Raw genomic sequence first — 288,358 nt, 5'->3', positions numbered from 1 at the left:
TCGGATATCTCGATATTCCCGGTTATATCGATATTTTTTCGGACACCCTTGAATATCGATATAACGAGACTTTACTGTACTTTCAATGAATAACATTATTATTTTTTCTATATATAAAGTGCACCGTATTTTAAGGCTGCCTTCAATGAATTACATTTAAAAAAAATCTATATGAGATCCAGAGCATTATAGGACGCACCTTCAACAAATGAAATTTTCAAACTTTTTCCATATATAAGCACACCGGATTATAAGGAGCATGGCCATTTTTAGAAAAAAAAATTGAAGGCTTTTAGGTGCACCTTAAAGTGCGGAAAATACAGTACAGTACTTAATTTATCTGCACGAGGGGGAAGGGCAGACATTTTTATCCAACTCGATTGTCATTAGCGTGCAGAATGGAGTCACTCCTCCTCAGCGCGCAATATTTATGCAGATGTCTCGCATCAAACTCCATTTCAACCAAGCGGAAGAAACGATGAATGACGCATTGGGCCGACACTTTTCTCTTTTCCCAGTGGCTCAGTCCCTCATCCAGCATGGTTGTCTTGTGGCTGTCGCCGCGCATCCTCCTCATCGTCCTGACGGCGGTCTCCCAACCTGCGGCGGGATGTCCCTCCGGTTGCCGCTGCTACAGTCTCACGGTGGAGTGCGGCTCTTTAGGAATCAAAGAAATCCCGCCAGGTGTCCCCTCCTTCACCGAGGTTGGTCTGCAGCCAACGTTCGGCTGGCATTGCTGCGATTTGACGTTTCCGCGAACCATTCGAATCCATTTGAGTGACATGAATCGAGCGCAGCAAATGACCAAAATCGTGTCAGATGTGGAGTCAAGAACGTAAAACTCCCATCCATTGATTGAATTTCTCCCTCTATGCCCCGCAGACTTTGTTCCTCCAGGACAACGCCGTCATGCATATTCGTCTCCCGGATCTGAGCCGACTGAGCAGCCTCCGTCTCCTGTACCTCCAAAATAACAGCATTTCAGCTCTGGAACCCGGAGCGTTTCTCAGTCAGGGGCGGCTGCTGGAACTCGCCCTCAACGCAAACCTCATCCATCTGGTGACACCGGCGACGTTCCAGGGTCTGGAGCATCTTCGGATCCTATACCTCGCGGGCAACCAAATCACTCGAATCCAGGATGACACCTTCAGGGGTTTGCAGGTGGCTTTGCGAGACCGCCGAGTGGTTTTTCCGTCACCTGTCGAGAGTTGCTGATTGTTGTTTGTTTTGTGCGCCGTCCTTGCAGCGCCTCCAGGAACTCCACTTGCAGCGAAACAGCATCGAACTACTGGCAGACAAAGCTCTGCGGGGATTGTCGTCTTTGGCTCTACTGGATCTTAGCCAAAACCACCTCCACACCTTGGGAGCCTCGTCACTTGGACCGCTGGTTAGCCTGCAGGTGCTCCGAGTCACAGGTTTGGAGAAATGTCACAATCCAAAGAGCGCGCCTTGTTCGTCATGAAAGTAACATGAACTGGTGTATAGTTTTTTTTTTTTTTTTGCTGAGCTTCACACTTGGTGAGATTACGTTTAGTCAAAAGCTGACAAACACAATCAGTGAAAGGAGGACTATTTGGAGTTTACCGGGATGGTTTTGAAATGTCTGCCAGCTGGGAAACAATGGTAGCTCCCGCAATGAGTTTATGGCGGGTGCTACCATAATCCAAATCACAAAGCGTGTCTTCCTAATAACATCAAGTCATACGAAGGATAAAATAACGTTCTTCTTGACAATCTGAAGGTGCCCTTCGCAAACAAGCCTCCCTGATATCATTTGATCTTGTGATGACGTATTTCCCTGTTACACGGTCAAGGTATCGCCATTGTTAAAAAGTCTAGCCCACCATTTTCAAAATGTTGCTCAAACGTCAGCCATTTTTTCCAGTCAAATGGAGTTAGTGCCTCTTTGTACGTCCCACATGACTTTGTAAAACGGACGATGAAAAGTATCAGGATTCATAAAAGCAATCGTGTGCGATCGCTGAAGAAGTTGGTCAGGTTAACTCATTCACTGCCATTCCCGAATGTATTCAGGAATTGACGTGGAGCACAATTGCCAAATTTGTTCGGGTTTTAGTTTTCCTTGCGCTGGTTAGACCTCTGGCAATGTTTTTTCCTTCCACAAGGGAGGAGCATTAGCCTTTTGTCCATGTTGGCGCTTTGCGACAGCTTCTTGTTTAAATGCTATATAAATCAACATGTATGTATTGCATTGTATTTTGTACACCCACCCCCATTTCAAGCTCAGATAACTCCAGACCCATATAATTTAGGAATTAACTCTTTTTTTTCTGTGAAAGAAGAGAGTCCAAGGGTTCTTAGCTGACTTGAATGTTTATGTAGTCATAAAACTCAATATTCTGTGGGTCCTGGACTCTGAGTGAAAATGACAAACACATTTTTGCACATCGTCTGGCAGTGAATGAGTTAATTTGGATCGCACTTGACATGTAAATAGCAATTCAAAATTTAAGGACATGCCACCGTTTGCTCTCATGACCACAATTTGAGACAATTTGGTTGAATTGAGCCACCATGAGGTCTTTTGGAATATGGACCGGAGTACCTGAAGAAAATAGCATGCAGGGGCAATTTGCAAACTCCCCACAGGAACAACTTCCCCACCGCGTTTCAACTGCGGTAAACAAAATCAGTTTAATGGACCTCAGGCGTTTGGTGGGGGCTGTGGAGGGTGGTTCCACAGGCAAGGAAAGAACTGCTGGCAAGGAAGGCATTTCATTCAATCCAAAACTAATGTGGATTCTCATCTTGCAGAGAACCCGTGGCGCTGCGACTGCGCTCTCGGCTGGCTAAGGACATGGATCGGCGAGGACGGACAGCGGCTGTTGAGCACGGCTGAGCAGCGTCGATTGATGTGCTCAGAGCCGCCTCGCCTTTCCCACCTCAGCCTGGGCGAGGTGGCTCCAAAAAGCCTGGTCTGCATCCCCCCAGTGGTACAACTTGAGACCAGTCATCTCACTGTAAGACTCGGGGAGAGTCTCAGAGTCTCGTGTCAGGCTTCGGGGTATCCGCAGCCTCAGGTGACTTGGAAAAAATCTTCCAACGGCAAAGCCCAGTTGTCTCCGCGAGGCTTGGTTCAAGAACTGGGGCCCAATGGGGAACTCTTCCGACCCGGCGCCGGAGGAGTCGTGACGGCACTGCCTAGTGGCGCGGGAACAAAGGCGGAAGGACTCAACGGGCTTGTACGCGGGACCGAGGAGGGAGGCGAGAGGGACAGTTTTGACCCAGACATGGGTAGCGGAATGCTATTCCTCAGCAACGTGACGGTAGCGCATGCCGGTCGCTACGAGTGCGAGGCGTGGAACCCCGGCGGCGTGGCTAGGGTTACCTTTCACTTAGCGGTCAACATGTCTTCATATTCGTCCCAATTTTGGCCTCAATTAAACACCCACGGATCAGTGTCGTCTTCCTCCAATTCCTTCTATCCAGTGAAGGCTGCGGACGTTAGCCGAGAGCCACTTTACGAGCAAGACAGCATGGACTTTTGGTCGCTGGGCCCGGCCACGCAGACGGCCATTGCCGTTGGCATCTCTTTGCTCGCACTTACCGCGATCCTTCTCTTGATTCTGATCTACACTCGTCACCAGCAATACCGGAAAGAGGACGCGGGATCGTACTGCGGCAGCAAAGAAGAGAGCATCATCTACGTCAACGACTACTCTGACGGACCCACCACTTTTGCGCAGCTGGAGGAGTACAGCGATGATCGTGGCCACGAGATGTACGTGCTGAATCGTGCAAAGCCGGTGGGCTCCGCTTCGGTGAGGCGTCCCGCGATGGGAGGGTACGACCAACAAAAGACGGTGAAAGAAGCTCTCCTGGATCAACAAGTGATTCGGACCTTGTCCGGATCAGGAGGGATGGAGATTCGGAGGAATCCGGGCGATGGCGGCGAGGGGCCTTTGAGCACGGACCCGGAGGAGGTCTTCCTCGGTCAGAGTCTTCTGTTTGGATCCCAGCTGGCTTATGAAATCCACTGTTAAGGGCTTTCACTCGAGTTCCTGGAACCGGAACCGCTTTATCAAAACAACTTCAATGACGTGGTGTGGATTTTGGGATTGAAAAGAAACAAAGAGAGGACTTTTTTTTTGGTCATTTTATTTGTGTGACAACAGATGGGTCATGTCATTAGCACCCCCGCCATTCGATTTTTGAATCAACCCTTTAAAAATATCAACAAGGAGGCATGACGAGGACAGTTGTAGGATCATCTCAGAGTGGAAGGATAAACTATGAAGAAAAAAAACTACATTGCTTGGACATTGAGTACATTTTCTTGTAAATGGCTATAATTAAAACTGTTCTTTTTTTGTAGTCCTTGTCGTAACCATCATTTAACGTGTCCTTTTTAATTCAAGTGGTAACATTCCCGTTGTGAATTAACTCCTTTGACATTCGTCTGTAGTGACCGTTTTTAAATATTAAAATACTGTGATACAGCATACCGTGAGTTGCCTTTTTTAATACAATCACCACCTCATCTCCTGACTGACAGTAATTATGCTTTTTAAAAGTGACTTACAAATAAGGATGCGTGTTGCCTGCAGAAAATATATATATTTTTAATGCTTACAATGGTTGTCATGGATTTAATTTGTTTTTGTCTTTTTCCTGTGATTTTCTGAGGATGAAAATCTCAATAATCCCGCCGTCATCTAAATAAACAAACTTTGTTTTTCCACAAACCACTGCAATCTGGCCATACTGACGCTTTTATTTTCAGCCTCACCCTGGCGGTGAGGTGCAATATTTCAGTAGTTTTAGTTTGCACACCAAATTAACATTTTGCAGACCGGAGGTTGTGATTATAATATCTAATGGTTGATTCTTTTTTTGGGGGGGCATTTTTTATTTTTTTTTGCGGCACCCACTGGGAGATATAGCTGATGGCGTGGGTCCCGGTTGCTAAGCGACTAAACAAGACATAGCCTTGTGCTTTCTCCTGCTGAATTGGATGTTAAGCAAGTCGCATTTTGTGAAAATGGATGTGCTTTGCTAAAAGCCTGTGAGGCACTGCGCGGCAAAGTTTCACAAAAGGTTTTTGCAGAGGTGGAAAAAAACTTTTGCTGCCTTGGTGAAGCTGACGGTCTAATGTAGCGGGGGGTGGGGATGTGATATAAGTGAAGCATATGCGACCATACCTTATTTTAGTTGACATTTTTAGGGCTGGGGGTGCTGGGGGAAAAAAGTCACCTGTTTCTACCACTTTCTGGTGACTTCGTAGGTCGAGAGTCGCTGAAATCTCACTTTATTACTGTGCCATTTTTGCCTTGTCAAGGCACATCTGTCTTGTGTCCCGGGACACTGGGACATAGCATGAATTATTGATTTTTCCATTTACTCTTTTCTTTCTTTTCTCTTCTATTTGCACCCTGCAACCAAAATCTCTGCCAGCATATCCAAAATGCATCTCGTCTTCACACTCATTCTTATTCTTTGGCTTTTGATTTAGCATGAGTCTTTTGTCAGATTAGATTAGATGAGCCTTTATTCGCCTCACAGTGGAGAAATTTACACTTCACATCAGCGAAAACAAAATACAGGAGCTGCTGTAAAGGCAGTTACATTTACAGCACCATCTTGAAGTCAAAACAACAAAAAAACTAAATAAATGATACGACACAGCGCAAAAGACAGTCTTCAATCTGAAGCGCTTTCTGCACCCTCTTTGTTGCATGAAACAGTTCCGGATTGGATTGGATTGCATTTGCCTTTATTAGTCTCACAGTGGAGAAATTTACATTTCACAGCAGCAAAGTGATGAAAGGAATGAAAGTAGAAAAACAAAATACATGAGCTGCTGGAAAGGCAGCCACTCTCGGGGCGCCGTCTTGAAGTCAAAAGAACAAAAAAAACTAAATAACAAATAATATGACAGCATAGAGACAATATGACAAAACAAAGACACAGAGAGACATTCATTCTTCAGGACTTGCTGTACCCTCTTTGTGATGACATGAAGCAGTTCTAGATGAAAGAGGAGAGGATCAACCCTTTTCACCAGTGGATCATGGACGCCATGGTGGAATGTTCACATCTGCTACAAGATAAATGTAACGCAAACATGAAGCTGTAGCATCCGTTGATGAAGAGAGACTGTCTCACATCTCCTGTCACATGTAAATCCACTTCAATTCTAAGTTGCGGCAGTTCCACATACACACCGACCTTTCCGCTGAACAAAACGGTGCTCTGAAAATGCTGCCCATTACAGCCGCAAAAAGCACAATCACCCCAGCGCTGTCCAGTGATCACACTCAAATGGCAATGTGTCTTTGTGTTCTCGTATTATTTGTTATTTTTTTTTTTTTTTTGTTCTTTTGACTTCAAGACGGCGCCGCGAGAGTGTCTGCCTTTCCAGAAGCTCATGTATTTTGTTTTTCTACTTTCATTCCTTTCATTACTCCTCTGCTGTGAAATGTAAATTTCTCCACTGCGAGACTAATAAAGGCAAATCTAATCTTATCTCTAAATCAAAATTGACTGTTTTTGGCTGTTTTTGCTCTTCCCCTCCATCTTCATTTTTCATTCCTGCACTATTTTTGCTTCATGTCCGACACCCTGTTTGCAACAGGGGTTGTTTTCAAGAGCTCTCGAAATGCCCATGAGTTGGGTTGGTTTGAAGTGCGACAGAAATAATGCAATGACTCAATGCTCCAGGATCCCTTGGTGGATGGCACCTCTTAAAATGGCTTTTCAAGTTCTGTTGATGTCCTGCCAAAAAAAAACAACACACAATTTCAACAATACCTACCTAACTTTGTGACAGGCAACAATATTATCTTGCCACCTGCCATATTTTGTCAGTAAATGCTCCTGAATTATATAAATGGAAAAAAATGCTCATGAAAAGAGTGTCTGTTTATTTTATTTTTGGAGCTTTTTTCAGCGAGGAGTGGGAGGTGTTCATCTAGCAGTAATCTTTTGCTCGGGGCAATGGAGGGGAAAGAACGACCAGTTCTCTGCAGGTATTCTGTGAAAAGAAAGTCTGCATCTTTAACCCTTTGGCCGCTGAATTCCAAACACCACAGCAAACAATATTGTGAATGCTACACATATTAATATGAGGCTAGAGAACTGCGATGGTGATAGAAAATGCCATCAAGTGTCGATGTTGTACCAAAACCATTTTTAAATTTTGAACGGATGATTGGCTGCTGTTTGATTCAATTTCACACTTCACGTGCACATGTGTTTCTGACTTCATCAGCTCCACTCTTCACTGACTTGTAAGTCTATTAGTTCCTAATATAATTTATAGGAACGACCCAAAATGTGTCTTGTTTTATTCAGATGAGACACCCCCAAATCCCCCCCCCCCCCACACACACACATATTCCCTATACGCAGGGACGTATGACCACAAGCTGCCAAACACAAAATCAAATGAATGAATGAATCAATGAACAATTTACTTATCCCAAAATGGAGAAATTTCTGTTTCACAATAGCAAAGTACAGAATGTTTCCAAAAATGTATAAATAAATCAAATAAAAGGTAAATACACATCTATCTGGCTGAGAATAAATTGGATCCAGATGTTGCACATATTAACCTCATGGACCTCGCTAGTTTGCCATCTAGCTGGATAGCTAGCTGGCAAACTATGTATAAATATTTAAATAAATCAAATAAAAGGTAAATACGCTTCTAGCTAGCGAGCCAGCTAGTTGTGTATATACCTTTTATGTGATTTATTTATATATTTTTGGATACATAATCTGTACTTTGCCGTTAGATGGCAAAGTAGCAAGCTAGCAGTCTAGCTAAATAGATAGGTAGAGTCTTATTTATTTATTTATTTATTTAATCCAATTTATTGGATTGTGCCTCAACTATGTTTGTTTGAAGACACATAAAACAGGCTTAAATCAAGTTACCTGGGATCCATGGCAACAGGCTGAGCCGGAGACCGACTGCTTCATGTTTTCACTGGTGATGCGTTTCATTCCGGGGTCTGTTGTTTTCAGATTGCAGGTTCTGCTACTTCAACCTCGCAGTGGTCATGTGACCATAAATTGGATCCAGATGTTGTGTGTATTGACCTCATAGATGCCAAATTTTCTTAGGCAGCATTGTCGTTGTTTTAACTTGCATAAAACATTAAATATGCCAGGCTGCGCAACGCTTTGTAACATGGAAATTCTAAAGCCATGCTCATGCAATTAGTTTAACACAGCCATAATATTGCACTGGAATCAATCAACAAAGTCTCCGTGAATAGGGGAGTTGATCAGTTTCACGCTGAAACTGCTACACTCATTTTGGTTGATATTTTGCTGAGAAATTGTTTTTGCTGCGTTTTTTTTTCAATTTTCATGTTCTGAAAAACTATACTCCAGTACATTGTGATGAAACACCAGAGGTGGATGACACTGAAATGCACCGTTTAACATCCTTTTCTTTCCTTATCACCTTAAATTGCTCAATGTGTCGTTCATCCAAGAGGAGGCGAGTCACACAATTGAGGCAAAGAGCAGACTGGATGACAAAACCCAACGCTCACACACTGACCTCTTGTTTGTTTTCATCTCCACAGTAACCATGCAGCATGAATCAAGATGACTGAAAAGTGAATGAACAGCTCAAACAGTCACGTTTGGCACAGGTTCCACGAAAGCAAGCAGACGCGTTTCGTCGCCACACTGAAAATTACACCGCATTCTAAATGCCACTCAGTTCTGAATCAAATGACTCATGACCCACAGTGGGTCGTCATCATCTGTTCCCGCCAGTAATGGGAGTGGCGACAAACATCAGTTTGTGACGACTCATGCGAAACCCACCACAATGTCATAGTAAATCATGCCAAATATCCCCAGATGACAACACTATCTGGTTGATGAAACCGTGATTTCAATGATTTTTTTTTTATCTGATTTCCACCCACCAAAATTGCCAGCCGGAACCTATACCCCTCAAATGCCGAGGGAACCCAATTCACCACCCACCTTATGTTTCCATCCACGTACTCTACTCGCCAGAAGATGGAAATGTTTTGTAATAAGTCTCAGGAAAAAAAAACTTCCAAAAATAATTCAATGAATGAAAGCTTTGACTTATATACATGTATATAATAATAATAATACATTTATAATAATGGATATGCCAGTACTGTTATTGAATGGGAGGAATGTCGGAGCCATTCGACTGCCATCGCTGGACACCAAAGGGGCCATTGTGCTTTTTCGCGCCTGTAATGGGCAGCATCTTCACAGCCCCGCTTTGTTCAGTGGAAGGTCAGTGCTGTTGGACAGTCTGCGGCTGGATGGATGCATGGCTTGAGGAACCCGCGATAAGAAGAAAGGAGCGTCAGCGCAGAGCGCCGATGCGTATGTGGAACTGTTGCGGCTTGGAATTGAAGCAGATTTATGTGGGACAGGAGATGTGAGACAATCTCTTTTCGTCAATGGATGCTACAGCTGCGTGTTTGCTTTCAACATTTAGCTTGTAGTCGACGTGCACGTTCCACCATGATGTCCCTGATCCACTAGTGGAAAGACGCTTTGATCCTCTCCTCTTTCATCTAGAACTGCTTCATGTCATCACAAAGAGGGTACAGCAAGTCCTGAAGAATGAATGTCTCTCTGTGTCTTTGTTTTGTCATATTGCCTCTATGCTGTCATATTATTTGTTATTTAGTTTTTTTTTGTTCTTTTGACTTCAAGACGGCGCCCCGAGAGTGGCTGCCTTTCCAGCAGCTCATGTATTTTGTTTTTCTACTTTCATTCCTTTCATCACTTTGCTGCTGTGAAATGTGAATTTCTCCACTGTGAGACTAATAAAAGCAAATCCAATCCAATCCAATCCAATCCAAAAAGCGCCTTTCAACACTCTCGAGGACACTTTACAGTCAGAAGATATTTTTTCTGCGGGTGAGCAGTGGCACGCGATAGTGTGTGTGTGTGTGTGTGTGTGTGTGTGTGTGTGTGTGTGTGTGTGTGTGTGTATATATATATATATATATATATATATATATATATATATATATATATATATATATATATATATATATATATATATATACAGTAAAGTCTCGTTATATCGATATTCAAGGGAGTCCGAAAAAATATCGATATAACCGGGACTATCGATATATCCGACCCTGTTTGCATGTAATTTTCTCAGTGCGTGCATAGAAATAGTATCGATATAACCGGGACTATCGATATATCCGATATCGATATAACGAGACTTTACTGTATATATATATATATATATATATATATATATATATATATATATATATATATATATATATATATATATATATGTCTGTGTAAGCTCTCAGTCGTACAGGAGTGGTCCATCGATGAGAAGGTTTCTTCAGCCGTCATCTGTACAAAAGTGAAGGTTTCGGACGTTTCGCCTCCTATCCAAGTGGCTTCGTCAGCGAACTAAAGTCTGACTGGTCGTATCGGCCCCATTTATATATCCCTAATGTCCAGACCTGGTGGCGCCGGACACAGCTATGATAGGTCCCTACTCTCAGGTTGGGGGGGGGGGGGGGGGGGGGCGCGGGACCCCCCCCCTGTGGCCCCACTGATTGTTCCTACATTCCTGACTAACGATTGGCCTATTACACCCACTCCCCCCGGTATCACCTCATCAGCATAACGACCCTCATCAGCATTGCGAAAGTTGCCTAACCTGTTTTGCCTGAGCAGGCTATTGTATGAACGATCCAAATTGAACCTCACACCACCAGACCGGTTTAATGAAGGATTTTGTTGTTTTATAAGAATCGCCTCTTTCACCCCCCTTTCAAACCATCTATGTTCTTTCGCTAAGATTTTAACCTCATTGTCGTCAAATGAGTGGTTGCTAGCTTTTAGGTGCAAATGTACTGCCGACTGTGTGTGTGTATATATATATATATATACACACACACAGTGTCTGAAACTCATGACAAAAAGTTAGCGGACACCAGGGTAAACAACTCTGAAAAGTTGCCTACCCGGCCATTAAGTTGCCTGCCCAATTTTTCACAACTTTAAACACAATCAGACGACTAATCGCAAAAAAAACAATTGTTGCAAAGTGTTAAGGATTGATAATCAGAATATATAACAGAACAACACTTTTAAATTAAGTAATTGATTTAGCTACCACAAATGCTCCCTTGGTTAATTTGTCTTAAATATCATTTGCTGATGATTTTGCTCCAGTTGTCGTTTGTCCATACACTTCCCGGCAGGTTGCACAGTGCGTCATCTGCTGCAAGCCACGTAAACTCCTTTCCACGATGCTCTCAATGTACGTTTACGTTTCGGAGCGTCATAAATTTTGTTAACTTCTTTTGAGTCTCTCCTCTGGGGCTGAGGTTTTGGCTTGATTCCTAACCACTTATACATTTTTCTTGTGTTCTCTGTGCGTCGTCTTTTGAAAATGTTATGCAAAGGCACAACCTGATAACGCTCGGGAAAGTCCGGGCGCGAAGTTATTCAATGCAGGCTTCTGATTGGCTGCCGAGTATGTCAATTACCAAACGAACCGAACTTAAAAATTGCCAAGTGAACCGAAATTCCGATATTGCAAACCGAACGAATATTGTGAAATCGCACAACGCAAACGTTTATTTGAAAAAAAATCTTTCGTTTTTTTTTTTTTCCTGGAAAAAGTTGTCAGCCTCCCGGGCAGAGAGGTTCTGAAAGGTACACGCCTCGGGCATCCGGGCAGTCGTTATTTCAAACACTGATTAATACATTTTGTTTTTATTAGCAGCGGCAAAGGTCCTTTAGACAATTTGTGAAACAACCACTTTTTTGTGTGTGTTTCGGTGATTGCATCTTCACTCTGTTGCGGGGTTATAATTTGTGACCATATTGTACATGGTGGGGTTTACCTCAGTGTTTTTAAAGATGAATCAATATAGACAGACCGTAAAAACATCCGTACTTGGCTACCAAATTGCATGGAAGCAACCATGTACACTGCATATACAGTATAATGTTCAATGTTCCATTATTGTAGTTGTTACATCACCTGAATTGTCTCTCCCCCCAACTTTGTGCTCTTGTTTTACGCAATCTCCAACCAGTGCTGAGTGCTGGAAAGCAACAGCTTGCTGAGATTGGGAGAAACGTCAGCCCTTTGCAGTGGGGCGGAGTGTGTTGGAGTGGGTGTGTGACAGTTTAAAATCCCGTGCGATGCATTCTTGGACTGTCATGTTTTGTAGTCTCAGCAAGTAGTAGGAGAGAGAACAGTTCCTCAAAGTTTGAAGGGGATAAGAAGCAGACTCTTCAACCCTTAAGAGAGAAAGTAAGATTTTTATTTTCTTTTTTCTTCACTGATATTGTTCACGGCTAGATGAAAACCATAAATAACGGCTTCCTTTCCCACAAAAGAGGGGGAGGCCTTATAACCTTTGGTAGTTTACAGCGGGGTTCCCTGGAGAAAAGCTACAGAGATGAACGGAGAGCTTGAGCGCTACTGCAAAAGCTTACAGGCAGGCAAAATAAGGAAACAGTTATCCTGTTGTAGATTTCAAAGAGATTCAAACGTGAAGCTGAAGATCACAAGTGAGATGAATAATATTTGCTCTCCTCAGTTAGTAGTTGACAAACAAGAAGCCTCCACATGTTGAAAAAAATTCTGAAAATGGTGGTTACTGTTTTTTTTCTTTGTCAGATGATTAAGACTCGTCTTTGGTACCAGCTGACCCATTGTGCGGTGTCTAATAGGTTACACATGACACTCATCTTGCCCGATTGAGCGGAACGCATAACCTCACCGTTTTATCTTTTTGGGCTGGGAGGGGTCATTGGGGTGTTCTGTTAGTTAGATGAACAAAGAACAAGACGTGATCATACATAGAAAGACAGAAGCAGAGTTTTCGCCGCTTATCTCAGGGGGGCAGCCGGCATTCCAGTTGTGGTGCCTTGCCAACATAAACTCGCTGAGGAGAGAGGGAGTGGGCCCGCAGAGGCATCTGAAAGGAACAAGTGACTTGCATTCTAGTGATGGGCAGTGAAAAGGGCTACAATCTAATTTCAAGCTAGTTAAACACATTTAATGCCTCGCGGGTTCGGGAAGATGCTTTAAAACACATCATTTAGCGGGGCTCACGAGGTTTATGACATTATCTGATTAATGTAGCGGCGATCACATACATTTAAAGGACAACCGACACCAATTTTTGTTTCCTAACTGACATCAGAAAAACGTTTTCTAGCATCTAAAATACCCAAAACATGCAGGCTGATATTTTTAGTCAAATGCAAAACACCAATAAAAATGAGTTAGTGTCCCAAAACTACTTCAAAATGACGCCGGAAATGGCGAGTTTCAGAAGCTCTCGCCCCCTTGTTCGTGACATCACACGAGGACGTCATCGCCTTGCTGGAGAATCAAAACAATGGCTTCAGTTTCGGAGAAGATGCTTTCTTGTTACTCATCCAGTTATGAATATGATTCAAATAATTCTGAAGAGGAACGCATAAATGTTTGCAATCGATTAAAGAAGTCCTCCCGTATCAATGCGAGCCGTCAGGACTCCAATTTAGCGTCCCAGAAAATGCACAAGATGGCGCCCAAGCTCTGTTGGAAACGGGCTGATTTGTCTGCTGGGAATTTGTGTCAACTCGTATCAAATAGTAGTCTTGGTGTAACACACAACGATTCACCATCGTGTTATTTATGTGTTTTCCTTCTAATTTCACCATCACCACAGATCAACACGAAGTTTTCAGACCAAACAAAGTACCCAAAATGCATTGTGTGTCGCTTTCTCGGTCAGGGGCGTTCCAGACGTGACGTCATGTCAGGCATCGTCATCAACTCGAAAACAAGACTTCCTGAATATTCAGCGCAAGTCTTAAAAAGTAAAATATAGCTATACGCGGTGGAATCTTTGTAAAATACGCTCAGTAGAAGTCATTTGAAGTGATTTTACAAATTATGGACACAACTTGTCCGGATACGTCGGTTGTCCTTTAAGCGAGGCATGCGACCCGAAATGACTCTCATGCCAATGGAAAGCTGATGACTCATCGAAGATGCAATTGTTGATGTGCTTCCGACAGTAAAATACAGTAAAGTCTCGTTATATCGATATTCAAGAAATGTATTTACATTAATTGCTGTTATATGTAAAGAATGTCCGCTAAGGTTAAAATGACGAATTCTGACCCCATTTGCAAAAGGTTTGCTCACCCCTGTGCTTAACTCATTCACTGCCATTCACAAAGTTATCCGGAATTGAAAATAAGATGTTGAGCGCCATTCCTGAATTTGTTTGGTTTTTGTTTTTTCTTGTTTGGGTGCTGATAAAGCACTGGCCATCGCCCCTGGCAATGTTTTTTTTCTTTTCCACGAATGGCAGCATTTCCCTTTTTCCATGTTAGCGCTTTGTTCCAGCTCCAGTTGTTGCTAAAGCGCGATATAAACCAATATGTATGTATTGCATTGTATTTCGGACAGATGCCCTCATTTCAAATTCTTATAACTCCAGAAGGATATAGCTTAGGAATTCTTTTTTTCTGATGAAAGAAGAGTGACTAAGGTCTCTTCCGCTGCATTAAATGTTTATGTCGACCTAAAACTCAATATTCTGTTGCGCTTGGAATTCGAGTGACAATGACAAAAACCCTGGCACTGGAGTGGACACATTTTCGCACGTGTGGCAGTGAATGAGTTAATGAAATTCAAAAATGATTATTGGAGGCAAAAATCACAATATACGTATTTGTGATTTCTCTCCTCTTTCATCGAGAACTGCTTCATGTAACAAAGAGGGTACAGAAAGTGCTTAAGAATGAATGACTGTGTCTTTGTGTTGTCATATTATTTGTTATTTAGTTTTTTTTTTGTTCTTTTGACTTCAAGACGGCGCCGCGAGAGTGGCTGCCTTTCCAGCAGCTCATGTATTTTGTTTTTCTACTTTCATTCCTTTCATCACTTTGCTGCTGTGAAATGTAAATTTCTCCACTGCTAGACTAATAAAGGCAAGTCCAATCCAATCCAATTTAAAATTTTTAAAAAATCTCCAATGTCTTGCGGGAAAAAAACAAAACAAGGCCCTATTTGGTTCCTTGAACTACTGAAGTCAGCTGTGCCCACTCTCACAGTGATGCAGCCTTTCCTTTCACTTTTCTACTTATCGCCCGCCTCCGTCTAAAAGATACATAATTCAGAGCACAATAATGATGGCAGTTATGAAAAAAACAACTCATGAAAAGTGAAGTTGTCCAAAAGTTGTTTTAATCCATGTATTTTTAGTTTTAGCAGAAAAAATAACTGGCAGCAAAGTTTTCAAAGATGGCTGCATTTATGGATGGTTGTCTCAAGACAATGTTGTCCATACAGTTGACACCCGCCATTGTCTTCATAACAATGACTGTAAATGGTGATGATAAATATTTACAAAAGACGTATTTAATTTGGAAACAAGCAATTGTGCAAATTGTTATCTGACTAAGACATGAACTCAGGAAGTTAAATGTCACCCCCTCCCCCACCCCACATAGACAGAAACACACGTGAGCACACACCAAAGCAAAAACACACTTTGGAAACTTGAACAGATGTTCAACGGTAGCGGTGCGTGTAGAAACCACACCCAGGCATTTTCTGACCTCTGAACTATTCTGCATAACTTCACCATCGCTGACTTTCCTCCCAAATCGCAGTCTTGAGCCTGTTTGCAAATATTGAACAAGTAATAGTACATTAACTAGTGTTCATCAATCATTGTGAACATTCTGTCAGTTCATCTAAGGAGGAATGACAAAAATGTGTGTTTTTTTTTTTCCTTTGCCCTTTCTTACAAAATAATGTTTGCGCAATTAATGATCCAGCACTCTTGCACTTGCTCAATATTTTTGGGAAATATTACAAATAAATAAATAAAGCTTCAAGGCCGGGGTGTCAAATTCCTTTTTTACAGTAGGCCACATTATATTTGGATTTGGAGAACCCATTAAAATCTTTAATCCCCTCCACGTTACATATAGAGCACACAATAAATTAATGATTTTTTTTTGTGGTGTACTGTATAAGGCCCACCCAATAGCCTTGATTTTCTTCCAATGATCACCCTGCGCCTTATATCCAGGTGCACCTTATATGTGATGTAATGTTGAGCCACAACAGGTCTCGTAACTACTGGCAGAAGCCACTAACTCAATTTCCCCCTGTAGAAGAAGTAGTGCGTTACCCCAGCCTCTACTGTAGCGCCTTAATATGTGGTGTGCCTTATATTTGGGAAATCTTTCTACATTTTCATTCGTTGAAGGTGTGCTTTATAGTCCAGTGCGCCTTATATATGGAAAAGGTTTGACAATACACCATTCATTGGGGATGCGCCTTATACTCTGGTGCGCCTTATACATCAGAAAATACGGTAACAACTTTTCAAATCTGAAGTCAGGAATAATGACTGTTATTGTCGTTTACATTGGACAATTTGAAATGTTGGTTCGGACTTTAGCAAGCAACATGTCACTTGACATGCTTGATTTGCTTTCGCGGGCTGAATAAAAATGTTATGGGCCAGATTTGGCCCCCGGGCCTGGACTTTGGCACCTCTGCTTTAAGGCCTGTTCTGTCTGTATCTCCTATCCCAAAACAAAAAGAATTTCAGCAATGGCTACATAAAATGTAGGCCAACATGATTTGAGGGGATTTTAATCTGCAAATGTTTGCGGTTCATGATATTATGAAAATTGAGAGTTTATGCGTTTCGGATGATATTTACTAGTTATAAGTCATATACAGCTTGACATCCCACTTGGAGGGTAGCACACAACACCCGCATTGCGCACCGACAATATTTCTTTTTATAGAGCATTGCTTTTTCCTCCTGATTGTTTGCTTGAAATCCGATACTTCCACCACACGTGGAAAGTGTGGTGGAAGTATCGCTCTGCCTTTGCCTCCATCAAATGCACCACGTTTTGCATTCCACTACCTGTACCACACATCAGACCTAAAATCTAGTCTACGTTTTGGAACCAAATTTGCAGATGCGCTGTGAATATGGGGGAATGCCCAGTGAGGCAAATCAGGTTCACAAAATTCATAAACATAGTAAACTCTACTTTCTGTTCCCAAAACTTGGATGCCCAGAGAGGCATGGCAGGGCTCCAAAAACAACAATCTTAACAATCTCCTCACATTTGACTTTCTATTCTGATTCTTAACTGTCTTGACGGAATTATTATGGTGTTGTTGAAAGGATGCCAGGTGAGAGGCTGACCGTCAGACGCACATCTGATGTGGGGCGCTTTCCTGGTGCAGCCCCGCCCACCCGGGTGGAGTTGTCCATTCACAAGCCAGGGGAAAAAACGACAGAGGACACGGCTTGCCGCCGCTGGTTGAAGAAAATATGTCCATGCTGCTGTAAATGCCAGAATAGCAATACTTATGATGTCACTGATAAAGTGGAACTGGTAAAGCCGCCCGCCCCTTTTCCACAATTTGATGGGACAAAGCCAGAAAATGGAGAGTCAAAGGAAATGGAAGGTAATGCCCTTGAATGTTTAAAGTCAGGGATATGAACACACTGTTATCAAATATTTCAATTGTTTTCCATCTATCTTCCTCAGTCATGAAGTTGTCAGTGCGCTCTGTGGATCTGCTGAGCTCCAAGATGGGAACCAACAGACAGGAGCACCACACTGACCTGTACCACACAGAAGAGCTGATCATCCGCAGAGGACAGACGTTCCAAATCGAGCTGGAGCTCAACAGGCCCTTCAGTGCTGAAACCGACAAGCTGCATCTCGATCTCCGAACAGGTATGACCTACCTCACGGTAACAATGGACAGACGGGCAATATAAGATCTGGGGCATTCATCTTCTTGGAAACAGATCGGTATATGTATATCGTGAAGGTTTGCGTCATTTACGTTTCATTATGTTAAAGTATCACGGATACTGAGTGATGAAACGCATTTCGGTCCTCTGAAAGTAAAAGACCGAATTATGGCTCAGTGGTCATTTGGTGGCCAGCTTTTATATACGTAATAATAATAATACATTTAATTTCTAAGCGCCTTCCAAAACTCTAAAGGACACTTTACAGTCACTGATTGTTTTGTGCGGGTGAGCAGCGGCAGCCTTCACTCTACTTGGACTTTGGTCATTTCTATTATTTATTTTTTGCATTTTGTCTCAGCAGTTTTAATTTTGGAATAATTGGGTTCAGTTGGCTGGACATCTAACATTTATTTATTTATTTTTCATTTTATTTGTGTGTCTGTTTATTTATTTATACATCTGTGTATTTATTTGTTTGTTTTGGTTTTTTATTTTATTTATTATTTTATCTATTCATTCATTTATGTATGTATTTATTTACTTGTTTGTGTTTGTTTGCTCATTTGTGTTTATTTATTTACAGTATTTACTTGTTTATTTATTTATTTGTTTATTTCTGTGTTTATTTATTCATTTGTGTCTATTTATTTATTCATTTGTATTTAATTGTTTAATTATTTAGTTGTTTATGCATTTATGTATTATTGTATTTATTTATTCATTTACATATTTATTATTCATTTCTTCACTTGTTTGTGTATTTGTTTGTTTACTTATTTATTTGTGTGTTTATTTATTTCTTTACTAGTTATTTTTGTTTGTTTGTGTATTTATTTGCGTGTTTATTTCTTTACGAGTTATTTTCTTTGTTTGCTTATTTATTTGTTTGTTCATTTATTTATGTACTTTTTATTTAATTATTTGTTTATGTATTTATTTGTGCATGCATTATTTTTATTTATTCATATAATTACTTATTTACTTGTATACATGTATTCATTTTTTATGTATTAGTTTTATTTATTTATTTAGACATGTATTCATGTATTCATTTATTCCTTTTTTCATTTATTCATTCATTATATTTATTCATTCATTCATTTTGTAGGTCCGCTACCGCTGGTGTCCAAAGGGACTCATGTCATCATCCAACTGGTTGATACCTTGGACAACAAACGGTGGGGGGCTAAGATTGACGAGCAGAAAAACAACAACATTACGTTGTCTGTCAAGTCGACAGCCAATGCTGCAATTGGTCTTTATGGCCTGACGGTCACGACGAGCCCCTTGAAAAATGAAACTCCAAATACTTACACCTCTGACAAGAACATCATTATGCTCTTCAACCCTTGGTGTGCAGGTGAGATGGTGTCGGATTCAAAGTTGTGTCGTCTTTGCGTTTCATGCTCATATCCCACCAGAAGAATTTGCAAAACGATGTCTATCCTACTGAACACCATTTCCTCTTTCTTAAATAAGAGTCCCCCACCCAGTTTTGCCTCACCGGCCACAATGACCTCTCCATAAACTTTCACCGCAGAATCCTCCCCTCCGCCCAAACCTACTGCGAGTTTCTGTTCCAACATACTTTTCAGAAATATTCAATGAGGAGTGAACGGCGAGAATCTCAGCTGCCAAACACCTCCTGAAAGATGTCTCGCTTTACTCCACCCCTCACCACCCTTGCCCCACCCCACCCCACAATCACACTTCCCCTCTTTCTCTTAACTGTCCCACACGACTGGAAGTTCTTCCTTCCACTCCCCCCCCCCCCCACCATAAACATCATATTTTTACCACATATGTTTGTCTATCTTTGCCATGTTATGTTTTCCGTCCATTGTGGCAACAATACGAGAGAAGAGATGGGATAAAAATGCCACCCGTGCAGGATCAACATCCAACTCTGCCCCCGAGAAAACTGGGGCCCATGTTTGTGAACCATTTCCTGCCCTGATTGAAATTCTGCCGTTTTTAGTGAACAGGAATCACATTCTTGGGCGATTTAGTCACAGAAGAGGTGAATAGGGCAGGCTTTCTGGGTTTCTTTCACAGAAAGGGAGGAAGCCAAAATTGCGACTTCAAGGACAAACTCATGTGGATGACAAACCACTACTAGAACTACTACTACTACTACTACTACTACTACTAATAACTAATAATAATAATAACCCACATCAAAACTCACTTGTACTCTTTGGCATTTGAATCAGCATGATTCAGACTTGATCCAACAATGAAGTTGAATCATACGTCTCACTTGACAAATGTGAGTTTCAAAAGTAAATATATGTTGTTTTTTTTCCCCTTTGATGTACGTACGCCTTTGATTTTTTTAAATCTCTGATTATACAGTCCAATCTCATTATAACTTACCCCGAGGGACATAATGTATCTGTACATTTTAATGGTATAGTTGTTTGTTTCAATAAAATGGCCGCCAACGACAATGTATAAAACAATATGAACGTTCATTGATGTAAAAACATGAAAATATACAGGTGTATAAACAAGAGAATTACGAATGCATCGATATGAAGTTCCATTTATTTGACAAGATATAACACTTGTACCCTTTGGCGTGTGACTCAGCATGATTCAGACTTGATCTTAATTTTACCCACTGGTGCTTCCTACTATCTTTGTGACTGCTTGATTTCCTCTATACCAGGGGTCGGGAACCTTTTTGACTAAGAGAGCCATAAAAGTAAAATATTTAGAAATGTTTTTCAGCGAGAGCCACACGCACGCACGCGCGCACATACACACGCGCATGCGCGGCCACTTTTCAACAAAATATCAGAATGCATTATTTAAAATAACTTTGTGATAGTACTCACTATTAACATGAATGGTTTTCCGTTCCTCGTGTTTGGTAAAATTCCAGGAAAACGATCGAAATGAAATTCAATTTGCCGGTCCAGAGGCGAAGTTACTGCTAGCTGGCCTGCACACGGCTCATAAGCTTCCACATTTGCTATCTGCAATCTACTTCTCGCAGAAGTATGTCGATGCTAACGTTAACATCGGGGCTTGTTAAAATGTCACTGACATTCGACTGTTTCCTCCATCGATGGTATTGTTTCATTGCAAATTAGAATCAGAACATTTTCTCTCCTCTAATGCTCCGGTGCATTCACGCTGAAGTGCACAAGTTGGGCTCATTTAAAGGGGCGTTTACCTATTTCAACATGACGGCCACTATCATCCAATCAACATGGCGCTTTCGGCCATTCTGGGTCAGTGTCATCCAATCAAAATTGCGCTTTCCGCCAACTGCAGCCCCAACGGGAAATGAACGATGAAAAAAACGACAATGTGTATTATAATATGTAATATTTATCGGCGAGCCATATGCAATCATCAAAAGAGCCATATATGGCTCGCGAGCCATAGGTTCCCGACCCCTGCTCTATACGATAGCTGTCCATGTTAAGCGCTTTGTTATACCTTCACCTGTCGTTAAAGCGCTATAAATCAACATGTATTGTATTGTAATAATAATAACAACAATAATACCAAGAATCAGTATAATAATCTCAATAATCATCATACTAAGAAGAATCATTATACTAATCATCATCATAAGAATATTACCATAACAATCATAGTAAGCATAATAATATGCGTTTATACTGTATTTTGACACTTTGCACTATGTATTTTTTAATGAAACTGTTTTTGTGCAGTTGGACATTCCAGTCTTTTGACATTTTTTTTTGTGCATAGAATACATTGTTTTATCTTTTGACGCCCGCCCCCTTTCATTTTTCAGAATCAGAAACAGAAAACCTTTATTCGTTCCACAATGCTGCTGTAGATTGCACATTTCGCCATTGTGGGACTATTAAAGGCTTTCTGATTCTGATGAATAATGATAACCATAGTAATCATAATAATCACAATAATTATCATAATTGTAATAAGCAGAATCATCATCATCATGGTCATCACCATCACCACCAAAGGGAACGTAATAAATGTTCAAATGGCGGTCTCTTTCAGAGGACACAGTGTTCCTGGATGATGAAGAGGAGAGGAAGGAGTATGTGTTGAATGACACTGGAAGAATTTATTATGGAACCGAGAAGCAAATCGGAGCTCGCACGTGGAATTTTGGTCAAGTAAGGACTCTTTGAATAGTCCAACATTGTGGTCACGTTTGTCAAAATGGCTGAAAAGTGTGAAAATAGAAATGACAGTGATCCTGTTTTGTGGGTGACATCCTTTTGTGCCCACCATTTTTTTAACACGAGACAAATAAATGTTGGTCTTATGAAGGTGCATTTATAAAACGACTCATCTGCAACATGCTTTGGCGAAACAAAAAATGGTTTATGTCTCTTCGCTGTAGTTTCAAGAGGGAATCTTAGAAGCCTGTCTTTTCGTTTTGGAGAAGAGTGACATGCCCCCATCTGGCCGAGGGGATCCTGTAAATGTTGTCAGGGTCCTATCAGCCATGGTAAGGGCTCATAATCATTGACACCGACTTGAAGATCATGTGCGTATTTGGGATACATGAGTAACCTATAATTTCTCCAGATAAATGCTCAAGATGATTATGGAGTTTTAATCGGAAAATGGTCTGGGAATTACTCTGATGGAGTGTCTCCGGCTGCATGGAGCAGCAGTGTGGAGATTCTGAGAAAATACCACTCCTCCAATGGAATGCCCGTGCCGTATGGTCAATGTTGGGTCTTCTCAGGAGTCACAACATCAGGTGAGCGTGGGAGCAAATAGAAAGGATGTGTGAAACCATTTTTCTTGTGCGCTGACAGGGCTGACCGCAGAGGTGGCAGATTTGCCGTCCTCCGACTAAGCTTTTTTTTGTTCCTGCTGAGACTGGGAAATTTCGAAGACTCCCACACCTCCTCTCACATGCATTCAGTGGGCCCCAATTACCTCCCCCACCTTCATGTCCAGATTGCTTAGTGAATCGGCGAAATCTGATTTGACCATGACTTCATCCAAAGCGTACCGTAGCTTCCTACTGCAGTGGTTCTTGGCCGTTTTCCTTTGCACCCCATTCAATTCACCAATCAGTTCTCGCACCCACTTCCAGAATTGATGAGAAGCAATATTGATATCATAATACCCAAGTAACAAAACCATCATATATTTAATTATTTATTTACATAACTGAGCATTGAAAGCTACAGAAAATACAAATAATAAATACCGTACTTCCCGGTGTATAAGGTGCACCGGAGTATAAGGTCCATCCCGAAGGAATGGTGTATTTTCTAACTTTTTCCATCTATATGGCGCACCGGACTATAAGACATACCTTCAATGATTGAAAAAAGTTTGCCAAATATAATACAGAAGTACAGTGAGACCTCAACTTACGAACTTAATTGGTTCCCAGACAGAGTGTGTAAGGCGAAAAGTGTGTATCTCAAAAAAAAAATCCCATAGGAAACCATTAAAATGGGAATAATCCGTTCCCGGGTTTCCATAAAATATACTTTTCAAGTAAATAAGCCTTAAAACTACACACAACATACCTTATTCTATGTATAATAAATGTGCTATTGTATTGTAATGAAAGAAATACACTGCATTGTATCATAAAGTCACTTTATTTACATTTGTGATGGTCATTTATGGCTTGATGGAATGGCGTTGGAGGTTGAAGGTCAAAGGGAATTGCTGTTTGGAAAGAGAGGCGCATTACATGACGACTGTAATTAAATAAATTAACTGTGCTGTAAAATAAAGTTTTATTTACCTTTTTGATGGTCGTTGATGGCTTATTGAAGGAGAGTCACCTTCCATAAGGACTGTTGGTAACTTAACCTCTGGTGCTGTTCGGTCGTGTGCTTCCGCCGAAGATCACTCCGCCAGCCGTGGTGGGTGTGTATTACGAAAATAGTGCTTATTATAAGGTTTAATTTTCATAAATTTGACGTTTGTAAGACAAAAAGTTTGTAAGTTGAGGTGTTTGTAAGTTGAGGTCTCACTGTATATCAACGTTTTCCATATATAAGGCACACCACATCAATGAATGCGAAAAGTTTTCCAAATATCATAACAGTCATTATTCCTGACTTCAGATTGGAAAAGTAGTTACTATATTTTCTGATGTATAAGGTGCACCGGAGTATAAGGCGCACTCCCAATGAATGGTGTATTTTCACAAATGTTTTCATCTATAAGGCACACCAGACTACAAGGCGCACCTTCAATGAATGAAAAATGTTTTCCAAATATAATAGATACATATATAAAAGTTTCCCATATATAAGGCACATCACATTATAAGGCGCTACAATAAAAGTTGGGGTTACGCACAACTTCTACAGGGGGGGTGAAATGGAGTCGGTGGCTGTTGACAGTAGTTGCCAGATCTGTTGTGGCTCAATATTACTTCATACATAAGGTGGACCTGCCTATAAGGCGCCGGGTCATCTTTTGAAGAAAATCAAGGCTTTTGTGTACGCCTTGTACACTGGAAAATAGGGTAAATAAATAATATTATATACAGTATACTAAATAATTATTATAATAATAATTGGTTTAAGTTGACATCTATAAGGCTTAATTAGCATTATCCCTAATGGCAATGAACACAATGACTTCTTGATTTCCAGAATTTTTCACCTTTTTCGATTACCCGACCATTATCCCCCAAAAAAGTTTACATTTCCCCCCCAGGGTATCCTCGCACCCTATAGGAAGCATCCTCACACACCTGGTTAAGAACCACTGTCCTACAGTATCCGTGTGCATGTACCACAAAACTAATTAACACAAAGTGCTGAAGAATGAATGACTCTGTGTCTTTGTGTTGTCATATTACAGTAAAGTCTCGTTATATCGATATTCAAGGGAGTCCAAAAAAATATCGATATAACCGGGACTATCGATATATCCGACCCTGTTTGCATGTAATTTTCTCCGTGCGTGCATAGAAATAGTATCGATATAACCGGGACTATCGATATATCCGATATCGATATAACGAGACTTTACTGTATTTGTTATTTAGTTTTTTTGTTTGTTTTTTACTTTATGTTACTTCTGGGTTGAGTGAACGCTGACGCGTGTGGCTGCCACTGCTCATCCGCAGAAAATATATCCTGTGACTGTAAAGTGTCCTTGAGAGTTTTGAAAGGCTCTTATAAATGCAGTGTATTATTATTATTATTATTATTATTATTATTATTATTATTATTATTATAACCAGCTAACTAACCAACTAAATAGATGAATGAATGAATGAATGAATGAATGAATGAATGAATGAATGAATGAATGAATGAATTTAGATTTGCAAAGAAGACCACACTTGGATTCTCTCGTTACTCATTCCTGCAGCAATATTGCCAATCAAGTGATGTTTTTCAGGGTCTTTGACATTCTAGAATTTTGTAACATCACTTACAAGTTAACTTCAGGAATATCCACCATGGCGCTGTACACTGTTTTGTTCACTCGGGCTGCAAACTTCACTGTGTGTGTGGGCGCATCCAAATAATAGCCATGCACGCAGCTGACCTAAGCACTGATAGCCATAATTCATTTCCATCCAAAATACTTGACACTGACATTCCTGTCATAGCTTCTACTTTGAGTGCTCATACAGCAACACGTGTCACTTTCACTCAAGCACCAGAGTCAAGTGCAGTACAATTATGCAAATGTCACCCTCGTAGAAATATGCAAATTGTGCTAAAAAACTGGACTCAAATTTGAAGATTCAAACCAACCCTCAAATTCTTTTTTAGTCATTCACTGCGAGACATGTGCAAAAATGTATCCACTCCAGTGTCAGGGTTTTTGTCATTGTCACTTGAATTCCAGAACCCACAGAATATTGAGTTTTAGGACTACAGAAACATTCAATGCAGCATAAGAAACTCTTCTTTCATCAGAAAAAAAGAGCTAAATCCTAAAGTTGGGTCTGGAGTTATATGAGCTTGAAAATGGGGGCAGCTGTCCAAAATACAATACAATGTAGCTGAAGCTGGAACAAAGTGCTAACATGAAAAAAAAGGAAATGCTTCCCCTTTGTGGAAGGGTAAAAACATTGCCAAAGTCAATGGCCAGCGCCTTATTGGCACCCAAACAAGAAAAAACTAAACCCGAACAAATTCGGGAATGGAGCTCTACGTCATATTTTCAATTCCAGAATAAATTCGTGAATGGCAGTGAATGAGTTAACAACTAAATCCCTGTCTTTTTTATCTTCACAGTTCTCCGTTGTCTGGGTATACCTGCTCGCAGCGTGACCAACTTCGAGTCCGCTCATGACACTGACGTATCCCTCACGACGGATGTTTATTTTGATGAGCATATGGAGCCAATCGACTACCTCAATAGCGATTCTATCTGGCAAGTATTGGCCAACAAAAATTATGCAGTTATATTCAAACATATATAACACATATTTAAAAACTATTTTCGGACAGGTAATCAATCTCAAACGGGAAAGAACACAATTTTCCTCAGAAAAAAAAATAACAACCAAGGTAGTGCATGTACAGCAGGGGTGTCAAACTCATTTTTTGCCGCAGGCCACATTATCGTTACGGTTTCCTCTCAAGGGCCGTTATGAATTTGGGAAGCCATTAGAATGTTTCATCCCTTCCACATACAGTATTACATATACAGCGCACAACAAATTAACTCATTCACTGCCATTCCCAAATTTATTTGGGAATTGAAAAGCATGACATAGAGCGCCATTCCCGAATTTGTTTTTTTCTTGCAGGGGGGCGACGATAAAGCGCTGGTCAGACCTCTGGCAATGTTTTTCCCTCTCACGAGGGGGCAGAATTTGGCTTATGTACAGCCGCCACCATTTCATTGCAGATAACTCCAGACCCATATCACTCCAGCTCTGGAGTGGACACATTTTTGCACATCGTCTGGCAGTGAATGAGTTAATGAATAACTCAGTTTTAAATTTGAAGTAAAGGATAATGGCTGTTTTTGTGACATACATTTGACAATTTAAAATTTTGGTTCGGACTTTAGCAAGCATCATGGCACTTTACATGCTTGATTTGCTTTCGCGGGCCGAATAAAATGATGTGGCAGCCAATTTTCAGAATCAGAATCAGAATACCCGTCCCGCAATGGGGAAATTTGGTCCACAGCCTTAGAAAACAAGATATTCTGACATGTCAACTGTATACTGTGCAAATGTAGATGTAGATGTAGAAAACCGTTCTATAAACAAGACTGTACATAGTGCAGAATCAAGAGATTTTGGCCCCGGCCGGGCCTTGACTTTGACACCTGTGATGTATAGAATGATTATTTACATGAAAGCTGTTGCTATTTAGGAATTTCCATGTATGGAATGATTGCTGGATGGCCAGGCCAGACTTGCCCCACGGTCACGGGGGTTGGCAAGCTGTTGACTCCACCCCCCAGGAGACAAGCCAAGGGACCTTCCGCTGCGGCCCCGCCTCTGTCACCGCCATCCGCTCTGGCCAAGTCTACCTCAAACACGACACGCCGTTTGTTTTTGCAGAGGTGGGCCTTAGTTTTCCGTAGAGTCCATCAGCTCTATAAAAGGCGAGTCCAACCGCCTTCCCTGACGATTGGACTGTTCCTGCTTTATTAGGTCAACAGTGACAAGATCTACTGGCAAAGGAATCTCGATGGAACATTCAGCCAGATACGTAGTCAGAAGAAGGCCGTTGGCCACTCCATTAGCACAAAAGCAGTGGGCTCCGATGAGCGTGCTGACATCACACATTTATATAAACATCAAGAAGGTACCAGTGCCTGTATTGTTTTGCTCATGGTGCTATGCTCATCATGCATCATTATCACATCATTATCACTTCACAACAGTGGTGGACCGTCAGGGCCTGCAAGGCCTTCTCTACTGGACTAAAAATATCTGAATCACAGACTGATGTGAATTATATTTTGGCCATGAATTCTTATTAACTCATTCACTAGATACGTAATGTATCCACTCCAGTACCAGGGGTTTTGTCATGGTCACTCGAATTCCAGGACACACAGAATATTGAGTTTTAGGACGACATAAACATTCAATGCAGCGTATGAAACTTTATACTCTATTCTTTCATCAGAAAAAAAAACCAGTTAATTCCTAAATTATATGGATCTGGAGTTATATGAGCTTGAAATGAGGCTGGGTGTCCAAAATACAACGCAATACATACATATTGGTTTATATAGTGCTTTAACAACAGCTGAAGCTGTAAAAAAGCACTAACATGAGCAAAATGCAAATGGTGCTCCCTCGTGGGAGGAAAACATTGCCAGAGGTCTGACCAGCGCTTTATCGGCAATCTAGAAAAACCAAGACCCAAACAAATTTGGGAATGGCGCTTCATGTCATATTTTCAATTCACGAATAAATTCAGAGAATGGCAGTAAATGAGTAAAATAATTCCAACTTGTCTTTCAGTTTCCTTTCATTGCTTTTTCCTTGTTGTGCCGTTCCCAGATCTGTGTTTTCGTATTTACGCATATAACCTATCGCATTTGAGCCATTATTTGTCACCAGGGTTAGAAATCTACCTGGACGCCTTCGCAAACAATTTTGTGGGCCCTGGAGCATGAGATGATTGTGGATAAAACTGTTGCTTTCACCCAGGGGTGTCCAAAGTCGGTCCTCGAGGGCCGCTGTCCTGCCTGTTTTCCAGCTCTCCCAGGAGCAACACACCTGATTCAAATGATCAGCTCATCAGCCACCTCTGAAGCAGCATCAAAATGGTCCTGATGATTTGAATCAGGTGCGTTGCTCCTGGGAGAGCTGGAAAACAGGCAGGACGGCGGCCCTCGAGGACCGACTTTGGACACCCCTGCTTTAACCAATCAGATGGTGACTCCAATGCCTTCTCACATGCCTTATTTCTTGGCTAACGGTGCCCTCTAGTGGACTTGTACTAAATCACACCACACTTTTTATATGAGTCCCAACTGTAGCTGCAGTAATGGTTTTCTAGTCATAAAATATTTCTTAAGGGTTGGATTGATTAAGATGTAGCACTGATGTACCGAAGGCCTAGGTGTGTAATGCACAGCTCGCCACGACTCCATAATCCGCTGACTCATTCCCATGTCTTCTTTGGGGGGGGTCCAGGTTCAGAGGAGGAACGTATCGCCGTAGAGACCGCCTGTCGTTTCGGCAGCAAGCCAGATATCTACTCCTCGCCCATAGCAGAGGACGTCCACGTTGAAGTGAGGATGGAGGGAGAGGGTCCCAGAATGGGGGCCGACGCCCGGTTGAGCATCGTGGTGAAGAACTTGAGTTCTCAGCCCCGGAAAACTACACTGCACAGTCAAGTGGCTGTCATGTACTACACTGGTGTCGTCAAGGGCACCATCAAGAAGGAGCAGTTGCCAGTGGAGCTTTTGCCGAATGAAGGTTGGTTTTCAGTAAAAAATGACTCACTCGCCAGGCTCATCGACGTACAAGACGCGATTGTTTTCCAACATCTTCACACAGAACGCACCATCGAGTGGGTTTTGCCATATCAGCAATACCAGAACCAGCTGGTGGATCAGGCAGCACTGATGCTGACAATATCCGGAAGAGTCAACGAGACCAAGCAGGTGTTAGCCAACCAGACGTGCTTCAGGCTCCTGACACCTGATCTCAACATCACGGTGGGCTTTTCACTCCGCTTTATGATGTGAATATTCGTTTATTTACATCCGTAAGAATTCGGAAAATGATGCTTGGCAGCCTTTAGGAAAAGCTGTGGTTGGTCACGAAATGGCAGCCAAGATCACGTTCACCAACCCACTGCCGAGGATGCTGAATGGCGTGGTCTTCAGAGTTGAAGGCCTGGGCCTGCAGAAAGGCCATGAAGTCTTTGTGGGGTAGGATCGCCGATATAATTCAAACACGTACTTCCTGCTCGCCATCCATTTCCTCGACGCTTGACTTGTCACTCATTTGCCTCAGTGACGTGAGCGGTCACTCCACCGTGACGCTGACGGAACATTTCGTCCCGAGTCAACCCGGACCCAGGAAACTGGTGGCGTCTCTCGACTGCAAACAGCTGACGCAAGTGCACGGGGTGGCCGACATTGTTGTTCTGGAACATTGAGAGGCAGCCCACCGCGTCGCTTCTCGTTATATTCTTCACCAACGCCTATGAAATAGGAAATCAATATGAAGTATTCTGTTCATTTGTGCAGCTGCAAAAAAGGCATAAATGATCATGATCAATGATATTTTTTTAGGATGGTCAAAAATATCTTTTCACTCTGACAAAAAGCTTACATTTTTAATTCGCTTTTCTACTGTATGTTTGTAACTTATATAAGCATGTGAAACGTGGTCTCACACAAAATGAACCTCACAGGGGGACGCTAAGAGAGCGAAGAAGGTTTGGATGCACTGTAATTTCCCATAGTTTACAGATATCGATACTTTTTTTTATCACATAAATCATAACTACTGTTGGGGTAATTCGCTATACGAACATCTTTAAACCCATTGACTACACGAAGGGCCCCACCACAATTCCCTCTTATGCTTTCATTCACAAAATAACGATTCTCCTGTTTGTTAAAGAATCTTGCTCCAAAGGGAATAATGCACAATAACTATTGTTTGCAAGCTATTTTATCCGGCGTTACCACGTGTTTTTGCTTTTTTCACGATTGTATTTATGTTCTCGTATACACTAACAATGAAGTAAGCGCAATACTGTATCATATTGATAAGTACCGTAATAAGAATGGAACACACTGACGCTTTTTGCACTTAACAGTCATTCAACCTCACCAAACATCATGATAAAATGTGAAGAAACTTGTTTCATGACCATTTTACTATTTATTATTATTATTATTATTATTATTATTATTATTATTATTATTATTATTATTATTATTATTATTGTATGATGATAAAACTACACCTGGACACTAAATGGTTGAGTGGCGTTCTTGTTTTCATTCACCATCGGGGTAAGCTCATAATTCCATAAATACATAAGTGACTTCAGGGAGAAACAAAATGATAACTTGCACTACTGCCATGTCCATCATGCAGCTGGAGTGAAGGGTGTTTCCCCCCCGGCAGGCACACCTGTGCTTCGTCATCACATGGAGCTCGTTGGTTATTGACTGACTCCTCTGGATTGTTGATTTTGCTCGCTGGTGAGTTTCAAGTGTTATTTTATTGATCTCACAAAGTCATTGTCGCTCTCGTTTCACCGTTTGGAAATATTTTGTTATTTTACTGTTGCTCTTGATTGCTGTTGTGGTATTGACATTTCATTTTGCAATCTATGGTGAAGCGGATCTATGGTGCAATCTATGGTGAAGACAATCCACTGAGTTTAAACTGCTTCAATCCGCTGTACAGTGAGACCTCGGCTAACAAACGCTTTAGCTTACGAACTTTTCACCTTACGAACATTAAATTTGCAAGAATATAATCTTTGCATACAAACTAGTTTTCGGCAAACGAACCGAACCACACGGATCTCAGAAGTGTGTTTTAAGCACGAGCATAATTAAAGGTCAACCGACATCTCTGGACAAGTTGTGTCAATAATTTGTAAAATCACTTGAAATGACTTCTACTGAGCATATTTTACAAAGATTCCACCGCATATAATATGAATATTCAAGAAGTCTTGTTTTTGAGTTGGTGACGATACCTACCGTGACGTCACGATAGGTATCGTCACTGACCGAGAAAGCGACGCACAATGCATTTTGGGTACTTTGTTTGGTCTGAAAACTTCATGTTGATCTGTGTTTATGGCGAAATTAGAAGGAAAACACATAAATAATGCGATGGTGAATGGTTGTTTGTTGCACCAAGACTACTATTTGATACTAGTTGACACAAATTCCCAGCAGACAAATCAGCCCATTTCCAATGGAGCTTGGGCGCCATCTTGTGCATTTTATGGGACGCTACATTGCAGTCAAGACGCCTCAAAATGAAACGGAAGGACTTCTTTAATCGATTGCAAACATTAATGCTTTCCTCTTCAGAACTATTTGAATCATATTCATAACTGGATGAGTGACAAGAAAGCATCTTCTCCGAATCTGAAGCCTTTTTTTTATTCTAGAGTAAGGCAAGACGTCCTGGCGTGACGACACGAACAAGGGGGCAGGACCATCTGAAACTCGCCACTTCCGGGGTCATTTTGAAGTAGTTTTGGGACACTAAGTCATTTTTATTGGTGTTTTTCATTTAACTAAAATTATCAGCCTGTGTGTTTTGGGTATTTTAGATGCTATAAAACGATTTTCTAATGTCAGTTAGGAAACAAAAAAATGATGTTGGTTGTCCTTTAAACCTCACACTACCATGGCGATTTAGTGAAGATAAAACAGCAAAACCCTTCACTAAATCGCCATTGTGGTGTGAGGTTTAATTTGGACCGTGCTTACAACACACTTCTCAGATCGTTACCACATAGGCTTAGTTGTGTTGATGAGCTGATACCAGAGCAAATGGGGCAATCAGGCCAGTCGTACACCATAATCAGTCAGGACTGCAGAAGTAATCAGTGTAGCCTCAGGAAATAGTCCTCTGCTCCCCCCAACCTTAGAGCAGGGACCTATCATCGCAGGTCCCTGGTCCCTATCATCGCAGAGGTCTGGAACAATCACCTCTGGACAGTAGCGATACATATATATATATATATATATATATATATATATATATATATATATATATATATATATATATATATATAGTGTGTGTGTGTGTGTGTGTGTGTGTGTGTGTGTGTGTGTGTGTGTGTGTGTGTGTGTGTGTCCAGAGTTACCAGCAAAATTTTTGTGTGCTGGCGAAGCCTGTTGGATGAGAAGCGTCCAATTCCATTCAAAGAAGTACAGATGACGTCTAAAGAAACCTTTCCATCTGTCCCATTACCTTTACGCTAAGTCGACCATTGCTACCATCCATTGACAACTACCATCACAAAGGTAAATAAAACGACTTCATTATACAGTTTATTTCTTTAATTCCAATACATTAGCACATTTATTATACATGAAATAAGGTATATTTTGTGTAGTTTTAAAGGCTTATTTAGTATGAAATTGTGTTTTATGGGGACCTGGGAACGGATAATTCTTATTTTTAATGGTTTATGGGAAATAAATGTTTGGCAGACAAACTTCTCACCTTACACACTTTCTGGGAAACAATTAAGTTCGTAAACTGAGGTATCACTGTACTTTAAAATAAGGCAAACTCATATTTCCATCTGTAAAATATTTATTTTTAAAAAACGGCGATTGTTTCTGCGTATGGATCAAACGGCAATCGTTAAATGTTTTTTTCCAGCCCCTCCTTGAAACCGGTCGTTAAATTCAGAGAGGCTTGCTAACCAAGAAGCACCGCTCCCATCTAGTGGTGCAGTTGAAATCACACAACTTCAGGTGAGTCGCGTAAAAAAAAATAATAATAAATAAATACAAATAGTAATTAGAAATTACTGACTGCTCTGAGGACTAAATGATCTAAAGTTGCTACGACGTGACAAAAAAGACTTTTGTCACAATTGCTCTTTCTCCAAAATGAAGATTTACCAAAAAATTGCTCAATCCAAATTAGGATTTTCCATGAATTATGCACAATTATTTTTTTGTCATCGACAATCTTGGCATACAGCACAGAAGAAAAAAACATTTTATTTTCAAAATACAAAATTCAGACACAAGCGAAATCTGACTTTTACAGAAGCAAAAGTAAAGTAAAATATTAAATATATATGAAGGAATATTTGATCTGGACAAAATGCTAAATATTACAGTAATAATCAACACCCGCCCTCCCCAAGTCTTATATGCTTAAATCTAGTAAACGAAAAACAGCTTTTTCATTCACACTAATGCCTTTTATGGAATCAATGAAACTTCATTAGGACAAAACCGCAATCCGACTCATGGAAGAATATCCGAAGATGCATGACACTTTAAGAAACCTTCATGAATGTGGCGTAATGTGGACGGTACATGGGACACATGTACGTCACTCCACTAAACAAACTCGATTCAGTTCACTGAGTCGCATAGATTTCCGACTACTCTGTTGAACTTCTCCGGTTGGTCGGCGTACATGTGGTGAGAGGCATCGTTTATCAGCTGCAGAGGAAAACAGAGTTCAACATTACTGCTGTATAAAAGGAAATCAAGATGGCCACCGGGAAGCAATATGGGTGTCCCTAATCAATAGTTTTGAAAGAGTGAATGATATGAGAGTGGGCGTAATTTCACGAAGGGCGGCAAATTTGATAACTGCTTCGGAAATGAGACCGCGCCACTCACCAGCACTTTGGTGCAAGCGGAGCTCCGAACCTGAACCACTTTGTCCCCAGAAGAACTGTCGACCCACGACTGGGTTGCGTAAAGAATGGTGAGCGGCATGGAGCTGGGTAACAAATGGATGCGTTCCAGCATCGGTCTCTTTGGCCAACCCAAAGACTCACACATGGCCCGGAAACCTACCTCACCACTGGAAGCGGAGAAGGAAAACAAAATGGAATTCATTTGAAGGAAAAGTAAGGAGATTTGACATCGTGGTGCAGTATGACTTGTCTTGTTTGAATTTTGAAGTTGTCGGCGAATAGCTGGACTAAGCCACATATGCGGGAACACCGATGTAACACGGTTATCTCTGCTACGACGGTCCTTCAAAATACATCATGTCAAAACAGACCGTGGTGTGTGTGTGTGTGTGTGTGTGTGTGTGTGTGTGTGTGTGTGTGTGTGTGTGTGTGTGTGTGTGTGTATATGTATATATATATATATATATATATATATACAGTAAAGTCTCGTTATATCGATATCGGTTATATCGATAGTCCCGCTTATTACGATACTATTTCTATGCACGCACTGAGAAAATTACATGCGCGCAGGGTCGGATATATCGATAGTCCCGGTTATATCGATATTTTTCGGACTCCCTAGAATATCGATATAACGAGACTTTACTATATATATATATATATATATATATATATATATATATATATATATATATATATATATATATATATATATATATATATATACAGGTAGATAGGTATGTTGCCGGTTAGTTAGTTGTTTAGTTATGTTTGGTTAGTTGGTTGGTTAGGTAGTTTGTTGGGTGAGTTTGTTGGGTATGTGGTTAGTTGTGTGCTTAGTCAGTTGGTTAATTGGTTAGTAAGTAAGTTTATTTATATCGCACTTTTCACAGGTAAAGCCACAAAGTGCTTCACAAAATTCAAAGCAGTCATAATAAAATACACAAAAAAAGTGTGAGTGGAAATTGTGCGTTGACATACCTGGGGGGCTGCGCGTTGCAGTGGTAGATGTATTGCGTCATCGTGTCGTCATCAAACAGGTCTTCAAATTTTCTTTTGAAATCCGGACGGAATCGGTTGACCAATCCGGGACCTGAAGAAAGTTAGAGGATGAGTGACGTGCCGCAGAGGAGGCTGCCGCACAAACCGCAGATCTCACCCCAGGGGCCCGCGGCTCGGATGACAGCCAGAGGATTGAAGAGGGAGACGACGGAAACGATGGCTTTCACCCAGCGGGGCGGAGTTGGCATCCTGACCAATTCTGTGACCTGTCCTTTGTTCTCCTGACCTTGGTTGTGATAACCTTGGACCTCGGGTCTCTTGGGGAAGCCCCAGGGGTCAGCCAGGATGAGATGCGACACTCTGGAAGAGAGCATAAGAATGAAAACTATTGCATCATTTACTGCTAGGTCATTTTGAACATCTAAACCCCCTCCAAACTGAGCAACTTTGTGTCCCATGAATAATCTTCCCAGTGACCTTGAAGGGTATTGAATGGCATAGGACGTCGCCAGGTATCCGCCCAAGCTGTGCCCCAACAGAATCATCTTCTCCAAGCCCATGGCTTGTCTCCACTGCTCGATGGAGTTGACAAAACGCTCCTCTGCTTTGGCGGCGTCGGAAGGGAAAGGAGGTCTGGAGCTCCTGCCAAAGCCGAGGAGGTCAAAAGCGTGAACGGGCCGTGTGTGGCTCAACGCGTCCAGGTTCTGGACCCATAGGCCAACCCCTCCTCCAAAGCCATGGACCATCACCAGCGGCAATTTGGAATCTATCACATCACAGGTGCAAATGAATCTGGCATCATTTTCAGATATTCCATATTCCAATAGCAAGAATTTAACTGTGAAAATGGAAACAAACAAACTTCTGTTTCTGGATCAATTTAGCTCAAGTTTCACAGTGACTTTCACTAGTAACGAAAAGGCAAAGGGGATAAGATGCATAACAAATACGGCCTGTTGGTAAAGAAGGAGAATCAGAGAGGAGCACCTTGCTCAGGGGGTTTTGCGACCATTTTATTGGTAAGGGTCAGAGTCCATATTCGATCTTGGGTTGGAAGGGTCACAAATCTGGCCCATAGGTTATTTTGAATACCTGCAACAGAAAAAAAAATGAAAGGAAAAAAACTTGAAATATTTCACTCCGGGAAATCATCTCTCCACCAAAACTGAGCTCCTTGGCTGATAATGCTGTCCCAAAAAAAGGGCTTGTGAAAACCAGTTTCCCGTGTGCCATCCCAGCATGATCCTTCTGAATGACCGAGGAGAAAAAAATAAGAGCACTGTTGACTGGGTGTCAGAAATGGCTAAGATTGCTTCTTTTAACTACTTCTTACACGTAATTTAAAATCTGATCACATTTTGTGTGTGTGTGTGTTTGGTAAGGGGATGAGGTACATTATGCTTTCAAGAGATGGAAGTACCGCTACTACCATACAGCTAAGAATCTTGCTCTCCGTAGCCTTTAATAGAGACATGGATGTTGGGCGCCAGGAAGGCCACCAGCCCCAAACAGAACTTGGCCTGACAAAGAAAAACAAAGCAAAGAAAAAGTTTCACTTTGCTTCAAGCCTTGGGAATGGCACATAATTAGTTGTGTTAATGCACATGCCCTGCAAACCGAATGGCATCAATAAAAACCGGTTTAACTATAAACATTTTTAATGACATGTAAAAACTTCCACATTTTAATAAATGCAAAAACTCTATGGTTAATTAGTTATGTTAAAGGACAACCGACGTCACTTTTTTGTTTTTTAACTGACATTAGAAAAATGTTTTATAGCATCTAAAATACCCAAAACATGCAGTATGATATTTTTATTCAATGCAAAACACCAATAAAAATGACTTAAAGTGTCCAAAATCTGCAAAAAAAATTGAGCTGTGAATTGGGCATTTTCAGATAGTCCCGCCCCCCGTTCGTGACGTCACGCCAAGACGTCTTGCATTGCTAGTGAATCAAAATGATGGCTTCAGATTCGGAGAATATGCTTTCTTGTTACACATCCAATTATGAATATGATTCAAATAGGTCTGAAGAGGAAAGCATACATGTTTGCAATCGATTAAAGAATTATATGTGCCATTTTGCGGCAACATTGAGGGGAGATGTCTCACCCAAAAAAAAAGAGGCACAAAATGGCGACCTCCAGTGGCCACCTCCGCTTCCACAGTCTGATAAATTCCTTATATGGAGCTTGGATGCCCTCTTCTGTCGGCTTTTGGGTGCAACACGGTTCTCAGACCAAACATGTACAGCAAAATCCATTGACGTTGATGAAGGACTGCTACAATGTGTCTTTTTTCGGTCAGGGGGCGGTCCTTTCATGACGTTACTTACGGACTCATCACCAACTCAAAAACAAGACTTCCTGAATATTCAGAGTGAGTCTTAAAACGTAAAATATAGCTATATGCGGTGGAATCTTATTAAAATACGCCCAATAGAAGTCATTTGAAGTCATTTTACAAATTATAGACACAACTTGTCCAGAGACGTTGGTGTCCTTTAAGTTCATACTATCATTATTATCTCATGTATACAATTTACAACAGATTATTTTCTTACAGACAGTGGCGTTTTTAGGTGTTCAATTACCTTACATGTTTCGGCGTGTACTTTCCGCCTCTATGATTAATTGGCAAACAATACCCACCTTTACGATTTCATAAAATGACAGCGTCAAGTCTTGTACAGATTACAATAGCAATACAATAGTGTACCTATTTACAGTATACTGTATTGCGCTGAAGCTGCAACAAAGCGCTTAACATGGACAGGTATCGTAGACAGGTAAAAAACAGTCACAAGTTTAATAGAAAGCACCAGGGAGTGAAATCACATCCATATCTCAAAGAATTAATCAAATTTGAATCTTAAATGTGTCACGCTCTCAAACCAATGCCGCAGGGGCGATGAAATAACTTCAACCATACCCTGTTTCGCAGTCGTTTTGCAATGCTGCCGGTGCTGGAGTTGAGGGAGTTGGATCCATTTATAGAAGTATCCTGTTGACTACATGCAATCGAATGTCAGGGTACTCTTAGTTATTTGTTTTGCTCCTGTCTTCCTGTCAATCGTCTCGCCGTGAGCTGCTTGCCGCCGAATCATATGTTTAGTCACTTGGGCGTTCTTGGGTCAACTGATTTAATACAAAGATCGACAAATCAGAGGAACATTCACTCGAACGTCACGTTTTGAAAACCAACTCGAGTCGGCGGAAGCATTCCTCACCGTCATGACGCAGTTCTCAAAATCACCACGCCTTGTAATTAAACTTGAACAACTCGCGTGTGATCATGATCGCTATGGAAGTATTTCAATATACGGTAAAGCCATACGAAATTATTTTTTTGTTGACTAGGAAGACGGCCAATGTTTCAAATAAGCTTGACAGACATGTTAAATCTCACGATTATTGTCGGTGGTTTTTGACCATAATACTCACTTTAAAGCAACTATTGACACAACAAAGACAGTTCATTTGTAAGGTGAAACAAAAGAAAACTTGTTTGTTTCCAATCGAATGTATAAATAAACTCAAATTATTTGTGTGTTTTATTTACTTATGACTTTTGTAACACTCCGATTATTTTAACACGCGCCACAGAGTCGCAAATACGAAAATCTCCCGATTTAGGATTTCTGAAATTTATCATATATGGCTTGAATAAAATTTCATCAGAGTGACATATCAACGTTTTGTCAACACATTCATGTTCGCTCCCTTTTTTGTTCCGACAATGTTGCGGCCGGATGACATTTTTTGTTACACGATAACCACTTCCATATTTTACGGACACGTCGAGTTCCCACGGCTCCTATTCCTCCATTGAATCCCGCACTTGACCAAATAATTGACCACCATTGACCAAACGCAACAATGTCGGCGTCAGTTTTGTCAGTAATTTCTCGGTTTCTTGAAGAATACGCTGCTACGACGCCCAACAAATTGAAAGTGGTGGACTCGTATTTGTTGTATATCATGCTGACCGGAGCGCTGCAGTTCCTTTACTGTCTGCTCGTCGGAACGTTCCCCTTCAACAGCTTTCTCTCTGGCTTCATCTCGTGTGTAGGCTCTTTCATTCTCGGAGGTAAACTGCAATTTAATAGTTTCTCAGTGTTTCATGTTTTATTTTGTAACTAACGATGTGGATTGCTAATTTGCGACCTAATTCGCTAGCATAGTGTTGGGACGCAATCATGGTTCACGCAGGTAAAAGAATGTTGTACTGTGTGCTGAAATTACTTTTCATTGAACAAGTTGGGAAGTGGTCATTTTCACGGCTTTGAATAGCGTGGTCAGCTAACCTGCTAAATTACTTTATGCAGAGGCGTTGGGCGTGCCAATTAAGTACACAAACAACTGTCTGTTTTCGGTTAATCTGCTTTTGCTGCAAAGAAAAAAAACAGTACTCAAGAATGCTAATCGTGCAAATGTCATGTCTCTTCAGTGTGTCTGCGCATCCAGATCAACCCACAGAACAAAGGAGACTTCTTGTCCATCTCACCAGAGAGAGCCTTTGCTGACTTTTTGTTTGCACACACTGTCTTGCATCTCGTCGTCATGAACTTCATTGGTTGAACAGATTGCTCTGATTGGCAGTATACCCATGATGGTAGGTGAGTATGTGTCATATGTATTTACATAATTTACTGAGTACCAGTGGTCCCAAAGGTCCCCCAAATTTTGTGCGTATTCACTATGAAACATACAATGAATTTATCCTCTCTCTCTCTCTCTCTCTCTCTCTCTCTCTCTCTCTCTCTCTCTCTCTCTCTCTCTCTCTCTCTCTCTCTCTCTCTCTCTCTATATATATATATATATATATATATATATATATATATATATATATATATATATATATATATATATATATATATATATATATATACACACACAGTGAGACATCTACTTACGAACTTAATTGGTTCCCAGACAGAGTGTGTAAGGCGAAAAGTGTGTATCTAAAAAAAAAAATCCCATAGGAAACCATTAAAATGGGACTAATCCGTTCCCTGGTTTCCATAAAATATTGTTTTTAACTTATTAAGCCTTAAAACTACACACAACATGCCTTATTCTATGTGTAATAAATGCGCTATTGTATTGTAATGAAAGAAATACACTGCATTGTATCATAAAGTCACAAAGAGAGGCACATTACATGAGGACTGTAATTAAAGAAATAAACTGTGCTGTAAAATAAAATTTAAAATAAAGTTATATAAATAAAATATATAAATAAAGTTACCTTTTTGATGGTCGTTGATTGCTTATCAGAATCAGAATCATCTTTATTGCCAAGTATGTAGAACACACAAGGCATTTGTTTCCGGTAGAACACGCTGCACTAGTATCGTCGTCAAAAAACTGCTAAGTGGCACTATACAGTTCCATTTTGGCTACTGTTGAAAGAGTTCAAAGAGTTCAACGAGTTAATGGCTTGGGGGAAGAAGCTGTTTAAATGTCTGCTGGATTTTATATATATATATATATATATATATATATATGGTTGAAATATATATATATATATATATATATATATATATATATATATATATATATATATATATATATATATATATATATATATATATATATATATCCCACCTGTACACACGTGTACTATTACATGTTGCAAGTCACAGTACCTGTATATATTCCTGTAATGGCAAAAAGAATTTAAAGGATGATTTTTTTTTTTCTGGTCACTTTAGTGAAAGGGTCTCTAATTCGCTCTGAATATTGCATTAAAGTCACAATGTCCAAAACATTTCATGGATTGGTAGTGTATAGAAGTGACTTGTGAGTGTTTATGTGAGCCGTATTACTTTCTCTGAAAAGTCTTGTTGACCAATTTGATATTCCGTGTCACTAATTCAATGTTTGCTTTGTTAATAGATGCAGATGAGGAGAAGATGGAACAGAAAGTTTACATCTGCATTTTGTACCATTTAGCAGGGGGGAAATTGTCACATTCACAATTTCTTACAGATCATGGTTGAATTCCCTTTTCTTTTTACAGTTTAAATTTGTGAACGTTCCCTTGCACTGAAGCAACAAATAAAATAAAAAAGAATTTTGAAATTGTGTTTTGTTCGACTTCTTTAATGCTCTTTTTAATGCGACAAAACAATGTTTTACACATCAACTATACATGACAAAGGTTCACATTTGAATAAAAACAAAAACAATGTCCAGTGTTGTGTTTTGTCCAGTGAGGTGCGGTGAGGTTCATCGCTGGTGAGGCACTGACGTCATCACAGTCAGATTTACAAACATGAGCTCTACAGAGTAGCTTATTCACCATTTGACTGGCAACAGTCAGCATTCTCCTCTATAAACAGTAGCATATAAAAAAAAGAATTAAAAAACATTATTATCGTGTTACCTTTACTTATAAATGAAGTCCATGTGACGCTCCTTCTGAAGAAAGGCATCGATACCTTCTTTGTAGAAGCCTTCCTGATCTTCCGTTTTAAAAGTCTATCCTTTCAATTTAGATATGTAATCCTCCATTCTGAAAACAAGGCCAAGCAACACGAAAAAAAATGACTGGATGGTTGCACTTAACTTGCTAACTGTTTACTGTAGCTTGCTCTCACTAATTCTATTATTCAGCAGCCGAGGAGGCACAAGAAGAATCTCTGTAATCACCAGCGCGCCCTGTCATGAGGCAGGAGAACTGTGTGCCTCACCTATGCACACAGTTGTGATAAAAATAAAATAAAAACTGTAGTACAGTATAATGTAAAGTGACTCTACATCAGAATCAGAATCATCTTTATTGCCAAGTATGTAGAACACACAAGGAATAATATAAAAAATATACACTAGCTAAACTAGAAATGTAGTTCATATACTAAACGTGTTTGAACACTTTAATAGCGATATGCAGAGGGACAGCAGTGCGGTCTCACTGCAGAGCAAGCCAGCACAGTTAGCATGGTCATTGCGCAATCCATGGTGAGGCTAAGCCGGCTGCTGCCTCACCGCTCGTCTCTTCTTAGTATTTGAACGGTAAATGTGAATTCAGCGATTTTGAAAGAAGAAAATTTCCAAAAACGGTGAAGTTAAATGGAAAAGAACTTTAAAGTACAAATCACTGAAAAAATATAACTGTTTAATTTATTTTTTCATTTGATATTTCCATGATGACAGGTGACCTTCCTTCCCTGACTGCACGTCACTGGTTTTGTCTTTATTTTATGAATGTCATGGGGACTGTTTTCTATGAGCAAATAACTTTTCATAAAATCAAACCAAACTGGAAAACGAATGCCGTTGTCAACGCCATTTACGCGACGTGCGGATCCTGTAGGTGGCGGAAGTTTACAAGATTGTAATTGATAAATCGTAGAAGAAAATTTCTGGCGTATACCCGGAAGTAGGATTGCTGAATTCCTGCACTGCACGTGAGTACTTGGTTTTGTCATAATGTGTTTTGGATTTTGCTATGCATGCCAAATTGCATTTTAACATGCGTTACGCAACCAATTTAGAGCGTTTTCGTTTATATCTATTTTGGCGTGCTGGAATTTCTTGCAGTATGTTATACACGTTCACATAGCTAGCAGCTACGATCGGCACTGTGAACTCACTTTGTCAATAAGGTCGGCCGAGCAGCGAAATACCAAACGGATTACGGCCCAATCACTTTAAAAGTTGAAAAAAAAAACCAACTTTGTTGTTTTTATTATCAAATAGGCATTTTGTATTCATTCAGAGAATGTTGGAAAAGGCAGACCGGAAAAAGCCCCTAAAAGGAGGGAATAAAAAGAGAAGCCTGAAAGGAGACTATGGGGGAGAGACCAAGAGGAAAAAAGGTGGAGACGAGTTAGAGGCCCAAAGAGGTGCTGTCGAAAATCGGCTCGACGCGCTGAGTGTTGGTTATTTCCGGCGAGTTGGGGAGCGATTGGGGGAGAACTTTGAAGATGCTGAGGATAGAGGTGAGTTTGAAGCAATTTTAAACGTTGGTGGTGTATTTGGATGCAGAACTCAATTCAGGCCATCTCATGTCGGGATAATTTTAGATTTTATAATCTAGTAAGATTTTTCTCCACTGTCATTAGCATGCAGCAGCGATTATATTTCAGTGCAGTTCGACACTGCTCAGCACTAACAACAACAACTTAAATAATAAGAATGTAAATATATTTACTGTGTGTACTAAATAAATCTCCAACGCCCTTGTCATAGGAACGGCATAATTTTACTGTAGGTTTTGTATAAAGCATTAAAGGACAACCGACGTCACTTTTTTGTTTTTTAACTGACATCAGAAAAGCGTTTTATAGCATCTAAAATACCCAAAACACACAAGGCTGATATTTTTAGTCAAATGCAAAACACCAATAAAAATGACTTAAAGTGTTCAAAAACTGCCACAAATCAGCTGGAAACTGGGTATTTTCAGAAAGTCCCGTCCCCACTTCTTGACATCACGCCAGGTCGTCCTGCCTTGCTCAAGAAACAAAACAATGGGCTCACGGAGTTCAGATTCTTGTTACTCATCCAGTTATGAATATGATTCAAATAGTTCTGAAGAGGAAAGCATAAATGTTTGCAATCGATTAAAGAAGTCCTTCCGTATCATTTTGAGGCATCTGGACTCCAATGTAGCTCCCAGAAAATGCACAAGATGGCGCCCAAGCTCCGTTGCAAATGGGCTGATTTGTCTGCTGGGAATTTGTGTCAACTAGTATCAAATAGTAGTCTTGGTGCAACACACAACGATTCACCACTGCGTTATTTATGTGTTTTCCTTCTAATTTTGCCATCAACACGGATCAACACGAAGTTTTCAGACCAAACAAAGTACCGCAAAATGCGTTGTGCGTCGCATTCTCAGTCAGTGATGATACCTACCGTGACGTCACAGTGGGTATCGTCACCAACTCAAAAACAAGACTTCTTGAATATTCAGCGCGAGTCTTAAAACGTAAAGTATAGCTATATGCGGCGGAATCTTTGTAAAATACGCCCAGTAGAGGTCATTTGAAGTGATTTTACAAATTATGGACACAACTCGGTTGTCCTTTAAATGCCCTCGGATCATGCCAAGGATTAACTGTTTGACATGTTCCCGTCTTTTGCGTAGATATATTTGTCGAAAATGTTCTCAGTGAAGTCAAAGGAAAAGCAAGCCTGGTGGCAATGGATTTTACTGGAAGCATCACGCTGCAGCGCCTGCTCCCACTGTCAAGTCCCGATCAGGTGGCAAAAGTCATGGCCGAGCTGGGTGGAGAATCGGGGTCCGATTTTAAAACCATCTCCTGTGACCGATGCGGCGGCCATGTAGTCGAGAGCGCCATCAGGCAGATGTCCAAGTTGACTGGTATGTTTTATAACTTTGCTTCCCAAACTCAGAATTTGTGTTCCAGTCATGTTGTTTTTGTATGTGTTGAATATTCACAGCAAAGGAAGATGAGGATGAAAGTGAAGAGGCTCTGGAGGTCCAGCTGTTGTCATTAAGTCAAGTCGTGAGGGACAACAGCGCAGAGTTCATCAGAGACATCCATGGCTCGCATGTCGTCCGCACACTTTTGCACGTGCTGGCGGGCTGTGTTGGACCTCCTCGCACTAATTCACGTCCAGGTAAACACACACACATGCGCTGTTCTATGCACATTTTGTACATGATATCCTATTTGGCATTCATTGTTTTGTTTTTTTCGCCGCAAGGTGAAAAAGTCCGCAATGCTGCTCCTCATCTGACTGACTTTGAGATTCCCACATCCTGTTGGTATGAACTAAAACATCTCACAGAGACTTTGATGGACAATGTGAAATGTAAGTCTAGAATATAGCATCTCTTGAGAAAGGAACTGTGTGCTTTTAGATCCTTAATAATAATAATAATAATAATAATAATAATAATAATAATAATAATAATAATAATAATAATATAAGAAGAAGAAGAAGAAGAAAAATAATAATAAGAAGAATAAAAATAAAACTAATTCATTTGGTTTCTAAGCACCTTTCAAAACTCTCAAGGTCACTTTACAGTCTCAGGCTAAGTGTTTTTGAGCAGGTTGCATAGCATCTCGCGACCCACATTGTTTAGACTTTTTATTTGCTGACTCGGCGTCATGAACGTACCAGTGGAGAGATGAGCTTGTGTGTTTGTATGACGGCTTCATGTGGGTGAAAAGATGTAATATTGGGGAAATATTAAGTCATTCACTGCCATTCCCGAATTTATTCCTGAATTTGTTCGGGTTTTGTTTTAGTGCCGATAAAGCGCTGGCGAGACATCTGGCAATGTTTTTTCCACCATATGACAACATTTCCCTTTTTTTCCATGTCAGCGCTTTGTTCCAGCTTCAGCTTTTGTTAAAGCCCTATATAAACTAAGATGTATGTATTGCATTTCATTTTGGACAGCTACACTAATTTTAAGCTCAGATAACTCTAGACCCATATAACTTAGGAATTAACTCTTTATTTCTTATGAAAGAAGGGAGTTAAAGGCACAGGTGTCAAAGTCAAGGCCTGGGGGGCAAATCTGGCCCGCCGCATCATTTTGTTCGGCCCGCGAAGGCAAATCAAACCTGAGAAATTCCATGATGCTTGCTAAAAAGTCCAAACCAAAATTTGAAATTGTCCCATGTAAACCACAATAACAGTCATTATTTTTGACTTCAGATTTGAAAACTGGTTATTTCTCAATTGGTTGTGCACTCTATATGTAATATGTGGAGGCGATTAAACATTTTAATGGCTTCCCCAAATTCATAACGGCCCTCGAGAGGAAACCCTAACTACAATGTGGCCCGCGGCAAAGAATGACTTTGACACCCCTGGTCTAAGGTTTCAAGCTCAAATAACTCCAGACCCATATAACTTTGGAATTAACTCTATTTTTTTCCTGATCAAAAAAAAGAGTCTATGGTTTCTAACGCTGAATTGAATGTTTATGTAGTCCTGAAACTCAATATTCTGTGTGTCCTGGAATCCCAGTGATAATGACAAAACCCTGGCACTGGAGTGGACACATTTTTGCACATTGTCTGGCGGTGAATGAGTTAATGGCAATGATGCTGTAAAAAGGCTCATGAAGGAAACACTCATGTAGGGGATAAACTAAACCGCTACATTCAAATATTTTTATTGGAGATACAAACGTTCATGTTTGAAGATTTTAAAATGTCTTTTTGTGCGTGTGTGTGTGTGTGTGTGTGTGTGTGTGTGTGTGTGTGTGTGTGTTTTGTCTCGCTAGTAAGCACCACTGACGCGGTTTCCAGCACCGTCTTCCAGACCATGTTGACCGTGTGTCACCGGAAACGGCCCAAACTTTGCAAACGGCTCATCAAGCTCATCATGGAATTCTTGACAAGTTGCCCCGCTGCTCCGGGAGTGAGGTCCGCCTTAGAGTTTCATCTTTCTACGTTCACAACAGAAAGGGGAGAGGAAAAAATGTCTCCTTTTGTTTTGTTTTGCACCAATTTTCAGTCCCCTTCTGGTTTTTCTGAAGGACCAGACCTCGAGTCACCTTCTCGAGACCATTATTCAACTCTCGCCCAAATCTCTTCTTCGAGAATTTTACAAACATCACCTCAAGGGTCACCTGGTCGACCTCGCTCTCCATCCCATCGCCAACTTCCCCATCCAGAAGCTGACGGCAGCCTCGGCCAAATGCAAAATGGTACCCTGAAAATGAAAATAGCAATTAGGTGGACGGGGAAGGGTGACTGAAACTTTTTTTCTCTCTCTTTGAAGTTCCCGAGGTTATTCGACGAGTTTGTCGAAGGCCTGGAGGCCATCTTGGCTGCAGGTCACATCGGTGTGATTGTGCAACTGGCGGAAAGCTGCGCGGAAAGCAAAGAGCGCCAAGGGCAGTTGATGCAGTGTCTACTCAATGTACGTCCAGGTGTTGTTTTGTCAACCAAACCTTATTGGATGTGATAGGTGATTTCGCTTACGTGATCAAAGTCATTTTTGGGTGTTCTCTCAGGCATTTCACTGCGCAGAGCCCGTTTCCCGGCACGTCCGCTGCCTTCCCCTCTTCATGTCCATCCTGACCTATGATGTGTACTACCGCTCTGACACAGCAGAAGGCGACGTGCTGCCCGAGGTGAGCTGTCGAAGTCCCGCTTTTTACTTTCAGGTCACCTGGATAGAACCTGCCCAATGTCAGCACTCTCTTTTTTACCCCAAGGACCGGTTCTATGTCAGATATTTGCAGGGATCTGCATTTAACTCATTCACTGCCAGAAAATGTGCAATTATTTGTTGACTCCAGTGCCAGGGTTTTTGTCATTTTTACTTCCATTTCAGGACCCACACAATATTGAGTTTTAGGACTACATAAACATTCAATTCAGCGTTAGAGACCTTAAACTGTCTTTTTTCATCAGGAGTTAATTCCTAAGGTATATGGGTCTGGAGCAATGTTCCCTCTAAGATGTGCGCAATCGCGCACTGCTTGCACATACTCAGCGCACAAGAACATCTATGCAGCGCACATTTTGCAATGTAGCTCAATGAGTGATAGGTGTCCAGCCAATAATGCCGTACAGTTCACGTACGCTACGCAGCCAATCGGAGCAGAACGGCGCGAATGTGCCCAGCCCATACGCGCGGTGATACTGGCGTGAAACTGGTGTGTGGCCACAGTGTACACATTAGTGATGGGAATTCCGGCTCTTTTTAGAGAGCCGGTTCTTTTGGCTTGGCTCACTAAAAAGATCTGGCTCTTTTGGCTCCCAAATGACTCCTCAGTTTGTATGTTTGTTTGTTTTTGGTGCTTAAATTAACTACCAAAAATCATGTAAAGTTATGTGAAAAACAAATTACTCATGTAAAAAATACACTATATCAAATATTTTTATTTATATGTACACAGAGAGCATCCATGAACTTTCACTCTCCCTGTAGTTTCTCTGGTCTGATGATCAGCTGTCACTAATTTGCTTTTCATATTAATACTGCTATCATACCAACTAGTAAAAAAGATAATACAGTAATTGAATAATAACATCATGTGATAACATTTGTCCACCTGTCTACCCTAACCCACCTCCCCCTCCTTCTCCTCACTGCTGCGCGTGTCTGTAATTCTCCCCTCCTTCCTCTGCCACGGATATCGACCAATCAGGTGCGACTTTAACCGAAGACTGGGGGCGGGGAATAGAGGACAAAAAAAGTCGGCTCCCATTTCCAGCTCCTTGTTAGGAACCGGCTCTCTTTGTTCACTTCAGAGATCCGGCTCGGTCGCGACGCATTACTAGTACACATCTGATGTTGTCCTCAGTGTGCTCAGGGAGAAAAATTAGAGGGAACATTGGTCTGGAGGTATCTGAGTTTGAAACGGGGGCGGCTATACAAAATACAAGACATATTGATTTATATCGCAGCTGAAGCTGTAACAAAGCGCTAACATGGACAAAAGGTAAGGGGGGGGGGAAAAAAAAAAAAAAAACATGGCCAGAGGTCTGACCAGCGCTTTATCGGGACCCAAGCATGAAAAAAAAAACCCGAACAAATTTGGGAATGGCAGTTCACGTCACACTTCAATTCCCGAATCAATTCGGGAATGAGTTAATATGTGACAGATAAATACAACAAAATAATATGATATGACCTGCATGAAAACCTCACTGGCCGCAACACGTTTGTTCGATTCGCTGTGGTAACATATAAACGTACCTTCAAAATAAGTTATGCAGCAAATACAAAGTGCATGAAAAACACAGCTCGCCATATGCAGCTTCTGGGTTTCATTTTAAGAGTCACCTATCACGTGACCGAGAAGCGCACCTTGACCTGCGTTAATAACGACATCGTGAAGACAGACAATCGGGTCATTTTTCACAATAAAATATTTCATATTCCAAAATGAATAAATGAAAATTAGTCTGAAATGCATACAACGGAAGTAATCAATGTTATGTATTCTTTCACTGCGGCCTGGTAGCCAAACAACCCACAGACTGGTACCGGTCCGCGGCCCGGAGGTTGGGGATCGCTGGCCTGCGTATTTTTGATTTTAAATATTTGCGCATCGTTTATGCGACAATTTTGTTTTACATTTTGATGCTCTCGATGAGAAGGTTTCTTCAGCCGTCATCTGTACAAATGTAAGTCACATTTCTACAGATGACGGCTGAAGAAACCTCATCGATGGACCACTCCTGTACGACTGAGAGCTTACACAGACATTTTGATGCTCTGTAAATATTTCAACAGGACGTCTTTTTTTTTTTTTTATACCATGTGAGCGGTCGATTCACCCGTGGAGGCTTTAAAATGAACGGAGCCATTTCGATGCCTCGGGCATTTTCACGTTAAACAAATGTCCTGACACGGCTCGTGTCGTCTAGGTCCCGCTGTCGTCCATCTGTTACCACGGCTCCCGGCTGGTGCAGGCGCTCGCCAGGTTCAAGGAGCGCTCCATCCTCCTCAGCAGTCTGCGCGAACTGACCTCAGCGGACCTCTTTACGCTGGCGTCTCACCCCGCTGGCAGCCACGTTCTTCAGGCTCTCATTAGCACATCCAGCGACAAGGGAAGAGGCAAGATCCTCAAGAGGCTGGAGGTACGACCGCTTTGTCCATTTCGTTTCTGTGAATGCGAGCTGTGGACTTGTTAAGGGGTTAAATATTTTAACTCCTTCGTTGCCAGACGTGCATTAAATGCGTACACTCCAGTGCCAGGGTTTTTGTCATTGTCACTTGAATTCCAGGACCCACAAAATAATGGAGTTTTAGAACTACATAAACATTCAATGCAGTGTAAGAAACCTTAGACTCTCTTCTTTCAAAAAGCGTTCATTCCTAAGTTATATGAGTCTGGAATTATCTGCTTGAAATGAAGGCGATGGACCAAAATACAATGTACTTAAAAATACAATGCAATATTTGTTTATATAGCGCTTTAAAGGACAACCGACATCACTTTTTTGTTTCCTAACTGACATCAGAAAAACGTTTTATAGCATCTAAAGTACCCAAAACATGCAGGCTGATATTTTTAGTCAATAAAAATGACTTAGTGTCGAAAATCTGCAAAAAATTGAGCTGCGAATTGGGCATTTTCAGAAAGTCCCGCCCCCAGTTCGTGACGTCACGCCAAGACGTCTCGCATTGCTTGTGAATCAAAACAATGGCTTCACATTCGGAGAATATGCTTTCTTGTTAAACATCCCGTTATGAATATGATTCGAAAAGTTCTGAGAAAAGCATAAATGTTTGCAATCGATTAAAGCAGGTCTTCTGGGTCATTTTGACGGATCGAGACTGAGGTGTAGCGTCACAGAAGATGGCGCCAGAGTTCCGTTGGAAATAGATTTATTTTTCACCTTGGAATTTTTGTCAATGAATATCAAAGACTTGTCTCGGTGTAACACACAATGATTCACCATTGCGTTATTTATGTGTTTTCCTTTTAATTTCGCCATCAACACGTTAAAGAGGAAGCCTTCATACCGAATATATATATTTCCTTCCACGCAGGGTCAGTATGTTGGAATGGCATGCTCCAAGCTGGGCAGCCGAGTACTGGAGGCAATATGGAGCAGCGCATCGATCAGTCAGAGGCAAAACATTGCACAGGAGCTTGGTAATAACGTTAATACCATATTTTATATGGTCCTTTCCATGTCCATTCAGTATGTTCATGAACTTCTCTCCTCCATTCTCAGTGCCAAGTGAAAGGCAGCTGAGGTCAGATCAGTTTGCTCGCCACATCTGGGCCAAATTTGCTCTTTCCCACTTCATCACCAGACGAGCCCAATGGAAGGAGATTCAAACTGGCCAGTCGAAGAAACGCAAGCTTTTCAGTGATATTCTTCAGTGACCTCTTCAAACAAAACACATTGAAATTTGTTTTTGTCATGCCATTGTTTGATTCACACGTTTGAAATGTATTTTTACGTTCAAACGGTTACTTTCTTTTGTGTAAATTCAAATACAGAAGCGATCAATGATATTTTCATCCATCCATCCATTTTCCGTACCGCTTATTCCTCAGTAGGGTCGCGGGGGGTGCCGGAGCCTATCCCAGCTGTCTTCGGGCACGAGGTGGGGGACACCCTGAATTGGTTGCCAGCCAATCGCAGGGCACACAAAGACAAACAAAAGTCACTCTCACACTCCCCCCGAGGGACAATTTGGAGTGTTCAATCTGCCTGCCATGCGTGTTTTTGGAATGTGGGAGGAAACCGGAGGACCCGGAGAAAATCCACGCAGGGAGAACATGCAAACTCCACACAGGGAGGCCAGAGCAGGACGCGAACCGGCGACCTCTGCACTATGAAGCCGGCATGCTAACCACTTGACTACCGAGCATGATATTTTCATGTGAAATTAAAAAAAGTGATGAGTCATTTTTTTTCTCCCATTGTCTTCCAAATCCAACGTTATTAATGGCACTGATGACACAACTGAACCATGATTAATACTTCATACCATAAACGACAGTAGTTTTTTTTTCCCGGCTAAAAGCACCTTACTATATACATCGTGGTTTTTTCGGGCTAAAAATGCCTTACTATACATGGTTGTTGTTTTTTTTTTTAAGCTAAAAACAGCTTCCTATACATGAACCTTTTTTTGGGACTAAAAACGCCTCAGTATACATGGTTTTTTAGGGTCAAAAACGCCTTACTACAGGTTTTTTTTCAGCTAAAAATGCCTTACGATAAATGGTCGGGTTTTTTTGGGACTAAAAACGCCTCACTAAAAACATGGTTGTTTTTTTTTCCGGCTAAAAACGACTTGCGTGGTTGTTTTTTTCTTCCAGCACAAAATGCCTTACTATATACATGGTCGTTTTTTTTTTCCAGCTAAAAATCCCTTACCATACACGGTCATCTTTTTCAGGCTAAAAACGCCTGAATATACATGGTGTTTTTTTCAGTACAAAACAGCTTACTATATATGGTGGGGTTTTTTTGGTCTTAAAACAGCTTACTATATACAGTAAAGTCTCGTTATATTGATATTGGATATATCGATATAACGAGACCGGTTATATCGATACTATTTCTATGCACGCACGGAGAAAATTACATGCAAACAGGGTCGGATATATCGATAGTCCCGGTTATATCGATATTTTTTCGGACTCTCTTGAATATCGATATAACGAGACTTTACTGTATGTTTTTTTTTTTGGGTGGGCTAAAACACCTTACTATACATGGTCGTCTTTTCAGGCTAAAAACGCCTGAATATACATGGTGTTTTTTTCAGTACAAAACAGCTTACTACAGTAAAGTCTCGTTATATCGATATCGGTTATATCGATAGTACCGCTTATTACGATACTATTTTCATTTCCCTTGCACATTTCTAGTCTTTTTATGTATAATTAGTACCGTTTAGTACGATACCAGGTTATTACGATAATCCGGTTATTACGGTGCTCCTTTTCATCCCCCGCCGGCCATTTTTGTTGTTTATCGATATATCCGTCGCGCCATTGGTCAACTTGGTCACGTGTCTTGTTACGTGAGCCGCCATCGGTCGCGCCATTTGTCGACTTGGTCACATGAGCCGCCATCGGTCGCGCTATTGGTCGACTTGGCCGTGTGACTTTGTCACGTGACACGCCATCGGTCGCACCATTGGTCAACTTGATCACGTGTCTTGGTTACGTGTCACGCCATCAGTCGCGCCATTGGTCGACTTGGTCAGGTGACTTGGTTACGTGCCCAGCACCCGTGTAGCAGAGCCATTTTCATTTTCAGACGCTAGCTCGTGTGTAGCAGACGAGATTGAAGTGTTTGTGTTAAAAGGTAAAAATGGGAAGCAGAAGAAGATTGATGACTTTTTTAAATTGTATACATAATACAGTAAGATGTAAGCGTTGCAGTTTCCCTGTTGTGTTATGTACATGCCCACTGTACTGTATATGAATGCAATCGTTTTTTGCAACAATGTTTCTTGTTTTGTCTGCTGAAGCGCGATGATTTTGAAAATTATTAACATTCCATACTGTATGTTATAGGACAGCCGATGTCACTTTTTATTCAAATGCAAATAAAAATGACTTCACGCCAAGACGTCTTGCATTGCTTGTGAATCCAAACAATGGCTTCAGATTCGGATAATATGCTTTCTTGTTACACATCCAGTTATTAATATGTTTCAAATACACTGTAGTTCTGAAGATTAAAGCATACATGTTTACAATCATTAAAGAATTATATGTGCCATTTTGAGGCAACATTGGGGGAACATCTCTCACCCAAAAAAAAAGGGGAGCTAATGGCCAGCTCCGTTTCTTATATGGCGCTTGGCTGCCCTCTTTTGGCGGCTTTTGTTTAATGCAGTTCGGCGCAGGATCGGATATATCGATAGTCCCGGTTATATCGATATTTTTTCGGACTCCCTTGAATATCGATATAACGAGACTTTACTGTATATATGGTGGGGTTTTTTTTTGTCTTAAAACAGCTTACTATATATGTTTTTTTTTGGGTGGGCTAAAACACCTTACTATACATGGTCGTCTTTTCAGGCTAAAAACGTCTGAATATACATGGTGTTTTTTTCAGTACAAAACAGCTTACTATATATGGTGGGTTTTGTTTCGGTCTTAAAACAGCTTACTATATATGTTTTTTTTGGGGGGGGGGCTTCAAACAGCTTACTGTGCATGGTTGTTTTTTAGGCTTAAAAACGCCTTAATATACATGGTGGGTTTTTTTTCCAGCCTTACTATACATGGTCGTTTTTTTTTCAAGCTAAAAACCCCTTACTATATATACATTGGTCGTCTTTTTCAGGGTAAAAACGGCTTACTATACGTGTTTTTTTTTCAGCACAAAATGCCTTCCTGCACATGGTCGTATTTTTCAGGCTAAAAACGCCTTACTATACATGGTCGTTTTTTTTTTCGGGTCAAAAACGCCTTACTGTACATGGTCGTTCTTTTCAAGCTAACAAATCATTAAGTGGCAAACAATTGAGGCGTTTGTCTTTTAAGCAATCTGCCCCCCCCCCCCACTGCCCAAATGTCATTTTCATCCCTGCCAGAGAAATTTCAGTGTACATACCCGCTGAATGAGTCAGAGACAAACCCAGAGATCGAGGACTGCTGCCACAGCGTGAGACCGGTGTCACAAGATGAAATTGGCTTATATCATTGGTGACATCAAATCCAACCTGAAAAAACAAAACAAAAACATGGGCACACACTCACGCGCGCGCACACACACACACAACTTGCTGCCCTCACAATGATGTCGCATTCAGCGACTGGTTAAACGAGTTAAACGGGAAAAGGTCAACGTGAATATGGAGAATACCAATGGACTTAGGGGCCCGTGGTCGCCTAGACGACAGTCTCCAAGCAACCGCTACTCCTCAAAGCATTTCTCTAACCTATTTTCTCTTGCTCTCTTTCCAAAGTCCCCGTCTCTTTGCCAGTTTTTCTTCCTCTCAAGGGTCTTCCCCTTGATAGCTGAGAAATACGTGCAAGTGTCACCAACTCAAAACGGCAGCTTGCTCTGTGGGCCTGCGACTGGAGCAAACCGGCCTTTTGCTATTCAGACTTGTGACCTGCCGTCGGTGGATTAACAATTTGCAGCGTAGTGACAATATGATTGCTTCTTCTAAATCTAAGCGTTGAACATCAGTCGACGGCTCCTCTTATGGTGGATCTCAAACGATTTCTCTTTTGCGTTCTTAAGCCGAGCTGGTTTTCATGCTAATTTCCATTCACGGGGTCAAACAAAGTTCAGCGCTGGTAGATGCGATGGAGTGATGAGAGCGTCACAGAGGACAAAACAAGAGCAACGTTGGGGACGTCAAAGCAAAGTTTATTCAGTGGGAAGCCACGTGAGTGGTCAACCGAGTGTGACCAACAAGCGGGGCTCGTGTCGCAGACAGCCAGCCCCCCTTTTGAGATATCGTTTCCAAAACGTCCTCATCTGCCCAGCCTGAGCATACGTCACGAAAATGCCAGTGGAAAATGACCAAAAATGAAACATCTACAGGGAAGTTGGGACTTACTCTTTCTTTTCTATGATCAAACAAAGTGATCTGAGTCACCTTTGACCCCAAAGCTCCCCATTATTCCTTCTCGACTTTGCTTCTTGCGGTAAAGGGTTCTCGGTGCTGATTTGTTTACGGTGCAATCAGCAATCATATGGCTTGGGCAACCATGAGAGATAAACACTCAGGAAGAGGAAGGGGGCAAAAATGGAGATAAGGAGGTGAAATAAAGGGTCTTGCTTTTGCGATAGTTTTCCTAGCTAGATTGTGCGTTTCCTATTGGCTAGTGAGGTCCAGTCAAGCCATCAAAGTCCAGGGCCAGCCGTCTCTACTGAGCATACTATGAAACAGGATTCACAGAATGTTTACGTGAGCTTGCTAATCAAGTCTGCATCATGGGCGCGTGCTACTTGAATGTGTGTGTCTTTGTTACACCCTTCCATCCGTCCATCTGTCCTTTTCATGTCCTTCCATCCGCATCTCCCATTGGATAAAAAGAGCACGTGGTATGTGGCAGTGTGATTCAATTCCATCCCCCATCCCATCGGAAAATGCAGTATGTATTAAAAACAATAAAAACCTCATATGGCTGCGCTCCTCAAGAAAAGAAGAATATGTCATCAGGCTGGAGGTACTTTGCCACTCGTCTTCACATCCCTGATTATTTGCAAGAGAATACACAGCCGCGCTCTGAGAGGGATGCAGTCAACTGAATAAATAAATGAATAAATAAATAAAAATAAAGGAGAAAATATGCCCTCCTGAGGTGAAAAACATAAGGTGCTATTTCCTAGAGGTCAAAAGTGAATCCAAACGATGTTCTTGAACTCCTTCCAGCGTGTTCCCTTTTTGATTCGGGGCTTTTTGTATGTTCAAGGTTATGTTCTTCCATGAATTTGATTCATCCGCCTGCGTACTCTTTTGAGCCCATATCCCCCCTCCTACCCCGCTCATCATTAGACGCTCAAATCAAATGCTTTGTCTCCAAATGGCTGATCTGAAGGACATTCAGCACGTGGGGCCGTAAAGCTTCAGCCTGACAGACCTAAATGAGGGGTTAGACCCCTTTTTTTGTCTGCCTGCAATTCTTGCTCCGATGGATCTTCTTGCTGTTCACATTTCACCTCCCACTCGGTCATTACTAGTGTGTGTGCATGTGCGTGTGTATCTACGTGTTGAAGCATGTCTAGAGCCGGTCTGTATGTCACAGTGCGCTGAGGTCGTGACAGGAGCGAGACTTCTGGCGAAGGATCTTGCTACCCCGCTGTCGGCTCATCTCCCGATAGCGTCCTCTGTCGCGTTCTCTGCCATAAGAGCGCGGCACGAGCCCTGCCAGAAAGCGCTTGGCTCGACTGGTCAAGCTTTCCCGGCGGCCCGAAGCGGGGTCGCCGTCCGCCCAGGTGGGTCCCAGGCAGTCTCCCCTGGCGGCCCGGACGGCCGCCTCCAGCAGCTCATTGGTGCCGTGTTCCAGTGAGGCCGAGAGCTCCAGGTAGTGGCAGTCAAACATCATGGCGCTGGATTGGGCCTCTGATGCAAAAAAAAAAAAAACAGCGTTTGGGGTTCTCATGAATATTTTGCATAAACGCTCAGACACATTTGCATAATATACATACATCATGCTCAAAACTAATTCCTTTTTTGTCATTTGAGAAGAAAAAGACCTCTGCGAAGGATTACCTAAATCCTGATTCCTGACAAGGCGAGAGATAGAATAAAAAAATGACAGAGAGCTTGAATCTGTCAGCATTCAATTTCTTTATCATCTCGTTTTAAAATGAGAGATCCAATCAGGACTTTTCCGAGGCACACTGGATAGCATCATTTCATTTTGACCACGGGGAAGTGGTAATTGTGTTGGATGGAAACAGAGACACGGATAGGATGGCGCAGTGCCGATTGTCTTTCTGGCATGAGCTGTGGTGAGGTGCACAGGGTTTTTTTTTTTCTTTCAGGGAGGAAAAATAAAAGACGAGTTCTTTTTTGGTGACAATGATTGACATTGTAGGTTTCCTTTGTTATTAAAATAACAACATTAGCCAGTAGGCGACCTGGTATGGCGCCGTGGTTGTCTGTCTGTCTATCTATCGAACCATCCACCCAGCTATCTAGCTAATTAGCAAGCTGGCAGGCTAGCTGGTTAGTTACTTTGCCAGCTTTCCATCTATCTCTCTATCTCTTTATCTATCGATAGTATCTATAGTATCTATCTATCGATAGTATTTATAGTATCTATCGATAGTATGTACCTATCGATAGTATATACATATCGATAGTATCTACAGTACCTATGGATAGTATCCATTTATCGTATCCATCCAATCCATCCATCCTATCTATCGTATCGAATCGATCCGATACATGCAATAGATCTGTCTGTCCGTCCGTCCGTCCATCCCTCTATCGATTCATCTATCCATCCATCGTATCTACAGTATGTATCCATCCATTGATCCATTAATCCATCCAGTATATACGCACATTCATAGATACATATCACACTCAGTTATTAGCAGTAATTTTGTGCATATGTCGTCGATTCAAGAAATCCAGATTCTCACCTCCTACAATATCAGTATCTGCTGTGACGAAAAAAAAAACCTATGTGCACCGTTGCTATACGTGTTGAAAAAAGAAAGCGCGAGCCACCTGGATGAGGCGAGATAGCACACGAGGCCGTAGCTGCATAATGGCTTTTTGTGGGAGGGCTGCGGTTTGTGTGCAGGTGGACGCGAGTGATTCCAATTGCCGTACCTACCCTCAGTGCTGATTTCACGAGAACGGACAAGGTCGCTCTTGTTGCCCACGAGGATGATTGGCGTGTGAGGTTGGGACTCCCTGAGGAGTAGGCGGAGCTGCGCGGTGCGATGGAAACTTCGTCTGTCCGTCACGGAGAAGACCAGGATGCACACATCACATTGCAGAGCGCACAGGTCCTGTGAAAACACACCCACGCCGCACAACGGCATGAGGGGTGAGCATGACACACATAAAAGGGCACTACGCCGAATATGACGAAGACGGCAAAGACGGACACTAAAAGATCTCGCGGAAGCAATCAATGGAAGTGGAAATTTGTCCTTGCTCCATAAGAAAGGCAACGGGTGACGCTGAAATTTATAGCGGCGTTCAACTCCATTCCAAGCATGTCACGCTCCACTTTAAATCGCATGACCCTTTTAGCAGCAAACACTAACATCCCGATGGGTTTTCCTGTCACAGAGGTTCAATTAGCCGGAGTGGTTGGAGCAGAAAGAGCAACTTCCACTTGCTAACGGCCATTTTTCTTGCGTTCTGGCCTCGAATCGATTAGCTGCTGTTTATAGGCATGGATCGGTGGTCCACCTTTGGAAAATGTCTCATGTTATAGTGCCTGTCATTTAATTTCTGAAAAACCTTTTTCACATTGCATTTTTGTTTTGTTCGGTCTTATTTTTGCCATTTTTGAAAATTGGAATTAAAATTAAGCACAAGGAAGTATACACGCTAACCGCTATGCTAACGTGCTGCCAGGTTGACCACATGTTCAAATCACAAAATTTGACTAAAATTTGGGAATTCAGAAAGCAAAGGAAAAAAATGAGGGTAATGACAATAATAACTACCATATTTTCTGGTGTATAAGGTGCACTGGAGTATAAGGCGCACTGGAGTATAAGGCGCACCCCCAATGAATGGTGTACTTTCAAACTTTTTCCATATATAAGGCGCAAAAATAATATAGAAATAGATAAAGGTTTTCCAAATATAAGGCACACCACATTATGAGGTGCTTCAGTAAAGGCTGAACTATTTCTTCTACAGTTGGAAATGGATCAGTGACTGCTGGCTGACAGGAGTTCTGAGACCTGTTGTGACTCGATATTACTTCACATATAAGGCACACCTGCGTATAAAGCGCAGGGTTATCTTTTGAAGAAAATCAAGGCTTTTGCGTGCAGTTTACACACTGTAAAATACGGTAATCTCATTTTATAACAACCATTTTCCAACAGCTCCTGTTGTAATGATATGAGCAAATCGTATTTGCATGTTCTACTAGTGATGCCTGGCTTCAGATCAAAGAACAACAGAAACAAAAACAAAAGTTCTACCATGGCAGAGGAACACGGAACCTACCTGAACTACACACCGGTGACCAAGTACGGTACAAAGACAAAACAGACACATGGTCACAGAAAGGAACTGTTCTGCGTCAGGTCCAACCAAGGTCATACAACATTCAGACAGAGGAAGGTGCTGTTTTAAGAAGAAACCGCCGAGATCTTCTCAAAGAACCAACCATAGCAAGTCAACGAACAGAGACTGTAACAGAGACTGTTGTAACACCTCTAAATCCAGGACATGCTATCCGAAAGTCCTCAAGGAAAGTGATACCACCTGAGAGACTGATTGAAACCATTTAACATGTTTTTCTAAGTGATCATGGTGAAAAAAAAATGATGTGAATGTTTCATTTATTGTTGCAAAATTTAGAAATACAGTAAAGTCTCGTTATATCGATAATCAAGGGAGTCCGAAAAAATATCGATATAACCGGGACTATCGATATATCCGACCCTGTTTACATGTAATTTTCTCCGTGCGTGCATAGAAATAGTATCGATATAAGCGGGACTATCGATATATCCGATATCGATATAACGAGACTTTACTGTACTTTATTCAAGTTTAAGTTTGCTAATTACTGACAATTAAATTCATTACATTTGTTAAAAGTAAAGAATTCCATTAAGAAAGGGAGATGTAATGATATGAGCAAATCGTATTTGCATGTTCTACTAGTGATGCCTGGCTTTAGATCAAAGGAGCATGCGCGCTGCTGCAAGTCAGTCTGATGAGAGCCGACGAGAGCGACACATGTCAATTGCCTTCTCCCTCCAACCAACACAGCCGTCCTAATAAAGAACCTCAACTCTATCCAGAAGTTGTATCATTTACCGAACCCGCTTACACAAAGCAACACACCTGTATTTTGTTTTCCTACTTTCATTCCTTTCATCACTTTGCTGCAGTGAAATGTAAATTTCTCCACTGCGAGACTAATAAAGGCAAATCCAATCCAATCCAAAGCCAACACCCATGTGCAACACTAATACAGGCATGCTTTTTTATCCAGCTAACAAATCCAAACAAAACGAAATTACAATTACAAATGCTGTTCATCCTCACAGGAAAAAAATGGAATCTTCCCTTCAGCGCTTTGGATCGCAAGTGTTTGTGCGCAAGTGTGTAACTGCCCTTGCCCTACATCCATCGTCCCCAAGGTAAACGATTGCCCCCGGGAGAGCTCTAGCCCCCCATGAAAAATTCACTCATCTCCCAAATGGCCCGGGAGTATTGGATCAGACCCTGGAGAGGGATATTTGTGGTGAGTGTCTTGGCGATCTGTTTTATGGGGCACTAGAAAGGACACAGGGAGCAAACGGAGGGAGGGGAGGGGGTGCACCAGCCTCCTGGCACGATCTCAATCAGGGAGGAAGAGGAATGAAAACAAGCTTAGCAAAAGGAATGACACAAATGCAAAAGTGGACAAACTCAAAGGAGAGCTCCGTTCGAAAGCAATTCAATGCAATCAGAGGCAGAGTAACTCAGGATGGTGGCAACCTTTGGCATGTTTTTCTTCTTCTTAATAAAGCAGCTTCGGTCTGTTCACCAAGAGCACGCCATCTGTCATGGACGACTCCCCCCATGCAGAACCACCTCACAGACAGGAAAGAAAAAAAAAAAAAAACACCAGTGCTACATAACAAGCGATAGGCTGGATCACACAACAGCATTTTTATTTAAACAGGAATGCGTTTTTGGAGTGGAATATGTCAAAAGTAGATCAAAAATCCAATTACTTCCATACTTGACCACTTGGAGCGTTATAGGATGTGCGATGCATTGTAGGTACAGAAGCTCCCCAACTTACGAACCTAGTTATGAATATTGTGACATATGAACATTTTTGCGGATAGAGTATGTCAAAAAATGTTCGGACAGAGATGCTGTAAGTTAGATTTTGTATTGCGGGCCTTTTTCCGGCCGAGCTCGCTTGCGATTGGCTGCGTACTGTGCTTCACACACTAAGACACATTGGAGGTTTCAATGGCTGGATGTTTACCCGACGGACACCAAGGCTGACCAATCAACGCATGGCTATGCTGAAGTGTTGCTAACGAGTTCAGGCCCCGATCAGCCGAGCTTGCTTACGATTGGCTGCGTAGAGTATGTGGGCGTGGAGGAAATCCCTCTTCCCAGTTGACGCTCCAGGAGGACGCGATGTAAAACAAAAAGTAATGGTTGCTGGCACGTAATTCAGCTTTAGTCATGGCTTTCTGAAGACCCAAGGATATACAGTAAAGTCTCGTTATATCGATATCGGATATATCGATAGTCCCGGTTATATCGATACTATTTCTATGCACGCACGGAGAAAATTACATGCAAACAGGGTCGGATATATCGATAGTCCCGGTTATATCGATATTTTTTCAGACTCCCTTGAATATCGATATAACGAGACTTTACTGTATATTGTCGTACTACAGTAGGTGTGAATTTATTTTACGACGGTGAGAGCGTCTATGTTTTAAACTTTCCCATTCAGTGTTTAACTTAACCATACATTCCATACAAAATATAGCACTGAAGCAATTTACGAACAAATTCTTAGCTTAGCTAGGCATAGTGATGATTTTGATAGGATGGACAATCGCCCAAAATGGCTTCTTGCTTTTTCATTTGTGTTGATATCATGGAGAAATTGTAATAGATAAATGAAGATAAATGGCTTCAAAGGGGACTGTCAGATGCACTGGAATCATTTTGTTTCCGTCCTGGGATAAATTCATGCTTTCTTTCTTTATTATTTTTTATCAATATTTTATTTATCCATTTATTTATTATTATTTGTCCCCAAGTCACAAGCAACCACAAGCTCAACGCGAAGCCACACAAACTTGAATTGAGGACAATGATTACTCACTTATCAGACATCATTTGCATGACGTGCAACTCCTCCTTGAGACTAACTATTATGTCGCTATTTTTAGAGAGTCCCCCGACATCCTCTTCCCTCCACCCCCCGTGTGTGCGGAACATACAATTCTCTACAACTCAGACCTGAAATCGATACCCGTTACTGACATAGCAAGTACATCATCTTGAAAGATTTTACATAGAAACCGAAGTTCCGATGCATCTCATGGTGCCAAAATAAAGAGTGATGTGCATGTAAATTAAAAAGAAATTAATGAAAGTCACCAAGATGCTCCATAAGATTACGGGGATGAAAGTGACCAAAATGGAGATCAGGAGTGAGGAGAACCCCCAACTATGTGAAAAATGCAAATGAAGTTCTCGCTTTTCTTCACACGGCTGAGATCTGGTAATAGGATGACAAGGCGAAAGAGGAGTGGCCGGGAATGCTGAGTTCACATCTTGTTCTTTGTTTACTGCTGCAGAGAAAACAACCCCCCTACACCCGCCCCTTAGGGAGAAGACGAGTCAAGGCCATCTGGCCCATCCTGACTCATCACCTGCCCCCGTCCCACCGCCCCTCCATCTGCCTGAGCTATCCGTCAAACCCCACCAGCATCAAAAATGCTGACTGACCTTCATTTTCATTTAAAAAAATCCAAAAGGATTTCAATTTCATATCTCCATTTTCCATGGGAAGAAGGTGGAGCCTTCAGAGAGGTGTCGGGTGGGGGTGGTCCCAACCTAGAACCTCTCATGTCTCACAGACTTGTCAATCACCTCATGAGTTAATCGAGGAAAATGTTTATTCTGCCATCATCTGTACTTCTTTAAAGGTTTTGTACATTTCGCTCCTTGTCCAAAGAGCTTCGTCAGGGAACTAAAGTTGTGCTGGTAACCCTGGCCCTACATCCCTAAAGGACAGAGGTTGGCCGTGTCAGACCTCTGATCTGAAAGGTCCCTGCTATAAGGTTGAGGGAGCAGTCGACTAATCCCTGAAGCCAATCTGATTAATTCTATGTAATGAAAATGAAAAACAAAGTAATGTAGTTTATTCGCTACATTGTAAAAATGAAGATTGTAAAGAGCAATAAATTAAGGAAACTGAACAAATGCTCAAAAAAGACGTTATCAACATCGCAGGGTCAATACTAGTGGGCCTCAATCTGCTGTACATCTTCACCTAAAAGATAGCAACACCTCATTTGGTGACACTGAGGTTAAAATATTAGCGAAAGAAAATAGATGGTTTAAAGGGGAGTAAAACAAGCAATTTTTGTAAAACAGCAAATCCTAAATCACCATGATGATTTAAGGTTTAATTTAGACCGTGCTTACAACAGACCTGTTTACCACATAGGCTTAGTCATGCTAATAAGGTGATACCAGAGCTAACGGGGCAATCAGAGCCAGGCATAGAATATTAGAGGTAATCAGACAGCACAAAAGAACTAATCAGATTAGCTTCAGGGAGTAGTCTACTGCTCACCCAACCTAAGAGCAGCGACCTATCAGAACAGAGAGGTCTGGCACTGCCACATCTGTCCATTAGGGATATATATATATAGGGCCAGAGTTACCAGCACAACTTTAGTTCGCTGATGAAGCTCTTCGGATGAGGAGCGATATGTCCGACACCTTCAAAGAAGTATAGATAACGGCATAAGAAACCTTTTACTAAATGGACCACTCCTATACGACTGAGAGCCTATACAGACTCAATAGTCAATATTGGAATTGAAATCCATCACGTCATAACGGAGATGTGTGATACTGGTATGGGAAGAAAAAATACAGGACGATAAACGACGCGAGCTAGGACAGCCACAGGCAAGGACCCTTCTGGTCTTCATTGACCTCATTTTCTCTCATGTTCCTTTACGTAACTGACTGCAGATGTTCTCTTTTAGCATCACAGAAGTTCGTCTACATGTGCAAGACATTATCAGCTGGCAGGGCGCAAGACCGGGTCACAGGGTTTCTATTTTTGGTATCACGGTTGACTTATTTAAAAGCCACCTTGTGAGGTCAACCACGTGGAAAAGAGCCAAGCCGTCTGGCCCACCCACGTTCATGCGTACGCCGATGTCTTTGTCACTTTTGCACGCAGCGTCGAGTGTCGACACTGCGCTGTGAAGTGTTTCGGTGGTGTTGATGGCCTTACGTGTGTCAATCAGCGCAGTCGAAGAAAGCACTCAAAGGAACAATCGCGAGGGGGAGGGGGGTAGGGGGATCTAACAGCTTGCCAGAAGATCTCTTCACAGTTTGCATGGCAAAAAAAAGTGTTGATCACGTTGGCCCGGGTGAAAATGACACCCCACAGTCCAGACTTTTTCATTTTACGGCTGCATAAGGAAAAACGGAAGGATGGAAGAAAACATGCTAAAATCAGTCAAAAAAGCAGTTACATCATGTTTGTATAAGTCTGAAACGTTTTATCAGCATTATGTTAACTTCTTTCCTGCCAGACAATGTGAGAAAATGTGTCCCCTCTAGTGCCAGGGTTTTTGTCATTTTCACTCAAATTGCAAGACCCACAGTATATTGAGTTTTAGGACTACATAAAAATTCAATTCAGCGTAAGGAACCTTAGACGCTCTTCTTTCATCAGAAAAAAAAAATATTCCTAAGTTATATGGTTTGGAGTTATCGGAGCTTGAAATGGGGGCGGCTTTACAAAATACAATGAAACACATACATATTGATTGATATCGCGCGTTAACAAAGCTGGAACAAATGCTGCCCTCTTGAGAAAGGGAAAAAAACATTGCCAAGGGTCTGACCAGCTTTATCTGCACGACGCAAGAAAAAACAAAACCCGAACAAATTCTACGTCACACTTTTCAATTCCCGAATTAACTCGGGAATGGCAGCGAATTAGATCAAGGGGGCAGAGCAAATAGTGGAAGAGTTTCCAAGTTTTTGATTATTATTTGACTACTCGATGATTGGTATCTATGAATAGAGTACATTCTGCCCACCTTCACATTTTTGGGAAATGTTACATTTATTTATTTATTTATTTGTGCATATATTTATTTATTTACTTATTTATTTCATTGTTAGTTATTTATTTTAACTCATTCGCTGCCATTCCCGAATTTATTCAGGAATTCAAAAGTGTGCGAGGGGGAGTTGCCAATAAAGCGCTGGTCAGACCTCTGGCAATGTTTTTCCTTTACATGAAGGGGCAGCATTTGCCTTTTGTCCATGTCAGAGCTTTGTTACTGCTTCAGCTATTGTCAAAGCACTATATAAATCAATGTGTATGGATTGTATTGTATTTTGTACAGCCGCCTTCATTTCAAGCTCAGATAACTCCAGACTCATATAACTTGGGAATTAACTCTTTCTTTCTGATGAAAGAAGAGAGTGTAAAGTTGCTTACGCTAACTTGTTACGCTAACTTTGTTGTCCTAAAGGTCAATATTCTGTGGGTCCTGCAATTTGAGTGAAAATAACAAAAACCCTGGCACTAGAGTGGACAAATTTTTGCACATTGTCTGGCGGTGAATGAGTAAAGAGGGAAAAGCCGAAAGGAGCAGAAGATTTATTTGTGATAATATGCAGGCCACAAATGGCCCCCGGGCCATAGTTGGGACACCCCTGCCCTACAGTCACGAATTGGATGATGAGCCAAGTCTTATGCATAATTAAACCAACTCAGGACCGTATGTCTTTGTGGAAACAGGAGCTAGTGTGTGCATGTATGTGTGTGCAATGTCCAATGGAGCATGCATGAAGTTCACTATGGGGCCACAAAGCCCTGCCACTAAAGAATTGGAGGCAAAGAGGGGATGGAAGGAGGGGGGGGGGCATCATATGTCATGCGGCAGCGGCAGATCTGACTGCACACGCCCCTCCCTTTGGGATTTGGGATTATACACGTACGTACTGTTCATCCAAAACAAAAAGAGGCCATATGAACATGCACTGATGGATAAGTATTTAGGACGTCATCCAGCCCTTCGGCCCCCTCCATCCTCCCCAACTGATAACGGCTCTAGAGTTTGTCCGAGCGCTCTGTTGGCCCGCTTCATACCCTCGCCTTGTATCAATAATTATACTACAGTAAAGTCTCGTTATATCGATATTCAAGGGAGTCCGAAAAAATATCGATATAACCGGGACTATCGATATATCCGACCCTGTTTGCATGTAATTTTCTCCGTGCGTGCATAGAAATAGTATCGATATAACCGGGACTATCGATATATCCGATATCGATATAACGAGACTTTACTGTATTATAAAATAAGCAAAAGTATCAATGCTCGACGAGAGTTAAGAGAAGAAAAATGGCAACGGGACGAAGTTGACAGTCGGCGTAAGGGGATCGCTTTCCTCAGATCGGATGACCACCACAAGCCGGAAAGTCAAGACAATTAGAGGAGAAGAGAGAGAAGGAGGCCAAGCATACACTCGAGTTCTCAAAGACGAGCATGAATAATTTCAACTGGAGGTGGGAACCTTTGAGGGCCTGGGTGGACATATGGACAAGGTTACATCAGGCTGAGTTGTACTCCCAATTAGATGAATAACCATTGATGACATCATGCTATGAAAAATGTGATCTGTTTCACACGCATCATTTACACAAATCGTTTCGCATCTTTTGTATTTTTTACATTCTTGCTAGTATTTTCACAACCATAAAACGCACTTAACTCATTCACTGCCAGACAATGTGAGAAAATGTGTCCCCTCTAGTGCCAGGGTTTTTGTCATTTTCAATCAAATTGCAGGACCCACAGAATACTGAGTTTCAGGACTACATAAACATTCAATTGAGGGTAAGAAACCCTAGACTGTCTTAGTTAATCAGGAAAAAAAGTTTATGTCAAGCTTATTTGGTTCTAGACTAATCTGAAGTGGAAGTGGGGGCAGCTGTACAAAAGGCAAATGCTGCCCCCTCGTGGGAGAGAAAAACATTGCCAGAGGTCTGACCGGAGCTTGAAAAAATATTGACAGAATATTGAATTTTAGGACCACATTGGATTGGATTGGATGTACCTTTATTCGTCTTGCGGTGGAGAATTTTACATTTCACAGCAGCAAAGTTATGAAAGGGAGAGGAAAGGAAAAAAAGAAGTAGAAAACCCAAATGCAGGAGGCAGACACTCTTCCGACGCCATCTTGAAGTCAAAAGAACAAAAAAAAAAGAAATAACATACATAAACATTTAATTCAGTGTAAGGAACCTTAGACTCTTTTCTTTTATGAGAAAAAAAAGAATTAATCCCTAAATTATATCGGTCTGGAGATATTTGAGCTTGAAATGGGGGCGGCCGTAAAATACAATGAAATACATACATATAGATTTATATAACGTGTTAACAACAGCGGAAGCTGTAACAAAGCGCTAACATGGAAAAAAGGCAAATGCTGCCCCCTCGTGGAAGGTAAACATTGCCGGAGGTCAGAAAAGCGCTTTATCGACACCACCGCAAGAAAAAAAGAAACCCAAACAAATTTGGGAATGGCATTCCATGTCATGCTTATAAATTACCGAATAAATTCAGGAATGGCATTGAATGAGTTAAAAGTCTTCAGTTTTCTCTGAAATAGAGAGCCGCACATCCCGAAAGGCTAACTTTTCCATCCTCTTATGCTGCTGTTTATTTTATACTGCAGTCCCTGCGAAATAGCGATCAATAAAGCTATTGATCCCCTTTCAAATTGCTGCTGTGGACTGCAAATTTCCCCATTGTGGGACGAATAAAGATTTTCTGATTCTGAATAAAGTCCAGTTTGCGAGGCCAACGAGCTGTGTGTGAGGCGCCACAACTCACGTCTGACATGGGAAGGTGAAAAGCGAGCACTCACCTGTTTCCAATTGTCAAAAATGATGATTTTGCTGTCCTCGTCATCAACTGTGACCGTGCACTCGTAGCCTTCGCCTGCAAGCAAGCAGTCAAATAGTGGCGGTAAATATTCACCGCATGAGACGGCGGTATGTATAATAACATGCGGAAAAACAAAAATGGGCGAATAAAGACATTGTAACTGAAATCAAATGTCAACTGTCACATCTGCTTTCCGAAGAAAAATCAGCCTCTGTTAACATTTCAGAAAATGCCAATCAAAGTTCCAGAAAATGTCCTTGGCTGTCACATCCAAGTTTCATTCATTTGGCAGCGAGCGAAAATGGTGATAGTGTGAATGGACGTGGAGGGTGCGTCGATCCTGAAGGTTAAAACTATGTCAGATTTAAAAAAATGAAGAAATAAATGCGTGAAATATTTCGACTGCAACCAGTTAGGGTGGTTGCAGATCCATTGCTAGTCGGCCATTTTTTTTAGCACTAACTGTTTATATTCCTGCAACAAAGCTATAAAACCTGTTCTTGAGCAAACTATGAGCTTAAAAATATCAAATTAAAGCCCAAGCCAGCAGAAAAATTGGAAAAGCCTCAAATCAATGTCTCGCGTATTTTAGCCACAAACAACCCGAGCTTGTCTTTTACTCTCAATCACATGATCAGGCCATATTTTCATCGCTATAAAATCACTCATAAAACTGAAACCGTGGCAGCCCGATCATCAGAAAGTGCAAATTAAATCTCTTACAAGTGGTTTCTTTTTTTTTTGGTGACATATATTCTCCACTGCGAGACTAATGAAGGCTAATCTAATCTAATCTAATCTAATCTAATCTAATTTTATCTAATCTAATCGAATGTTTTCAGATGTGAATCTGAGTGCAGTGACAAAAGTGAAGATGCCCCTTGTGGAAAGCGACGGAGGGATTCAACGAATGGGTGATTGAGGAATTATTATAAACATTCCGGTAAACATTGCGGTTTGACAGGCGGTTCTATTGACTAATTGAGGTCAAAGGAGCAGAAGGAAGAAAAGCGGGGGTGGGGGAGGGGTCTTTACCATGTGCACGTATGTAAATTGAGCACTAAATAATTTACGGAGTGGTGCCTCACCCTACATGTTGCAAAGGATCTATGTACCAAATGTTTCTCACTGATTCATTGTCCATTTTAGGCCGCAAAATGGCTGAATCATTGTAGTGTGTATCACCCGCTTTGCCGAAAGGTGCAATTTTCCCAACAAATCATACTGCACGCACACTCAACACCGCCCGGGTGAGGTATTACCGCATGCTTGGGTCTCAGAATCGACGGAGAGGGATCTGTCCGACTGGCCGGCCAGAGACAAAGCCAGTGATGACTTTCCCACGCCGTTTTGTCCCAGAAGCACCATCTTCAGTACCCCTCCCTGACTGTGGTAAGTGGACTGGGCGGCTTGACTGAACGATTCATCTCCAGGCAACGTCGTGTCAACGATCGGTAAGGTGGCGGGTTCTTCCAATCCTGGGATCCAATCACAGTCCTCGGACACGGCCTCTTCTCTCCGCAGCTGGTGCTTGACGGGAAGGGGTGTGCTTCCTCGTCGAAGGGGGGGTGCGGTGGTGAGAAACATACTGTACTAGATGGGTTAGAGAAAAAAAAAGTGTAGATGTCAACAAATGGCATTTCGTAATACCTTTCGTGATACCTTGTCGTACGAACACTTTAGCTCCCGAACTTTTCGCCTTACGAACATTAAATTCGCGAGAACATAATCTTGGCATACAAACTAACAGACAAACCAAACCACACAGCGCCACGGTGGCTGGCGGTCTAGTTTTCCACACCCCCTTTGAATGCAGACGCGGTTTGTTATCGAGTGGAGTACTTTTGCAATTATGGGACCGAAAAAGACCCCACCACAGGCTAGTGTTAAGGCGAAGAGGACACAAAAGAAAATTACGGTCGAGCAGAAGAAGGAGATCATCGAAAAACACGAACGAGTGTGCGTTTGTGTGCCTTAGTGTCACAGTACCAGTAGGCTAAGTCAACCATTGCTACATGTGGCTAAGGGCGTTTCTGTGTTGTCTAAGCCAGTGATTTTCAACTAGTGTGCCGTGAGAGATTGTCAGGTGTGCCGTGAGAAACTATCCCATACCTGTCAATCTGTACGTTTTTGCCGTACAAAGTATGTTTATTATGCATTTTAAGACGTGGACGAGGTACAAGAAAATCTGTACGGAAAAGCGCAAATTTGTCAATTATGGGTATCATCCGGTATCCACCGACTATAAAGAAACGGCAAATCAATCAAGTCAAACGAGTTCGCCGCGATCTATCTCGGAATCGTTTTTTTGTTTTGATGCTACTTTGCACATGCGTCTGCCGCCTGGGGATTTCCCATTGCATCATTCCGAGCACACGTGAACAAAGCAAACGTAACTTTCGCTTTGTTGACGTAGTAATTAAGCAACACTTGTAATTTCATCATTTATTAAGAATATGTATAGAATGATATAACGAAACACATGTACAATATAACATGTTAAACTACATAAATAAACACGTTTGAAAAAAAATGGTGTACGATTATTTTGTATTTTGTAAGGGAAAATACGACAGTTTGTAAGGGCATGGAGCCCTGGAGGTTAACAGGTATGCTATCCAATGGCCCTTTTTAAAATTAAAAATTTTACAAACATTTATTAATCATTTTCTCCCAATATTATGAAACTGTCTGGTGTCCGTGCTGAAAAGACTGGGAGGGTAATTTAATATTTGTCTGTGTGGCAACAGGTCACTGATTGCTTCGTTCCTGCGAGATGGTTATTGGTGTGCCGCAAAAAAAATTCAATGTAAAAAAACGTGCCCTGGAAGAGATTGAAAACTGATTTGGATTAACGAAAAGCAGCTGGCAGGGGACATTATGAGTGAGGGTATTATTGCAGAGAAAGCACGGCAACTTCACTCGGATATTATCAAGAGGCAACTACATCGACGACCATCACAAAGGTAAAAAAACCGACTTTATTAAACAGTACCAGTTTACAGTTTATTTCTGTAATTACAATACAAAAGCACATTTATTAAACATAAAATAATAATAATAATAATAATAATAATAATAATAATAATAATAATAACAATAATAATAATGCTACAGTATATTTTGTGAAGTTTTACAGCTTATTTAGTAGAAAACTATGTTTTATGGGGACCTGGGTACGGATTATTCTCATTTTTAATGCTTTCTTATGGGAAATAAATGTTTGGCAGACTGACTTTTCGCCTTACACACACTTTCTGGGAAACAGTTAAGTTTGTAAGCTGAGGTATCACTGGATGTATTTCTGTGCGTGTGAGGACCCAAAGTATAAGAAGTGCATCGGACACTCTTGGAGCTGCAGAATGTCGATGTTAAACAACCGCAGATTGATAAGGAGAGGGGAGATTAAGACAATAAACAAATCCTGGTGGATGTGCTTAGAACAAAAAAAAATAACTAAAAAAAAAAAAAACAAAGCAGAGACAGCTGGGCAATGTCGACGCTCATCATTTTACACAAACACAAAAATCAATCTTTGTCTTGTAGATCTCCACACATTTGCCTAAAGGCCAGAGCCAAGTTCTTTCCCGTCACAGAATTAGACCAAATGTGACATTTAGTTCCTTCACTTTAGCACGACAATATTCAATTAACACCTGCTTTACAAAGTGTGAACAAACCTCAGAGAATAAACTCATCTTGTTTTTATTACTGGGTAACTGATTTCGTATCCACCTGCACACGCACGCACACACACACATATATATATATGTATTGCATTTGTAAATAAATAAAAGATGACTATGTGCGTGTATATATATATATACACGCACATACATACATACATATATATATGTGTATATACACACACACACACACACACACACACACACACACACACACACACACACACACACACACACATATATATATATATATATATATATATATATACACACACACACACATTATTAATTAATATTATTAAATTATGAAGGAAGTGACGCAACGGCGCACAGTGTGGCACTATGTCCCGCCCATAGTTTCCAGAACAATCTCGAGGAGATTCAGGGTGAGTCGCAATTTTCTGATGGTCTCGATTAACGCGCATTTTCATGACAATATCTTATTTTGTTTCCCCTTTTATACTGTCTAGTGTTATCTAATTAGTTCCCTTATTCATTTCGAGTCCAGATTACTTTTTGTGTCATTATTTACTTCATGTTTTGTCGAGTGGAACTTTGGAGCACATGTGCTTCATAGTGCTTTTCTATTGCGCAGTTAATCACAAGACGAAACCCATGCGACTTCACCCGACCCTTCTGCCATACTGTGTTGCAGAAATAAAAGAAATAAAAAGACACATTCACGCGTCTGGTCTCATTAAGACGGCAGCATCGTGGAGACGAAGACAGTCAGACGAGACTGTCTATATATATATATATATATATATATATATATATATATATATATATATATATATATATATATATATATATATATATACACACACACACACACACACACACACACACACACACACACACACACACACACACACACACACACACACACACACACACACACACACAGGCCTATATATAGTGCTGTGTGCACAGTAGTCATCTTTTATTTATTTACAAATGCAGAGGCTTACTCGACAAGGTCAATTCGATTAATTGAAAGGGATAATCAATTAAGCTCGGCCTCAGTTGTCAGCAGGCTCAGGGGAGCCATACGTGCAGGCTGAGGTAACCCTGACCGCAGGCTGAGCCAGTTGTCAGGGGTTAATCCGCCTCTCTCTGCAGGCTGGAGGAAAAACTAGGCCAAACAACAGCGCAATGCAAATTTAATTCTGCCAATGTTTTCGTGCTTGTGCTCTTCAGCTGCATCCGTGAACAAGGCAGCTGTGTCTCAAGCGAGGGCTGTAATGCTGTATAAAAACGGCATTCAATCGTGATTTGTCTCTTTTTTTGACGGTTTGCTATCACGGTTAAATATTAGACGTGACTAAAGAGTAACAAAAACTCATTCGTGGAGCAACATACTTTCACGCTTTTACGAGCGTGAATTTTGAGCTACGCACGGTGAACGCGAAGTTATTTAGCATACAAAGACAGCGGTGTGCGAAAAAAAGAAAAACAAACCAAAAAAGGATACTTAGTTCGATATAAATCGAGCACGCGCTTGTGCGCGCGCGTGTCCGAGGGTAGGCTATTAGGCGGTGTGTGGAAAATAGGAGGTGTCGCCTTACCTGGTCAGCCATGGTGTGCAACAACGATCAAGTGCTGTAGTTACAATCTCGCGTGCGATGAGCGCTTCAAGTCATCTGGATTTAAACGCAGTCCCGGTTACACTTGCACATCGGCGTTGGTGCGCGGTGCAATAAAAAGACGCTCGGCGTCTTATTTATCATGACGTCCCCTTTTCTTCCTTCTCCGGCGCGTAAAATGCAGAGACGTAGACAGCAAAGGTTGTAGTAGACTGGAGGACCGGCGAGACACCACCTGCTTCTGCGTGCATGTGTAATTGGATGACGGGGAGGAGAGGCGGCCATCAGCAATCCATCACATCTTCTCGTTGACCTTTTTTTTTGGTAATGTGTCCCGGCGATGAGCCGCGACTCCGCTTCCCTCCTTGCCCCGGTTCACACTATACCTGTCTATCTCTCCCGCCTGCGCCACTTGCCCCCGCCAATCTTTCTCTTTCTCTTTCTCTTGCTTGTCAGTAAAACCTGCAGAGGGAGCCAAAGCGGTGCCCAACCGGAGCAGGTTTCGATTAGATTAACCTTTATTAGTCTCACAGTGTAAACATTCACTGTCGAGGCAGCCACCTACGCGGCGCCATCTTGAAATTAAAACAAAAAAAAACCCCAAAAATACCCAATTATATAACACGACACAAAGAACACTTTTAAGTACTTTTTGCATCTTCTTTGTTGTATGAAGCAATTAGTCGAAACACTTGATGCAAAAAAAGTATTCTCTGTACCTCAAAATGAGACAAGTAGAGTTTTTCAAGTCCACTTTCGGGTTGGTCAGTGGCAAGTGCACAACGATAACTTGTGACGTCAAAGATCTACTACTAACAACAGATGCAGGCCCCTTACGAAAAAGGTGAAACGATCCACCAAACGCTGATCTCTTACACTTACAATGTAGCAGTTTAAGCTACAGCTATGATTTCTGATAGTTATTGTTTGTCATTTGCCAGTACGGCTGAGGACGATTAAACTGTCAAAATGTTCCTGGTTTTCTGCCTGCCAATTATGCTGGCTTGTCTGTTTCCTCAGCTGCTCTGGTGATTGTTAGTATGAATTTTACTGCTGGTTTTAATCAGCTGATATCAAAGTGCTGTTGTTATCGGACAATGCCGGACTGTTGCACATTGTTTGTTCATTGCTTACCTCTATTGCCTTCCTCGCATATTTTGTTTACTTTTTTTTCGGGCACAGTTTTGTTTTTTCAGCCCCTGCTGACTGCGGCCATTTTGTTTGTTTGCTCGTGTGTCTGCTTTTTTTAATCACTCGGTCCCGTGTGTCTGTCAACGTAGTCATTTGAAATAGAGTATCATTGTTTTACCCTCCCCTCTGCATTTTTATGATAATAAACGGGGATGATGTAAAAATGGGAAATCATCATCGAGAAAACACTGTTAATGTAAAGCCACCTTTATCCCCATTCATCTGTTCGTTCGTTCGTTCGTTCATGTTTTTTTCTGTATTTATTTCTGTTTATGTATGTATGTATGTATGTAATCATAATAATCATACATTTCATTTCTAAGTGACTTTCAAAACTCTCAAGGACACTTTAAAGTCATGGGATTTTTTTTTTCTGTTGGTAAGCAGTGGCAGCCATTTGCGCAAGCGTTTAGTCAACCCATATGTACTGTATGTATGTATTTTTATGAATGTATTTATTTCTGTATTTATTTATTTATTTATCAAAGTCAAAGTCAACTTTGTCAAATATGCTAATATGCATGACATACGGCACAGATGAAATTACTCTTGGACCCAGCGTGCAAGGCACTTATAATGTGGCTAAAAAGACAGACAATTGACAACAGACAATACACGTAATTTGTGAATGTAAAGTGAGGTAGTGTCGTATGTAAAGTGACATAGTGTAGTAAAACAAAAAAAAGGTTGAAGTGAGGTTTTGCAGAAAAAAATACAAAAATGAGTTCAGGATGATAGTACAGCGTATAGTATATTTAATTTAATTGTGTATTTAGCATTTATTTATGTATGTATTTATTCATTCATTTACCTATTTATGTATTTATATTTGTTTTGATAATTAATTTACTTAATTTAATCTACTTAATTTAACTTACTTAATTTACTTACTTATTTATTTATATTTATTTCTTTTGATTTATTTACTTTAAAAAACAGTTTGGAAGCCCAGAGGCCCTTGCAGCAGCAAATCACCACCTTTTCTTCTTTTTTTTTCCTAAACACCTATGACAAAATTGTGCATACATCTTCATTATATAAGGCTCCTTTCTGCTTTGGGCACCTCAGCCAGCCATACAGCCCCCTGGGTGTGTCTTATCTGCAAAATGTCTCATCTATCAATCCCACTCAATCTCATTCTGACTCAGTTTCTGCCCCACAACCTCTCTATCATCGCTCAGTCTGAGCACGCCTCCTCACATAGAAAAAAAAAAACGGCAGGCGGGCGGCGAGGGGAAGTGAAGGAGAGGGGGCAGGGGGTGGTAGTACTGAATAGGTAGCTTTTATGAATCAGAGAGGAGGAAATAAAATACATCTGCGTCAAGCTGCACCCAGAATGGAGCTGAAAGAATCTCGTCAAGTGTCTGCTGCCGGCTTGCGTCATCTCCCTCCTTTTTAAGGGTGAATAAAGGTAAATAAGCCCTGCCTGGAACAGTTTTGGGCTTATTGCTTCACTTGAAGTTATAGAAGCAGCGTATATAAAATGAGAGCAGCGACAAAGTTAAAAGAAGGTATTTCTTTACCTCAATTAAACTTGACCGTATACTAATTTCACGGCAGTATAATTTATGATCTTCGAACGGATCTATTTCTGTGCTGTGACAATCATGCAAAATTTCCCATAGTTACCTATAAAATAACCCAATCGTGTTGCTCAAACTGAAAACAAGAACTTTTATTTCCAAGTGCATCTGTTTTCCCCTTTATGATTCTTAACTCATTCATTGCCATTCACGAATTTATCCTGCAATTGAAAATATAATGTAGAGCGCAATTACCAAATTTGTTCAGGTTTTGTTTTTTCTTGTTTGGGTGCTGATAAAGCGCTGGCAATGTTTTTCCCTTCCACAAAGGGGCAGAATTTCCCTTTTTTCCATGCTAGCGCTTTTTTTTCCATCTTCAGCTGTGGTTAAAGCGCTATATAAACCAATATGTATGTATTGCATTGTATTTTGGACAGCAACCCTCATTTTAAGCTCATATAACTCCAGACCCATATAATATAGAAATGAATGTTTTTCTATACAATACAACACAACACGACACGACACAATACAATACAATACAATACATTACAATACAATACACCCTAATTTATATTGCGCTTTCACAACAGCTGCAGCTGTAACAAAGCGCTTCACATCATAGTCAACATAAAGCAAAATAATAAACACAACAGTGACATAAAATCTTGCAATCTTAACAACTTTCCTCATATAATCTTTGATGTTTAAGTACAAGATAAAACCATTCTGATGAAAGAAGAGAGTCTCAGGTTTCTTATGCTGCATTGAATGTTTATGTAGTCTTGAAACTCAATATTCTGTGGGTCCTGCATTTGAGTGAAAATGACAAAAACCCTGGCACTGGAGTGGAGACATTTTTCCACATGTCTGACAGTAAATGAGCTAAGAATGAGGGACTTTATCTTTCATTCAGCGCAAAAGGGACCAAAGCAGTCTCCGTGACATGACTGACCCAGTGGATCACATTTTCATTCTCAATGATGCACGCCAGGGGCTGGTTTCATCTGGTTTCACACCACAGGCACATGATTAAGCAATCATATATCTTATTAGAGAGTCTACTCAAGATCTAGTAGCCCCCATGGCGACTATCTTCCAATGAGGTAATCTGCGAACAAATATCGTGACAGACCACAATGGTCACGCAGAGTCCGCATTTATTACGGAAGCGTACACACTCTGCTGCTCTCTGCTGTTGAAGAACCAGAATGGTGCTTCCAAATTTAAACGCGTTTGACAAAAAGTGGTTCCGGGCACGGGACACTGCAGGTGGCACAGTGATTCACAGTGCCAGTTGTCAGAAGTCACACGCACGCACAAGCCATAATTGGATCCTGAACATTCAGTTATACAAATTAGAGTGACGAGAAACCTCATGTGTGTCAAGTAGTTTTTATTTATTCTTGACGGAAACATTTTTTTGACAAAAATACACTTTTTCCTTCACGTAAAATCAGATGAAAATGATCTGACTTCCATACTTTCAGAAATGGGATTGTGTAGTGCGTCAAACACACTTCTCAATCATCCGCAAACATTGATGCATACTGATCTCGTGACCAATGATGAATGATCACAAAAACATCTAATAAAATCATGATTGCTCACCAGTAGATTTACCACAAAGGTCAGTGCAAATTGATATTAAATATGAACATGTCCATTTCAACAAATACAGTACCAATGTTTTTTGGGAGGGGGAGCAGATTGTCAGTGGCGAACAGGCAGGGGACAAAAAAAAAACACAGCGAAATAATTTAGCTTCAGCGCTTAAAACAAGAATTGCAGGTATGGGAGACAAATGGAAGTATGCTGTACGGGAAGGGGAAAGTTAATCAAAAATGCCCCTTAACGAATGCATCTGCTCTGAACTCAAAACCACACAACTACTTTGCACATGCGTCCCCAACAACAGATCACGACGTTAATTAAAACATAATTCTGTACCATTTTAAAAGCTCGTGTCACTCCAGTCCTCAGTTCTCCAGTCTGGTTTCCAACGCAAACCTGAGCTGGTCTTGCTGTGATGTCATAGAGCATCATTATTACCATTCTGAGGACTCGCAGAACCTAAGACGAAAAATACATACATGTTGAACATCAGTCTTCAAGAATCAGCAATATTACAGTTGTACTCCCAGAGGCGTGGCGCACACAGTCTTAAAACACGGCTGGGAAATGGGAACAAATCGCGCTGTTGATTGAGAAACCTGAAATTGTCTTTCACTTTAGAAAAGTGTTGAATTTGCAAAGTTGGCTATAATAGCAACAACCTCACGCCTGCCGAGTTTGAGGACAACAGATTGACAACAGATACTTTTTTTTCAATTAACTCATTCACTGCCAGACATTGTGTCCACTCCAATGCCAGGGTTTTTGTCATTGTCACTCAAATTGCAGGATCCACAGAATATTGAGTTTTAGAACTACATAAAAATTCAATGCAGCATAAGAAACCTTAGACTCTCTTCTTTCATTAGAAAAAAAGAGTTAATTCCTAAATTATATGGGTCTGGAGTTATCTGTGCTTGAAATGGGGGTGGCTGTACAAAATACAATTTAATACATGCGTACAGACACACCCCTACTTACAAACATCCGAGTTACGAAGAATGGTACATACGAACATTTTTGTAGTAACATATATAGTATTCTCACCAGTTGTACATGTACATGTCTTTATGGAGCATATATTTTATTACATTTTTATTTTTCAGTACAAACCAATACAGGTTAGTTACACAAGCCTTAAACATACTTATATACACCTTAAACATACTTACATAAGCCTTAAACATACATGCCATACAAAATATAGCACTGAATCAACTTACGAACGAATTCACCTTACGAACGACACTTCAGAACGTATCTCGTTCGTAAATTGGAAAGTGTCTGTATTGATTTATAGAGCACTTTAACAACAGCTGAAGCTGCAACAAAGCGCTAGTATCGACAAAAGGCAAATTCTGCCCCCTCGTGGGAGGGAAGAATTCACTCACCCACAAGAAAAACCAAAACCCGAATAAATTCGGGAATGGCAGTGAATGAGTTAACATGATCAATATCTTCGCATGGAGGAATAAAACCAGTTATTCGTTGTACCAAAAAGCTACTTGATGATTTCAGTCGTATGTATCATACCGGTAGCCCTTTCGCATAAAATCAGTACCCAAGGTTACCCAAGAAGGTTGCTAACCAATACACAAGACACATGGAAGCATTCATCATCACCTGCGAATATTGACCAGCTTGGGGATTCTGGGGAAAATAATAATAGTACGTACACCTGGTCTCAGCATGGTAGTCCAGAGATCTGTTTCTCTTCTGGGGGAAAGAAGGTTTTTCCACACAGAGTCTGGCATCTGAAAACCTTTCCGGATCACAGTGACTGCCCCGCTCCATGCCTGAAGGGAAATGACATGTCACCAATGGAATAGGATGCAGCCAGGATGATTTATAAACTTGGACGTAAAATAATATTTTGGGATGCACTTGTGATAGAGAATAGACGGAATAGAAGTTATCATATTTAAAAGTGTCACGCTGTTGTATGCTTAGTAGGCCGAACACAAGGCCCACAATGGAAGTACAGAAAATAAGTGGTCAATCTGAGGTGAATAGACACAATTAAACTGTCATCCTCAGGTAAGATATCGGGCCTTGGGCGGAATTTAGGATTTGGTAACTCCTTGAATTCTTCCCTCCCACAAGGGGGCAGAATTTGCCTTTTGTCGATACTAGCGCTTTGTTGCAGCTTCAGCTGTTGTTAAAGTGCTCTATAAATCAATACAGACACTTTCCAACTTACGAACGAGATACGTTCTGAAGGGTCGGTCGTAAGGTGAATTCGTTCATAAGTTGATTCAGTGCTATATTTTGTATGGAATGTATGTTTAAGGCTTATGTAAGTATGTTTAAGGTGTATATAAGTATGTTTAAGGCTTGTGTAACTAACCTGTATTGGTTTGTACTGAAAAATAAACATTTAATAAAATATATGCTCCATAAAGACATGTACATGTACAACTGGTGAGAATACTACATATGTTACTCCAAAAATGTTCGTATGTACCATTGTTCGTAACTCGGATGTTTGTAAGTAGAGGTGTGTCTGTACGCATGTATTGCATTGTATTTCGTACAGCCACCCCCATTTCAAGCCCAGATAACTGCAGACCCATATAATTTAGGAATTAACTCTTTTTTTCTAATGTAACTCCTTCACAGGAAGAGCTCATTAGCCAGGTTACAAATCTATCAGTTAATGGAAAGACAACCCATTAAATGTCGATGTTCTGTTGGTTTATGGTTGATGATTGTATCATGGAACATCCAGGGGCGTGGTATTCAAATCAAAAAGACTGTGTTTTACTAATGTATCACTTAAATTGGCATATACTCTCAATAAATAGCTTGTCAGAGGGCTGCAGTGGTTGGGCATCGGTCAAAGAAGTGGCTTCATGAAAATTGCATCCCCAACCGGCAGTAAAAGACAATCTTCCTGTGTTTGAGCCTTTGTTCACAGTTTTTGGACAAACATCTCTGACAACTTGATACATCTATACATGAAAGCTAAATACAAGCTGTATTCATGCCGAAAAAATGTACAATAACGTGGGCCAGCCACGGTCTGACAATCCAAGAGTGGGACAAAAAAAAAAATACCTGTGTCAAATGAGTTGGACTTTCTTGTGCCACGCGACAAGGCTGGAAATCCATGATGGCCTTCATTGTTACCTGGTAGGTGGAACGATTGCCACGATTAATACATTCAGGCAGTCTCAAGCGAAAAAAAAAAATGTCACGAGGTTGAGTGTCGAAATGTTCCGCTCACAATGTTTGTGAAAATGATTCATGACAAAATGGTGCCCCTGAAGAACTTTGAGAGCAAAGTGGATCGGATTAGCCTTAATTAGTCTCGCAGTGGAGAAATTTACATTTCACAGCTGCAAAGTTATGAAAAGAAGAGGAAAGGAAAGAAAGAAGTAGAAAAACAAAATACAGGAGCTGCTGTAAAGGCCGCCACTCTCACGGCGCTATCTTGAAGTCAAAAAAACAAAAACTAAATGTGTTGTTGAGCAATCGACGCTAATTTGATCACTGCCCTCCTTCCATTGAAAATCATCCGATTGCCACTACTGTGTGTTGCTAACACGGCTCCACAAACGCACGCGGGGATCAGAATCAGTCGTGACGGGTTACCTTTGCCGTCTGCAGCGGAATCCATTTCAGGTTCGGCAGGTGCTGGCGTCCTTCTCCATTCTCTACTGGTAATTTCCTCGTGACTGACAGAGGCCGCAAGAGGGGCACTCCTCTGGGCATCAGTTCCTTCTTGACTAACGGGTGAGATTTTGGAGGTTTCCAGTGTGGTTTTGTGTCTTGCGAGGTCCAGACTAGGCTGATCGTGGGACGACGTGTTTGGTGAAGTAAGATTATTCGCAGCAATAGGAAGGTGGTTTCATGCTTTTTTTCCTGTAAACACTGACCTTGGCGGAGATCAGAGGACGCTGGCCCTCGGGTCCCCTCATCTTGTCTTTTTCCTCCCGTTTTATATCCGTGTGATCTTCTCGTGCTTCCCCCCTTCCTGCCTCAGCTGAAAAACAGAACCATTCTCATTGTTTGCGTCAACCCTACATCAGCATACGTGTCAATTTGCGAGACACTGTGACCTTACTTTTAACAAGTGACAACATATTTCTAGCAATAATTAAGTACAGTGATACCTCGGCTTACGCTTACGAACACTGTAGCTCACGAAATGTTCGCTTTATGAACATTAAATTCGCAAGAATTAAATCTTGGCATACGGAGTAGTTTTCGGCGACCGAACACCAGGTTGACAGCAGTGACGTGCGGTGAGGTTCATGGCTGGTGAGGCACTGACGTCATCGATGACGTCACCGCTCGTCTCTACTTAGTATTTGAACGGTAAATGTGAAAATTCAGCGATTTTGAAAAAAATCCTAAAACGGTGAAGTTAAATGGACAAGAACTTTAAAGTACAAATCCCTAAATACTTCACTAAATATTTCCATGACAGCTTTCCATGATGACAGGTGAGGCACTGCCTCACCTGCCTCCACTGACTGCACGTCACTGGTTGACAGGTATGTATGGGTGTCAACAATGGGAGAAACATTTGGCGAGGAGGCAGCTGAAGTACCTAGACTCTCCTGAAGGTGTCGCTGGCGCACGGCAGCAGGACTAGGCTTGATGTTCTGAGGCCTCAGGCTTGCACCTCTGCGGCAATGTTGAGTATCCTCGTCCGTGTCAGTCTGCAGGTCAGTCAGAGGTACGATCCTTTCCTGCCTGTGCGCCTGGTTTGTGGAGGACGCCTCACGTCCGTTCGGGTGGTCGTCGGCCAAGGCCCCCGAGACGCCTTCCCGCGTTTCTTTGACGTCACAGGTACTGCTGGCATCCGATTCCTCAATGTCGGCCCCGATGCAGCTGTACACCATGCTGACAAGGTCGGTGGACTAAGCAAGTAGAAGAAATAGACAGCGCATCACAGTGTCCTGGAGTTATTATAGTTCACAAAAACTACACACACTAAAATTCAAATCAGACTTGGAAAAAATGTAGGTACTGTAAAATCTCGTTATATCGATATCGGTTATATTGATAACACTGCTTATTACGATACTATTTTCATTTCCCGGCAAATTTCTAGTCTTTTTATGTATAATTAGTTCAGTTTAGTACGACACATGGTTATTATGATAATCCGGTCACTATGGTGCTCTTTTTCATCTCCCGCCGGCCATTTTGCTATGTTTATATCGATACAAAAGCAGTTTAAGGTGAATCGATAATTGCTTAGGGGTTTCTATACAGTACCACCATTATCGAAATCTGTATCAGTCACGTGACGACCAGCTTCCGTGTCTTGCGCAGTGTAGCAGACGCCATTTTCTACCATAATAAAGACGGCATACGAAGCGTTGGACTTCGGACCTGGATCAAAGAGGATGAGAATGTCACAATACTGTAGTCTTCTTATACAGTATACAGTTGTTTGACACCAATTTCAACCATGGGGAAACGAATTGTGATATCCGAACAATGTACAAGGCAATCATGGCTGTGGGGGGCAATCCAACGAGCAACTCCATCGCGAAATAGTTCGACGTGCCGCAGAATACTTCAACGTAAGTCATGTAAACGTTGCAGTTTTCGTTTTCCATACATGTACTTAATTGTGTTGTATTCAGATATCTTTATCGCTTGCAATAATCACTGTTTTTCATATGTTTGTACATGCTGGCGTTCGTGGTTTCTCTCGTGTGTACAATGTCAACAATGTCGAGTGATACTCAGAGTCACGATTGCAAGAGTGCATTATAAAAATGATAAATGACGTTTTTATTTAATGCATACGTTTATTTTTCATTTTACTACAGTACAAAAGCATGCTAGATACGCAATCCATGAACTCAAGGAGAAAATTACATGCCATGTCAAAGATCCCCCATTTATTGCCCCCGCTTCATGCAGTACGGCACAGGATCGGTAGTAGGGTTATATCGACATTTTTTCTGACTCTATTCTGAAGAATATCGATATAACGAGACTTTACTGTACAAAGAAATACAAACTATCATGAAAAAAATCCAAGCTTCATCCTGAAAATATGAAGAAAAGTCCGCCAAAGTTTGACCAAAGCTTAAAAAGGGCATTCGACATTTCTCAGTGAAATTATCTTGCAAGCCCAATAAAAGGACATGAAAGATTTCTTTTTTAAATTCTGTCTTGGGAGCTTTAATGCCTTGGAAATTCTTGCGTACACTTCTCCTGACTGATACCTTTGAACAATTCAATCCCTCTGATGCTGTGGAAGCTTTCTGTAGGCCATGCAGACCCTTGCATGCAGACCCTCGGATGGAACTATGAAAAATAATGGAATGGTATACTAGAAGAAGTTTTTTTTTCAATTAAATCACCAGTAGGAAGGTGGAAAATTCCAAATTGTCTTTCAGATTCCTTTCATTACTTTTCCCCTGTTACGCTGCTTCCAGACGTATGTTTTCGTATTCAATCAATCACATTACAGCCATCATTTTTTACTAGGGTCAGAAATCCACCTGAACGCTTTCACAATCAGTTCTGCGGGCCCTGTAGCATAAAACCAGTGTTGATAAAACTGTTCCTTTAATCAATCACATTTCGAGTTAGCGACACCAAGGCCTTCTCGCAGGCCCTATTTCTTGACTAACAGTATCCTCTAGTGAGCTTGTCGTAAATCACACCACATTTTCAGTCGCAGCGAAACTAAAGGTTGAAGAGTCATAAAATAGTTTTAAATGGTTGGATTGATTCAGACGTAGCACGAGTGAAGGCCTAAATGTGAAATGCACGGCTTGCCACTGTAAGATATACAGTACAGATATTGGTGTTTGGTCAATGAAAACAAAATGTAATCAGCCCCCACTTAATTGTAAATTGCCGAGACCGTACCTGTCTCTGAATAAGGCAAGAAGGGCTGGTGGACCTCAAGCCTTGCACAGGGACACCTTGTCCGACCTGAGGTGAGGGCGCCGTCCCGTTTGCTCCAAGTGCACAATTTTCTGCTCCCCCAACGTCCTTTGGATGCTGAATCATCGAGTACACATTCTCTGATGTGCTACCGGAACAGACAGGGACAAGAGTTTGTTTTGCTCGACGGCATTAATGAATGCATCACAGCCATATCTTTGTGCCATGGTAATCTAGTTTATACAAAATTCAGTCCCAATGAAATCATGTGAAGATAGTGATTGTCCACTTTTTTTGCATTCATGCATTTACTCACGCCAAGTCTTGGTTTGATATGGTGGAGTTACGGTTCTTGCGGAAACCAGAGAAAATGGACAACATGCTGCGTCTTTTTTTCCTCCTCAGTGACTGAGCCTGATTGATGGACGACAACTGACTGAAGGCGAGACAAAAACACACAGGGGTCATTTCAAAATGTGTTTCCTTGCTAATTTGCAACCTCAAACACAGATCCAGATTCAGACTTCATCTTAGTTTCACTCCCTGGTGCTTTCTACTATCTTTGTGACTGCTTTATTTCCTATATCTGATCGCTGTCCATGTTAAGCGCTTTGTTACAGCTTTCGCTGTTAAAGCGCTATATAAATCAATATGTATCGTTTTGTATTGTATTGTATCCAACCAGTGGCATTCACAGAACACAGATATGAACTATTTCCGACTGAATTTTTATCTGATTGGGCCTAAGATTTATTCTGGCCCCCATCTTAATTTATTGGTATATTGATTCATTGATGTATTGATTTACTGATTTATTGATTGGTTTGGTTATTCATTTATGTATCTATTTCTTTATTTATTTACATATTTATTTATGTAGTATATATGTATGTATGTATGTATGTATGTATGTATGTATGTATGTATGTATGTATGTATGTATGTATGTATGTATGTATGTATGTATGTATGTATGTATTTATGTATTTATTTATTTAGTTGGTTGTGGTTATTTATTTCTTTACTTACATGTTTATATGTGTGTTTATGTATTTGCTTATTCATTTGCATAGTAATTTATTTATTTACATATTCACCCATTATTTATTTATTTATATATTTGTTTATTTTTATATTTATGTTGCACGGCTGACATGAAATCATGGTCACGCAGTCTTAAAGTTTTTGCAAGTAGTCTGTCCATGATTGAACTGCACATCTGTGTCACTAATCCTGCTCCATTTTTGGTTTAGACACCAAACTTTAGAGCCTTTTGTAGAACGTAATCGGTCAGTTATCAAATTCTCACCTGGCGGGCTTATTATAATAAAATAATAATAATAATAATAATAATAATAATAATAATAATAATAATAATAATAATAATATGTGACTGCTGTCTTGACATGTCACTACAGATTTTATTTTTTGTCCTTGAGCGTTTTGAAATGCGCTTAGAAATAAAATGTATGATGATGATGATGATGATGATTATTATTTACTACCCAACAAATAAAAAAAGATACTACCTGTCAGGAAGAACCCTCTTGCTGTAGAAGTCTGGCAGTCCATCCTCCAGCGTACTGACGCCTCCATTCTCAAAGTAATGCTACAAAAAACACAATTAAATAAATAAAGACATTACTTAATAAAGTAATCAATTAATTATAATTGGGATTAATAAATAAATGAACTCACCAACAAACAAACAAATAAATAAATACACACATAAATACACAAATAAACCCATAAATACAAACTGAAATAAATACATACAAAAAAATAAATAAATTCATACATAAATATTGAATAGAAAAGAATAGTTGAAAATCATCTGGAGTCCCCCCCTAAAATGTTGTTTTTCTGTTGTCACCCTGCATGACCAATTTGAATCTCAAATACAATTGTTAAAATGTTTTTTATGGAGTTAGCTTTGATTGACTGCGTTACTCTACCTCATGAAATCCTGTTCTGCTAATGACCAGAAAACTGGTGGTGATGATGATGATGATGATGATACCACGGTAGAAATTTTGCAAGAAGCTCAAGACAAAACTATCTCCAGCACAATTAATCCCCCTGAACCCCCACCCAAAAAAAAAAAAAAAAAAAATCAAGGTCATTTGCCATGAACTCACAGACTCTGGGGGGAGGTAACCTGCCCTGTGTCTCCGTGGTGGGCGGGGCCTTACGTGGGTCACATGACGCAAAGGCGAGCCATTGGTGGGAAGGGTGGACAGGCTTTCCCAGGAGGCAGAGTGGGAAAATTGGGCTGAGGAGGGAGGAGCTGAGGGCGTTGGGGAGGCGCTGGGCTCATCTGCCAGACCTACAACAGAGATAAGTGGCACCAAAGTCACAAGATGTTTGTTTCATGTCTTCTTTTTTATTATGACTGCTTGAAATTTTGTGAAGGACATTGTGGTTTTTCCTATGAAAAGTCCTATATAAATAAAATGTACTTACTTATTTCTAAAAACCCATTTTTTTCATCTACACATATTTGTAATTAATGTGTTTACATTGTAAATGTTCATAATCTTGGCGGCCATTTTACTGGAAAGAGTGACAACAAACTACCGTTAGAACGCACAGATTCATCAAGTTCCCCTGAGAGTACGTTGTGACCACGTTCGACCACGTTGTTTTGCTACTTCATTTGCAATAAGCCACAAAGGGACATAAGTCTTCTTGTGCCGGTCCCAAGCCCGGATAAATACAGAGGGTTGTGTCAGGAAGGGCATCCGACGTAAAAGCTTGGCCAAAACAAATATGCGGATCAAACCTCTGAAGACGGAGGTCACTGATTCGCTGTGGTGACCCCTTGAAGGGAAAAGCCGCAAGGAAAAGAAGAAGAACATTTGCAATAAACCAATAATTTTAAGCAACGTATTTTCCGGTGTATAAGGCACACTCAAAAGCCTTGGTTTTCTTGAAAAGATGAGCCTGCGCCTTATACACCGGTGTCTCGCAACGACTGTCAACAGCCAGCGACTCCATTTCCCCCTGTCGAAGAAGTAGTGCGTAACCCCAGCCTCTATTGTAGAGCGTTATGTGGTGTGCCCTACATTTGGAAAACTTTGATATATTTATATATTATATTTCGAAAGGCTTTCATTGAGTAAAGGTGCACCTTATGGTCAGCTGCACCTTATACATGGAAGAGGTTTGAACATATACAATTAATTGGGGGCGCGCCTTCTACTTCAGTGTGCATTATACACCAGAGTATAAGGAACATACGGTAATACCGGAAAATACGGTAATAAAATAATTTTGCATCATCAATAATGATCCAAACAAGGCCATTGGCGAAAAGACTCACTTAGTCTTGTGGAGACGGGACGGATTCTTCTGGTTCTGGAGCTCCGTTTCTTTATGGCCATGGTGTCCTTACGGAAAATAATAGCAGAATTACAGATTCGCTTTTGTCAATGGAATCAATCTTTGGTTTACTTACTATTCCCAGGTTGACACACGCGTCCTCAGAATCCGGGAATTCCAAAGACTCCACGACTCTGGATTGTCGGATCGTATGTCTTCCTGTCCCCGCGTCATCCCAGCACCTGGCTTGAGACACCTGCCGCAGCTGATGCAACACATGCAGACATTCGCCTCATCGCATAAAATCTATCATGACACTCCAAGCAGCAACTGGAACAACAAACACTATTTTGGGACAATAACATGTTTGGCCACAAGGATCATGATTATAAAATAAATAAATAAATAAATAAATCGTTGCAAAGGTGACCAAAGAGAAAAGCAATTTCTTGGCAATCAAAGGGCTGCAATTTCCAGGAGGGAGCACAGTGGGTCGAGAATGAGATCGAAGGCACGCAAAGAGTGAACAGATGTCATTAGAATTTGGTTTGCAATTCACATCGGAAGAGGACCATCCAGAACAAAATATGAGCTTGCTCTGAAAAACAGAAAAGCAAGCCCATACATTTATTTTAACTCATTCACTGCCAGACGATGTGCAAAATTATGTCCACTCCAGTGCCAGGGTTTTTGTCATTTTCACTGAAATATCATGACCCACAGAATATTGAGTCTTAGGACTACATAAACATTCAATCCAGACTAAGTAACTTTAGACTCTCTTCTTTCATCAGAAAAAAACTTAATTCCTAAGTTATAAGGGTCTGGAGTTATCTGAGCTTGAAATGGCGGCGGCTGTACAAAAGGCAAATGCTGTCCCCTCGTATAAGGGAAAAACAACGCCAGAGGTCTGACCAGCGCTTTATCGGCACCCTGCCCCAAGAAAAACCAAAACCCGAAGAAATTCAGGAATGCCGCTCTACGTCATGCTTTTCAATTCCCGAATAAATTTGGGAATGGCAGTGAGTTGAAAACTACTTTTTCGGCTACTGCTCCAGAGACCACTTTGACTCAAGAATAATTTTTACACTCATGTTTGCTCATATATGTTTTTTGGTGCAATTTTGTGAAGGTTGCAACGGGAAGCGACAGCTTCCATGGGTTGTTTTCATAAACTGACATGGCCATCGAGATGAAATCTAATAACGGCAACTTGCGGTGAGCCAACAGGACTTGTGAAAAGGCATGCAGAAAAGGGGTATTACCAGTACCAGCGTTTTATGGGTCGTGTAGAGCTCTTGTAGAATCTGATCCACGATGGAGTTGGTTAAGTAGGACACCACTGACAACTTGACCTCCCTGAGCCAAAGAGAAGGGATGAAAACAATGCTGGGAGAACAGATTCTTTTGGACCCAACTCAGGCTCATCCTCACTCAAGGGCTGTGTTTATATCCTCGGACGCTCTCTCCATGAGGGCGTTGCGTATGGATGAGCGAGGGATGGAAACTTGCTCGGAGATGGACGAGAGAGGCGGGCTGAGTCTCTCGGCAGCCGAGCAGGACATGGGGCACAACTCATGGCACAGAGACACCATGGAGTCCACGACCACCTGGGGACAAATCGTGCAGACTTCGTGTGACTCATTTTAAGACACAATTGCTCCGAATGTTCCTCAGAATGTACAAAATTCCAATAGGAACATGATAGGAGTACTGTTTTTTCCAGTGTACTGCATAAGGTGTACCCAAAAGCCTTTATTTTCTTCTAAAGATGGCTCTGCGCCTTATACGCCGGTGCAATTTATATGTGAAGTAACATTGAGCCACAACATGTCTCACAACTACTCTCAGCAGCTACTGGCTTCATTTCCCTCCATCGAACTAGTGTGCAGTGTATGCTGGGATATATATCAAACGGCATTTCACTCCGGTAATCTTCTAAGATCACTTTGCAAGGTGGATTTTTTTTCTTGATTTTGTCATAATTTTCCATTTTTGGCACACTGATTAGAAATGGATAACAAATTGTTTTTTTTTTTTGCTTGTTTTTTGGATTTAGTGTATCAAACCAAACCCAAAATCCGTTTATTTCTGAATTTTTTTTAGGCCAAATTATTTCATGAAATCATCTAAAGAACATAAACGTTAAAAAGAAGTAAGATTGGTACTTTCTGACAATTATATTTATTATCATATTCTGATCAACTCTGATTAAAACCCTGGAATACTTTCTATCTCATAAAAATAAAGAAAATACCCAACATGATATCTGCAATTATAGCAAAATCGGACTGTTTTGGTGACATTTTGCTGACCTTTTCGCGCATCACCATCTTTTGGATACTCTTCCTTTCATAATTTTGCTGCTGTGAATTGGGAATTTCTCCAATGTGAGACAAATAAAGGATATCTCATCATCATCATCATCATCATCATCATCATCATCATCATCATCATCTGAATGTAACCCCAGCCTCTACTGTAGAGCCTTATAATGTGGTTTGTCTTATAAATGGAAACTTTTTTAAATTCATGGAAGGTATACAGTAAAGTCTCGTTATATCGATATCGGATATATCGATAGTCCCGGTTATATCGATACTATTTCTATGCACGCACGGAGAAAATTACATGCAAACAGGGTCGGATATATCGATAGTCCCGGTTATATCGATATTTTTTCGGACTCCCTTGAATATCGATATAACGAGACTTTACTGAACCTTATTATCCAGTGTGCCTTATATGGGGGAAAAAGTTTGAAAATACACCATTCATTGTAGTCCGGAAAATATGGTACAAACGTGTTGAGGAAATTAAAGCACATGATTCGGGGATGTTTTTAAATGTAACTAGCTAAGGCTATAAATCCTTTAATTCATGTATTGAAAAGAGTCCCACCAAGCCTACCTGCAGCTCTTTATCGGCAGCCCTCGCCAGTTCTCCGGCAAGAGTATTCAGTCGTTGTCTGACTGGACCATCCACTGACAACACATGAGCCAGCTCACATAGGGAAGGGTAGAGCTAATGCGCACAAAAGTCACAGAGATGGGGGTGAAAATTAAGATTGCCGAAAAACAAAACATTCTATGAGAGTACTTGAAAAACTAATACATCTCAATAAGTTAGTTACGCTAAGGTCATATGTTTATATTGTTTTTTTTATGCACTTACATTTGCCTTGAGAAAACAATCTAATTAATTTAGCCTATATGTGGAATGTATATTAAATCTACTTGTTTATTTCTAAACATGGCCATTTTGACTTTGACTGACACTGTGATGTCATTTTTAGTTGCCAGAAAGTGGCAGTCAAAGTCAAAATGGCGGCTCTGGATGGCTAACAATGGTTGGGTTTGTCTGCTTAATTCATTTTCCACAAGGCTTGACCTCACCCCCTCCCCCTGTCCAGTGTTGGCTTGCAATCACACTGCACTGCGGTCATCTCGACTTTACAACTTTACAGTACTGAAGCTTTCATGACTTTGTTGTTTTTTTTCCAAGATGAATGTCCGTAATAACGTGTAGGAGGAAGAACGAAGAACAGAATTGATCAGAAGACATATAACGGCTGGCCGTAACGAGGACTACCTATTACAACAGTGCCGGGGGTTTGGGGGTCAAGTTTATCACATTTCAAGCGTGCATCGGAGTGCTCAATCTAGTTAAACGATCTGGGGTTTGGGTGTCAAACCGGCCCAGCGTGATACGGTATGCCAAGAAAAAGTGCATCCATGGGCTATCAAACACATTTAATAGGCGTGGCCAAGGGAGTAAGTCTTCAAATTGAATGATATCATCCACCCCCACCCCTCCAAATCACCCAGCCCCCTCATCACACTTACAGCTCTGGAGTTTCTGGCTTCCTTAAGAATCTGCATGGCTGTTTGGACCTCCTCAGCTTCCTCACAGCTTTTCAGGACGGTGACTTGTTGTTGCACCCGCAAGCACAAACGTTCCATCACCTACACACACACAAACAAACACACCATATATATACACACACACACACACATCACACCACACATGTACATGCACACACCATACATTTATACATATATATACACACACCACACATACACCACACATATACACGCACACACCACACATATACACACATATACACAAACACAGATACATACACACCACATATACACATGTATATACACCAATACACATATACCACAGATACACACACACCACACACATACACACATTATTACACACACACACACACACACACACACACACACACACACACACACACACACACACACACACACACACACCACACATATACACACAAAGATATACACCACAGATATACGCACATACAGTATATACACACAAATACACAAACATACCATGCATATATGCATATACACACATTTATAGCCATACATACACACCCACCACATGTATACACACACACCACACATACATGCACATACAGTATATACACACATGTGTACACACATACGTACACACACACCACAAATATACACATGTATATACACAAAAACCCACACATATTTACACGTATATACACACACACACACACACACACATACAAATTCACACACATATACGTACACACACAGACGCACATAAACACACAAATATGCAAAGACACACACACACACACACACACACGCACACACACACACACACACACACACACACACACACACACACACACACACACACACACACACACACACACACACACACACGCACACGCACACACACACACGCACACACACACACACACTAGCATACGAGTATCGATTTGATCGCGTCCACAAATCCAGAAACGGAAACAGACCTGTTCAGCCGTACTGGTGACGAGGCCTTGATGCAGCCTAAGAGCTTGCTTTTGAGAGAAACGCTGCGTTTGGTTGTTTCTAAGCAGGGCTCGTTGGATCTGTTGCACACACGCACGCATGCATGCACACACATAAAGGATCACAGCTGTTTACAGAATATAGCTCGTGAGTGGAAATAAAGGCAATTTGCATGGTAATAAGGACGACTGAGTAAAACTTTGACCTCTGCAAATGAGCTTGGTGGCTTTTCTTCCGTGGATATGCTTGCCTGTCTAATGGAATGATGTAATTGCAGATGGAATGATGTGTTAACCGACTTGGGAACATCAAACAAATGATAACCCGAAAGTAAAGCCGAGTAATGACAATATGCGGTGCATGTTTTGTTGCATGAAGAACGTGACTGCATTGAAAGCTAATATTTCATTGCATGAATAATAATATCTGCAAACATATTCATCAACTTCGCAACTTGCTTTAGTAGAGTTGAATGAGATTATTTGGAAGCAGCACAATATTTCAAGTGACCAATTAATGTTTTGTTTTGTTTTTTCTTACCTTGATCAGGGCTTGGTCGGTCTTCTCCGGGGCACTCCGGTATGCCTGTGTGACATCACTGAGTGGGAGGGGCATATACTGCAGTGTAAAGTTGCTAAAAAGATGGGTGAGAGGAACACATTTGGCCACTGGAATAAATGAGTTACTAGGTTAGGGGAAAAAAAATAATTTAACTTATTCGCTGCCATTCCCGAATTTATTTGTGAATTGAAAATACGATGTGGAGCGCCATTCCTGAATTTGTTTGAGTTTTGCTTTTTCTTGCAGGGGGTGTCAATAAAGCGCTGGTCAGACCTCTGGCAATGTTTTTCCCTTCCACGAGCAGCATTTGCCTTTTGTCTATGTTAGTGCTTTGTTACAGTTTCAGCTGTTGTTAAAATGCTATATAAAGCAATATATTTTGAACATCTGTCCCCATTTAATGCTCAGATAACTCCAGACCCATATAATTTAGGAATGAACTTTTTTTTTCCTGATGAAAGAAGAGAGTCTAGGTTTCTAACGCTGAATTTAATGTTTATGTAGTCCTAAAACTCAATATTGTGTGGGTCCTGCCATTTGAGTGAAAATGGCAAAAACCCTGGCACTGGAGTGGACACATTTTTGCACATCATCTGGCAATGAATGAGTTAATCAGTCCATCACTGTGAAAAATGTACACGAGACTCACACGAGATTCACACTTAAGTCTGCAAAATACAGCGCCACCAAAGACATTTCGTTATGTCGAATGGATTTTCAAAACGGTCACCGTTGTCACCGCAAATCAAGACAAATGATCATATGAGCAGAAGTTAACCCGCATCATATATCGCGAGCCATTTATTAATTCACAAACCATCCGTCACGAACGATCTGGAGCCTATTCCAGCTGAATTCACCACAAACGTCATATTAAATGTTACATACTTTGTACGCTACGTTTTTGAGCTCTGGCGACCCATTGACGGCATTTTTGATTCATTCCGCAGCGCTTCTCATATAATAAATGAGATCGGGGGCATTGCGTTATGCGTACGTCAGGGTGATGTTTGAGGGTGGATTATATAAGTCGGAAAATTATTCACAGCGGCACTATGGTAACTATTTTATTACCATTTGAGCTTGTGCGTTTTTATGGTTTAGTCAACAGCCGAGCGTTCAATTTGGACAGAAAATGTGACAGCACACAGGCAAGCAGGCACAGGAACAGCATAGAGATAATATACCCTCTGGGAGGTGCGATGCCAAGCGCCGTGGGTGGCATTTGGCAAATAATTATGACGATTCCAATCATCTTGTGGCTTGCGGTGTAAAAATACCAGCTTGAACAAGCAAAACAAGCAAACAAGCATCACATTTCTGTCACAAGCCTGCACTGTGGGGACATCCTGGACGCTCAGTGTGTGTGTGTGTGTGTGTGTGTGTGTGTGTGTGTGTGTGTGTGTGTGTGTGTGTGTGTGTGTGTGTGTGTGTGTGTGTGTGTGTGTGTGTGTGTGTGTGTGTGTGTGTGTTGGTCTTACTGTTCCAATGCTCTGGCTACATCTTGGAAGCCCGTCACCGTGGTGTTGTTGCGATCCCACGCAACACTTCTGCGAGGGATCAAACCATAAAGGAATATACAGAGAGAGGAAGATTTTGAGTAGCGGGCCATGTATCACGTCACAGTATTTGTGAGTTCGAGTTGCCACAAGAGTTCATTCCAGACATCCATATTGAAGTTTTTCTGAAATTTTAATGACCTCCCAGCCCAGTATAAACAACCGATATGCCTCTAATGAGCTTCTGTTTGTTGATCGTCTACCTACACAGGCACTTTCTCCATCTGATTTTAAATAAAGCTGTCATTTTCAACTCCTCCGTCTATGCCCTTGAAAATTAATCAGGGGAAGGAAAAAAACAATCCAGCTCCTTATTCAGTCTCCCCATTTGGATGCCGCCTGTCAATCACTCCTCCTATTTCAGTGTCCAATTGTTGTCCCGTCATTGGTTTGTCACTGAGTGACGACCCCAAAGTCACGGTAACACAAAAAGCAAATATTTGTATGCAAAATATTTGGATTGTTTGTTTGCTCCCACATCAACAGTGCCTGCATTGGCACATCGGAATAATTAAAGCACACCAAGTCACCATTTTAGACTATCGTGCAGCTGAATAGGTCAGGCTAGAAAAAAAGAATCAAATCAAGGGCACAAAGTATTCATCAAAGCTCTCCTTTACTTTCTCTCTCTGAGATTTGCCTGAGTGCTAAATGGCAACTTTTTATCTCCGGCGCTGTTCACACTTTGTCTCGCCGCTGTGCCACCGAGCGCCTTTAAAGTCATTTCTTCAAATGTTCTCTTTGACCCTATTCTTCTGCCTGTCCTCGAAAACTTGCATCGCTCTCTTCCCCTGCACCTCTGAGGACCCCACTTTGCAAGTAACTCCCTCTATTTTCTCCCTTTCAGTACCTGAGCGTTGTATTAATTTGCAGGGCTTTGCTCAGCATCTTTGCTCCTGAATCCTCCAGACCGTTACCGCTCAAGTCCACCTTCCGCAGGCACGCGTTGGAGCCCAGAGCATTGACCAGCATGGTGCCTCGTTGGCGTAGTCTCGAGTCGGCCAAGGAGAGAGACTGCAGGACCTGGGGTGGGGGAGGGGCAGACTAACTGATTACTGCCATTCCCGATTTCATTCGGGGAATTGAAAATATGACGTAGAGCGCCATTCCCGATTTTTTTCAAGTTTTGGTTTTTCTTGCAGGGGGTGCCAATAAAGGGCTGGCCAGACCTCTGGCAATGTTGTGTCCCTTATACGAGGGGGCAGCATTTCCCTTTTATCCATGTTAGCGCTTTGTTCCAGCTTCAGCTGTTATTAAAGCGCAATAACAACCAATATGTATGTAATGCATTGTATTTCGGACAGCCACCCTCATTTCAAACTCATATAACTCCAGACCCATCTAATTTAAGCATTAAATGTTTTTTCTGATGAAAGAAGAGAGTCTAAGGTTTAGCTGCATTGAATGTTTATGTAGTCCTCAATATTCTGTGGGTCCTGGAATTCGAGTGACGATGACAAAAACCGTGGCACTGGAGTGGGCACATTTTTGCCCGTCTGGCAATGATTGAGTTCATAGCGAAAAAATAAATAAAATGAGACCAGATCAATAATTTGTTTGGCCAGCGCAGCTACCACGCATGGTCGCATATCTCGTACACGTGTCACAGGGAGATTACGTTTGACATCCGACGGATGTGGACACAACTGCACAAACCGTGACAAGTTTGGATTTGTGGCCTATTTGAAAGTGTCGGTCTGAAAATGTGAGTTTCTGAATTGAGTGGGGGGATGAAGGGGGAGTGGTATTTCAAGAGCGACGCCGCTGCAGATTTGTTTGCTCGCGTGCATGCAGCGTTACATAGCAACTCACACACTCTTCCTCCTGCACCAAATGAACCAGTTTCTGCAGTATTTCATCCAGCACCCTGAGGAGATGATAAAAAAAGAGAGGAAACCTTTCATCATCCCTTCCATCCTTCACGGCTCCTCTCTGACGAGGTGCATACCTGCCCTTGATGTTGAAGTTCTTCCCGAGCATCAGGTGTTTGAGGGAGGGGTGTCTCGAGAATGCTGGGATGACGGCCTGCAAGTCTGAATCCAGGCCTGGAAAAATTGTGGAAAATATCATGGGGGAGGGGAGTGTTCGAACCTCATGCTTCTTACTCGACGAATAATATGCAGACGATACATACACACAAATAAATACACAAATAAATAAATACATTGAGATATAGATAAATAGATAAACACACAAACACAGACAGACGGCCGGGCGGACAGTCAGACAGACAGCGAGCTAGAGAGCATGCTAGCTAGAGAGCAAGCTAGCTCGAGAGAGGGAGAAAAGGAGAGAGAGAGAGGGGGAAGGAGAGAGAGAGAAAGAGAGAGAGAAAGATAGAGATAGAGATATGGATAGATAGATAAAATAGAATAAAATAGTCAGAACATAGTCAACTTGATTACCACATGATTTGTACATCTTACCATTATCAGAGATATCTAAAGTCCCGACGCACGAAACTCTTGGAAAGAGTTCCTGAAGAACGCCGGCACCCGCAGAACGGAGCTGTCAGGCAAAGACAAAAAGATCTGGAAGCCGACAGGATAGACGAGGGCATGAATGGAATGAAATGGAGCCTTTGCAGCTTCGTACCTCGCAGGCGCTGAGGTCTAACTGCAAGTCGGTGATATGGGGGTTATTTGACAGACCGAGGAAAAGCGCTCTGGGGGGGGATAAACGGACACGGCATGAGATACAGCTTGGTATGATTGCCACTTTTTTTTATTTTTTTTTTGAAAGGCAGTACCGCCTTCACCTCACCTCAGCCAGTCAGAAGGAACCTTCATGGAGGCCAGGCTGACATGACTCAGGCTAAAGGCCGAGCTGAAGAATTGCCTGAAAGTTGGCAGGGAATCTCTCGCTTTCCTGGAAATGAATCAGAAGTTTGAGACGCTCATTTGACAGTGACAAAACAGAATGGAGAAAATTGGGGGTCAGGAGGACTGAAAGTGTTGCCTGGGGTTTTAAAATCTGTACCTGTGATTGTACTTAATATTCTATAACATTGTTATTGTTCGATGTCAAGCTGATAAGTAAATTGTAACATATTCCGTTTTGGACATACACAAAATTTCCTCTTATAACATGGCCATTATTTGGACTGAATGAATCCCCCGCCCTCTGCCCACAGCATTACAGGGAAAAAAAAAGTCTCCATACCAGGTTTTAAAAATAAAAATAAAAACACAACTTCAGGATGGGTGTTCATAAGTAGCACTCAAACAGAAGCACAAATTCGTTTTTGCTGAGTCAGAAGAAACGTAATGTTTTTTTTTGTAGGGGGAGAAAGGAGATTGATTTGAATTTTCGAGGCGTACACCCACCTATTGGAGAAGCAATTCTTGGCCAGGTTCAAGTAGGAAAGGTCCGCGCAGCAGCCTCTCAGCAAGGCTCCAAACAACTGCAGAGACAGACGCGGGCGTAAATTACAAAGAAAAGTTCACAGTCATTGTGTTGCAACACCATGTTTGCCCGGTGCGATTTTAGCGCAGTGGTTTTCAATCTTTCACAACCATTGAAATTCGCCTTGTGCTCTTTCCAAAAACAAAAAGATGAGGATGCCCAAGCCCCGCATCCTCAAATTGGACTCTTCAGTGGAAGTTTTTGACCATCTTCCTCACAATTATAAAAACAAAACAAAACAAATTAGTTGGTGAGGAGAGTTTCCATTTCAAGGGGCATTAATACCTGTCTACACTGTGTGGATGTGCGCATCCCATTATTTCAGTTGTAAGACTCAAAATGAGGCTAAATATGCATGAGTCATCTGTTATTCCAATTAAATGAAGAAAAAAGGTAGTACACCTTGATGCAGAGCTATTTGGATGACTGATTCAGCAAATGGCCAAATGTAACATGTTGTTGTTGTAATATGTTGTGGTCTTTGCGAGTCAGAACATAGAAGGGGCTAAAAATGGATTATCCTGGGGTACATTTGCCCCTTTGCTGTTTATAAACGCACCGATTTGTTATCGTATGCTGATTAAATGAAGTGCCCGGTAAAGTACTTGCGGCAGAAATCCTAATGTGGAAAAAGTAAGTACGATAAGGTGATTTAATATAATATACTGCACCGGAAACCCCGCAGAAAAGCCAGGGGGGCGGGGAGGGGCAGACGCAAAATTCACGCAAGAAAGACCACAGCCGGAATCGAACCCTGCACCTCTAAAGACAGGGACGTCCAAAATGTTTGCAAAGGGAGCCAGATTTGGTGTGTTAAAAATGTAGGGGGGGGGGCAACCTTGGCGGATGTTCTTTAAATATAACAGCAATTAATTTAAATACGTTTCAGCGAGCCATTCTGTGTTTGCTTTTTTATTTTCATTTCCACATGTATTTCAGTTTATTTGAAACATGCAGATCAAAATTGAATTGACATTGAAAATTGCAATTGAATATTCACTTAACTTCACATTTTTAAGACTAACATTTGATTAATTTTATTAATTAACAAACATGTTAATATTTGAACAGAAGTAATTGCTCTTTTGTTGATTGTTGCCATTTTAGACATTTAAAAAAATTGAAAATCGATATTTTAGAAAATTAGCCTGTTCATTCAATTACTCATTTTCTAATTTTCTGTTCCCAATGTAGCCTGTAGATGGCGGCACTCAGCAAACGCAAGTAACAGCACAACTGCCCAATGTATTAATTCTACATGCGGGCCAGACGTTATTGATTTTATGACAGAAGCTGTGGGCTGGATGAAAATTGACCACGGGCCGCATTTGGCCCCCAGGCCGGACGTTGGACATGTAATATTGAGCAGATGTGGCTAATGTTTTGGCCAGTGAGAGTAAGTACCCACTCCACTGATATACAGTATCAGCTCATCGATATAGATGACACTGACATGAGGATACATTTTATTTCGTGAATGTCTACCTTTCATGACTTCAGTGCAATATGTCAGTGAGATGCCATAACCGACCATAAACCACACATGCGGCTTCCTTGCTCAGTCAGCTCTTATCACAATCGCTTACATCCACAGCACTAAAGATGCTCACTAAAACGGGCCGAGGGCAGCGCAATCAACCTTGCAGTCCATCTCCAAGGTGGGCAGCGGAGGCAGACACGCATCTCAATTCAATTGGCTTTGTCATCGTTTTACTCGTTTGTGTTTGTGCTAATGCAGCAGGGCACGGTTTTGTTTTACCTCTGTTGCGGGGATGCTACAATTAAACATGCGACACAAGCAATGTGACTCATTTATATTCCGCATGCCTTTTCCAGTGTTTTTTTGGGGGGAAGGAGCGGGGGGGCTGAATACAAATGAGGCAAGATAGAATATGTCAGGTCAGGAGTACAAACCGAGTCCACTGTGCAGTCCGTCCCAGACAGATCCAAATGAACGAGGCAGTTGGGCTGGGCAAGGAAGAGGTACAGATTCTGCACAGAGCAGAGAAGACTGTTCATACAAAAATGGATACATAGACCTTCATGTTAAGTGAATTGATGTCTGAGCGTCGATGCAGGAGGCTCACCGTGGCATCCTCCCCCGACAGAACTCCTGGGTTTTTACTGAAGTCCAGGTGCAGCAAAGAATTGGAGTAGTCGTCACTTGAGCACAATGCCTGGGACAGGGACACAATGCCTACGGTGTGGTGGGTGAGGGAGGGGAGAGGGAGGGAAGTATTGGTATGAACAAATGGAAAACGTCACAAAATCATCTGAAAAATTATCCGATGTGAAACTTCTTGGCAAACAGCGAACCCGGTAGCGGAAAGAGAGCACGGGAGACCTATAACTCGAGTGATTTGCCAAGCTCTTACGGCAGGCTACTATTAAACAGGCTTTTGTAAGAGGCCTGCCAAGCCTATTCCTTTTCTTTTTTTTTTCAAAAAAGTCCCATGAAAGCTGGAACAAAAGAAAAAAAAACATTCTCTCAAAGGAGATCACTTCGCATTACAGAACATCGGAGCAGTGTGGGACCTCATTAAAATCATCATCATCCAGGCGCATGGCAGAGATGCAGCAACACAGATGGAGTAACACAATGAGAGGCGCGGGGCGGGAGGGATGAAAAATTACCAGTCCATGCAAAATACAACTCAGTATTGCTCATCTGGTTGTGTGGCTTGACATAACTTATTTTCACATAAGGATCTTGTACAATACATATATACAGCCATCCAGCCAGACAGACAGACAGACATACCTACATACATACATAACATACATACATACATACATACATACATACATACATACATACATACAGACAGACAGACAGACATACATACAGTATGTACTGTACATACACACACGCACACACACATACATACGTACATGCATACACGCGCACGCGCGCACACACACACACACACGCACACGCACACGCACACACACACGCACACACACACACACACACACACACACACACACACACACACACACACACACACATAAATAAATGAATAAATAAATAAAGAAATGATAAAGTTGATAAAAAAGAAACATAATTATATTAATAATAAATTAATAAGAATAATAACAAATAACAATAAACATACATATAAATAATAACAATAATATATAAATCAACAAAAAATAAATAATAAATAACCAAATAACAAAAATACAGTTATAAAAAACAAATACATTGATGACAATAAATAAGTACATAAATAAATAAATAATAATAATAATAATAATAATAATAATACAGTTGACAAAAATAAACATAACTAAATTAATAACAACAACAAATAAATAAATAAATACATCCGTGACAATGATATTGCCCCATTCTGATAAACTAATCGCGCCTGCGAATGCTAAATTAAGAAATGAAAACATTATCCCAAGCCACGATTCAACAAACTGTTGAGAGTTTGGATCCCAGCAAATTGTTTTCAAAAAGTCACTCACGCTGGCAAAACAGTTTTAGAAACAGGGGCGAGATAAAACACCGATAAGGCAAGAAATCAAGATTTTTGCTTTTATATATTTTTTTTTAATTATATTTTTATCTGAGTGGGGGAAAAAACGAAGATTTGCCTGTCGGGGGAAATCAGGTCTCGCTGCATGAAAAATTATATGCCCCTTTTGACTTGCAGGATTTGAAATCAAATCAGCGATAACGTAAATAGACTTTTGGATTGTTTGGGATAAAAGCCATCCAAAGTGGGACAACGTCCTAAAGCCTATGTGGGATTTCAGGGAAATAAAGATCAGCTCATTAGGATTTTGACCCTGTTTTCATTTGGATAAATGCAGTTGTGTTATGGGTCAGTCTCATGACCAGCGTTGCGAATATTTGCGCAAATATGACGGCAGTGAATAAATGTTATTTGGAAAAATGAATTTCCAAGCCTTGAACATACCGTATTTTCCAGTGTATACGGCGCACCGGAGTATAAGGCGCACCCCTAATGAATTGTGTATTTTCAAACTTTTTTTTCATATAAAAGGTGCACCTTCAATGAAAGAAAAAGGTTTTCCAAATATAATATATAAATACAGGTACTATAGTAGGAGTATATATAAGTATATAAAAGTTTTCCAATTGTAAAGCACACCACATTATAAGGTGCTACAGTAGAGGCTGGGCTTACGCAATACTTCTTCTACATGGGGAAATGAGTCGGTGGCTGCTGACAGTAGTTGACAGACCTATTGTGGCTCAATATTGTATAATATGGCACATACTGTATGAGGCGCACCTGCGTATAATGCGCACGGTCATCTTTTGAAGAATCAAGACTTTTGGGTGCGCCATATACATCGGAAAATATGGTACTTGGCGTCTTTACCTTTAGAAGAAAGGGAGGTCTTGGAGAGATTTAGGAGACGGAGACCCTTGTTGAGACGACACACTTGTTGAATCAGATTGGAAATTCCTGGAACCAAGCGAGACAATCACAACTTGAACAACGCGAATAATACGCACACCAAGACGAACGTTGCCCAAGCACCTTTTGAGAGAATGTTTCTGTTGTAACAAACAGCAAAAGCAGAGAAAAAAAAACCCTGTACCCTTGCGCCTTTTTTTTTTATCAAAATCTCAAACTACTGCAAAGTACAGAGAGGGACCATTCATTGATGGGGCATGAAGGACAGATAAATGTGGTAAAAATAGTAGAAGGTGAAAATGAAGGATCACCGAGAACGGATATTGATTTGGAATTCTTCAAAAGCATCTGAAAGCCAGGATGAAAGAGAAGCTAAGAGATGGCCCGAGACAGCGCCAAGAGGAGGCGAAAGCACAGGCTGGATACCTTGATTGTCAAGTGTGTTGTGAGCCAGGTTGAGAGAGTGAATCATGGAGCGCGGGTTCTCTGACAGTGCTGTTGCCATTTTCTGGGGAAAATCCCTGCAAGAATAAAATGTAAAAAAAAAAGTAGGATGCAGTTCCAACATAATTCCACTGAACAGCAGACAGATTGCTACTTCGGTTTTGTTTCCAGATACATACAATAAATCAACCAGTTAATACATACCATTTAGAAAAAAACCTCTTAATCCATAGGTGTCAAAGTCAAGGCCCGGGGGCAAATGTGGAACGTCAAATCATTTTATTCGGCCCGCAAAAGCAAATGAAATTTGTGAAATTCCATAATGCTTGCTAAAGTCTGAACCAAATTTTCAAATTGTCATATGTAAACCACAATAACGGTCATTATTCTTGACTTGTAAGTTTGTAAGGCGCACCGGAGTATAAGGCGCACCCCCAATGAATGGTGTATTTTCAAACTGTTTCCATATATAAGGCAAACGGGACCCTAAGGCGCAACTTCAATGAATGAAAACAAATATTTTTTAGAAATATATTATATAGATATATACAAAGGTTTTCCAAATATAAGGCACACCACATTATAAGGTGCTACAGTAAAGTCTGGGGTTACGCACGACTTCTTCTACAGGGGAAATAGAGTTGTGGTTGCTGACAGTAATTGCGAAACCTGTTGTGGCTCAATATTACTTCACATATAAGACACACCTGCGTATGAAGCGCAGGGTGAAGGCTTTTGGATGCGCCTTATACAGCGAATAATACGGGTAGTTATCAATTTGTTGTACATTCTGTATGTGGAGAAGATAAAACATTGTAATGTTTTTCCCAAATTCATAACGGGCCTTGAGAGGAAACTAACTACAAGTTGGCTCACAGCAAAAAATAAGTTTGACATAACTTAATCGATAAGTTATTGATTGTGATGCCCCTCATGTATTCAAACCTTGGATAAGATTAAGAATTAAATTTATCTTCTGGCAATGTCCTACTTTAGTGCTTATTTTTTTCACTTTTCCTTCCTAAGACAGACATGCTTGGTGCACTTCTGTTAGATTTAATAGATTTCGACTTTCAATAAACACTAAATACAACGTAAACTCATTCACTGCCATTCCCAAATTTATTCGAGAATTGAAAAGCATGACGTGAAGCGCCATTCACGAATGTGTTCAAGTTTTGGTTTTACTTGCAAGGGGTGCCGATAAAGCACTGGTCAGACCTCCGGCAATGTTTTTCCCTCCCAGAAGGGGGCAGTGTTTGCCTTTTGCCTTTGGTTTGTTTGCCTTTGTTTCAGCTTCATCTGTTGTTAAAGCACTATATAAATCAATATGTATGTATTGTATTTTGTACAGCCGCCCCCATTTCAAGCTCTGATAACTCCAGACCCATATAACTTGGAATTAACTCTTTTTTCTAATAAAAGGAGATGATACAAGGTTTCTTACGCTGAATTGAATGTATACGTAGTCCTAAAACTTAATATTCTGTGCGTCCTGCAATTTGAGTGAAAATGACAAAAACCCTGGCACTGGAGTGAACACGTTTTTGCACATCATCTGGCAGTGAATTTCAATCCCAAAATGTTAAAGCATATTTGATGACAGAATATGCTATTTTTATCATGTCCCCCAATTAAAAAAAATCATGTCCCAAGAGACGTAATCCGTTTCAAGTATTGTGAAATGAGGAACCAACTCCGCCAGATGATTTCTACAGAGAACCAACCCATCGTCTGCAGGAAGGTGGGGGAGATCAGACATCAATACTACGGGGTTGAAATGTGTAGAACACAAAAGAACCGAAAAGGTCACAGGCCAATAGAAGAAAAAAAATGAGCGCAGTTGGTGAGGTATGACGAACAGATGAACGAAGCTACGGAGGTGAAAAGGCTGCGCAGAGACAATTGTGAAAAGAGAGGAGAGGAAGAGGAACAGAAAAAATGTGGGTGGGAGAAAGAAGAGATGTGATGATGTGCGAAGGCAAAGTCAAAGAAAAGTAGCGAAACAAAGTCCACACAAAGGTGACGCGGTGAGGGTATCAGAAAGAAACCTACGATTTTAGCCCGGCATTTTCCAGCGTGACTTCTTCCAGGCTGTTGGACTTGCTGACCGCATGAAGGACCTGGTCCACCACTTCGGACCCCTGGTGAGTCAAAATAGAATTTGATTGACGCACTATCTGCATTCAAAAAGTCAACAAGAAATGAGGTAGTGATGACAATAATTACAATGCGCATGTCTTTGCAGTACAGCTTGGTGAACCACGTGTTGTACGCAATGGATGCCACAATCACAGCCAGGTCCCTGGAACACGCGACACAAAAGTCAGACACAAATAGGCCAACTTCACCTCTCCACCCCCCAAAACATCAGTCACACATTCATACAGTCGCATTATTGCCGCGAAGCAGACTTCGCGGCTGCCCGTGCAGTTTATCATGTCCAACCGGTGCACCGTGTGGGCCGTGCCGCTGTCTGAAAGATGACAAATACCGCGAACGTGCCAAGGGGGGAAAGGCAAGGAGGGGAAAATGAGAGAAAGAAAGAGCTTGATTGCAATTGATGGCCCCAGCAATGGATTATTGGGTTAAGCCAAAGTGCGTGTTCACAGCTTGCAAAAAACAGAACTGCTATCGGCAGTCATGCCGTCAAAACTGCAGCTACCCGAGTCTGTTTGGAAAAGTGCGAGAGAAAGTGAGAGAGTAAAAAAATTAAGAGAGGGAGGGAGGGAGGGAGGTAGGGGGAGGGAGTGAGAGAGAGCGAGAGAGAGAGAGAGAGACAGAGAGAAAGAGTGAGCGAGGGGGAGAGAGACAGAGAGGGAGGGAGAGAGAGATAGAGAGAGGGAGATATCGGGAGTGGCAAGGAGAGGGAGACAGAGAGAGGGAGAAAGAGAGAGGAAGAGGGAGAGAGAGACAGAGAGAGGAAGAGGGAGAGAGAGACAGAGAGAGGGGGAGCGAGTGAGAGAGTGAGAGAGTGAGCGAATTGAGAGAGAGAGAGAGAGAGAGAGAGAGGGAGAGAGAAAGAGAGAGAGAGAGAGAGAGAGAGAGAGAGAGAGAGAGAGAGAGAGAGAGAGAGAGAGAGAGAGAGAGAGAGAGAGAGAGAGAATATTGTATTTGAAGGAAGACCCCATCCGATTGGGAAGAGCCCCTCTCTTGGCTCTTCCCAACTGACCTTGGCTCTTTGGAGAGCTCAAGGTCAGAGTGTATGTCATTTAATTACATAAGTGTTTATGAATTGTGTAAATAATTCACATGTCGGGGGACCGTCGGTCCTCCAAAATAATTTAAGGCATGGTGTGAAAGACAAGGCCCTGGGGCCAAATCTGGCTCGCCACATCATATTATTCGGCCCGCAAAATGTTATGATGCCTGCTAAAGTCCAAACTAAATTTCAAATTGTCGTATGTAAACCCCAATAACAGTCATTATACTTGACTTCAGATTTGAAAACTAGTTATTCATTCATTTGTTGTGTGTTCTGTATGTAATATGTGGAGGGGATGAAACATTCGAATGGTTTCCCCAAATTCATAAGTGCGCTCGAGAGGAAACTATAACTACCATGTTGCCCGCGGCTTAAAAGAAATAGTAATAAAAAATAAATATTTAAAACGTTGATGCAAATTCAAATAAATTGGTGCAGAATCACAATTTTGACCTATGAGCCGAAACCCACAGAGAAAATAAGAAAACTCAGAGGAGAACACTCAGAGTTCTTGTGCTGCGTCCTGAATGAGGCCTCCCATCAAAGCAACAGTTTTGCTTTATCTGTTGTACATCACTGGGGGGAAAAAGGGACGCAATGAAGGAGAAAAAAAAACAGAGACTAAGGGAAGACAAGGAAATCAACAAGAATCAAAGACAAAGGGGAGAGGGAAAGTGCGATTTCGCCAAAGAGGGTCCCGATTGCGAGTGACTCAGACAGCCGTGTTGCGGGCTGCGCGTCGGCCCTCCCAAGACAACAGCGGAGCCTCAATGTGCAACATAATGGGCGGTGTCAAAATATATCACCAGCGTAGACTTTTGATTCGTGTTTTGACAGCAGGGGGGTGGAATGGACCGACATAAACGTCAACGGGTCTGCCGGTGAGGGCGAGGAGTTTCAAAAGACAAAAATGGAAAAGATGAAGGAGACGATAAGCAGGAAGACGCAATAGAAAAGGGAAGCGATGGACTGTGAGGGGGGGGGGGTGAATAAAAGGACTTCCATATTCAGCGAAAGGGATTGAGCTTGAAGCCTCGTCAGTCAGTCGAAGAATGATCACCTTGTAGTCGGCAATAAAGCTCGAAATGGGTCCAATCGGGGGCAGGAGTGAGGAAATGGGACTGCAGAAAGCTAATGTGGAGCTGAAGAGAAAAGACGTTTTCTCTTTGGCTCTCATTTGCATGTACCGGTAAATCATTTCAGACCCCCTCTCCGGCGGACTGTCGAACTGCTGAAGCTGGACATCAAGCAAGAATGAGAAAGAATTTCACCGGCAAAGCTTCAATAATTAGCGTCCTTGATCTCCCCCCAAAAATATTCAAGGTTGTTAAAAGAAAAGGTGATGTAACGCAGTGGTAAAAGGAGCCCGTGGCCAAGCTTTTTGAGGTACGTGTTGCAAACATAAAATTCCAAGTGAATGATTATAGGCGAAGAACAATAAAGTTTATCAGCTTGAACATAAAAAGCCTTGTCATTGAAATTTATTTACAAAATTATACATTGAACGGGAGTTGCAAATCATTGTATGCTATTTTTGTGTGTGTGTGTGTTTAAACAACATCACGTCATTGGAATTGAGTGTTGAAGTGCCATGGGTTATTTTTTTTTTTTGTTATTTTGCTCACCGTTCAACACATTAATAGATGCATGAATTGCCGCAACTGTGCTTCAAAGAATAGCTTTCTTCTTATTTATTTTTTTATTTTTGTCAACCCACATTGCGAGTTCCCCCCTCATGATTATGTAAGGGATGTTTAAGTTTAAACACATGGGATGCACTATGCAGTGTTGCTTTCAAATAAAATAAAAATGAAGGTTTAAAATGAATGGATACACAAATAAACAAATAAATAAATAAATAATAAATAAATAAATAAATAAATAAAATGACATAATTTGAAATTGCAGCTTAAGAGAAGGAGCGATATTTTACAGTCATTCTTTTGTCCTGTGTCCATTTACTGACAAGCATCTCATGAATCTCCCTATCATTTCTTTATTTCCTCTTCCTTTCATAACTTTGCTGATGTATAATTCTTCCGGGTAGAGTGAACGCTGGCGCGAATGGCTGCCGCTGCTCACCCGCACAAAAAAAAATTAAATCCTGTGACTGGAAAGTGTCCTTGAGAGTTTTGAAAGGCACTTAGAAATTAAATGTATTATTAATTATTATTATTATTATTATTATTATTATTATTATTATTATTATTATTATTATTATCATTCGCCTGAAAGAAACGATAAACTAATGCACTTCTTAGACAGTAGGAAGCAGGAAGACGTTCAATTTCCGGATTTATGAGGACGACAAAGGGAGCGTGGATGTAAATAGGGAGGAATTTAAATTCAAGACGACAAACTGAAAAGCCGAAGTCAAAGACTGAGTCCTAACTGCAAACCCGCAGAGAGTCAAATTGCGCCACCTGCTCTCCAGATGACTAAAATCCAGCAAGTTTAACTCCCGGTTATCCTGTGAGTGGTAGATGGTGTCAACATCCTGAGGAAGAAAAACAAGAGAGGATGAAGTACAGCAAAATAAAGCAGCAGAGCATGAACCAAATGACAACACCTGCATTTTAACAGCGCTCGATTCAATCAGGTGACGTTTGAGCTCTTCAGGCGTTGGAGAACGGGTCCAGATTTATGCATTCCGTACATATCGCTTACCCATTGCACTTCCTCTTTGCAGACAATTCCATTGTAGTCACAAAGAGCCGCATATGTCTCAGAAAAACCTCCTAAGAGATGAAAAATCAAAGCCAATAAAGATTTTTAGTTGTGGACAACATATGAACCTTAACTGACTTTGGCTTGTGTTAAAAAAAAGACGAGATACTCGGAATGGTACATTTGATAACTCATGGCCTGAGCAACACATACTGAAGGCGCATGAGATGAATGAGCAAATGGACGACTCACCGCATGTTTTTTGTGGGTCTAGTGATGACTCTGAAATTGGTGAATACTGCTGAATTCCTTCTGTCGTGTCTCCTTCAGCTCGACAAATGGGTGGACTGAAAGATATGAAAAAAACAAAACGTCACATAGTATACTTTTGAACATTTATGTCTTTAAAGAGTTGAAATTAGCCAATGCCAAGGTGTGCAATTTTTACACAACTCCGTTAAGTCTTGACTGCTCTAGAGAAAAATGATGTTATCTAGATTTGTACTTGTCAAATTTCGTTTACTTGAAAGGAAAGTTAAATAGCTCTGCGGATGCGACGCTGTTCTCATGCACGCCACACATGGAAATCACTCTTAAAGGAACATCGGGAGTGGGATGTACCACTTGGGCTCAAAATATTACTGCCGTGCAGACCAAAATAACCACAATCCCTCAATATTTAATAGTTAACATCAGTAAACTGGAAGTGGATTTTTGTAAGTGACTTTTGACAAGACGGACATGTTTTAGACTTCAGAAATATGTCATTGGTATAAAAGTACTTTTTCAATCGGGCGCGCAAGCTAAATGAGTCCCAATGATCGCTGGCTGTCAGAATGTGGCACAACAACAGAAAAATTGGTTATTTGATGCTTACGCGTAAACGGAGTTGTTGAAGACTCGGGATAGGGCGTAGTTGATGTGACTGACCATGTGATCCAACTGGTCCTGGCTTTCCAATCTCAATGAATAAGTCGTCTTGTCTGTATCGATTAGAACCTACACGATGGAGATCAGATCGCATTTGCTTTCATCTTGATTCAGTTTGGCGCAGCAACGGTAAACACGTACGGCACAGGTGTCAAAGTCAAGGCCCGGGGGCCAAATCTGGCCCGCCACATCATTTTATTTGGGATGTTAAAGCAAATTAAACTTGTGAAATTCCATGCTGCTTGTTAAAGTCTGAACCAAAATTTTAAATTATGCAATGTAAATCACAATATGTCATTATTTTTTTTACTTCAAAGTTGAAAATGCGTTTCTCTTTAATTTTATGTGCGCTCTATATGTAATATGTGGAGGTGATTAATCATTCTAATGACTTCCCCTAATTCATAATGGCCCAGAGAGAGAGAAACCGGAACTACAATGTGGCCCGCAGCAAAAAAAGTTTGAGTTTGACACCCTTGACATACGGGAATGCTACCTGATGCTCTTGATAAGTGTTCATTGCACGGATTTCCAAGAAGTTGAACGTGACCTCCACCTGAAACAGAGCCGATTACGGTCACGGTGAATCAACTATTGATCTTTCTTTGTTTCACTGCCGCTATATCCTTAACACTTCCATTTTGATCCGAAATAAAGCATTAGCATCAGTGCTATTTCATTGTAATTGCTATCCTCTGTGTCTCAAACAACCATTACGATATTTGTGAGGGAGTGAAGTATCAAGGTTGGAAAGTGATAGCCATTGATAGCCATAAAATTCAAGTAAGAGAGGAGTCACGTTTACCTTTGTAGGCACTTTGACAGCCAACAGATACAGTCTCCACGTTGCCAGGACCTGAGGGAAAAACACATTAATTTACCGTCACAAAAATGCAAATCACAGCATAAAAGACACATCTCGTATTCAGAGCAACACATGGCAGTTTTTTTTTCTTTCCAAATGACCTGTAAATCGTGCTTAGCACTTTGACATTCGCTAATTCGGATCGTGTCTGCGTAGTATGTAAAATATGGCAATATCTATTGCAGCAAACTGGGAAATATAATGGGGGGGTGCATTTGTGAGACAAAAAAAAGCGGCAAATGGAGGACAAAATAGACAATGACAAGATAGGAATGATACAAAATGGTGTTTTGCGAATGAAAAATGTGTATTCTCCCTCTAAACCAAGAGCATTGGCACAGCAAAATTATGATGAAGCGAATTTGATTAAAGACACTGCCCCGCAAACCATATGTATTGATTACTTTTCACCACCAAGCACGTTGTGTTTAATCATTACCATTGACATGTACTTTGTACAACTAGACAATTACAGTTGAGTTGTACTGCATTCGGGACCGATGAAAGATCAACTTATGAACTAAAAATGAATAAATAAATTCTTTTTTTTAATCACATCTTTCATAAATATGCAATAATAACAACAAGAACATAAACAACAACATGAATAATAATCATCGATATATTGACAACCGGAGTCCAATATAAAAGCGCTATAAGAAAGGATAAAAAATGAGATCGTTGGTGTAAAAACACAGAACAGGTCATATCATAGCATGGCCTTACATGGCTTAATCTGGAATGTAACCAATTTAAAAGATGAAACCAAACCAATATGGGCATCGTTCACCATGCCACAAAATAATAACCCTAAACACATGCGCGAACAAATATAAAAGGAGCTCATCTGGCTCAAGAAGAGCAAGTTTTTAAAAATCAGCAACTGCCAAATGCAAGATGAAACGGAGTACATGAGTATCTTTACTTACAAAACGTATTGGTTCTGGAAGACTTTTCCAAACTTGAAAAATTTGTAAGAAGAGAGACATTTTCCCTGTGAATGCCGTAATTTATTCCAAGGTCCTCACTAAAATTTAGAATTCTCTCTAAGACAATGGGATGGCAGGATGATGAAAAGGAGTACAGTGGTACCTCTACACACGAAATGAATTGGTTCTGGAAGACATTCCAGAACTAGAAAAGTTTGTAAGTCGAGATGCATTTTCCATGTAAATGCCCTAAATCTGTTCCATGCTCCTCGTTTCTGAGCCAATGCGATGCTAGGATGACGAAAAAGAATACAGTGGTATCTCTATACAGTGATACCTTGGCTTACGAACTTTCCCAGACAGTGTGTAAGGTGAAAAGTGTGTATCCCAAAAAAATAATTTCCCATAGGAAACCAATAAATGAGACTAATACGTTCCCAGGTCCCCATAAAACATAATTTTCTACTTTCTAATTTTCTAAGCCTTAAAACTACACAAGGTATACCTTATTTTATGTATAATAAATGTGCTATGGTATTATAATTAAAGAAATAAACTGTACTGCATAATCACGTCGTTTTATTTACCTTTGTGATGGTCGTTGATGGCTTGATGGAATGGATAGCTTTTTGCATAAAGTGTCTCAAGGAGCTCTGGGTTGTACATCTTGGAAGTTGTGATATTGCAACAGCAACAGATGCAAGCAGACACACGAGAAACATCATTAATAGCTGGTTCCCTTGCTTGTCTTTTCATTTCAAATTGAACTGATGGCTCGTGCTGGTTATTTGTGGAGCCTGATTGATGGAAATTTTAACTTTGCAGTCTACACTCTGCTTTTGAACTATCAAAGTTGAAACAAGACCAAATTTCACTGTTTTCTATCCATTTTGTCACTGTCTCGCTGTCGTCTGCCTGTCTCTTTAATGTTTAAACCACCTCCCTGCTGCGTTCTTGACCAATCACGTGGCTTTAACCGAAGACCGGAGGTGGGGAATAGAGGACAAAAAAATGGCGGCAGCCATTTTCTTTTTGGATTGGATTGGATTGGATTTGCCTTTATTAGTCTCTCGTAATGGAGATATTTACATTTGACAGCAGCAAAGTGATGAAAGGAATGAAAGTAGAAAAACAAAATACATGAGCTGCTGGAAAGGGAGCAACTCTCGGGGCACCGTCTTGAAGTCAAAAGAACAAAAAAAAACTAAATAACAAATAATATGACAGCATAGAGACAAATGACAAAATGGAGAATGCCGTCACTCTCTCTCTCTCTGTCTGTAACCCCCTCCCCCTCACTGCTGCGTTCTTGACCAATCACGTGGCTTTAACTGACGACTGGTGGCGAGGAATAGAGGAACAAAACAAGCCAGCTGCCATTTTCTTTTAGGACAACGGGCTTTTTCGCGAACGACACATCACTCATTGTGGCAGCTCCGTGTATATACCGAAAAATAGTTCGTATGCCAAGGTAAAATTTTCATACATTTAACATTCGTAAAACGAAAAGTTTGTAAGCTAAGCCAAGGGGTTCGTAAACCGAGGTATCACTGTATATGAAATGAATTGGTTCTGTAAGACATTTCTAAAATAGAAAAGTTCGTAAGGAGAGACACATTTTCCATGTAAATTCCCTAATTTGTTCCAAGATTCTCATCAAAATTTTGAACTCGCTCTGAGCCAATGGGATGCCAGGTTTATGAAATGGAGTACAGTTGTCCCTCTAAATACGAAATTACTTGGTTCTGGAAGGCAATTTGGAACTAGAAAAGTTTGTAAATCGCGACGTCTTTTCCATGTAAATCCCCTAAATTGTTCCTAGTTCCTCTCCAAAACTTTGATACTTCCCATTGGCTCTCTGAGCCAATGGGATTCCAGGATGAGGCTTGGTATTAGCCAATGGGGGATCAGATAGAAGTATGTTCCGTTCTGAGCCGCATCACAGCCTATGTCATTCCGCAGATTTCTTTCTTCCTCTCAGTGTTAATTTGTTTACTGACGCCACCCTTCTCCCTAATCCTAATCCCATCCATCTCCAAATGCGTGACAGTGTTCTGTCTGCATCTCATGCAGAACCTACTATCCTCCGGTCTCGCTTTCACTCAACTCCCTCCCTCTCCTTCCGAGCTCCGCTATTTCTATTCTTTTTCTGCTCTGTCGCTTTCAATTCCTCAAGGCCTTCCCTGGCTGAATGGTTAATGGCGCCCTGCTGAGGGGCGCTAAGGAGAAGAAAGAAAACGAAACGTACAAAGCGAGCGAGTAAAACGCGGTGGGAGAAAGAGATTTCCATCCCGATAATAGAGTCCTCTTCGTCTCTTCCACTTCTACTACTGAGGACACCAGAAGCCGACCTCTTTTTCATCCATGTACATCCAAAGGAAGCTCAAGTAACGAGTGGACATTAGAAAGAGATACAAAGTGTCCCTTCTATGACAACAGTGCACCATTGACCCTTTGCAGGAAACTGCTGGTCCAAACTAGCACCAGTTTAAAAGCAGGACGAAGCATATGCCTTGAAACAAGAACGGAAGACCGACAGGTCATCGACTTCCTTCAAACCAATCTGTCAGTTCTTATCATATGAATAATTCCGGCCTTCAGATATCTTGGATTTGATCTGCTGTATGATGAACAAGAACATAAGGCAGGGATATACGTTTAAATTCGGTTTAAGGTTTCTTTTTCCATTTTTTTTTTAGGTGAAGAGAAATCTCTTATTTTGATTATTTCGGATTCAGATTATTTCATTGGTACTTTTAATACTTCTTGGTGAGGTGCTGTATATGGTTAAAACCAGCTGTTGACGTACAAGTCGATCATTTATGTGGCTAAGCAACGGAGCGGAATGCTGCGCTGTACAATTTGTTCATAACCAAGGTCGCGGTGGCAAATAGCTTTCCCAGGCTTTGTCGTGAACAAAAGACGGTCACTATTTTGAAGGAAAAATCCGGTTGTTGTAATGTTGTTTACTTATTGTAAGCAAAATCGTCAAATTACGTCAAAAAACGCACAACATGAAATCGGTTCGACGAGTTTCAGTTGTGCGAAAATAAATTTATTTTTTAAAAAATTATTTGACTGGGTAAGGCCAAGGCGATTGTCACTGAAGGTGGCGAGAGATAACTGTCGCGCCCTTGCGAGATTGCCCCAGTTGAAAGAAGTGGACATCCCCAAAGTAAAACAGCAAGGCAGCGTTAGAGTGTGAGTACAAGCTGTAAACGAAAATAATGGTTCCCTTCGTGTGAGTGTTGCAGTCATTTGAGGACAGGGGTTGGGGTGCGGGGGTGCCAATATTCACCACGAGCCGTCAGCATTGACTTCTTGAACAAAGTACTTCAAAGGCTCAGCCACGTACAATGCGGCTAAGCCTCTGGCGCGACGAGCTGCGGATCAGAGCCACGTTTGGTCACCGGTGGTGGGATCTGTAGCTCCACCAAAGGGGCAATTCTAACATACATTTTGTCGACAAAGAGCGACAAAGGGAGAAAATGGACATTGCCACTTGCTTAGGTGAAGCATGCTAGCTCGGCGATAGACGCGCACCAGATAACTGGGCTAGCTAGCCCTTAGCTATTACGCTCTGCTTTGTCACTGGCAAACGCACAGGCATTCATCCATCGGTGAAGAACAGCTCGCCAGACTTTTTGTCTGTCTCTCTGTCCCAATGTGGACTATGAAAATGGAGACGCCCCAGGTCCCGCGTTCAAAGTGGATTTTAGAGTGGTTAGAAGAGCGAAAAATGAAAGTGAATGAGAGGACGGAAAGATGGAAGGTCACAATTTGCCTCCTATTCCTCAAATAGCTACCCGGTGCTTCAAACAGCGGGATAATAATAATAATAATAATAATAATAATAATAATAATAATAATAATAATACATTTAAAGGACCAGCCTGGTCTCAAGCAAATATATTAGGGCTCAACCTCCGCTGAAAAATAGCTCAACCAGTGGCGAGGGGGGTTTCTTTATGACCCAGAACAAAGTAACAAGTCTGCAACAAGATGACAAATGCCTTTGACATTGTGGAGGCCGGAACATTGCAGGTCCGTGTCCAGTAATTCACAAACTATATTTGGGATATTGTGTCAAGTCAGCACAATTTAAAATTGTGCAATGACATGCAGATAACGAGATTGTAACGAGGTTGTTTCAATTTACACTTGATAAGTGGGAGCGCCCTCCCTGGAGGGACCCGACAATATGTACAAAGGTGATGAAAAGATCAATCTTCCATGACAAGTTCCCTTGAACAAAAATTGCAATAAATATAGCAAAAAAAAGTATTGCCAGAGCAAGTTCAGTGAATGGGTGAGTTGCAACAATCAAGGCAAAAGTGCGACAGACGCAGGAACGAGTGTGTATGAGGGGGCTAAGAGAGGCAAGAAGGACAGAGAAGGAAGTGAGGAGGAGAATATCCAAGTGAGGAAACTAGAAGAAAGGAAATTAAATTGTCTGAAAGGAGAGAAAATGGAATAGTTGGTGTGTATTGGTCGCACCGCAGGGCAATGCTTATTTGTCTCCTCGTGGAAGGGAGATCGGGGTGGGGTGGGGGATTAGAATGTCAGCAGTCGCACTTCATAGACTCGCCGCCACGGGCTACCAACATACGCTATGTTCATCAAGTACGAAAGCCCGAGTTCTAATTACAGAACGCTGGATTGATATCACGCACTGTCAGATGGTCAACTCGATTTCACACGGCATGGCGCGCAAAGAGGAAGTGGTCATACACACCGTGACACCAACATTACACCGTAATACGGAGCGTTGACAGAATGCCGCAAACATGACAACGTATCATTATGCCGCGAGTGGCTCTAATTTTATTAGCAAGTACACAGACATACAGTACACACACGCGTAAGGTCAGAGCATTGTCATCAAATGGTGAGTATAGTTTTGCTTTTTTGATTGTTGCTGTGTTGATGACCATTTTGTTTTTGGGAGCCTTTTACTGAGCGAGTTGTTTGTTCTGTAGCCACAAGGGGACATAAATCTTCTTGTGCCGGTTCCAAGCCTGGATAAATACAGAGGGTTGTGTCAGGAAGGGCATCCGACGTAAAAGCCTGGCCAAAACAAACACGCGAATTAAACCTCTGAAGATGGAAGACACTGATTCGCTGTGGCCACCCCTTGAAGGGAAAAGCCGAAAGGAAAAGAAGATCTATATATATATAGATCTATATATATATATATATATATATATATATATATATATATAGGCGGCCCGGTAGCCGAGTGGTTAGCACACCGGCTTCACAGTGCAGAGGTCGCCGGTTCGCGTCCCGGTCCGGCCTCCCCGTGTGGAGTTTGCATGTTCTCCCCGGACCCGCGTGGGTTTTCTCCGGGTCCTCCGGTTTCCTTCCACACTCCAAAAACATGCATGGCAGGCAGATTGACCACTCCAAATTGTCCCTCGGTGTGAGTGTGAGAGTGACTGTTGTATGTCTTTGTGGGCCCTGCGATTGGCTGGCAACCAATTCAGGGTGTCCCCCGCCTCGTGCCCGAAGACAGCTGAGATAGGCTCCAGTAACCCCCGCGACCCTAATGAGGAATAAGCGGTACGGAAAATGAGATGATATATTTATTTATTTTTTCACAGGTTGACAACTTGAGCAAAAACTTGTTCTTTCACCATCAAGGTGCCAACTTGCTTACAAATTCAGAAGTGTTCTTTATTTTTTTAGTTTTTTGCTCAGCAGTCTTTTTTTTGTCTTTTTTTTCATACCACCCACGCCTCAAAAAAATAAATAAAAAAGTTCCAAAATCAGGTCGAATGCTTGCCTTGCTTGACGTGTAGCTTTTCTTTCTCAAAAGATTTTGCTTTCCTATGATTTTAGTCAACGCTACTCTCTTCGTCGTACTTTTGGAGCTATAGTCTGTCCGTCGGTGGACATTTTAGTTCTTTTCGTGACATTTTGAAAGGCTGTCTCGAATGTAGGCTAGATTTGTGCAAAATGTCTCGTTAAGTTAACAAGTATTGTTTTACACAAAGCTCTTTTATTTACACCAAAAACTGAGGGAATAAAAAACAAAACCATCCGAAATTAAGCGTATGCCAAACGGCTGCCACAAAACACAACGGTATTGCGCTAAACGTTTAGTCACCAAGTGGAGTCACGATTATAGCATTAATCTGATCATATGGAAATTCCATTGTATTGATATGCAATTTTACATCGACAAGCACATTTTCAAATTTGACTTTGCAGGACCACAAACAGTCTTTGAATTCAACACGCCAAACTTAACCTCCAACCAGATCAATGCTGGAGTCTCACGAGAGAAACTTCGTTGGAAGCATAGAGCGTAAAAAAAAAATCTCTCATGCACTCGAGTGTGTTCAGCAGCATCAAACAAGGAAAGTCTCTCGCACTAATGGGCCCATTATTAGTTAGGAGCAATGGAGACGCACCGGGTAAAACCAAGCGACCGATCGTGACAAATAAGTGGTGGAAGGGCCAAATCAACAAGAACTGGGGCATCGCTACGTAGCAGAAATGCCATCGCTGCTCGCTCTTCAGCCGTTATCGGCTCTTTTTTCATCTTTGAGTTGCACACATTGCAACATCTCGCCTTCTCCCCCTCTGCCTTTGAAGAAATACTTTGTTTTTCAAATTGACTTTCATCTTTAAATAGAGTGTGCTAATAATAAGGGTGCCGATGTAGGAAGGTTTTGGGCCACTGAACCAACTGTGTCTGTGGGAGGGTGTGCGTGTGTGTGTGTGTGTGTGTGTGTGTGTGTGTGTGTGTGTGTGTGTGTGTGTGTGTGTGTGTGTGTGTGTGTGTGTGTGTGTGTGTGTGTGTGTGTGTGTGTGTGTGCGTGCGTGTGGTTGTGTGTGTGTGTGTGTGCGTGTGTGCGTGTGTGTGTGTGTGTGTGTGTGTGTGTGGGTGGGTGGGTGGTTGTGTGTGCATGTGTCTACATAGCTCAAACAGATTGCCCTGGGTGTCTCTTGGTTGTGATGCTACACTCGTCTGGAAGAGTCGGGAGGCGTGCGGGGGTTGGGGGGTGATGTACATGTGTATCATCGTGATGGCTGGTACACTCAACATACATAGACAGCTTGGATCCCATCGATCTCCACGGGCGGAACCAGGGGCAGACAATAAAATCAGAGGACAACAGGACATTATAGCAAGTCAGAATAAACAAAGGATGTGCTACATTTGTCCACCAATTCCAATCCAACACAGAAAAGATGAGTCATCTTTTTTCTTGCAAGCCTTGAAGGCTAAAAGGATATCCATTTTATTTCGCTAATTTCAGTTGTAAAAAAGTTGAGATTTTGTCTAGAATTAATTTGGTGACTTTAACTCATTCACTGCCAGACGTGCAAAAATGTGTTAAAGTCAAAGTCAGCTTTATTGTCAAATATGCTAATATGCATGACATACAGCACAGATGAAATTAATGTCCTCTCGGACCCAGCCTGCAAGGCACTTATAACGTGGCTAAAAAAGACATACAATTGACAACAGACAATACATGTAATTTCTGAATGTAACTCCAGTGCCATTTTTTTGTCATTTTTACTCAAATTCCAGGACCCATAGAATATTGAGTTTTAGGACTACACATAAATATTCAATGTCGTGAAAGAAACCTGACACTCTCTTCTTTCATCTGCAAAAAAAAGAGTTAATTCCTAAGTTATAAGGGTCTGGAGATTTATGTGGTGTAAGTGGGGGTGGATGTACAAAAGGCAAATGCTGTCCCATCGTGGAAGGAAAAAAATATTGCCAGAGGTCTGACCAACAATTTATCGGCACCCCCCCTGCAAGAAAAAACAAAACCCGAACAAATTCGGGAATGGCGCTCCACGTCATATTTTCAATTCCCGAATAAATTTGGGAATGGCAGTGAATGAGTTAACATTATATCTCTCTTTTTTTTAATTTTATGTATCATTATTTTATTACTCATTATTTTTCATGCACATTTAATATATTCCAAAGCACATCTTCGTGTCCACTGAAAATAACATCACATGAGCCTGAACCGAATGAGGTGTTTACGAAAAACAATCGAGTTCTCAAATGCGTTTGGGAGGAAGCATTATTTCTTACTGCCGATAATTGCCAAATAAGTTTTGTATCCTTTGAAATCCTTTTTCAAACATTTGTGTTCAAAACAATGAGAGCTTTCTAATCTCCACGTCAGGCGTTCACTATCACACCTTTGAAATGGATTCATTTTCTTCCCCGATTAATACAACAATACAATAATGAATGTTTTAATAGCATGCATCCACAGCAGTACGCAAGACTCACTATATATACAGTAAAGTCTCGTTATATCGATATTCTCGGGAGTCTGAAAGAATATCGATATAACCGGACTATCGATATATCCGACCCTGCGCGTATGTAATTTTCTCCTTGCGTTCATAGAAATAGTATCGTAATAAGCGGTACTATCGATATAACCAATATCGATATAACGAGACTTTACTGTATATATATATATATATATATATATATATATATATATATATATATATATATATATATATATATATATATATATATATATATCAAAAGAGGGACCCCATACTTTTTAAAAGGCCGGATTAAATATAGAGGGAAGGGCACAAGGGAGATGCAGAGAGTGAGAGGCAACTGCCATTTCAGGGGGGAGTGGGGCCACAACAAGGAGGAGCTGGGAGGGCGATGATGAGGAGGAGAATGATTAAAATGACATGGAAAGAGGGAAGTAGAGACGAAACAAAGAGAGGACATGACAGAAATAGTGGGGGCATGGGAGGGGGCGTAATGGTGTCGAAAGGAGGATGTTGGAGAAACAAAAGATGTGCAAAAAAAAAATCAAGGGTTTACTGCATAGGTTATATTTCAGCTTCTTTAGACTCCTTCATGGGGTAAAAGTGGGGGGGCCTGTCCATGTAACCACATTTATGTGGCCCGGTCGCTAAGGCGGCTGAGACAGTAATACAGTAAAGTCTCGTTATATCGATATTCAAGGGAGTCCGAAAAAATATCGATATAACCGGGACTATCGATATATCCGATATCGATATAACGAGACTTTACTGTACTTTGTCAACACAGAAGTGCACTTTGTTCCGCATCACAGCCCCTTTGGACCGTACTCCCATACAACAAGAAGGATTCAGATTGATAGATAGATCGATAAATAAACAATATTTTTCTATGTATAAGGCGCACCGGAGTATAAGGCGCACACCAAATGAATGGTGTATTTTCAAACTTTTTCCTTTTACCTCCACACCTTCAATAAATGAAAAAGGTTTTCCAAATATAATACAGTAAAGTCTCGTTATATCGATATCGGATATATCGATAGTCCCGGTTATATCGATACTATTTCTATGCACGCACTGAGAAAATTACATGCAAACAGGGTCGGATATATCGATAGTCCCGGTTATATCGATATTTTTTCGGACTCCCTTGAATATCGATATAACGAGACTTTACTGTATATAAATATATAAAAGTTTTCCAAATATAAAGCACACCACATTATAAGGCGCTACAGTAGGGGAAATGGAGTCGGTGACTGCTGACAGTAGTTATGAGAGCTGTTATGGCTCAACAGTACTTTACATAAAAGGCACCCCTGCATATAAGGTGCAGGGGAATCTTTTCAACAAAATCAAGGCTTTTAGGTGCGCCTTATACCAGTGTCTGAAATAACGTCTGTTTAATTCCAGCTATCTTAATCATGTGTTTTGATTCATTGTAATCATGCATATCAAAATGTAATTTAAATTTAACTTGAATAAAGGTAACATCCGAGTTATGACCGGGTTCCGTTCCAACAAAACGGTCGTAAGTCAAACGGTCGTAAATCAAAAAACATTCAAAATGGCCAACGATGTCAATCTGTTGCTTTTAAAGAATATTTTCTATTGAATAACAGCTTAGCAAACCAAAATAACCAAACTGCTTACAGTTCAGTTATAAATCTTATAACTTTTAGTGTCATCGTTGTCATTTTATATTTCGTATTATCGATTTTTATTACTGTGCTCTGCTGACCCAAATACGCACGGCTTCCCGCGCATACGCGCTGTTTAAAAATCACTCTCTCTGCTAACGGAGAAGCCAGGAAAGGTCACCCAACACACACGCTCGGACTTCGGTGGAAAGGAAAAAAGTCTCAAAGAGGCGGTGGCGGCGCGGGCCGACGCGGCGTTCTTGTCGCGCCTGAGCGCCGACGGCCAACCCTGGTCGGCATCGGGGGAGCCCTCGACCCGAGCGCTGACGCCCATCCATTGTGACAGATAGCGCAACACCAACACGTGCTGGATGGCCAAAGTTGTCATACGCCTTTGTGAAGAAACAGCTATTATGTATCCTCATTTTGTGAAATGCTGTAATATTCTCTGTTAAGCTATATAATGCATGCTGAATGTTGAGCGGCAACGCAGCCACAACAGTACATATGGTCCTTTGACAGCGATTAAAAAAATAGTTCTTCTACAATGCGGTTGTTCTCTGTGCTCCGGTAAATTTACATCCTACTAGTTCATCTAAACAAGAAGGGCCATCTCGAGTCTTTATTCTACCAACTACATTGCAAACACGCTGTAGATCTCAACGGTATTGCTGGGCTGCAACCGTAGCGGTCCAAGCCATATTATTAAAAAAAATAAATAAATAAGAAGGAGGGTCTGGCGGTCGTAAGTACATGTGATCGGAACTCACACCGGTCGTAAATCGGATGTTACCTGTAGTCACTAAACTTCACTTTTTTAAACACGAACATTTTTGTAACAGTTGAACAGAAGTAATTGTTCTTTTGTTGATTGCCTCCATTTTAGACATTTTTACATTTAGACAATCGCCATTTTAGAAAACGAATTTGCCGTTCCTAATTGAACCTCTAGGCGGCAGCCCTTAGCACATGCAGGTAACAGCTCGACTGCCCAATGTGTTATTTCTATATGCGGGCCAGACATTATTGATTTTATGTCGGAGGCTACGGGCCGAATGAAAATTGACCACGGGTCGCATTTGGCCCCCGGGCCGGACTTTGGACATATCTGCTGTCTCGTATACAATGTCAGGCTCACACATGCAACCAGAAAACTCTTGCCTGTGGCATTAAGGCCACCCTGCCACATCTAATAAACTCTGCGGTTCGATTCAGTAGGCCATGACACGGTGTCCACTTTGCTTTGCTTGGGCAGCATCTGCCTTAAGCCCCGATTTTCAACGCGTCCGTTTAGTCTGACGGGTTGCCTAATCTGTGACTTCTTATGGGTCTTTCAATTTGTCTCAATTAAACTGGATTGTATCGGGCATGGCTTCGGTCAAGTTTGTTTTATCTCAGAGTCAAAATTCCAAATCAAGATCAATACCTCATTTGACACGAATGCAGAAAAATAAAGGCGTAAAAGGGGAGGGACTTTTTATTGGTGTCTCTTACCAGAATCCTGTCTTCCGATTTGCCACTTTTGGTGTCCAGTTTTGTAGCTCTCACAAATGTAATGACCTGTTTGTCCAGCAGCTTCCTGATGCTCTCTGGTAGGTAGGAGGAAGAAAAAAAACAGATTCATGAAATCTGTTGAATACTGACCACAATCATGCTATTTTTTTTTTGACATATAGTACATCCAGAGTAAACATATTGTAAGCGACAGCGGTGCCCTATGTACAGATGGCTGCATAAGGACAACTGCCTGCCACCGCAGTAACTCGGGCACCGACGTCCGAAATGATCAGGGTTGCAAAGACTGTGCTACTAGGATTAGCATCGCGTACTGGTAACACACAAAGAACCTCTAAAACAAGGACTGGTACTGTATCTGGGCTATTTTTAGCCTTGGAGCTAAATAGAAACAAGCTGGCTCACTCCAATGAAACCCAGAAAGACGGAGCGCTGCAATCTTGACAAACTAGAATGGCCATGTCGAGATCTATGTCTTCCACCTACTCGCTGCATCTAGGATATCCTTCGATGATGCAATGCAAGTCATCTTCTCCATCCAGGAGGGCTTTTAGTGCAATCCGGTTGTGTGCAGATGATTTTCTACCCCCTCTCTATAAATAGACTCATAACTCATTTTCTGCAACAAACACTAAGTTTGCTCCCACGCTTGAGGTCAACCAAAGACAAAGCGTTATCGAGACTAAGCTCGGGTAAGACCCGGACGTTTAAACCTATTAATGCACTATGCACTTGACGCCGGGGTCATCGCGGACCCCATCGGTTGGTATCTGGCAGCTCTGTTCATGACTTAACACGCCGTGGCCAGACAGAAGGGGCTTGACGGGGATGAGCTGGTTAACAGAAAGATTAAGGTAAACAACCTCGTCAGGTTAATTAGCTAAGAGAGGCGTGCCTGATCGACACACCAACAACAGCAACTTCAGGTAGAAGGTGAAGAGAGATCAAGTCTTCCCAAATGCCTGTGCCACACATCCAAAACAGCACTCATGGCCCCTTCCATCCACAGAATCAATCTTAAAGTGAATGAATCGATGACATTACAACCTTTCCAATTACCCGTCACGATTTTTCATTCCAGGGACATTTATTACGTTTGCCTGAGGTCGGAACTCTGAATGAGGGAAGAGAAGACGCAAAGCGACCAAACTAATTCGCGTGTCACCCCTCCAAAACAAAAACCACTGCCGAGCGGCATTTTGCTTTGGATATTAAACGTTAAAAGTCGTTTGGAACTCACCTGTCAATTCCCTGCTGACACTTGCAAATCCCGGCGCTGTGGTCTCTTTGGAGGCCATGGCGCGCACCACCTAGCTTGTTCTTCCGCCAGTCCCCAAATGTCCCAAATGTCCTCAAACGGGTTTCCTGACGGCCACTTTACACCACCGCGAGCTGAGAACCGGACCGAAGTGATGCTGTGACGCGCCGTTCGCAGTCGCGCTGGTGAGCGAGCTTACAACACTTCTGAGAGAGGGAGGAAGAAACAGAGAGAGAATGACAGAGAGAGAGAGAGAGAGAGAGAGAGAGAGAGAGAGAGAGAGAGAGAGAGAGAGAGAGAGAGAGAGAGAGAGAGAGAGAGAGAGAGAGAGAGAGAGAGAGAGAGTGGCAGAGAGGGGAGAAGGAGAGAGTTAGAGAGAGGGGGAAGGGAAGGAGACACAGAGAAAGTGAGAGAGCAAGCGAGAGAGAGAGAGACAGAGAGACAGAGACAGAGAGAGAGAGCGAGAGAGAGAGAGAGAGAGAGAGAGAGGTGAGAGAGAGAGAGAGAGAGAGAGAGAGAGAGAGAGAGAGAGAGAGAGAGAGAGAGAGAGAGAGAGAGAGAGAGAGAGAAAGTGTGAGAGAAATGGGGGAGAGAGGAGAGAGCGGAGAGAAGGAAACAGAGAGCGAGGGAGAGTGAGAGAGTGAACGAGCAAGAGAGCAAGAGAGAGAGAAGAGGAGAGAGCAAGAGAGAGAGAAAGGGGGAGAAAAGAGGGGAGAGAGAAGGTGAGAGACGAGGAGAGACCGAGACACAGAGAGAGAGAGAGAGAGAGAGAGAGAGAGAGAGAGAGAGAGAGAGAGAGAGAGAGAGAGAGAGAGAGGGAAGGGGAATGAGAGAGACAGAGTGAGATAGTGAGAGTGACAGAGTGAGCGAGAGAGAGAGAGAGAGAGGTGTTAAAGGTGTGCTAATTCAAAACGAATTACTGTATTCATCAGATGCTTTCAAATTCCTCGTTATATGCACATATAAACACGAATTTAAACGCTATTTTGAAAAAGATGTGCCCTCTGAATCTGTCTTTTCGTCATTTCATTCATGTCTAAACATAATTTGAATTTTAAAAAACAGTGCAGTGAGGCCAATTTGAGACAGGATGAGTAATTTCATTTCATTTTGACACCTAAACCACGATTTGTCATTTGTTGTGAACTGTTCATAAATGAAGAGCAAAATTTATATAATCCATAATTTCTTTCAACACTTTACTACTTTAAATTTGAAGTACCCCAAATGACAATGCCCCACGATGGTTTCATTCGATAGGAAACATACTCTTGAAAATGGAGACAAAAAGGCTGCCTGTGTGCCCTTCGGGTGGAGGCCCCGCTGTGTCATGGTATCATTTTCCCAGAGCAGAACAACTGCGCAGCGTGTGCTGAAGCTTGCATGGATGATTCAAATGATGTGTTTGTCACCTTTGTGGCTCACAAATAATCTACACAGAAGGAAAACAACACAATGGGAGTTGGAGTTATTTCTCAGGCATGACAAAGTAAGAAGGTGCCAAGAAGGCCAGAATGAGAAATTTGTATTCTGGGTTTCAGCGGGTTAAAACTTGAGTGATGTTCACAGATGCACTTGAAAGGATGACGCATTACTTATTCATCAGTGCAGCAATTCACAGATGGGAACTGCGTAACTCAGTAGGCCCTCGATTAGATATCTGCCTCTGCGCTTTATGTGAATGAACATGTTTATGTACAGTCATGCCAGAGACGACTGTTATTATTTATGGACGTAATTTGTTTGGAGTACAAAAAGGTCCTAAAAGACAGGAATGTGCAGGTGATTCTCGTTGGGTAGAAAATTGTCTGAAAAAGACTTGCCTGTTTTGATGATAGCCTTCGTAGTATCAAGGCTGATATACAGTGGGGCCTCGGTTTATGAACACCTTGCCTTACGAAATTTTCGGTTTATGAACGTTAAATTTATGAAAATTAAACCTTGGATTACAGTTGAGGAGAAGAAGATCATTGTTTGTCTGATTTAGCGGCCCGGTACCGATATGCTAAGTCCACCATTGCTACCATCCTTCGCAACAAAGTTTTATACAAATGCTTTATTTACTCGATGCTTTCACGTGACGAATGACACTGAATCGATGAAAAGGTTTCTTCAGCCGTCATCTGTACTATTTTTTGAAGGTGTCGGACGTTTCGCTTCTTATCCAAGATGCTTCTTCAGCGAACTAAAGTCTTACTGGTAGTATTTAGTTTAGTTCGCTGAAGAAGCATCTTGGATAAGAAGCGAAACGTCATACACCTTCAATAAATAGTAGAGATGACGGCTGAAGAAACCTTTTCATCGATGGACCACTCCTGTATGACAGAGCTTACACAGATGTAATGACACTGAACTTGTCACGTGCGAGTTGACAGCTGCCGACCTTCGCCAGCTGCTGTCAATCCCCTAATCACCAACACTGGGACATTTAAACGAGTCGCTGTCACCAGTGCCGGATGATTAAGACACCTTGCGCCTCGCCAGTTTTGCTTCGCCCGAGGTGATTGTTAGCCGCGATCGCGTAAATTTGTTGCTTTCCGGGATCGTGGGCGTTTGCACCCCCGTCTGCCATTTTATTTTGCCTAGCTTGATAGGCTGGACGGATTGCCCCCGCACGCCTACTCGCTGTACCCCGTTTTGGCTTCTTTTGTCGCGTTATTCCGGGTCCGTGGAATCATCGGACCCGCAACTTTTGTAGGAATAAAATCTCTGCGAGCACCTACGGGACTTGAAGTGGATGCAGATGACATCGAGGAGCTTGTTGCTGACCAGATTGAGGTCCTCAACACAGAAGACAGGCAGGAGCAAGCCATTCAGGAGTTATCATCTGAGGGCGAGGTGGAGGAGATGGCTGCAGCATCAAGTGAGAACATCAAGGCAATGTTGGCTGAGTGGAATGATGTGCAGGCTTTTACTGAACAGTTCCATACAGAAAAGACTGTGGCTATGAGAATCATCAACATGATGAATGATAATGTGATGCCTCAGTTTCGTAAGACCTTACAAGTCAGAAAGCAACAGGTGTCAATTAAGAGCCATCAACAACCATCACAAATGTCAATAAAGTGACTTTATTATATAGTGCAGTGTATTTCCTTCATGACAATACAAGAGCACATTTATTATACATAGAATAAGGCATATTGTGTGTAGTTTTAAGACTTATTTAGTTGAAAATTATATTTTATGGAGACCGGGGAACGGATTATTCTCATTTTAATGGTTTCCTATGGGAAATTAATTTTGGGGATACACACCTTTCGCCTTACACACTCTGTCTGTGAACCAATTAAGTTCGTAAGCCAAGGCCCCACAGTATACTGCCCTCTTTTGAGTAAACGAAGCAAAAGTGGACGTCCAATACCCCCCTCCCCGCCCCCGGTTTCTTCTAAAAGAGCGTATCGTTAACTTCATGTCAATTACGTGAGTGTAACCTCTCAGTCGTACAGGAGTGGTCCATCGATGAAAAGGTTTCTTCAGCGGTCATCTCTCGTCATAATGTGAATTAATTGAACAATTTGTTATGAGAAGAAAAAGTTATTTTAAGACACGAAAGTGCGGATGATTGTCGCAGACTAGAAAATTGTCTTAAAAGACTTGACTGTGTTGTCGTAGAATAAAGGCTAATATGTACTGCCCTCTTCTGGGTAAACCAAGCAAAAGTTGACCTCGAATACCCCCCCCCCCCCCCCGCCCCCCGACGTTTCTTCCAAAACAGCATGTCGTTAAGACAGTGATGAATTATATGAGCAATTTGTTGAGAGGGGAAAAAGTTTCTTACAAGCCACGAATGTGCAGAGGCTTCTCGTCTCATAGAGTATAAAATTGTCTGAAAAATACTTAACTGTGGTGATGATACTCGTCGTAGTTTCAAGGCTGATAAATACTGCCATCTTCTGGGTTAACGAAGCAAAAGTGGACCTCCAACACCCCTCCTGACAGCTTCTTCCAAAACAGCGTGTCGTTAAGATTGTGATTAATTAATTGAATAATTTGTTTAGCGTAGAAAGGGGTCTTAAAAGACACGAATGTGCGAATGACTCTCGCAGACTAGAATCTTCTTTTCCTTTCGGCTTTTCCCCTCAGGGGTCGCCCCAGCGTCCTCTTCCCTCACACCAGCTACCTTCATGTCCTCTTTGACCACATCCATATACCTCCTCTTCGGTCTCGCAGACTAGAATATGGTCTTAAATCTGCTTGACTGTGTTGATACTCGTCGTTATATCAAACCTGGTATGTTCTGTCCTCTTCTGGGTAAACGAAGCAAAAGTGGACCTCCGATAACCCACGGGTTCTTCCAAATCAGCATAGCGTTAAGATATTGATGAATTTCTTGAGCAATTTGTTTAGAGCAGAAAAAGGTCTTACAAGCCACGAATGTGCAGAGGATTCTCGTCGAGTAGAAAATTGTCTAAAAATTGCTTGACTGTGTTGATGATACTCGTTACAGTATCAAGGCTGATACATATACTGCCCTCTTCTGGGTAAACGAAGCAAAAGTGGACATCCAATAACGCCCCACCCCCAGGGTTTCTTCCAAAACAGCGTATCGTTAAGATATAGTGATTAATGACTTGAGTAATTTGTTGAGAGTAGAAAAAAGACACGAATAGTTACTATTTACTGATGCATGCAAATGAGTTCATCAAATTTTATAAATAACAGATGATGAAATTGATTTCTACACGCCAGCAAACTGCAACCACAATCCTAAATAGGGTGTGAAGTGATAATTACCTTTCTGAAATGTCAATCGACGTTAACACCTTTGGATCAATCGTTTCTGAATAAAAGAGTTGTAGATGCTCCTCTTTTTGGCGATACCATGGAAGAAGTAATTATGTTATCCTTGTTTCTGTAAATTTTTGTCAACAGCACAATTAGTCACACAGTTGACGCACAGAATTTCAAATTGGAGAGGGGTACCCGATGTCGTGGCTGAACATTGGAGGATATTGCACGAGAATACCGGCTATCTGAACATGATTTAGTATCAGTGACTGAAAAGAAACAGAGCAGAACAGTGTCACTCCATTACTGATTGTCCCAAGTCAGACAATGACACAGTTTTTCCACATGGGTAAAATAATTTGCAGTGAAATCTGAATAACTTATTTATATATTGACTGACCCGCTTATGGAATTTTTCGATAACAATATTATGGCCTCCTTTTTATGAAGAAATCAACCATGAGCAATCCGTCATCAATGGTACAGATGGAAACAATTGTTGTGGCAAAATAATGTAACCGTACCACTTGATGAAAAAGGTTACCCAGGCACCCTCTTCCATCGTCACAGATTTCTTGAAATCAAAAGGCCTTCCTGATGTCCTCCCAGGCTGAGTCTAGCAACCACAATTTCATTCTTTGGGCCATTACAGGTCATAACCACCAGTCGGAATGTTAATTAGGTGGTAAATAGCAAGCTCAGTCATCCTATTTAGCTCTTTCATCTCCACAACATACTTGCGGTTGCCAATACCTCATACTTGTCTAGCCTTTACGTGTGTAACAAAACTGAGAAATTTTTCAAGTCTTGCAGGAAGTACCTGAAGGGAGGGAAAATTCTGTCAAGGATCCCTGAAATATCACAAATGAAGATAAATCAATATGGCTGGTCGGTTGTCTGGTGACCACCTCATCGGGGTGAGTGATTAAACTGTTAATGAATATTCAACAGTATTTTACAATTGAATAAAAAATGTCAAGAAATGGCAGAGGTGCACGGTCCGTCACTAACAGTTTTTGTCAGTGACCGAGACGAAAACAACTCCCCGACTCCAAGTTTTCCCCGCTTACGCTATGGATTCCCTGTCAGCTTTCTACAGAAAGATCGAACACTAATGAAGATTGTTAATGAAGATTTAATTTTTCAGGTCTAATGATTCGGTGAATTTTCAGGAGCTAAACGCTTGAGCGACAGAGTATGAGGAAGACGGACTAAGTGGACGTGAGGTGGGAGCAATATTTACCGAAGGATAATATTGTCACCGAGATTTGTTTGGGTCCCTGATAGGTTTTGTTACTGAGAGTGACTCACACAAAATACGTGCTTGCAGTTTAGTTACTTTTGAATATTTTATTGATTTAGGAGGAAATCTATTTTTCCAGGTTGATTTAAAATCGATGTACTTCCATAATTAGACAGCAGGGTGCACTGTAGGAACAGCGGATGCCGATATTGAGTGATTTTACGACAGTCTGCTGTAAAGTGATGTTGTGCTGAGCTGTTGGGAGCCATTTTGGCATAATTCAGCAAAATGTATATATGTTTCCACGATGTTGTTAATCTACATTTTAAAGTTTGTAAAACTTTGCTAAATGGCTACATTGTCCACTTGGTGTGTTAAAATGTCACGAAGATGATAGTTATAGGTGAGTTAGTGTCATGGCTGACGTGAAATTGAGACTTTGAATCGTGAAAGCGATCGCCGTGGAAATGCCGTTGACGGGGTACGTCGAAATGAGGTTCGACTGTATCTTCAGTTTGGTGAACTTCAGTTCTTCAGAAACTCAGAAGGCTTGAAAGCACGTACACACATTTCCACGACGCAGAAGTGCCAGAGGGATTCAGAATCAGGTTCAAACAGAATGAAGAATCTCTGTGTGCTTGAATTCAGTACATGCACACGCACACACTAACCTGAGAGCCAAGTGATGCAATTAAGCAGGACGACGAAAGTGTGCGCGCTTATTTGGAATGGCATCAGCAGTGTCATTCCCAGCTGTACGCCGAGTACATTTTATCTCTCGTCCCGCCATGATGCTCTCAACAACGACGCATATCACAATAATTGAAGGTGCGATGACAGGCAGATCTCGCCGAGAACGCGGCGTTGCGATGATGCTTGAGGGAGCCTGATCCTAAACACACCAATGGGAATTGTAAATCGATAAGAATGTTGTCTGGTTCCAGGCGAATCTGTTTTATCAGTTGGCGCCTGCGCGCCGTCTGAGAGCTCAAACCTCCGTTTTTACTTTTTCGACACGCTGTCTCCATCCAACTCATGAATTTTGGTTTCTATGACTGTCTCGCTGTCACCGTATCACAACGAGGCACACCATAGGGTCATTCCAACCCTAATCGCAAATACGGTTTGATGCAATATTACTGCAGATTAACTCCTAATATGCTCCTGTATCCGCCTCTTGTTTTTGACTTGAGGCGGGTATTATCGTTTGATCAATGGAACTGTATAGTGCAACTTATCAGTTTTTTTTTTTGACGACGACGATACTAGTGCAGCGTGTTCTACCGGAAACAAATTCCTTGTGTGTTCTACAGACTTGGCAATAAAGATGATTCTGATTCTGATTCTGATCAAGCGGAGGCCCGGCAAACACAATCATCGTGCAGAAATCCCCCATCCCCGTGTGGCCTCAAGCCATCATTTGTGACCAACGCTGCCAAATGAGCCTGACAGATTTCCATTTAGGACCTTGTAATCACAGTTCCATCCGATCCGACATGCCTTATTTATTATTGCTGCAGTTTTTGGACTACAAAGAAAAAAAGTTAATCTCTTGCTATCTTTTTTGTCATTGAGCAAAACGAACGTCAACCTTCATCCGCAAGCTTTAAAGGACAACCGACATCAGTTTTTTGTTGCCTAACTGACATCAGAAAAACGTTTTATAGCATCTAAAATACCCAAAACACACAGGCTGATATTTTTAGTCAAATCCAAAACACCAATAAAAATGAGTGTGTCAAAACTGCAAAAAATTGAGCTATGAATTGGGCATTTTTAGAAAGTCTCGCCTCCAGTTCGTGACGTCACGCCAAGACGTCTTGCATTGCTGGAGAATCAAAACAATGGCTTCAAATTCGGAGAATATGCTTTCTTGTTACACATCCAGTTATGAATATGATTCAAATAATTCTGAAGAGGAAAGCATACATGTTTGCAATCGATTAAAGAATTTATTCCGTGCCATTTTGAGGCAACATTGGGGGGAAATGTATCACCCAAAAAGAGGCAGAAAATGGCGTCCAAGCTCCTCTGAGGAATTAATCAGCCCGTTTCCAGAGGCTGATAAATTCCTTACATGGAGCTTGGTCGCCCTCTTCTGGCGGCTTTTTGGTGCAACACGAGGTTTTCAGACCAAACAAGTACAGCAAAATACATTGACGTGATGGAAGCACTGCTACAATGTGTCTTTTTTTTTTCGGTCAGGGCCGTTCCTTCAGTGACGTCACGTACGGACTCGTCACCAACTCAAAAACAAGACTTCCGGAATATTCAGCGCGAGTTTTAAAACGTAAAATATAGCTATATGCAGTGGAATCTTTGTAAAATACGCTCAGTAGAAGTTATTTGAAGCCATTTTACAAATTATGGACACAACTTGTCCGGAGACGTCGGTTGTCCTTTAATGCTATGTGGAACTTGGCTCTCCATCACAGTTCTCACACTCCCTCCCCTTAAATCAGAGCCGCTTCGCTTTTCCTTCATCCTGCAGGATACACAGAAAAAGTCACAGGCGCGCACCGCATTTCAAGGGTCCAATTGACAAGACACACCCGCAGACTCACAAGACTTGTGAGCCTGCATTTGTATGTGCTCCACAGTGCTCTCAGTTGTTCACTCTCTATTAATCTCCTCGTGCGCACTTTCTCACAGAGCAAACTTTAAGCAGTAGAAATCTGATTATGCTGAAATTTGTGAGATGGCGGAAGAGGCTCCTTGAAATAGTAAATTGTTTTAATTCAAATTTACCACAAAAAAGGACAACGGAAGGAAACACGTACATGCACAACACGCAACTGTAAAATTTGATCGACATCACATGGGGGCAATGATGCCAGGCAGGGGTGCAAAACCAATTGGATCCTGAAAGTCAAGTTAATGAAAAAATAATACAAATCTAATTATTCACAAAGCAACCTTGAAATGTGGATGCAGGATTTCTGATTGAGTCCCCGTTTTCCTGTTCTAAATGAGCCCTGTGGAGCTGCGGGGTGAGCTGCATTGCGTGCGTACTTTTATCCAAATCGATGCAACTTAGTCTGTTAATCACATCACACCTTGGATGGAATCAATTCATCTCGCTCGCGAGATTAAATAATCACTTGTGTCAAGTGGTTTTGTTTGTTGGCAGGCTGCAAAACCCCAGATACACATTGCTTTGATTTGAAACCAATCAAAACAGTTCCGACTTTTGAATTAGAGCAGAGGTGTCAAAGTCAAGGCCCGGGGGACAAATCTTGGCCCATCACATCATTTAATTCGGCCTGCGAAACCAAATCAAACATGTGAAATTCCATGACGCTTGCTAAAGTCCAAACCAAAATTTCAAACTGTTCCATGTAAACCATAATATCTCATTATTTTTGACAGTAACTCATTCACCGGGCCAGGGTTTTTGTCATTGTCACTTGAATTCCTGGACCGACAGAATATTGAGTTTTATGACTACACGAACGATCAATGCAGCGTGAGAAACATTAGCCTCTCTTCTTTCATTGGAAAAAAAGAGTAAATTCCTAAATTATATGGGTCTGGAGTTATATGAGCTTAAAATGAGGCCATCTGTCCAAAAAAAACATACAATACATACATATTGGTTTATATCGTGCTTTAACAAGTGCTGAAGCTGGAACAAAGCACCTACATGGAAAAAAAGGGAAATGTTACCCCCCTTGCGGAAAAGAAAAACATTGTGAGCGGCCATGGCCAGCGCTTTATCGGCACCCAAGCATAAAACAACAAAACCGGAACAGATTCAGGAATGTCGTTTACGTCATACATATTTTCAATTCCCGAATAATTTTGTGAATGGCAGTGAATTATGTTGGGGAGATTAAACATTGCAATGGCTTCCCCAAATTCATAACGGCCCTCGAGAGGAAACCACAACTACAATGTAGCACGCGGCAAAAAAAAAATAGTTTGACACCCCTGAATTAGAGCAATAAATGCGATACGCAAGACCCGGAGTCAATTTTATGTGTGCCGTTGTGTGGTGCAAGTCGAGCGTAAAACAACAAGTCCTATCATGATGCGCTTCAGTCCCTTGTGATTCGGCGCCCCTCAGTTGCTGCACTGAAATTGAGACCAACACGTGTTGGAAATAAAACATATTTATTTGGAGACAAACATTTCGAAGCTGTAAAAGGATAATGTATAGGATTTTCTGTCTTGTAGAAACTCCAAAATAGAATCAAACATCAATATCCAATGAGGCTGTGCACCCCCCGCTATTTATATCTTGGTTCAATCCATCAAGTTGAAACATTGTTTGATTCTGTTGCTCAGAAAAACAGTTCTACATTATATGAGGTTGAATTCATCATGTTGGCGGACAAAATGATGGCGGTGTTTGGTCCAACACAGGAGACTCCAGTAAAAAAGGCAGTTGATCAAGGTTGCTTTACAACAAGGTTAAACAATGTTATTGTTTTGTTTTATAATGGCACTACATAGCTTCCTTTTGTTAAAAGTGTGCAATGATAAACTGCCAATCCGAAAGGTAAACTGTCTACAAAATATCGTAGAACCTTTACAGAATTGGTGTCAAAGTCAAGACCCGGGGGCCAAATCTGGCCCGCCACATTATTTTATTCATCATGTGAAAGCAAATCAAACATGTCAAGTGCCATGATGCTTGCTAAAGTCCGAACCAAAATTTCAAATTGTCGTCTGTAAACCACAATAACAATCATTCTTGACTTCAGATTTGAAAAGTAGTGATTCATTAATTTGTTGTGTGCTCTATATCTAATATGTGAAGGGGATGAAACATTCGACTGGCTTCCCCATATTCATAACCACAGGAAACCGTAACTTCAATGCGGCAAAAAATAAGTTTGGCACACGTGCTTTACACCAAACAAAATCATACATATGTATAAATAGAGCAGAAACGGTTTACAATCCTATTTCAATCCGTTGTCCCCCTGATGTGTTTTTTGTTGTCATTACGGATGATTGTCATAATTGTGAATGTTGCCAATCTGTCGTCTCAGCTCAGCTTTGTGTGGAATTTTGTGTTTCTAGACCTCTGGAATGACGACGACATACAGAGTCCATCAGAAACAGAAGGAAATCTAGTGTTGTTCATTAGCATGGTCCCGCCGCTAGTTAGCTTCCCGCGTTTTGCCTTCGCCAAAGCTTTTTTTTTTTTTTTTTTTTTGGGGGGGGGGGGGGGTCGTTATTGTGAAATTTAGGTTATAAAGTCTGTTGGTTGTAGGTAAAATCAGCAAATGGGAAACGAATGATGAGGAATCAAGGCTTTAACATGTGAACGTGATAGAGCTGAAAACACGGGGCGGGGACACCTTCAAAAGAGGTTCGGCTGTGTAACAATTTCCATCCCTCTCAGGCAATGCACCGCTGATGACTACGCCTTTGAAAGCAATTCTTAATTCCATATCAGGGTGTTAGTCGGCGGTTGGGGTAAAACTATTTCAGCTGGATTTTTATTTTAGCATTTTAATAGACTTTCTATCCACTAGACTGCCTTTTCATCAAAAAATGGTTTCTCGGTGGGAGCAGACGGTGCTGAAGCATCCGCTAACTAATATTTTGCACAATAAACTTCACTCCAAGGCCACGAGTCTCAGCGAACGGCTCAGAGTTGTCACTAAACACAATCCGGTGCTGTCCACATGTTGCAAAAATGAGGTATACACGCGGCTGCCGAATCCATTTTATTTTTTTTTGTAGTTTCTAATCTACAGTACATACAGACCGTCCTAAACTGTGATCCATTTGGACAGTAAGTTCTGCTTCGCCTTAAAGGACAACCGACATCACTTTTTGTTTCCTAACTGACATCAGAAAAACGTTTTACAGCATCTAAAATATCCAAAACATGCAGGCTGATAGTTTTAGTCAAATGCAAAACACCAATAAAAAATGACTTAAAATGCCCAAAATCTGCAAAAAACTGAGCTGCGAATTGAGCATTTTCAGAAAGTCTCGCCCCCAGTTCGTGATATCACGCCAAGACGTCTTGCATTGCTAGTGAATCAAAACAATGGCTTCAGATTCAGAGAATATGCTTTCTTGTTACACATCCAGTTATGAATATGATTCAAATAGTTCTGAAGAGGAAAGTATAAATGTTTGCAATCGATTAAAGAAGGTCTTCAGGGTCCTTTTGAGTGATCAAGACTGAGGTGTAGTGTCACAGAAAATGCAGAAGATGGCGGCAGAGCTCCGTTGGAAATAGTTTTATTCTTCACCTTGGAATTTTTGTCAACGAATATCAAAGACTTGTCTCGGTGTCACATACAACGATTCACCATGGCGTTATTTATGTGTTTTCCTACTAATTTCGCCATCAACACGGATCAATGTGAACAAAGTACCGCAAAATGCATTGAGGTGATGCAAGGTATGTCCTTTCTCGGTGAGGGGCGTTCCTTCAGTGACGTAGGGTGAGGACTAGTCACCAACTCAAAAACAAGACTTCCAGAATGTTCAGCGCGAGTCTTAAAACGTAAAATATAGCTATATGAGGTGGAATCTTTGTAAAATACGCTCAGTAGAAGTCATTTGAAGCCGTTTTACAAATTCTGGCCACAACTTGTCCGGAGACGTCGGTTGTCCTTTAAGATAAACAAAAATCATTTATTATTCTCTCTGCCTCTCTCTTTCTCCGCAATAGAATCCAGCGCTATTTTCCATTTCATTTATTTTTACACACCGTCAAACATTGTAGCATTTGCTTAGTCCACATCTTATAAAGAAAACACAGTATGAAAGTGCAGTTCAGACTGAAAAATACTGTGCATCCCGACCTTTTACAAGAAAAGCAAAAGAGTCGTGATGGTGTTGAAATGGCGACAGCTATTCATTTGGGATGTCTGAATTCTCAAGTGGGACCTTGACGGAGCGTTTTTATCTTCGACCCTTTTCCCAAACGCTATGCGGTCAGTGTCCTCAAGAAGCACCAGGTGAGACAAGAGGCCTGTATGTTTCCACATAAAAAATAGTTCTTTCTATAAAACATTTACAAGGTCAGTCACAGACTCGTCATTACTCTGTACAGTTTGCTTTTATCACTGACTGTGGTACAATCAAAGCTGAAGAGTGTCAATGAGTTCAATGCGTCTTTGTAAACAAAGCAACAGCGAACCACTACAAAATGGGCAACGAGATGGAGCACCGGGATGGGCTGAGGTGGGGATCGCACTCTGAAATCATTGAAATCTTCACAAAGTCTGTTTTCCTTGTGGGATTTTTCTTAATTTGAGTGAGTTGTCGTTTCCATTTAGAATGACGCGGCAAGCTGAAAAATGTACGATTCTGCCTTTGGAAACTGAATAAATGTTTTTTTTCCCATGATTTTATTTATTCATTTATTTGCAGTGGTCTCATTCCTGAACCACCTCTATCTATATTTTAGCACTTTATATTTAAAGGATAACCGACGTCACTTTTTTGTTTTTTAACTGACATCCGAAAAACGTTTTATAGCATCTAAAATACCCAAAATGATATTTTAGTCAAATGCAAAACACCAATAAAAATGACTTAAAGTGTCCAAAATCTGCAAAAAAATGAGCTGCGAATTGGGCATTTTCAGAAAGTCCCGCCCCCAGTTCGCGACGTCAAGCCAAGACGTCTAGCATTGCTAGTGAATCAAAACAATGGCTTCAGATTCAGAGAATATGCTTTCTTGTTACACATCCAGTTATGAATATGATTCAAATATTTCTGAAGAGGAAAGCATACATGTTTGCAATCGATTAAAGAATTTATTTGTGCCATTTTGAGGCAACATTGGGGGGAAATCTCTCACCAAAAAAAGAGGCCCAAAATGGCGACCTCCTGTGGCCACCTATGTTTCCACAGGATGATAAATTCCTTATATGGCGCTTGGACGCCCTCTTCTGGCCTTCTGGTGGCTTTTTGGTGCAACACGAGGTCCCCAGACCAAACAAGTACAGCAAAATACATTGACGTGATGGAAGGACCACTACAATGCGTCTTTTTTACGGTCAGGGGCGGTCCTTTAGTGACGTCACGCACGGACTCGTCACCAACTCAAAAACAAGACTTCCTGAATATTCAGTGTGAGTTTTAAAACGTAAAATATAGCTAAATGCGGTGGAATCTTTGTAAAATACACTCAGTAGAAGTAATTTGAAGCCATTTTACAAATTATGGACACAACTTGTCCGGAGACGTCGGTTGTCCTTTAAACATACAGTCAAACCTCGGTTTTCAACCATAATCCATTCCAGAAACCTGTTTGAAAACCGATTTGGTTGAAAACAAACATTTCCGGTCAGAATGTATTTCTGTGTTTTTTTTTTTTTTTTTTTTTTATGGTGACTGAACAACACAAACACGCTTGCTCACAATGGAGTGAGGATCATACGTCTGTCACCGTGAGACGTGACACAATGAGCCCAATTTGAAAAGCAATGTGTCAAGGCAAGCTCGGACGCCAACAGAACCGCTTCCTGTTCCCCCGGCGTGTTGCAGCAGCAGAACAGACACGTGCGCGCGTGTGTTTCAGGGGATGCGGCCGGCCTCGTGGCCAACCTGACGGTAAGCGCGTACGGCACGGCACGGCCGAGCGACCAAATGAACTGTAAACAGTTTGGTAATAGTAGTATAGTATAGTATAGTATAGTATAGTATAGTATAGTATAGTATATAGTATAGTATAGTATAGTATAGTATAGTATTCAATAGAAAACATCGTATACTATCCTGTCGTGTAAAGGTCACAAAGTGAGTTCCAGAGCAGCTGAAGGCTCTGTCAGCCATCGTGCTGAAACGGGCAGGGGGGGCACACAGAGGTGGAAGGAGGAAGAGGATCTGAGGGAATGAGAGGGAATAGAAATTTGTAGAAGGTCAGATAGGTCCCCCATACCTATCTGACCTTCTTCAAATTATGGATAGGTTATGGATAGATTTTGACTGACGACCGTTTTGTCGGAACGGAACCCAGTCGTGACTCAAATGTTAAATATATATATATATATATATCCTCTTTCATCTATACCTGCTTCATGTCACAAAGAGGCTACAGAAAGTGCTTAAGAATGAATGACTCTCTGTGTCTTTTTGTTGTCATATTATTTGTTATTTAGTTTTTTTGGTCGTTTTTTTACTTCTGTAATGATGATCATTTTATGTTAAGTGTGTGTAAAGTGTCCTTGAGAGTTTTGAAAGGCTCTTATTAATTACATTGTATTATTATTATTATTATTATTATTATTATTTTACGGAAGCGTAGAGGGGTCAAGTGGTGCATTCAGGTGCGCTCAGTTTGATCGCTAACCGATTTTCAGTTGTAAATCGAGGCGTAAAAAAAAAAGACATTTTTGGTCAAAAACGGAATAGGTCGAATACCAAGATGTTCGAAAACCAAGGTTTGACTGTATATTCCATTTTCCAGTCTGTTCAGGACATTCTTGTTCAGGAATAAATCCCAGAGAAAATAAAATATCACACAGATACATTGCAGTGAATGAGATCTGCGCAGATTGTTCAAAACATTTGGGCTGTTTGCTTGCAACATACAGTTCGCTCCCAAGGCAACAAGGACTAACTAGTCTGGCATTTGAGCCACTTGCCGCAAAGAGGAATGTTACGTTTTCTTTCATATTTGTGAGAGGTGGATGGGAGAGATGAGAGAATTAATTGGTTGGTGGTTGTGTTAGTATGTCTCATTTTGAGAGTGGAAACGTGCTTCGATTTTCGTTTGCCTGAAATTATTGCAAATCATATTTACTGATGCATTGCTGTGTATGAGTACATGGTAAACTGTCAACAGCCAGACCTGCAAACCAACTAAAATCAGTTCATATTCAATTCACGACAATGCATCTAAAATATATTAGACAGTGATACCTGGACTTTTGAGTGTGCTGGGAACTCGCTCTCGATTTTCAAAAAGGTTCGTTAATTGGTTACAAGTTTTGTGGCTGCTGGAAAAGATTATTGGCATTTCCATTCATTTTAAGTGGGAAAGCTGATTTGACATTGCCGCAATTTGAGTGAAGAGGTCCAGGAACAAAGTAAACTCGAAAGTCAAGGGACCACGGCATATTTGTTTCTTTTCTTTAGCCATCCTGCATTGGTCCCTTTATCTTTGTTTAACATACACACACATACGTCTGCTAAGAAAAGACAATCACAGGGTTCTTCCTACTTTCTTCCAAACCGTCCAAACAGTTAAAAGGACAACTCGATTTCCCCGCGGCTTGCCATTGCACACGTACACACCCGATTCAATTGCGTACTGTTTATTTGGGTTGCTTTTTTTGTTTGCCCAAAGTTTGAACAAACAACTGTCGCCGCCAGCAGAAGCATCCCGTGCATCGTCTCGGTATCTGTGCTTGACCATATCAGTGCTTCAACACTTATTGCTTTAAATTACATCAATCACTCCCTCCCGTTGCCTCCGCGTTCTTCACCCTCCCTGGGCTCGTTTCTCTCTGTCTCTTTTTATTACTTTGCCTCTTCATCTTTCTCCCCTTTAACTTGTCGTCACATTAGTCTGCTTCGGGTAGTCTTTCCATCATTATCGCCCCTCCCTTCGTCTTTCTCCCCTTTACCCTGATTTTTCTTCTTTTATCCTTCCTCCGTCTTTCCCTTCATATCGACCCCTCTCCTACCCTCTTTTGTCGGGCTTTTCCTCTTTGGCAATGTCTTCAACTGGTTCCTTTTCTTCTTTCCCTTTATCTCGGTCTCGGAATAGCTGAGCTAACTTGTGGAAGCGGGGCCCCCACTCTTCCAATCCTGCACCCCAGTCCTCCCTCTCCGCATCTTTCTCTCCTTCACTCTCGAGTGAGCTCAGCGATCCAGCGCGGGACCCGGTACCCTCAAGACCATAGATCTGTACCGAGTCATACGGGGGTTGCGAGGGGTCAAACGTGACCTGGGCAAGGCGTAGACGTAGGAATTCGGCCACCCTCAGAGCCAAAGGGGGAGCGCCGGACCCTGGCGCTGCTCTGGCTGCGTCAACACCGGGAACCCAACTGGGGGGGGCAATGCCCAACACTCCCCCGTAAGCTCCCCGGGGATGACCGGGGAAGGGCAGTAGCTGGGGGCTCATATCCATTCTCGCCAAAACATAACCACCCAAAGCCACCCGGTCTCGCCAGTCTCCAACCAAGGCGGGTGACTCTGGGTAGACGGTTGGACTACCGGTCAGTGATATGCCGCCACCTTCCCTTTCTGGCCTTGCCACCACAAAGTTGGTCCCCAGCTCGAGTCCTCCCCTCTCCAGAGTAACGGGGGGATCCTTCTGCCTGCGCACCCCTCCCTGCAAAAGGCTGGCGTAGTTGCGAACATTGCTAGCTTTGTGTTGTCCGTTGCTAGAGGTCACCCCACCTCCACCTGCGGCTCCTCCGTTGCATTCGGACTCGGCACCTTTTGGAGAGGGGCCGGCACGGGAGGCCTTCCGCCCCGCCATCGGTAGTGTGGCCGAATCGCACACCCAGCCGCCGACGCCTTGACCCTGGCCCATCACAGAACCAGATCGTGTCAGGACAAGGTTGTGCTCCCTTGGCAGTGTCCCCGACTGTACCTGGATGGGATGGAGGTGAGCACGAGTGGTTTCAATCCAGGGTTTGGGTCGGGTCGAGTACTATGGGGGAGGAGGATGATTAGGTAAAAATATGGTGGAGGATGGTAAATATGGGAGAACGAGCAATGGCAATAATGAGTGGGACAAAAGAAAAGTCTGATTCAAAACAAAAAAGGAAGTCAAGAGTGGAAAGCAGGAATGAACAGATTCATTGCACACTAGAAAGAACCGACAATGCTCCGTGAAAGCGAGATGGAGCGATTCAGAGATAAAATGTTAGACAATTAAATGAAGCTGAGGACTTCGAGCATCTGCTTTGGCTGAATAAAACCGGCGCAAGATAATAAACGGCAGGAAATAAATGTTCTGACATGTCTGACTTATCACTACCCCTCAGCTTTGTCCCGAACCTCACGGACGTATTACAAAAGATGAAAAATATTGTTCGAAAAAATCACAACGACCGAATGCGAATGATTAGTTCATATTTCCTTAATCACTTCATTGTCGCGTCGTTTGTGTGTTTGAATCACTCCTACAATAGTAACGCCAGTCATTGTAGACCATTATTAATTAAGTCGAGATTCAATACAGTGATACCTCGGTTCTCGACCATAATTCGTTCCAGGACCCTGTTCGAAAAGCGATTTTTTTCGAACACTGAAACCATCTCTTTGCTCCTGTCACTTGCGAGTTGACGGGGGGGGGCTTCCTCTCCCGGCCGTTCTCCACCTGCTGTCAATTCTCTAATCACGAACACGGCGCATTTATACGGTTCGCGATCACCTCGCCAATGCCGGATGATTGACTCAACTCGCCACCGTACCTGGACTCTTCCTTCGATGCGCGAGTGTATCCGGTCCGAGGTATTTTCCCTGCGTCCCGTAAATTTAAGTCATCTTCCGGGATTGCGTCATTTTGCACCCTTGTGTGCCATTTGCTTTTTGCCGTAGTAAGCGGGTCGGATTACCCCCTGCCTTCTTACTCGCTGTGTTTTTTTTTGTGAATAAACATCCTGCTTGGGTAGTATACGTCTCTGCCACCTGCTTTGGGATCACAAACATTTCCAATACGTTCCGACGAGTCAGCTGCCGTCACTCTCGCTCGGAACGTGACAGCTTTGGATGACTCGGCTACAGGATGTTCTTTTCTCTTAAAATATCTATCCAATGACACTTGCTCTCACTCCCACAGCCACATCACTAGATTTTACAGCCTTCTTATTCTTTAATATCGTACTGATCGTAGATTTCGCCATGCTGTATTCCCTAGCCAGATCAGACACTCGCACACCTCCTTCATATTTTGCGATTATTTCTTTCTTAAATGCAATAGTTGTACGCACTACTTTTCTTTTGTCACTTTTAGCAGCACTTACTTTCTTTGGAGGCATGATTAGGGGCTAAAACTCTTCGTACACCTATATTAAACGTGAGAGCAAAACGCAGCACGTCCGCAAGCTACAACAGGTCACGGAGAGAGCGATACACCCCTACGCCGCTCAGCACCCCACCCTCGCGTACACATTCACGCGTATTGGCGTTCGAACACCGATTGGTGTTCGAACGCCGAAGCAAGAATATCTAGAATATTTTGTTCGAACTCCGATTTGTTCGAACTGTGAGGCGTTCGAGAACCGAGTTACCACTGTATTTCATGCGGTTGTGAGACAATTTTCTCAACATATGAGAATGAGACGACGAGAGGCATATTTTGACAAATTCAGAGTGTGACGCTAGGCTATTGAAAATCAATATGGCGTGCGGTGGGGAGCCAATTTTTTTAACATATGAGAATGGGATGACGTGAGTTATAGCTCAACAAATTCAGTGTGTTTGATGCAAGCCTTACCCAGTCTACATCATGAGCGTGGTTCCCTTTTTCTTCGCCGCTATCCTCAGTACAGTTGCTGGAGGTTCCCATCCCTCGTCGCTTCTCTTGACTGTCACTAGTGCGCGGCGTTCCTTCATCCGACGTGCTCATGCCACTTTGGGTCGCAGCCCCATCGCGGCTACCCGCGTGGCTCCCCGATCGGCTTCCCGTGCTAAGATCTGTGGGGGTTATATACACCGCCCCTGAATCCATGGGTCCAACCATGGCGCCCTGGTTTTGGATGACCAATGAGTGGTCCGGTTGGCCTCCGGAAAAGCGGTATCCGAGCTCTGCCAGACCTGGCTCCAATGTTTCACCCGGTACACGGCGTAGCACGGGTAATGTGTGGCTGCTGTAGCAAAGGCGACCATAAAAGGGTGCTCCCGGGCCTGAGTAGTTGTGATCAGCAACTGGATTCTGAGCCCAGCTGCAGGTGCGACTTTTATCCTGCCCGCGTTGGCTGTAGCGCCTGGAAGACATAAAACCACATTGAGATGTGAGCTGGCATGACATTGCAAAACAAATATTCGCTCCAAAGAAAACTGCACCTAGCTCACTGCAAATGTTTCCCTTTGTATGATCGGTTCAAGAAGACAGGATGGAACCTGACTGTACATTTTGTCCGTAAGGTTATTGGGACTCCAGAGACGCTGTAAGATTCAAATCACCGCTTGGTGCTTATCGGGGGCTTTTGAATAGTTTGTGTCTTAAAAAGATACATTTTCTTGACAGAAACCTTTCGAAAATGCCTTTATTGGAGCAAACTAGCTCGCTCTCTGAGTCACACTAATTCTTTTAACAGGAGACCTGCGATTGTTTTCTTAAATGTCCACATTGTTTTATTCCTCCTCAAGTAATTTCCATTTAATTAGGCTCTGTTAAAAAAATGCCAAACCTGTCTTGAGTTTTTATATTCATGCAAAAACATCCCCAGGAAAAATAAAAACTTGAATGTTTATTTCGCTTTGTTGTGTTGACAGATATAGATAATAATTGCTGTTTTTCGTTGTAGCAGAAATACATACTCAGATGCATAAAGGTCGAACCGACGAGTTCACACACTGACTTTACGTCCCCGCAATTATAATTAGAGCTCTATAAATGGCTAATGACGTGTTTTAGAACAAAGCTCAAGTGCTACAATGGCCATCTTGGGAAAAAAAGCACACACTAACCCAATTTTGTTTCCCAACATTTATTTGGATGCTTAAAGGACAACCGATGCCCCGGACAAGTTGTGTCCATAATTTGTAAAATCACTTCAAATGACTTCTACTGAGCGTATTTTACAAAGATTCCACCGCATATAGCTATATTTTACGTTTTAAGACTCGCGCTGAATATTCAGGAAGTCTTGTTTTTGAGTTGATGACGATGCCTACGTCAGGTCTGGAACGTTCCTGACTGAGAAAGTGACACACAATGCATTTTGGGTACTTTTTTTGGTCTGAAAACTTCGTGTTGATCCGTGTTGACGGCGAAATTAAAAGGAAAACACATAAATAACACAATTGTGTTGTGCACCAAGACGACTATCTGATTCGAGTTGACACAAATTCCCAGCAGACAAATCAGCCCATTTCCAATGGAGCTTGAGCGCCATCTTGTGCATTTTCAGGGACACAACATTGCCGTCCTGACGGCTCGAATTGATACGGAAGTACTTCTTTAATCGATTGCAAACATTTATACTTTCCTCTTTACTTTTCTGAATCATATTCATAACTGGATGAGTAACAAGAAAGCATCTTCTCCAAACCTGAAGCCATTGTTTTGATTCTTGAGCAAGGCAAAGACGACCTGGCGTGACGTCACGAACAAGGGGGCGGGACTTTCTGAAACTCACAATTTCCGGGTCATTTTGAAGTAGTTTTTTAACCCATTTTTATTGGTGTTTTGCATTTGACAAAAATAGCAGCATGCGTGTTTTGTGTATTTTAGATGCTATAAAACGTTTTTCTGATGTCAGTTAGGAAACAAAAAAATGGTATCGGTTGTCCTTTAAGGCAGGCACTCAAGTGAATGAGGAGTGGACAAATGACAAAATATCAACGCCAGCGGCTCGACTGTCATCACATAACCGTTCGCGATAATAATAACGTTTTTTCAAACGCTGCTAGAACACTTTCTTAGGCGAAAGTAATTGGAAAAAAATAGTTTTACAACTTTACAAGAGCATCATCTATTGCGGGAAATTGCATGATCGGTGAGAGGGCATCTCATGTTCTTCTGTCTACTTCCCTGAATTGCAAAATAATAAATAATGAGTTTGATTAACTAAAGGCAGGCTTCCTTCTTTTTTATGGTCTTTGTGGGACTTGCATGAATTTACTGCAGCTAATTATTAGTCCAAAGGCAATAAAATGTTTCAAGGAACATCAAAGTGGGTCAAACAAGTCATTGATGTAGCACAGCGTAAACAAGCATGAACAAAACGAAAACAACATTGCGGTTCATTAGGAGGTTCTGCCTGAGAACACTCCCCGCATTGGCGGTTTGACCGTGCTCGATTATGACCTCGGAGTTACGGCTTGTAAGTGGATCACTTATTGTACGGGGTGGGATTAAAGCTTCCACTCTGAAGCAGTAAATTGTCCCTTTTTAGGCGTCCTTTTATTGTGTGAAAAAGCGGCCAGTCGTGAGGTCCTTTGCAATTAAATGTGTCACCACATGCTTGTGTGTCAAAGTTTGTTGACACATTGGGCTAAATACGTCAACAGGTATGGGCGCCGAAGGGTTCTGTGGACACAATTATTTTCTGATCACAAGCCAATCTAGCTAGTCAATGGGGCTAAGGGTGAATTTTGGAAGGGCTTGCCGATTAGCCAACATAGGCGAATGCTAACCTGGCCTCCAAAGAAAAGCATTGACATTTAATTGTATATAATTATTTTAAACTTAGTTCTTACAATACAAATAAATCTGAAAATGAAAACACTAACATGCTGTTGATTCAAATGTAACACAATGCTGATTTCACTCCAAAAAATGCATTGGTCGCGGTCAATTGAATAAATTTAACTTGGTAACTTATTCACTGCCATTCCCGAATTAATTCGAAAATTGAAAATCATGACGTGAAGCGCCATTCCCAAATTACTTCGGGTTTTGGTTTTTCTTGCGGCGGAGGTGCGTTTGAAGCTTCGGTCAGACCTCTGGCAATGTTTTTCCCTTCCACGAGTGGGCAGCATTTGTGTTTTTTTTTACAGCTGCCCCCACTTTCAATGCAGATAACTCTAGAGGGAAGTAAGCTCAATATATTTTTTTTCTGATAAAAAAAGAGAATACGTTTTTTTACACTGTATAGAATTTTTATGTAGTCCTAAAACTCAATATTCTGTGGTTCCTGCAACTTCAGTGAAAATGACAAAAACCCTGGCACTGGAGTGGACACATATTTGCTCATCATCTGGCAGTGAATGAGTTAATGGGCCCTGCAATTGGCTGGCAAACAGTTCAGGGTGCGCCCTGCCTACTGCCCGAAGATGGCTGAGATATGCTCCAGAACCCCCCGCAACCCTTGTGAGGGTAAAAGCATATCAGGAAATGGATGGATAGTGTTCATGGGACTTTCAATGGGAAGCAGGAACATATATAAAACAAAGCTGATTAAGATCAGGAAAGACGCTCAGAAATGACCACAAGCTCAAAAAAGACAAACCAAAGCAAGTACAGAATACAGGAACAAGAACAACTTACACATTCCTGCTGTCCAGTGTCCGATAGCCGCGCGAGCGAGAGCTGTTGGGGGCGCTCTGCAGCGCGGCGATATCAAAGGCAGCCGTATCGGCTTCACCGCCGCCTTCGTCATCGTACGTGATGATATTCTCACGGACGTCATCGTCTTCCAACGGAGACAGCGAGTCACGCTTCTGGCGCCTCAGTGACAACGACAGGGCACTCACCGCTACGAAGCGACGGCGACAGTTGCGGAGGAAATTGAGGGATGAAGGTGAACAAAGAATGATGAAAAGGGGTCAGGAGGAAATAAAAAGAAGGCCGAGAGGGTAAAAGGAGGGTGGGAGATGGGTAAACATTAAGGTTAGACAAAGAGGTGAGACCAAACAAATTCAGAGGAGGCCTTGGGTTAGAGGGCAGGTGCATCATATCAGCGGGCTGCAAGCCATCGCGCTGTAATTGACTTTGAGCTCCAGCCAGGCAAACAGAAGCTTTCCTGGATTGTCCCATGCCTCAGTCGTTTCAGAACACAGCCTAACATTTGCCTGGAGGAGGTTAGGGGGAGGGGAACTACAGCTCCTTGAATGCACAAGTATTTTAATAGCTTTTTATGAATGTTAATCCAATATGTATTGTTCGACCGCTAAGTCTTTCGCCCCTTTATCCCGAGTAGTGAAGTTATTTGGTGTTGACATGAATCGAGACGATTACAATTGTGCTTCCAAAAGAATCCTTGGCATTTTGTCGCTCCACATAATTGCAGGAGCTGTGCGATGTGCGATAAAACTGTGGGTTTACTTTGCTGCAAAAACTTTTTTTCTCCGTCCTTGAATTTACTTGACTTGTTTCTACTCTTTTACACCGGCAGAAAGCCTCTCCATATCACCTTCACGCAAACGTGCCTCCCTTTGTGATTGAACAGCTCTCATCCAGAATGATAATGTCCCTCTCAGCAAAGCGTGAGCGGCGATTCAACGGAGTGAATGCAATTGACAACGATGCTGGCTACCAACCAACACTTCCTCAACACCTGAATGGTGATTGGATTGAGCATTTGTCAATTCTTGGTCAGGTGGAAGTGACATTTCATTGTATGTCTAGCCACAAAGTCAGGCGTGAAACTCAAGCATAATACCGGTAGTTATTTTAGGAGCAATAAATAAATAAATAAATAAATAAATAAATAAATAAATAAATAAATAGCTTTCTAGCTAGCTAGTTAGCTAGATAGCGAGCTAGATAGCAAGATAGCTAGATACATAGACGGGTAGATACAGTAGATAGACAGATACAGTGTACAAAAATATAGGTAGACAGATGGATACAGTAGACAGAAATATAAACAGACAGAAAGATAAATAATTACATGAAGAAATAAACAAATAACTAAACACACACAAATAAATAACTGAATGAGCACAAATAAACAAACAAACCAATAAATACATGTTGCTAAAGACTATTTACTTGTCTTTTCATATGCAGTTTTGCGGCCGTTCTAATGCAATTGTATCACTTATGTATAATAATAATAAAAATAATAATAATAATAATAATAATAATAATAATAATGTCGGTGCCATTCGACTGCCATCGCTGGACACCAAAGGGGCCATTGTGCTTCTTTGCGCCTGTAATGGGCAGCATCTTCACATCCCCGCTTTGTTCAGCGGAAAGGTCAGTGCTGTTGGACAGTCTGCGGCTGGATGGATGCATGGCTTGAGGAGCCCGCATAAGAAGCAGGGAGCGTCAGCGCAGAGCGCCGACACGTATGTGGAACTGTTGCGGCATGGAATTGAAGCAGATTTATGTGGGACAAGAGATGTGAGACAATCTCTTTTCGTCAATGGATGCTACAGCTGCGTGTTTGCTTTCAACATTTAGCTTGTAGTCGACGTGCACGTTCCACCATGATGTCCCTGATCCACTGGTGGAAAGACGCTTTGATCCTCTCCTCTTTCATCTAGAACTGCTTCATGTCATCACAAAGATGGTACAGCAAGTCCTGAAGAATGTATGTCTCTCTCTGTCTTTTGTTTTGTCATATTGTCTTTGTGCTGTCATATTATTTGTTATTTCATTTTTTTTGTTCTTTTGACTTCAAGATGGCGCCACGAGAGTGACTGCCTTTCCAGCAGCTCATGTATTTTGTTTTTCTACTTTCACTCCTTTCATCACTTTGCTGCTGTGAAATGTAAATTTCTCCACTGTGAGACTAATAAAGGCAAATCCAATAATAATAATAATAATAATAATAATAATAATAATAATAATAATAATAATACATTTCATATTATATATTCAAAACTCTCAAGGACACTTTACAGTCACATTTTTTCTGCGGGTGAGCAGCTTCAGCCACACGCGCCAGCGTTCACGTATAATTTATATGGAGTGGTGTCTTTGAAATGGAATATGCAAAAAAAATATCATTGTTGTTTTCCCATTAGCTCATGACTGATTTCTGCTATACTCATCTTACTTACCTAGAAGCGTCGCTACACACGCCAAAATGGCCAGCAGAGCAGCGGTGCTGAGGCCCGGCGAGGGCAGCGTGGATTGCTGTGGGAGACAAACGGCTTCTCTTTCCCGCTCCCATTCGCCCTCGGCCTGTTTGTCCGTCGTTTCTCTCTCTCCAGGCTTTGCCCCTCCTCTCAAGCAGGGGCAGACAGACACTGTGACAGTGCTGGTGCTGGTGAGGCCTGATGTCCCATCTCTTAGAACCAGCGGTACATAAAACGTTAAGCTGGAAGATGGAGAGCGTGATAGCGGCTGCAGCTGGGACAGCAAAACCAAGCTTGCCGTGGGACCTGGCGAGAGATCATGCACATGACTGCCATTCAAATGATGACCGAATAATATCGCCCAGATTCATTTCTTTGGAATGTCCTCCAACAGCATAATTTGGCAACGAGGCAATCACACATGATCAAGACGATCCATGATCTTATCAATGCTAGTCACAGTCTTGATGGGGGATGTTTTGGACAACATCTGGGAATTGTTGCATATATATATATATATATATATATATATATATATATATATATATATATATATATATATATATATATGCACTAACATCCTCTCCCTTAGACTGATTTTGTCTCTGCTCAGCAACAGCAAGCCTCAGGCTTCAAATTCCAACATTTTTTTTTTTAATTTGCAGAAGCACTTAATTGACATTAACTGTTGCATTGTGTTCAACAGCATGCGTCAACGTCATGAAGCGTATCATAAGAAAATCAGTGGTGGGCCGTGCATATAACCCCTGGGCCTTCAGTAGTGCTATGTCTGAATCAATCCAAGATGTGACTGTAAATAAAGTGTGTTGTGATTTACTCGAGTGTCCCGTTAGGCAAGAAATAACTTGTGAAGAAAGAAATACTGTCATTAAACTGTTCTGTAATTAAAGTGTTGAGTTTTTACTATGAACGTGTGGATTCATGATATGGGATGAGAAGTCGCTCTTACACACCGGCGAGAAGATTAAACAATACGATTGGAATGCATTTCCGACCTTTGGTACTGATGTCTATTTTTTCTTGAAAATTATATTGTGGGTTGACAAAACCGCAATTAAATCAACACAACAATATACAGTGATACTTTGGCTGACGAACTTAATTGGTTCCCAGTAAGTGTGTGTAAAGCGACGTGTGTATTCCAAACATTAATTTCTCATAGAACACCATTAAAATGAGAATAATCCGTTCGCAGGTCCCCATAAAACACAATTTTCAACTAAATCCGCATTAAAACTACACACAATATACCTCATTTTAAGTATAATAAATGTAATATGGTAATGTAATTAAAGAAATAAACTCTACTGGATAATAAAGTCGTTTTATTTACCTTTGTGATGGTCGTTGATGGCTTGATGGAATGGATAGCTTTTTGAATAAAGTGTCTCAAGGAGCTCTGGGTTGTACATCTTAGAAGTTGTGATATTGCAAAAGCAACAGATGCAGTCAGACACACTAGAAACTTCATTAATAGTTGGTTTCCTTGCTTGTATGTTCTCTTCAAATTGTACAGATGCGATACAGTGCGGGTTATTTGTGGAGTCTGATTGATGGGATATTTTAACATTGCAGTCTACACTGCCTTTGAACTATCAATAAAGTTGAAACGAGTCCAAATTTCACTGTGTTTTCTATAAATTTTCTCAGCATTTCACTTTTTTTTCACTTTTGTTTTTGTTTCAAGCTCTGTCGTCTCCCTTTCGTGTGTGTGTTTCTGTTTCTGTAAGCCCTCCCCCCGGTCACTGCTGCGTGTGTCCTGCTGTGAGTGTCCTCTCTCTCTTCTACCACGGATCTTGACCAATCACGTGCGGCTTTAACCAAAGACTGGGGGCGGGAAATAGAGCGGGAAAAAAGCCAGCTGCCATTTCAGGAGCCCCAAGAACCGGCTCGTTCGACACATCACTCATTGTGGCACTCGTGTGTTTCCCGAAAAACAGTTTGTATGCCAAGATTACATTCTCGCGAATTTAACGTTCGTCAGGCGAAACGTTCGTTAGCTAAAGCGTTCGTAACCCGAGGTATCACCGGATTTGGTTATGCCGCTCGCTACAGATTCAGTGAGCTCGCTCTGGCCAGCATGCTCTTGTCAGGAGTGGCTGGTGATACTATGATTGAGTGTTGACGAGCCCATAATAGTTTGAGAAAACTCTGACGTTACCCAGGCCTGTGAGAAGGCCCTGTGCGTCACCAACTTGAAAAGTAATTGGTTAAAGCTACAGACATTAGTTAAGGCAACTGAGTATTTGACAGCGCATTTAATGCGGCAGGGCCTGCAGAACTGATTGTGAAGGCGTCCAGGGAGATTCATGATCCTGGTAACAAATGATGGCTGAAATGTGATTGGTTAAATGCTTAAATACGAAAACACACGTCTGGAAGCAGCACAACAGGGGAAAGGTAATTAAAGGAAGCTTAAAGACAATTTGGAATTATTCAATAAGAATTGATGGACAAAATATAATTAATCAGTCTGTGATTCAAATATTTTTAGGCCAGCAGAGAAGGCCCTGCAGGCACTGACGTCCCGTGACAGAAGAAAATCAATGAGCCTCCAGAAACAAAAAACGAACAAGAGTAGCAAGAACAATCACATGTGAGGGTTTGGAGAAACAAATCCAGGCAGGAAAAGAAAATGGACTCTAAGGTGTGAGAAAGAAAAGAAGATGACAAAAATGCGTAATGATTGATACAGTGTTTTTATACACATCCGTCACTCTATCAATATTGAGTTTAGAAATGTAGAAAACAAAACAATGTTGGGATTAAGACAAATGGAGTCATCTTGGTTTGATAGAGTGCTTACCACCACTGTCCCTGACACTGAAGTTGAGGGCAGCCCTGGATTCTGGAGGAATACTGAAATACACGGTGCTGTCATTGCCTCCTTCATCTCTATCAATCGCTCGCAACACCTGCACCACCTGAAAACCAGAGATAGAGGAGGGAGAGCATCAACGTGTGTGCATGTGCGCGCACGCGAATCAAGGGGGATGGAAGAGCTGCGAGATGAGAAAGAAAGTAATGAGAGAAGCGCAAAGGCGCGGGTTGCTTTTAGTGAGCAATAAGCCTTTAGCCGGCGTCAGCACAAATCAAAACAAGCCAAACAATTAGCATAGCGCCGCATGTTAACCAAGTGTAATACACACCAAATAAATAACCGGCTGACATGAAATGAGTCGCGGAGTGCGTCGCTATATGGCTTTCCATTCAGTAGGAGCGTTTGCATGTTTGCAAGGGGTCGGCAGAAACTCTTGATTCAGAGACCGAAATTCATTTAGATGTTTTTTTTAGAGATTATCTCAAGTTGAAGAGGTTTGCATGCCTTTTGAGTCAGCATGGCCGCATTCTGGTATCAGTTGGAAGTGTATGTGGATATTGGATTGTGTCGTGACTAATGACTTGTCAAACAAAGACATGCGTACACGCCCCAACCCTTTTGAGAATATTACCCTTTTTTCCCAATGCAGCCTCGCTAGAGCTCAGCCACGTAACCACATAAACAAACAGTGCCGCAAGCCAAAAAAAAAAAAAAGAATCCACAGCAAAGCCACAGAATTCAGTGACAAAGCCAAAATACAGGTGGTGTCCAGCGGCAAATTAAGGAACAAAGAGATGCTGTCAATGGTGTTGCTGGGACGTGAACCCATCTGAGAAATATAGAGTGAAAACATAAAAATAGGGCATCAGAGAGAATGTTTGAGAGCAACTCCAACTGCAATTCATTTTAACAATGGGGGGGGGGGGGGGTTCCCTAAAGGGTCAATCCTCGTACTCCTTCTGTTCCGCCATCCGTCGTTGTGATCTTTGGGGCAAGTGCTCTAAACGCTGTGCTGAACGCTGTGCTGAAGTGTTGCCAACGAGTTCAGGCCTAGATCAGCCTAGCTCGCTTACGATTGGCTGTGTAGAGTATGTTGGCGGGGAATCCCTCTTCCCAGTTGATACTCCAGGAGGAGGTGATGCATAACAAAAAGTAATGGCAGCCAGCAGCTTCAGTAACGGTTTACTGAAGACCCAAGGATATATTGTATGTTATCGTACTCCGGTAGGTGTGAAGTTATTTTACGACTGTTAGAACGTCTGTGTTTTATACTTCACCGTTCAGTGTTTGACTTAAACATACATTCCATACAAAATATAGCACTGAAGCAACTTACGAACAAATTCATTTTACGAACAAGCGCTCGGAACGCATCTCGTTCGTAAGGTGGGGAGCATTTGTATACAGTATTTATCACGATCCCTGAATGGGATTAAGTGTCCGTGAGAGTTTTGAAAGGCGCTCAGAAATAAAATGTATCATTTATTATTATTATTACATTGAGAGAAAAATTACACATACAGGTTATTACAACAAACAGTTAAGCAGCAACACATTCTGGCAAAAAGCGGACAAAAAGGACATGTCTACAAGCATTCATAGCCTCTATCAATAAAGACAAATTATGTAGATCAAAAGTTGAAGCCAAAGCCAAAGCCAAAATGGAACTGTATAGTGCCACTTAGCAGTTTTTTTTGACGACGATACTAGTGCAGCGTGTTCTACCGGAAACAAATTCCTTGTGTGTTCTACATGCTTGGCAATAAAGATGATTCTGATTCTGAAGATGATCGTTCTTTATTTGTCCGAATCCATTCGCTGAGAATGTTTGCAAAGATTATGAATCCACAAAACGATGAGAGAATTCTTTGTGCACTTGAAATGCCAGATTTGAAATGTCATTTTGTCCACCGTTTCAAAGCTTTTGTCAAAATACACCGTGCGTGCATTTTAAAACATATGCGGAGGAAATATTTACATTTCCAGCGGTGGATGAGTCGCACATGGCCGTGGTGTATTGCCTGTCCAGCTCAGGAGCATTGTCATTCAGGTCCAACGTCTCGATAGCAACCGTAACCCGAGACACCTGGCTCGGGTTGTCTGAAAAAGCAATTAAGAGACAGATTGTTTACAACACAAAGTCCACACAAAACGGCTCCAAAAATTACATTCTATGTAGAAAATTCCTCGATGCAGTAAACACGCTTGCGAATGCACACAAAGGTGCAACACGCGCTCCATTAAATCGGCTCAATTGTACTTGTGGGTAAACTCCAGCATTTTGGTGTTAATCCAAACCTGAGCACCCATTAGTGAGTTTGCTGAATATAAAGTCAGAGTTGGCTGGTGCTGCCGCTCTCACCTCCTCAGCTGGAAAATAACTGATGTTTCCACTGCGCCAGACACACATAAAATCGTTCCATTCTGAGGCACAGCAACACAAAGAGCGCCCGTGTGTCTGTACAGGGACGGGGAGAACAATCCATCTGCATGGAGTTACGCAAGAGATGTCGTTCAAACGGATTAGCCGTGGGGTCTTCCGTCGCTCATTCACTTGGATTGACACACTTGAACGCGCTGTCACGGCCACGCTTATAACATGCAGGGTCCCCTCCCGCGCTAGACATCACGCTGCCGCATTTTAGGCTGTGGTTGTGACACAATTTGGTGCACCCTGTGGCATTCACGAGACCTGCTAGCTAAACGTCAACACTGTCTCCACTGTTTGTTTATTAGATGGGACTCATTACCATGGACTGACCATGTGTGTGTGATGTATTTCTGTGAAGTGACATCCAAAGAATGACTTCTAACCTCTTTGGGTGGCAATGACAGTAATGTTGTGCCAGTGCTCACGTTCCCGGTCTAATTCTATGGCTGTCGTGATGAGTCCAGAGTCTGGGGTGATGCGAAACAGAGCCTCTGGGTCTGACTGAGGATCAATGGAGAACCTGGAGAATGGCAGGAGAGAAAAATAGTGGGACAGCGAGAAGATAAGTAAAGTAAGGTACAAAAAGAGGGGGGGGGGGTGGATAGAGAGGTAAAGTACAATAAAATACTGACGCTGAAGGGAAGAGAAAAAAGCACAGCGCGTGCAGCAGGCCGACAATGTGCGAGGGAGTGATAAGAGAAAGTCTGCGTTCAAATGGCCAAAGTATTAATACGGGGAGATTCTGAAAGATGATAGAATTTCTTTTGAAGTGTTCCAGATCATTTGAATATCTCTTTTGAAACATCAACTATCATTCCTCCCACACAATCGCTATTAGCACTTTTGCCGACGATAATTGGGACATCATTCAGTTTTGTTGCCGACAAATTACCGCCTCAGCGTCCTCAAAACCATCGAAATAACCTTCTGCAAGAAAGAAGGATCTGCGCAGGCTTCCGTGGTTGCTTTCGGGCTCTGGGGAACAGTGGGTGGGCTTTTGGTTAGCTTAAATAATTTGGTTAGCGGTAAACGTTGCTAAATTTCTATCCAGGGAGCTGAATACCCCTGATTTACAAACGGATCTGTGAATGAATTCTTCCTCTGAGATGTAAAAAAGTGCACTAGTGGACTTTGAAATATCAAATGAAGGCGGTGAAAATATATAAAGCGACTTTTACTTTTCCTCTTATTTGAAACCAGAGAAAACTCTGTGCCAATTATACCTGATGTTATTCGTCAGACCGGTATCTGGGTCCACAGCACTGACTCGGCCCACGGTGCAGGATGGTGGGCAGTTTTCGGAAACATCCATGTGGTACCGTGCCCGGGAGAACCTTGGAGGTTCGTCTGCGTCCAGCACCGCGACTCTGATGGAAGCGCGGTCTTTAATCGATCCTCGACGCAAGAAGCGAGGGTCCACGGTGGGATTGAGAACCTCCACGGAGAAAGAGTAGGAATTGCGGCTTTCGTAGTCTACGGCCTGGAGAGAGAACGAGTGCTATTACGGTTTCTGCATGATATGTGGGACATCACGAGGTAGAACCACTTTTGCTTTCGAGAGACACATTGTAATGTGGATGTGATGGTGCAGGGAAGGGAGAACTAGCAGTGGATCCAAGTGGAGAGCGGGGAAATAGTCAGCAAGGTGGTCCGTAGGGAAAACGCAGAGGTAGTTCGAGCCGAGAGACACAATCGTAAACACAACCAACTGGCACCCACTTCCAGATCAGCACAGTTTTTATACCCAGGTGGTGATTTCAGATCAGCTGCGTGTATACAGGAGACTCCTCTGGCCCATCCTGATGATAACAGGAAGCAAATTAAATCCCCGTCAGTGGATCACCTAAATAAATGAGGAAGTCAGAAAACAAAAAGAGGAGGACCCTGTGACAGCTGATCACGGTGGACTCCGTAACGGCAGTACTTTTAAGAGCAGCTCTTTTTTGCTTTCCCCCCTTCTTTACACGCTATTTTTGGCCTCCAAATACTGCTAGCATCTGTTTGCATATCAAAAGATGGAAAATAAGAACGCCACCGGTCGACGCCAAATTTTGATCACAGATTGCTTTTGACGTTGATTCCAACAATGTCTTTACTTCTAGTGCGTCTGGTTTTTGAGATATTTTCTTTTTGTTGTTGTTGTTGTTTTGAGGCTCAACCACAAAAGCCTATCCTACACATGTTTGGCCCTGTCAAGTCATTTATAGCTAATGTTTCATTAGAAAAAAAAGACCCTAACCTGAACCCAACCCTAATTCATTAAATGGTACTAAACATATAATTATGATATACAAGGATTATTATTATTATTATTATTATTATTATTATTATTATTATTATTATTATTATTATTATTATTATTATCATTATTATCATTATTGTAATTAATATCATTGTTATCATTATTATCATTATAGAGGAGATAAAGTAGGTGGAGGATTTTAAGTACAGTACTTGGGGTCATCTGACCAGAGCAATGGAGAGTGTGGAAAAGAGGTGAAGAAGCGTGTACAGGTAGGGGAACAGCTCGAGAAAAATGTCAGGTGTGTGATAGAAGGGTTTAAGCTCGGATGAAAGGAAAAGGGTATAAAACGGTGGTGAGACCAGCCGTGATGTTTGGACTGGAGACAGGGCCACTGAAGAAAAGACAGGAAGCAGAGCAGCAGGTAGCAGAGCTGAAGATGTTGAGGTTTTCTTTAGGAGTGACCAGGTTGGATAGGATCAGGAATGAGTACATTAGAGGGACAACTCATATTAGAGGCTTTGCAGAGAAAATCAGAGAGGCCAGACTGAGATGGTTTGGACATGTCCAGAGGAGAGAGAGTGACTATATTGGGAGAAGGATGCTGAATCTTGAACTGCCAGGCAGGAGACCGAGACGAAGACCGAAGAGGAGGTTTATGGATGTGGTCTAAGAGGACATGAAGGTAGCTGGTCTGAGAGAAGAGGTGCACAAAACGGGGATAGATGGAGGACATTGAGTCGCTGTGGCGACCACTGAGGGGAAAAGCCGAAAGGAAAAGAAGAAGAAGACTATTATCTTATTATTATTATTGTTTTTGTTGTTCATATTACTTTTGATTATTCTTGTTATTATTATTAATGGTGATGATGATAAGAATAAGAATAAGAAACAGAATAAGAATAAACAGCTCTGAAAATGGGATTCTATTGTGAGAGAAAAATAACGAGAGGCGATGAGCTGCTGAAAAAGAACATTTAAAGGAAGCAAAAGAAGAATAAAACATCATCACCGTGTACTACGCTTTGACTGATAGCCAAAAGAAGTCCTTGAGATTGAGTTTTGGAACGGAACCCGCTCACGTCGTGGTTGCTTGTTACTGGACTTGTTTTGGGACCCTTTTCCCTGCAGTGGTCGTGTGATTAAGGGCCTTATATGTAAAGCAAGATATCCAGCTATGATCATTTCGGCAGGGAAGCTTGTTACACAAAGTGGACCAAGGGAACACATCCGGGAATATTTTTGGGTGTACAAAACATTCATGAGCGCGGGTGTGCTTATGAGCTGCTCCGAAGGCTTTAGATCTTCTGTCACTATGCTTGTTCTTAAAGTATGTCTGTAAGCATGTATCATTCATTGATGAGTGGCACAGAAAAAGAATAGTAGAGGGGCGGATAAATAGGATCTCAGGCTTGGCAGAATATTTGCTGTCAGTTTCTCATAGAATAAAAAAAATCATTGCGAGGGTTCAGGCTTCACTAGGAATATTGATATCCCGCTTCTTCTCTTTTTTATTTCTAATCCTTCATTTTCTTTTCCACCATATCCCCTTTCTCCGTGAGCTGTAAACCTCAGAAAAGTCGCCACTTTCAGCAAGAAAAAAAAATGTAACATTGGAAAAGAAAAAGCAAAGTAATTGCTGGGATACCCCCGGGAGGGGGGGGGGGAGATAAACGCTCTGAACAAAAAGTAAACAACAAAATGTTTGGTGAGAGAGGCAAAGACAAGGAGATAGTGAAAAAAAATATCTTAACGTGGCTCCTATTAACAGGAAGAACTCAAAGAGATGAGTCTTGTGGGGGTTGTCACTTGCTCTGTGAATATACACTCATCACTATCACCCTCCTTTTTCCCATCATGCCAATCTGCCTCCCCCATCTTTCACTGACACGCTCCATCACCCACCCAGCGATGCCCGCCCATCTCATTTTTTCCTAATGTGTCGGTGACAGTGGGGCAAGCTCTAACAAACCTCCTCACACACTCCAAAGCTTCAGCCCTCATTGGTCCTAAAAGGAAACACTTATCACCCACAAGCTCAAGTGCACCATGTTTTGCTCCCCGCATCAATTATTTGACTGGCGTCTATTAATATTTTCATGCACAGACACGTTCTCCTGGTTCACATTTTTACTTTTCTCTGCCTCCAACCAATTTTCTCTCACCTTGGCCGTCAATTCCGCACTGCAGGCCTTGATCATTGTTCGGGTTTTGCCTTATATTGTCAACGAGATGGCAGTTATATTGTAGTCATAATGAGTAAGCCTCCCGGTGAATGGTTCTTTGTGTGCGTGGTGCGCACCACAAACACAAAGCTGTGAGTTCAACTTCCCTGTGAGCGATTTTAATGATTTAATGAATATGAACAAAATATACCCTCTACCTTCACAATGACGTTCACAAATTCACTGCCATTCCCGAAATTATTCGGGAATTGAAAATATGACGTGGAGCGCCATTCCCAAATTTGTTTGTGTTTTGGTTTTTCTTGTGGGGGGTGTCGATGAAGTGCTGGTCAGACTTCTGGCCAATTTTTTCCCTCCCACGGGGCGGCAGCATTTGCCTTTTTTTACAGCCGCCCCCATTTCAAGCTCAAATAACTCCATACCCATATCATTGAGGAATTTACTTTTTTTCTGATGAAAGAAGAGAGTGTAAGGTTTCTTCCGCTGCATTGAATGTTTATGTAGTCCTTAAACTCCATATTCTTTGGGTCCTGGAATTTAAGTCAAAATGACAGAAATCCTAGCACTGGAGTGGACACATCGTCTGGCAGTGAATGAGTTCAGTGACAGGTTGTTGTAAAAAGAAGATATGGGAAATGGACTGATAAATGTGCCATATGGGCCCAATCAGTCCTTTTTCAAACCCCCCCCCTCAAGTTATTTATTTATGTATCTATTTTCGTTCATTTCATTTATTTGTGTATTTGTTCATTTATTTATTTATTTGTTCATTTATTCATTTTATTTTACTAATGTTGTTACCAGAATTTCCATCCAGGAAGGGAGGAGATCACAACAGTGTAAACAGGGAGGAGGTAGAAGTATTTTGGGGTAACTTACATATGAGCCAATGGGAGCAGGTGGTTGCTGTGGTTATTATTATTATTATTATTATTAGTAGTAGTAGTAGTAGTAGTAGTAGTATTACTAGTATTACTAGTAATACAGTACATATTTAATATTAATAATAATACTGTTCTTTTTCTTGTTATTATCGTTATTGGTATAGGCAGCAGTAGCAGTAGTAGTAGTATTATCACTCAATTTTTGAATATGTCAACTCTTGTACGTCCCCCAAATGGGCAGGCTAACAAGTATGCATTGAAGGTAGGGGCAAATGTATTCAAGAGAAGGTGTCCATTTTAGTTAAGAAACGCAGTGGCAAAAAAGTTGCCTGAATTATAAATAAACCCATACGTGCAGATATAGGAAAAAAACAATTTATTACATGAGAAAACCATCATTGTATTTAAAAAGTATGCAATTATTCGTTTAAAAAAGATTCCGCATCTACAATGAGGACGAATATGATTTAGAGCTTTGGTCGTTTTAAAGAATAGCTAATGGAAAATAAATTATTGATATTTAGAACCCACACAAAATAAATATATTCATCCAAAATTGGACATGCGCACGCATAAATATGCAAAAATGCACGCACACTTTTTAAACAATTTTTTACTTCTTTCTATTATGCACTAATTTCATGGTCCCTTTTGTAACTCATTTGAGTGGGTGTTAAGAGAAAGGATTAAGATTCATAATAGTGGCCATTATGAAATGCGTCAGCCTCCCATCGGGCGAATCGAACTAATCTGTGACTGATTGGCCAACGGTTGACATGGATTAGCTCGAAAAACAGAAATATTAAGACAAGCAAAATGATTGTATTTGAGAGCGTTTTGTGGTCTGATGAGCCACAGATCAACCTTGGCCAAAGTAGTAAAAAAATGGCTAGAGCTTGGAGATATTCGTTCATGATTTCAAAATTCCAAACCAAGAAAAAGGGCTCGACACGGGCAAGAATGGAAATAGTTAAGTAAATATACAGAAACAAACCCGATAAAGAAATTCCGATCACCAAATGTACTTTTGGTGTTTCTAAAATGTTAATGTCTAGAGATCGATTACTTGGATTTGCTGGGTTTCAGTTTTTTTCTCTTGCATTCAGAATCATCCAGTTTGAACATCCCGTGTAATTTATGTTATAATTTCGGTTGTAATTTCTCCTAATTATGAGAGACATTCAAGCCTCTCATAATTAGGAGAAATGAATGCGCTAACTTACTTGCTGGAGTAATGAAACGTGCTGCACGCCTCCCCAAAGAAACTGACCTGGACGTAAACATGCTCAGTTTACAGTGTGTGTGCATATGTGTGTGTGTGTGTTTGGGTTTGGCTCACATACAATCGATGCACACGACTTGCCAGGCTTAGTTGGATGTTCTCAGGTGGTTCTCTGTAATTGATGACTTTCAAAATGACTTTCAAAAGAGTCGCGGATCGTTTGAACACAAGGAGAGCATCTGCACCACAGGCAGCTTTACTTCCTGTGCGGGTGTCCAGCTGTCCTTGTCTTTTTTGTTTCCTCCCAACTGTACCTTCCGAATCAAAATCGTACATGTCTGATGACAAGCGCTTTAGACATTCCTGCCAACAAGCATAACTCCAAGAGTTGCGAGAACCAAGCTTCTCCTTAATCTCCCTTTTGACTTTGTTCTCCCGATGTTGTCTTTCCTCTTCCCCTGATGTCACTCTCAAATCCTACGAGCCTCCCATTTTCAACTTGTGACCAAGACATCGCTCTCTCTCTACTTTCTCCTCATCGCTTTCTTCCTCTGCGGGGGTGATCACAATTTCTCTGGGTGAGAAAACAAACATGGATAATCCCGGCCGAGCTCGCTTCTGGTGTGTGCCCGAGGATCAGACGGCCGTTTTAAGCATGAGCATATGGAAATCATCACCGCAAAGTGACATTTGCACAAGCTTGCTTGTCCCTCGGGTATGTTGCGGAATTCTGAAGAGATATTTTACAGTGAAAAAAAAATAATATTTACATCCAACAACTACCGATGAGAAGGTTTCTTCAGCCGTCATCTGTACAAAAGTGAAGGTTTCGGACGTTTCGCCTCCTATCCAAGAGGCTTCGTCAGCGAACTAAAGTCTGCCTGGTCGTATCGGCCCCATTTATATATCCCTAATGTCCAGACATGGTGGCGCCGGACACAGCTATGATAGGTCCCTACTCTCAGGTTGGGGGGGCAGAGGACCCCTCCCTGTGGCCCCACTGATTGTTCCTACGTTCCTGATTAACGACTGGCCTATTACCCCCACTCCCACCGGTATCACCTCATCAGCATAACGACCCTCATCAGCATAACGAAAGTTGCCTAACCTGTTTTGCCTAAGCAGGCTATTGTATGAACGATCCAAATTGAACCTCACCCCACCAGACCGGTTTAATGAAGGATTTTGTTGTTTTATAAGAATCGCTTCTTTTACCCCCCTTTCAAACCACCTATGTTCTTTCGCTAAGATTTTAACCTCATTGTCGTCAAATGAGTGGTTGCTAGCTTTTAGGTGCAAATGTACTGCCGATTGAGGCCCACTAGTATTATCCCTGCGATGTTGATAAAGTCTTTTTTTGAGAATTTGTTGAATCTCCCCAATGTACTGCTCTTTACAATTTTCATTCTTACAATGTATGGAATAAACTACATTACTGCTGATGAGGGTCGTTATGCTGATGAGGTGATACCGGTGGGAGTGGGGGTAATAGGCCAGTCGTTAATCAGGAACGTAGGAACAATCAGTGGGGCCACATGGAGGAGTCCTCTGCCCCCCCAACCTGAGAGTAGGGACCTATCATAGCTGTGTCCGGCGTCACCATGTCTGGACATTAGGGATATATAAATGGGGCCGATACGACCAGGCAGACTTTAGTTCGCTGACGAAGCCTCTTGGATAGGAGGCGAAACGTCCGAAACCTTCACTTTTGTACAGATGACGGCTGAAGAAACCTTCTCATCGATGGACCACTCCTGTACGACTGAGAGCTTACACAGACGTATCCAACAACTACGTTGCATAAATATACAGCCCCCTCGCTATAAGCACATATATCTTGTAACTTTCAGAATCAATCAGAATCAGAAAACCTTTAATCGTCCCAGAATGGGAAAATTTGCAGTCCACGGCAGCAATTTGAAAGGGGGTGAAAGGATAAAAAACAAGATATTCTAAGAATTCTAAAAATGTCAGAAGACTGAGATGTATACTGTAAATGTGCAAAAATGTTTCATAAAAAACTGTACAAGTATCAAAGAAAAGGTATATTGATATAACTAATCAATGATGTGGAAGAAAATTTTCAATTGGTGGAACCAGCACAGACTTTTCCGGGGGGTGTTGGCAGCATGATCTTTACCAAAGTAGTCGTATGATGTAAAGATCGACAGCAACTGACGTGCATAATAATTTCTAGTTAGCGCTTAATATTTCACCAATTTCATAATTCACGAGCAGAACCGAATTAACCTTTCGTGACATCACAGATGCATCGATACGGAATTTATACATTGTGACATGAATTTATTGTGCGTGCTGTATTTATTCCACAATCGGATTGAATTGATCCACCTTGGGATTGTACACACGATTGTCCAATGCCATCCACCCATGTCAAATCAATTCTCCTGAAATGAGTGAGATTTGACTTCTTTTCAATGTTTATGATTTAAAAGGAACCTTGATGAGCACACCAGCGACGAAGCAAGAGCCCACCCACCGAATCATTCCCGCTGTCCATTAGTAGGCGCGACTGAAGTCGAGGAGCAATTGCGCCACTGAAGGCGATGCTAATTCGCCAATTACCTTCCACTTATAGTTGGGCCTTGTTCATACATGCTCTATCAAAATTTAATTGGGTGCGATATGCGCAGCCTTTTTTACAAAATGGCATGCGGTGAGCTTGCCAAAGAAAAACAAAATAGGTTATAAAAAGGAAAAATGGGATAAATCCAGGAAAAAATAGGGGAATGAATTTGAAATGCGTGGATGTAATTGTGGAATAAGGCTTCGTCATAGACAAACAATCTAAAGTGGCCTGCAGACAACGTTCAGAGCAGTGGGGGGGCATGCCAAGAATGCCTTTGGAAGATTTCTCTGCGACTTTGCATCTGCTTGCGTTTAAATTTTGGGCATCTCATGCATTCGTGACTTTTGCAGGCAATTGGGTCACAGAGGGCCTTAGTAAGTGCGCAACGACAGTAGCTGATAATGGCGGCAGAGGGTTAGTTGGATGCTTTTTTTTTGTTGTTGCCGGAAGGAACAGAAAGTAAATAAACAGCGATAAGCAGCAGGCGGCTTCATCCGGAGGCCAGACTTGCGGGATTTGAATGACCCGCCTTCTTTTTAGTCATCCATCACATTTCCGTGTCTTGGCCGTTCCGGTGCATCTCACCCACGTCTTCTTCTGCCTGCAGTCTTTTTCTACTCTCCTGACCTCATTTTAACTCCTTCCGTCAGCTCCCGCTCTCGAAATCCGCTTGAACATACAATCCGAGTCTCTTCACCACCCGCCGTCCGCCATCATCCCATGGAGAATGGACGACGCGGCGTCTTTCTTTCCGTTCTCACCTTGTGTCATCCGTCCTCACGGTTGCAACCGAGACAGCGGCAAGGTCAAGTGAGTCATCGCCGGCGCCTTTGTGTACACGAGCTCCCAGCGGTTTATTCTTTCCCTCGTCCTCGTACTTGTCCCCGCACAGCATGTTTTCAGAATGTGTGTGTTTGTAATCTTCCGTCGGCTGTTAAAGCGATTCGGAAGGCGGGGGTCAAGGCCAACTTGACGGCGACACAAATTGTTTTGCTGGGAAGTCCCTCCTGCTCTGGAAGGGGGTTGAGGGCACACAGATCCTATCGCATACCGCCCATCCCACCTCTCCTCTTCATTTCAGGCTACAGGCTGCTCATTATTGCCCTAAATTAAAGGACAACCGACGCCTCCGGACAAGTTGTGTCCATAATTTGTAAAATCACTTCAAATGACTTCTACTGAGCGTATTTTACAAAGATTCCACCGCGTATAGCTATATTTTACGTTTTAAGACTCGCGCTGAATATTCAGGAAGTCTTGTTTTCGAGTTGATGACGATGCCAGACGTGACGTCACGTCTGGAACGCCCCTGACCGAGATAGCGACACAAAATGCATTTTGGGCATTTTGTTTGGTCTGAAAACATCGTGTTGATGGCGAAATTAGAAGGAAAACACATAACTAACGCAATGGTGAATCGTTGTGTGTTGCACCGAGACTACTATTTGATACTAGTTGACACAAATTCCCAGCAGACAAATCAGCCCATTTCCAACGGAGCTTGTGCGCCATCTTGTGCATTTTCTGGGAGCTACATTTCAGTCCAGACGCCTCAAAATGATACGGAAGGACTTCTTTAATCGATTGCAAGCATTTATGCTTTCCTCTTTAGAACTATTTGAATCATATTCATAACTGGATGAGTAACAAGAAAGCATCTTCTCAGAATCTGAAGCCATTGTTTTGATTCTAGAGTAGAGCAAGGCAAGACGTCCTGGCGTGACGTCACGAACAAGGGGGCGGGACTTTCTGAAACTCACAATTTCCGATGTCATTTTGAAGTAGTTTTGGGACACTGTCATTTTTATTGGTGTTTTGCATTTTACTAAAAATATCAGCCTGCGCATTTTGGGTATTTTAGATGCTATAAAACATGTTTTTTGTGTCAGTTAGGAAACAAAAAAAATTGTCGGTTGTCCTTTAAATCAACACAGTAAAACATGCACAATCCACGTCAAAATAATATCTAATTGATCTTGTGCTTTTGTAGGAGTTGCAGGATTGTCATTCACAGGCTTCAGGTTTTTCTTAACTCATCTCATCGACCTCCTTGTTCCGGCGCTCCGTCCTGTCAATGCTTCATGGGACCTCATTCCAACTCCCCTGTTTCAACCCTCTCATCTTCTCCGCTTTTATTCATTCCTTTCCTTTCTCATCAGTCTCTGGGCCTAACTTTCAATTTCTTTCTTGCAGCACATCACACAGTATCAGGACTCTCTCCAACGCTCTGTTTCACTTCAAAGGAGATTTGGAGGAGGAAACAATCCTGTTCTACAAAAACCTCAAAGTTTGGATTGGTGTTTTTTTTTGTCCCGGCAATCCGACTGAACTGAGCTGAGTCATATCAAAAGAATATCACATGGGCTTCATTTTAGCTATGCAATTACTATTTACATTCCCAAAACTGAAATATATATATATATATATATATATATATATATATATATGTGTAAGTATATGTGTGTGTGTGTGTGTGTGTGTGTGTGTGTGTGTGCGTGCGTGTGTGTGTGTGCGTGCGTGCGTGTGTGCGTGCGTGTGTGTGTCTGTGCGTGTGTGTGTCTGTGTGTATGTGTCTCTAACCCCTCCTCGGCTCACTGCTGCGTGTATCCTGCTGCGTATGTCCCCTCCCTCCTCTACCACGGATCTTGACCAATTACATGCGGCTTTAACCAAAGACTAGGGGGCGGAGAATAGAGGAAAAAAAGTCAGCTGCCATTTTCAACACCTTCTTAGGCGCGCCAAGAACCGGCTCGTTCGCGAACGAAACATCACTCATTTTGTCACTTCGTGTGTTTCCCGAAAAGTAGTTCGTATGTCAAGATTATAGTTAACGAATTTAACGTTCGTAAGTCGAAAAGTTCGTTAGCTAAAGCCTTCGTACGCCGAGGTATCACTGTACTTCATTGATAGCTCAGTTACATAAATAAATACATATATTTTTTAAAGCATCTATTGAAAAATGTGTTATGAATATCTTTCTGCTTCCATGAGCCGACAATTTATAACTTGATGAGCCATGACAAGCGACGAGCATTTAGTGTTATAGATTGTGCGACAATTGTAATATTGTCCAACTCTTTAACTGACAAAACACCACAACTTTGGGGCACGAGCCTGCCCATTTGGGACATGAAAAAGAGTTGACATATTCAAAAATTGAGTGATAATAACAATCATAAAATTATTATTAAAATAATAATAATAATAATCATCATCATCATCTTATTAACAATTTTAGTGAAACAATTAGAACATTCCTACTAATATTACTAATAATATCATGACTATTAAATATGTATTGTATTGTATTTTATTAGTATTAATAAGATGAATAATAACAGTATTTGTAATAATAATAACCACAGTATTATTTGTAATAATCGTATTCTTAGTAGTAGTAATATTAAATATGTATTCATAATAATAATAATAATAATAATAATAATAATAATAATAGTAATAGTACTACTAATAGTACAATTAATAATAATAATAATAATACAATTAGATTATTAATAGTAGTAAAATTAATATTATTAGGACTATTAAATACCATATGCGTATTGTGTTATTAATACTAATAATAATAGTAATAACAGTAGTTGTAATAATAATAATAACAATGACAGTATTGTTCGTAATAATAGTATTATTAGTCATAGTAATATTAAATATGTATTGTATTGTATGAGTAATAATAATAATAACAATAATGGAAATAATAGTAACAATAATAGTATTATTATTAATAATAATAATAATACAGTAAAGTCTCGTTATATCGATATCGGATATATCGATAGTCCCGGTTATATCGATACTATTTCTATGCACGCACGGAGAAAATTACATGCAAACAGGGTCGGATATATCGATAGTCCCGGTTATATCGATATTTTTTCGGACTCCCTTGAATATCGATATAACGAGACTTTACTGTAATAATAATAATAATAATAATAATAATAATAATAATAATAATAATAATAATAATAATAATAATGTTGCGATTTCTCCTCTGAGCAGCTTGGGGGCTCCAACTTTCAGCTGTCTATCTGGCGCTCCAAGAGGCATTCATGATAATGATGGCACGTGTTCCGATGGGAAATGTAGCGTGTCACCAAAGTTGACGTTTAGTCGACGCCATCAGGCAGCCTCTCTTGCACCGAGCTTGCGTTCCCCCGCTTACAAAATTGCGTCGTGATCGCACACGAGGTTGAAGAGAACATATTTATGTGTGTCGAATGTTGGGGAGGATTTTGAGCAGATGCTCTAAAAAGAATGCATGAAGCTCTCGTGGTCCATTTCCTACTCAACGCTCACTTCATATGATGCGTACATGATGACGACTTGCATCCCGGCACGTTTCCGTTCGGCGTATTTGAATAAACTGAAACGGGATTGAGCAGGTGAGTGCGGCCGTACGTTTTCATGAGGATGTGATTATCGCGAGGGTGACAGCCATCTTAGCAAATGATCATCATCTCGCATTGCACTCGGGGGAACTATTAGCCAGCTGAACCCAGAACCAAATAAGCGGATTTTCATTTTCCCTTCTGCTGATACAAACCTTGCAAAACGGAATTGTTGGCTGAAAGGCGGCCATAACTCGTCCTAACAATTTTCTCTCTCATTAGGAATTATTTTTATTGAAATGCGATGACTTTTTTGGCATATTTGGGCCGAAAAGGATATTTACAATTTTAAAATACAACACCCTGGGGCTGACCATGCATTTATTCTTCGCATTTTGAACATTGTGTGGAGTGCACACAATTGACTTGCAGGTTCACACTCTCACCTCTCACACCCCCACGACCAATGTGTTTTTTTTTTTTACTTTTTAAGAATTCCTATTTTTAATTAATTCACTGCCAGATGTGCAAAAATATGTCCACTCCAGTGCCAGGGTTGTTGTCATTGTCACTAGAATTCCAGGACCCACAAAATATTGAGTTTTAGGACAACATAAACATTCAGGACAGCGTTAGAATACTCTCTTCTTTCATCAGAATCAAAGCTGATTCTGAAAAAAAAAACAATTAATTCCTAAATGATATGGGTTTGGAGTTATATGAGGTTGAAATGAGGGTGGCTGTCCAAAATAATAATAATAATAATAACAATAATACTAATAATGATAATACATTACAATACATACATATTGATTTATATAGCGCTTTGAAAACAGCTGAAGCTGGAACAAAGCGCTAACATGGACAAAAGGGAAATGCTTCCCCTTTGTGGATAAGAAAAAAACATTGCCAGAGGGCATGGCCAGTGCTTTATCGGTACCCAAGCATGAAAAAACAAAATCCGAACAAATTCGAAAATGGCGCTCTACGTCATATTTTCAATACCCGAATAAATTCGTGAATGAGTTAAATGGAGGTTTCTACTAGGATAATTACAGTGTAACACCGTCACATAGTTCCCGATAACACTTCGGTGGTTCACCAAACGCAAAGACAACAACAAAACACATCAAGATGGCAAGCACAGTCACACAAGACCTGCTTTCAGCCACAGATCACGGCACGACACTCACACGCAGGCTTGCTGATGTTACAAACACCTCACTCGGTCCTGTCTCTTAAAAGCAAGCGTATATGTTAGAGCGAAAAAAAACACAACTTTCCTTATTTATGACTTTTTTGAAAGTGTTCTCTCGATAATTGTGACTTTCACATAACGTGGGTGGGTTTGAAACGTGTCCGCTGCAATAAGCGCGTTCACTGCTATGTCAATAACATACGAGATTAACCTGAAAAGATCAGGATCGTTATCGGGCTCCTGCATAGCTTGCTGATGAGCCGATCATTTAAATCAGGTTGATTGATGGAGGGAAACATGCAAGATCTGTGCCTTGGAGAAGCAAAGTTGGTGACCTCTGATCCATACGATGACGATGGACCAGGGCGATCGGAGACTTTCTGTCAATGTTCTGTCAACCTTCCCTCACCTTGTTGAGTATGATGAGCGCCTCTTGGTTGACCGCTGTGATGTTGAATGTGTCTCCGGTCTCGCCTTCTAAGATGGCGTATTCCAACTTGGCGTTGTCGCCAAGGTCGGCGTCGCTTGCCGAGATCCGGCCGATTTCAGCCCCTGGCACGGCTAGCTCGGATACGGAGAAGGACCACATACCTGTGGCGGACAAGAGGAGAAATACAATGAGGAAAGCCCAGTTAAATATGTGGAATTCAAAGAAGATTCAACTAACAATGTAAAAATAACTAACTCATTCACTGCCATTCCCAAATTTATTCGGGAATTGAAAATATGACGTGGAGCGCCATTCCCGAATTTGTTCGGGTTTTGGTTTTTCTTGCGGGGGTGAGGGGTTGCCGATAAAGCGCTGGTCAGAGCTCTGGCGATGTTTTTCCCTCCCACGAGGGGGCAGCATTGGCCTTTTGTACGGCTGCCCCCATTTCAAGCTCAGATAACTACAGGCACTAACTTAGGAATTAACTTTTTTTCTGATGAAAGAAGAGACTAAAGTTTCTTACGCTCCATTGAATGTTCATCTCAATATTCTGTGGGTCCTGCAATTTCAGTGAAAATGACAAAAATCCTGGTACTGGAGTGTACACATTTTTGCACATCGTGTGGCAGTGGTTTGCAACCAACTGGTGGCACTGTAGGGCCCGCCTGCAGCTGCACAGATGTTGGTCGTTTTCATCAGTGGCAGTTAAAAGGACTCCCGGCACGACCATTCAGTGTCTTTCCACCCTGTCAGGTATGTTTCATTTTGTCATGTTTTACTCCTGATTTTGTTTGCTACTTTGTTCTGCTAACTTTGTTGTTTGAGATTTGGTTCCTGCTGACTTTATTTAATACAATTTGACAAATACACCCAGTTCCTCCCCCCTGTCTGCATTTTTGGGGCCCACCACCACCACCACCACCTTGCAAATCGTGACAGGCAGTTGTTAATTACTAATGGTAATTAATTAATATATAAAAAACAAATATTAATCATCCGTCCATCTATTTTCTTCCACTTATTGTACGGGCAGCAGCTTTAGCTGGGAAATGCAGACTTCCCTCTCCCTAGCCCCTTCATCCAACCTTCTGGGGCTATTAAAAAAATAATGCTGAACATCACACGAGCTTTATTGGGGGGAACGTGTTGGTACATGGTGTACTTGACAAAAGGGACAATCAGTGCCAGTGAAATGGCATTTGATGTGGGACGATGGCCCCGCCTCCCATCTGGAAGTGACGCATATTCGCGGGGCTCAAAAGCAGACCAGTCGAAATGACGTGCTTTTTTGCTAATGAGTTGGGGGCAAATTATTGACATGTCAGAGACGATAGAACGGCGCCAAAAAGCTGGAATGGGAAAAGAAGCCGGATGTCGGAATTATCAGCAACCTCCCAAGCCCACAAAGAGTCCTCAAATCCCTTCCTTCTCTGATGGATGGGAAGGGAGGAAGGCATGAACATTCCTGCATTCTTTGATGGTGAGTCCAGGAGGAGGCTTGAAGGAAGGGGTAAGGAGGGGGGGGGGGGCATAAAATGGACGAGAGGATTCTGGCTAGTCCAATTGAGGCATCAGAGTTGGGTGTTGAGTGGGCGACAAAATGAGAGACGACAACTGGATTCTCTGCCCAGACGTGATTTCATCTCTGCACGTGGAGTGTAGGGATAAGACGTTGACTTCTATCGCAATGCTATTACGTTTAATAATAAAAGAGAGTTACTTTTCTTTCCTATTTTCCCAGTAAGGCAATATAATACATGGCCAGTTGCTATTTATCTTACCGTGTGCCGAAAGGTACCCGAATGTCATTAGCTGTTTCAGAGCGCTTCTCTGCTGTCAGTCGCCGTAAGATGAAACGTCAAGCGGGTTTCCGGCCATCCATTAGTCCAAGAATACTTGGGTTTGCACGCTACAGATACACTTCCCTTTACCCATATCAGATTAACTCATTCACTACCAGACGATGTGCAAAAATGTGTCCACTCCAGTGTCAGGGTTTTTATAATTGTCACTCGAATTCCAGGACCCACAGAATATTGATTTTCAGGACAACATCAACATTTTATGCAGCATAAGAAACCTTGTACTCGCTTCTTTCATCAGAAAAAAAGAGTTAATTCCTAAGTTATATGGGTCTAGAGTTATCTGAGCTTGAAATGAGGGTGGCTGTCCAAAATACAATGCAATGCATACATAGTGCTTTATATAGCAAAAAAAGTAACGGAGATGAGCAGAAATAAAGATGCCCTAAGTTCCGGGGACAAAAATACACAAAAAAAACGATCTGACAAATACATAAACAAAATAGTAGGATGGACAGGGAGTCAAATAGGGTTAGGAGCTGCCCTGGGGCCGCCATGATGTAATACTACACAATGGTGCTTTTTTTCAAATTTTGTATTGAGTTCATACATACTGAATCATTTTTCAGTAAAAACAAGTTACTTATAGAAGCATTAACATACATTCATACAAAACTTAGCACTGAAGCAACTTACGAACGAATTCACCTTACGAACAGTTGCTCGGAACGTATCTCGTTCGTAAGTTGGTGAGTGTCTGCACGGCTAAAGCTGGAATAAAGCGTGAACATGGAAAAAACGAATATGCTGCCCCCTTGTGGAAGAGAAAAAACATTGCCAGAGGCCATGGCCAGCACTTTATCGGCCCCAAACAAGAAGAAACAAAACCAGAACTCGGGAATGCGCTCTACGTCATATTTCCTACTCCTGAATAAATTTGTGAATGAGTTAAAAAAAGATCCCAATTAGGCTGTCATTTTGTTTTTTTCACTTTAGACAAAAAAAGGAAGATAATGGAGATCGAACAACAGATTGCATTCAAACTGAGGTTACCCTGCATCCTACTTTGGCTCCGATGAAATTGATTGTGCTAGAATGTCAACAACCGACCAACTGTGGGTGGGGGGGAAATGATGGATGCCGTAAAATCACTTTATATGTCTGAATCACTTTTCTTGGTCACATTCCCATCCTTCAACGGCGTTGATGAATGGATGGCCGGATAAACGGTTGGATGGATGGCTAAGAAGCTTTGCAAAAAAAAAAATGACTGGCTCGACTCAGGAGCGCCTTGATGAAGTGGTGGCAGAACAGCTGACTGAATGAGTGACTGATGCGGGCAAGAAAGGTAGAAAGAATCGTCTGTGACAAGCTGAAACCATTTTGACTCTTCTGTACTCCACTTGTGAGAAGGGAGAAATGACAAACGTGGTCGAGAGGATCCTACCCAGAGACAAAATGACGAAAATGGAGACTGGTCCATAACTACCTTTGTACAGACGCTTCCCAACTTTCGAACGAGATACGTTCCGAGCAATCGTTCGTAAGGTGAATTAGTTCGTAAGTTGCTTCAGTGCTAAATTTTCTATGGAATGTATGTTTAAAGGACAACCGACGCCTCCGGACAAGTTGTGTCCATAATTTGTAAAATCACTTCGAATGACTTCCACTGAGCGTATTTTACAAAGATTCCACCCCATATAGCTATATTTTACGTTTTAAGACTCGCGCTGAATATTCAGGAAGTCTTGTTTTCAAGTTGGTGACGATTCTAGACGTGACGCCATGTCTGGAACGCCCCTGACCGAGAAAGCGACACACAATGCATTTTGGGTACTTTGTTTGGTCTGAAAACATCATGTTGATGGCGAAATTACAAGGAAAACACAAATAACGCGATGGTGAATCGTGTGTTGCACCAAGACTACTATTTGATACTAGTTGACACAAATTGCCAGCAGACAAATCAGCCCATTTCCAACGGAGCTTGGGCGCCATCTTGTGCATTTTCTGGGACGCTACATTGCTGTCATTGACGGCTCGAATTGATATTGTTTTGATTCTGGAGCAAGGCAAGACGTCTTGGCGTGACGTCACGAACAAGGGGGCGGGACCTTCTAAAACTGAAACTTCCTGACGTCATTTTGAAGTAGTTGTGGGAAACTTTAAGTCATTTTTATTGGTGTTTTTCATTTGACTAAAAATATCAGCCTGCGTATTTTGGGTATTTTAGATGCTATAAAACATTTTTCTGATGTCAGTTAGGAAACAAAAAATGGTGTTGGTTGTCCTTTAAGGCAAGTAACCTGAAAAATAAACACAAATAAATATATGTTCTATAAAGATTCAGCACGTATGAACTTGATACAAATTTTTAAAAAAGCAGCATTGTGTAGTATGACGTCATGGCGCCCCCAGCGCGGCTGCCTCTACAGCAGCTCCTAACCATGTTTGAATCCCTTTACGTCCTACTATTTTGTTTATGTATCTGTCCGATCGTGTTTTGTGTATTTTTGTCCCCAAAACCTAGGGGCATCTTTATTTCTGCTCATTTCTGTTATTTTTTACGTTTTTGTGACTGTTGTGAAAGTGGAAACCACTCGCACATGTGATTCCACTCTTTACAGTCGAGACCAGCTGCTAGCATGGTGAGCTAATCGCGGGCTAGCGGCCTCCAAACCAGACATCTCCGATGAAATAAAGAGAAGAAACCGGGGCTGCAGAACGAGGAGAAGATACCGACTTGTCCACCCGTCCGTCATTATGGGGAATGTGAGATCGCTCCCATACAAGATGGAGGAGCTAGCGGGGCTACCGCAACATCTGATGGAGAACGGTGAAACCAGTTTGCTGCTCCTCACGGAAACACGGCTGTCGGTGATCAGTCCGGACACACACACACACACACACACACACACACACACACACACACACACACACACACACACACACACACACACACACACACACACACACACACACACACACACACACACACTACTACTACTGGCTGTCCATCATAGGTGATGCTCCTAGGGAGGGGATGTTGGGGCGGGAGGGCGGGGGTGGTAGCGACGGTGTCGCTGGTGCCATTTCTCATGGGCAACACACACACACACAAACACACACACACACACACACACACACACACACACAGAGTCGGAGGGCTTTCAATTGTGCGGACAGAAATGCAGGAGTGGTAAGAAGAAAGGAGGGGGGAATTGCTATGTTTGTGAATGACAAATGGTGCAATCCTGGTCACATCACGATCAAAGAGAAACATTGAACATTTTTCAACATACCCACAAAAATGTTCAGATGTACCGTTGTTCGTAACACAAACGCTCCTAAGTAGGTGAGCGTCTGTATTCAGTTTGATATTAAAGCGGAAAAGATGGGATTTGATATGCACTACTAAAGCATATCATGAGGAAACAGTGTATGAAAAAAAACAAAAAGTATTAAAAATATGCCTTTATTAGCAAGCGTGGGTTTAATTAGTTTTTTTAATTCTCATTTTCCATTTGCTCAACCCCTCTTAATTCAGCTCCAAAGACTCAGTGAAACATAATTAAGGAATCATCATTCTTCGAGATTACTTATTACCTAAAGGTTTGGGTTATCCGCATCGTGATCGTGACTCTTTGCAAATGCAACCAGAGCGAGCGGAAATTTCGCAACCTTTTTTGTAAGATCACGTCACTCAATTTTCCGTCATTGTGCTTGAGCGAGAAAGTAAAGGCAATTAACACAAGGAGCCGTTTTACCTCAAGGAAGTGGAAAGACGACACCCGATTTGACTGGATTAGAAAGGGGCAGGATTCCTCCGGAGACAAAACAACCGACGCCTTTATCAGCGCAATATCTCCATCCCAAAGCGCAAAAATCACATTTGCCTATCGAAGGATTAAATGAACATAAAAATGGCATACATGGGAAATGGCGAGCTTTGAAAAGTCCAAATCTAATTTCTGCTTTTTGAAATCCCCCCCCAACCCTCCGTTGCAATGATTACCATTTTTGTGCATATTCGAGCAGCTGCCTTGCTAGCCATCAGAGCCCAAGTTGTCGAGAAAGCCAGAAATAAATGCATTTATGCAGAAAAATAGAGGTTTAGCATGTTAAATGAGTTTGTGAAAATAGTTTCCTACCTATCTCGACTCCCCGTCATTTAGCATGTTTTCTCTAAAACGGAATTCTCTTTGAAGAAAAATCAGGCTGCTGAGAAGTAAAATCTTTAATTGCAAGTACAGGGTTGATAACGTCGGACCACGTGGGAGCCTTGGCAGAATTGCGAGGGGAAAAAATGCAGGTGCAGAGAGACCAACTCCAGACTCATTTATATGCGTACATGATTGTCTCCCCACCTTCTTATTCCCATTTTGGAATTCATAATAAGTTGAGGCGGCCATAGCCGATGTTGCCTAAAAGCTGCAAGTGCACAGCAAATGACTTGAAGAGCGTCAGCGCAGAGCGCCGATGCGTATGTGGAACTGTCGCGGCTTGGAATTGAAGCGGATTTAGGTTGGACAGGGTATATGAGACAATCTATTTTTGTCAATGGATGCTACAGCTTTTGCTACAGCGTTTGCTTTTAACATTTAGCTTGTACGTCTGTGTAAGCTCTCAGTTGTACAGGAGTGGTCCATTGATGAGAAGGTTTCTTCAGCCGTCATCTGTACAAATTTCTGGACATTAGGGATATATAAATAGGGTCGATACGACCAGCCAGACTTTAGTTCGCTGACGAAGCCTCTTGGATAGGAGGCGAAACGTCCGAAACCTTCACTTTTGTACAGATGACGGCTGAAGAAACCTTCTCATCCATTTAGCTTGTAGTAGACGTGCACAGTCCACCATGATGTCCCTGATTAACTGCTGAAAAGGACACTTTGATCCTCTCCTCTTTCACCGAGAACTGCTTCATGTCACAAAGAGGGTACAGCAAGTGCTGAAGAATGAATGACTCTCTGTCTTTGTGTTGTCATGTTATTTAGTTTTTTTGTTACTTCAAGATGGTGCCGCGAAAGTGACTGCCTTTCCAGCAGCTCCTGTATTTTATTTTCTACTCCTCTTCCTTTCATAACTTTGCTGCTGTGAAATGTAAATTTCTCCACTGTGAGACGAATAAAGGTACATCCAATCCAATGCAAATGTTAACCAAAAATATTTTTGGGGGGAGCTTCATAAAAACGAAATTTAAATTTTTATTGAGCACATGTGATTAAAAAAATTGGCTTCATAAAAAAGAAATTGAAAATTTGATTTAACACATGGTTGATAAAATTGTAAAAAAAGCACCACTTTCTAGTTTCATAATAAAATATTTGAATTTTGAAAGTGAAATTGGTAAAAAAATGACCCTTTTTGGCTTAATAAAACTAAATTGAAATTTTGGTTTAGCACATGCGATTCATAAAAATTGTTCCAAATTTTTTTTAAAGAATTTGTTCGGCTTTTTATTTTGCACATGGTTAAAAAAATGGTAAAAAAAAATTTTGAAAGATTGGCTTCATGCAAAAATAATTGAAAATTTGATTTTGCACATGTGGTTGAAAAATAAAATTTGTAAACAAATACTTGTTTGCATCCTAAAAATAAATAAAAAAATTGATTTTGCACACATGGTTGAAAAAATATGTTACAAATATTTTTAAAAGAATTTGTGTAGATTCATAAAAATAATTGACAATTTGATTTAGTCCATTTAGTAGAAAAATAGTGTGAAAAAAATATTTTTTGGGGGCTTCATAAAAAAAAAAAAACCTGAAATTTTGATTTGCACATTTGGTTGAAAAGAAAACACTAAAAAAATGCCTGTGGGAGCATTCATCTGTCCAGTTGTAAGCGTTGTCACGCAGACCTCGCCGGCATGCAGCGCACCAAACAAACACACGGGGAAAAAGTCAGCCAAACACACGACGACGTGAAGCCGCTCACAGTGGGCCGCGATACCCTGTTGGGGAGCGCCACTATCGGGCCGGCGTGTCCATTCATCAAGCTCGACAGGGGCGAAAAGAGAAGTAAACAGGATGTGGATGAAAGGTAACTTTGGTGTGCAAGGTGCAGAAAACGCGAGTGCTCAAGGACTGCTGAACAAAGTGTGTGTCTGTTTAACAGGCAGGAAGTAAGGATGAACTGACAAGAAAAGCGGGAAAAGCTCCTATTAACATGGAAATCGCTTCCTGTTTTTCGACTCTGAGGGCTCGGCAATGAGACGGGAATGGCTTTAGCTCCGATTATTCTGCATGAGGGGGCACGCTGACAGGTCAGATGAAGTGAGACCAGTTTAAAAAAAGAGGAAATCATTGGGACAGTCTGTTTGCACCCCGTTTCCTTCCGGTGTGTTCTCTCCGAGAGCCAAAGCCAAGCCCGCTGCTGTAAAATGGAAGTGATGTATGCACTTCATTTCTCTGAACGGAGCTAACAGAGTACGCCTTGGGGGGGGGGGGGGGGGGGTATTTGTTGCCTTTAATGAACTTTTACATTTGCCAGGAAAGAAGCAAGGGATCTAGGGAGCAAGTGGAGAATTTAATACACTCCCTCTCTGGCTTTTTAAAAGGCCGGACGACGTCGATCAGAGGTTGCCCGGAAACTCCCACCACTCCCGGCGAGTCAGGGCACAGAAAAATGTATCCAAGCAGCCGTTTGTAATCCGTTACACAGTTCACTCCAGGGCAAAGGCTTTGCCACAGAAGGCCCAACTGTGCGGGATGATAGAAGGGAGCAATTTCTGTCCGCAAAGGCTTTTTTTTGCCTGAACAATGTCTTCGCCTCATGAGTAGAAGGCTGACAAAAACACACACGCATGATTCTGGAGACCTGTTAATACTGCGTCGGTGTATGTGGATTTGCAAAGATATATTTGTGTATCTGGTATGTACTTACATGCACAATTACAGCATTTTGAAGATGTCATATTCAGTTGCAAAGCAAAATAAATAAGTAAATAAATAAATAAATACATACATGAATAAATAAATAGGTAAGTAGGTAAGTGCGTAGGTGGGTAAGTAGCTAGCTTGCTGGGTAGCTCGCTGGCTATCTAGCTAATTACCTAGTTAGCTGCAGTATTTAGCTCGGCAGGTACTTAGTCAAAGTCGTCTTTATCCTGAAATATGCTAATATGTATGACATACAGCACAGATGAAAGTACTGACCTCTCGGACCCAGCGTGCAAGACACTTATAATAGCTTTAACAAACATAATAAACACAAAAAAGCCTAAGTAACTAGCCTGATAGCTAGCTGACTAGATGGGTGGAGACAGAGAGAGAGAGAGAGAGAGAGAGAGAGAGAGAGAGAGAGAGAGAGAGAGAGAGAGAGAGAGAGAGAGAGAGAGAGAGAGAGAGAGAGAGAGAGAGAGCGAAGGAGAGGGAGTGATGGAGAGAGGGGCGATGGGGAGGGGTGGATGAAGGATGGATGGAAAGATGGAATGATGGAAAGAAGGATGAAAGATGGAAAGATGGAAGGAATGAAGGAATGAAGGAAGGATGGATGGATGGATAGATGAACAAATACATCCATAAATACATTAATAAACAAAATACTATTAAATGAAAACATAAGGAAACAAATCTCCAATTAAACAATAGTGACACTCTCGTAAAATCAGACATTATTTCCGACAGCTGATGTTTTTTAATTGTAATCGAGCATGTGTACACTATTAAAAAAATTTCTCAGTGAAACAACAGTAAATGACTGCTGATAGAAATGACAGTTATTTAATATGATTTTTCCTTAATTTTCACACTGCTGTATTTTGAATGGGTCGCATGGTGGTCAACTGGTTTGCGCGTCCGCCTGACCACATCTGCAGAAGTGCGGGGGTTTGATTCCGTTGTAATAAGTAAGACGTACACGGACGTCATTTTTTTTTAATATGTATTCCAAAATGTACTGTGGTGCTGATTATAAATCACATTCCTTTTGTTAAACGCACATGTGTGACCCCTGCAATTTGCTGCTACACGACCATGTAATGATTCATATTATGCAGTCGGCGATTACAAAGCACGACGGTGCAGCCCAACACAGGCCAGAGGGAGAAGAAGGGTGGCGATCAGAGCACTCAGACCAGCCAAACGTATCTGCCTTGAGGTCACAAGTTGGGCCAAAGCACAGTTGGAACAGTCCATTGCCGAGTACGCCCGGAATGATGAGTGGAAAATGTGTGCCCAGGGGTGAGAGAGGACCTCTTTGTCTATATAGCGCCTACAAATGTGCATGCGTCAACACACACGTCCGCGGCGGCTTCTAAAAAGCAATGAAAACCCGCTCCATTCAATTTGCCAGCATCAACTCAACTCTGTGTGAAATGGACGTGCATTTGGGTACGCCTGATTATCAGCGTCGAGCCATTAGCTTTCCCCTTTTCCTTTATTTCCATTACGCTCTCCCTTCTTTTCCATCCTTCCATCACATTGTCTCTTTCCTCCCTCCTTCACGCTTTGTTGCACTTCCCCTCGGGACTTACTTTCATGCATTTTAAAGAGCGCCAGCTTTCCGGCCCTTATCGGGCCATGATGAACAATGGCGGACGTCAGCGCGTGGCCGGTGGTGGTGGGACAGGACGACTAGGCACTAGCTGCCGCTAAACGCAGGAAAAAAATAGTGACTTTTTTTTGCAATTGAAGCACAATTCATAATGTATGCTACAAGTCACTGCAATATTCCCTTTCAACTGAGGGGGTATTTAGCTTGAAAAAAGTACATTTCATTAATATGAATAAGTTGCAGAATGTCAGTGCGTTGCAAGCGAGCATCCGCGCAAATAAAGACGTAACAAAATGAATGACACTCGGCGGCCGATACACACGTTACGTGAAGGACTCTCGTGCATCATCGGACCCCCCAGATGTTGACTTTTAATTGGAACATGACTTGGGCCTCTCTGGCTGCTGCCATGTGAAATCTCGAATTCATTTGTCATTTCTGCCCAAAGAGCCGAAAATTACAACCTTCACTTCACAGGACAGATTTTTTTTTCTTCCCCAAGATCAACCAATGGCGTGAAAATAAAGGGAAAAACCTAAAGGAGACGATGCTTTAAAGCAAGAACAGATGGGGAGAGTGGACGATAAGGCGCACAAGGTTATGGGGTGTGTAAAGAGAGAACTCGTGGGGTGTCACTGATTGGCAGTGAATCAAATACCATTTAGGATTGGAATTAAGGAAAGGTGAAGGTCGGGTGACCGAACTGGCTTCTGCGTTTATTTTGGGATTGGGGTCAAGGGAACACTGGACTGGATGTCAATGGCTGATATGGTTTGTTAGTGTACAAAGGCACCGAGGAGGACTGGTATGGCTGCTGGGTTCTAAAAGGATCCATGAGGTTGATTGAAATTGCAAAATCGCTCGTAGGGTGAACCGCTCTTTGTCAATTTAAAAAAAACAACAATGCATGTTTCGGTCCCTGAATTTTGTACCGGTTCCAAATCGTACAAGAGCAAAGACTTTTTACAATTTCGTCATGTTGGAGAAGCCTCGCTATATAATATTATGATCATTCACGACCTTGCACTCCCTCATACTTCTTCGATACAGTGGACGCATTTCTTTTTTCTTTGGAAAAGGACGGAAGAAAGTGGCCCTTTCATCCTTCTTTCTATCTTTGTCTGACTGTCTTTCTATTTACTTATTTATTTTCTTTCACATTATTTTTTTTTGGTTCATTTATTTATTTGCTTGTTCATTTATTTGTTCATTTATTATGACTTATTTATTATCTATGACCTATGACCTAGTACCTACTTGTTACTTATGATTATTATATTATTATTATTATTATTATTATTATTATTATTATTATTATTATTATTATTATTATTATTATTATTATTTATTAATTGTATAATATTTTTGTATTATTTGTTTGTGGATTGGTTTATTTGTTTATCAATTTATTCTTGTATTCATTAATTTGTTTATTTGGTTATATATTTATTTGCCTGATTTTATGTGTCCATTTTTTTATTTAGCTGTATTTATTTATTGGTTTATTTATTTGTGGATGAAATTGTTTATTCTTTTATTCATGTATTTGTTTATTTGGTGACTTATTTATATATTTATTTGCCAGTTTTTATTTATTTATCTGTCAGTTTATTTATTTATTTATTTATTTATTTATTTATTTATTTATTATTTTATTCATGTATTTGTTGATTTGGTGATGTATTTATCTGTCAGTTTATTTATGTATTTATGTATGTATTTATTTATTTATTTATGCTTGCAGCCTTCAAATGAAAAGTTTGAACCCAAAGGTTGATTGATTTTGCACATCAGAAAGACAAAGCAAGTGCCTCTTCCGCAGACTATTGACTTTGCAACTCGTCCCATGAATTAATTGGACATATTTATGAGTCGACGTTGAATAAACTACTCACGTTTCTCTCCGCACCGCTCTTCGACTCCCGCCCGCACATAAAATGACACTGATCTTATCAGCGCTATCTGTGTCGTCAACTGTCGGACCATCTGTCTTTGCATCCATCACACCCCTGGGAGGAGTGACGCCGCTTCAAGATATTGATGTCGCACCGTTGGCATGCCAAGGTTGTTTTGAAAAGCTCATCTCAATTCAAAATGGCAGCCGGGCCTCTTGTAGGAGTCAAGTTTGCCAGGGTACAAGTTATGAGGGCCAAGAATTTTTTGTTTTGTTTTTTGTTTTCCTGTGAGCTTCGTTACGAGGAGTAAACAAGCACTCATCCAACTGTCAACCAGGAAATCCATTTAAATTTCCGCCTCCGGCCGCTCAAATCTCACAGATTGGGGAAGAGGAGTCGTCAGCTGTTGACATTTCACCGAGCGCACTCACTTAAAGACTGACATTTCACTTTCCTGTCTTCCGCAGAGAGCCAAGTGGCCTGCATCGTCATTTTGCTTTTTAAATTAAGAAATTCAGTTTAAAGTGAAGATTCTCATCATAAATCAAAGGGAATCAAAATCTGCGAAAAACTCGGGTTGCCTTTTTCATGCTAGTGCTAATGTTAAATGAAGACTTGTTAGGCTGCGAAAGGCAGGTTACAACCGGGACTGGTCGCCGATCAATCAAAAGGCAACCTGAGTTCGAATCGAAAGACAGGCTGACTGAACATTCGACAAACATCGTTGGAAAATATATTTCCTGAACATCAAACGCTGACTTTGATTTTAATGGCGAATATTTGAAGCGATGAGCCGTCTCGGTCGAAATGCTGCAAAAGGCATCGGGAGTTAATTTGATGTTAAATCCCATTTACGAGTTCTTAAATCTTGTCCTGTTATTGCCGTTTGTGCCTCCGCCGTGTGTGTGATTGCCAGAAAAACGCTCTTGAACTGCACAAATGCAGCGCAAATACAGCCCATGTTTTTTTTTTTTTTTTCCTCAAAGGGGAAATTAGGTTTTTTTTACCCTCTCCCTCGTGAACCAAGGAGAATTGGGTCATATTTGTTTTTACATTTTTAGATGAGAGCTTGCCCCCATTGTTTTGTTGTTGTTTTTTTCAGTGCATTGTCGCTGTCCCGCTTACTGTTCCCTTTAGAACTTGCCCAAGAGGAAAAACGCAATGTCTTGTTTTGCTGGTAGATGACAATAAAATCAGAGGTACCAAACAGCATGCAATAAACCACAAAAAAAACACCACCACCACCACCCAAAAAAGGATCATTTTGATGCTACTTTATTTCTACATCACTCCATAGTCGCACACATTTTCAATATTGAAATAAGTGAGCTAGTCATTCCTCGATATAATGCGCCGAGTGTCTTTGAACTCATCCTGCGGGGAACACAGCCATCCAGTCAATGCCGCCCGCCATCAATTATTCAAGCATTGTAAACACGGGAAAACATGTCCGAATAAATGACTGGGTTTTCGGTTGCAACTTTGCCTCGCTACAAAGCGAGGCGAGACGGCGAAGGTCCCATCCTTGTAATTTCCCTGCGGATTGCGAGCGACCGCCCAAGATCTCATCAACGCCGAGGAGAGGCTAGAATGTGATTTGAGGCCCAACGCGCTTGCTTACATTGTGACAATTATCCAGCCGCCGAGTCCGCAGCGACGCTTTCCCATAATTAAGAAACTCATCAAGCAGTGAGATGATGCAGAATCGAGGCTGTAATATAAATTCCTCCTTTTTGCCAAATTATCCCATCGTTCTTGCTTGTTAACTCGTTTTTGGGGACGTGATGGCGGACAAACATGATCGGCTTTGGAAACGCTTTGGGAAAACGTGACCGTTGTTGAAAATATGAAAAGTCGCTAATGACGAGAACGCGGTGATAGTTCTGGGACACGGGCATCAAATCATCTTTTCTCTGCAATAATAGATGGAAAAGCGTCCTTTGTTTCGCCCAATGTTTGTCGCCGAGAACCTGTTCAAATGGGGGCTTTTAGCTTTTAAAAGCTCATTTGATATGGATGAAGACCAAATTAAACTTTTATTTATTTATTTCCGAGTTATTTGAAAACCACATGGAAAGGAACTCAGGGCCTGAAACATCAAAAATATTTGGTTGTCCAAACACATTTGCAACGTGGACTATTTAATAATGAGACCCAAAGGAAGCTTCTGAAAATATCCCCCCCGGTTACCACTCCCCATTTCACCTAAAACAATCCACGCTAGCCTACTTTTGTGTCTGCCGCTACTCAAGCTCCTCCGGGGCAGAAGAAATCCCCTTGAGAATTTGCAAAACTGCTCACGCAACAAACCCACGCGGTTCCTGGAATCATGCTTTGAACAAGGGAGAGGTTTTAGGGTGCTGCATAAAGCCCCGCAAAGCAGGCCGTGCTTTTTCTCATCTTGGTTGGTGTGTACCCCAAGTTTGTATCCAGTCCAACGTAATCCTCCCCTTCTTATAGATGTCACATGGAAACAACAAGTCTGATCGAGGGAGGCCTAGATCTGTCATTGTTAAATGTAATGTAATGCCATGTAATTGTATTTAATTTTATTTAATGTAATTTTATGTTATTTTTTATTCTATTCAATTTCTGGTTGAATGCAATTAATTTTAATTTAATGTAATTTAATTTTATTCTATTTTATCAATTTAATGTAATTTTATTTTATTCTATTATTTTTATTTAATTTATTTTAATTGAATGAAATTGTATTTTATTTTTTAATTTAATTCAATTAATTATATTTAATTGTATTTAATTTTAATTTAATTTTATTGTATTTTTTTAATTTAATTTATTTGCATTTAATGTCATTTAATTTAATTCTATTTTTTTTATTTAATTTAATTCTATTATTCTATTATTATCTATTCTATATAATTCTATTATTATAATTCTATTTATTTTATTTTTATTTTTATTTAATGTAATGTCTATTCTATTTTTGTATTTAAGTTATTGGGTTCTAATTGTATTTTATTGAATTTTATTTTTGCTCTTTTTTTTAACCTGTGTAATTGAATGGAATTGGGACCACATGTTTTGTTTGTTTTCTGAGCAACATGCTCACACGCACATGCAGAAGCAGCAAAAAAAAAAAGATGTGTGAATAAAATCAGAATAAATCATGGAGTAAATTGACAGCAGGATGCAACATCACTTCATCCTCATTTCAAGGAAACATCCAAATTATTGCTGCTGTTTTTGGCACCCGGAGGTCTCATCGGCTTCAGTGATCATAGTCAACCTTCTTCCAAGAAACTTTGGCGGTCCAAAAGCCATCTTTGAAGGCGGTTCGATTTGACAAGCACTAGGCCCACCGCAGGACATCATTAGTCCAATTTTGGCACTATAGCAAGGATTCGGCCACACTGGAGAGAAGCCGGCGAGTTGTCAGCCATTGCCAAGCCTCCTCATGACTCAACATGAGCGGCGACGTCATGCTGCGAATGTCCGTGCAATTTTTAAAAATACTCAAGATACTGATCTCCTTGTTCATTTTAATTGTGTTCATTCATTACTATTATGACATTTGGGGTACTGCACATGAATAATTCAATTCGTACTTCATCTTTTTCATGCTCCAGATTTGTATGCCTTGGCATATTGTTGTAGCTCATAATGAGATTTAGCTAGCAACCTGTAAAATGGGTCGAATATCATTTGGGATGACAAGATTGTCATATAATTTGGTTTGTATTCAGGTTCTTTTCATGTTGCTTTTGGGTTCGCGTTTCGCCACACCCTGCAACTCCCCAATCCAAATTTTGGATAGAATACCACGAGTAGAGGTCTTTAAATCAACGCACGCATCAATGATTTGGATTGACACTTCAAATAAACCAACCCCCCCCACCCCCCAAAAAAAAAAGTATTATTAGCTCATGTGAGTGCAAAACTTTACAAATAGAATTCACTAACCCCAAAATCAGCCTCCTTATGGGTATTAACAGAAATTGAAGTCTTCGAACTAGGTCAATCACATCCTATAATACAGATGTTTAAATTGCTCCCATGGTTTTGCACTCTTCGTGAAATGATTCCGCTTAAAAGTACCATATTTACGTGTATATAAGGAACACCAGAGTACAATGCGCACCCTCAATGAATGGTGTAATCTTTTCCTTATATAAGGTGCACCGGAGTATAAGGCGCATCTTCAATGAATGACAAAACTTTTGCAAATATAATATATGAATATATAAAGGTTTTCCAAATATAAGTGATAGAAAATAGACAAAATAGAAGTTATCATATTTAAAAGGTCATGCTTAATTGGGCAACACAAGGCCCACAATGGAAGCAGAGAAAAATCTGGGGTCAACCTGAGGTGAACAGACACAGACTGTTGAACTGTCATCTTCATGTAGGAGATCTAGCCTTGGACGGAATTTAGGACTTGGTAAACTCCTTCATATCAAGAGGTCATTAGTCAGGTTACAAATTTATCGGTTCATAGAAAGGTCAACCAATTAAAATGTCTGTGTTCTGTTGTTTTATGGATGTTGGTGCTTGGGACGTCCAGGGGTGTGGTATTCAAATCAAGAAGACTGATTTACTAATGTATCACTTAAATTTGCATATACGCTCAATTACCGTAAATTCCAGACTATAAGCCGCTACTTTTTCCCCAAACTTTGAACCCTGCGGCTATTTCAGTGATGCGGCCAATTTATGTAATTTTTCTAACGGCCGCCAGTGGCGCTCGAGTAGAAAAGGTAAGATTAAGACCGGTGGAATATATGCCTCATGGAAGACTGCAACTTGTCATCTTGTGCGTAAATTAAATTAGCGTGAACATACCCTCATCATGGAAAATACAAAAAGAAAGGCATATGACACAGCTTTCAAACTAAAAGCAACCGAGCTGTCCGATAAAGAAGGAAACAGAGCTGCTGCACATAAACGAATCGATGGTGAGAGGCTGGAAACGGCAGCAGGAAGAACTGGAGCAACGTAAAGAGATGAAAAAAGAGGTGATAAAAGCAGGTGGCCTGAACTGGAAAACATTCTAGAAGACTGGGTGAACACACAGGGAGCAGATGGTCGAGGTGTTTCGACTGTGCAGATCAGACTGAAAGCAAAAACAATCGCCACCGAAAAGAAAATTCCGGATTGACAGCGAGAGACAGGCTGAGGTCGTGTGTGACGATGTCTATACTACACTGTTTCATTCCGACGCTGAGGACGATGACTTGGATGGCTTCAGTTCAAAGGAGGAAGATGAACACGGCTTACTGCGATTTTCATCAGTATGTTCTTTTACCAGACCTGTTATACTGTGTTGCTAGCGTTTTGTTACCATGTTGCTACCGTTTCACTGCCGCGTCACAGGCATTAAAACTTTGAAAACGCTCTCTGTGTGCCGTTTTTGTTTGTAAATATATTTACATGTTTTAATGTGGGCACATGCGGCTTATATACAGGTGTATGTACAAAATCGATTTTCCTCTAAAAATGTAGTGGGTGATCAGGTGCGCTCTATCGTCTGGAAATTACGGTAATAGCTTGGCAGAAGGCTGCAGAGTTTGGGTGTCGGTCATGAATGGCTACGTCCCCTGTCAGCAGTAAAAGACAATCTTCCTGTGTTCGAGCCTTTGTTCACAGTGTCCAACCAAACATCTCTGAAAATACGTTACACCACATTATAAGGCACGACAGTAGAGTCTGGTGTTACGCACAACTTCTACAGAGCGAAATGGAGTCAGTCGGTGTCTGCTGACAGTAGTTGCGAGACATGTAGTGGCTCAAGATGACTTCACATATAAGGCACATCTGCATATAAGGCACAGGGTAATCTTTGGAAGCAAATCAAGGATTTTGGGTGCGCCTTATACACCGGAAAATAAGGTAATGAGTCAAAGACATCATTGTCACAACATCATCGTTGAAGAAAAACTGATTCGTTTGAGGCCTGGCACTCCTCTGCCTGCGTGAATTGTGCCAGCATGAAACCGCACGGGAGACGCAGGTCAAAAGGGTCAAACAACCTTTCCGGCCATGATTGCAAACATTTTTTTTTTGTGCCGTCACTGTGTGCTTCAGTAAATAGCGGGAGAATTCATGAAACAAGAATGGAAGCCCAGCAAAAATAGGACACGGTCTCTACATCTCCCATGATAATTGCTTTAACAAGGTGACTCTTGCGGGGGAAGTGTGAAGCTTGTTTCTGAGCAACATGCTCACACGCACATGCAGAAGCAGCAAAAAAAAAAAGATGTGTGAATAAAATCAGAATAAATCATGGAGTAAATTGACAGCAGGATGCAACATCACTTCATCCTCATTTCAAGGAAACATCCAAATTATTGCTGCTGTTTTTGGCACCCGGAGGTCTCATCGGCTTCAGTGATCATAGTCAACCTTCTTCCAAGAAACTTTGGCGGTCCAAAAGCCATCTTTGAAGGCGGTTCGATTTGACAAGCACTAGGCCCACCGCAGGACATCATTAGTCCAATTTTGGCACTATAGCAAGGATTCGGCCACACTGGAGAGAAGCCGGCGAGTTGTCAGCCATTGCCAAGCCTCCTCATGACTCAACATGAGCGGCGACGTCATGCTGCGAATGTCCGTGCAATTTTTAAAAATACTCAAGATACTGATCTCCTTGTTCATTTTAATTGTGTTCATTCATTACTATTATGACATTTGGGGTACTGCACATGAATAATTCAATTCGTACTTCATCTTTTTCATGCTCCAGATTTGTATGCCTTGGCATATTGTTGTAGCTCATAATGAGATTTAGCTAGCAACCTGTAAAATGGGTCGAATATCATTTGGGATGACAAGATTGTCATATAATTTGGTTTGTATTCAGGTTCTTTTCATGTTGCTTTTGGGTTCGCGTTTCGCCACACCCGCAACTCCCCAATCCAAATTTTGGATAGAATACCACGAGTAGAGGTCTTTAAATCAACGCACGCATCAATGATTTGGATTGACACTTCAAATAAACCAACCCCCCCCACCCCCCCAAAAAAAAAAGTATTATTAGCTCATGTGAGTGCAAAACTTTACAAATAGAATTCACTAACCCCAAAATCAGCCTCCTTATGGGTATTAACAGAAATTGAAGTCTTCGAACTAGGTCAATCACATCCTATAATACAGATGTTTAAATTGCTCCCATGGTTTTGCACTCTTCGTGAAATGATTCCGCTTAAAAGTACCATATTTACGTGTATATAAGGAACACCAGAGTACAATGCGCACCCTCAATGAATGGTGTAATCTTTTCCTTATATAAGGTGCACCGGAGTATAAGGCGCATCTTCAATGAATGACAAAACTTTGCAAATATAATATATGAATATATAAAGGTTTTCCAAATATAAGTGATAGAAAATAGACAAAATAGAAGTTATCATATTTAAAAGGTCATGCTTAATTGGGCAACACAAGGCCCACAATGGAAGCAGAGAAAAATCTGGGGTCAACCTGAGGTGAACAGACACAGACTGTTGAACTGTCATCTTCATGTAGGAGATCTAGCCTTGGACGGAATTTAGGACTTGGTAAACTCCTTCATATCAAGAGGTCATTAGTCAGGTTACAAATTTATCGGTTCATAGAAAGGTCAACCAATTAAAATGTCTGTGTTCTGTTGTTTTATGGATGTTGGTGCTTGGGACGTCCAGGGGTGTGGTATTCAAATCAAGAAGACTGATTTACTAATGTATCACTTAAATTTGCATATACGCTCAATTACCGTAAATTCCAGACTATAAGCCGCTACTTTTTCCCCAAACTTTGAACCCTGCGGCTATTTCAGTGATGCGGCCAATTTATGTAATTTTTCTAACGGCCGCCAGTGGCGCTCGAGTAGAAAAGGTAAGATTAAGACCGGTGGAATATATGCCTCATGGAAGACTGCAACTTGTCATCTTGTGCGTAAATTAAATTAGCGTGAACATACCCTCATCATGGAAAATACAAAAAGAAAGGCATATGACACAGCTTTCAAACTAAAAGCAACCGAGCTGTCCGATAAAGAAGGAAACAGAGCTGCTGCACATAAACGAATCGATGGTGAGAGGCTGGAAACGGCAGCAGGAAGAACTGGAGCAACGTAAAGAGATGAAAAAAGAGGTGATAAAAGCAGGTGGCCTGAACTGGAAAACATTCTAGAAGACTGGGTGAACACACAGGGAGCAGATGGTCGAGGTGTTTCGACTGTGCAGATCAGACTGAAAGCAAAAACAATCGCCACCGAAAAGAAAATTCCGGATTGACAGCGAGAGACAGGCTGAGGTCGTGTGTGACGATGTCTATACTACACTGTTTCATTCCGACGCTGAGGACGATGACTTGGATGGCTTCAGTTCAAAGGAGGAAGATGAACACGGCTTACTGCGATTTTCATCAGTATGTTCTTTTACCAGACCTGTTATACTGTGTTGCTAGCGTTTTGTTACCATGTTGCTACCGTTTCACTGCCGCGTCACAGGCATTAAAACTTTGAAAACGCTCTCTGTGTGCCGTTTTTGTTTGTAAATATATTTACATGTTTTAATGTGGGCACATGCGGCTTATATACAGGTGTATGTACAAAATCGATTTTCCTCTAAAAATGTAGTGGGTGATCAGGTGCGCTCTATCGTCTGGAAATTACGGTAATAGCTTGGCAGAAGGCTGCAGAGTTTGGGTGTCGGTCATGAATGGCTACGTCCCCTGTCAGCAGTAAAAGACAATCTTCCTGTGTTCGAGCCTTTGTTCACAGTGTCCAACCAAACATCTCTGAAAATACGTTACACCACATTATAAGGCACGACAGTAGAGTCTGGTGTTACGCACAACTTCTACAGAGCGAAATGGAGTCAGTCGGTGTCTGCTGACAGTAGTTGCGAGACATGTAGTGGCTCAAGATGACTTCACATATAAGGCACATCTGCATATAAGGCACAGGGTAATCTTTGGAAGCAAATCAAGGATTTTGGGTGCGCCTTATACACCGGAAAATAAGGTAATGAGTCAAAGACATCATTGTCACAACATCATCGTTGAAGAAAAACTGATTCGTTTGAGGCCTGGCACTCCTCTGCCTGCGTGAATTGTGCCAGCATGAAACCGCACGGGAGACGCAGGTCAAAAGGGTCAAACAACCTTTCCGGCCATGATTGCAAACATTTTTTTTTTGTGCCGTCACTGTGTGCTTCAGTAAATAGCGGGAGAATTCATGAAACAAGAATGGAAGCCCAGCAAAAATAGGACACGGTCTCTACATCTCCCATGATAATTGCTTTAACAAGGTGACTCTTGCGGGGGAAGTGTGAAGCTTGCAAATGTCCGACATTCCTGCATCTCCTTCCCTGTGTAGGGAAGCACGAATTGCGAAGGAGACTCACTCTGAGTGAAGCGTGGAGGGTTGTCGTTGACATCTGAGAGCGTCACGGTGACGGTGGTGGTACCAGATAATCCTCCCAAATGGCCTCCCATGTCCTTGGCTTGGAGAACGACAAAGTACTGGTCCTGGGTTTCCCGGTCCATGTCGGGGACCGCTGTCCGCAGAATACCTGAGGTATATTTCAAAAGTCAGTTTGGTTGCTGCGGTGGCATTAAGCATTTCAGAAAAATATAGTCATTGGAGCGAATGAGACGATTGGAACACCAGGCGGGAAGACCCGATTTTAGATCTGACGGTTCTTATAGGCTCCAGCACCCCCCGCGACCCTAGTGAGAAATAAGCAGTACACAAAATGGATGGATGGATGGTTCTTAACTCATTCGGACGATTGCAAAAGTGTGTGCACTGTGGTGCCAGGGTTTTTGTCATTTTCACTCAAATTGCAGGACCCCCAGAATATTGAATTTAAGGACTACATAAAGATTCAACTTTAGACGCTCGTTTTTCATCAGAAAAAATGTTCATTCTTAAGTCAAATGGGTCTGGAGTTATCTCAGCTTGAAACGGGGGCGGCTGTACAAACGGCAAATGTTGTCCCCTCGTGGGAGGGAAAAACATTGCCAGAGGTCTGGATGACAAGATTGTCATATAATTTGGTTTGTATTCAGGTTCTTTTCACGTTGCTTTTGGGTTCGCGTTTCGCCACACCCCGCAACTCCCCAATCCAAATTTTGGATAGAATACCACGAGTAGAGGTCTTTAAATCAACGCACGCATCAATGATTTGGATTGACACTTCAAATAAACCAACCCCCCCCCACCACCACCCAAAAAAAAGTATTATTAGCTCATGTGAGTGCAAAACTTTACAAATAGAATTCACTAACCCCAAAATCAGCCTCCTTATGGGTATTAACAGAAATTGAAGTCTTCGAACTAGGTCAATCACATCCTATAATACAGATGTTTAAATTGCTCCCATGGTTTTGCACTCTTCGTGAAATGATTCCGCTTAAAAGTACCATATTTACGTGTATATAAGGAACACCAGAGTACAATGCGCACCCTCAATGAATGGTGTAATCTTTTCCTTATATAAGGTGCACCGGAGTATAAGGCGCATCTTCAATGAATGACAAAACTTCTGCAAATATAATATATGAATATATAAAGGTTTTCCAAATATAAGTGATAGAAAATAGACAAAATAGAAGTTATCATATTTAAAAGGTCATGCTTAATTGGGCAACACAAGGCCCACAATGGAAGCAGAGAAAAATCTGGGGTCAACCTGAGGTGAACAGACACAGACTGTTGAACTGTCATCTTCATGTAGGAGATCTAGCCTTGGACGGAATTTAGGACTTGGTAAACTCCTTCATATCAAGAGGTCATTAGTCAGGTTACAAATTTATCGGTTCATGGAAAGGTCAACCAATTAAAATGTCTGTGTTCTGTTGTTTTATGGATGTTGGCGCTTGGGACGTCCAGGGGTGTGGTATTCAAATCAAGAAGACTGATTCACTAATGCATCACTTAAATTTGCATATACGCTCAATTACCGTAAATTCCGGACTATAAGCCGCTACTTTTTCCCCAAACTTTGAACCCTGCGGCTATTTCAGTGATGCGGCCAATTTATGTAATTTTTCTAACGGCCGCCAGTGGCGCTCGAGTAGAAAAGGTAAGAGTAAGACCGGTGGAATATATGCCTCATGGAAGACTGCAACTTCTCATCTTGTGCGTAAATTAAATTAGCGTGAACATACCCTCATCATGGAAAATACAAAAAGAAAGGCATATGACACAGCTTTCAAACTAAAAGCAACCGAGCTGTCCGATAAAGAAGGAAACAGAGCTGCTTCACATAAACTAGGCATAAACGAATCGATGGTGAGAGGCTGGAAACGGCAGCAGGAAGAACTGGAGCAACGTAAAGAGATGAAAAAAGAGGTGATAAAAGCAGGTGGCCTGAACTGGAAAACATTCTAGAAGACTGGGTGAACACACAGGGAGCAGATGGTCGAGGTGTTTCGACTGTGCAGATCAGACTGAAAGCAAAAACAATCGCCACCGAAAAGAAAATTCCGGATTGACAGCGAGAGAGAGGCTGAGTTCGTGTGTGACGACGTCTATACTACACTGTTTCATTCCGACGCTGAGGACGATGACTTGGATGGCTTCAGTTCAAAGGAGGAAGATGAACACGGCTTACCGCAATTTTCATCAGTATGTTCTTTTACCAGACCTGTTATACTGTGTTGCCAGCGTTTTGTTACCATGTTGCTACCGTTTCACTGCCGCGTCACAGGCATTAAAACTTTGAAAACGCTCTCTGTGTGCCGTTTTTCTTTGTAAATATATTTACATGTTTTAATGTGGGCACACGCGGCTTATATACAGGTGTATGTACAAAATCGATTTTCCTCTAAAAATGTAGTGGGTGATCAGGTGCGCTCTATCGTCTGGAAATTACGGTAATAGCTTGGCAGAAGGCTGCAGAGTTTGGGTGTCGGTCATGAATGGCTACGTCCCCTGTCGGCAGTAAAAGACAATCTTCCTGTGTTCGAGCCTTTGTTCACAGTGTCCAACCAAACATCTCTGAAAATACGTTACACCACATTATAAGGCACTACAGTAGAGTCTGGTGTTACGCACAACTTCTACAGAGCGAAATGGAGTCAGTCGGTGTCTGCTGACAGTAGTTGCGAGACATGTAGTGGCTCAAGATGACTTCACATATAAGGCACATCTGCATATAAGGCACAGGGTAATCTTTGGAAGCAAATCAAGGATTTTGGGTGCGCCTTATACACCGGAAAATAAGGTAATGAGTCAAGGACATCATTGTCACAACATCATCGTTGAAGAAAAACTGATTCGTTTGAGGCCTGGCACTCCTCTGCCTGCATGAATTGTGCCAGCATGAAACCGCACGGGAGACGCAGGTCAAAAGGGTCAAACAACCTTTCCGGCCATGATTGAAAACATTTTTTTTTGTGCCGTCACTGTGTGTTTCGGTAAACCACTGTAGAATTCATGAAACAAGAATGGAAGCCCAGCAAAAATAGGACACGGTCTCTACATCTCCCATGATAATTGCTTTAACAAGGTGACTCTTGCGGGGGAAGTGTGAAGCTTGCAAATGTCCGACATTCCTGCATCTCCTTCCCTGTGTAGGGAAGCACGAATTGCGAAGGAGACTCACTCTGAGTGAAGCGTGGAGGGTTGTCGTTGACATCTGAGAGCGTCACGGTGACGGTGGTGGTACCAGATAATCCTCCCAAATGGCCTCCCATGTCCTTGGCTTGGAGAACGACAAAGTACTGGTCCTGGGTTTCCCGGTCCATGTCGGGGACCGCTGTCCGCAGAATACCTGAGGTATATTTCAAAAGTCAGTTTGGTTGCTGTGGTGGCATTAAGCATTTCAGAAAAATATAGTCATTGGAGCGAATGAGACGATTGGAACACCAGGCGGGAAGACCCGATTTTAGATCTGACGGTTCTTATAGGCTCCAGCACCCCCCGCGACCCTAGTGAGAAATAAGCAGTACACAAAATGGATGGATGGATGGTTCTTAACTCATTCGGACGATTGCAAAAGTGTGTGCACTGTGGTGCCAGGGTTTTTGTCATTTTCACTCAAATTGCAGGACCCCCAGAATATTGAATTTAAGGACTACATAAAGATTCAACTTTAGACGCTCGTTTTTCATCAGAAAAAAATGTTCATTCTTAAGTCAAATGGGTCTGGAGTTATCTCAGCTTGAAACGGGGGCGGCTGTACAAACGGCAAATGTTGTCCCCTCGTGGGAGGGAAAAACATTGCCAGAGGTCTGACCAGCGCTTTATCAAAAGAATTCAAGAATGGCGCTCCACGTCATGCTTTTCAATTCCTGACTAAATTCAAGAATGGCAGTGAATGAGTTAAAAGGCAGAAAGCCAAGGAGTTATTTCCACAATGTAGCTCATCTGAGGAAATAGGTTCTACGATTTGTTGACAAGTAAGGTCTGTTCTCTTGATGCCCATTTTTTTTTCTTTCTGGGCAAGCTTGTATCTTCTCGTGAAGGTTGAGTCAGACTCTCCTTGAATTATTCTTTAATTCTGCGGCTTTCGACTGCCAGAGGACTAAACTCCAGTGCCGCCTTCTCGCTCTCATCTCTCATGAGCATTCATATATGTATTAAAAGACGATAGGAGTCCCCCCTCTCCCTTAGTAATTTCTCCTCTTTTTTACGTTTCAATTCTATTTTAAGAGCTTTAGGATCTTGGACTGTAATTGCAGTCATGTTGTGTTATCGCAAGCTTTGAAATGGGAAAGCCCGAGCATGCGCGTTGGCGACGCAAAATGTGCTGCCCTTGCTTCTTTCATCCTCAGTTCAAGTCGCGATATCAAGAAACGTGTGCAAGATAAAGCATTCCAAAACTTTGTTTTTTGTCCGTCACTATGCCCTATCATCTGCACAATGGAAATTTTGAGACGGAGAGCGCAAAACAACAAGCAAAATACCACACAAGCTCGAAAACTGGGCATAAAGGCAAATCCAATCCAATCCAATGTGGCTGTGTTTGAAAATGAGCCATTCATCGCACAGCCACCTCCAGTTTAGGTGCTTGTGATTCACCCCAAAATAAAGTTGTAGTAGGCTCAACTGGCATTTCATATCTTGCAGGGAATTTCCACAGCATTGCAAGGATCTGATGTTCCAAGCAGTAAATGTCATATTTTGGGAGAAATCTTTATATTCTTTATATTAGAGCAGGAGATTTAAAATTTTAAATTTTAAAAATAAACATATCCAGTCAGATGTCAAAACCGATTGATAATTGGATGCCTTCCCATTGGAGTGAAGGGAATGGTTTTTTTCCTGATACTATTGTCATGTTCAATTGACAATGTCACAAAAAACAGTCATAATCAAATATTACCGCGCGGATTTATTTATGTATTTATTTATTTAAATGTTTGTATTTATTTATATTAATTTATTTGTGTTTATTTATTTCTATTTATTTATTTTAGTATTTGTATTTATATGTATGCTTACATTTACATATTCACATATTTATATATTCACATATTTATATATTTATATTATTGGATGTCATTCTTTTGGTCCCAACCCATTTTTCCTTGACTTTGTACATGCAGTATGATGACAGTAATACTCGATTGTTTTTAATCGTACGGATATGTGAAGAAGCATTTACGAGGGCCAAAAAATAAGTAAATAAATGACAGCCCATGGAAGACAAGCAGTTAGGGAGCACAATATATATATTTTTATGGCTTTTATGGCACAGTGAGATCCGTGACACATTGATCACCTCTGTGTAAATGACCCCATCATGTGACTTGCGCGGGCATCTAAAGTGGAAGCTTTTTGCTGTGGTTTCGTCGGATCACGCTCATTTGTATGCAACCGAGCTGTTCTGAATGAAAAAAAGAATGTCAACATTTCTCAGCATATTTCATAATTGCGGTCGGCCGAGTGTGTACATTTTGAATATGTCTGCCAATGATTGAGCCATTCAGGAAGATGGTGATTGAAAACGGGCGAGAGAAAGAGAGGTTTAACATGTTTGGAATACTAAACATTGCCACATTGACTTCACACTGAGCCAAACTCGCCTTGCACTCAACAATCAAAATTAAAAAAAAACACAGTATGTACAGTTTTTTATGAAACAATTTTACGCAGTTACAGTATACACCTCAGTCTTCTGTTTTTTTATTATGCTTAGAATATCTTGATTATTATCTTTTCACCCCCCCCCCCCCTTTTTCAAATTGCTGCTGTGGACTGCAAATTTCCCCATTGTGGGACGATTAAAGGCTTTTCAATTCTGATTCTGAGATCTCTAGCTTGCGGAGATAGCCGCAAATCGGTTACACTCATGATCGACACGACAAACTAAACATGACAGCAACAGAAACAACAACCAATGATGACAGCATAACCAGCCGACGCCGAGCAGGTAGCGTGGCGTTTTTCTTGTTTTGTTTTTTAAACAAACAAGAGCGAATGAGATGAGGACCAACAGGTGCGAGGATGCAGGAGAAGCCCTCCAGTGCCACATCTTGATCACAAAACCAAATCGACTCAAAACAAAATGAAAATGAAGGAAACAATGTCAATTTGGCTCTAAACGCCAGTTTAAGTGCGTAACAAGGAGAAATAGAAAGAGTCGTGCCTGGAGAAAGCCAAGAAATCTTGATGTTTTTTGGGAAGGGTGGGGGTGCATCGACAGCATGTTTGCATGTGTTGATTTGTGACGCTTTAGTTGTGTTTACCCACACTTCCACAAGCTGGGTGGTAGTGTGCGCACGTCATGATGACTAAATCCGCTTGTTTGCAGGAAGGATGTGTTTGCCTTCGACCATCTTGAGCAAACTTGCATTCTGCTGCGCAAAAAGGCATTGGTCTTTTCATCTGTTCTGCATCGTTTTTGTTTGATTTTTTTTCCATAAACCAGGTTTCCGTTACGGTTATATCATATAATATCAAGAAAGCGCAAGGATATTCTGGCGATTTCCTCATCTCAAACAATCCGTTGAAACAAAAGTTAACAACACTGGTGGGTACGCCGCAACAAAAAATGTCAATGTGTCAATAAATTGTCATGTGTCACAGAGGATCAATTACAATTTAACAACGGTATCTCATATTGTTGAAAAGTTGACCTATTGTCTGCAGAGGCATGGCAGGGAGTTGAGACAAAAGGCAAAGCTCTCAATTTTCCAGACGATTTACGCACAAACGCTCACCGATGGTCACGAGGTATTATGGGTCATGACCAAAAGAATAAAATCCCGGATACACGAAATGAGTTTTCTCCTCAGAGTGTTGAAGCTCTCTAGTGAAGATTAGCCAAGTAGCTTGGAATCGAATCGCTTCTCCTCCATGTCGAGAGGAGCCAGACGAGGTGGCTTGGGCATGTTATAATGATGTCTCCTAGACACCTCCTCAGTGAGGTGTTACGGCCTTGTCCCAAAGGCAGGAAACCCCTGGCGAGACGACCCAGGACATGCCAGAGAGACCTTGTCATAGGGAAGAGCGAGAAGAAGTGGCTGGGGAGACGGAAGTCTGCGATTGCCTGCTAAAGCTGACCCCGGGAAATGGACACACAGCTATATTTCTCCAAAACAACCATTTTGAACTGACATGATGATAAATCTGCGTATTGACATATTAATCGCGTTAGAAATGTAGTTGTGCAATGAGTTAAAATCTACTTTGTAGAACATTTTCAAACATCATGGCTCATCACATCATCCATAGCCCACAATGTGAAGAAAGGAGCATCAGAGCAGAGTGCCGATGCGTATGTGGAACTATCGCGGCTTGGAATTGAAGCGGCTTTACATGGGACAGGAGATGTTAGACCACGCATGGGCAAACTACGGCCCGCGGGCCACATACGGCCCGTTAGGCTTTTTAATCCGGCCCGCCGAACCTGCCCAAATTATATTAAAAACAGCGTCTGAAACTCATGACAAAAAGTTAGCGGACAACAGGGCAGATAACTGAAAAGTTGCCTGCCCCATTTTTCACAACTTGAAGCACAATGAGAAAACTAATCACATTAAAAAACATTGTCACAAAGTATAACGTTTTTTTTTAATCAAGATTGTACCTACTACAAATGCTACCTTGCTTAATTTACAGTAAATGTGCATGGCTAGATTTTGCTGCAGTAGTTGATTGTCATTATGGTGCACAATGCAGCGTTTGGATTGCTTCCTATGAGCCACTCAGCCCCTTTCATGAGTCTCACGTACACTTTACAGTCACGGTTTAATGTAAATTTGCGTTTTGTAGCGTCACATATGTTGTTAGCTTCTATTGAATCTTTCTTCTGGGCTGAGGTTCTGTGCATCTATTTTGGAAAATGATATGCAATTGCACGACTTTATAACGCTTGCGAAAGTCCGGAAGAAAGCAGCATGCTTCTGATTGGCTGCCGTGCCGAGTATGCAAATTTCACTGCAGGTTGCCGATGTCTGTGTGCTCGGCGACGGTACACGTGTATTGTTTGCGTGTGAAGGCGAGGGCGTCAGTGAGGAGTTTTTTGAGCGCGCGGTCAGGACAAACCATCTATGATTTGGCGGAATTTAACACAAGTAGGTATTATTGAGCTTGAATATTTCGTTGTGGAATAATATGTTTTGAATGATGAAAGTGATTCCATTTTTCAATAAATGTTGATTTCTTTAACGTTGCCCCTTCAATGAAAACCTATTAAAAACAGACGCAATCTTGATGAATCACAGTGCATATGTTATTTTAATCTATCTTGCAGGGAATTTCCACAGCATTGCAAGGATCTGATGTTCCAAGCAGTAAATGTCATATTTTGGGAGAAATCTTTATATTCTTTATATTAGAGCAGGAGATTTAAAATTTTAAATTTTAAAAATAAACATATCCAGTCAGATGTCAAAACCGATTGATAATTGGATGCCTTCCCATTGGAGTGAAGGGAATGGTTTTTTTCCTGATACTATTGTCATGTTCAATTGACAATGTCACAAAAAACAGTCATAATCAAATATTACCGCGCGGATTTATTTATGTATTTATTTATTTAAATGTTTGTATTTATTTATATTAATTTATTTGTGTTTATTTATTTCTATTTATTTATTTTAGTATTTGTATTTATATGTATGCTTACATTTACATATTCACATATTTATATATTCACATATTTATATATTTATATTATTGGATGTCATTCTTTTGGTCCCAACCCATTTTTCCTTGACTTTGTACATGCAGTATGATGACAGTAATACTCGATCGTTTTTAATCGTACGGATATGTGAAGAAGCATTAAGGCGAGGGCGTCAGTGAGGAGTTTTTTGAGCGCGCGGTCAGGACAAACCATCTATGATTTGGCGGAATTTAACACAAGTAGGTATTATTGAGCTTGAATATTTCGTTGTGGAATAATATGTTTTGAATGATGAAAGTGATTCCATTTTTCAATAAATGTTGATTTCTTTAACGTTGCCCCTTCAATGAAAACCTATTAAAAACAGACGCAATCTTGATGAATCACAGTGCATATGTTATTTTAATCTATTTCCATTTCCTCCTCCAAGTATCTGCGAAATAGTATGTAAACGCCATATTCCTTGAGACAAATTTATTAACTGATCAGGGATATTTTTCACATTTGAAAGACAGTTAATAAATTGGGTTCTTACTGTGCTATGAGGTTTGTACACACTACATTTAAAGGACAACCGGCACCATTTTTTTGTGTTTCCCACTGACATCAGAAAAACGTTTTATAGCATCTAAAATACCCAAAACAGGCAGACTGATATTTTTAGTTAAATGATAAACACCAATAAAAATGACTTAAAAATGAATCCGGAAATGGCCAGTTTCAGAAGGTCCCACCCCCTTGTTCGTGACGTCACGCCAAGACGTCTTGCCTTGCTCGAGAATCAAAACAATGGCTTCAGATTCGTAGGAGATGTTTTCTTGTTACTCATCCAGTTATGAATATGATTCAAATAGTTCTAAAGAGGAAAGCATAAATGTTTGCAATTGATTCAAGGAGTCCTCCCATATCAATTCAAGCCATCAATGACAGCAATGTAGCACCCAGAAAATGCAGAAGATTGCGCCCAAGCTCTGTTGGAAATGGGCTGATTTGTCAGCTGGGAATTTGTGTCAGCGAATATCAAATAGTTGTCTTGGTGCAACACACAACGATTCACCATGGCGTTATTTATGTGTTTTCCTTCTAATTTCGCCAACAACACGAAGTTTTCAGACCAAACAAAGTATCCAAAATGCATTGTGTGTCGCTTTCTCGGTCAGGGGCGGTCCAAACGTGACGTCACATGGGGATCGTCATCAACTCGAAAACAAGACTTCGTGAATATTCAGTGCAAGTCTTAGAACGTAAACTATAGCTATATGCTGTGGAATCTTTGTAAAATACGCTCAGTCAAAGTCATTTGAAGTGATTTTATAAATTATGCCTTGTCCGGAGGCGTCGAATGTCCTTTAATGCTTTAGGTTTAGTATTTCCGGCCCAAACACTCCCTCCAACTGCTCCTGGCACGGCCCCTCTGTCAAATTTTAGAACCCAATGCGGCCCGCGAGTCAAAAAGTTTGCCCACCCCTGTGTTAGACAGTCTCTTTTTGTCAATGGACACTTTGATCGTCTCTTCTTTCATCTAGAACTGCTTCATACAACAAAGAGGGTACTAAAAGTGTTTAAGATTGAATGACTGTCTCTGTAGTTTTTTGTTGTTGTTTTAACTTCAATATGTCGCCGTAAGAGTGACTGCCTTTACAGCAGCTCCTGTATTGTTTTTCTACTTCTTCCTTTCCTTTCTTATTAATTTCATCACTTTGCTGCTGTGAAATGTAAATTTCTCCACTGTGAGACTAATAAAGATACATCCAATCCAAGTTATCAATTTAACCAACTTGTCCCACTTAACAATAAAACCTGAAAAATACACAGAGATTGCCCATGAGTGACCAGGAGCCGCTCTGTCAGCCAGCATCCAGCAAATTTCAACAGAGAATGGTAAAAATAGCAAACCACACCTTGGTAGCAACTCCATTAACACATTCACTTCCATTCACCATTTTTTTTCGGGAATTGAAAATATGACCTAGAGTGCCATTCCCGAATGGTGTTTGGGTGCCGATAAAGCGCTGGCCATGGCATCTGGCAATGTTTTTTTCTTTTCCACAAGGGGGCAGCATTTCCATTCTTTCCATGTTAGCGCTTTATTCCAGCTCCAGCTGTTGTTTGAGCGCTATGTAAACCAATATGTATGTATTGCATTGTATTTTGGACAGCCACTCTCATTTTAAACTCATATAACTGCAGACCCATATAATTTAGGGATTGACTATTTTTTTCTGATGAAAGAAGAGACTCTTTTTTTTTTATGCTGCATTGAATGCTTATGTAGTCCATAAACTCAATAATGTGTTGGTCCTGGAATTTAAGTGAAAATAACAAAAACCCTGGCACTGGAGTGGACACATTTTTTCACGTCTGGCAGTGAATGTGTCAGTTAATTTGTCACTACCACTGCGAAAAGCGTCACCTGAGACTGACATGGCATCAGGACCTACTCGAGGCCTGAGGACGTTTCCATATTATTCTGGCTGGCAAATGAGTCATGGATAGCAACACGGCCACTCAAACTATTGGATTCAAAGACACACTCACCTGTCTGGGGATCGACAGAAAAGTACTGCTGGCCCTGCACCAACGTGTACACAAGTCGGGCGCTGTTCCCATAAGTCGGGTCATCAGCATCCGTCGCTGTCACCTGGATTATCGAAGTGCCTGTGGGGGAGCAACGAGGGGGAGGAGGAGGAGCGGATGAAGAAGAGAAAAACAAAGGCGTTTGGAGATGGGGAAGTAGGAGCGGGACCAGTCAAAATAAACGATATCTGGAGCCAAATGGAAAATAAACAACACCACTTTAGGCCGCTTTATGCCCACACATCCTTTTATACACCCCCTCCCACATATGCATTTTTCCCCCACTTCAACGTGTGACAAATACTTTATTCACCTAATCTAAACACCCACACAAACACACCGTCTCACTCAGCAAGCGTGAACGCCCGCCTCCCCCACCACCCTCAGACTGCCACTGTCTCACTTCATTTCTCTTCATCTCCGTCTCCGATTTATTTTTTGCTCCCTCGTTCAGTCGGACCGTCTGCCGCTTTCACGCTCCCCCCTCTTCCCTCCCCTTCGCTCAAACCTTCTTTCTACGGCTCATGGAGTGTCAATTTGGCAGCGCCTTTTTTTGAATTAGTTAGTAGGAAAAAAACAGGAAATAAACAAAATACAGGAAGCATTTCATACGGTTTGCATTCCTGTAGAGCAGCACGCAAACTTTGTATTTTTACCGCAGATGACTGTTTGTTTATTGTTTATTTTTTAAGATAGTCTCAAGCCAAACAATGTGGTTAGTCACATTTGTCTTGGTCCCTTTATGACTTGGACGTTTGATTTGAAAACTAAATACAGACACTCCCCAGCTTACGAACATTCGAGTTAAGTAAAACGGTACATATGAACATTTTTGCGGGTACAGTATGTCGAAAAATGTTCGGACAGAGATGCTGTAAGTTAGATTTAGTATTGCGCGCCTTTTTCCGGGCGAGCTTGCTTGCGATTGACTGAGTACTGTGCTTCACGCATATACACACATTGAAGGTTTCGAGGCCTGGATATTTATGCGACGGACACCAAGGCTGACCAAAAAGCGCCACGCTGATTGGTCTCCCATGCTGAAGTGTGCCCAACAAAGTGTTGCCAACGAGTTCAGGCCCCGATCCCCCAAGCTCGCTTACGATTGGCTGTGTAGAGTATGCGGGCGGGGAAGAAACCATTCTTCCCAGTTGACACTCCAGGAGGACGCGATGCATAACAAAAAGTAATGACTGCTCGCACTTAATTCAGTAATTATGTGACAGGGTAATATATGTCATCATACTACCGTAGGTGTGAATTTATTAACCACTTTTAGAGCGTCTGTGTTTTATACTTCCCCATTTAGTTTTTCATTTAAACATGTATTTCAAATAAAATATAGCACTGAAGCAACTTACGACCAACTTCACGACCAAATTTGTATCTCGTTCGTAAGGTGGGGTGCGTCTGTAAATCCACAAATAAATAAGTAGCCTACCTATATTTGCCATCTCGGGCACAGTGGCGCTGTAAGGGCCTTCGTCAAAGACAGGTGGGTTGTCGTTGATATCCTGCACCCGGATTATGAATTGCGAGGAGGGCTCGAGGGCACGGTCCGTCTGCCTGTCGGTGGCTGTGGCAATCAGACGGTACTCATCCTTCTCCTCGCGGTCCAGTGGCTTGGTGACATGGATGTTACCCGTCTTCTCATCGATCACAAAGACGGAGCCGGCTCCCTCGCCGCGAAGGACATATTTGGTGCGCCCGTCATTCCTGTCCATGTCGGTGTGGAGCTAGGTAGTGAGAAGGTAGACAGGAAGTCCAGAATAAACATTCTGCTTGTCACTTTTTTTCTGTTCATGATGATGTTCTTTCTTGTCCCAGGCCAATTTCAGAAATATGTGCCGCATGACTGATATATATATATGAAGAGAGGAAGGCGGAAGTATACGCCGAAACATGTCGGGTATTTGAACACCTACAATACACTGTCTGTAAGTAAAGAATCTGCTTTAAATTAAATATATATATATATATATATATATATATATATATATATATATATATATATATATATATATATATATATATATATATATATACACACATATATATATAGTCGCAATCTTATAAATCACCAGACAAAACAATCTCATTTGATTTTTTTTTCAATTAATTCATAAAAAGGAATGTGACAAAATAACATGACTTTTCTCTGGGTATTCTGGTGTCCTTCCACATTCCAAATTAATGAATTGCTCTAAATTGGTTGAGGTTCTGCGTCAATGTTGTGATAGTAGTTTGTCTTTGTGTTCGCTGCAATTGGCTGGCAACCGGCTCAGGGTGTCCCTTGCCTGCTGCCTGAAGACATCTTTCTCGAAACTCACTTGTACTCTTTGGCATTCGACTCAGCATGATTCCGACTTGATCTTGGTTTCACTCCCTGGTGCTTTCTAATATCTTTGTGACTGCTTTATTTTCTGTATATGATCGCTGTCCATGTCAAGGGCTTTGTTACAGCTTCAGCTGTTGTAGAAGCGCTATATAAATCAATATGTATGCATTAAATAATGTGCAAAATGTCAGCTTCTCACACCTTTGAATTTGCATGACCATCCGGGTCTTCATGCAATACCGTCGTTAGGAAAGACCTTCTGTTTTATGTCTGAGCTTCTAACACGGCACCTCCTTCCTCAAAGCTTCTTTACACATTTGGACGGTGACTAAGTGGAGGAAATTGCCAGCACATGCACAGGGAGCGCCCCCGGCACTTTAATGAAAACGCCAAATCAAAGGAATACTGAAGAGTCGGCCAATCAATTATTCCCTAACTCGTAGGAATGTATGAGGATGAGTCCGGAGTGCACGGCAGAGGGACAAGCTCGATCGATCTCGGCCTTCTGTGGGGTTTTATTAGATTAACTCCTGGTGGGATGCCGGCGTAGCGGAGCAATATCAGGGAAAGCGCTCTCATCACTAGCATCACACACAGAGCATAAGATTCGATCACAATATTGGGCACATTAGTACCTGAGTGGCACCTGTGACCCCCCCTTAAATGCCTCAAAAAAGAATGTGCATTTCACCCAGACAGCTAATCTGAAAACGTTGCCAACGAAATGTTGCCTGGCAACAGCGAAGTACTTTTCCGAAAGTATCAAATGGCGGTTGTCAATCACCATTCAGCATACTTTAAAAATGGGTTAACCCAAAGTCGTTTTTTCGATGAGCAAGCTGAATGAATGCGTCGACATACTGGGGGTGTCGTGGGGGAGTAGGAGTCAAGAGTTTTTGAAATGCTTTTTATTCAGGTGAAACTAGAGTACAACTCATAAGAATATTAGACAGCGAACATGTGCTGCCTGTAAAAGCATGCTTTGCTTTTTTCCCCCTTCAAAATGGATGAGTATATTTTGCTTCTGAAAAAATGAGGACAACCAAAGAGAAAGTACGTCCAAAAAAGTCATGACTGTATTCCAAGAAGTGAATCTGTCGAGTGCTTTCAGACATTTGTGCAGATTCTCTCACTGGTGACTAATATTCTATTTATGTTGATTGGTGCCTACATGCCACCTCCATCCACGGAATATTTATGGCAGAGATTCTGTTGCAAACAGATTGCTCTCCTATGAATGATCACAATTCACGTCAGCGCTCGCGTCGGCGCGTTGGCCATTTATAGAGGCACCCAAAAAGAATCGGTGGCAAAACTGCCAAATTCACTCCGGCGTGGAGCACAGAATATCATCTACAATCCCGATGATGTTCTTCAATTAACTCATTCACTGCCAAACATGTGCAAAAATGTTACCACTCCAGTACCAGGGTTTTTGTCATTTTCACTAAAAATTCAGGACCCACAGAATATTGACTTTTAGGACTACACAATGCAGCATAAAAACCCTTAGTCTCTTCTTTCATCAGAAAAAACGAGTTAATTCTTAGATTATATGGGTCTGGAGTTATTTGAGCTTGAAATGAGGGTGGCTGTCCAAAATACAATGCAATACATACATATTGTTTTATACAATGGGGCCTTGGCTTATGCACTTAATTGGTTCCCAGACAGAGTGTGTAAGGCGAAATGTGTGTATCCCAAAAATTTATTTCCCAATGTTTGCCTGAGTGAACCATTAAAATGAGAATAATCCGTTCCCAGGTCCCCATAAAAAATAATTTTCTACTTTCTAATTTTGTAAGCCTTAAAACTACACAAAATATACCTTATTTTATATATATATATATATATATATATTAATCATAATACTATATATATGTATATATAGTATTATGATTAAATAAATAAACTGTACTTTACAATAAAGTCATGTTATTTACCTTTGTGATGGTCGTTAATGGCTTGATGGAATGGAGTGTCCGGTTTCCTCAGCATTAAACAGTTGATGAGGAACACAGGCTTCTTTCACCATCTTGAGGAATGATCCCTTGTAGGTGCTTTCTCTGTGATAATTGTATCTAGTTCATCAATTGTGATCTGCTTAGCTGGGTTGATAGCTTTTTGCATCATGCAGTGTACAGATGACATGTACAGATGACATGACAGGTTATTTGTGGAGCCTGATTGATGGAATATTTTAACTGTTTTCTATCCAGTTTGTCACTATTCTCACACTCTCACGATTGTTTTTCTGTTTCAAGCTCTGTAATCTCCCTTTCATGTATGTGTTTTCTCTCTCTCTCTCTCTCTCTCTCTCTCTCTCTCTCTCTCTCTGTCTGCCTGTCTCTAATGTTTAAACCCCCCTCCCCCCCCACTGGTGGGTTCTTGACCAATCACGTGGCTTTAACCAAAGACGCCATTTTGTTTTTTGGAGACCAGCCTCACTCTCTATTTGTCTGTAACCCCATGCCCCAGTGATGCGTTCTTGACCAATCACATGGCTTTAACCAAAGACTGGGGGCGGGGTATAGAGGACAACAACAGTGGCCACCATTTTCTTGTTAGAACGGGCTCATTCACGAACGACACATCACTCATTGTGGCAGCTCCGTGTGTATCCCGAAAAATAGTTCGTATGCCAAGGTAAAATTGTCATAAATGTAACGTTCGTAAACCGAAAAGTTCGTAAGCCAAGGGGTTCGTAAACTGAGGTTTCACTGTATAGCGCTTTCACAACAGCTGAAGCTGGAACAAAGCACTAACATAGAAAAAAAATGGAAATTCTGCTACCTTGTGGAAGGGAAAAAACATTGCCACAGGTCTGGCCAGCACTTTATCGGCATCCAAGCAAGAAAATAGAAAACTCAAACTAATTCGGGAATGGAGCTCAACATCATATTTTCAATTCCTGAATAAATTAGTGAATGGCAGTGGATGAGTTAATCACATTTGTAGCAGGCTAAAAAGTTTTAACTCCAAACCCGCCTTGGCTTAAATATATGCTTTTCAAACACATCAGTTGGGTAAATTGCACATCTTGTGCGCAGTTTGATAACATAGATGAGGTGATTGATTGTGGATGTCTGAAATGGATGGAGTGTAGCCGCCATTTTGTTTTGGCTTCAATCTCTCGCCAACATAAATTGGCAGCAATCACTTCTTGGCCCGAGCATTGCGATTTCAACCCAACGAGCAGCCAATGGCGCGTGACAGCACCTTGTCAGTAAAAGCTATCGTCCAATCTCTCTTTTCCTCTCCCTGTTCCCCATCAGCGGACTCCTAAAGAAGTTCTAGTGCAGAATCAAATCCTCGATGCCATCTTTTCACCGGCACCAGTTTGAATTTTCTTTCCCATCATTCTCCATCTTACGACATGACCTAAAACACTCAGGCATCGGACCGGCCAGAAGATCCTGAAAAGCCTGGTTTCTTCCTCCTGTGAATGTAGAGCCATTAACAATCAAAGCCTTAACAACCCTGCTGCTTAACGACGGGACTTAATGAGCTTCTTAATGAAGCCCGGCATCATTACCAGAGTGAGCGGTGGCAGCCGTGATCGAACGCTATCCTCAAACGCATTCTGCAGCAGAGGAGAAGCGTCTGCTTCAGATCTATTTAACACTGACCTCAGAACATCATCTATGCTCCAAAGATTGATACAAAGCCATCTAAACTATTTTCTGGTGGAAAGTATCCTCGCTGATTCATGTTATGGTGCATAATAAATCGTAATACACATGGGGAGTGTTTTCCTCAGCTAAATTTTCCTCACGGATGTTGCCGAATAAAGTCAACTTGATGCAAACACGAGATGGCAGTTGGTGCGGCACGGGTGTGAAGGGCATGAGTAGTGCTTGGAGTGCGCACAGCTGATAATATCCCTCTTTTTTCCCTGTATGCCTTGTAACAGCAGAAGATACTAATCATCGTGCGTGTGGTGAATTGAAAAGACCTGCCGGCCACTGAGACAACTACAAGCACTACGGGCTGTTGCCACATGGATCTGAGAAGTATCACAGAAGGCTGGGAGGAAGCCAGATCTTTCATATTAGCCGCGGAGCGTGAAGTGGCGCGTTCGGCAGAGTCTATTGATTTACAGTGTGTCCGCCAATTCAGAGAGCGGTCTCAAGAAAGAGCAGCAATACAGCAACATTAACCCAATAGAGGGCCCGTGGGAATCGTGAGAACCTGAAAATTAAATTGTGCTTCGTGGCCAGATAGCCGAATGACATTGATTGCTTTTAAGCAATTAAATGGAATTCAACGTGGAGAGAGATATTGTCACATATCCCTATATCAACTAATTAATGATTCATCTAATTAATCAATAAATCAACTCATTCACTGCCAGACGATGTGCAAAAACGTGTTCACTCCAGTGCCAGAGTTTTTGTCATCTTCACTCAAATTGCCGGACCCACAGAATATTGACTTTTAGGACTAAATGAACATTCAATTCAGCGTAACAAACCATAGACTCTCTTCTTTCATCAGAAAAAAATTAATGCCTAAATTACAGTAAAGTCTCGTTATATCGATATTCTCGGGAGTCGGAAAAAAAATCGATATAACCGGACTAATTTGGCGCAAGAAACCTAAGACTATCTTGTTTCATCAGAAAAAAAAAATCCTCAGTTATAAGGGTCTGGAGTTATCTGAGCTTAAAATGTAGGCGGCCAAACAAAATACAATACAATACATTGATTTATATATCGCCTTCACAGCAGCTGAAGTTGTAACCAAGCGCTAAACCATCACAAATACATGTAAATAATGAAATAACAGCACCCAGTGCGGTTTTGCCAGGCTGAATAATAATAAATAACCTAGCTGGCTATCTATTTGCTATCTAGCTATCTAGCTGGCTATATAGCTAGCAAGATGTCTGCCAGGCTATATAGCTAGCAAGCTAGCTACCTGGCTATATACCTAGCAAGCTATCTACCTGGCTATCTATTAGCTAGCTAGCTAGATAGCTGGCTATCCAGCTGGCTAGCTATTAGCTAGCCAACTAGCAAGCTAACTTTCTATTGATTTGAGTTATTCCGGATTGAGTGAACGCTGGCGCATGAGGCTGCCGCTGCTCACCCTAAAAAAATAAAAACTGACTGTCAAGTGACCTTTGAAAGGTGCTTATACATTAAATGTATTATTATAATAGGTCACCTAATGGGTAATATTTTACAGCAGAAAGCCATATGTACAATAGTCAGGGACCGTTTCACTAACCAACAAATGCAGGGATATCAAGTAGCCCATATAGCTAGAGTTAGCTAGTGTAGCCCACCACGGTATGCGTTTTAAAATCAAGGTGGATATTAATGCAGGCAAGCATTTTCTCCCAGTTACCAAATTGCTGTCCAAAAATTTACATGCTCCAAAATCAAACAGCCCAAGGCAAAATGCGCATATTTGAATGGAAATATGGATATGCGCAGCAGGTAACTAGGACACAGTGTCTCGTGATGATGTTAAATTGCTGCGTAAAAACTTTCGTTCAAGTGTTCCAACTTGTGTCGATAACTAAGAAGCCATCTGTCTGCATCAAATCAGCACCGCAAAACCAGTAGGAAGGAAAGGAAAGCAAAAGCCAGCCACTTAAACAACCGCAAATCGTTTACAATCGGTGTCTCGCACATGCATGTCAAAAGAAACATTTAGTTGCATTGAAGTTCACACCAAAATATAAAAACCACACCGCCCTCCGACAGAGGCACCAGCGAGGAGAAAGACGGCAGATTCTGGGAAGCACTTTTTCCATCACCTGTGTACTACGGCAAATTCTCTCAGGGGATGTTTTCCCACTTATCAGACACTCTCAGAGTGGGCGTAGGTTTGAATCTTGATGTTTTTTCTTCTCTTCTCACTCAAAAACATCTCAAACAAAACAGTCTCCCGTTTGAACAGCTGGAGTCTGTTTCACAATGAAACGACGCATGAACATGGTAAGCATAAGCAGAATCAGAATCATCTTTATTTGCCAAGTATGTAGAACACACAACGAATTGGTCTCCGGTAGAACACGCTGCACGAGTATCATCATAAGAAAAATGTTCTATTTGGGTTGTTGTTTCGAGAGTTAATGGCTTGGGGGAAGATGCTGTTTAAATGTCTGCTGGGTTTGTTGCGCATGGATCGAGCAGGGTGCGGAGAGTCCAGGAGGATTTTCCGCACCCTTGTTTGGAAGTTAATTGCATCATTGCTGTTCATCATCCAGCCAACTCTGGAATATCCAGTTAATAGTCACTAGGGGTTAGTTGACGGATGTACCTGCAGATTTTGGGTCAACCGGACTGGTCGCCAGCTAATCTTGGGACACATTTCCCCATTGTGGGATGATTACAGGTTTTCTGATTCTGATATGCAATAATTCACACGAGCTTTATGAACCACAAAGTCAGCATGTCCAAAGTTCAGCCCGGGTGGTTAATTTTGGTTACGTTTCATCCAGACCCGCAGCCTTCATAAAATCAATAACGTCAGGCCTACATGTAGAATTGGGTAGTTGGGCAGTAGTATTGTGCGCTGTTACCTGCGTGTGATAAGTGCTGCCATCTAGAGGCTATACTAGGAACACAAATTAGTATATCAGTAATATTGGATTGAATGAGCCCCCAAAGTTTTTAAAATGGTGATTTTCTAGATTTTTTTTATTTTCTAAAATGGCGACAATCAACAAAAATACAAATACTTCTGTTGAACTGCTGCAAAAAAGCTAGTGTGAAAAAAAATCCAATGTCAATTCAATTTTGATATGCATGTTTCAAATGAACAAAAACACAAATAAAAAAGCAAATGTCACACATGGAATGGCTCGCGGAAATGTATTGAAATTACCTCATTCACTGCCATTCACAAATTTATTCGGGGAATGTAAATATGACAGAGCGCCATCCCCGTATTAGTTTGGGTTTTGTTTTTTGGGTGTCGATAAAATGCTGGCCATGGCCTCTGGAAATATTTTACCCCTTCCACAAGGGGGCAACAATTCCCTTTTTCCATGTTAGCACTTTGTTCCTGCTTCAGCTGTTGTTGAGGCGCTATCAACCAATACGTATGTATTTCATTGTATTTCAGAAACCTGCCCTCATTACAAGATCATATAACTCCAGACCCATATAATTTAGGAATTAATCATTTTTTTCTGATGAAAGAAGAGATTCTAAGGTTTCTGATGTAAGTCGACCATTGCTACGTGTGGCTAAGGGTGTTTCTGTGTTGTCTAAGAAACGTTCTCAGGCAATAGAAGAGGTTGAAAAACTTCTGTTGATTTGGATTAACGAAAAGCAACTATCGGGACAGTGTGGGAGGGTATTATCACTGAGAAAGCACGGATATCATCAAGAGGCAACTACAGCAACGACCATCACAAAGGTAAATAAAACGACTTTATTATACAGTACAGTTTATTTCTTTAATTACTATACAGTAGCACATTTACGTCTGTGTAAGCTCTCAGTCGTACAGGAGTGGTCCATCGATGAAAAGGTTTCTTCAGCCGTCATCTGTACTTCTTTGAAGGTGTCGGACGTTTCGCTTCTTATCGAAGAAACCGGAAACAAATTCCTTGTGTGTTCTACATACTTGGCAATAAAGATGATTCTGATTCTGATTCTGAAGAAGTTTGCTGACGAAGTTTTCATCGAAGTAGCACATTTATTATACATACAATAAGGTATATTTTGTGTAGTTTTGAGGCTTATTTAATAACAAATTTTGTTTTATGGGGACCTGGGAATGGATTATTCTCATTTTTAATGTTATGGGAAATACATGTCACATGTGACATGTGCTTTCTGGGAACCAGTTAAGTTCATAAGCTGATGTATCACTGTCTATGTAAAGACGTCTGCAAAGTTTTCCCCCCTATATTTGTAACACATCAAATTTGGTCCCCTTTGCAAAACATTAGGACACCGCTGCACTAAGTCAACCATGTGACAGTTTACAAATCATCAGTTTTTAATTAGTTTAATTCATAGTTTTTTAATTCTGTGGTTATGTGGACATTGTGGTTACCTTGTTGTCACTTGAGGCTGTGTTTTGAGGCTCCACTTGGACACAGTTGTGCATCCATAATCGTTATTGAACATTATTCAACTTTTCAGATGGCACCATAAGCCTTCTCGATGCAGCCATCCTTTGACGAGCAATACGTGATCAGGGACGAAATGATGCTTTTCGATTCGGAAAATGCAAATGCCGCTTGTCGTTATCATAATCAGCCGATGTGAGAGGGAGCAGGGATGCATTTACAGTATTGGCCTGCCGCTTGATTGTTTGTACTTTATCATTTCAGTTGGTTAAAACGTGATGAAAAAAAAATACATTAATAATCGGGATAAATGATGTATATGCAGGTTGGGGGGGTGCTTGTTTGACCACGGCTGCCTCTGGAGAAAGTTTTTGCCAATGTATTTTTAGCCAAGGGGGGAACATGCTCGGAAAAGGCAGCTAGAGGTTTTATTCATCGCTGTATATTTAATGGGCCCGTTGTTGCATGCCATCTTGACCAAAGGAGGAAGTTCCTTGCCTGTTGGGAAGCTAGCGAGCATGTGTTCTTTCTTAGCCAAGGTAGACTTTTTAAAAAAAGAGAAGACATATTGGGATGATAAGTCAAACAACGCTTGTCGTCGGTTTACCAGCTGAAGGATTTATTGGCCACTTCCACAGTGGCAACAAAGACACTGAGGATGGCGCTTGTCTCTGAATACCAAGCATCTCCGCTGAGTATCAGGTATTTTATTTAACGCTGTATAGTCTTACGACATGTGACGTGAAAAATGCACTGGGGTGACAAGATTTGGAGTTCAACGTTAAAATTGAGTCACATGGTAGTACACACTTCCTACCAATTCGCGCACCTTCAGGCGGCCCATCTGAGTGGTATTGCTGTTTCCCTTCCTTTTTTTTCTCATTCAAGACTTTAGTCCTCTGCAAGTTGTAAGCAATTAACCCTTTGTGACCCCGTACAGTACATCAGACTTCTCCCTGTACCCTTTGCTGCAGACCTTTATGCTCGCTGCGCACGATTTAACCTCTTTTTGTTCTCTCTCCAATTATCCCCCCTTACTCCCACATTAACCCACCATCATCCGCTGGTAATGTTTCGCTCCTCTGCCTCAAGTTGTGACAGCCATTCTCCCCCACCAACCCACAACCAAACACCATATAATCACGCTCTAATTGCGGCCGTGCCTCCACTGCGCCCAAACCTAGCGGCTAAATGATTTTTACAGAGAGGGAAAGTTGAATTGAATCAGTTGTGTGCAAATATATGCATCACCCTTCGGCCCACTGTTCTTTTTCCTAGGGCAGCCGAAAAATCTAGTTTAAAAAAAAATTGTGTGACTGCAGCTTAACCAGTGTATGTATATACTGTGTATACTGTGTATATCCATCTATAACTATATGTATCTATATCTATCTAGAACTATTTATATCTATCTATATCTGTCCCCAGCTGATCTGTTTCATTTTCATCTATTTTAATTTCTCTTGGCTGCCGGTGCCGAGTATGCAAAATTGTCATTTGCATATATATATATATATATATATATATATATATATATATATATATATATATATATATATATATATATATATATATATATATATATATATACACACACACACACACACATACACAGACACACACACACACACCAATATGTTATGTGTCATTTCACACACACACACAGGCAGGTATAATCACCTCTGTCCTCCCCCACGACCGAAATGTGACAACCTCTTTCACTTTCTTACATCACGTCACCAACCTCTTGAGTGCTTTCATAATATTATGCAAGTGCACATTGCACATCAAGGTGCCACACAGGGAGAACAGTGACAACAGTTCAAAGGGTGCCAAAGTCAGTCAGGTTGACATCGAGCAAAGGAAAAATGAAAACCTTGAAGGTGATGATCAATTATGTGTACTTTAATAGGAACAAAATAAATAGCCCACCCTGGAGAAAACGCGATATACGCCCTGGTCATAAATATTTAGCAGTTTTGTGCCATTGCATAGAATGTCCAATTAATTACTTTCTTGTTCCAACGGATATGTTTTCATCAAGGCCAAATCTAGCTCTGTCATAAGGCAACCCCTGCACGTGAGGTGTGACGCATACGCATCGCAAGAAAATAATTTTGGCTGACCAGGCATGAACGTTCTTGTTCAACGCCTTTTGCCCTAATAGTATCTCCCCCGCACTCCTCCTGCTGCAATCACTTGAAACTCCCTTGCAGACCATGTGACAGCATCAATTAAATTCACAATTAGTGGACAGCAAGGCTTTGGCGTGAGTAAATACAGTGTCATCTGTGAATGTACGGGTGTGTTAACATGACTTTTGTATGTATATCATGGAGGGGGTTGCATAAGACAATGGCAGTAATTGCTTGTTTGCACAATTCATTTGAACCTGAGCAATTGTCTTGAAGCAACATTTCGCCATCCACAAACACTCGTTTCTTGAAGGACATCTCAAGGGGCACTTGGGCAGAACGTCTTATGCCTTAGTGTATGCCTCTTTTCCTTTTCACATCCATTTTATTGTACTTTAAAACACAGTGAAAGCAGAGGAAGCACCCTAAAATTTATGCTCGGGCTGTCACTTGTTCCACAAAGGTAGCCCTTAGATCATTTTCGGTTTAGGAGGGAGCATTTGTCCTCTATTGACATGGTAGATTATAGCCTTGGCTCCCGTTTCCAGCTTTAAAGATTTATCCGAATCGAAAATTCCAGGATCACACAAAAAGGTCGTAATTCAATGTTAGAGTGCCGATTTTCCAAAGGGCCCCGCCTAAAAATAGAATTACATCCGCTGCGCACACAATACTCCTGCCCCATCCAGCATGGAGTAAACTCAAGAGTTGATAGTACGTGAATGAGTTCCTGGCCATTGGTGGAGTGTTTCCTGCAAAGCGAAGTTTTTTTTAACACCACCCACCTCTCCGTTGAAAGAATATTCTGGTCTCTAATGGGGCAAAAACAACGCAGAGCGCGTTCACATTGATCTCCTTACCTATAGTGCCGGCCTACACGGATGCAGATCAGGAGATTAAAAAATCATAATCATAATAGGATTTCTAAGAGTATTATTCTCTCGTGTGTGCCATCACCGTCTAATCGTGTGCATTTCCAGCCCAGAATACGCACATCATCGTGATCTGGGTGCACTCCAAATGTTAGCATCATAATATGGGCGTGGGTGTGTGGTCTTCCTTTGTTCCTTCGCCAAGTAACATGGGACGGGCTGAGTATGTATTGATAAGGGTAAATCGTTGCCAATGAAATAGCGTAAGCGTCACTGTGACCATGAGGGTCTTGACCTGGCAAGAAAAAGGCTAGTTCTGCATTGGGGGTGTCGGTCAAGGTTGAAGGAGGCAAAGTAAGGCTCTTCGTTCCGATGGATACGTCAGTCCCCAAAGTTGTGATCATGACCATCCCTTGGTCAAATGGAACCTTGGGATTTTGTTGCACCTCAGTTAACCATTGATTCATTGAAGGCTGTAAATCTTCCTCTAAGACACATCATTACACTGAAGCAACATGAAGCAATTGCAAGTTTATAACAATGTGTCAAAAAATAAATGACAAATTATGCAAAACACACCTTGTCAGGGAAAAGGGTGTTTTTAAAAGGGACCTCAGGTGAAAAATGTTCCCAGTAAGGCATTTGTAATAGAAATATGTCTTATACATGAAGAAACAAAGATCATCACATGCAAATGATAAATAAAATGCTGATGTTACTCACCCGGCCAATGAGGACGGGTTCTGGTCCAGCGTATTCTTCAATCACAAAGAACTGGTTCCAGATCCAGCTTCTCCTGCTTCGAGAGCGTGACCTCTTCTCTTCAAAGGGAATGCTGGCCTGGTCCTCTGACTGCGCTTCCTCAAACACAAGGCCGCTGTCATTGTAGGGGTGGCGCGCCTGCACCCCGGCACCTTTGGCTGAACGGTTCAATTCCGGAGCCAGATGGAGCCTCAGGACATGGCTGCTGTTGACGGGTTTCCTGTCTTCATCTACCGAGTAGCGAGCCGTGCTGAGGTCCGTTTTTGCCGTTTCGACCGACTCTGTTAATAAGTCTCTGTGGGAATCCGCTGTTCTGTTTCTAGGTCGCACTTCCTGGGTTTGCGTTGTCAGCAACGATGAAGTGGGGCCATTTTTTTCTGAGGGAACGTGCAGCGGGAGACGTTTTGTCAATTGAAGGGCAGATTCTGTTTGGTTGATTGGCATCTCTTTGTCCAAGCTGAGGTTTACTTTTTGAAGAAGTCTTGATACGATTGGGGCTGGCCGCTCTAAAACATCTGGCCCTTTACTGAGACCTGGGTCATTACCATGAGTGTCAGCGCTCTGGTCCCGGTTAAGATCTGCAGTACTGATTGGATTTAGATATGGGGTCACAGTCTGATTATCAAAAGCAGCGTGTGACTGAGCGATAGACGACTCTTGTCTTGATGGTTTCTGCAACTCTAATTGTCTGTGGTTAACGTCAATCAAATCTCTCTTTCGGCTGCGGCTGCCCTTGCTGGGGAAGTTCAGAATGGGAACATTCTGCATTTGGGAATTGATGATTCGAACCAGGTTTTCTTTTGACAATACTTTCAGGACCTCGTAACTTCCACTGAGGTTCAGTTTGCGGTTTGATTCCATACTGACGCCCTTTCCAGGCACTCCTGTTGTGTAAACACTTAACTCGGATTTGCTTTTGGTTTTTAAACTTAATCTGACATGGGTTTTATTGGAATGTAAATCAAGTTTATGGTGCGATGGGATTGCTTTTCCTAGCTTCGTCTCAACGTTCTTAGTATTGTTCTTCTTTTTGTTGAAATCCTGACTTAAATCCTTGCGCAGGGTCACCTGCTTCTTGCTGACAAACTCAACTTCACGCTTGGGCTTGACAGCCAGCCTTTCCTTAATTGCAGCCGACGGAGTGCCGCGATTGGGCAGCGCTTTGCTGCGAGAAAAAGGTCCGCCGTCACCCGCCTGTGAGTGACTTATCAGGTTCCTGAGAGTCACAACAGGCATTGCATTCACGTCCGGGCTTCCCTCCCGTTGGTCTGGACCTCCGCCCTCCGCTATTTTCATCATGTGTGGACCACCTACTGCTCTTGTTCGTACAACCTTGCTGAGCAAGGCCCCGCCCCACAGCCCGTCCCACAAGCAGAAGGAAACCAATAGGAGAAGATTTCTCGTCATCATCTTTTTTCGTCGCGAGAGGTCCTAATTGGAGCGGGGCTTGTTGCGAGGTAGGCCTTCTTTTCCGGTTGTCTTCATTCTCTTTACCTCTCGATTTTCATTCACCACCTGTCAGTCCCTCAATCTATGCCCTTCACTGAGCTGGAAGGAAGGTATAATCACCTCTGTCCTCCCCCACGACCGAAATGTCCGTCTGTCTGTCTCTCCAGGTGTGATGATTTGCTTTATTTTATTCCACTCCTCCCACAGCGATCCTCATTCGGCGTTCACAAGAGAGTTGAACACCTTGAGAGACAAAGATAAAGATAAGGGAGTTAAAACTTGATTCATTGAACTCAGTTAATTAAAAGCCGGGCTTCATAGACATGTAAGGACACACAAAGACGAGAGGGTATGACAGATCCATTAACAGAGTAGCAATCATGTTTCACGAGTACAAGGGCATGAAAAGGCCCAAAACGTATCCGTTTATACCACTGTAATGACCCCGGTATTATTTCTCACATCTATAAACTGACTGGGAAAAAAACAATCCTAATTTCTTCTCTTTTACATCACTGTGCGATAAATGTCATGGTATGACAAAATGCACTCAACATTTGTCAAGGACTTCTGACTGCAGTTCAGACACTGCCAAACCATTTGCATTTTCTGTTTGTGCTGAATTAATTAGTTGGATTAAGATTGTATTTTGATCCGTCACTTGCTACATCGATACCGATGGAAGCGGTTGATGCTCGGGCAATTTCTCCTGTCAGGCACTTTCAGCCTGTCACTCTCACATCGTGAGCCCTGCAGAGAAATCCGACACCAAATCTAAATGTCACGCATCAATCAGTCTGCATGGTCGTGTGCCATATTATATTAACCTCAAAATATTCAAGTTTGCAGAGATCGTGATGCAGCGAGTCAATCGAGATGAGACTTTAAAGTTCTCAATCCCTGTGACAGGCAGGTAGGAGGAAGCAGAGTCTGGGCCATTCTGCCTCAGGTAGTTGAGGTCACAGAGGTGGTTAAAGAGGTTCTTTTCGGTGGCAGATCAGTATGGAGTCCCTCAAGGCTGTCCTTGGTCGGCATGCCTCTGCAACCTGACGTGAACATTAAGCCTTGCTCAGACCAGGGTTGATGATGGTTTCAATTAGTTATGTCAGCAATGACTGCCGTTAGCGTGCATTTTAGCGTGGGGAAGATTCTACACCCTTTCTTGACACTTGCCTTCATCTGTTACGTTGATGCTCTCGACAAATTTGTGATGAACTGAACGGGAAAGAAAAGATGATCCATTCCTTTGTCTTTTCTGAGTTCTTTCTTCTCACATCCTCCACAAATCATCTGCCTCTATCTCAGCCCATCCTGGTCCTTATCGGCCTGCTCTTTCTTTTGTTATAGCATCCTATCCTCTTGCTTGCTAGCTGTTTTCTCTCTCTCTCTCATCTGTGTCAATCACCACACTGTCACCGTGGCCCTCACCCTTTGAGCGTTGACGCTTCAATCAATCAGCCAATATCATTCCTATGCCTTGCATCATTGGATGTGACAGGAGTCTCGCCTCTTGACAACAAGGCTAGCACCACATCATTTTGCATTAAAAAAAAAAGGTTCTGGGAAAAACAGCACGGATAATACAAGTCATGTTGACACGGGAGCAACAGCAAAATATCTGAATTATTTGACAGAGAATAATCATCGCGGATTGGGGGGGGGGGGGCGCAACAGAGGTGTTGAGCAAGTGTGCTATCTTCAATGTATGGGCTGATCAGGGTGAATTCAATGACAGAGTCTTTCTCCCTCCGAGAGGAACTTATCAGCGGGGATTTTGATGGCCAGGCAATCACTGCTACGGGCACCTTGTTAACAAGCCAGCGGGCAGGTGGTGGGATGCAGGGCAGCATATCAACAGGACACAGCTGAGCACCAGTTTCTTTTGCAAGGGGGGCACAAGTTTAGTTATCCCGTATTGCAAAAATAAATAAATACGTCAATAAATAAATAAATACAGTCTGTGGTTATTTTGTTGTCTGCTTCAAAGCATTTGTTGTTGCGAGCGGACAGCCGGTCTTTGATACATGCATTGAAAAACGTATGATCAAAAATGAAAAATATCAAGCGCACGTATGCACATATTTTATTCGTATTCAAATGCCATTTTTGTCATACATGTCATACATCCTAAGCGGATTGGAATTTGTGGCCTCCCTCCGGCATCAAAGTGGCCCACCCCCTGATATAGAATCTCAAATTAAACTTATTATTCTGTGGGAGCTGTCATGAAAGCTCAGACAGTATTTATGTCAAAAGACATGTTAAGAATATTTGTTCCACCCGCATTTACATACTTTTCACAAGGTGCTAGTTGCAGCCTTGAATGGATGATTCAAACAGAAACTTTCTGTAGCTCTCAGGTGATCTGATTTCCACCTTTTAACGATAATGAGGGAAGCAAACCGCACAGTGAGGCAATTTTCAAATATTACAAAACAGCCCACGTCTGTAGATGAGTCCCGCTGAAGACCACAGCTCTGCTCGGAACAATCAGATTCTTAGACTTTAGCCCCCTTTGTTGTCTTCTGGCTTTTAGTTACTTTTAAAGGACAACCGACACCTCCCAACAAGTTGCATCCATAATTTGTAAAATCACTTCAAATGACTTCTACTGAACACATTTTACAAAGATTCCACCGCATGTAGCTAGCTATATTTTACGTTTGAAAATTGGCAGTGAATATTCATGAAGTCTTGTTTTCGAGTTGATGCCGATGCCAGAAGTGACATCGCGGAGGGAACTCCCCATGACCGAGAAAGCGATACACAGTGCATTTTGGGTACTTTGTTTCATCTGAAAACACCGTGTTGATTGCGAAATTAGCTTGGATAACTGCTGTCATCCTCTCAGTCTGACAATGGGAAGAAAGTTGCTTCCAGTGGTGAAAGAGAGCAATCGCCATAATAGTAGAGCAAACCGATCAGACAAACATCCAGCTGTTGTTAGCTCGTAGCCGTAGAGCACCAGCCAAAGGACAAAGAAGAGCTAACCGGAGTTAGCGATGGATAACCGCTGTCATCCTCTCGTGTTGTTTCTGCTCCTCTCGCGGCTGATCATCAGGCTCGTAAATTATTTTGTTGAACGTATCTAAGTAAAATGGAGCTCTTCCAAGCCGAAGATGAGGACGTTCTTCAGAACGGGGACCGAGCTCTTTGGTGTAGCTGAAAGGACGCTTCGATGACAGTCAAACCTGATACGTATCATTCCGACAGTCAGTCGGAATTATAGTTTTCTGACGGAATGACAGTTTTCTTTGAATCAAACACAAATGCTTTTCGTGACCCCGTGATTAAATTCTCAATTTGATGTGAATTGCGAGACAATTTTCTTATTATGAACTCCATTGTGTAGAAGGCCATTCATACGCAAGTTCGTAACTTTTCATCTTGAAAGTTTAAACAACCATTGAACCATTGAAAGCATGCACAACCATTAAACAATCTGCATTGATGTTGACATCTGGTTGCTTATTATTTGTTATTGATGTCCTTATATGCCACATAATACTAAAGTTGATGTTGTATTTATTTTTTTTTTATATTTTTTATTGCTAATTCACAGAGCTTCAAATATGTTTCATATGTCGTGTCCTTCAACCAGTTTCGTCGCTTGCATATATGGCCCGAATTGATCCAGAGGGACTTCTTTAATCGATCGCAAACACGTATGCTTTCCTCTGCAGAACTATTTGAATCATATTCATAACTGGATGAGTAACAAGAAAGGATCATTTCCGTATCTGAACTCTGTGAAGCCATTGTTTTGATTCTGGAACAAGGCAGTTTGTGAAGGAGTTTCCTGACGAGACGTCAGGAACTGGGGGTGGGACTTTCTGAATCTCTCCAGGTTTGAGCTCATTAGTGGCAGTTTTGGGCAACTTTAAGTCATTTTTATTGGTGTTTTGCGTTTGACTAAAAATATCAGCCTGTGTAGTTTAGGTTTTTTAGATGCTCTAATACGTTTTACTGATGTCAGTTATAAAACAAAAAAAATGGTGTCTGTTGTCCTTTAAATGCATGAATAACGCTGCAGACGAAATGTTTTTCAGCACAAGCACCGTGAGACGATTAACATTGAAGTGACCAGTCTCAAATTATTGCGAGGGAACCTATTTATGGAGGAGCAAAGAACCGAGCAGAGGTTTTGCCCGTTCTAGTATATTTAGCATCACAAATTCACGCAAATGAACACGACACTAGTCGGAAACACCAGGGAGCATTTCTTAAATGAGACTAAATAATCAGCGTCGGTCTTTGGATTTATTTTCTGTTCTTCACGGCGTGCATGACTGCGGTTGTGCGTGAGAACAATAAATCCACTGCAGGTTTCACGGTGAGTTGATTAATTGGTGTCATAAATATCTTAATTCAATTTCCACTACCAGTCCCTGCCCACTTAAAACGCAAATGATCTCGCCGTGCGCATTAGTATTGGACGCAGATCCTTAGCATTGATTGTTCCTTGACATCTGACTAACGAGAGTGGAAATTGTAATTACAGTAAAGTCTCGTGATATCGATATCGGTTATATTGATAATACTGCTTATTACGATACTATTTTCATTTCCCGGCAAATTTCTAGTATTTTTATGTATAATTAGTTCAGTTTAGTACGATACATGGTTATTATGATAATCTGGTTACTACGGTGCTTTTTCATCTCCGGCCGGCCATTTTTGTTGTTTATATCGATACAAAGGCAGTTTAGTTTAAGGTGAATCGATATTTGCTTAGGGGTTTCTATACAGTATCGAAATCTGTATTAGTCGCACCGTTGGTCACGTGACAAAGCTTCCGTGTCTTGCGCAGTGTAGCAGACGCCATTTTCTACCATAATAAAGACGGCATACGAAGCGTTGGACTTCGGACCTGGATAAAAGAGGATGAGAACTTTACAATCCTGTAGTCTTCTTATACAGTATACAGTTGTTTGACACCAATTTCCATCATGGGGAAACGAATTGTGATATCCGAACAACGTACAAGGCAATCATGGCTGTGGGGGACAATCCACCGAGCAACTCCATCGCAAAATAGTTCGACGTGCCGCAGAATACTTCATCAACGCAAGTCATGTAAACGTTGCAGTTTTCGTTTTCCATACATTAAGATATCGTTATCGCTTGCAAGAATCACTGTTTTTCATATGTTTGTACATGCTGGCGTTTGTGGTTTCTCTCGTGTGTACAATGTCTTTGCTCGACGTCACTGTCTTTGCTTTTTTTGACCTCCATTCATTTGGGCGCGGCAATCTTGCCGCGTTATCCATGCGTCACTAATTCGCTTGTCTCAAAGCGAATTAGTGACGCACAACTACCAACTGTTACCACCTGCTGGTATGGAAGAGTACTACATGATTACTCTGCCAGGCGCTAGACTGCACAGGCACACGAATCGGATAATTTCCCACAGCACACCTGACAATATCTCGCGGCACAAGGGTGTGCCGCAGCACATTGGTTGAAAAACACTGATGTACCGTACATAATGTATTTTTTAACATGTATGGTCCATACATGTTAAGTTTCAGAAATCATAAAAGGTAGCTAAAGCTACCAGCAACATTTTAGTACATTGACGAAGCTTTTCGGATGAGGACCGAAACGTCCGACACCTTGAAAGAAGTACAGATAACGGCTGAAGAAATCTTTTCATTGTTAGTATAAAAAGGTATTTCGCAACATTGTTTTTTCCACAATGGCTGACCGAAATATGCACGCAACATATTGAATAAATTGCTAATGATACTCCACGATCACTTGTTCTTATCCAACGATATTCAGTTTGCCAACCTGACTGAAATGTACACGAATCTTTTTTTCCCAGGACGCTTTGGACTCTGGCTGCTACTATCCGCCATGTTTATTTGTCTGCTGTTCTCGACTGTATGAGATCACGTGCACTGTGAGACGAGCTATTCTCGATTCTCATTTTTTCGAGCGCCGGCGGAAAATGGCGGGGATTGAGGCAATTCGTAGTTTGGTCACTTTCCAAATCGGGGCGAATGGTATTGTTACACAACGGTGAAAAATGAGAGCGGCAAAATGATGCTCCAGCTTCGTGTTTGCTTTCAACATTTAGCTTGTAGTAGACGTGCACATTCCACCATGACGTCCCTGGTCCACTGGTGAAAAAGACGCTTTGATCCTCTTCTCTTTCATCTAGAACTGCTTCATGTAACAAAGAGGGTACAGAAAGTGCTTAAGAATGAATGACTCTCTGTGTCTTTGTGTTGTAATATTATTTATTTTGTTTTCATTGTTCTTTTGACTTCAAGACGGCGCCACAAGAGTGGCTGCCCATCCAGCAGCTCGTGTAGTTTGTTTTTCTACTTCTTTCTTTCCTTTCCTTTTCCTTTCATCACTTTGCTGCTTTGAAATGTAAATGTATCCACTGCAAGATGAATGCAGGTAAATCCAGTTAAAAAAAAAAAAAAACAATCACACTTTTTTGGGAAATCGGGAGATTTGGCTCTCTCATCGTGAGTCGTGAGTATTGTGGTCAAAATCAACCAACCAACCAAATCGTCAGACTTAATTTATATGATGTACTTTTCTACTTACATGCTAACGCTGTGCTCAAAGACTACAATCATCCAGCGTGTGCAATATATATATATATATATATATATATATATATATATATATATATATATATATATATATATATATATATATATTGTGTGAAATGTAAATTTCTCCACTGTGAGACTAATAAAGGCATATCCAATCCAAAGGCATATCTAATATATATATATATATATATATATATATATATATATATATATATATATATATATATATATATATATATGTGTGTGTGTGTGTGTGTGTGTGTGTGTGTGTGTGTGTGTGTGTGTGTGTGTGTGTGTGTGTGTGTGTGTGTGTGTGTGTGTGTGTGTGTGTGTGTGTGTGTGTGTGTGTGTGTGTGTGTGTGTGTGTGTGTGTGTGTGTGTGTGTGTGTGTGAAGCGCCTGCGAATAAACAGAACCCATCCCAAACAAACCAATATCCTTCAGGCTGCTTGAGAGAGTCAAGAAAGCCCAAAGGGGGAACGCCTGTGTGGACTCCTCCAAGTCAAAGACAAAACTGGGGTCTGCTCACATATGAGAAGCTGGACCTCAAAAGAAGCGCGTATGGCTCGACGCGAGCAAAAAACAAAGTGAGGAAGTGCTCACGGAGGGACCGCAGGGGTTTTGACGTTTGTAGGTGGGAGGCGTAAGGCCCTCGTTTCAAGAGTAACGTGCTGCGTTAAAGTGCAAAAACATCGTCGGCCTTGCCTTGAACCGTCGGAAGATAAAAGCGTGGCTGTCAGTAAGCAGGCATGGGAGGAGACACAGCGGGAATGCATTCCTTTTTGAATACATGAATGCCCGATTCAAATGCGTCGCAGGTGCGGCTTCATTGAGCCCTCCTGATGAGATGACGGCAGGTGTCCGTACCCCCTGGGAAAGGGGGGTGCGTCAAACAAGCGCTCAGGTCCTTTCCAGACTGATGACGTGACCATCTGGAGTACTGAAGAAAATGTGATGTGGGTCCGAACTAGGCCGCTTTCTACTTGAGAAGATTTGGCGTGTGTCCATTTGTCCAAGGGATGGGAGAGGGGTGAGTTGAAATCAGGTCAAAGGTTATAGATAAAAGGGCATGATTCACAAAAGGTATCCTCGATTGTCACTTTTTTTTAATGTGTTGCTCTTTTATGGAAGCACGATCACATTCTATACCACTGTGCACTGACAAAGCGTTTCTTCTCTATTCAATTTACAGACCATTTTCTTTGCTCCAGGGGACACTTAGAACTGACCACAATACAGTATCTTGGTCAAATGAACTTTTAAGACTCAATGGGAACTAAGGTAAGGGGGGGGCTGCTCGTTTGAATCGGGTGCATTGAAGACCAAAAATAGAAATATATATATGTATATATAAGTATACTGGATTTGCCGGTTTATAAGGCACACCCAAAAGCCTTCATTTTCTTCAAAAGAGGACCCTGCACCTTAGATGCAGATGCGCCTTATATGTGAAGTAATATTTGTCACGTTCCGAACGAGACAGAGTGAGAGCCGTCTCGTCAGGACGAAAAGGGTAGCTGGATCCTTAAAGCAAGCGACAGAGACAGTAGATCCGTTCAGGTGATTCAATAAAGACATGCACGTCCGTACTGATAGGTAGTAACAAACAACAGGCGCTGGACCCAAACGTGGACCAGGAGCAATACAAAAATAAAGACTACCGAATAAGAGAGTAGGAGGGCAAGGAAAACACCGACCCACATACTCACTGTAGAGAATAAAGTAGCGCCACACACGGAAGTGTGAAGTGAGAAGAAATACTAGCGGGGGATTTGGAGGGGGGGCTCGGGCCGGGTACGTACAGGAGTGCAGTAGAACGAGTCTGACCAGGGCACTAGTAGTAGCAAGGCACGTCAATACTCCGGCAAACGCTACCGAATACGTCCCGTTTAAATACCCGGTGACATAACGAGGTGATTGGCAGCAGGTGATACAAGCGGGGAGATGCGACCTGCCCCTTGCTGCCAATCCGAAAGTGCCAATATTGAGCGACAACAGATCTCGCAACTACTGGCAGCAGCCACAGACTCCATACAGCACAGGTGTCAAAGTCAAGGCCCGCGGGCCAAATCCGGCCCGCCACATCATTTTTTTCGGCCCGCGAAAGCAAATTAAATTGTTAAATTCCATGATGATTGCTAAAATCTGAGCCAAAATTTCATATTTTTGGATGTCAACCACAATAAAAGTCATTATTCTTGACTTCAGATTTGAAAACGAGTTATTCATTAATTTGCTGTGTGTGCTCTATATGTAATATGTGGAGGGATTTAAACATTCTAATGGGTTCCCCAAATTCATAACGGCCCTCGAGAGGAAACCATAACTACAATGTGGCCCGCGGCAAAAAATGACTTTGACACCCCTGCCATACGGTATTTGGCTCTGGATGAAACGCAGTTCTCTACCAACGCTTTACAGAATGTGGCTAGGCCAGTTGTTATGATAAAGATTTAGAAGTGAAATAAACCAGAAAAAGCCGTAAGGGATTTTGCTATTTTGATTGGCTGTGCAATGAGCAGCATCATGAGGATTATTTGACAGAACTGTTTTTTCCCCCAGAAATTGCTTTTCGGTTCTCACATTGACAACTTCAACGTCTGAGGCACAATTCAGTTTCCCATTTTCCTCAAGAAGTATTGCAAAACATTTTTTTTATTCATCTGACTGACAAAAGTTACACTTTGGCCTCAACGGCACTTGTTTGAAGTTGATGTAAGAGTCTCTTGGCTTCAAACACAAGCTCCTCTGCCACCTCTGGTGCTGTTCTATCTTAGCCTACACTGTATCAAGTGAGAGGTGCAATAAAAACCAAATAAATCTTGACATGGGACAGTTGAGAGAACCACAACGGCAGTGGGTCGTGACAGGGACATTTGTGGCCCATATTTAACTGCCTTGGCATAAGTTCAAGTTGTTCTCGGTCTCCTTTGTGCACTAACATCCAGTGCGGATACACTGTGTGGTTGCACCGACTCTGACCGAGTGATGGCTTGGAATGTAAAGATTCGTTTGGCCCGATGGCATTTACATTATGGAAAAATAATCAGATTGCGGCAAGTTATGAAAAGATTATAAAGAAAATTAGAATTTGAATAAGAGAAGCTTTTGTCGAGCTATGAAAAATAAATAAATAATGCGGAGACACTATTTATGTATTCATTATTCATTATGTATTATTTAAGATAGTTATCATAGTTATTATAGTTATCAAGCATATTTATTAACGTTTTTGGGTGTTTTGGTTGTTTCGGGTGTTTCGGGTATTTTTGGTAATTAGGTATTTGTTCATTTGTTTATTTATTTATGTGTGCATGTATTTATTTATCTGTGTGTTTATTTTTTGTTCATTTGTCGGTGTGTTTTTTATGTATTTATTGTTTGTTTGTTTATTTATTTTGGGGGGAATGGTAGCGAATTCTCATGTTAAAATCCGATTGTTGTATTACAGTACAAGTAAGGATTAGCTATGACGTCAATCACTTCTGTGTACGAATGGTAAATATGATACACTGCACATTACCGTTCAAGCCGGTGTCCCGTGTTTACAGTAGTTCAGTAATAGCTTCTAAATAAATTGCGTTCATTGTCGTTTGGGTTTTAGAGCCGCCCGCCGAAGGAGGCAGTATGTTTAATTTTAGCTTCTGGCCTTTTATTTTCATATATGGCTATAAAGTCAAAATGGCCATTTTGATTTTGTAGACTGAGAAATATAATAACTCTGCCATATTTATTCTGACTCGACTTCTTTTTTTGTGGAGCCACTTAACAATCGCTCTACATCAAACACAGAACGTAATAACTTATCAAGAAAGATTTTCCAAATTAAAATGTGCAACAAAGTCTCAAAAATCAGTCAGGCGTTGGGATCATCTGTGTCTGTGCTTAAATTGTAATTTTGCAACGTTTTCACATTAGCTATGATGTATTTGAATTGGGCTCCATCATACAACAAATGCAAACGATCGCCGTGTTCCTGAATGACACCTGATGTCTTTTCACCTTCTGGTCTCCTTGATGAGAAATGAGGCTCATCAGCGTCAATGATCTTCATGCGCAAAGGTCGGTGGATGTTTCAGTGGCGAGCACATGCTCTGATTGTCAGCCTCTTATTTTTTATCACTCAATGTTGAGTCATCCACTGCCAAAACCTTTTCCGCAATTACACCTTATGCCTAACAAGCTTGTCTCGCTTCCTTTTCCGCCTGGTTGCATGTGCGCCATCTAAAAGGCCTTTCAACGTGCTAGCTGCCAATCAGCTCAAGTCCTGATGACTGATGGAGACTTGACCTTCCAAAATCAGCCGACTGCATGAATTTGTGTATCAACAACGTGCACGGTATATTACATCAATGTTACGCAGAAGCTCCAGTCAGGTTTCCTTGAACCCCTTTCCACCAAGAAGAAAAATAAATAAAAGCGTGAAGGATCAGCACCAGGGACAGCGCCCTGCATCAGTGGTGCTCAAATTCCTACAAAGAATTTGTTTGGTTTCCCACTGGCAAAGTCCCAAGTAGGAAAGATGTCATGCTGTCAACACAACCTGTGTGATGTATTTGACCATAAAAGTAACATTGATTAGATTCACACGAGAAATGCTTTTGTTCCAGAGCACTTGAAGATGTATAATCCAAGTTTTAATGAATACAGTCGGCCCCGCTGCATTTTACATCTCAAGGTTGTTGCGGTTGATTCCGAAAGCATTTTAATGCGAGGCCGCCAAGGTTGTCCGTGATAATGACTGATGGTTTGACAAGCGAGAGGTGGCTGCTTTAAGAATATCTTTTTGGCCTTGAATAAACGGGAAGAATGACACTCCATAATCACCCTCAAGCCGACCACTCGTGATTTCCCCATCTATTTCCTGAGGGGCTATGAAAGCGGAAAACTATTAGTCCTGGAAGTAGCACAACCGCAAAATACATAGAAAGTGGTTGTTGTATGCATACGTACATCCATACAGTACAGTCAGGCATTTTTATTCCAAACCGACCATGTAATAGTAAGGCCTTTTTATCTGAAGAAAAAAAACTATGTATTGTAAGGCGTTTTTAGACAAAAAAAACAACCATGTATGGTAAGTCGTTTTTAGTAAAAAAAAAACAACCCAAAAAAAAAAAAAAATGACCATGTCTAGTTTTGTTTCTTTGGGGCCCAAAAATGGCTTACCATATATTGTTGCTTTTTTTGGTCTAAAAACAAACAATTCGGAAAACCATTTCTAGGAAGGCGTGTTTAGCCCTCCAAAAAATAATCATGTATAATAAAGCGTTTATAGCAAGGCGTTTTTAGCCGGGAAAAAAACACCATTTATGGTAAGGCGTATTTAGCTGGGAAAAAAAACAACCATTTATAGTAGGGTGTTTTTAGCCGAAAATAATAAAAACGACAATTTAGCCGAAAAAAATGACTATGTATAGTAAGCCGTTTTTAGTCAAAAAAATAAAAATGACCATGGTTGGCAAGGTGTTTTTAGCTGAAAAATAACAACCATGTAGAGCAGCTGTGTCCAAAGTCGGTCCTAAAGGGCCCCTGTCCTGCCTGTTTTCCATCTCTCCCAGGAGCAACGCACCTGATTCAAATCATCAGAGCTTGCTGATTAGCTGATCATTTGAATCAGGTGTGTTGCCGGGTCAGAAGGAAAACAGGCAGGACAGTGGCCCTCCAGGCCTGGAGCTGGACATGTCTAATGTACAGTAAGGCGTTTTTAGCCAAATAATAAGAATGACCATGTATAGTAAGATGTTTTTAGCCCCAAAAACAACCATGTATAATAAGGCGTTTTTAAGCCCAAAAAAAAACCCTGAACATGTACGTTTTTAGATGAAAAAAAACCGACCATTTATAGTACGGTGTTTTTCGCGAATAAAAACAGCATTTATAATAAGGTGTTTTTAGCCAAAAAACAATCATGTATAGTAAGCAGTTTTTATCCCAAAAAAAGACCATTTATAGTACGGCGAAAAAAAACGATCGTGTAATATGTTTTTAGTAAAAAAAATAACAATAAAATAAAAACTACCATGCACAGTATGTACCACCTTTTTACATCCATATATATGTCTATACAGATCCATACATACATATATGGAACGAAGGTTGGAGTGTAAGGGGTCAAATCGCGTGGGTCTTTGGAACCTCCCCACACTTTCGAAGAAAAACGTCAACTTGCCTTCAGTGTGGAAAGACTGAGTCGTCTTTTCGCCCTTCCTAAAAATCGACTTGGAATTGCTGCTGTACTTCACGGACTCACAGTGTTGACGGAAAAAGATTTGTGATAAGCTGACAACTGGTCATTTGCAAGCGAATATAAAACAGGTGGAAAAGCATGGTGAGTTGAAATCTTGGAGCAAAAGAGTGCTCTATGAAGTATTGAAGATGTTCATGTGTATATCAAAAAGCAGTCCCACCATCTTTGATATCAACAACACATCTAGTTATACTGCCTGTCACCTGTTAAAAAGAAAAAACGTTCCTGGCTGGGTAAGAGAAATGAGCCTCTGAATAGTAGAAGCCATTGCTTCCCTTTCTTTTGTTTCTCCCGCAACGGGTTGGCTAGTTGCACGAAAGACAGCAGACATTTTGCAAACCCATTAGTGACAGGTTTCTAAAAAAATAAGAAAACGAAAATCACACAATCTGTGTGAGACTTTGAGGAGTGCAAACCTGCCATTTTTCTACGCTTATTTTTGTCATCTTAAATCATTCACTGCCAGATGATGTGCACAAATGTGTCCACTCCAGTACCAGGGTTTTTGTAATTTTCACTCAAATTGCAGGACCCACAGAATATTGAATTTTACAACTACATAAAGATTCAATGCAGTGTAAGAAACCTTAGACCCTCTTCTTTCATCGCAAAAAAAGAGTTACTTCCTAAATTATATGGGTTTGGAGTTATCAGAGCTTAAAATGGGGGTGAATGTACAAAAGGCAAATGCTGCCCCCTCGTAGGAGGAAAAAACATTGCCAGAGGTCTGACCAGCACTTTATCGGTGATAGCAGTCAATGAGTAAATTACATGACCGAAATGTCTGCTGATTCATGAATCATATGTTCATTTTGCTCACGGGTAGATTTTCACGCACGGTCATTTTATTTCAACTAAATGAAGAAAAAAAAACAACAAAGACAGTTTTTGTGCAGAAGCAGTCATGGACTAGAAGTCTCTGCTACGTGGGCAAAAAGTTTGCTTTCGACCTATTTTATTTTTCTTTCCAGTAATATTTGTGGAAGCGTCATTTCTATTTGTTCCTCGCTGGCTCATAAAAGCCCGTGGAGGTGTACGAGGAAGAGGGAGCGGGGGCTGAGGAGGGGGAGTTCGTATTTCCAAAAGCTATTTGCCTAATTCAGTAGTGTCTTGCAGGCTGACGTATGAGATCAAAGTCTCACACATTCACGTGTTTCCGATATTCCGGCGCCAGTGAGGCTAAGGAACGCTAACCACGGCTCCATACAAAGGAGACCCTGAAGAACGCAACGGGGAAATGCACACGAAGGACAGCCATCAGGTCCCCCGTCACCTTCCGAGGCCACCACCCCCTCCTCGGCGGAGGTGTGCTAATTGAGCCCACCTCTGAGTTCAAGTCCCACGCGCACTTGTACCCCGGGAGCCCCGATCACAAGGTTTTAAGGGATTAGGATTGCAGACATCGCAGAGTGAAGAACCCGGGGGGGGGGGGGGTTCTTCACTCTGCACTTTCCTCCTCCCTTTTGTCTCTAATATGGTAGTGGGATAACGGGGCGGCTGCGTGCGGAGAAGCCGTGCGTTTCTCTTGCATAAAAGCAATATCGGGGGGTCGTGGAGAATTTTACACCATAATCCCGCGTGACGGATTGAGACTAGTGCTGCCGAAGTCTCCTTTCCTTTCCACATTCTCTTTACAGACAGTTCCACGCTAGCTCAAAGTGGGTTTTTTTTTTTCGTTTTTGGTCATGTCGGAAGACATCAAAGCACGCGGGTTGTGTTTGACTGTATCCACTCGGTCTCACCTGCCCATCAAGTGTTGCATCAACATATTCAGCAGCCTTTAGCTATTAATATTTGTGCAGCTACGCTCGTAAATGTGAATAAATAAATGTTGGTGGAAGGGAATGAGTGGTATAAGGGTCCCGAAAACCCACCCATGTTTTTTTTACATTTATTTAGATCTTATATACAGTGATACCTCGGTTTACGAACGCCTTGGCTAACGAACTTTTCGGTTTACGTTACATTTCCGATAATTTAATCTTGGCATACGAACTATTTTTCGGGATACACACAGAGCACAACAATGACTGATGTGTCGTTCGTGAAAGAGCCTGTTCTCCAAACAAGGAAATGGCAGGGGATTTTTTTGTCCTCTATTCCACGCCTCCAGTCTTCGGTTAAACCCGCACGTGATTGGTCAAGAACGCAGCAGGGGGGGGGGGGTTACAGAAACACAGAGCTGCAAATTAATAGATAGGCAGACGACAGCGGGTGAGAAAATGAATAGAAAACAGTGAAATTTAGGCTTGTTTCAAGTTCATTGATAGTTCAAAGGCAGGGTGCAGACTGCAAGGTTAAAATATCCCATCAATCAGGCTCCACAAATAACCTGCACAAGCCATTTATTTGTACACTTGATGCAAAAAGCTATCAACCCAGCTAAACAGAACACAATTGATGAGGAAGAAAGGTAAAATTATTGCAGAGAAAGCACGGCAACTTCACTCCGATAATTTCAAGGCTAGCCACGGATGGTTCGAGAACTTTAAGCGTTGTACATAGATTCATAGTGTCATTCGTAGTGGTGAGGCAGCCAGTTCTGACGATAAAGCTGCCAAAGCTTACAAGGAATCATTCCTCAAGATGGTGGAACAAGGTGGCTATGTTCCTCATCAAGTGTTCAATGCTGATGAAACCGGCCACTCCGTTCCACCAAGCCATCAACAATCATCACAAAGGTAAATAAAACGACTTTATTATATAGTACAATTTATTTCTATAATTACAATACCATAGCACATTTATTATACATAAAATAATGTATATTTTGGGTAGTTTTAAGGCTTTGAAATTTTGAAAAGTAGAAAATTATGTTTTATTGGGACCTGGGAATGGATTATTCTCATTTTAATGGTTCCCTATGGGAAATTAATGTTTGGGATACACACTTTTTGCCTTACACACTCTGTCTGGGAACCAATTAAGTTCGTAAGCCCAGGTATCACTGTACTTAGATATTCTCTTTTGGAATTTTTTAGCATGTAGTAAGGGTGTGAAACGGTCTCTGTTATGTTCTGTTCTTTAGCTTGTGTCATGATGCTAAAAGAAATGTTAAATAATTTTGTGTTTCATGGATTTTGGATGGGAGAAAGGTGGGCATTTCTCCCCATCCAAAACAGTTGAGTTGGGCGACCACTAATTAATTCTGAGAAGGTGATTGCAACCACCTGGGAATGGCCAATTGCCGCTGGGACCCGATTGGCCAGAAGCTCAGGTGAAGCACCTTTAAAGCCAGACTGAGCGAGTCACTTCGATGAGGAAGAAGAGGGACAAAGGACAACCTGGAGAGCAGTGTTACCTGGGGCCTGCCGAAAACTGATATCAACTTCAAATAAAGAAAAATCACAATACCCTTCCTGCATCTGGCTGAGTGAACTTTTATCAACTTTCCACCTGCTTGCTGTATCGCCGCACGACAGCTTGAAAGAAAAATAAAGTAAGGTAAAAAAGAAATAAGTTAATTGTTGAACAGATTAACTCATTCACTGCCAGATGAAGTGCAAAAAATATGTCCACTCCAGTGCCAGGGTTTTTTTCATTGTCACTTTTAGGACTACATTAACCTTCAATGCAGCGCAAGAAACCCTTGACTTTCTTCTTTCATCAAAAAAAAATGTTAATTCCTAAATTATATAGGTCAGGAGTTAGCTGAGTGTGAAATGAGGGCAGCTGTACAAAATACAATGATGTACATGGATATTTATTTATATAGCGTTTTAACCACAGCTGAAGTTGTAACAAAGCGCTAACATGGATAAAAGGAAAATGCTGCCCCCTTGTGGAAGGGAAAACATTGGCAGAGGTCTGGCCAGGTCTTCATTGGCACCCCAGCAAGAAAAAACACAACCCGAACAAATTCGGGAATCGTCACATTTTCAATTCCCGAATAAATTCAGTAATGGCAGTGAATCAGTCAATTAATCTGTTAATTTATTAATTAACCAATTCTTACAACTGCAGCCATTGTTAAAGTGCTATATAAATCAATATGTATGTGTTGTATTATATTTTGAACAGCCTTTCAAACTCCAGACCCATATAATTTAGGAATGAACTATTTTTTTTCCAATGAAAGAAGACAGTCGAAGGTTTCTGCATTGAATGTTTATGTAGTCCCAAAACGCAATATTCTGTCGGTCCTGAAATTCAAGTGACAATGACAAACCCTGGCACTGGAGTGGACGCATTTTTGCACGTCTGGCAGGAAATGAGTTAATTAGTTAATTTGTTTTTCTTGACTTTTTTTTCGAGCTAAAGAAGAGAACGCAACAGACACCATCACACAGCCTTGCTACATAGAAATTAATCCCAAAGGACGATATCCAAGGAGATATGGAGATGACTGGAATTTTCCGTGGCATGGATTGGAAGTCTTGTGATCTTGTCCATTGATCATCAAGTTGTCTCTTTGCTCCAAAATCCTTTTCCCGGTGCATTGATGCCACATTTCTTTATTCCATTTCAAAGTCTCACCTTCTCTCACTGTGGACTTTAGGAATTCAAAATTTGGGTTGCATGCGCTGACAGTTATCCCTCCATCTCTCTCTTGCTCTAATCTTCCTTAATCTTCGTACCCAGAGTGAAGTGAGAATTAGTTTCTCCCTCTCCCTCATCAATCTCCCCCCCACCCAGCCTTCCCCTTCCATCTACCTCACGTCTCTTTGCTTCTCAGCATGTCTGGCGCTTTTTCCGATCGTCATCTCCGGCTGCTTTCTTAATAATTTTGTCACTTCAAGCAAGTGAGGTCCATCGTGTCGAGCTTCAACATTCGTCTTTGCATTTTCTCTTTGTTAAGGCTCGTCTCACTTGCGATAGGTCCGTCTATCCTGCGGGATGGGAAACTTGGTCATGTGACCAACTGGCCCCAGTGAAGCAAATGTGAACTTGGCTGGGAAAATGCTCCGAATTAGGTCAATTTGCCCATTTGCGTTTGAGACATCGATCCAAAATACCAAACACCCCTGAGGAGCGCTTGCAACCCCGGAGGAGCACTTGTTCGCATACACCGGATTTTCCGGACTATAAGGCGCACCTTCAATGAATTACATACTTTTAAACATTTTCCATATACAGTAAAGTCTCGTTATATCGATATTCTCGGGAGTTAGAAAAATGTCGATATAACCGTACTGTCGATATATCCGTCCTGCGCCGAACTGCATTAACAAAAGCCGCCAAAAGAGAGGCATCCAAGCGCCATATAAGAAACTGAGCTGGCCATGTGCTCGCCATTTTGTGCCTCTTTTTTTCGGGTGTTCCCCCAATGTTGCCTCAAAATGGCACATATAATTCTTTAATCGATTGCAAACATGTATGCTTTCCTCTTCAGAAATACAGTGTATTTGAATCATATTCATAACTGGATGTGTAACAAGAAAACATATTATCCGAATCTGAAACCATTGTTTGGATTCACAAGCAATGCAATATTATTGGTGTTTTGCATTTGAATAAAAAGTGACATTGGTTGTCCTTTAATACACAGTATGGAATGTAGGGTAATTTTCAAAATCATCACGCTTCAGCAGACAAAACAAGAAACATTGTTGCAAAAAACGATTGCATTCATATACAGTACAGTGAGCATGTACATAACACAACAGGGAAACTGCAACGCTTACATCTTACTGTATTATGTATACAATTTAAAAAAGTCATCAATCTTCTTCTGCTTCCCATTTTTACCTTTTAACACAAACACTTCAATCTCATCTGCTACACACGAGCTAGCTTCTGAAAATGAAAATGGCTCTGCTACATGGGAGCTGGTCACGTAACAAACTCACGTGACCAGGTCACTTGACCAAGTCGACCGATACAGCGACCGATGGCGTGTATCGATATAAACATAGCAAAATGGCTGGCGGGAGATGAAAAAGAGCACCATAGTAACCGCATTATCGTAATAACCATGAATCGTACTAAACGGAACTAATTATACATAAAAAGACTAGAAATGTGCACGTGAAAGAAAATAGTGTTGTAATAAGCAGTATTATCAATATAAACGATATCGATATAACGAGACTTTACTGTATAAGGTGCACCGTATTATAAGGCACACGGTCAACTTTTGGAAAAATTAAAGGATTTTAGATGTGCCGTATACAGACGCTCCCCGACTTACATTCGAGTTACAAACAACGGTACATACGAACATTTTTGCGAGTATGTGATTAAATGTTCGGACAGAAATGCTGTAAGTTAAATTTTGCATTGTGCGGCTTTTTATGACCGACCGAAATCCCTCTTCCCAGTTGACGCTCCAGGAGGACGCGATACATAACAAAAATTAATGGCTGCTGGCATGTCATTCAATAATTACGTGCCAGCAGCTTCAGTAATGGCTTACTGAAGACCAAAGGATATACAGTGAGACCTCGGTTTACGAACACCTTGCCTTACGATATTTTCGGTTTACGAACATCAAATTTATGAAAATTAAACCTTGAAATATGCACTACTTTTCGCGATACACACACACCACGGCTGGCGGAGTGATCTTCGGATCTGGCGGAGTGATCTTCGGCGGAAGCACACGACCGAACAGCGCTCCAGCCGGCACACCTTTCTACACACCCTCTCTTTGAATGCACACGTCGATCGCCTCCGTGGAGCTTTGCAGGAGCTTTTCAGAATAATTTTACTCTGATGGAACTGAAAAAAAAAACCCCACCACAGGCTCGTGTTCAGCCGAAGAAGACACAAAACAAAATCACCGTCGAGAAGAAGAAGGAGATAATTGAAAAATATGAACGAGGTGTGCGTTTGTGTGATTTAGTGGCCCAGTACGGCTATGCTAAGTCAACCATTGCTACCATTCTCCGCAACAGAGAAGCCATTAAAGGTGTGTCTGTTGCAAAAGGTGTTTCTGTACTGTCAAAGCAACGGTCTCTGGCAATCGAAGAAGTTGAAAAACTTCTGTTAATTTGGATTAACGAAAAGCAGTTATCCGGCGACAGCGTTAGTAAAGCAATTATATGTGAGAAAGCACGGCTAATTCACGCTGATATCGCCATGTGGCAACTTGGAACTGCGGCGCGTATTGAGGATTTTAAAGCCAGCAACGGATGGTTCGAGAACATCTGACGGTGAGGAGGAGGAGATGGCTGCAGCATCAAGTGAGCTCATCAAGGCAATGTTGGCTGAGTGGAATGATGTGCAGGCTTTTATTGAACAGTTCCATCCAGAAAAGACTGTGGCTATGACAATCATCAACATGATGAACGATAATGTGATGCCTCAGCTTCGTAAGACCTTACAAGTCAGAAAGCTAGAGGTGTCAATTAAGAGGTTTTTAATCAGAAAAATGATGAGGAGTCACCAAAGAAGCAAAGAAGATAAGCCACACCAGAGTTTGAGTTACCAACAGTCCTTATGGAAGGTGACTCTCCTTCCATAAGCCATCAACGACCATCACAAAGGTAAATAAAACTTTATTTTATAGTACAGTTTATTTCTTTAATCATGTGCCTCTCTTTCCAAACAGCAATTCCCTCTGACCTCCGACCTCCAACGCCATTCCATCAAGCCATCAATGACCATCACAAAGGTAAGTAAAACTTTATTTCATAGTACAGTTTATTTCTTTAATCACAGCGCTCATGTAATGTGTCTCTCTTTCCAAACAGCAATTCCCTCTGACCTCCGACCTCCAACGCCATTCCATCAAGCCATCAATGACCATCACAAAGGTAAATAAAACGACTTTATTTTACAGTGCAGTGTATTTCTTTCATTGCAATACAATTGCATATTTATTATACATAGATTAAGGTAAGTTGTGTGTAGTTTTAAGGCTTATTTAGTTGAAAATTATTCTCATTTCAATGGTTTCCTATGGGAAAAAAATTTGGGCTACACACTTTTCGCCTTACACACTCTGTCTGGGAACCAATTAAGTTCGGAAGCCAAGGTCTCTGTATGTCATCGTACTACAGTAGGTGTGAATTTCTTTTACGACTGTTCGAGCGTCTGTGTTTTATACTTCCCCGTTCAGTGTTTGACTTAAACATACATTTCATACAAAATATAGCACTGAAGCAACTTACGAACAAATTCACCTTACGAACGACCACTCGAAACGTATCACGTTCGTAAGGTGGGAAGCATCTGTAGTGCGTTCTTCTAATGACCTCACACTATCGCCACCATCAAATGAGGCCAACCACTCCAAACATGCAACAAAGACTGCGATAATGGCAAGTTTGTCTCATGAAGTGTGGTAAAATCCTCAGCGATAGTCCCTCCTCACCATTCCGACACAACACATCAATATAGACATGAGGGCACTACCAGGACTGACTAACCTTGCAGAGTTAAAGGCCTTCCAAAGAGGAAATTGTTCCCTTGGGTAAAATCACGTCTGCATCAGCACACCTTGCAAAAACCCAGAAGGGAAATGCGCAACGTCTCTGTGTTAAAAGATTGAAACTAGTTATGCGTAAAGCAGACCAAAACATTGAGTAGGATGTAGTCGTCCAAAGTTTACTGGGCTCCATGTTTGGGTAACTCAGTACGAAAGCAACACCACAGTTTCGAATTGAAGCAGACTTTGACTGTAATCACGTCGCAGTCACTTTCTCCAGTGGACTATTTACTGACTGTACATTTGGAGAAGAAAAACAATCCCAATGGATGTAAAGCATACTCATGAATATTCAATCCGCTGTTTGTCATTATTGCGCTGCCGTGTCGACTGTAATCATGACAAATTGGGTGTATGAAGTAAGCCTTTGCGAATTTAAATAAATAAATGAATACATATTTGGGGAGATGATAGAATTTAAAATATTACTCCATCAATTGTAGATTATAAAACTACACAAAGGCAGAACAAATGTTTCACACATTCTCATAAATGTTCAAAATCCATGTTGTGGATGTTTGTTTTTTAATGTTTATGATGATGTTTTGTTTTTAAGTCATCCCTACGGCCTTAATCGCGCCAGACCAACCTTCTGCCAGATCCCATTATTCCCCTTGCACTCATTTCGTTCTTTTAGTACACGGTTAATGTGCAGCTGAAAGGAAACGTTGAGCACAAGAGAGAAGAGGGGGAGTGGCGGCGAGGTGTGTGGGGGGGAGGTGTGATAAGTGTAAGATAAAGGGAACAATCGGCATTAATGCAAACAGTGAGTGTGGTGAAGATTAGCTGGAGTGGGATAAATGTAGAAAGAACGCAAATTGGTGGAAAGGAGGAAAAGACTGACGTTAGGTAATCCCAGCTCCACATTTTATTTACTCTTTGGGAAACAGAAAAAAAGGAATACCTTTGGATAAAATGTAATTCAAAAAACGTTTTCGTTTTTTTTTTTTTCACTAATTTTTTAAATAAATTTTAAAAATGGGGAAAAAGTGCAATGTTCATTAGGAGCGGATCGTAGTTAACTCTTTCACTGCCATTCCCGAATTCATTCGGGAAATGGAAAGCATAACGTGGCGCTCCCTTCCTGAATTTGTTCTGGTTTTGTTTTTTCTTGCAGGTGTGCCGATAAAGCGCTGGTCAAATCTCTGGCAATGTTCTTCCTTCCCATGGGGGGGCAGCATTTGACTTTTGTCCATGTTAGCATTTTGTTATAGAATCAGATATTGTTAAAGTGCTATATAAATCAATATGTATGTATTGTATTTTGGACAGCCGCCTCTATTTCAAGCTCAAATAAATCCAGATCCATATACAGTAAAGTCTCGTTATATCGATATCGGTTATATCGATAGTACTGCTTATTACGATACTATTTCTATGAACGCAAGGAGAAAATTTACATGCCGCAGGATCGGATATATCGATAGTCCAGTTATATCGATATTTTTTCCAACTCCCGAGAATATCAATATAAGGAGACTTTACTGTAATGTAGGCATTAATTTTTTTCTGATGAAAGAAGAGAGTCTATGGTTTGTTACGCTGAATTGAATGTTTATGTCGTCCTAAAACTCAATATTCTGTGGGTCTTTCAATTTGAGTGAAAATGACAAAAACCTTGGCACTAGAGTGGACACATTTTTGCACATTGTATATCAGTGAATGAGTTAAGGAATACCGTATAGCTTGATGAGTTGGGTTCATTCCATTGATAGCGAGAGATCCAAATCAACCTACAGCTGAGCATCGGGCATTAGCATGCGCGTAAGGAAGCACGAGAAATCACATTGATGGCGAGGTTCGCTAATGAACGTGATTGCCGTAATCAGGGTCACGGGAGCGGAAGCAAGCACAGAGAGAGAGAGAGAGAGAGAGAGAGAGAGAGAGAGAGAGAGAGAGAGAGAGAGAGAGAGAGAGAGAGAGAGAGAGAGAGAGAGAGAGAGAGAGAGAGAGAGAGAGAGAGAGAGAGAGAGAGAGAGAGAGAGAGACAACGGGCGGTAGCGGCTCACTTGCTCATCCCATTCCATTTTTTTTCTTTCGGGAATTGAAAAAAGCTCAACGATAACTGTGAGAAATCAGAATTACGCCGCCCTATGGTCTTCTTTTCAGGAAATTCCATCGTGGGGAGCCCCAAAGGTACGCCGTATCCATAATCAAGTCAATTAAGTGGACCGAGACCATCGTTAAACACTGTAAAGTATTCAAGTTGGGCTCGCGGAGGGCATCTGTTCGACAAATCGGCAAATTCAGTGCGTGTAATCAAATTCCACACCGCACGAATCACTTCCGATTAATTCATCAGTCCACCGAAATCAACCCGATAGGGATGGGGGGAGTGGGGGGGGAGTACGGCGCATGACCAAACAAGCAGTTTGAGAGCCACATTCTCCATATCCCTTATCCTTGTCGCTAAAGCAACACCCCTCAAAAGAAGGGAGAAAGACATTCGAGAAAGGAAAAACCATAGGCGCAGAACGGGGTAGTGGGGCGAGGGAATTTTGTCGAAAATGAACTCCGCCTGTTGCTGACAACAAATTCCTCTTTAATTAAAAGACTAAATCCCCCCTCGCTTTAAACCCTTTACTTTATAATTTAGACTATCATATCACTCCTCCCCCCAGCCCCCTACTCAAAAAGAAAAAAAAATCATTAAGAACTTTGGCAATTTTTACTTAAAAACTCAATTTAAAAAAAATGGGAACGAATAGCACATTAAAACGCAAGCCCGCTTTGCTCATTAGCCGCCGGTTAATTGATCCTCACGGCAATGTTTACCAAAGGGACGCTAAAGACGAAAACATGATCGTTTTACCTCGTCTAATTGTAGTCGTTTTTAGGCCGAGGGGGCAATGGGGATTTCTGTACGGCCAAGATCACAGGCAGAGTGGATTTAAAATGATCCGTGGTATCGGCGTTTTATCGGCATTTCAGAAAGGTGACAACACGGTCCCATGTGATATTCCGAAAAGAATTGAGCTCGGGGAATAAGACGTGGCGGGAAAAATCCAACTTCATCTTCATCAAGGCTGTTTTTATCCGCCAATGTGCATTAACTCATTCACTGCCAGATGTGTAAAAATGTGTCCACTGCAGTGCCAGGATTTTTGTCATTGTCACTCAAATTCCAGGATTCACATAATACATTGATACCTCAGCTTACGAACGCTTTAGCTAACAAACTTTTCACTTTCCGAACATTAAATTCGCGAGAATATAATCAAGACGATGAAGAACTCACCCGCAGAAAAAAATATCCTGTGACTGTAAAGTGTCCTTGAGAGTTTTGAAAGGCGCTTATAAATGAAATGTATTATTATTAGCATAGTTTTCGGCGGATGAACCACACCACACAGCGCCACGGTGGCTGGCGGACTAGTTTTCGGCGGATAAACACTAAACCACACGGTCGAACAGCACCACGGTGGCCGACGGACGAGTTTTCCACACCCCCTTTGAGTGCAGATGTGGTTTGCTATCGAGTGGAGTACTTATGCTATTATTGGACAGAAAAAGACCCCACCACAGGCTAGTGTTAAGCCAAAGAGGACACAAAACAAAATTAGTCAAGCAGAAGAAGGAGATCATCGAAAAACACAAACATGGTGTGCATTTGTGTGATTTACCATCCCAGTATCAGTTCGCTAAGTCGACCATTACCACGTGTGGCTAAGAGTGTTTCTGTCTTGTCTAAGCAACGGTCTCAGGCAATAAAAGAGGTTGAAAAACTTCTGTTGATTTGGGTTAACGAAAAGCAGCTAGTAGGGGACATTGTGAGTGAGGGTATTATCGCCAATAAAGCACAGCAACTTCACTCGGATATCATCAAGAGGCAACTGCATCAACGACCGTCATAAAGGTAAATAAAATGACTTTATTATACAGGACAGCTTATTTATTTAATTACAATCCAATAGCACATTTGTTATACATAAAATAAGGTATATTTTGTGCAGTTTTAAGACTTATTTAGTCGAAAATTATGTTTTATGGCAACCTGGAAACGGATTATTCTAATTTTTAATGGTTTCTTATGTGAAATAAATATTTGGCAGAGTTTTAGGACTAAATAAACATTCAATGCAGCATAAGAAACTTTAGACTCTTTTCTTTCATCAGAAAAAATGAGTTAATTCCTAAATTACATGGGTCTGGAGTTATATGAGCTTGAAATGAGGGTGGCTGTCCAAAATACAATGCAATGCATGCATATTGGTTGATATAGTGCTTTAATAGCTGAAGCTGCAACAATGCACTAACATTGAAAAAAAGAAAATGCAGTCCCCTTGTGGACGTCTTGGCCAGTGCTTTATCTGTACCCAAACAAGAAAAAACAAAAGCCGAACAAATTCAGGAATGATGCTCTACATCATATTTTTTCCATACCTGAATACATTTGTGAATGCGTTATTTGTACATCATATTGACAAAATTTGTCACGCAATAGAAAGTTTTCGTTGGCGTCGATCAAACAGCCACTTTATGGCAGAGAAGTCTGTGATTCATCTTGCCGTTCCTTCGCTTCTCATGGGTTAAAAATAGACGTGTGGCGTGTTTGTTTGATTGACACAGCAGTTTGCCATTCGACATGTCAGACAACAAATAGCAGAGTTTACCCTAACGCATGCGCATATTTTCTCCCCTCGCCTTAATGAGATCACGAATGCAACGTCGTCGCGGCAACAAAAAAAAAAAACATTTTTATCATTGTATTGTCATCCGTTTAGCTTGAAGAACATTCAAGGGGAGCGGGTTGCTGATGATCTTGGAACAAAAATAGATACAGCGCTTAAAAAAAAGACTAACAAGCAAAACATCGCCTCCTCGACCCCTGGTGGTCGACTTGGGACAGTCTGCTAGCGACCGGTCGATCGCGATTGACATATTGACACCCCGTGCACTAAACGGGGTCGCGCCAATTGCCCGGAAAATTTCAAGGATGGTAAACAAAAATTCTCATCATCAATCGAATTGTTTCCGAAGAGCTAGAGGTGCCCTCACAAGTTTTCACGACCAACTTTCTGACACCCAGCCCCTCCATTCCCTTCCCCCCACACAATTTGGACTTTTATTTCTTCCCGACTTCACCTCATCACCTGCCGCAACCCAGGCGGGCGGGAGAGGCCGATGAAGAGTGGTTCCTGGGGGAGAAGATGGGAGAGTGCATCAAGGTGTCTTTTTGGTCAACTTGACTCGCCGTGAAGCCCGCTATGAAAAATTCAGGGCATCTGTGCCACCAGAGAGTTTCCCTCGGTCATTAAAACCGAGACGCTTCCATCCTCGGATGTCAGTGACCACAGTCACATTCGTCCCCATATCACGAAACTCGCTTTCCTTCTTCACTTTCTCAAAGTAGCCCCCCCATTTATTTCTCAACACTGCCGTTTTTTTTTTCCTTCGTCCTCCCAACCGTATTTTCCATTTGTCTGGCAAACTGAGATTTGACCCCGATTAACGTATTCAGTCTCCCATGATGGACTACAAACACGGCAAAAATGCAATAATGGGGTTTTCCTCTTTGAATGGGATCTTTCCTTCCTCTTGTTTTCTATTTAATAATAATAATAATAATAATAATAATAATAATAATAATAATAATAATAATAATGTTTATTCTTGTATTTATTCATTTTTTATTCACGTATTCGTCCATTTATTTATTTGTTTGTTTGTTAATGTATTTATTTTGTTTGTTTATGTATTATTTTTCTGTGTAGTTATTTATTTGTCTTTATTTATTTATTTATTCACATTCCATGTATTTGTTTATTTGTATATTCATTTGTTTGTTTATTCATTTATTCATTCATTTATTTATTCATTTGTTTATTTATTTATTCAATTATTTATTCATTTGTTTAGTTTCACTAATTATTTATTTAGTTTATTTATTCTTTTTCTGTGTGGTCATTCATTATTCATTCATTCATTCATTCATTCATTTATTCATTTAGTTGTTTATTTGGTTTGTTGTTATTTTTATAGGCCTACACACTCAAAAAAATGGCGGCCCATCAGCAGGTGGTGTTTTTCACGAATGACACCATCTTGTTCTCCAGACTTGTGACGTTTTTAGCATGTTCGCAGCATGGCGCTACAATTCGCTCACTCGCGTTGGATTGAAGCCATCGTGCAGCGAAATGGAGACTGTCCGAAAAGAGCAGAACGACAGTGCCATTACTAATATCATTGCGCGCTGAGTAACAAACGCAAAATGCCGCCTTTGAACGTGATACGTCTGTGTAAGCTCTCAGTCGTACAGGAGTGGTCCATCGATGAGAAGGTTTCTTCAGCCGTCATCTGTACAAAAGTGAAGGTTTCGGACGTTTCGCCTCCTATCCAAGAGGCTTCGTCAGCGAACTAAAGTCTGACTGGTCGTATCGGCCCCATTTATATATCCCTAATGTCCAGACCTGGTGGCGCCGGACACAGCTATGATAGGTCCCTACTCTCAGGTTGGGGGGGGGGGGGGGCGCGGGACCCCCCCCCTGTGGCACCACTGATTGTTCCTACATTCCTGACTAACGATTGGCCTATTACACCCACTCCCCCCGGTATCACCTCATCAGCATAACGACCCTCATCAGCATTGCGAAAGTTGCCTAACCTGTTTTGCCTGAGCAGGCTATTGTATGAACGATCCAAATTGAACCTCACACCACCAGACCGGTTTAATGAAGGATTTTGTTGTTTTATAAGAATCGCCTCTTTCACCCCCCTTTCAAACCATCTATGTTCTTTCGCTAAGATTTTAACCTCATTGTCGTCAAATGAGTGGTTGCTAGCTTTTAGGTGCAAATGTACTGCCGATTGAGGCCCACTAGTATTATCCCTACGATGTTGATAAAGTCTTTTTTTGAGAATTTGTTGAGTCTCCCCAATGTACTGCTCTTTACAATTTTCATTCTTACAATGTATGGAATAAACTACATTACTTTGTTTTTCATTTGGTAGCCTATCTTTTGGATGCACTAATTTTTGCCTTAACGTGTTTATCGGTTTGAAATAAGTAGGAATTTTATGTTGCCAAAGGACTCTTTGTAATTTTTCAGAAACTCCTGCAATGTACGGTACTGCTACTCCTCTCCTTTTAGAATCTTGAGAATTATTGGTTTCGTTCGCTATTCTTTCTTTCTGACATTTGTTGAATGACCACTGAGGGTACCCACAGTTAGTGAGTGCTCTCCTGATATGTTTTGACTCCTTTTCTCTACCTTCAGTGCTAGTTGGTATTAGTTTAGCCCTATGCTGGAGGGTTCTGATAACTCCTAGTTTATGTTGTAAAGGGTGGTTAGAGTCAAAAAGTAAGTATTGGTCAGTGTGCGTAGCCTTCCTAAAGACTTCTGTTTTTAGCGCTCTGTCCTCTTTTATAATTACTTTACAATCCAAGAAGGCTAGTTGGTTCTCTTGAATGTCCTCACGAGTAAATTTAATGTTGAAGTCTACAGAGTTGAGATGATCTGTGAAGGATTGAATTTCTTGTTTCTTAATTATGACAAAAGTATCGTCCACATATCTAAACCAGTGTCTAGGTTTTGTCCCTGGGAAGGATGTGAGGGCCTGTTTCTCCATCTCTTCCATGTAAAGATTAGCCACTATGGGTGAAACTGGTGAGCCCATAGCACAACCATGGATTTGTTTATAAAATTTTTCCCGAAATTGAAAATACGTAGTATTAAGGCAGATTTCTAATAATTGGCAGATGTGATCCGGTTTCAGTTTGGTTCTTTCATGCAGAGAAACATCCGCCAGCAGCCTCGTCCTCACCACTGAGACTGCTGCTGGGGTTGGGACAGATGTAAAGAGAGAAGTCACATCGTATGATGCCAAAGTTTCCTCAGGTTCCAATATGAGGTCTTTGATCCTCTCTACAAACCCTGTGGTGTTCTCTACGTGGTATTCTGTGTTACCAACCAACGGAGCTAAAATAGTTTTTAAATATTTGGCTACATTGTATGTAGAGGAGTCAATGCTACAAACAATGGGTCGGAGGGGGAACCCTTCTTTATGTATTTTTGGCAGGCCATAGGGTCCCGCGCCCCTCCCCCCCCCAACCTGAGAGTAGGGACCTATCATAGCTGTGTCCGGCGCCACCAGGTCTGGACATTAGGGATATATAAATGGGGCCGATACGACCAGTCAGACTTTAGTTCGCTGACGAAGCCTCTTGGATAGGAGGCGAAACGTCCGAAACCTTCACTTTTGTACAGATGACGGCTGAAGAAACCTTCTCATCTTTGAACGTGATATGGAAACTCATAGCATGATCGCATTTCCTTTAGCGTCCATGAATTTGCTATTGTAATTGCGGATGTTTCGAACGTGTAATTGACCAAAAGAATTTCAGAATTCCTTTTCATTCTTTAAATCAGATCAGAAAACATTTGCCGTCTCACAATGGAGAGATTTGCAATCTAAAACAGCAAAATTTGGAGTGAAGAATGTAGGGGAAAAAAGTCACTGTTTCCGCAGTTACCTCAAACAATAAAAACTTGACAGATGTCGATGCTCTGGACAACGTGCTTTGTTATTGTCCTCTCCTCATGCGACGTATTGACACGCTATCATTTGTTAGGTTTGAAACTCGTGTCTCACAAGGTGAGCTTTTTTTTCTTACTTCCCTCCCAGCATTGTCAGATCCTTTCAATACAGCATAAAAACGGCCCTACGGGGGCACGTCTGCATAAGGGATGAAAATGCACAAAAAAACGTGTTTCATCATTTTCCTTCCTCAGTCCAAATCACTCTCATAACTCTTAAAAAGTAATCGAGTCCCTTTCAGACCACTCCGTGATGATTATTTATTCATCCCCACTCAATAAAGTGTTTTAATTGTTCTTCCTTCCCTGTGGTGGGGCGTCACACTGCAGACTGAAAAGCACTCTGCAGGCTTTTCACACTTTCCACTTCATATCTTCCTTTAAGCCCCCCCCTCCCCAGCCCCCAATACCTTTCCATTCTTCTCTGTCATCAGCTCTCGGCACCGCCGCCCCTCCCCCTCCCCCTTAAACCCTCTCGCCCACCTTCAGATCCTAATACAACCTGCCAGTAGCCTCGATCATTCAATTAAGGCGGCTGGGGTGTCGCTGTTATTGTTACCACTAATAATGAACCCTCCCACCCCCTCCTACGGCGAGTGCGGCGCCAGACTGCCACCGTCATGATCATCAATAGATGCCATTCCTCATCTTGCTCTTCCCTAGCAATCACCGGCCTTATTACCATCATTTGAACTCACACACACTCAACACCCCCCTGCCCCCATCCTCGATACAAGCGTTGAGCGAGATGAGCAAGGAGCGCGGTGGATGCAAGGATGGATAGATGGAGAGCCTGAAGAAGAGAGAGAGAGGAGTATGCAACCGGAAGACAATGGCAGGGAGTGACAGACGAGATTTGTGTGTGGGGGGAGGGGGGTCATCGGGTGGGAATGTGTTTAGTGGCTTGGTTGGTGAGTGGGTAATAAAGAGAGACAAAGCTGGAGGGAGTGATGAGATTAAAATACGATAGTGTTATATGCACACATTGCGTCTGTGGGTAGACGCAAGTGCATATCCAAGAATACGAGTGGCAGGCAGACGATATGGGGCGGGAGGGTTCATTGTGTACCAGCAGAGTGAAGCCCCTCGAGGCCATTGTTGCCTTCTCGAATCCAGGACGTACATTGGCATGAATGTAATTGGCGGAAAGTAGCTTGTTCCTTAGTGTAGCAGAAAGCCTTCATCTCAGTCTCTCCAACTTTGTTCGACTTTATCTCAGCAAACCGACACACTTCCCCTCAGTCCATCTCTGTTCACAATTTCCGTTCATTGTACGTTGATTGAACTGACTCCTGTGTGACAAATTTGGATGAGTGCTTTATGAGCTGTAAGTCACCACACTCCAAATGGCTACATTCTGAAAATGGTCATTTGCTGACACGGAACACATATCGGTCATTGATCTCATCAAAGACGGCGACGAGTCTGCGTACCGACAACAAGTGGAGCAGCTGGAGCGCAGGTGCTGCCGACACAACCTAGAGCTGAACACACTCAAGACAGTAGAGATGATTGTGGACTTCAGGAAACATCCATCATGCCCCTCACACTATCCAACTGCCCCCGTGTCAACCGTCGAGACCTTCAAGTTCCTGGGAATCACAGTCTCCCAGGACATGCAGGTAAACACAAACTCCATCCTGAGTAAGGCCCAACAGAGGATGTACTTCCTGAGGCTGCTAAAGAAGCATGGCCTGCCACAGGAGGTGCTATGACGGTTCTACACGCCAGTCATCGACTCAATACTATGTTCTTCCATCACGGTTTGGTTCGGGGCCGCCACAAAAATGGACAAAATACGACTTCAACAGACAGTTAGGACGGTGGAAAAAAAATCATTGGCACTACCCGCTCTTGAGGACTTGCACACTGCAAGAATCAAGACAAGGGTGCGGAAAATCCTACTGGACCCTCTGCACCCTGCCCTCCACCTTTTCCAGCTACTTCCCTCAGGCAGGGGCTACAGTACCGATCGATCACTTTACTGATCACTTTAAAATGGTACACTGATTTTCTGCACCAACTGTTAGCATGTTCTATTCTACCACTGATCACTTCAGCTCTGCTTGATTCCTTGCACATTGTTTCAGTTGTTTCTGAGAGGTACCGCTTACATTAAGGAATTTGATTAGATTAGCCATTATTAGTGTCCTCCATCCTTATTTGTCATGTCTTTGTTTATGATGATACTAGTGCAGTGTTCTACCGAAGACAAATTTCTTGTGTGTTCTACAATGTTGGTCAATAATGATTCTAATTCTGATTTGATCACAGGACTCTACATTTATTTTAAGCTTTGGACCCAAAATACATTTGAGTCTCTTGTGGTTAAAAAAGATTTCAATACATATTGTGTAATCATGTACATGATCCATTATGGATTCAGTTAAGATTAATTACTGATTAATTTATCTTATGATGTTCATTTTTGGCTCAGAACCGCCGATGTCTTGTCATCTCGCTCATGTAATTTTTGCAGATGTCAGATTGAAAAGAAAACTTTCCCCATCATGCTTTTTCAGGCAAAAGTTCTGGTGAAAATATGAAACACGTATTAATCATTACACATCGCTGGCTGCGCGCAGTTAATTAGCTTGCAATTCTGCAATTTGATGATGAAATTTGATGAGTGAAAATAAAATGCTTCATTTGACCGATTATTTTCTCTGTATTTTTTTCCATGACTGGACTAAAATAGAAATGTTTTTTTTTGCAGGTAAGAATTCTCATACACATGAAAGCAGCTCCCTTTATGTCAGTAAGTAAGACGGGGCCATTGCTCATGGAGCAAGGTGTTGATTTTGTTTTGTCACTCGTGATGAATGGCAAAGAAATCCGTTGAACTGGGAAACAGAAACAAAGAAATAATATGTCGCTGCGCAACAAAGCTCATCAGCCTCTTTGCCAAACCGCAAGCGAAAGACGCAAGCAGGTTAATTTCTGCGTTGCTTCTACATTCAATTATCGTCAGTGACTTTCACCCCTTCCGCCTTCTCCTGCAGCAATGGATTGAGAGGATTTTCCTCTTAATTCTATTTGAACATGGGTGAGTTCATCAATAAATGTGAAAGAAAGCGAAAACAAACAACAAAAAAATGTAACAGATATGAATATCTGTGATGTTTGTTTTCATTGTTCCCACCATTGATTTGTGACCACCTAGCTAGCTAGCTTGCGCGCTAACTAGCTAGCGATCAACTACTAACCGCTGCGTAAGCAACAGCGTAACATTTGACAGATTCAGAATGAAGTTGGTCTTTGGGTTGAATCTGAGGGTATTCTATCCTCCGGAGACCCCCATGTATAGTCCATTTCGATGACTGCTACACAAAACCGTATTGTGCGAAACCAAAACAAAAAAACTGAACTGAATGGGGTCACTGGAGCCATGTTGTACTTTAAATATCACCTGAGATCTAATTGATCCAACCGCAAAAACGTCAAAGATTTATCGCCACCTTCCCAGACGGCGTCCACGGTTTTTCTTCGTGTTCTTTTTCAAAGAAGTTCAGATTGAAAGCTTGAACGGCTTCTCGAGGCATGTCGAAGCTTTTATGGAATCACAGTGCATCACAACAGCAGTTCCATTAATTGGAAACGTGTTTTTTATTTTTATTCAGGGCATGATTAAAAACCGGTGACCTGTGTATTTTTGCGATAACGACGCAGGGAGATGGCGAGATATGAACTGTAAGCGCTTCAGAGGACAGAGAAGAGAGATGAGGCCCGGGGGGACCCGCATGATGGGTCGTAATCCAGTGCCTACGGGAGGTCACCGGTGTAAGCTGCAGCAAAGATGTGGAAAAAGAAAAAAAAAAAGACTTGGCTGACTGCTCAGGCTCCGTTCAGTTTTCCGTTGTGGCCCTTCTGCCATTCCACATACCGTATCGTAAGGTAAGCTGTGCCCCCTTGAATAATTATTCATGTATATGTAGCGCATCTCTTAGCTCCTGAGAGACCAGGTTCAATGCGTATGGGCAGCCAGCCCTTTTGTGAGAGCCTGAATGGAGGTCTCGGAAAGCTCAGCCAGAGTTGAACTCTTGCCAGGTGGTGCAGATAGAAAAGTCAAGCTGAGGAAAAGTCCCATGGAAACACCAAAGCCAAATCAGCTGCTCACCTCGGCGGTCACAGCGCAACTCAAAATGGCTTCCGTAACAGATAGCCATACAGAAGAGGTAAACACAATGCAAAGAGAGTACTGCCAGAGTCATACAGTGGGGCCTCAGTTTACGAACACCTTGCCTTACGAAATTTTCAGTTTACGAATGTTTAAATTATGGAAATTAAACCTTGGATTAAGCACTACTTTTCGCGATACACAACCCTCACCACGGCTGGTGGAATAATCTTCGGCGGAAGAACACCAAAGCACACGACCGAACAGCGCCTCAGCCGGCCTACCTTTCCACACCCCCTTTCTATGAGTGTACATGTCGATCGTATTCAACAATACTTTTGCTCGTGTTCAGCCGAAGAAGACACAAAACAAAATAACAATCGAGGAGAAGATCATTGAGAAACAAGAACGAGGTGTGCGTTTGTGGCGTCACAGGTGCGCACCGCGGCTTTCATGTGAATCTCAGCCTGACACATTTCCCACGCTGTGTGTCACTTCCCTGAGAGTAACTTTCTACTACCATTCTACAAATAAAGAGCCCGGTACCTAAGTCCACCATTGCTACCATCGCAACAAAGCTTTACACAAAGGCGTTATTTACTCGATGCTTTCACGTGACTAACTTGTCACGTGCGAGTTGACGGCTGGGGCGGGGCCGCCGCACCCGACCTCTGCCAGCTGCTGTCAATCCCGTTCATCACCGATACTGGGACATTTAAAGGAGTCGCTGTCACCTCACCAGTGACATGATTACGACGCCTCACACTTGCCAGCACAAGAGTTTGCTTCGCCCGAGGTGATTGTTAGCCGCGATCGCGTAAGTTTGTTGCTTTCCGGGATCGCAACTTTTTGCACCGCCGCGTGCCATTTTATTTTGCCTAGCTAGATAGGGTGGACGGATCGCCCGCCTTATTTTGTCGCGTCATCATGTGGAATCATCGGACTCGCGCCTTTTGTTGTAATAAAATCTCTGCCAGCACCTACGGGACTCGACGTGGATGCAGATGACATCGAGGAGCTTGTTGTTGACCAGAATGACGTCTTCAACACAGAGGATTTGATTTGCCTTCAAGCGGACAAGCAGAAGCAAGCTATTCAGGAGTTGTCATCTGAGGGCAAGGAGGAGGAGATGGCTCCAGCATTAAGTGAGAGCAAGTGGAATGATGTGCAGGCTTTTATTGAACAGTTCCATTCAGAAAAGACTGTGCCTATGAGAATCATCAACATGATGAATGATAATGTGATGTCTCAGTTTCGTAAGACCTTACAAGTCAGAAAGCAACAGGTGTCAATTAAGAGCCATCAATGACTATCACACATGTAAATAAAGTGACTTTATTATACAGTGCAGTACGTCTGTGTAAGCTCTCAGTCTTACAGGAGTGGTCCATCGATGAGAAGGTTTCTTCAGCCATCATCTGTACAAAAGTGAAGGTTTCGGACGTTTCGCCTCCTATCCAAGAGGCTTCGTCAGCGAACTAAAGTCTGACTGGTCGTATCGGCCCTATTTATATATCCCTAATGTCCAGACATGGCGGCGCCGGACACAGCTATGATAGGTCCCTACTCTCAGGTTGGGGGGAGCAGAGGACCACTCCCTGTGGCGCCACTGATTGTTCCTACATTCCTGACTAACGACTGGCCTATTTGCCCCACTCCCACCGGTATCAGTGAGTATCGTTTAAAGGACAACCGACGCCTCCGGACAAGTTGTGTCCATAATTTGTAAAATCACTTCAAATGACCTCTACTGAGCGTATTTTACAAAGATCCCACCGCATATAGCTATATTTTACGTTTTAAGACTCGCGCTGAATATTCAGGAAGTCTTGTTTTCGAGTTGATGAGAATACCTACTGTGACGTCACGGTAGGTATCATCACTGACCGAGAAAGCGACACACAATGCATTTGGGGTACTTTGTTTGGTCTGAAAACTTCGTGTCGATCCGTGTTGATGGCGAAATTAGAAGGAAAACCCATAAATAATGCGATGGTGAATCGTTGTGTGTTGCACTACTATTTGATTCTAGTTGACACAAATTCCAAGCAGACAAATCAGCCCATTTCTAACAGAGCTTGGGCGCCATCTTGTGCATTTTCTGGGACGCTACATTGGAGTCCGGATGGCTCGAATTGATACGCAAGTACAGTAAAGTCTCGTTATATCGATATTCAAGGGAGTCCGAAAAAATATCGATATAACCGGGACTATCGATATATCCGACCCTGTTTGCATGTAATTTTCTCCGTGCGTGCATAGAAATAGTATCGATATAACCGGGACTATCGATATATCCGATATCGATATAACGAGACTTTACTGTACTTCTTTAATCGATTGCAAACATGTATGCTTTCCTCTTCAGAACTATTTGAATCATATTCGTAACTGGATGAGTAACAAGAAAGCATCTACTCCAAATCTGAAGCCATTGTTTTGATTCTAGAGCAAGGCGAAGATGTCGTCCTGTCGTGACATCACGAACAAGGGGGCGGGACCTTCTGAAACTCACCATTTCCAGGGTCATTTTTATTGGTGTTTTGCATTTGACTAAAATTTTCAGCCGGCGTGTTTTGGGTATTTTAGATGCGATAAAACATTTTTCTGATGTCCGTTAGGAAACAAAAAAAATGCTGTTGTTGTCCTTTAAAGGAAGCAAGCACAGAGCCATCCTTTTTTTTATCTCGCAGGATAATTTAGCAATATCTCCACACACTCCATTTTTGAATAATGCCTCAAGCACTCTTTGGAGTTTCAAGTTTCTTGAGACAGCAGATGTTTGAACGCAATTCAGCAAAAAGGTCATTTTTGAAGAGGGTTATTTTGTTTGTTTTCTCTGCAACAACATCAAATCGGCACGCAACCGGGGAACAACCTTTATTTAGAAGGGACATCCCAACTGCGGAACGGAACAACGATGTACCTGAGCTGCGTGTGAGAACGGCAACAACGACATCGAATACCGTCTGAACATTTTTAATTTCAGCTTCAATCGGCGATGAGTTTGGGTTTTGTTTGTCGGACATGTTTTCATGGGCGCCATGAGCAAGACGGTGGCGGCAGTTAGCTTCCCACGTTTAATTGTCATAAATTTTAATCATTTTGTGAGAAATATCTGCTCGTTTTCATGAAGCTTTTATTATAAAGGTGTTTTTGGAAGCAACATCAAAATTTGGAATGTTATGAAATCGGGAGTGTAAAATTCCAACGTTTTTGAGGATGTATGAACTTGGTTCGATTAATTATATCATGAAAACTGTTTGTTAATCTTAGTGTATATTACTTCTGATCGACAATTTAATGAAAAAATAAAAGAAATAAATAAAAATAATCTAAAATAATTTTTAAAAGACAAAAAATATAATATAAAAAATAGTACTTTGTGCATGCTTTTTTTGACTGAAAAAAAAAGAATAAATCTGAGATGAATGTATTCCTATTTTAATCGAAGAGATGAACAAATGTAATATCAAGTTTGGACAATTGTCAAATTGACTCAATAATACTGAACAGTAATTGTCATTGTATGTCATTGTGTCTTTGTATTGAAATATAACTCCCAAAATTATGATTTGTTTCAATTGCCTTTCAAATTGTAATCAGATCCTGTGCTGCATTTGTTAAGCTTTGAGCACGTCTTCCCTCGCAAGTCAATTTTGCCGGGAGAATAAGATTGCGGTTTTATGCAAATGTAAACTACGTGCACACGTGGGTGTATGCAGCGCGGCAACAATTGCGAAAACGGTTCCAACGTCGCGAATTGAACTATTAACCCAAATGTTCAAAGCCTGTGGAATACAAATATCTATCCTTACGTTGCGGTCCAATTCGAAAGTTTCAAGACGCAAAAGCCAAGAAGTCCTTGAAAGTTTCTCAAGCTAGATGCGGGGAGGAGATGAAGTAGAGGAAGGGAAGTCAATATCAGTCCAATGTTTCTTTGCTTTCTTCTCAGGAAATGAAAGTGCGTGCGATACCGAACGTGGGTTGGGCAATACGACTGTCGTGACTGAATGGAGAGCGAGACTGGGGCAAATTTGCCAGGCTGAATTCACAATAACAAGACAGCCCCGCTTCAATTGGAGCATCGTGAAAGAGTCGGCCCCAACGGCCACGGGAAGTCATAAAAGACCCCGAACGCCAACTATCGCTCAAAAAAAAGCATCACTCCGGCCTCACAGACGCCGTCCCGCCCGTTCACTCACTCGGGGCCACAAGCGACTTGGATTGCGGCGCATGAACGCACACAAACGATATATCTCGGGAGGTGAAACAAAAAATCCGAAGACCCGACAAAACAAGTCAAAAGTGATCTCGCGCCTGGAGGCGGAGGAAGAGTGGATGAAGCGAGGGGGTTTGAGGACGGAACGTTTTGCGGGGGGAGAGAATGATGGGTGGGGGGGTTTGTCAGCAAAGGCGGGCGGGGGACGTGCAAAAAGTGTGGGAGGACGTGGAGATGCGAGACTGCGAGTAGGGAAGAGATGCTCAAGAGCCAACGAGTGTGGGAGGAGTGGGAATGGCTCCGAGGATGAGCGCTTGCAAGGAAAAGAGCAGTATAGCGGAGGTCTGAGACCCCCCACCCCACCCCCGGATGAGAGCAAAAGAGACAAGGTGATAAAGCGTCAAAAGGAAGCCATGAAACGGAGTGACGGAGGGGAAGCATGGATGCACGATGTTCGTCCCCGCGCGAGGAGATGACCTGAATGGGACGAAAACATGCACAGGCGTGAGTGAATGATGGCGTATGGGGGGGTTGGACGGGTGGGCTGAGAAAAAGAAGGACAAAGTGAGCCGCGTGGGGAGATGGCGGTGTCGATTCCTTGATGCTATCTCGGCGTAGGGAGATGTGTGTGACACAATCTCAAATTGCAAATCGCTGTTTCCATCTCGCCTCACTCGCTGCATCGACGAGAACAAGCGGCCTAATTCTATTAAAACTATCCCTCGAGTGAGAAGATATGTACGGGGGGGCGGTTTGGGGGGGAGGTTGTAGGCGGTGAGGGCAGGTGGGAAAAAAAGGGTCGGGGAGCGAGCGGCATAACAAATAGTGTGAGCCTGAGGTGCCGGAAGAAAGTTCGGCTGTCTGTCACCGTATCATTTTAGCCCATCGACAAATTCCCCCCTCCCCTAAAGACTGTCGAGTTATCTCCACAGCCGTCTGCCAGCTCTTACCCCCCCCACCACCACCCTCCAGGTTACTCTTATCCCTTCCCTGTCCGTCCATCACTCTTATTGGACCTCACGTCTCAGATCTCAGTCCGATGTTATTGTTTCTGTCCCTCTGATCCATTAAGTCGATTTGGTTTTGGAGTCGTCGTGTTCGTCTCACGCTTGTAATTTGCTCCAGAGGCTCCTCGAGCGACGATAACGCAGGGAACAGATCAACAAGTGCGATTAAATCGGGTTAAAATAGAAATCGGATCGGCTAAGTCTAAATTGCACAAAGGATTCTTATTTTTGATTTTTTTCCGTAAAGTGAAGAACCTGAAACCTCCATTAACGTATTAGCATGCAAAATTCGACTTTTGATTAAGCCATTTATGCTGACAAAGCATGGTTCTCATTTTATGCGGCTGTCGAGATGAAGTTAAAAAAATAGCTAGCTAGAAAGCTATTTTTATTAGCTGCCTAGTGAGTTAGAGACCTAGCTAGCTAGAGAGCTAGCTAGCTATTCAGCTAGCCACCAAGATAGTCCTGCTAGATAGCTAGACGAAAAAAAAATCTGAAAAGATGTATAAGTGGGTTGGCTGCCCATAAAAATAATATGAAAAAAAGAAGAAGAGAAATGGAACCGACTCCAGAAGCAAGGCAATAAAGTGTGAGTCTAATGAATTAATCAAACACTCATTAGTATCTATTGTCACATGAGCTGGCCATTCGCTCTCTTTAGAGAAAGAGAAAACAGAGCACGCAGGGAGTGTATTCTCATTCAATACGTCTGTGTAAGCTCTCAGTCGTACAGGAGTGGTCCATCGATAAGAAGGTTTTTTCAGCCGTCATCTGTACAAAAGTGAAGGTTTCGGACGTTTCGCCTCCTATCCAAGAGGCTTCGTCAGCGAACTAAAGTCTGACTGGTCGTATCGGCCCCATTTATATATCCCTAATGTCCAGAAATGGTGGCGCCGGACACAGCTATGATAGGTCCCCACTCTCAGGTTGGGGGGGGGGGCGGGGGACCCCTCCCTGTGGCCCCACTGATTGGTCCTACATTCCTGACTAACGACTGGCCTATTACCCCCACTGCCCCCGGTATCACCTCATCAGCATAACGACCCTCATCAGCATTGCGAAAGTTGCCTAACCTGTTTTGCCTGAGCAGGCTATTGTATGAACGATCCAAATTGAACCTCACCCCACCAGACCGGTTTAATGAAGGATTTTGTTGTTTTATAAGAATCGCTTCTTTTACCCCCCTTTCAAACCATCTATGTTCTTTCGCTAAGATTTTAACCTCATTGTCGTCAAATGAGTGGTTGCTAGCTTTTAGGTGCAAATGTACTGCCGATTGAGGTGTGCCACCATGCCTGGACATTAGGGATATATAAATGGGGCCGATACGACCAGTCAGACTTTAGTTGGCTGATGAAGCCTCTTGGATAGGAGGCGAAACGTCCGAAACCTTCACTTTTGTACAGATGACGGCTGAAGAAACCTTCTTATCGATATTCTCATTCAACTGTGGCACAATGTGTGTGTATGCTTGTGTGTGTGTGTGTGTGTGTGTGTGTGTGTGTGTGTGTGTGTGTGTGTGTGTGTGTGTGTGTGTGTGTGTGTCAACCCAGCGCCCCCCTGCCTCGAAGCTGAACAATTGAGTTTAACCTGCATGTGTGGATGCGTGCATGCACCCATTACGCTTCGTAGTTCCCTGCTGATGATGGCCTGTCATACCAATAAACTCCCTCATAAAGCCTCAGGGATGGAGTGGGAGGGGGGGTATGTAGATGACACATAAAAGCAAGGTCAAGAAGGGGGAGAGAAGGATAGTCAGTGGTCAGGAAAGGACAGACGGGATGGGAGATTGAGGTGCACAGTTGGGTGGGGGTCGAGGTGGAGGCAAAGATGAGCGGTAACATACTTGGATTAGTGAAGAGAGAGATGAGAAGATTGAGAAGAAGCCGCTCGGGTAATCTTGGCCTCTAAAAATGAGTCGGCTACTTCTGTGGTCACGAGGAGATTATATCTAAGGGATTGACAGCGGAGGAATTGTGATAGGGCGCCACTAATCATGACGCCGAAAGAGAACGGGAAGGGGGCAGAGTGGTGGCTTAAGACAACAGTCGTTTTTAAAATAGTCGGAAAAATGAGACTTAATCCCTTCGCAAGATCTCTTCATTTGGTCTGAGCTGAACAAACAAGAGAAACGGTTGCAGAAAAACATGTTTGTCAGGCCGACTCCCTTCAGCCGCCCTTGAGGAGCAACCTGTACCAAGATCACACAAACTACGCGGACGGCTTCCGTGATGGGTGCAAATTGAATAGAAGTGAGCAAAATGGGCTCCAGATCCCGAAATAGCAGACCAAACATGACAGAATAATGAATTTAAATTGGTCCGGGTGCACTCTGTATAATGAGTGCAGCGTTATTTTAGAAAATAGACGTTTCACAGCAAATTGTGAACGGCGTTGGCGCACTCCCAAAACAATCAATAAACAGACAACCGAGCTCGGAGGACTTGGGTGCATACATTGTTTGCGTGGCAGTACAGCCCACTAGGGGGGTGGGGGGATTCTTATGCTTGGAAAAGAGAGCGCCTTTCAATGGACACATTTCACATAATGGAGTGTTTAACGCAAGACATTTCAGTGCTAAAATAAAACATCTGGAAACTCACCACAATAATAAATGATCAAACCATCACTTACTCAACTTTACTCTGCACTCTGTTTGGCCTTTTTTAGTCTCACAGTGGAGAAATTTACATTTCACAGCAGCAAAGTGATCAAAGAGGAAAGGAAGAAGTAGAAAAACAAATACAGGTATGAATACATTCTCGCTGCGCCATCTTGAAGTCAAAACAACGAAAGCAAAATAACAATTTACGTGACAACACAAAAGACACAGATACTCATTCAGTGTTAAGCACTTTCTGCACCCTCTTTGTTGCATGAAGCAGTTATAGATGAAAGAGGAGAGGATCAAAGCCTCCTTTTCACCAGTGGTTCACGGATGTGATGGTGGACTGTGCGTGTCTGCTGAAAGCTAAATGATAAAAGCAAACACGAAGCTGTAGCATCCATTGACGAAAAGAGATTGTTTTACATCTCCCGTCTCACGTAAATCCGCTTCAAATCCAAGCCGCGATAGTTCCACATACGCATCGGCACTCTGCGATGATGCTCCTTTCTTCTCATCGCGGGCTCCTCCCCATCCAACCAGCCGCAGACTCTGTGTGTTGTTTGTTTTTTTGTTCTTTTTTGTGAGGGGGGTCATGTACATTTTTGGGGATTAAGTAATTGATTAGAAGTTAATTAGTTAATTGATTAGTTAATCTTTTTTAACTGATTCACTTCAATTCCCAAATGTATTCGAGAATTGAAAAGCATGACGTGGAGCACCATTCCCGAATTTGTTCGGGTTTTGTTTTTTTTTTGTGTTGGGGTGCCGATAAAGCGCTGGTCGGATGGTAAGACCTCTGGCAACGTTTTTGCCTCCCACGTGGGGGCAAAATTTGCCTTTTGTACAGCCACCCCCATTTCAAGCTCAGATAACTCCAGCTCCATATAACTTGGGAATTAAGTCTGATGAAAGAAGAGAGTCTAAGGTGTGTTACGCTACATTTAATGCTTATGTAGACCTAAAACTCAATATTCTGTGGGTCCTGCAATTTGAGTGAAAAGGACAAAAACCTTGGACTGGAGTGGACATATTTTTGCACGTCGTCTGGCAGTAAACGAGTCAATGAAGAGTGTGCTTTATTATAACAAGAATGGCCGTTTCTTTTCATTGAACCAAACCTGGCCAGTCTCACCGCGCTGGCCTAAAAAGTTGAGCTTGAACAATAACACGAGCCCTCCCCTTTTCATCGAGGCTGCGAGCGTAAGAGGATCGACGACTGTCACGGATTAGACTTATCTGCTCAACAGCACACCTGTCCCCTCATTGCTTTAAGAAGACAATAAACTCATCAATAGCCCGGATCAATGGCCTCAAAAGATTAGGGCCTCAATAACTTTCCATCTTGACTCGGCTGCACCGTTGCGTCTTATTCAACGGACGACTAACTGGCTTCGGACAACATGCGGAAAAGTATGGAGATGCTTAAAAGAGATGTCGGCTTTTTTATGGGGATGTTTAGAGCGGGATTAGAAGCTTTCGATCTGTGAGGGGGAAGCATTGCAGCGTCTTTTTCCTCGTAAGAATAAATCGAATAAAAACAAGCCACTCCCAGAGACCGCAAGCAGGAAATCATCATCACAGCAGTTGGTTAAGGGTCTCTCTCGTCGAAAGTCGTAAAAGATGACACGGCGATAGCAGACGGAGCTGATGACTGACTTCTGGCTCCGGCTTGAGATCGTCTCGTTTTGTTTGGCACGGTCCGCCTTTCCTTGGCTGAATGGAGGTTTGGCGTTGGAAAGGAAGTTAATCCCTTCATTAGGGAAAGTGAGGAGTTAATTGCGGTAGCAGCTGCATCTCTTGTGTTTATCGAGTGACATTTTTACACAGAGCCTTCAAAGAGACAAAAGAAATTAAAAAAAAACAAAAAATGCGGGGGAAATCTTGCTGTGATGAACTGAAGTCAAATTAGCCTTTCTTCGTCAGAACAAATTTGTCATCAACCGCCGCGTTGACTGTCGGGGTGCGGTCTTTTCCGGGGCGAGTCGTCACGCGACAAAGATGAAACGCTTGACGCAGACTTGAAGAGTTCCCAGGGAGAGCGATCAAAGGTGAGCCGGAGTTGCCATTTCAAGCTACTCGATGAGACTGAGGAGAGCGCGCAAGAGGGGGGCAAAGGGGTGATGACAGGTGTGTTGTGATGATCTGCGCAACAACAACTTCAAGGAAATAGGAGCTAGCCCAAAAAAACCTACGCGTCACCATTTTGCCGACAATTTAGAAACATCGTTGTGTGTGTTCTAAAAATGGAAAATGAAATGGAAATGGGGAAAGAGTAGACATCAGCCAAAGCTTTATTTATTTCGATAAACACAAAAAGAAAGAAAGTAGATCATTCGTGGATTGATCTTGCCTCTCTATTTTGACTTGGGAGTTTACAAGCTATCTCCGAGTTGAACGTGTCAGTCATTGCGAGCAACGGCGTTTGGATTTGACCTCTTCTCACTTAAAATCAAAAAATTAATTCCCCAATGGGTACAGACGCTCCCCAACTTACGAACGGGATACGTTCCGAGCGGTTGTTTGGAAGGTGAATTTGTTTGTAAATTGCTTCAGTGCTATATTTTGTATGGAATGTATGTGAAAGTTAAACACTGAACGGGGAAGTATAAAACACAGACACTAACAGTCGGAAAATAAATTCACACCTACTGTAGTATAACGACATATATCCTTGGGTCTTCAGTCAGCCATTACTGATGCTGCTGGCACATAATTACTGAATTCTATCCCAGCGGCCATTACTTTTTGTTATGCATCGCGTCCTCCTGGATGGGAAGAAGAATTTCCTCCCCGCCCGCATATTCTACGCTGCCAATTGTAAGACGGAAAAAACACATGCAATACAAAATCTAAATTACAGCATCTTTGTCCAAACATTTTTCGACATACCCGCAAAAATGTTTGTATGTACAGTTTTTCGCAACTCGAATGTTCGTAAGTTGGTGAATGTCTGTATCTTTATCTGGATTCACAGTCAATGTAATCAATTCTTCTGTGCGTGCGGGCATAAATCTATCGAGTCGATCTTGTCCAAACTAACAGGCATAATCACACTATGAATTTAGGGAACGTAAACGTAATCACTTCCACCAATGACAAAAGTTACAGAAAAACTTTTCAAAGCCACAGTGCACAGAGGGCTTATTGTCACCAGACAAAAGTCAGATGACAACCAGGACTGGTCGCCAGTCAATCACAAAGTCAGACAACCATTCATGCAAACTTGACAAAATTCACAGTGTCTCCGAGTGGCAACGGTGCCTGTACTCGATTGTCATTCTCCATTTGTCTTGAATATTAAAAATAAACATAAAATATCAGCACTGCCCCACGTCACACGTCAAATGTGACGGGAATGGGAGGAAGAGCAGTGAAGCATGTGTGGTGGACATAGAACACGCTACAGGTGTGAAGACTAAAAAGACGCATGCTAACACTTGCGGTTAAAGCCAATCGATTTCCCATTCCCTCAATAATAGATGTGACGAGCACCGACCACTATCTGTCAGGCTTGACTGACCGAAATATAATCGCAAGTGGAAGCAGACACACGCACGCACACACACGCACAAATGCAGACACACACACGCGCACGCAAAGCCACATAGAGACACCCGCGAGCCTCTGCGCAACGACAATATTAGATTCCAATACACTCCTCTAGCTTGTTTCATGACTCGTAAACTAACTTTGGAGGGCATGGCGGTACAAGTAAAACAGAATGAGTTTTAAGACAAGATTGCTCAGGCTGACTCCTACCATGTCATCTCAGCGGTCACACACCGGTGCGCTCCCATTTATCAGGTGAACTTGGTCCATTTCAAATGTGATGAACAAAAAGTGCTGAGTCTGTCTCTCTCTTCCATCAAAAAAAAAATCGGTAATTAAAAAAAGAGAAAAAAAAGATAATTATATATATATTATAAAATATAATTATTCACATATTCCCCTTCCTGAGCATTAAATGATGCGTCTATTAACACCTTCAGTATCATCACATTGCCAGATAGCTAGCACTAGCGTTAGCACTAGCATTAGCGTTAGCACTAACGTTAGCGCTAGCGTATAGCAATAGTGGAAGGTGAGCATGTTGGAAAAGTCACAGTGAGTCATAGCACAACGTGAACGGTCTCTCGCTCAGCCCATATCTGTCAGGAACCCCTCGTGTCGCTTTTTCCCAGATGCGTCACACCACAAATCTGGCGCATGCCTCAACAAATTTCCTTTAGCGCCAGATGCTCCCTCGCAAATGTGCGAGGATCATTAGTCCTCACCTAAAGATAAGAAAAAGTTTGTCTTTGTGAGGTTTGCCGTCATGGGTGTCACTGTCTTTGTATACAAAAAGAACGTGACGATTGGAGAGCACATGGGGGGGGGGAGAGTTGACAGGGTTGGAACAACAACTGAAAACATGTCAGCCTAACAAACTCAAACGCGCTAAAGTATTCCGAAGCATAAGTCAAATCCAAGACGAGATCTAACCCCGCCATGCAAAAAGCATGCCGAAATATTCAAGAAAACAAAATGCACACATTTCCAATGCGAAGAGAGGTGGGGGAGGCATGCCTTGCGCTAAAATCGATTGCTCATTAGGTATTGTTTCAACTGACTGACACTAAATATGAGTATTGTCCGTTGGGAGCCGTTTGGGCCCCACGCGCACCCACACACACATTTCAAGGTGAAGTGGGGCTTTGAGGTAAACAAAATCCCTCTCAGATGTAACATTGCAATAAAAAGACGTCTCACACGAGCTACAATAATGCGGCGTACTGATCTGATAAGCATCTGGGAAAGTTCCACTGCGGGGGTGTCCAAACTTTGGCTTTCGAGGGGACGCAGACAGAACAATGGAAGGATGAAAGTGTTCAAATTCCACCAACACCCCTCACATGTCAATAAAAAGAGATTGACGCACAGATATATGCACACACATTCGCACGAAAGAGAACTAAAGCGGGCACGGTTTAATTTGAGCTGCGCCGTATTCACCATGTAGACTGAGTCAAAACAAATGAGATGCCCGTGCAATAATGAACACGCTTGGAGTTTGACCGCGACCATGATAATTAGTCTCAAGATGGTTTGTCGAGAGAAGGTTCATCAAATATGGAGGCCCTTTGGCTAGCACTCAAGAACATATTTGTATTCAGAGTGGGTGGGGTGTCAACACTAATGTTCGACTGTTTGGATCTGGCTGTTCCAACAAAGATTCTGACGATTGCAGGCAAAACGTTCGACAGAGTCCTCGTGGACGGACGGACGGACTGACGGACAGACACACAGACAGACAGACAGACAGACAGACAGATTTATTTATTTATTTATTTATTTATTTATACACTTTTTTCTATATATTTTTAATAAATATATATATATATTTTTTTTTAATGTATGTATTTTTTTATATTGATATTTTTTTCTGAACGCATACGTCCATATCATACGCTGTGTGTGTGTGCGTGTGCGTGTGTGTGTGTGTGTGTGTATGTGTGTATTTACACGGTGGCGGCGATGCAAGCAAGGAAGGAGACTTTCCTCAAAAGCGCTCAGTTCAACAATCATAAAAGAAGGTGTCTGTGTGTGTTTCTTTTCTCGGTTCTTTTGTCTTTTTGGAAAGATTTTTTGGTGACACTTCAAAGGAGCGGCGTCAACAAGGAGAAAAAAATAGATGCCTGAAATCAGTCTTGTAACGTAACGGAATAGAAATCTTTTGGAATTCTACTTCAGTGAAATTTCTGTCGATCCGTATCAGCTTTCAATTTTACAACACTGGTTGATGGTTTCTGATTTAAAGCCCGCACTGTTTGCGCACATCACCACTCAAACCAAGTGAGAAACGAGATCCGATCAAACCACGTGCGTGAAGTACTTTCAAAATTATTTTAAAATATAAAAAGAGCTCAAACACATTGACACATTTTGGCACGAAATGATCGTGTTTTTGCTCATGTATTTTTTTACGTTTTGCGATTGAACGTTTTCAATGTTGAGTAATTTGGTATTTTGAGAGAAGAATGGAACCAAATATTTTCTGAAGACTTTTATGCAACAGTTTTAAGCTGCAGGACTAAAAAAAAGCATCATGCTTGTCCTCTCTTTTAAAATCAAATTGCGCTCAATTGCACCGAGGCAGTCACATCTCTGCAATGTCATATTAGGAGCTTATTGACCCAACGCTCTCATCCCTCCAAATTCATCGGCTCAGATATCATGACACTAATCGCCTCATTTCAAACCTGCTCTGTTTGTTTCGGAAATTGCAGCAATGTGGCGGGTGACCTTCTGCGACAAATAGCAACTCCGAGTGAGATAGAAATGTGATGCCACTTAGGTGCAATGGCTCCAGGTTGGCTACACTGTGTGGTTTGAAGACAGCTCCCCCCCTCATCCTCCCATCAAACCGAAGATGTATCCACCGGAGAGGAAAAAAAAAAAGACTTTTATGCCTTTCCGCTTTTCTTCATGTCTTTTCATTCTCGGCGCATTAATGATTCATAAAAACAAGATTTTTTTTTGATTAAAGTACCAAAACGAAAAAAAAAGTGACGTCTGACAGTGGATTTTAGAGGGGAGATTTGCCACATCTAATTGGACTGTTCTTTGACATTATCAAACACTCAGAGGGATCGGAAAAACAATGAAACGCAGTTGGAGTTCCAAGCACATGGAGCTGGGCTGCTGAGAAATTATCAATGTTGATAATTTAGATCGACTTATAATCATAAAGGCACACCCCGGGGGATTAGACGCAGCGCAAAGTCAACACGAGCATCCAACTGCGGTTGACCACAATTAGCACAAAAAGTTTTCTTTGTAAACTACTACACGCGTACACGCATCAACGCCGCTTTGACCGCCAATGGAGTGCCACAAACCAAATTGTAATTATATTGGGCGTCACAAGTTCCTCTGGAGGAGGGAGGCGGCGTATCGATGATTCATTTTGTGCTTTATCAAAGGAAGAAGAGTGCCATTAAAAAAGGATCAGTCAGCCACCGGGCATGAGGACTCGACGACTAATTGCCCATTCATCAAAAAAACTCCTCAAGTGGATCGCAGGGGCTGAAATATCGCGCATGACAACTGAACCACAACACATTAATTTCAATATTGATGAACTTCATGCTCCGAAGCATACACCCCCTCCTACACTCGTCACCACCCGTGATGAGCCTCCGAAGAGACTGGAAAATGATGAAATGCATGCACCTGGACACGTGCATATGCAAAACGCTGTATGTGCCACATTGTCTAAACAGGGTAAAGGAATTCGAATACCCCAAGCACAAATCACATCAAAGTGTGAATCAAATCGAATTTGGCATGAGACTTGACAAGTATTATCTCAAATTGATATTGTTTTTTTTTAGCCCTATATGGCATGATGTCCAAAGTTAGCCTGGGGGCTAAATGCGGCCCACAGTTAATTTTCATCCGGCCCGCCTCTGTCATAAAATCCATCAACTTCTGGCCCTCATCTTGAACGAATACATTGGGCAGTAGCGCTGTTACCTGTGTGTGCTAAGTACTGCCATCTAGAGGCTCAACTGGGAACAGCAAATTAGAAAATGAGTACCATATTTCCCGGTGTATAATGCGCACCAAAAAGCCTTGATTTCTTTTCAAAAGATGACCCTGTGCTTGATACGCAGGTACGCCTTATATGTGAAGTCATATTGAGCCACAACGGGTCTGGCAACAACTGTCAGCAGCCATTGACTTCATTTCAACCTAGTCTATATTCTAGTGCGTTATAATGTGGTGTGCCTTATATTTAGAAAACCTTTATAGATTTATATACAGTATTATATTTGGAAAAGTTTTTTCATTCATTGAAGGTGCCCTTTGTAGTCCGGTGTGCCTTATAGATGTAAAAAGTTTGAAAATGCACCATTCGTTTGGAGTGCGCCTTATAGTCTGGTGTGCTTTATACGTATATGGGATTTTTTTTTTAAATGCACCATTCATTGGGAGTGCGCCTTATAGTCTGGTGTGTCTTATACAGTAAAGTCTCGTTATATCGATATTCTCGGGAGTCGGAAAAAATATCGATATAACCGGACTATCGATATATCCGATCCTGCGGGCATGTAAATTTTCTCCTTGCATTCATAGAAATAGTATCGTAATAAGCAGTACTATCGATATAACCGATATCGATATAACGAGACTTTACTGTATTTGGAAAAAGTTTGAAAATGCACCATTTATTGGGAGTGCTCCTTATAGTCCGGTGCACCTTAAACACCGGAAAATACGGTTATTAACTGAATGAGCCCACCAATTTTCTGAAATGGCGATTTCCTAACTTTTTAAACAATTTTCTAAAATGGTGTCTTCCGAAATTGTTTTAACATTTTCTAAATTAGCGACAATAAATAAAGGAACAGTTACTTCTGTTCAACTGTTGCAAAAAAAAGTTAATTAAAATGTTAAAAAAAGTGAGGTTAAGTGAATTTCATTTTAATTTTCAATGTCAATTAAATTTTGAGAATCAAGATTCAAGTGAGCCAAAACACGTGCTTAAGATCTCTGAAATAAAACCAAAAAAGCAAACACAGAATTGCTCGCTGAAATGTATTTAAATGAATTGCTATTATATGTAAAGAACATCCGCCTACATTTTTAACACACCAAATCTGGGCCCCCTTGGCAAAAAGTTTGCACAACCGTGCTCTCTGTGGGGTGCCCCGTCACTTCATCAGCTCGGCGGCGATATCGGCGAGTCCGTTTGAAAAGAAGCCCTTTGTCCAGTTCACTTCCCAACATGTCCGACGTGCTTTTACAAGAATCAAAGACTGATTTCCAAAGATAACAGACTCAACGGGGGCGGCCCGGTAGTCGAGTGGTTAGCACACCGGCTTCACAGTGCAGAGGTCGCGGGTTCGCGTCCCGGTCCGGCCACCCTGTGTGGAGTTTGCATGTTCTCCCCGGACCCGCGTGGGTTTTCTCCAGGTCCTCCGGTTTCTTCCCACACACCAAAAACATGCAAGGCAGGCAGATTAACCACTCCAAATTGTCCCTAGGTGTGAGTGTGAGCGTGAATGTTGTTCGTCTTTGTGTGCACTGCGATTGGCTGGCAACCAATTCAGGGTGTCCCCCGCCTCGTGCCCGAAGACAGCTGAGATAGGCTCCAGCAACCCCTGCGACCCTAATGAGGAATAAGTGGTATGGATAATGAGATGAGATGAGAGAACAGACTCAACGTCTTGTCTTTGACTTTTCCAGACTCAAGACGCTACCGGGACGAACAGCGATGAAGCATTTTGATCTCCAATCCGTCCCTCCTGCTCGCAAACAGCAAATTCGCTATTTCATGTTATGATGCGCTTTATCAAAGCTGTTTTGTTTTTTGTTTTGTTTTTTTGTCACGGAATTGAACATGCTGCTTTGCCGTCTCACACACAGAGATGCGATCATCTGTATCTTTGCAGTGAATTCATCCGTCTCGGCGGTTCTCTTTTTCAAGCTTGGGTAATGTTGACCCCTTTTTTCCGCCTCTTTTTCTGAACTGCTGCATCAGCTGGAGCTAAATACTAAACCTTTGCTCAAGGCGGATAGAAGAAAAAGGCAACCGTGCCGTGTGTGGCTACTGCGCAGCTTCGGTTCAAACGGGCATTAAAAGTGTCACATGTGGGTTTGATCCCAACTACGCATTGATCTGAGATATTTCATTCCGAGCAGACCGATGACAAGCGAAGGAACATTCGCAGCTCCAGATGGTGCCGGATGTGTGCTTGAAATATGGAATTTTAACGGTCTTTGTGTGTCAAAGCTGTCAGCTTATGCAGGATGCTTCGTTCTAAAATCATCAAAACACAAGCGAACATATCTGGGGTTGATATGATAACATGCGGCTGTGTGGATTCACATGAGGTGCAACACACCTACGGAATAAATCCCACCTCGGGCACGTACAGCGTTTCACAAAATTGGCGACGGTGAAACGAAAACTTAACACTGCGATAAACGCATCGAAAAACTGCAACTAAAAGGTTTCAAATGTTTTTAATTTCATTTCAAATGTTTTTAACTTATTCACTGCCATTCATGAATTTATTGGAGAATTGAAAATATGACATTGAACGCCAATCCCACATTTGTTTGGGTTTTGTTTTTTTTTCTTGTTTGGGTGCCAATAAAGCGCTGGCCATGGCCTCTGGTAATGTTTTTCCCTCCCACGAGGGGGCAGCATTTCCTTTTTTCCATGTTAGCGCTTTGTTGCAGCTTCAGCTGTTGTTAAACTATATAAATCAATATGTATAAATTGTATAGAATTTTGTAGTCTCCCCCATTTCAAGCTCAGATAACTACAGACTCCTATAATTTAAGAGTCTCGGGTTTCTTATGCTGAATCGAATGTTTATGCAGTCCTAAAACTCATTATTCTGTGGGCCCTGCAATTTGAGTGACAATGACAAAAAACCCTGGCAATGGAGTGGACACATTTTTGTGACTTCTACTGAGCGTATTTTACAAAGATTCCACCGCATATAGCTATACCTTACGTTTTAAGACTCGCGCTGAATATTCAGGAAGTCCTGTTTTCGAGTTGATGACGATCCCGGAGTGACGTCACTGAAGGAACACCCCTGACCGAAGAAAAGACACATTGTAGCAGTCCTTCCATCACGTCAATGTATTTCGCTGTAATTGTTTGGTCTGAAAACCTTGTGTTGCATCAAAAAGCTGCCAGAAGATGGCGACCAAGCTCCATGGTAGGAATTTATCAGCCTGTGGAAACGGGTTGCTTAATTCCTCACAGGAGTTTGGACGCCATTTCCTACCTCTTTTTTGGTGATCCATTTCCTCCCAATGTTGCCTCAAAATGGCACGGAATACATTCTTTAATCAATTGCAAACATGTATGCTTTCCTCTTCAGAACTATTTGAATCATATTCATAACTGGATGTGTAACAAGAAAGCATATTCTCTGAATCTGAAGCCATTGTTTTGATTCTCCAGCAATGCAAGACGTCTTGGCGTGACGTCACGAACTGGGGGCGGGACTTTCTGAAAATGCCCAATTCGCAGCTCAATTTTTTTGCAGATTTTGGACACTAAGTCATTTTTATTAGTGTTTTGCATTTGAATAAAAATATCAGCCTGCGTGTTTTGGGTATTTTAGATGCTATAAAACGTTCTTCTGATGTCAGTTAGGAAACAAAAAAGTAACGTCGGTTGTCCTTTAAAGCTTTTCTGATTCTGATTCTGAGTAGGAGCTGAGGTTGCGCACGACATCTTCTACAGGGAAAAATGGAGTCGTGGCTGCTGACAGTCGTTGCGAGACCTGTTGTGGCTAAATATTACCTCACATATAAGACGCATCTATTGAAGAAAATCAAGGCGCTTGGGTGTGCCTTATACACCGGAAAATATGGTACTTCACATATAAAGCGCACCAGCTTATAAGGTGCAGGCTCATCTTGAAGATAAAGAATGGCTTTTGGGTGCACCTTATAGTCCAGAAAATACAGTCATATATTTTATCAATGTGAATCATTTCCGTCTTTGTTGCACATCAGGTCCTCTTACGCTCGCAATCAACAACAGGAAATGATGTCAGTTGCAACTCAAAAAGATTCAAGGGCTCTTTCTATGTCAGGAGAGCACAATGAGCTCTTCCTTCCTTCATCACGATCAGAAACAGTGAAAGAGTGACAGGAACTCACGTGAACATCACTCGCACAACTCATTCTCGTCCCGCAATGACTCTCCAGCGGTGGCCGCTACCCTGAAAGAACAGCGAGCTACGTTATTAACTCATTCACTGACATTCACAAATTCATTCGGGAATTGAAAATATGACGTAGAGCGCCATTTCCGAATTAGTTCGGGTTTTGGTTTTTCCTGCTTGGATAACAATATAACGCTGGCCATGGCCTCTGGCAATGTATTTTCTTTCCCACAAGGGGCAGCATTTCCCTTTTTTCCATGTTAGAGCTTTTTTTTCCAGCTTTAGCAGTTGTTAAATCGCTAGTTAAACCAATATGTATGTATTGCATTGTATTTTGGACTGCTGCCCTCATTTCAAGCTCATATAACTCCACACCTTTATAAATAAATCGCGTTTTATCAGCCCAGAGCATGGTTCGTGTTTTTGGAGCGGTTCAAAACCTATTTTGGAGTGGTGATGCAAGGATGTATTTTGTTTCAAGAGAAGAAAAGCAAAGGATTTCGTAAATTTGATGAACGCTACGATGAGGCGCTAGAAACGATTACATTGGTCGACAGTCCCTCAGCCAATCAGGGACTTGACAACTCAGGATGGGGGGGGGGGGGTCACCATGTTCTACTCTCACCCCAATCTTGGGAGAACATTGCATCATGGGACCACAAAGGGTTCCACGCTTTGGTACCGAAGGTGGGCTGCCTTTGATGAATTCTGAGCTTATATCGGGGAAAGTGTGTGTTTTATCGGGGAAAGGGTGTGGGGGGTCACCCCTCTTGATTGATCTTCGTCAAAAAGCAGAAACATGTCCCTCATCATTCTCATTCTACACTACTGGTATCACCCCCTGCCCCCAAAAAAGCTAACGTTTTTTTTACATCTACCTGTAACTTAAACATATCAGGTTTATATAAGTATGTTTAAGTAACCTGTATTGGTTTGTACTGAAAAAAAACATTTAATAAATATATGCTCTATAAAGACATGTACATGTACAACTGGCTACCTAGCTAGCTATATATTTGGTATCCATTAGCAATCTGGCTGGCTAGCTGGCTACCTAGCTAGCTATATATTTGGTATCCATTAGCAATCTGGCTAGCTATCTATCTACCCAGCTGTCTATTAGTTATCTATTACCTAGCTGGCTAGTTAACTTTCTATTTGAGTTATTCCGGGTTGAGTGAACGTTGGCGCATGTGGCTGCCTCTGCTCACCCACAGACGAACATATCCGGTGACTGTAAAGTGACCTTCAGAGTTTTTGAAGGCACTTATAAATGAAAATGTGTGTCATCAATTTTAAAGCAAGCAGTATGTATGGGCAGGGGGGAATTGCAGAGAAAACGCTCCTTGTGATGTCACCGGCCTGTATGACACCCCCCCCCCACCCCCTTCCTTCAAAAGACTGACAGCAGCAGATACGCACTTTGCAGAAGGTTTGATAAAGCATTTATAATGTTTCCCGCTCCCGAGAATCAAGACGAAAGTGAAGGTGTCTTCTGATCTCGGAAATTCCTTTTTTCCTTCTTCATCAGAATCACTCGCATACGCCGAACGTGACCACCATATTGCGATGTTGCAGTTGGCCCTTGCGGGGGGGCGGCGGGAGTAGTGTCTTGATCACCAAAAAAGTGTTTTGCCATTGCAGGGAGGGCACACTGTCGAATTTGTTCCACAGTGTCGTCTTCCCATGATTGGTGCACGTCCGTCCGTCCGTCCCACCCCCGCGGGTGCTCGTCTTGGGGGTTCTCCCACTCTCATTAGGAAGTAATCAAAGAGAAGTAAAGGCGTACTGACATTCCCTGCACAGATCGGGGAGGGGGTTTATTTCCCCAACACCAAATGGTGATAAATGAACTTCACAAAGGATGGTTGTCGGATGGAAGATACGCATGTCGTTAACTTGAAACGATTTTTCGGCGCTATTTCGGGAATCCTGGCGAAATATTATAGCCAAGGCAGCAACTTTGTGAATATTGCTGATTTTTATCTTTACAAGACGGTCGATGAAAAGGTTTCTTCAGCCGTCATCTGTACTTCTTTCAAGGTGTCGGACGTTTCGCTTCTTATCCAAGAAACTTCATCAGCAAACTAAAGTCTTACTGGTAGTTTAGGCCCTATATATATATCCCTACTGTCCAGACATGGCAGTGCCGGACTCTGCTATGATAGGTCCCTGCTCTCAGGTTGGGGGGAGCAGAGGACTACTCCCTGCAACTCCACTGAATGTACCTATTGTTCTGACTAACAACTGGCCTGGAGATCATATTCAATCGGTGGCCATCCTTTTTTTGGGGGTGGGGTGACCAAAGCACTCTCACCCACAAAATAGATCCGGCCAGCTCTGCACTTGACAGCAGCCAGAATTAAAAAAAAAAAACTTTTGTAAGGTGACCGTTTTTCATACAGTTAAACGAGGATCGCAAGTCTGACATCTTCATAAATCAGCCATCGGGCGCTCAATGGAGGAAACTATTTTTACCTCTAAAATTCGATTTGCCCGAGTGGTTTGTAGATGTATTGTTATTCGTTTAATTACAAGTGTTTTTTTTTTGTTTCTTGGAGAACAGAGAAAAGTGTTTGCATGACACTTTCCCTTTTTACTCTGGGCTGCTTTTTTGGGGAGGGGGGGTGTCATGGAGGGCTGCTGTCTGGAGAAACAAGTGTGTTGTGATTTTGGGGTCTCATTGAAATTTTAAGTAATTTAGAGTTATTGGTATTTTTGCTTACATGGACCAAGCATTTAGTTTTTTTCATTTAACAAAGTATTATCTACATCGGTTTTGTGAAAATTAAATAATGGTATACATTTGCTGTAATTGATTTTTTTCCCTGATTTATCGTTTGTATTCATATTTATGTTTGTATTTATTGTTTTTATTTATTTATTAGCATATTTATGCACGTCTTGTTTATTTATTTATTTAATTATATATATATATATATATATATATATATATATATATATAGTAAAGTCTCGTTATATCGATATCGGTTATATAGTACTGCTTATTACGATACTATTTCTATGAACGCAAGGAGAAAATTTACATGCCGCAGGATCGGATATATCGATAGTCCGGTTATATCGATATTTTTTCCGACTCCCGAGAATATCGATATAACGAGACTTTAATATATATATATATATATATATATATATATATATATATATATAAACAAGCATATTTATATATTCGTGTATGCGTTTTTTTATGTATTTATTTATCTATTGCTTTTTGTTTATGTGTTCACATACAGTAAAGTCTCGTTATATCGATATTCTCGGGAGTCAGAAAAAATATTGATATAACCGGGACTATCGATATATCCGATCCTGTGGCATGTAAATTTTCTCCTTACGTTCATAGAAATAGTATCGTAATAAGCAGTACTATCGATATAACCGATATCGATATAACGAGACTTTACTTTATTTATATATGTATTTCTTTCTTTTTTATTTACTTATGTATTTATTTTTTTGTTTGTTTTTTGTTTGTTTAGGGCATATTTCTTGGGGTAACTGTGTGCTGTTGATGTTTATTGTTTTGTTTTAATTTTCTGATATTATTATGGACCCCTGAAAAAAAACGTCAGCAGCTCATCGCACAATCTGCCCTGGTGGCGCGCCAGATTTTCACTGCAGAGCCCAGATAAAAGCAGATGATTAAACGCGTGTCACCACCATTATGCTAGTGAGCCGCAAACTTGGATGCCGCCAACGATGTAACTCTCGTCTCAAAGCAAGAAGGGGGGGGTTGGGATTTGTTCTCGACTTGTGCGACTGTTTCAAAGGGTGTTTTGCATCTTTGCTTTCTTCCACGACATCTTGAGCCGGCGCGGCGGTTCACTTAAAACGATGCTTTGGGTGTCCGTATCATTGGTTCCTAGATGGGATGTCTTCAAAGGCCGCACCCACTTTTTCCTCTTCTTGTTTTTTTTACATCAATGTTCATATTTCTGGCCAGAATGAATCATTTTTAAAATTGTCGTCCTTTTTTTTTAACTAATTAACTGCCATTCACGAATGTATTCGGGAATTGAAAAGTGTGACGTGTAGCAAGTGTGTAACCATATTGGCTAAGACATTGTAAATGACTAAGTATGATTTTTTTGTGTGCTGGTTTGAAAGAGATTTTCATAAATGAGAGATCTGATCGTCTCAATGCTTGCGCCACATTGTCTGCACCCATGTTTTTGTTTCTGGGATCAACGTGCCTTGACATTCTCTCCAATAGCCGTCATTCACTGTCATTCACATATGTATTCGGGAATTGAAAATATGACACATAGAGCTACATTCCCGAATTTGTTCAGGTTTTAGTTTTTCTTGCAGGTGGTGTCGATAAAGCATTGGTCAGACCTCTGGCAATGTTTTTTCAGTCCCACAAGGCAGCAGGGTTTGCCTTTTGTCAATGTTAGCAGTTTGTTACAGCTTCAGCTGTTGTTAAAACGCTTTGTAAACCAATATGTATGTATTGTATTATATTTTGGACAGCCGACCCCATTTCAAGCTCAGATAACTCCAGACCCATATAACTTAGGAATTAACAGTTTTTTGATGAAAGAAAAGGGTCTAAGGTGTCTTACACTGAATTGAATATTTATGTAGTCCTAAAACTCAATATTTTTAGGGTCATGGAATTAAAGTGACAATGACAAAAACCCTGGCACTGGAGTGGACACATTTTTGCAAATCGAACTTTTGAAATCTTCACTAATTGGGCTGAATCAGTGAAAATAATTTACTGAATACCAACATGCACCGAGGGGAGGAGGTAATAAATAAACGTATTCGTATGCATGAAAAATGACTTTTCACACAATGTTCTACAAACAAGACGCAGAGCGGAGGGAAAAGTCATTCCTACGCACGCCTCATAACACTTAAGCAAACAGAGCGGTGACATTGACACGCAGTTGCAGCCTGACACCACGCCGATGTATAATACATGAGGCGTCCGCATACATAAACATGTCCGCCGCTGATCACAGTCATTCCGGTCGCTTAAGACCTTTCGTATGCGTACATTGCCATGTATACGATCGCTTTCCTTTCTCATGTTAAGTTTTTATGTGTTCAACAGGGAGCTTTCAATGCACAGATTTGCCTCTTGAGAATTGACCCAGCTTTCAGAGTGGAGTGTATGAAAATCTCGCTGTGTCTGCCCCTCTCGACATCTCACTCCAGTCTGTATCATCAACAAATTATACATAGATGTAGCACACCCACTTTTCTTGCTCTTTACAAAGACATATTCCAAACATCGGGCCGCAATAATCGATGTGAGCTGTCAAAATAGGTCAGAAATCCAAACAAATGGTTTTTTTTTTACCCCAGAGGCCCAAATAGAAGCACATATAAATGAGTCTATTGCGCGAGCATAACGCCTCAGGTGATACCGGATATGGGGGCGAAGTTGTGATCATGGGTGACTTTTTGGGGTCTGGTTGGGGTTTCGGTCACCGATTGGGGTCATTTGAGACTTGATGAACCGGAAGGAAATTGCTCATATGGGGTGTCCAGCAGGTTTAAATGCAATGTTCTGGACCCCCTTGCTGGGCTATGATAAGCAGGCAGTCAGACAGACAGTGGGCTGCTGTTCATCAGTCTCCAGTGACGGTTTGCTCCGTGCCCCCCACCCCCCCTCTCCTCCACCTCGCCGGGCGCGTAAAACCAGCCCGTTTTGTACCATAAAAAAGTGACAACCCCTCGTCTTTGTTTATGAGTTTAGAATCGATTCAACACTTTAGATTAATCAACTGCATCGTACGTCGTCAAATAATAGGAGACAAAACCGAGCCGTTGGACGGCAAATTGCTTTTTTATCAAGGGCAAACATTCAAACAGAATATCACACTGAGGTTCAATCAAGTGGTTTCAATCGTGATGGGACGATCTGGAATTTTGCAAATCCGTAAAACGCAGCACGTTGCAATTAAATAGCTTCTACACAAAGTGTCCACGAAGCATCTTGACAAAACAACAATGAATATCTTACGGAGTGAAGATCCAGAAGGGACAGAAAAGGAGGCGAGCGAGCGGAATTGCAAACGGGGGCAAACTAGCTTTGCTCCTGTCAATCAATCTGACCTCTGCCGAGCGTGCTCAAAAACGATGCGGGGGGAGAAATGGGGGTGAGCAATTAGTGAAGCGACATGGTCGTTCGCTCGCTTACCTTTGACGGGAAATCTTGGCGTAATCGTATCAAGTTGCTTCGTTCGCCGTCAGTGTCCCCGGTCCTCTCCTCAGTCGCGCAAAGCTGAGTCCAATTGACGGGGGCGCGGGCGCGCGCGCGCGTTCATACGCGCGTCACACACGCGCACACACACAAAAACACGAACACACACACACACACACACAGACTTGCTCGCGTTCACTTGGGGGGAATGGGGGGGGGGTTGTGTAACAGCGACGACTCGAAAGTGTGAATTTAATAATAATAATAATAATAATAATAATAATAATAATAATAAATTTCATCCATAAGCGCCTTTCAAAACTCTCAAGGACATTTTACAGTCACAAGTTACAACCATGTCAAACCTTTAAATTGGTGCTTTATAAAAATAAATACTCAAAAAAATCCATAAACATGAAACACCTGAGTGATATTTTATTTTGAGAATAACAGCCTGAAAGCAAAGTTCACTCCCGAAAACCTCAAATTTTAATACTTTATTAATAATACATTTTATTCATAAGCACCTTTCAAAACTCGCAAGGACACTTTCCAGTCACAAACTACCAAGCAACAATAAACACAAGAGCAATAAAACCATAGATACAATGATAAATAATATAAATAATATACATCACGAACTATACATAACTTCTATCAAAGTCAAGGCCCAGGGGCCAAATCTGGCCAATTACATCATTTTATTCGGCCCGTGAAAGCAAATTAAGCATGTCAAGTGCCATGATGATAAAGCCTGAACCAAAATTTCAAATTATTTCATGTAAAGCACAACAAACAGCAATGGCGTAAAGTCAAGGCCTGCACAACCTTCTCTGCTGGCTTAAAAATATCTGATTTCCAGACTGATGTTAATTATATTTTGTCCATGAATTCTTATTAATCTTTCAAAATTGTCTTTTAGCTTCCTTTCATTACGTTTTCCCTGTTCCTCTGGATTTTCATTTTTAAGTATTTAACCAATCACATTTAAATCATCTATCTGGATGCCTTCACAATCAGTTCTGTGGGCCTTGCTGCATCATATGTGTCGATCAAACTGTTGCTCTAACCAATCACATTTTGGGTTGGCAACACAAAAGGGATACCGATGCCTTCTTGAAGTCGCTGGCCAATGTCAGAGTTTTCACAAACTATGATTGGCTAATGACTAGCCAATCATGGTTTGGAAACTTGCTCTTATCACTAGCCCAGGGGTCGGGAACCTATGGCTCGCGAGCCATATATGGCTCTTTTGATGATTGCATATGGCTCGCCGATAAAACTAAATACACATTTTCGTTTTTTCGCCGTTCATTTCCCGTTGGGGCTGCAGTTGACGGAAAGCGCAATTTTGATTGGATGTCACTGACCCAGGTTGGCCGAAAGCGCCATTTTGATTGGATGATAGTGGCCGTCATGTTGAAACAGGTAAACGGCCCTTTAAATGAGCCCAACGAGTGCACTTCAGTGTTAATGCACCGGAGCATTAGAGGAGAGAAAATGTTCTGATTCTAATTTGCAATGATACAATACCATCGATGAAACAGTCGAATGTCAGTGACATTTTAACAAGTCCCATGTTAACAAGTAGATTGCAGATAGCAAGTGTGGAAGTTTATGAGCCGTGTGCGGGCTTTACCAATCACGAGGAACGGAAATGTTAACGGTGAGTACTATCACAAAGTTATTTTAAATAATACATTCTGATATTTTGTTGAAAAGTGGCTGCGCGTGTGTGTGTGTGTGTGCGCGCGCACGCGAGCGATTGCATGTGCACGCGCGCGCGTGCGTGTGGCTCTCACTGAAAAACATTTCTAAATATTTTACTTTTATGGCTCTCTTAGTCAAAAAGGTTCCCGACCCCTGCACTAGCCACTAGTGACAAGAGCTGGCCAGAGCTAACACACTGTATCGGTAGCGAGCTGCATAAGCAAATATATTGTGTTGATTTAATAGCATTTTTTTTCAACCCACAATGGCTGAAGGAGGGGAAGAAATGGATTTGGTTGGAGATTTACTGTTAAAGCCATTTTAAAGACGGACTTTTCAAGAAGAAAAATGGACATCATTAAGAAAGGACCTCAGTTATTGCCTGGCTAATGGTACCCTCTAGTGGACTTGTACTAAATCACATCACACTTTTTTCAGTCTGGATTGATTCAGAATTAGCACTACTGAAGGCCTAGCGAGGAAATCAACGGCCCGGCACTGAACTACAATCTATCCCGCGGCAAAAAATAAGTTTGACGCCACTCCTATAAATGTTTTTTCGCCTTCAATCCATACAAACAAATGTCAAACAAAACAGATGCCTGAGTCTTTTTTTTTTTGTTCAGTGCGTGAGAAGAAGTGAAAACCCAAGGCTGATTTAGCGTGTGCATGTTCATAATTGTAAGAACATTCCTGCGCCGTTGATTCTCCTTTGCGGATTTATCATACGTAGCCGAGCAATTTCATAGCTCATATTTTTTCCGATAAATTGAAATTGAGTGACCTTGAGAGTTTTGAAAGCCGCTTATAAATTAAATGTATTATTATTATTATCATTATTATTATTATGCAAATCTCGTATTTATCCCTTTTTAGTATTTGTATCACGATGGAGTAATCGTCACGATTGAGTTGGTCACATGTCATCATCGTATCGGAAGCCTTTCCGATTGATCATTAATGTGAACATCGAGCTATCCGATGATTTAAACGCATGACTCAGAGCCTCTACGTTGTCATTATTGTCATCACTTCAAATATGTGTCAACCAAATTCTATCTCTCTCCTTCTCCGGTATATATATTTCTGACTGTGCATGTGCATGTAGATGCATGTATGCGCAAGAGCGAGAGAGAGAGAGAGAGAGAGTACATGATCTGCCATTCATTCATAATGATCAAAGTACATATCATGTATCTAACAGGAGTCCGTGAACTGTTTCGTTCCGCATGCTTTGATCATTTTTTCGGCCCCCTGCTTGATGCATTGGCCACTTTTTTTCTGTAGACTGGCAGGTCTGTTTTGCCATCGATGTTTGGCAGGCAGAAAATACTTGGCCAGGCCAGCTATACCATACACAGGACCAGAAAATCACTTTTGGGCACAACATGAAAAGACAAAATGTGCCGCAATCAACACGTTTCAAATTTAGCCTGTGTGTTTTTATGACATTTTTTTTTACACTCGAGTAACCGTGTCTGACTGCATTTGAAGGGTTGTCTTTGACTAAATTACAGGTACTTCTATTTTCGGAAATCCCTTCCTGTGGCTTTCCATCAGCATGGAAGAAAAATGGTTTAAAAAAAAGGTTGAAAAAAAGTTTTTAAAATGAGATTTTGGCTTTCACGCCGCTACAGCAAGTAATGGAATTTTATTTGGGGAATTTCACAGGTGTGAGAAATTTGGGGGGGGGGGGGGGGGGGGAACAGCAGTGACTTTTCCTACAAACAGCAGAACACGATCAACAAACACTGATGCGTGTGGAACTGTCGCGGCTTGGAATTGAAGCGGATTTATGTGGGACAGGAGATATGAGACAATCTCTTTTCGTCAATGGATGCTACAGCTTCGTGTTTGCTTTCAACATTTCCCTTTTAGTAGACATGCCCATTCCATCATGTTGTCCCTGATCCACTGGTGAAAATGTCGCTTTGATCCTTTCCTCTTTCATCTACAACTGGATTGGATTGGATATACATACCTTTTTTTGTCTCGCAGTGGAGAAATTTACATTTCACAGCAGCAAAGTTATGAAAGGAAGATGAAAGGAAGGGAAGAAGTAGAAAAACACAATACAGGAGCTGCTGGAAAAGCTGCCACGGTCGTGGCGCCGTCTTGAAGTCAAAAGAACAAAAATAAATAAATAATATGACAACACAAAGAGTCATTCATTCTGAAGCACTTTCTGTACCCTCGTTGTTACATGAAGCAGTATTTTGTTTTAATACTTCTTTCTTTCCTTTCGTCTTACTTTCCTAACTTTTCTGTTGTGAAATGTAAATTTCTCCACTGCGAGACAAATAAAGGTACGTAAAAATCAAATCCAATCCAAACAGGTGGGGTGTTACTCAATGTGTCCTTCCATCCATCCGTCCATCCGTTACCTAGCCGAGTTCCCTCTCCCCAGCCACTTCCTCCAGCTCTTCTTGGCGGATCCCAAGGCGTTCCCAAGCCAGCTGGGTGGCAGTCTCTCCAGCGTGTCCTGGCTCATCCCCTGGGCCTTCTGCCAGTAGAGCATGCCCGGAACACCTCACCAGGGATCCAAATCAGATGCCCGAGCCACCTCATCTGACTTTTCTCAATGTGAAGGAGAAGAGGTTTGACTCTGAGCCACTCCCGGATGACCGAACTTCTCACCTTACCTCTAAGGGAGAGCCCGGACACCCTACGGAGAAAGTTCATTGTGTTGTTTTGAGTATTTTAACTCATTCACTGCGAGACATGTGCAAAAGTGTGTAACTCCAGTGCCATGGATTTGTCATTGTCACTCGAATTCCAGTATAGTTTTTGATTTTTTGAATGTTGCTGATGTTGCCGATGACCATTTTGTGTTTGGGAGCTTTTTACTGAGCGAGTTGCTTGTTCTGTAGCCACAAAGGGACAAAGTCTTCTTGTGACGGTCCCAAGCCCTGATAAATATAGAGGGTTGTGTCAGGAAGGGCATTCGACGTAAAAGCTTGGCCAAACCAAATATGCGGATCAAACCTCTCAAGATGGAGGATACTGATTGGCTGTGGCGACCCCTTGAAGGGAAAAGCCGAAAGGAAAAGAAGAAGACATAAACATTCAATGCAGCAGAAGAAACATTAGACTCTCTTTTTTCATCCGAAAAAAAGAGTTAATTCCTAAATTATATGGGGCTTGTGCTATATGAGCTTGAAATGAGGGTGGCTGTCCAAAATACAATGCAATACATACGTATTGGTTTATATGCCGCTTTAACAACAGCTGAAGCTGGAACAAAGCGCTAACATGGAAAAAAGGGAAATGCTACCTACCCCCTTGTGGAAGGGAAAAACATTGCCAGAGGCCATGGCCAGCGCTTTTTTGGCACCCAAAGACGAAAAAACAAACACGAACTAATTCAGGAATGCCGCTCTACAACATATTTTCACTTTCAGAATAAATTCGTGAATGGCAGTGAATGAGTTAACAACAAGTTCCACATGCTTTTTTTCGTTACTATGATCGCAACACGACACACCTTGTCAAAAAGCACAGCTGCAAACGGAGTGATTTGTACCTTGTTAATGAGCGTTGAAGCGACCGCACGGACATAAAAATGGTCATCGGGGGCGCTAATTATTTTTTTGGTGTCCTTTTCCCAGACGGGGCTTCACAGGAGACTGTCATTTCAATTGCTCCTATTTCTGTCAACCTGTCGAGGAATTACTGCCAAGATATTCTTATGGAATAGAATGCAGAAGGGTTTGCGGGTGGGGGGGGGGGGGGGGGCTTACCGTCGCCGCTATAAAGCTTTGATGGGTCTATTTATCTATACAGCAGGGAAAAGAGAAGTTGACAAATGTCCCGTACGTTCCAGAAGAGAGTAATGGAAAACATACAGTGAGATCTAAACTTACAAACACCTCAACTTACAAACTTTTTGTCTTACAAACGTCAAATTTATGAAAATTACACCTTATAATAAGCACTATTTTCATAATACACACCCACCACGGCTGGCGGAGTGATCTTCGGCGGAAGCACACGACCGAACAGCACCAGAGGTTAAGTTACCAACAGTCCTTATGGAAGGTGACTCTCCTTCCATAAGCCATCAACGACCATCAAAAAGGTAAATAAAACTTTATTTTACAGCACAGTTTATTTCTTTAATTGCAGTCGTCATGTAATGCGCCTCTCTTTCCAAACAGCAATTCCCTTTGACCTTCGACCTCCAACGCCATTCCATCAAGCCATAAATGACCATCACAAATGTAAATAAAGTGACTTTATGATACAATGCAGTGTATTTCTTTCATTACAATACAATTGCACATTTATTATACATAGAATAAGGTATGTTGTGTGTAGTTTTAAGGCTTATTAAGTTGAAAAGTATATTTTATGGAAACCCGGGAACGGATTATTCCCATTTTAATGGTTTCCTATGGGATTTTTTTTTTCTCGAGATACACACTTTTCGCCTTACACACTCTGTCAGAATCAGAATCAGAATCATCTTTATTGCCAAGTATGTAGAACACACAAGGAATTTGTTTCCGGTAGAACACGCTGCGCTAGTATCGTCGTCAAAAAAAACCTGCGAAGTGGCACTATACAGTTCCATTTTGGCTACTGTCCAAAGAGTTCAAAGAGTTAATGGCTTGGGGGAAGAAGCTGTTTAAATGGCTTATCGACAAGCAGGTAGACTTCAACTATCCTTTCCGTCGCAGGAAAATATTCAGTCTCCTCGGCTGGAGAGATGGGCGGAGTGACAGATAGCATGACGGAAGCAGACGGCTACGCGCCTGCATGATGGTGGTCGGCATCTGCGGCCCGCTACGTTTTCTATTAGTAGCAGCAGCAGTTGTAGCCGCGGCACACTAACGTACAAAATGGAACTGAAACAGACAGATGCCCTTCTCTCGGGTGGGAAGATGACACACCTCTGCGCACCCACGCGCACACATTGCACCCCCACCCCCTCCTCCACCTGTTTGCCCCTTTGCTGTCAAGCAGCCAGACAGGAGGTGATGTTTGCTCCCAGGAGCTGCGTCGTCTTCTCTTTGTCGCTCGTCCTCATCCATACGTCCATTCCTTTCCATTGTGTGTGGCATTTAGCACCGTCCTCACAATAACGTTTGACTGGTGGCTAAATTCCAGATTTGGCAGTGTTTGAGTGAGAGGTGGGGGCAGAAACGATTGTTTGAATGCTAATGACCATATACAGTTTGGAGGCATTATTATTGAAATGCTATTTTCCTTTCCGTTGCCTCATTTTTGACCGGAAGTGAACTTCAGGGGGAATCATGTCAGCCCATGAAAAGCCGTGTTCAAATTGGATAAGAAAGAAGAGGGAAGGTGTCCATGCGTCGCTATATCGAGAGGTTACTGTTCACGTGGACGCATGTGGAAAATATTCAAAGGGAAGCGATGGCTGCCGGTTTGAAATGGAAATGGGATGCGTTCTCAGTCCAGCTGGTCACACTTGTACATAATCGCTTGGTTGATTCCATCTGGCAACGTTCGGACCGGAGCATTTCACGGCGGGGAGATAAATGAAGAGGCCACACTTGTTTCTTCGCTTGAATGCTCATTTCAAACGTTCATACGGCGAATAGAACTCAAGGCGTGTTTAGTTTGAACAATATCGCAATTTTTTTCCCGTCACAAAAGAAGTCTTAGTGTTTAAAAATGACTTACGGTACCAAGATGATCATCCAGGTGGGGCGAAACTTTGAAGGTCAACAAAAAAATATTGCTGGTTGACCTCCATCTTAACTCATTCACTGCCAGACGATGTTCAAAAATGTGTCTACTCCCGTGCCAGGGTTTTTGTCATTTTCATTCAAACTGCAAGACTCAAACAATATTGAGTTTCAGGCCTACATAAACATTCAATGCAGTGTAAGGAACCTTAGACTCTCTTCTTTCATCGGAAAGAAAGAGTTAATTCCTAAGTTATATGGACCTGGAGTTATCTGAGCCTGAAATGGGTGCGGCAGTACAAAATACAATAGAATACATCAGAATCAGAATCAGAAAACCTTTATTCGTCCCACAATGGGGAAATTTGCAGTCCACAGCAGCAATTGAAAAGGGATGGGGTGGGGGGTGAAAGGATAGAAAACAAGATATTCTAAGCACAACAAAATAAAAATGTCAACTGTATACTGTGCAAATGTAAATGTGCAAAACCCTTTCATAATAAAACTGTACATAGTGCAAGTAAAATTTTCAAGAAAGGCAGATTGATATATTGCATCAACCCATATATACAAGTGTCCAGTTTTGGTTTTTTTTCACATGTGATCATTGAGAATTGCGAAGCCTGACAGCAGTCGGTAGGAACGAGCGGCGGTACCTCTCCTTCTTGCAGCGCGGGTGTAATAGTCTCTGGCTAAAGGAGCTACCCAGTGCTGTCAGGGTGGGCAGGATACATATTGGTTTATATAGCGCTTTAACAACAGCTGAAGCTGGAACAAAGCGCTAACATAGAAAAAAGGGAGATGCTGCCCCTTGTGGAAGGAAAAAACAATGCCAGAGGCCATGGCCAGCGCTTTATCGGCACCCGGAGACGAAAAAACAAACACGAACTAATTCCGGAATGCCGTTCTACATCATATTTTCACTTTCAGAATAAATTTGTGAATGGCAGTGAATGAGTTAACTTTTTTTGCAAAATTAACATAAACATAAAATTTGAACAGAAATAATAGTTCTTTTGTTGATTGTCGCCATTTCATAAAATTAAAAAAAAATTGAAAATTGCTATTTTAGAAAATTGGTGGGGCGATTCAGTCAATTATGGAGGACACTGATTCGCTGTGGCGACCCTTTGCAGGGAAAAGCCAAAAGGAAAAAAAAGACTCATTTGCTAATTTGCTGTTGCTAATTGAGCTTATAGATGGCAGCACTTAGAACACACAGGTAACAGCGCTACTGTTCAACGGATTAATTCTACATGCGGGCCAGATGTTATTGATTTGATGACAGAGGCTGCAGACCGGATGAAAATTAACCACGGGCTGCATTTGGCCTCTAGGCCAAACTTTGGACATGGTGGTGTATGGTGTACCCTGACCCAGCGCACTAAATATCCCAGCGACACTGGAGTATGCCCACCTCCGACATTTCGTTTCACGGAGTTGGCTTGATAAATGAGCCAATATTACAGCGAAAGCAAATGTGCACATGCCTTGAGTTCGGGCTTTTTTTTTCACCGGGAGGATGTTTCTGCATTTTTAATGGTGTGATCACAATTATATACTAGTAGTAATAACCCGCTAACTCCGGAGCGGAATACGCTATCAAAGAAAATCCGATGCATACATTTAGACTCTAAATACGAGATACAACAAAAAGAATCCTACCTGTGAGCATGGAGTTAATGTGACAATTACTTACTTGGCCAAGAACTTATCCGCATAATGAACGTTAGCGGCTTCACCGAGCATATTAATCATAGCGTGCATGCCGAAGACGAAGAAAATGCGCACAACAAGACCCCCCCGCCCCCACACACACACACAACCAGATGTGAGCCGTCTACCAGCTGGAGCTCAAATGCAAAACAACCTGTAAATAGCCAAATGGAACCTTGAAGCGGGAGATATTGTTGACACAAGCGAGCAGCTGCACCACTGCAAGAAGACAAACGGGTAAAGCCGCCACGCCGCTGGCAAATTCAGCCTCATTGAAAGCCGTGACGGCACGCCAAACATTTTGCAACACCTTAAAGGGGCTCCCCGAGAGGTTTAACAGCTTTTTATGTCGGGCGTACGGCGGGTTAAGTCAAGTCAAGTCAAAGTCAAAGTCAGCTTTATTGTCAAATATGCTAATATGCATGACATACAGCACAGATGAAATTAATGTCCTCTCGGACCCAGCGTGCAAGACATGCAAGGCACTTATAAGGTGGCTAAAAAAGACATACAATTGACAACAGACAATACATGTAATTTCTGTATGTAAAGTGAGGTAGTGTCGTATGGAAAGTGAGGTAGTGACGTATGTAAAGTGAGGTAGTGACATATGTAAAGTGAGGAAGTGACGTACATAAAGTGACGTAATGTCGTAATTGCAAAACAAACAACTAGAAAGGGTTGAAGTGAGGTCTTGTCTAATGAGAAATAACAAAAAAAATAGAGTTCAGGATGATCGTACAGCATGTAGCGTGTACTCAGAGTTCGGTGAGTGTGGCAGTGGGAAGGGGCAGGCTGGGCAGGGCTGGGAGGGAGTTGAGTCTTCGGACTGCCTGGTGGCAGAAACTGTCCTTGAGCCTGCTGGTCTTGGCTCGGAGACTCCGCAGTCTCCGACCCGATGGCAGCAGGCTGAAGAGGCTGTGGGAGGGGTGGGTGGGATCGCCAGCGATCCGGATGGCTCTGCGGGTGAGGCGGGTGTTGTAGATGTCCTGAAGGGGGGGGGGGGAGAGAGACACCGATAAACTCTTCACTTCCTAGAACAAGCATGAGAAGAATGTCATTTGATCACTTCACGAGGTGACGGAGGTGCACTTTAGGATTAAAATGGCACAAACGTTGACACTCAAAGACAGCACAAAATTGCTGAACAGCAGCAACCTGACTTCAAGTGAAAGATTTTTCTTGGGCATCTTTTTGCCGGTCAACGAGCAAATTGCCGTTTGATCAGTTTTTCCGGATTCCAATCGTTATTTTTTTGTGGTTCAGAAGTGTGAGCGGTGAGCGGCTTCAACTATCTGG

General features: G+C 41.7%; 9 protein-coding genes across 22 annotated transcripts in view; 4 read left to right on the top strand and 5 right to left on the bottom strand.

Annotated features, from left to right (window-relative positions):
- Window positions 1–4,733, top strand: part of lrrc24 (leucine rich repeat containing 24) — a 16,731-nt gene extending 11,998 nt beyond the window's left edge. The window contains exons 2-5 of one of the 2 annotated variants that reach the window (XM_089008924.1): window positions 519–704; window positions 883–1,161; window positions 1,247–1,415; window positions 2,776–4,730. In XM_089008924.1, coding sequence (XP_088865050.1) covers window positions 540–704; window positions 883–1,161; window positions 1,247–1,415; window positions 2,776–4,004 — 1,842 coding nt within the window. In that variant the 5' untranslated portion in view covers window positions 519–539 and the 3' untranslated portion in view covers window positions 4,005–4,730. Of the gene's footprint in view, window positions 1–432; window positions 705–882; window positions 1,162–1,246; window positions 1,416–2,775 lie in introns of those variants that run through there. The other variant, XM_089008923.1, reaches the window with a different exon arrangement.
- A 7,443-nt stretch (window positions 4,734–12,176) lies between these two features.
- On the top strand, window positions 12,177–30,558 carry tgm1l1 (transglutaminase 1 like 1). Its single transcript, XM_089008919.1, has 14 exons — window positions 12,177–12,283; window positions 17,199–17,485; window positions 17,569–17,760; window positions 18,892–19,143; window positions 21,789–21,907; window positions 22,138–22,245; window positions 22,326–22,503; window positions 25,982–26,120; window positions 27,077–27,269; window positions 27,361–27,514; window positions 28,861–29,145; window positions 29,227–29,387; window positions 29,467–29,603; window positions 29,689–30,558. Exons 2-14 carry the CDS (start codon window positions 17,200–17,202, stop codon window positions 29,831–29,833), a joined length of 2,349 nt encoding a protein of 782 aa, XP_088865045.1. The 5' UTR covers window positions 12,177–12,283; window position 17,199; the 3' UTR covers window positions 29,834–30,558.
- A 2,822-nt stretch (window positions 30,559–33,380) lies between these two features.
- Window positions 33,381–38,265, bottom strand: abhd4 (abhydrolase domain containing 4, N-acyl phospholipase B). 4 transcript variants are annotated; one of them, XM_089008110.1, is made up of 8 exons: window positions 37,996–38,265; window positions 36,494–36,579; window positions 36,047–36,151; window positions 35,537–35,825; window positions 35,217–35,419; window positions 35,039–35,150; window positions 34,035–34,221; window positions 33,381–33,851 (listed from the first exon to the last, which is right to left on the bottom strand). In XM_089008110.1, the coding sequence occupies exons 1-8, from the start codon at window positions 38,052–38,054 to the stop codon at window positions 33,762–33,764; spliced, it is 1,131 nt and encodes a 376-aa protein (XP_088864236.1). In that variant the 5' UTR covers window positions 38,055–38,265; the 3' UTR covers window positions 33,381–33,761. The 4 variants fall into 4 exon arrangements, with proteins under 4 accessions (XP_088864236.1, XP_088864237.1, XP_088864238.1 ...); XM_089008111.1 differs by lacking the exon at window positions 36,494–36,579 and having other exon boundaries at window positions 37,996–38,264; XM_089008112.1 differs by lacking the exon at window positions 37,996–38,265 and having other exon boundaries at window positions 36,489–36,577.
- Window positions 38,266–38,827: 562 nt separating this feature from the next.
- On the top strand, window positions 38,828–41,150 carry dad1 (defender against cell death 1). 2 transcript variants are annotated; one of them, XM_089008307.1, is made up of 3 exons: window positions 38,828–39,153; window positions 39,514–39,678; window positions 40,965–41,150. In XM_089008307.1, exons 1-2 carry the CDS (start codon window positions 38,943–38,945, stop codon window positions 39,642–39,644), a joined length of 342 nt encoding a protein of 113 aa, XP_088864433.1. In that variant the 5' UTR covers window positions 38,828–38,942; the 3' UTR covers window positions 39,645–39,678; window positions 40,965–41,150. The 2 variants fall into 2 exon arrangements, with proteins under 2 accessions (XP_088864433.1, XP_088864432.1); XM_089008306.1 differs by having other exon boundaries at window positions 39,514–39,682.
- Window positions 41,151–42,444: 1,294 nt separating this feature from the next.
- Window positions 42,445–51,846, top strand: nop9 (NOP9 nucleolar protein). Of its 2 annotated transcripts, XM_089007449.1 has the most exons (12): window positions 42,445–42,478; window positions 42,790–43,012; window positions 44,164–44,400; window positions 44,481–44,660; window positions 44,748–44,855; window positions 46,288–46,429; window positions 46,521–46,713; window positions 46,788–46,928; window positions 47,023–47,142; window positions 49,391–49,603; window positions 50,520–50,625; window positions 50,708–51,846. In XM_089007449.1, the coding sequence occupies exons 2-12, from the start codon at window positions 42,793–42,795 to the stop codon at window positions 50,860–50,862; spliced, it is 1,815 nt and encodes a 604-aa protein (XP_088863575.1). In that variant the 5' UTR covers window positions 42,445–42,478; window positions 42,790–42,792; the 3' UTR covers window positions 50,863–51,846. The 2 variants fall into 2 exon arrangements, with proteins under 2 accessions (XP_088863575.1, XP_088863574.1); XM_089007448.1 differs by lacking the exon at window positions 42,445–42,478 and having other exon boundaries at window positions 42,486–43,012.
- Window positions 51,847–54,016: 2,170 nt separating this feature from the next.
- rem2 (RAS (RAD and GEM)-like GTP binding 2) lies at window positions 54,017–73,838 on the bottom strand. Its single transcript, XM_089007451.1, has 5 exons — window positions 73,071–73,838; window positions 69,079–69,409; window positions 67,797–67,870; window positions 57,763–57,940; window positions 54,017–56,534 (listed from the first exon to the last, which is right to left on the bottom strand). The coding sequence occupies exons 1-5, from the start codon at window positions 73,080–73,082 to the stop codon at window positions 56,212–56,214; spliced, it is 918 nt and encodes a 305-aa protein (XP_088863577.1). The 5' UTR covers window positions 73,083–73,838; the 3' UTR covers window positions 54,017–56,211.
- Window positions 73,839–77,165: 3,327 nt separating this feature from the next.
- Window positions 77,166–124,307, bottom strand: carmil3 (capping protein regulator and myosin 1 linker 3). 4 transcript variants are annotated; one of them, XM_089007444.1, is made up of 40 exons: window positions 124,083–124,307; window positions 122,822–122,916; window positions 110,419–110,469; window positions 110,110–110,169; window positions 109,561–109,682; window positions 108,936–109,030; window positions 108,684–108,754; window positions 108,440–108,513; window positions 105,041–105,116; window positions 104,867–104,955; window positions 102,794–102,888; window positions 102,329–102,415; window positions 100,058–100,167; window positions 99,885–99,962; window positions 97,892–97,968; window positions 97,329–97,433; window positions 97,161–97,230; window positions 96,992–97,073; window positions 96,514–96,610; window positions 96,378–96,432; window positions 95,416–95,588; window positions 94,488–94,556; window positions 92,986–93,079; window positions 92,427–92,525; window positions 91,447–91,566; window positions 90,512–90,625; window positions 89,036–89,211; window positions 88,867–88,960; window positions 87,738–87,866; window positions 87,603–87,669; window positions 86,419–86,606; window positions 85,810–85,889; window positions 84,597–84,716; window positions 84,263–84,428; window positions 81,972–82,284; window positions 81,295–81,401; window positions 81,011–81,206; window positions 80,474–80,545; window positions 79,093–79,212; window positions 77,166–77,875 (listed from the first exon to the last, which is right to left on the bottom strand). In XM_089007444.1, exons 1-40 carry the CDS (start codon window positions 124,138–124,140, stop codon window positions 77,835–77,837), a joined length of 4,185 nt encoding a protein of 1,394 aa, XP_088863570.1. In that variant the 5' UTR covers window positions 124,141–124,307; the 3' UTR covers window positions 77,166–77,834. The 4 variants fall into 4 exon arrangements, with proteins under 4 accessions (XP_088863570.1, XP_088863572.1, XP_088863571.1 ...); XM_089007446.1 differs by having other exon boundaries at window positions 86,473–86,606; XM_089007445.1 differs by having other exon boundaries at window positions 88,873–88,960.
- Window positions 124,308–139,059: 14,752 nt separating this feature from the next.
- On the bottom strand, window positions 139,060–191,746 carry cdh24b (cadherin 24, type 2b). Of its 5 annotated transcripts, none has more exons than XM_089007966.1 (11): window positions 191,582–191,746; window positions 170,015–170,196; window positions 156,152–156,408; window positions 155,312–155,448; window positions 154,476–154,597; window positions 152,483–152,600; window positions 149,638–149,961; window positions 147,173–147,380; window positions 143,453–143,942; window positions 141,602–141,661; window positions 139,060–141,532 (listed from the first exon to the last, which is right to left on the bottom strand). In XM_089007966.1, the coding sequence occupies exons 1-11, from the start codon at window positions 191,721–191,723 to the stop codon at window positions 140,684–140,686; spliced, it is 2,889 nt and encodes a 962-aa protein (XP_088864092.1). In that variant the 5' UTR covers window positions 191,724–191,746; the 3' UTR covers window positions 139,060–140,683. The 5 variants fall into 5 exon arrangements, with proteins under 5 accessions (XP_088864092.1, XP_088864093.1, XP_088864090.1 ...); XM_089007967.1 differs by having other exon boundaries at window positions 139,060–141,661; window positions 143,453–143,652; window positions 143,773–143,942; XM_089007964.1 differs by having other exon boundaries at window positions 139,060–141,661.
- A 2,938-nt stretch (window positions 191,747–194,684) lies between these two features.
- Window positions 194,685–278,035, bottom strand: LOC148891642 (uncharacterized). The gene is made up of 6 exons (XM_089008675.1): window positions 277,977–278,035; window positions 271,794–271,850; window positions 216,944–218,674; window positions 204,279–204,573; window positions 202,799–202,918; window positions 194,685–194,956 (listed from the first exon to the last, which is right to left on the bottom strand). Exons 3-6 carry the CDS (start codon window positions 218,390–218,392, stop codon window positions 194,685–194,687), a joined length of 2,136 nt encoding a protein of 711 aa, XP_088864801.1. The 5' UTR covers window positions 218,393–218,674; window positions 271,794–271,850; window positions 277,977–278,035.
- Window positions 278,036–288,358: the final 10,323 nt, after the last annotated feature.

This window comes from Hippocampus bargibanti, linkage group LG11 (genome assembly GCF_051943395.1).
Source record: "Hippocampus bargibanti isolate YZ-2025 linkage group LG11, ASM5194339v1, whole genome shotgun sequence".
Classification (NCBI taxonomy): Eukaryota; Metazoa; Chordata; class Actinopteri; order Syngnathiformes; family Syngnathidae; genus Hippocampus; species Hippocampus bargibanti.
The sequence above is the reverse complement of the archived record's forward strand: the minus strand, read 5'-3'. Positions and strand labels throughout refer to the sequence as shown.

Excerpts from the sequence above, each read along its gene's own strand:
- rem2 (XM_089007451.1), bottom strand. Across the intron at positions 57,941-67,796 it reads TTTTTGACAATTGGAAACAG|GACCTGTGCGCTCTGCAATG; the intron begins GTGAGTGCTCGC and ends GTGTTTTCACAG. Across the intron at positions 56,535-57,762 it reads TCGTGAAATCAGCACTGAGG|AGGCCCAATCCAGCGCCATG; the intron begins GTAGGTACGGCA and ends TTTTTGCATCAG.
- carmil3 (XM_089007444.1), bottom strand. The coding sequence starts at position 124,140 with ATGGCCTCCAAAGAGACCACAGCGCCGGGATTTGCAAGTGTCAGCAGG. Across the intron at positions 100,168-102,328 it reads GACCTCCCTTTCTTCTAAAG|GCATTGTGTCCCTGTCCCAG; the intron begins GTAAAGACGCCA and ends ACCACACCGTAG. Across the intron at positions 99,963-100,057 it reads TGTCGGGGGAGGATGCCACG|AATCTGTACCTCTTCCTTGC; the intron begins GTGAGCCTCCTG and ends TGCTCTGTGCAG.
- nop9 (XM_089007449.1), top strand. The coding sequence starts at position 42,793 with ATGTTGGAAAAGGCAGACCGGAAAAAGCCCCTAAAAGGAGGGAATAAA. Across the intron at positions 43,013-44,163 it reads TGAAGATGCTGAGGATAGAG|ATATATTTGTCGAAAATGTT; the intron begins GTGAGTTTGAAG and ends TCTTTTGCGTAG. Across the intron at positions 49,604-50,519 it reads AGATCCTCAAGAGGCTGGAG|GGTCAGTATGTTGGAATGGC; the intron begins GTACGACCGCTT and ends CCTTCCACGCAG.
- tgm1l1 (XM_089008919.1), top strand. The coding sequence starts at position 17,200 with ATGCCAGGTGAGAGGCTGACCGTCAGACGCACATCTGATGTGGGGCGC. Across the intron at positions 17,486-17,568 it reads AGAGTCAAAGGAAATGGAAG|TCATGAAGTTGTCAGTGCGC; the intron begins GTAATGCCCTTG and ends TATCTTCCTCAG. Across the intron at positions 17,761-18,891 it reads GCATCTCGATCTCCGAACAG|GTCCGCTACCGCTGGTGTCC; the intron begins GTATGACCTACC and ends TTCATTTTGTAG.
- abhd4 (XM_089008110.1), bottom strand. The coding sequence starts at position 38,054 with ATGGATCCAACTCCCTCAACTCCAGCACCGGCAGCATTGCAAAACGAC. Across the intron at positions 36,152-36,493 it reads GGAGAGCAAGATTCTTAGCT|GTATTCAAAATAACCTATGG; the intron begins GTATGGTAGTAG and ends TTTCTGTTGCAG. Across the intron at positions 33,852-34,034 it reads CCGCTTGCACCAAAGTGCTG|CTGATAAACGATGCCTCTCA; the intron begins GTGAGTGGCGCG and ends TTTCCTCTGCAG.
- cdh24b (XM_089007964.1), bottom strand. The coding sequence starts at position 191,723 with ATGGACCGGGAAACCCAGGACCAGTACTTTGTCGTTCTCCAAGCCAAG. Across the intron at positions 155,449-156,151 it reads GGTCTGACGAATAACATCAG|GTTCTCCATTGATCCTCAGT; the intron begins GTATAATTGGCA and ends GCCATTCTCCAG. Across the intron at positions 152,601-154,475 it reads ACTCATCCACCGCTGGAAAT|GTGGTGCAGGTGTTGCGAGC; the intron begins GTAAATATTTCC and ends TCTGGTTTTCAG.
- LOC148891642 (XM_089008675.1), bottom strand. The coding sequence starts at position 218,392 with ATGATGACGAGAAATCTTCTCCTATTGGTTTCCTTCTGCTTGTGGGAC. Across the intron at positions 204,574-216,943 it reads AACCCGTCCTCATTGGCCGG|CTCCACACCGACATGGACAG; the intron begins GTGAGTAACATC and ends CTCACTACCTAG. Across the intron at positions 194,957-202,798 it reads TTCTGTCGATCCCCAGACAG|GTATTCTGCGGACAGCGGTC; the intron begins GTGAGTGTGTCT and ends AATATACCTCAG.
- dad1 (XM_089008307.1), top strand. The coding sequence starts at position 38,943 with ATGTCGGCGTCAGTTTTGTCAGTAATTTCTCGGTTTCTTGAAGAATAC. Across the intron at positions 39,154-39,513 it reads AGGCTCTTTCATTCTCGGAG|TGTGTCTGCGCATCCAGATC; the intron begins GTAAACTGCAAT and ends ATGTCTCTTCAG.